This window comes from Scomber scombrus, chromosome 5 (assembly GCF_963691925.1).
Source record: "Scomber scombrus chromosome 5, fScoSco1.1, whole genome shotgun sequence".
Taxonomy (NCBI): Eukaryota; Metazoa; Chordata; class Actinopteri; order Scombriformes; family Scombridae; genus Scomber; species Scomber scombrus.
The window spans coordinates 1,289,190-1,577,547 of record NC_084974.1 but is presented as its reverse complement, the minus strand read 5'-3'; the positions used below and the strand labels follow the sequence as shown (position 1 = coordinate 1,577,547).

At 39.2% G+C, this 288,358-nt stretch overlaps 4 protein-coding genes across 9 annotated transcripts in view; 1 reads left to right on the top strand and 3 right to left on the bottom strand.

Moving 5' to 3' along the window:
* The window catches only part of pipox (pipecolic acid oxidase), a 47,319-nt gene extending 24,541 nt beyond the window's left edge, over nt 1-22,778 (top strand). The window contains exons 5-8 of the mRNA XM_062418721.1: nt 2,762-2,914; nt 7,005-7,154; nt 9,005-9,080; nt 20,902-22,778. Coding sequence (XP_062274705.1) covers nt 2,762-2,914; nt 7,005-7,154; nt 9,005-9,080; nt 20,902-21,032 — 510 coding nt within the window. The 3' untranslated portion in view covers nt 21,033-22,778. The remainder of the gene's footprint in view (nt 1-2,761; nt 2,915-7,004; nt 7,155-9,004; nt 9,081-20,901) is intronic.
* Nucleotides 22,779-46,385: 23,607 nt separating this feature from the next.
* LOC133980129 (unconventional myosin-XVIIIa-like) lies at nt 46,386-194,707 on the bottom strand. 4 transcript variants are annotated; one of them, XM_062418718.1, is made up of 43 exons: nt 194,618-194,707; nt 190,898-192,036; nt 145,431-145,518; nt 143,352-143,458; nt 141,457-141,633; nt 139,808-140,018; nt 139,490-139,632; nt 139,089-139,189; nt 137,853-137,916; nt 137,505-137,649; nt 133,822-133,833; nt 131,634-131,804; nt 131,433-131,523; nt 130,015-130,207; nt 129,350-129,436; nt 122,847-122,988; nt 122,591-122,753; nt 120,771-120,957; nt 119,553-119,760; nt 117,704-117,813; nt 112,825-112,890; nt 103,512-103,640; nt 95,132-95,275; nt 94,584-94,673; nt 93,381-93,500; nt 88,951-89,062; nt 86,167-86,294; nt 84,480-84,634; nt 83,671-83,794; nt 82,906-83,013; nt 82,593-82,685; nt 80,964-81,074; nt 77,133-77,237; nt 76,636-76,782; nt 75,108-75,221; nt 68,867-68,983; nt 67,098-67,181; nt 63,856-63,993; nt 62,515-62,700; nt 62,197-62,336; nt 60,058-60,102; nt 54,244-54,366; nt 49,514-52,535 (listed from the first exon to the last, which is right to left on the bottom strand). In XM_062418718.1, the coding sequence occupies exons 2-43, from the start codon at nt 191,924-191,926 to the stop codon at nt 51,065-51,067; spliced, it is 7,479 nt and encodes a 2,492-aa protein (XP_062274702.1). In that variant the 5' UTR covers nt 191,927-192,036; nt 194,618-194,707; the 3' UTR covers nt 49,514-51,064. The 4 variants fall into 4 exon arrangements, with proteins under 4 accessions (XP_062274699.1, XP_062274700.1, XP_062274701.1 ...); XM_062418715.1 differs by lacking the exons at nt 49,514-52,535; nt 60,058-60,102 and adding an exon at nt 46,386-49,502; XM_062418716.1 differs by lacking the exons at nt 49,514-52,535; nt 60,058-60,102 and adding an exon at nt 46,386-49,502 and having other exon boundaries at nt 131,634-131,801.
* A 24,254-nt stretch (nt 194,708-218,961) lies between these two features.
* On the bottom strand, nt 218,962-228,790 carry LOC133980134 (galectin-9-like). The gene is made up of 8 exons (XM_062418722.1): nt 228,649-228,790; nt 226,914-227,002; nt 226,595-226,799; nt 226,107-226,226; nt 225,789-225,968; nt 225,214-225,302; nt 222,237-222,393; nt 218,962-219,461 (listed from the first exon to the last, which is right to left on the bottom strand). The coding sequence occupies exons 1-8, from the start codon at nt 228,679-228,681 to the stop codon at nt 219,315-219,317; spliced, it is 1,020 nt and encodes a 339-aa protein (XP_062274706.1). The 5' UTR covers nt 228,682-228,790; the 3' UTR covers nt 218,962-219,314.
* A 3,104-nt stretch (nt 228,791-231,894) lies between these two features.
* LOC133980623 (kinase suppressor of Ras 1-like) lies at nt 231,895-286,711 on the bottom strand. Of its 3 annotated transcripts, none has more exons than XM_062419382.1 (20): nt 286,520-286,711; nt 273,089-273,229; nt 249,992-250,139; nt 248,680-249,052; nt 247,079-247,242; nt 246,923-246,989; nt 244,343-244,426; nt 244,171-244,232; nt 243,089-243,201; nt 242,637-242,811; nt 241,511-241,568; nt 241,359-241,413; nt 239,999-240,247; nt 239,324-239,520; nt 239,059-239,155; nt 238,085-238,218; nt 237,755-237,886; nt 237,188-237,323; nt 235,549-235,682; nt 231,895-234,924 (listed from the first exon to the last, which is right to left on the bottom strand). In XM_062419382.1, exons 1-20 carry the CDS (start codon nt 286,688-286,690, stop codon nt 234,837-234,839), a joined length of 2,778 nt encoding a protein of 925 aa, XP_062275366.1. In that variant the 5' UTR covers nt 286,691-286,711; the 3' UTR covers nt 231,895-234,836. The 3 variants fall into 3 exon arrangements, with proteins under 3 accessions (XP_062275366.1, XP_062275367.1, XP_062275368.1); XM_062419383.1 differs by having other exon boundaries at nt 242,637-242,808; XM_062419384.1 differs by lacking the exons at nt 273,089-273,229; nt 286,520-286,711 and adding an exon at nt 268,067-268,216.
* Between the last annotated feature and the right edge of the window lie 1,647 nt (nt 286,712-288,358).

Below are 288,358 nucleotides of genomic sequence, written 5' to 3'. Positions count from 1 at the left end.
AACTCTAATTTTAGTATTCTAACCCTATTTGTTGATACAACGGTTAAAAGAAATTGGGAGTGATCAATAAGTTATCTATTCTTCATTAAAATCCCTGTATGTGTTGCTGCAAGTGTGGGGCCCTCCTTAACCCAATCAGAACTTTTTATCTGAATTCCCCAAATTTATATCCTCCACTGTACTGACATATGACAAAATTGTCATTACAGGTGATTTCAACATCCATGTAAACGATCTATCTAATACCCTAACCCTAACCCTAAACCTAATCCTATTGGTAAACCTGGATCTCACCCAGTATATCAATGAACCAACCTACACATAGTCAAGGTAATACACTTGGTTATTTCTAAAGGCTGCAGTATCATCAATGTCCAGGTATCTGATATTGCAGTATCTGATCATTTTTGAATATGTTTTGACGCCTGCCTGCCTATAGCAAAAAGCACAGTTCACAAGCGCATCACTGACACTGAAGCAGAACTTAAATTCTCGGTTATTAAGTCATTCTCACTTACATGCTATAAACGGCTCAGTAAACGAGAAGGTGAACTCATTCAATAACATCCTACTTAACACCCTGGATGTTGTGGTGTTACCGTTAAAGGAAAAAAGGGAATCACATATTGCACCCCTCACCTTGGATAACAAGCTATGTTCGCAAGCTTAAGAGATCATGTAGGACAGCTAAGAGACAACGGCAGAAAACTGGACTGACAATCCACTACAACATATACAAGGACAAAATAGCCTCTTTCAACTCTACAATGCGCTCTGTAAGAAGATCCTATTTTTCTCGGGTGATAACAGAGGGTGGCAGCAACTCCAGAACACTATTCAAAACTGTAAATCGTCGGTTGAACCCCGCTCCTGTCTGTGCTGTACTCAGTCAAGCATCTTCTGCAAAATGTGATGAGTTGGCTTCCTTCTTTTACAATCGTGTGTCATCCATTAGAGTGGAAATTGTTGCCAGCCCTCACAGCCAAAAGAAAAAAGGGCTGTCTTGTCATACTTCCAAATGATTACAGAACCTGAACTCTACAAAATTGTATCAGAGAGTAAAACCACTAGCTGCTGTCTTGACCCTGTCCCCACTTTTTAAAACATCTTTTAACTGTGTATTTAAATCTGTTAGAGATATAATTAAGTCCCTTGCAACTGGCATTTTTCCTGACACCTTCAAGACTGCGGCTGTAAAGCCCTTACTAAAAAAGCCAAATCTTGACAGTGATGTCTTAAGTAACTATAGACCCATATGAAATCTTTCTTTTTTATGCAAGGTACTGGAGAAAGTTGTTTTTAACCAAAGAAATTGCTTTCTGAATGACATTTTGAAGCATTTCAATCAGGCTTCAGGGCTAACCACAGCACAGAAACGGCCCTTGTTAAAGTGCTCAGTGACCTCAGATTAAATGCTGATGCTAGTAAGGTTCTGATTCTTTTGGACTTAAGCTCAGCATTTGACAATAAAAAATATGATTTGCCGTTTGGCGTTGCTCAGGGAAGCTGTCTTGGCCCGCTCTTTTTCTCTTTGTACATGCTCCCATTAGGTACTGTCATCAGAACACATCAATTAAATTTCCACAGTTATGCAGATGACACACAGCTGTACCTTTCACTCGAGCCAAATGATGACAATGCCCTAAGCTAACTGCTGGGATGGATGCAGTCAAAAATGGGATGAGCAACAATTTTCTGAGAGATAAAACTGAAATACCTCTGGTTGGTCCCCAAGCCAAAAACTTTACTGTGACTGAACCAGAGGTGACATGTCTGGGCATTACTATCGATTCAGAGCTGAATTTTAATTCCAACATAAAGAAGGGGACAACAAAATAGCTTTTTATCATCTAAGAAATATTGCCAAGATCTATGCCATGCAGACTCTGAAAAACTCATCTATGCTCCACCAGATTACCAAAGAATTCACTTGGAAAACTGCAATTTGTTCAAAACTGTGCTACTCGACTCTTAACAAACACATATTACTACGGTTTTATCTGCACTTCACTGGCTCCCAGTGTCTTTTAGAATAGATTTTAAGATTCTTTTACTTGTTTTTAGAGCTCTGAACGGTTTGGGACCGGCCGGCATCACAGACACTGTCATTCTATAATCCCTCACGAGATCTCAGGTCATCCACAGCTGGGTTTTTAAATATACACAATTTCGCCCATAAAAAAATAGGAAGCAAAGCATTCTTAAATTATGCTCCATGATGGAATAGTCTACCCAAAACTGTGAGCTCTGTGAACATTTTAAAACGACAGCTGAAAACATATTTATTTAATATGGCTTTTAATTAATTAATGTCTTGACTTATTTTTACTGAATGTCTTTATTTATTTATTTATTTTATTATTGTTACTTTTTTTTTTTAATTAATTGTCAAATTTTTACTAACCCTCTCTCTTTTTTATTCTGTTTTATTTGCTGTTGTTTTATTGTATTTTTCTGTAAAGCACGTTGAGCTACATGCCTAGTAGAAATAAAGTTTATTATTATCATATTATCTTTCCTTCATTTCTGGGTAGAAACATATAATGACATTTCACCTTCATTGTATTCTTGAAATATTTCATCTTGATTGACTCAGTTTGCATAATTCAACACATGGATGTGATACCAATTAAAACTGTGGAGTGTCTGCTATGGACTCAGTGGTATAAAATAACAGCCAAAATATTGTACTAGTTGAACTGCACTGTGTTGGTTTAACCTAGCTTGTTACTGATGTTTGTTCCTGCTCTCATTACTGTAGGTGGTAAAGATTAACGTGTGCTACTGGAAAGAGAAAGTTCCTGACACATATAACGTGAAGAAGCGCTTTCCCTGCTTCTTACTGACTGAGGGAGAGGAGGCCAATGAGCACATCTACGGCCTCCCATCCAATGAGTACCCAGGCTTGGTGAAGGTATGTCACAGTAAGCCATACTCAGATATTCATAGCATTATCACATGAAATGGACTTTATTAATGATCATTTATTTTTTAAATGTTATTCCTCTAGTTTTAGCTGATCATTTGACTTCATTATTCAACATTAGCAACTAAACCAGTGCTGTGTGTGCACTGAAGCAAATGCATCTTTTATCTAATTAAGGTACATGCACACAGCGGCGCATTGCTTATTCAATGTTATGATATTGTAGAACAATAAAGCATGTGTTGTCTTTTAACCATACAATCATTTTGTGATGCAGCACAAACATAGGCATATATTTAGATGCATTATTAGCCTATATAGCTAACTTTTGAAAGAAACAGTGTATTAAATGGAAAAGTTAAAAGCAATGAAATGCTTTGTTGCTACAGACTTGCTTGTTTGAATATAACCAGTGGCCATTCTTATTTCTTAGTTTTGCCAGCTAATATTCAATCAATAAATCTTTATTTATATAGCACCAAATCACAACAACAGTCATCTTAAGGCACTTTACACATAGAGCAAGTCTAGACTGTACTCTTTAATTTAATTTTAAAGAGACCCAACATTCCCACATGAGCAGCACTTGGCGACAGCAGCAAGGAAAAAGTCCCTTTTAACGGGAAGAAACTTCCTAATGTTATCTCTGGCTGACAATGCAGAGTCAGTTTGCTGCTTGGCTTTCTTGTGCTGCTCTGCTACTTTTTAATGGTTTGATAAAATACAAGGAGACTTATCACAGTAAGCAGAACAAATAGTAATCACACCATCACTTGCTAGAAGACATGTTTGTTGTCTCCTGCGTCCAGACAGAATCAATTTGCTGGTCGCTGTTCAAAACATAAGTCTTATTACAGCACTGTTTTTTAATAAACACAGCAATCCAAAAAAAAAGTTAAAGATGGTGATGATGAAAGATAATCTAAAAAAGTTAAACATGAGAGGCAGCAGCAGACTGAGTGAAATTAATATTTTTTTCCACCACAGATATTTTGACCTGTGGTCGCAGTAAAAGCACCACTGTATTAAATAAGATGAATGATGGCTATTGTTGCATGCTGGTCAAAGGTCAAAAGGTCTGCTGTGAAGAGGCTCGTCAGGTCAGAGATATTTACCAATGAGCAGAAACAACAACTACATGAGTCATTTTAAGTGTGTATACAGTGCATTCATCCATTAAGCCACATTATATCATCATTCCATATCTGTTATGTATTCAATCCAAAGGGCAACATACAGACTGATGAGATTACAGTACTTCAGTCCACACTCCTTTCTACAGTCATTCTTCTTCTTTTTGTTTGTTTGTTTGATTTGTTTCTTCTTTTTAATAACATTATGTCAGGCTTGAACATTTTAAATCATTTCTTCCTAATCTGATAGTCATGAATTACCATCTCATAATTATAGAACTCTCATCATAATGAAACCAATATCTTGTAAGATAAAGATGCTTATTCAAAATGAAGAAATATCTGGGGGGGTTTTGTTTTGTTTTGTTTTTTCCTTCCTTGAACAGCATGGATTTCTATGTTAAAATAATTGAGTGTTGTTCACAGTGGCTTATTTTTCTTAACATGCCTTAATATCTTTATTTTTAAAATATTTCTGGACCAATATCTACAACCTGCAAGAAAATGACCTCACCTGGTTTAAAATCAGGTCTGCTCTGCACATTGTGCTAATTGAAGGTAAAGAAATAAAGAAAGGTACATACAATAGATACAATTTCCTGTCACCTTTTCCACACAAAATTATTTAGTTTTCTACCCAATCCATAGATGATTAAAAACCTCATTAAAGAACAGTGAAACAACACAATCACAGTAACAATTGCCTCCAAAACACAGCTGTTCACTTTGGAATGAAAACACTTCTGCAAAGTCAACCGTAAAATGTGAGTTTTCTTACCTCAACATCATTAGCAGTGGGAGTTGTGTTGGGTTTTGGTGTCATTCGATGGCACGTCTCTATTTTGGGCATTATGGCGAGCCAGCAGGAGCTCACAGCCTAATAGCGGACCGCATACATAGAAGAGAGGAGGGGACAGATGGTGATGCCACGTCGCATTATTCATTCTGAGACACAGTCACCAAGGCTACCCTCCAACATTTTGACCACAACAGAGTTTGACAGAAATCTCCAAACAAAGAAGAGAATATATTTGTAATGACTCTATATTTGTATTGGTTGTGTGTGGGGATCTGTCACAAAGTTTTCTAAAGCAGAAAATCCTGCAGGAAAAAATAAAAAAGCGTATTTGTTCTAATCCCACAGGCTCCTCACTGTGCCTGGAGTCTCTGAGACTGTATTTGTCAGACCTGGCTGACAGGAGCAACACATAAAAAGCAGCTTTGGAAGTTTGGAGTGTGTGTATGAGTCACTCCTCTTCCTCTTTTGTCATTTACCTTTCAAGCTGGCAATAGGAGCCTGAATAAATGGCGGAGATACATGAAACATGTCATTTCCTGGCTTACTTCCCTTTAAATTAAATATTACCTTTTTAACTTTTAATCCAAAATATTGTCACATTCAGTACTGCTTAAACAGAGCTGTGGGACTCAGTCTGTAGACTGTACGGTATTGTGTCTATGGAAACTCATTCAAAATGTTGAACTTTGTAAATACTTTACATAAAGCCACAAAAAAGCTTAGCACAAAATAAATATGAGATTTCTTTCTATAACTGTTAGATTTACTGTCAACAACATGGTTCCCTCACAAAGAGTTATGCCATTTGACATCATTCTAAGGCTGCTGAGCCTCTATTCATTATTAATTGCCAGTATGGGTTAGGGTTAGTGTAGGTTTTACACATCTGCAGTGCCAATAAATCTGTCTCTATCATATTAAAAAGTCAGTGTTGTCTATGTGAGAAAACAACACCTGTGGTCAGCCTGTAAAAATACACACACATACAGTACAATACCAGATATATGCTGATCAAAATACTAATTACCAATATATTCACATATTTAACCAAAAGGTCGACATAATGTGTGGGAATATTTGTTCTAGTATACATTTTTCTTTTCTATTCTTTCTTATTATCACATTTTATTCAAACAATCTTAACTAAGTCCATCCACTATATGTTTTTCTTTTAACCACATCTTGTGGTCAGTATCACTGAAATGAAAATACAGATTGTTATTCTGCTATGAGACGTAAACAAATGAGAAAATAATTTCAATTATATTTCATTCATTTGTTGTAATAACAGACTTGTCTATGTTTCCATCACAGACTGCTTCTCAAGCTAAAACTGTATCATTTAGATCCAGCTGCCTCCAAACCCCCCCCCCCCAAAAAAAAACCCATTTACATGACCTTACACCAGCTGACACACTGAGCTACAATACTACACCTTCAGATTGACTTAGATCAGCATCAAGATGGATCACTGGAAGTAATTGTTGATCAGTTTAAAAAGTAAATATAATTCTGAATTGGAATAAGAGAATCAATCAGTACAACAATGTGATATATGTACACACATGAATCACCTATGCCTATCTGACAAAGAAATGGCATTTAGTACAGATGTTATTTAAAGCTGCACAATACACAATACAGTATATATGCTTTAAAGTCCCACTTTTGTTATAAATTAACAATGGATAAAATGACTATGTGCATAGTTAAAAGTGATGCTTATCACAGAATTATCTCTGCTGTTCTCTACTGTTAGCAACTTTTAGCTCATTGTTTTGGTAATAGATGTGCTGATGTGGCAACCGTTTGCTAGGTGATAATATGTCAGTGTTGTACTTTCAGATTGGTCTGCTGTCCACAAGTAACCAAAAATAAATGAAGTATTGCAGTGTTAAATAAATAGTTGCTTAAAGGTTTGATTGCTTCTTTAAAAAGGTGACGCTGGGTTTGTTTCATGATATTGTAAGATGAGATGTATTTTTGTGAAGAATTGATTTGAAGAATATATAATATATTATTTTGGTATTGGTTGGTTTTAGTTTTAAATGATTTGAATAATAGTTCATGATTTGAATAATATATTCTAGTTGTTCCATCATTTTTATGTAGCGTTAACAGTTCTGATGTGAATGTGTGTGTGCAGATATGCTACCATATGGGCAGTGTGACGGACCCAGACCAGAGAGACAAGCAGACAGACAGGTCTGACATCGATATCCTCCAGCGCTACGTGGCCCGCTGTTTACCTAAACTGGATCCTGAACCTGCCGTGGTGGAGACCTGCATGTATACGGTCAGTATCAACATTCCAAAACAATGGTTAGGATTAGGGTTAGGGTTAGGGCTGTTTTACTTCATTTACAGGAGAGCAAAAGCAAATCTTCAAATACTTCCTTTTTGATAAATGTAATACAATGTATAGGAACCATTAACATGTTTTATATTGGAGATGGGCAATACGGCAAAACAAATGTAATCAATCTTTTTTTAAAGCTTGGAGTCAATTCATGACTTTAATCCATTTTTGTGTGCATAGAAAATACAGGATTCAAATATTTTTAACATTTTTGACAATTGGCCTTTTTTGCAGTTGGAGGTGCTCTGTTAACAGTTTTACAGATTTTATAATGGATGAAAATAGGGGGAAATTAAAGGGCCACAGGGATTGTTTGTATTGCAGTACCACATTTAGCCACAGGGGGAAAAGCTGATTAGAGCACAGTATCCAGTTTTCGCTGAGTAGTCTACACAGACCTTTGACCAGCCAACAGGCTGTCAATATGAATCTCCTCATCCCAAAGTCAAGCTATTCAGGCAGCATCTGTTCTCAACTGTTTTCAGACAAAGGATAGCCAAGTGGAAGGGTGGGTAGGATTTGACATTTCACGTTTGAGGTGCTGCTTTATGTCTTAAATACTCAGTACGTCTTGCTTTGAAAGCAGCCAGTAAGCAAAGTAAATAATATGTTCAAAATCAGTTCAAATGTTTATACAAATGTGATATTTTCTGTCTGTCTTATTTCATTTATTGCCGATGTTACTCTCCAATGTCATTCACAGGGGTTAGATTCTGTCAAGGCTATACAGAATTGTGTGTGTGTGTGCGTGTGTGCGTGTGTGCGTGTGTGTGTGCGTGTGTGTGTGTGTGTGTGCGTTGTATGGGTTGGTGGGGGAGGTTGTGCAGCCGCTCTGCCCTCTAGCAACACAGCAAGCTGCTTTTACCACGATCACATACTGAAGCTGTAGGAAAACATAATTTCTGTGACCTTGTCCAATGCCCCTGAAAATCCTGACAGTCACGCTCCTTTCTCACTTAACAGCATGTGTTTTGTTCCATTAGCAGTGATTCCTAAAAGAGGACAGAGGATTCAATCACGTGTGTCCCTGCAGTTGTGGGAACATGATGCTCTATGTCAGATGTTAGGATGTATTCTATGATAGATTTTTTTCATCCAGTTAAACACATTTTTTGAAAAAACATTGGACAGGCTGTATAGAGGGGGGGAGGGGGGGAGGGGTCACGAGTGTCCTTGTCAAATAGTTCCAGAGACCATCTGTTGTTGCTATGGTCACTACTCATATCTCCATATAGTGGAATGAAAAGGTAGCAGAAAGAAGGCTGCAGCTCTCTTGACAAAAGCTGCATTGCTTTTATCTGGGACCCCCAGACCCCCCTCCCATTTGACAGTGCGTCCATGCTGTACATGGTCATATTTCTTTCCTTAAAGTACAAATTGAAAAAAAAAAATTTTGACGTATGGTCGTGACCATGAAAGCAAAACTTTCTTGAAAGTCCGCCTCAAACCTCGCTCCAAGGTTTTCTGAAAAGTTGACAGCTCTGATGTTCAACACAAGCCTGAACCTGGCTCTCCATCTGAAACAGATGGACCTGACCATCCAGATTTGGGATGAGGGACAGGTAAAAACCCGTAACTGTGCCCTATAGTCGCTATGTGGGCCTACCTTTGTTAAACTACTTAAATGAAGTCATGGAAATGTGGTAAAATATGATGGAATAGTGATGGAAACGTTTTGAAAATTCAATGGCTGAATGTGTGTGAACCCTTTATAGAGAGACTATCTAATTTAAAGGAAACTACTTGTGGTTGTTACACTGGCTCTTCATGTGTTGATGTTTTCACAGCTCACACCAGACCGTCATTTTGTGCTGGACTGCCACCCCGCCCATCGTAACATTGTGATTGGAGCAGGATTCTCAGGTACCACACAACACAAAACAACTTCAAACAAATGCAAAACATCTATGACAAGCTGTGTGTGCTACAGTAGGATAGATTATCTCACTCATACCATCATCACATGCTAGCTATCAAATCTATCAGAATCAGCATCATATATCTGGCCAAGTAAGGAAGTAGTCTAGTTGCTCTTAGACAGAAATATACACAGGAAATGGCTCAACAAGTTTAAAATGATGTTACTCTATATACAGATATATACATATAGTACAGTATGTACAGCCTGTAGCATTTAGCTCAAAACACAGCTGTATCTAACATAAAGTACATGCTCACAATAATGACAATACTAGCATGTTGATGTTAAAGCAGGTATGATTTTTATCATGTTCACTTTCTTAGTTCAGCATATTAGCATGCTGACATTTGCTAATCAACACTAAACACACAGTAGCCTACAGCTGAGGCTGATGGGAGTTTCCATTTTAAAAAAAAGGCTATTTAACAATATTCAGTTTTATCCATTGATGAGGTTATCCTTGATAAGTCAGGATCAACGAGGCAATTACAACTCATCCTGAGGGCAGCATGAATGTCTGTAGCAATCATGACAGTGGAGACATGACTTGTGGAGACATTTCACATAAAAAAAAAAGGAAAAGTCAGAGGAGGAGTCACCTGCTGTCTCTCTACACTGTCTACTGTCAAATAAAAAGCAAGTTTTTAAAATGTTTCTAATGTTGATGGAGAGTGTTGCAAGTCAAGACAACGTTCAGGAAGTTTGAAATGAGAGGTTATCTGCTGCTTTTCAGTAACTCACATCTTACACAGCCATCTTTGTCACAGTGAATAAATGATGCAAGCACACTGTGGCAAGCTGTTTCTATTGCATTTGTTCTATATCAAAATCAATGAACTAATGTAAACATATGTGAAGAGCTAATTAAATCTCTATGTAGTGTTGTGGTAGTTCTATCACTGATAGAAGTGTGACACTGAACTCCTATGTCACAAAACCTGTCTTAAGTACAGCAGGACTTTTTTTTTTTACAGGACTTAATGCTCTGCATCATGTATTAATATATCTTAACAAAGCTAGATTTGATTAAACAGGCCAAAATGTCATTTTATAAAAGGCTGTGTAAAACGGATCATTCATTGGTCACTTGGATTCATTCTCTGGGGACCATGAATGTCACCTATTTACTTGTACTGTTGATTTCACATGTCACAGTTCAGCTCTTAGCACTCACAATAACTGTCAGGTAATCTATAGTTGCCATATTCTGTAATGCTGGCCAAAACACATCATACAGCACAGCAACCCTACAGTTAAAGTACTGTATGTATCATATATGTGAGGGCTAACCTGCTGATGTACCACAGTATTCTGTGATCTGAGTATAGTAACATGTACTATATGTTCCTCTCATCTTCACAATCATCTGTTAAACAATGCCGTGAAGATAGTCCAAAAAAAGAAAGCAAGTACACAGACTGTGTGTATTTTGAGCTGACGGAGTCAAGCAGAAAATGTCGATGTCAAAATGAACATGTCAACAGCTCGACTAGACAAAGAGCAGGAAGTAATGTATCTGGCACCTTGTACACCAGATGTGTGCTGATGAGCGCCAGCATGCAAACAACAGCAGCAGCAGCAGCCAAATGAATCAGCATCACTTGTTCCCTCCTCACCCAGGAGGAGCACGGAGCCAAGCAGGCAAGTGCTCAGTGAGCAGCACAGGAGGAGTGTGTGTGTGTGTGTGTGTGTGTGTGTGTGTGTGTGTGTGTGTGTGTGTGTGTGTGTGTGTGTGTGGGGGGGGGGGGGGGGGGATCAGAGGAATAAGCACAGTCCAAGGAAGAGGAAAAAAGAAAAAGGAAGAAAAAACATGGAGAAAATTAGAAATAATGGCCTTTTTAAATTTGCTCTTTGATGCAAACTCAACTGCTCATCTATGTCATTTCCACACTCATGCCAAAACAAACTTCTTTCGCTTTTCAAATTAAACACCATTTATTCACCTATTCCAGTCAGATCTTCATCCATTGATGGCTAACTGTGGGAGTGGACATGAGGCTTATGCATATGTGAATAAATGATAACCTAGTGATCTTGACTCCATAAAGTTGTCTGGCTCACTCTCAATGGGAGACAAACACACAACAAAACATACACGAGCCAAAGAGAAGGTGCTGCATTCTGAGCAGCAGGTGGAGGTGGAGACGATGTTGCAATGCAGTCAAATGTGTTATATTAATGCATTAACAGACAGCAGCACTGTTGCAGCCTGTGGTGATTTTACAATACATTCATCAGGTTTGAATTAAAGTTTAATGAACCCAACTACGCTCATTTCTCAGATCCTCTGATCAACTGATGGTCAGTGTGATCACATTGAATGACGAGAGAGATGCACCTTACAAACACTCACTGAAGTCACACCTGTTCGATAAACACAGCACATATTTGGGTTACAATGCATCACATCTGTGCCTTAAAAACAGACTTGAGTGTATCTAGCCTGAGAGCATTTTATTCATGGCCCAAGACAGGTTCCCTGAAGACAACACCGACTATACAGTAGCAGTGTATGTAATCACCCATGGGTCAAATCTGGCACTCTAGACCCTTACACACTGTTTAGGGTCAAATGCGAGCCATTTTTACATCCGAGAGCTGTAAACACACTTTTTTCTTCTAGCCTGAAATTTGACATCTTCCCCTAATGTGACACATAATATACAAAAAAGGAAACACATTTGACTCATATTCATCCAAAATGTCAAGAATCTTCATTCTTCACATTTAATATAATGTGTCGAAATAGTTCTCATGTTTTATGTAGTATTGGACCATAGTATAGTGTTTTTATCATACAAATTAAAGAATAAACTCTCTCTGCTCTCTGAAAGCTTCAATAAGGATGAATCATGTTTATCTGTGACTGATGAGGTCTTTATGAATGAGTGGTGGTTCAAAGGTTTGTTATAGAGACTAATTATGTGAGGAAATAATGTGACGGGTCAACATACAAACAGTATGTGAGGGTTAACTTAAATTGAACCTTTTATATGAAAACCTTTATATGAATTTACTGCTACATTCATACAAATGACAAGTCTGCTCCAGATACAAATAATAATAATGCAAGCCTCCTGTCCTGTGAATCCCAGCATATAACCTCTTTAGACTGAATTAAAGAGTACAGTCTAGACCTGCTTTGTCTGAAAAGTGCCTTGAAAATAAAAATAATTCTCAAACCAATCCATGGCAGTGGAGCAAAAACAATGTGTTGATGCCATGTTGTCAAGGCAACAACAACAGTACTATCAATCAGCTGCAGTTTATCCTATAGTATGTGATAACAGTGAAGTTTGTCTCTAGTCTCTAAGTTCCACACAGAACATATATTAATATACAAGTCATTATTACCCAAATAAGTATTAAAATAAGCCCACTATATTAGCCCTTACTTACTCTGCCCTCAAGATGCAATCCTAAGCAGTGTTTATAAAGGAATTTTATTCTAGAGCAAATTAAAAGAAGAAAAACAGGCCTGCACCATTTAACTCTCCTCCAATGAAAAACCATTGCTGTTAACTATACCTGCCATAGGTCTTTAAAGGGGTAGCAAAGTTCATTTTAAGTTAAATAATGTGGCTCCTCTTTCTGATAAGGAACCATTTATAACATTAACATTAATTACTGACTTAATTCATGGTTAATAAAATAATGAATTCATGCTTTATTAATCCATTTTAAGCCATTAAAAAGTATATTCTTTGGGATGTCAGTTTATTAAAAATCCTTCCTCATAACATTTGCTTCATTTTATTAGGAACATGATAATAAAAACACCATCAATCAACTGTTCAACCTCTCACCCTCTGTAGGGCTGGAGGGCCTCCAGACGGAAAGCCATTTATTAACAATTTATTAATATATTTGTAAGTGCAGACTTTATTTTCATTAAATACTTTTTACATATAACACAGGCCTGATGACTTAGAACATGTGGAACCCTTACTCTTTAATAACTTTTAAGACCTGATCACGTATCAGGAAGTGTCAGACAATTAACTCTTATACTACTAACGATTCATTATCATTTAAACTACAGGACTGAGGACTGATGATCAGAAAGTGTGAAACATCTATAGTTATAAATAGTTATAAGTCATTAATAAAGAGTTAGAATTACACCTTCAACAACAAGACAATTCAAAGTTCTTTACACAAAAGACATTAAGAGAACATATAAAATGAACAAGGCACTGTAAAAAGATTTAAATTAAATTAAAATGAGTAAAATGAAGTAAAGGAAAAGTAAAAGATAACAAAAATGTTTGTTGGAGGGAATAAGGAAGAGCTGAGCTGGATCCTGAATCCTTGTTGAATATATACACAAGGCCAGACTGTGATCACAAAGAGTTCAGTCCTAACACATTGAATAGAATATCATCAGTAAAGAAGTGGTGAGAAAAACCAGTGAGCAGACAGTTGAGATTAATCTAGAAGAGACAGTCAGAGACAGTCCAGAGGTTAATGTTACATATACTTGGTATAGGGACGAGCTTTTCTTTGAATGACAGAAATGTTCTGGAAAAACATAATGCCAAAAGGAGGAAAAGTCAGATGATGATAACAAGGCAGAAAAGGAAAAGAGGTCTGTTAAAAATCACCTTCCACATGTTGTGGGCTGATCAGCACAGCTGTATAAGTATCAGATATCATAGAGCTGATGACCTAATCAGTCAATAGCACACATCGTAGACTGAATAGAAAAACAGTAACAGTTGGTATGAGTCTGCTGAAACTCACACGCATGTAGAAAATTCTAAACAAATACTAGAGATAAAAATTATCAAAAAACACCCAGAAATAGCTATTAGCAAACAGTGTATCAGCAGTATATGTGTAACACGCCCCAGGCCCTCTGCTGTTTGTTCTGAGCGGGGGTTAAAAGTGGGATTTGGCAGGTGGGTTGTAGTAATGCAGCGGGGGAAATGACTCACCTCAAAATAACTTCCAAATCGATTTGTACTGTGAGCTCCTGTGGTCTTGTTTGCTTTGCTGACAGGCTGTGTGATCAGCTGATCTTCTTTTAAGCACCAATTTGTTGCTGTGGCTCTAGGCTGTGCTGCATTTGAATAAGAAGATAACTTCAACAACACATCATGTACATAAAAAATAACATTACTTAAGCAAATATTAATGTGAGTAATGAACTTTCTAATTTCTAACTCCTAATTACACAAAGGACACTTTTTGGATCAACTGCATCAATATCAGATCCTCCTGTGCTTGTTAGGTGTTAGGCTTGTTGGAGTGCAGGAAAAGGAGCTATATACAAATGGCAATGTCATTAAGCTGGTGTGAGAACACAAAAGCACCTCTTTTTCAGTCTCCATAATTGTGCAATTAGACAACAACAGTAGAACAATCAGTGGAGGGCAGAGAGTCTCAGGTAAGATTTCACTCACAGTTGTAGAAAGACACTTGTATGAGAGGCCCAGTCACTTTGAGGAAGCAAGTTGGATGTTGATGCCCCAAAATGGATGTGAATGCCCCCCATCCACATCTATTGTTGTTTCAGATGGATAGCATTCCCTTTAAGTGAAGCTGATAGTATCACTGTGCTGTTTTGGGTACCTGGATGTGTAGCTTTGTAAAATAGGTAAATATGTATTGTGGCCTAAAATTCATTCATTAATATGTATTTTAAGCAACTACTAATGGTTGTGTCTGTTAGAGCAGATCATTTGATATAGGTTGGTGATATTATTGACGCCCCTTCCAGAGAATATTCTCTGGAAATTCCATGCTTGTGGTTCCCCTCTAAGTTGTAATGAGATCTGCCTCCTTGCCCTCCGGTGCTTGTCCTAAGTTTGGATTGCAGCTGGAGTGGAACCAGAAAAGCACATTTTTCGAATCAGCTGCGATCTCCAGGCCCTCCGGTGCTTGTCCTTAATTTGGAGTGAAGAGAAATGAGCTTTAGGGTCTTTTCATTTCCTTGGAGCTTGCCACGTGTTAAGAGAGGGCATTGCAGTTGATTCGATGGGAAACTGAGTAAGCAAACTTCAGCTCCTTCGGTGCCTGTCCTAATAGAGTGCACCAGTCTGCTGTCATCCACGGAGACCCAATCTGAAAAGGACCTGAGGACAGTCAGGTGTGGTCATATTATACAGAGTCATTTCATCTGAATGTTATTTGGGTTCAGCCCCACTCTTGATCAAGAGAAGACTTTCAGTATGTTGTCATATACTAACCACAAAACAAAATCAATGTCACATACTAAACATCATACAAAATCATACATAAATGCTATAAAGCTTATATTCATAACAAACCAGCACACTCATCATTTCAGCTACGTATCCCATTATTTGGTTTCTCCCAAAATAAATGTAGAATTAAAGGAGATCAGTCAGCTACAGTTTAAATAAAGTAACCTAAAAAGCCCTTCCAAATATAGGCAAGTAGAGTCTCGGCAGCAGAGTCAGATTTCAGATTGTACAATAAACATATGCTGTTTAAGTAAGAGTACATTTTACAGAACAGATCTAATCAAAACACAGGACTTGTATTGGACATCAGTAACCCCCGGGCCCTCAGCAGCCACTTCTTTAGATAATGATTAGCTACCAGCTCCACTGTATATACATCAGCCAATCAGAGGCCAGATCAAGCCATGGTATCTAACTCTAATGTGTTTTTTTCTAGCTAATTTATCCTAGTTTTAAAATAATGTTTAGATGTTTCCTTCTGCTTTTAAGATGTCCCTCACCATCAACAGTGTCTTGTGAGTCTTTATTGCTGATGACGTCAAATCAAGACAACGGTTTAACAGAATTAGAAATTACACTCTCAGTATAAGATATGCTCACAGTATTGAGAGCTGTCTAGCTAGCCAAACCAAACCTTCCACATATTCTAAAGACACAGATCTTTAACTTTTAATGAGTTGTTCTTTTCCATTGTAGAAAGGTGAAAGTGTCTGTGCGTTGGTCTACATTCATGTTCTTCTCTAATTAACATGGGGGAAGCACCCAGAAGGCCGACTGTGCCCCACCTCTCCTCTCCTACAGTTTCCTTACAGTGTCTCCTGGCTCTTTTCCATCTTCTGCTGCAGTCATGTCCTTTACCTAATTATATCTGTAATTAATATCCTGCTCTGCATCCTCTGCTTTCAGTGCAGTGTGTACATACTGGGATAACAATTCAGATATATTGAATAACTGAACATGATAATGATTTTGCTGCAGCCAAACCTCATTGTTAGAGCCTTAACAATGATGTTTTAGTGGTGCTAAAAACCATTTCAGTCAGGAGAGACAAATAAAGATATTTATTGTAAATATGTTACAAAATCTTAGTAATGACAAAGTCTTTGGCGTTTGAACATCTCTGAATGGCTGCATATATATGTAGATCCCCCATGAAGTCCAGACACTGGTGGTGGTGATTGCTGATGAGACTGAATGGCGGAGATGGGGAGGTGGTGGGGCGCAGGAACAGCTGTATGACAGGACTGAAGCAAAGGGAGAGAGGCACATTTAAACGGACCGCTACAGGATGATAGGCTAAGGCTGAAGTGGGGCGATTTGCTATTGGTTGCTGAGATTGACAGGTGACTGGCAACAATTGAGATAACGTCCTAAACATAGAAATCTAGGTAATAGATGAGCATGCTTGAAGGAGGCAGAAGTTACCAGTTACGCCTGTATGTTTTAGAGTCTTCTGACTGAACTTTCGCTAAGCTTCATTTGTTTGACCCTGCTTTTACACCAAATACAGAAGTGCGACATTGGAGAGATTATATAGAGATATAGAGGGATTGGTACAGGATATACAATACTGTATTCCTGCATGAGCTGCAATTTACCACAGTTGTACATCAGGTTTTGCAACCAAAGGTAACTTGATTGAACTTTGACCCCAAATATATTGACCTCCACATCACATGTCCTATGACTTCAGGGGGTTGAAGTTATGATGCCAAGAGTTTCACTGTAGAGAAAAATGAAAGAGCATTTCTGGATTTATCTGACTGCTTTCTAATATATAAGCTATAAGAGGAAATGAGGATAATAGGTTACAAATTGGTGTCGTGGTTTAGAAAAAAAATCTTAAGTCAAGCTCCATTTATTAGCTGCTTCTGGAGCTTTTAAGGCTGCATTCAGATTGCAAGCCAAAATCCGATTTTTAGCCAATCAAGATTAGAACCAGATGACTCTTATGAAGTCTGAACAGTCATAAATCACATGAAATCCGATTTTCAGAGGACCAAACCAAATTCTTAATCTTTGGGGAGATGGCTCCATTCAAGCGAAGCTCGAGGGTTTGTTGTTGCTGTCACAATTATATGACATCACACAATACACGCTAGATGACGCCTCCGCTCCAACGACGTTGCCACAGCAACCTGTCAGATTGGTGATTAATGTGGTCCAGTCTGAACAGAGCCAAATCCCATTTGGACACTTGTTAAAAACAGTGTGGACAGTCAGGCCTAAAAATCGGATTTGAGAAGGAATCAGATTTGAATCAGATTTGCCTGCAGTCTGAACGCAGCCTACTGTAAGTGCATCTCATGACCTTCCTCAGCAGATGGAGTTTTCTTAGTTGTCATGGAGTCAGGAAAGCTCACAGTGAGTCAACACTGAGCAAAGTACATCTAGTGAGCAAGACTGAAATGTGATGGGAAGCTATAGGAAGGGCCAGTAAGATTTTTCCCCTTCATCCTTGACCTTGGAAACTAGTGTTCCAGTTTATAAAAAAAATGTTCAGAAAAGTTTTGTTGTCGTCTCATGGATTCCAAATAAAAACATACATTCAGTCAGATGGTGTTGTAGTCTAATATGTATATTATAACTGAATCATTCCCAGAGAATCACAGAAAACATTAAATCATTAGTAATTAGACCTTTAAAGATCGCAAAACTTATACCTATGAACCATCTTTTCATTACAATTTTTACTTTACATCTTTCAAAGGAAAAGCTGAAATAAAAGAATGCAGTAGCAGATCAAATCATTTAATAATCCCAACATTGTCTGATAACATCATCATAAACAGACAGCTGGGTGACTATGTCCACATTGTCCACATTGAAAATGAGTTATGGCAAATACAATTTTAGATAACTGAAGGTTTCCTACTCTCTGTCGCTAAACCTTTAAGTCTTCCCTGTTCTAATAAAGCTGAATGAATGATCTAGTTTATCTCATATACATGTCTGTGTTTCTGTTGTCAGACAACAGAGCTCATACCAGCAGTCATTGTAAGCTGGCTGCATAACAAAACTATAGCCTATTAGCTGTGACATCATTTTACAATTCAGTTTAATGACAGCAGCTGTGACATATATCAACACTTAAAATGAGTCATCACAGAGACATTGTCTGCTTAAGTTTACATCATGTTTTATTTCCCAAATTTTATGGCACTCTGTTAACCTGTTGTAATAGATCTTTGACTAAACACCTGCAACCCTGTGTAACAGAGTATTATTAGTTATCCAAAGCAGCCCCAGTGTGATATATCATAGACTGTAAAAAATTAATGGACGCAGCCACCATAATGTTACCCATTGATTTGTGGACTCCCATTTTGATGCATAATTGTAGAAAGAGAACTGTGTTGGAGGCGGTGTCCTGTTCATTCCTGTCACAGTTGATCAGTAGCACAAGGCTAAAAAAGCCACTTCCTGTTTTAAAGAAATGACCCATATAAAAACATACTATGCACTCGCTATGGGCCACATTGAGACGTTTGATAGTTTAGCTATCAGGTTAACTTAAATGGGGAGAAAACAATTTAATTATGCGGCTCTTCTAGACTTTAGAAATGTGATCGGACCAAATGGATCAAATTCTAATATTGAAATAAGTCTTTTTACAGGTTGTGATAATCAAAAAAATATCCGTTGAGTTACAGACATCTCTTTCACAATGTTAGTCTATGGTAAATCGTTTTTGTGAGCCAGTGTGCATCACTTGACGTTGTAATTGCACGGTTTGGCTGCTATGTCAAATTGGCTTCAACGCCCAGCTCCATATTGGATTTTTGGAGCCAGAAATGACCATATTTGGACAAGATGGTGAAGCTTACCCTTATGCTAGCTGCTGGCTTGGTTCACACAGTCTATAATGATAATGTTAATTTTCACCAGTAAAACACAGCCTTAAAACCTTTAAAATAAAACAAGACTTTTTTTTTTTCTCATTAAAATTTTAATCGAATTCTTAATAGCAGAGTATATGAGTACAGGGTTGGTCATACATTTCGGAAACTTGGCATAAACATATGACATGTCATAGAGGAAAAATAAAACTTGAAAAGCAAAGCAAGAAATATAAGGGGGAAATCCAGTCTACTGACGGAAAAAAGAAGCTATGCTATTTAGTCTCTGATTAAAACAAGACTTTTTTAACTAAAATGTTAGAATTAACTTTAATGAACTGAAAGCAGACTGAAAGCTGATGGCTACAGCTTTGCCTATACTCTGTGAATCTAGGGGTTACGCTATGGTTATGTTACTGGCCTGTGACAGCACCAGACATCCCAACTCTCCCGGAAGTTCTGGGGAGTTTCCCGCATATTGATAGCGGCTCCCTGACGCCCGCAAATGAGACGTAATCTCCCAGAATCTGGAGTAAACAAGCAAGAGCGCGCACTAGAGAGTGACTGTGCGCGTGTGTGTGTGACTATAAATGCAGCGCGTGTGAGAGCTCTGTGTTACCGCTTATTGGCGTGATCGCAATAGACAACAGACAACGATCGCACCCCCAAAGTGCTCAATGGTCGACTGACTGCCATCCCTCGAGCCATGCAGCGAGCATAACTAATAAAAAAATGCTTTAAAAAAGCATTATATCTATTAAAGTAGTGTTTATTTGCCTTGCCTCTAGCTGATTTAAGGTTAGACATCCATGTTTGTTTGCTTTTGTGGCACTCTCTGTATCACTAAGTGCCAAATCGGTTATGTTGGAACTTAACAGTCACAATTACAAATTGAATGCTGACATGAACTGCATTTACAACTCGGAAAACAAAGAATGAGCCTCAACTTGCTCTGATGAATTATCCGTACTAATACATATTTCTTGTACTGTATGTGCTCATTCTTCATCTCCTCTGTAGCAGCAGTAAAGACGCTCAGAACCATATTGGAGAAGTTCATAGGGCTTATCCATAATACAGAAAAAAAAAACGTGTTGCCTTCCACCCCCTCTTTCACTACGTGCATTTGTCATCAAAGCCTGACACAAGTGCTTTAAAGCAAGTACTGGGGGGTTGCCATGGCTACAAAGTCACCCTGTGGGCTTGGCCATCTATTGAGGTTTTCCATTCTCCTTCTCTGGTGAGATGAAAATGCACATGGCCAAACTGTCAGAGCCAAGCTTTTATGACTTCAAAGCCAGGCAGAAACCACAGGAGCTCTGAGACCTTTGTCAGATGGCAGTGTGCTGCATTCCTCGAGCCCTGTTGACATTTACAATTTGCCTCTCAGACCTTAGCAACAAGAAGACTCAGGCTGCTGCATTTTCAAAAATAGACGATCTCTCATGTCACTCCTGGGCTTGTGCACATTGAGCCATTACACAGAGAAAGCACAAATCTCCCTTAATTTAACATTTGGTCCTGGTTCACTAAAGGTGACTAGATGCTCACTGACAGGCATCACAACAGCTCTGTCCTCCTCTGTGTATTCACTTGTTGATAGGTCAGCTACAAAGTGCAGAGCATGGATTTACTCACTGCAGGACTTTTATTCAAATAACAAGAATTGATGACCTGCGTATACTTCACTCACTGTAATGAATTCTCTTCTTTAGGTCATGGCTTCAAGTTTGGACCAATCATTGGCAAGCTGCTGTGTGAGCTCAGCCTGGGAGAAGTGCCGTCCTACGACCTTTCACCTTTCCGTATTAGACGCTTCCAGGCCAACCCCAAATCAGCTTTGTAGAGCCAGGATGTCAACATACCATCAAGAACTACTGATTGATTGTACTTGAATAGAGTTTGAAACCCACAGTGATTGTGCTATTTTGTCTGCTGCTTAATGTGATGTCAGTTTTTGTTTTCACATGGTGTCATCCATCAGATTGTAATGAAACCATTTCTTGAGCATTTTGGGAACTACTTATTTGCTGAGAGTGAGATGAGAAGATCGATACCAATCTCATATGTAAACTAAATATGAAGCTAGTTCCAGCGGGCAATTAGCTTAGCATAATGACTGGAAACAGGGAGTGACTAGTTGTTGTTTTATGTGCTGGAAATACTGAACGTCTAAGCCAGGCGTGGAATGCAACGCACCTGCTTCCAGTCTTTATGCTAAGCTAAGCTAACCGCCTACTGGCTGTACTGTAGCTTCATATTTACCATACAGACTTGAGCGTGTTATTGATCTTCTCATCTTGTTTTTCTTAAAGCATGTTTAAAAGAAACAAAGGATAGGTATTAGAGAGGAGATGTCTCCTGGTTAGCAGATTTCTTTCTTTAATGATCTTTAACTTTCTTTTCATCGACGCCAGTGGATGAAAAGAAAGATCATTACATGTAAAGATGCATCCTTGTATTCAAAATACTTTAATTTAAAATAAACTGTCTAAATAATAGGGCTGGGTATCAGTACTGGATACCTTTAAGGTATTGACCAAAATAAATTGAAACCAAGTAGTATCAAAACATCTCCCGTCAAATGATACTTGCAATCAATCCTTTTTGCACCCAGAGCTAGAAAATATGACTATTTGTATGGACTTGCTCACAGCCAATCAACACGAGCGTTCTTCGATTTAATGTGACATGTGATTGGCCCATCCCTTCTGTGGTGGTGAAGTTGGGTATCAAATGAAATACTCAATTATCAGTATCACTTTAAGGGTACTTGGATTGGTACTGATATCGTAATTTTTTAAACGATACCCAGCCCTACTAAATAAGTAGATTTTTTAATGCTGAACTTTGAAAAAATTCAGTGTGTCGCTGCCGTCTAGTTGAACATTTCCATCTATTTCACCTCTTACCTTCCGACTTGTGCTCTGTAGCCAAAACTGATGTCACCCTGGAGTACACTTCTGCATCACTACAGTGAGGTGAAAAGATAAAACACTGGCACATACATACAAGATTTTCAGCTGATGTTAAGTATCAATACTTCAAACTTTAAATAAAGTAATGCTTCCAAAATAAGGTCGGGGGAAGGGGAGAAGTCTAATTACTGACCTGCTGTAAGTGACCAAGTTACTACAGTGCATGCAAATATATGTTATCCCATCACCTGGTTTCTCTCATTGACTTGGTTTCTTGTGTTCATGTACATGTTCTGAGTGACTGTGGTGGAACTGGTTAGTGATGAAACTATGAGCAGTCTACCTCAGAGCTGCATGTGGAACTACAGACCAAGTACTACAGACCAAGTCCTCATCACTGTTGTTTTAATTAGTCAGCTGTATGACATCCAAATTTCATTATACAGATTAACATGAATTAATGAATGGATGAATGACAGAAGGAAGGGGGAAAAAGTCCTGTAGAATTAGAAGTCTAGATGTTCTATAAAGCAGTATAAAGTAATGAACTGGACAAACTAATCCTGCCTTCATTTTAAACTGAATTCCAACACTGACAACTCGATTCTAACATTGTTGTGTAATTGTAAATTCACTGATCTGTGACAAATAATAATAAAAAAGCTATAATCTTATTGGCTTGTATGATTTCACGCATCAGTAAACAAGCTCCTCGCTGCCTTCTCAGCAGTCAGCGTTTTACCAGCTAAGTACATGGTTAAAAAGACATCAGCGGTGAGCCATTTGTCTATGTGAAGCCAGCTGCATGCTCAGGCTTCAGAGGTGGCCCATTGCCTGGATCTATTTTCCCATGTACCGGTAAGCATTTTAATCACTAATCAGACGGACTATTACAATGGATGCCAACCAAGGCCATCAGTGGGAATGGGAAAATTATGCAGCGAAACTCTGCAGTTCAGCGAGCCATTTGCTCCCTTGCCTCTAAGTGACTTCAGATGGATTGCAAAGGGCCATTATGCAAATTGGAAGAATTAGAAGAACATTAAACATGCAAATGCAAATATTCAAACACCAATAATCATCAAGCAGAGCCAACTGAAACGCCTCTGTGGAACAATGTGGAGCTTGTATAATTCCACAAAGCTTAGTTTTTTTGTTAAAACAACTTTTGTCCTGCTGAACAAGAACATTATTTGGGGTACAAGCATTAGACACATGATTGGGGCTCAGTCACTTCTCTGTGCATAAAGCTAATGGCAACTTTGTGTTATGGTACCAGTCCAGAGTTCATACTGGTTTGTGAAAGCATTGTATAGGAAAATATGCTGTGGGTCTAAAGTTGAATGAATCAGATTCTCAAGGAACAATAAATGATGCTTTCTTCCATGCAGTGCTATGTGTGTCATGCTGTGGTCTGGACGTGTGTAGCATGCTTTTTTTTCCAAAAATCCTTCAATATTATTCACAAATATGTTGAATATTGTGTCCCTCCTGCTGACAGTAACATTTGTTTTTGTTCGCTAGCTGCTGGGATACGAATCTATAAACTACAGATGAGACTGGTGCAACAGTGCAACTCCTTTTTTGTGGAGTTTCAGTGAGCACCATCAAACCTGCAGCAAACACTGTCACTAGTTAGCTAGCTAGAATGCTCATCATAATTTTCTACCTAGTTAATCTCTGACACTTATCTGAGTCCAGGTCACAGTAGTTGATTAATTATATTACTTGAAATTGTCATATACAGCTGGGGGAGTACTGACAGAATGGTAAATAGTAAATAGACTGTACTTAAATAGCACTTTTCTAGTCTTTTAGACCACTCAAAGCACTTTTACACTACATATCACATTCACCCATTCACACACATTCATACCCTGATAACAGGAGCTACCACACAGGGTGCCAACCTGCTCATCAGGAGGAAACTAACATTCATACATACTCACAGCCACTGGGAGGAATTTGGGGTTAAGTCAATCAATCAATCAGACTTTATTAAATAGCATTTTTCATACAGTAAAATGTAGCATAAAGTGATTTACATTATAACGGCAAGCAAGAATTAAGAGGAAGCTAAACCAAAAGCCAAACACACACACACACACACAACTCATGCATACACACTTGAAAGAAGGCAACTGAAAACTGAGGAAGCTGTATCCCACCCTCAGCAATTAGCAGTGAGGACACACCAGAGACTGAATAAAACCAAATAAATAAAAGGAACTAAAAATAAATAAATAAAATACAAAGTTCATTTTTTCAAAAATTAAAAGATGACAACTTAATAAAAATAAATTCAAACCAGAATTAAAAAGTTTACATTAATACGAGGACATGATAATATAAATAACTAAAATTATACAATAAATCGACTAAATAAACAAATCGACTAAACAGTTTAAATAAATAAATAAAAGGATAGAACACAATAAAACCTATAAATATAATTTAGACAAAAGCCAGATGAAGTATCTTGTCCAAGGACACGACATGTGGACTGGAGGAGCCGGGAATCAAACCATCAATCTTCCAATTACTGGACGACCGATCTACCTTCTGAGCGCCAGACACCCCTGATATGTTAATAAAATCATAATCATGGGCCTTCTTTTCTACTGGTTTTCCAATATGGTTTTCAGTCCTTCTTTGACTTACAGTATGTGATTGAAAATGTATTAAAGAGCATTCTAAGTGGTTTTAAGAAGGTCTTTACAGTTTAGTGAACACTGTAGACCCTGAACAAGTTTGAGAACCACTGCTGTATGATTTATGTTCGTATGCTGGTAGTTACTGCACATTTTCATGATAAAGACTGAACGTGAGCAGCTTTAATGCTACACTACAGCTCAGCATGTAACATACAGAAGCAGCATGTTTAACCTTTCACAGAGACCAAGCATGACCCTCCTCAAATAACACATTAGGCAGCACTTTGCTCTCCCTTGTGTAATGCATTCTTGTACACATACAGTATGTATTCATGCATTGCCCAGTACAGCCACAGAGACCAGTGGGAGCTGCCCAGTTCCAACCTGTTCCAAAATGAGCCTCTCCATGCTGACTAGTCTAACCCCTGTGGGTTATCTGTATCACTCCAGACACACGTTCAGGTTACCTCTGCCCCTGTAAATATTCATCAGTACTTCAACTCTGTTTGCTTTCTGTGAAAATGTCACTTATGATCTCAAGCTTTCATTTGCTCAAAACCTCCATGACAGCAGTGGCACATTTTCTGCACAACAGAGAGAGAGAACAGATGTGACACTGTGCTGTAGGCTTGGCCAAGTGGAAAAATACTTCTGCTGTCATTCTCAGTCTCACAGTGTTTTTTTTTTGTTTTTTTTCCATCTTTCCAATGTCACAGCAGTGATGTGAGAGATGGTTCTAAATGTTTGCTTCACTCCCTCAGGGACAATCTTCAGCTCATCACTGGTTCTCCAGTTTGTGCCTCTTTATCCTGCTTTGATATTCACAGAGTCTGAAGGAAGATGTGTTAGCAGAGGCCGCTCATGCACCTTGTGTGTACTACATGTTGGACTGCAATAATTATTTACAAACTGTCACTTTCAGCAGTGTTTCTGACATGTTTCATGCCCCAAATTTCATATCAGAGTATTAACATTAGTCAAAGTAGAAAACTCCTTTCTGCAAGAAAAGGATGAAAAGAGTGATAAATTATCAGGCTGTCCTAACAAGTCTCTGAAGACTCTCCAGCTGGTCCAGAATACAGCTGCACGCATTCTGACAAAAACTAGAAAGAGAGAAAGAGAGATCACATTACTCCTATTTTAGCTTCACTGCATTGGCTTCCCGTAAAATCTAGAATATAATTTAAAATCCTTCTCCTCACTTTTAAAGCTCTTAATGGTCAGGCTCCATCATATCTTAAAGAGTTTATAGAACCTTATGAACCTACTAGAACACTGCGCTCCCAGAACGCAGGCCTACTTGTTTAAGAGTTTAAGAGTAGGCTTAAAGCTACCCTTACCTTTGTTACATTTTTACAAATGTTTTTGTTTAGGTTAAAGTGCTATTAATATGGTGCTATTAATTCGGTCCGAATGATATGATTGGCCGAGCGACCTGCCTGTTTTCCCCTTCCGCATTACGTAATCGTGCGCGCACCCCCACCCAGAAGAGAGTCTGTTGCGGGTCCACGGCATTATAATACATCCATGATACACGGAGATAGCCGTAATCAGACAGTAGCGACTGACAATGACCGACAATAGCGGGCCACGGCTTCCACCTCCAGCCGCTCCCACAGGGAAAAAGAAAACTAAATATATATATAGTGCACGTTCCCAACTCTCCCGGAAGTTCTGGGAGTCACCCGCATATTGATAGCGGCTCCCTGAAGCCCGCAGATGAGACATAATAGAGACTGCTAGAGAGTGACTGCGTGTGTGTGTGTGTGTGTGTGTGTGTGTGTGTGACTATAAATGCAGCGCGTGTGAGAGCAAAGCGTCCTTATAGCTCTGTATTACCGCTTATTAGCAAGAAATGACTTTCTGCAGGTTGGTATGTCTGCGGAGGGGAAGGGAGTGCGGGGGTGGGAAAAAAGAGGGAGGAGGGGTTGTTGCTGTTCAAGTGTTTTCAAAGTGCTGTGTGAAATGCAAGAAAGGTAACAGTAGCTTTAAAACTTTCCTTTTTGATAAAGCTTATAGTTAGGTCCGGCCAGGCTTGTCCTGGACCAGCTCCTAGTTTATGCTGCTATAGGCTTAGACTGCCGGGGGACTCCTACTCCCATGATGCACTGAGTCTCTCTCTCTCTCTCTCTCTCTCCTCTCTCTCTCTCTCTCTCTCTCTCTCTCTCTCTCTCTCTCTCTCTCTCTCTCTCTCTCTCTCTCTCTCTCTCTCTCTCTTCTCTCTCTCTCCCTCTCTCTCTCTCTCTCTCTCTCTCTCTCTCTCTCTCTCTCTCTCTCTCTCTCTCTCTCTCTCTCTCTCTCTCTCTCTCTCTCTCTCTCTCTCTCTCTCTCTCTCTCTCTCTCTCCATGTACTATTAATACATTCAATCACCTAAACTTCTTCCCCGGAGTTGTCTGTGCTTTCTCGTCTCACAGGTAATCTGGGCCTGTAGACGTACGGATGACAGATTCCAGTCCCGGACCTTCTAGCTTCAATGTTTATTTTCTATGTGCTTCTCTCTCTCTCCTATCCTTGCTCTCTCTCCTCTCTACCCCAACCGGTCGAGGCAGATGTTTTCCCACTTTGAAGGAGCCTGGTTCTGCCTGAGGTTTCTTCCTGTTAAAAGGGAGTTTTTTCTTGCCACTGTCACCAAGTGCTGCTCATGTGGGAATGTTGAGTCTCTTTAAAATTAAAACCTGAAGAGTTATGCTCTATGTGTAAAGTGTCTTGAGATAACTTTGTTGTGATTTGGCGCTATACAAATAAAGATTGATTAATTGATTGATAAAGATAAAACATTGTAAGTTAAAATAAGAAGACACTAAGTCATATCTTTATAAATAAAAAGATACAACATTTTTGATTTACTACTTCAAATTTGGATTGCTTATGATTTTTACAGTAAAGAGAAAAAACAGATAGTAGACACATTGTTTCTTACACAGGGAAAGCCTAGACTAAGCAGATGTGAAAACTGTTAACCATATTAAGAAAAAATATCCTCAGCTCAAGTGTTTTGCTGCTTTGTGTGAAAGACTTGATGATGATCATTGACATTTTTTGTACACACAGTGAAATAAGGTGGCTTTCAAGAGGACGTGTGCTTTATAGTCTTTTTAAACTGAGAAAAGAAGTGCACACAATTCTCGAAGAGCAGCCCTTCTTTGCTGTATTATTTATATATTATATATATATATATTATATATATATTTTACTATTTTTGTGCAAAACTGGCTGACTTGTCAGATACATTTGTCCAGTTAAATCAGCTCACTGTATCAATGCAAGGCAGAAACAGCACAGTGTTTATAGCAGGGGTTGGGAACCTTTTTTTCCTGGAGAGCCACTTTTACCATTTTATTTTTTAAATCTCAGAAGAGCCAAATTGAATCAAAAGACTGTAATGCGGGGTGGAATTGCGCAATTCATTTGCAGTCTGGACGTGGAGTGGTGTGGGTCTCCTCTCTGCTCTGACTGCAGCTGGCTACTGTGAACCTGACTGCCTGTGAGTGCTTTGGGACAGGGGAGGGGCTCACGGCAGTAACTGCAGAGCGATACGTGCTTTCACTTCAGAGTCTCCAAAACACCAGAAAAGTCTCCAATAACACCAGAAAAAGTCACTAAGAGGGTTTGGAAAGTCGCCAGATTTAGCGAGAAAGTCGACAAGTTGGCAACACTGTTCTTGTTGACGGAAATGGAGGGAAATCTGTGATGTGATTGATGTTGTCATGGCAACGAGCCGCAAATGTAACAATATTGTGCTGGCTATGTTTACGGAGTCAAATGAGGTGGAAAGTGAAATTACATTTCTCAGATAGACCTACGTATTTGCCACGAAGCCTTGTCATTTTAATATAAGTAGTATTGGCTGTTGTTTTAGCCTTCCTCTAGGCCTATGCTTATCCCTTATCCTTTTATTTTATTTTTTTTTTCGCCAACCCATTTCGTCCGAGAGCCCCGGCCGTGCAGCTAAAGGGCCAGTGGTGGCTCGCGAGCCCCAGGTTCCTGACCCCTGGTTTATAGTCTCAGACAAAATTGAGAGCTTCGAGAAAAAAACATATTCTTTGTAAACAGGTGAGTCAAGGAAGGATGATTTGACATGTTTTTTCTCCTAAGTGAAACTTTGGAAGTCTCTCCTCATGTCAGTGTATAGCTATAACCAGCAGTGAGGCCCTCAGTCACAAAACTGAAGCCAATGCAAAATTCCTTAAGCCTGCATGCTTTTTAATAGCCAGCAGGGGGCGCCTTCACTGGTTGCAAAAGGAAGTCTGTTCATGACAGTTCATTTCTAACATTTTGGCTGCCTTAAAAAGTCTGATTCAGCACTTGGTTGTTCTAAAAGACTTTCTAAGGAGTCAGACGTTCAGTTGTTCTGGTAATTACAGGTAGTTTTAATGGTTTTAGCTAAACTTAGCATTAGTATTATCAAAATTAACTATAGACTATAAATGCACCATGGTCACCAAGCTAGCAGCGAGCACCAGGGTCAGCTCCACTCTCTCACAGTCAACTTGCTAAGCTTGAGCATTCAAGTCACTGATGTTTATGACCATTTACAGTCTATGACCCAGCATTTGCCTCAATTGTCACGAAAGTTTGTAGACTACTTCCAAGAGGACCCACGACATGGAAACCTTGTTTGGACTCTTTCTCTGTGGATCCTGCTTCAGAAGACATGGTTCTGTCCATTGTGTTGGAAACTGAACTGATGGAAATATCCGCAGACAGCAGCCTGAAGCCTCAGCTCACACAAGCTGACCTTGCTTCATTCTGGATGTTGGCTGCCAGTAAATATTCCTCTGTCCAAATGGGCAATGAATTTTCTGTTTCACCACCACCACCTATTTATATGAGTCGGGGTCTTCCGTTGTGTCGTCACTAAATCAAAATGATGGAAAAAAACTGAAAGCACCACTGAATGCTACTCTGCTTGTCATTCCATCACCACTTGATTTCATTTCCTAAAAGCAAGCCTCAGAGGATAAGCAGAATCTTTATTTTGGTCATTAGTGGTATAACACATATTTCTGTACTAGTTTATTTTTCTTCCTCGGTTCTCAGAAATGTTTCACAATCAGAAGTGGGTTGAGAATCTCTGCTCTACATCACATGGATTTATGACAGAAATGCTTTGAAACATTTTATGGATTTTTTATTTATTATTCACTGTGTTCTTGGACAAGTACATGACATACATCAGTTATTCAGGAATCCATGAGACACAGTGGAAAAAGGTTTCCCAAACTGGTCAGTGATAATAGAGAGAAAAAGAAAAAAGAAGGGAGCTGTCAATGCAAAGAAATGAGAAAAATACACAAACACAAGGCACTCAGTGGAGTACTTCTACCCTGGAGGGGACTTCTACAGTTGTCATGGACTACAAGGAAAGATTGTGGAGTGGTTCAGCTACTTGAAAATGTGTGAAAAATATGAGATTTAATAACTGCAGGAAAACTAGTTAGCAAGTGAGCAGAGAAGAAGAAGAAGAAAAAGAAGAAAGAAGAAAAAGATCAAAAGTATCAGAAGGTGGAAACATTCATTCAATGACTAAACCTACTAAATAAAGGGATTGTTTGAAAACTCACTGAATTAAATGTACAGTTTTATCTAGTCAATAGTGTTAAATAACATGAGTTATAAAATCAACTGAAATGAACATGTTTGGAATGTGATCAGTAGCGTTAATGAAGCTGAAACACTGTCGTAGATCAAAACCGTATACCACACAGTTTGTCTGTTACATGGATCTTCATACAAATACTCACTATTCAAAAACATCAAACGCAAAATCATAGAGTACCATAAAAAACAAAGAGCACCCAATCATTCACTTGAATTCTCTGTGTAAAGAGTTCTACATCGATAAGTCAAAAGACCACCTTGGTCTGGTCGTCTTGGTCTGGTCACAAGGGGGCCGGTCAATTTCAATTTTTTATCAGTCACTGTTAAGTCCCCCTGAAACGGAAGGACAGTAATATAACAATCAATGAAAATAAACAAGTCATGGGATCAGGGTTAAATAAGTTAAATATATCACTGTTGTTTTGATACTTCTTGTCACCTCAAACTCGACACCACAGACAGAAATGACAGGCTGATCATATCATTTATGTCAGAGCCCTCGTCCATAGCCCCAAGAAGCCTGAAACTCTGTAGCTTTACTGTACTTTTGGTTTAACTGTGTCTCATGAAAAAATATTTTTATATATTTTTCTTTTAATCTGACTTTATTCTGTGAGGTTGGCTTGTGTGAGTGTTTCAAGTCCAATTCAACAAACTCTCTGAACCACACACACACACGGGAGGTGGGGGACAGTTCACATCTGGGTGTCACTACTGGAACGGGCAGGGGGGAACAGCTGATCCACTTAATAGAGCAATACTCTAATGGAATTACTGGGCTAAAGTCAGTCACACCTCGACTTTCTTCCACATAACGCACATTTCATTCATAATATTATAAATACAGGCCTACAGTTCATGCAAATTTTTATTCTTCTGGGTTGTGTGAAATGGCAAAAAAAAAAAAAAAAAAGGTAATACAAAACGAATCTGTGCACCTCCAAGGTGAATTGGTTTAGTCTTCAATCACGAAACGGGGTGACGTGATGCATAGTATTAGAAAACGTAGCCCAACTGTCTTATCTAAGCCACATAGATACACCAATTCATAAGTTTTACCGTGACAACAAACAAGTTACAATAACACACTGCCACTAAGTAAATATACCTGCTTTACTAACACAACGTTCATTGTAACCCGACCATTACGAAAAAGATGAAATCCCGAATAACCGCACTAGCCAATCAGAAGCAAGAAACAAGCCAGGTAACCCAGAGCAACATAAAATAAGACTCCACAGATCAGACCGCGCTGATCCAACATGTCCAACAACATATGATCAATAACCACATTGCTAACAAACACAAACAGTAGCAACAATACAAATGATAAAATAACCAGCTCTTACCTTCAGTAGAGTTGCAGTCTCCTCTTTCGCCGAAAACGACCGTTTACAGTCATTGTAGCTCCCAAGTAGTTCACACGAGGCCAGAGGTCTTTGTTAGAAAACGGGGTTTTATTTCCAGGTCGAACCAACCCGTGAGAACTGGGTTTAAAGAGAAAAATAAATCAAATAAATACAATTCACAATATGCAAATGTCCGTTTTTACAGCAGCACAACAGGTGTTACATTACACCAAAAACACTTCACACACACCTCACATACAGCCCGCAGCTCAATATTAACTTGCACATTTACAAACTTAACTTACATAAACATATTCAGACCTTTACATAGTATGCAAATCACTATCACGCACAACCATGCAATTGAATGAAACACAATACAATCGTTCACATTCTTCTTAGATATAAATAAATGATAAACATACCTCGTCCACTGCTTACTACTTAAGGAGGGAATCTTCTTGTATGCTTATTGCTTGTCCTTTATAGTTTTTTTCTTCTTCTTCTTATGTGCTTTTACTTTTAACTTTAATTTATAGATTATAGATTGTGCTGCTTCTTTCGCGCTGTTTTGCTAGGTACGTCGCTTAAAGGTGTGGTGTAGGAGACATATGACGGCGGCAATTAGTTCCGCCCCAGTGCCATTATAACCAGTAGGAACCAAAAACGGGAGGTTAACAAACTAAACAAACTGCCAATGTGTGGCAGTTACAGTCATTATTATGCTGTTGTTTCTTTGGAAACTGCTTGAGACGAACTTGAACTGGCTTGTCAACTCCGAGGTCCTCTAGTAAACCACACTGGTGCTGCAAGTGCGATGACGGGCTCTCCGCTCCCGGTGAACCCAGCTCAGAGGCTGTGGGCGGCGGCGCGGGCGGTTCACTCTCCTCGCTGCGAGGCTGAAGTTCCCACTGCTCCTTCGACGTACTTGACCTCGGCAGGTGCTCCTCGTCTTGTCAGGTGCTCCTGCTGCCAGGCTGCAGGGATGCCGACGGTTTAGTTTCTGGCTTTTTCAGCTATCTGCGAATGTCCATCCTGAAAGCTGCTAGCTTGCGCTTGAAAATCTGTTATTCCTCGTTTGTTTGTTTTTTCTCATTGCGGCGGGATGACGCACTGACGTCGTAACGTGAGCTGTGTGATGGGTTCAAATTAGTGTGATGGGTTCAAACTCGGAATTTGGATTTGCACATCTGTTCATTTTGGTTTTAACAAGTCAGTGGAGTTTTTCCGAGTTCTGGGTTGTGTTGAACACATCATAGACTGAAAACTATTTAAAAAAAAATAATAATAATGATAATAATAATAATAATTTTAAAAAGATGAAAATACTACGTTTTGACTGAGGGGGCGGGACAGTCCGTATGAGGGGGCAACGTACTGGTTCTGATGAATGATTTGTGCAATTGAGAAATGTTATTCTCTATTTAATTTCTATTATCTTGTTTCATTTTTTAGATTTAACATATATTTTTAAATGAATAAAATTCTCGCCCAGGGCGTCATTCAAGCTAGAACCACCACTGTTTATTAGCAAAATTCCATATACATACCAGCACATTTTCAAAACAGAAACCCAACCTATCTGTGTTCATTTCCTACTTAAAATCATATCTGGACACACTAAAATATTGCACAAACTCTAAAGCTTTGAAAACTAGAGCCTTATGTAATGAATTTGATTTGTGATTTATTTTAATTTTTCTTCTATCCTTTTATTTATTTATTAATGATTTTTGTATTAATCATTTAACTTTTTTCTCTTTGTTGTTTACTGTTGCACTAGCTCCAGCATTCCTTGTTATTGCTGTTGAAACATTTAACTTGTACACTCCATTGTGTAAATAAAGTTTTGAAAAAACAAAAGCAAAACAAAAAATGGGTGGGTGGGAGGACAGCCCAAGGGACACGCCCCCTCAGCTGTCCCACTTCTCTGACAGAGGTTTTAGAGTAGCTGTCATTCATAACATTGTTAATTATATTGTCAAATAACTAATTGAAAACAAACATAAGAAAAAAATAGCACTTGGACAAACATCAGCATGATAAAAATGATAGAAATCCTCTTTAGGAAAAATGTATCTGACGTGTTCTTTGATTTTTTGGGTTTGGCTCATGTCCCATCTGATAATGTGAAGAGGCGGGACTTATGACCCATACTGCATGAGCCACTGGGGGGGATCAAGAGGTTTTGGCTTCTTTTTTGGGCACAGCCAATGGCTACAACATGAAAAACTGGTAAAGAGCCTGTGATTACTGAAACATGGATTGAGATCATTTATTGTACCTTCAGCTGAAGATGTAAGCATCATTAGTGCAGTACACAGGACTGTTTTAATCCATGTTATCTTTAGTTTTGTGTACCTTAAATACAAGAAAATGCAATATTCTACAATACAGCTCCTACAGGAGCTACTAGGGGTGAAGCAGTAAATATGCACATTGCTGAGTGGTGAGATGTGAATAACTTTACTTTGTGATGTTCAGAGCTGCTGCTGACCTTCTCGGGGGCAGAGCTGTAGCTCACAGGCCTTCTCCAAACACTCCTACGCAACCCCAGAGATGATCCTTGACATGAGGTCAGCCTCCACCAGCCCCTCAGGCCCCGCTTCACCTGTCATCATCTGAGTCTCAGCTGACCTACACCTCTGTACAACAGACCTCCAGTTGGGCCTCAAAGGTAACAGTGAATCCAAGAGCCCACGGAGCTCACAGGTCACCAAGCATTTAACATCACGTCATAGTGAGGAGTCATCCAGACCAGCAGGAGCACAGGAGATACACAGGACTGCAAATTAATAGCATTCACACATTATGAAAGAAATGAAATGCTTCAGTGTGATACACAGGGGGACGTCAGCATGAACCTGAACAGTAAAACCTGTTAACATGACACTGTGGCCCCATGTTTGAAACTTCAACACAACAAAATGAGAAAAGCATTCAGACCGCTGCCTCACATCATGTGGGAATCAAATGAAAGCTGTTTGAGTTACTGTGTAGCTTTTGTGAAGTAGACTAAAAGCCTTGCTGGAGTCAGCTTGTGTCCACATCCTTTCAAACACTGCTGACAGACTGCAGCTCACACTCAAATCTTTGCACATGCAGCTGTCAGTAGTAACTTTGTTCAAAGTGTGAAACAGATGTGGAGGAGCAGCTTTGGATTGCTTGGATTCTGACTCTGAGTTTGATCCTTAAAGGGTCAGTTCACCCAAAATACGAGGTCATCCATCTGATGGTAGTTTAGGTTTCCATCTCTCTTCCATATACATCCTAAATAAATCTGAAGAGAAATCAATTCTGTTTTTTTCTGGCTTCATTGGACCTACTTTTTATCCAATAATTAGTTCCTGTGAAAACAGCTGGCAATCAAGTCTGTGGATTATGCAAAGTAACCAAGACTACATTTCTCAAATGTAGCTTTAAAGGGAAGCTTCTGTATTTTTCACTCTGGACCCTATTTTCCCATCGTTTTGTGTCTAAGTGACTAATGAAGACAACAATTTAAAAAAAATGAGTCCATTACTGAGTGAGAGTGCTGCAGCCAGCAGCCATGAAACAGACTGTAAAGTAATCCTTTGGTGCAATTCCACCTGGTCAATGTACGTCCACTAACAGTGTCACATTGTTATTCTAAGTGTCTGATAATATTATAAAGAATCACACAGAGAAATCAAATGTTCTTCTTTACTTTTCACTTCATTCTGTCTCTTTGTTATTTTCACTCTTCTTCCACTAAGACGACATCACATTATGACTGGATTTATTAGTATTATTACATACATCTCATTCTTAATTGTTTCATTTACATTTGACTGACAAATATGTAGCACATAAAGTTTATTGGCCTGTTTATGTTAAATCTAAGTAATTCAAATGGATGGAAATTTTATATGCAATTGAAATACATAAATCTTATGAATTATTTCTGTGAGTTTACCTGATGTCATCACTGGTCTTTTCTATAGCAGATGTCTTCACCGACCTCATGTCTGTCTCCTTCACCCCTTGCCTGTGTTCTTCTCCACTAAGTCATATTGTCAAACAAGCATTATTTAATAGCTTTGAATAAATTACACATCTTGCTAATGCAATTTTTCAATATAAATAATATTTAGAAATGAATCACTTGGTATCAAGTGGCTGTCCCTAATATTAGACCAACCTGTTGCCTTCTCCTGTGTGTCCTGATTCTTTCTTTCCATCCTCAAACCTGAATAACATGAACTTTGTGTTGAGGAGGTTTCAAAAATACAGCAGTCAAACCACATATAAAAAACATGAAATTTTAATTTTAAATGATATCCTTATTGGATATCAGTTACTGATTGGACGCTGCATCCGATCAGACTTATCAGATACATCGCAACAGCACTGTAGTGTTATATCCGAGTGAAGACATTAAACTCAAGTGTATCACTCCCAAGTTCTATAATTTATCTGTTTTATGATACACCATGTAGTTAAAAAAAAAAAAAAAGATAACTGTCTGAACAACAAAGTAACCACAAACAAGTTCCTTTATTTTTCTTGTCATGATCTGTTATATTGTAAATACTGATCAGTACACAGTTCAAGACAACAGTAACCTGTGATTTTATTAGTAGCTTTAGCTAACCTGAATATTTACAAGCTTCCTCTTGTTACACTGACATAACTTAACTACTGTCTTTCAACCACTTTGAAAAGCTTTTTTTCATCCCTACGAAATCGTTCTCTTTCTCCCTCTTCCGTTTTCTGTTTTGTGCCCCCGAGAGCTTTATTTTCTGCCTCTCCATGCGCGTGCTCGACGGGGCGCGCACCGGAGCGCCTATAGTGAAGAGAGGGGGGGAAAGAAGTGAATGGAGGGGAGGCGATTAGCGGAGGGGCGGGGGAGGGAGGCGCGCCTAATCAGTGACGTGCCTCTGTTATTGATCATATCATTTACTACACATGCACAAACGCTGTTAAATACAGAAAAATGCCGACTCGAAATAATTTTCCCCCCATCGCTTTGGCGCCCCCTCAATTGTGGCGCCCCTATGCGCCGCATATAGTACATACCCACTTTTTGCGCCACTGCCTTTGACGGACAGGTATTAACCGGCTGCACACTGCGCACTGATAACAGCTGTTACTATGGAGACGAGGATACGGAGGCACAATGACAGAAGAGTTTTTCCACCTGTGTTAATATTTTTGGAGTGGAATATTTTTGGTTTTACTAACAGCATTGACTTCGTCACTAATACTCTCCCATATGTGGGTTTCTCTGGTAATATTAGTTTTTGTTATAACTCAGTATATTAGTTAACCTCTTCCACTACAACCTGATCACATTTCATTTTGTGCTTGCAGCTTTCTGCTCGTCCAAACTCTCCATAAAGACACAAAACCCTCATTTAAATACTGCTGTCTCCACCCTGTTACACCTGTTTTCATTTACACAGTTATTCTTAGTAGATCACCCGCAAAACGCACGCAAACGGCACGCGCAATCTATTGCACCGTGCACGCAATTTAGTACCTACTATATAAAACTATACTGACACTATAAAACAGTTTGATGCCTTATAATCAAGATCATTAAGGTTTCAACTCAAATAACAGTGAAGCTGACACACATCATTTATCACTTGATAAAAACAGCAACAATAAGTGAATATTTGTCTCACAGACTATCTTTGAGCTGATGTTCTGATATACTGTGATGTGTTTTATTCACTTTCTTCTGATATTTTACAGAATCAAAAAATGTATTGACAGATAGATCAATAACTGAAATGATGTGAGGTGTGAAGTTCATTCCTGATGTTTAAAACAATGTCAGCACACGGTCAGTTTAGCAGCTGTTCTGGAACTTTTGATCAAGTCACAAAAACTTCTCAACGGCATCTTTACGACTTTTCACTCATATTGGTTTAATAAAATGTTATTAATAAATGAGCGGTACTAAAGATTCAAAGATGAACAGTTGACTATTTGATTGACAAAAAATGAATCTGTGACAATTTTGATATTTGATTAATGGTTGAATTCATTTATAGGCAAAAAAAATGGCACTACTGTTGCACTCTAATATTTATATAGCTATATATTTATTTATCTGTAATATATACATATATTTATTTTCATGTTTGCTGCTAGGATGGGAATGCTAAAATAAGTTTTGTTGTATCTTATGTGTAATGACAATAAAAAAGTATCTATCTATCTATCTATCTATCTATCTATCTATCTATCTATCTATCTATCTATCTATCTATCTATCTATCTATCTATCTATCTATCTATCTATCTATCTATCTACCCACCCATCCATCCATCCATCCATCCATTCATCCATCCATCCATCCATCAAAAATGTCAAAAGCGTTCTTGAATCATTTATGGGTTTTTATGATAATTAAATGAATAACTTTGAATTTTGGCCTGATATGTAGACATCTGAATATATTAAATTGGTCTGTGTGAAACTAAGATGCTCAAAATTAAATAATCTGGGGTGGAAACTGCAACTAAAAAAACAATATGACCATAAGGTCCATTTAGTATCTGCTGTGGAGCTTTTGATTATACAACATGATCTTTGTCTTCAGATAGACTTTGCCTTACTTTCATGGAATAGTACACATTGTTCTGTTTTTCTGAGCACTGGCTGAAGGATAATAGTAAATACACATTTGAAGAAAACAAAGTAAACATTCAATTAGAGACAAAATTCATAATTCCAATTATGAATTCTTCTGATTCATAAATAAGTCATACATAAACAGAACATTCATGATTAATGTATTAATATGAAACATGTTTCCAACTGATTAATAGTCATTTTTAAAAACAAAATGTCCAAAAATTCACTGATTTAAGCTTCCCAAATGTAAATATTTGCTTATCATCTTATATAATGTGAATGTAGCTGATTATCATGTTCTTGGTCTGACAATAAAACACATTATTCTTTTCTGTTTTTTTAGAAACCAATCAATGAATCAATAAATGATGCGTTATAACGTGATACTGACTTTTTCAAAATATAACTTTGTCATAAAAGTCATAAAAGTACATATGGTGACTGGTGACAACAAATGCTCAATAACCAGCAACATGAAGTAAACAATGCTCAACCTCTGGCCCCTGGTAAGAAGCTGGGGTAGTTTTGGGCCCCTTAAATCATGTAAGAGTTCCCCTCCTAGCAGCGGCCCTGCAGCAGACCAGGTTGTTTCCCCATGGTCTCGTCCCACTAGTGAGCAGCTCACCCTCCAAAGAAGATGACAGTTCAGAGAAGCTGTCATCCGTTTGCTTGACACAAGGTCAGAGGCGGCGACTGCAAGTCAGCCAAAAAAACAAGATGGACTGTCAGCCAAGGAGCCTGAGGGAGAGAAGGAAACAGCAGCCACATTTGGAAGGGTAATGAGCTCTGTGGCGAGGCAGCCAGGAGAAAACATCGAAGGCATTGCATGTTTTTACAGCATCTTCTTGTCACTGCCTCTCTCTGGGGAAACGGGAGGCTCGCCTTCCCACAATTGCCCCCCCCCCCCTCCCCTCCATCATCTCAGTGTGTCTGTCTCCGCTGCTCACTCCCTGCCAGCACAGATGTGCTACAGTAGCTCAAAGGCCAATTTCCATCATTCAGCTCATGAATACTGAATGGCTTCAAGTAGTTTTGATTAAGAAGGTACAAAGGTTGCAGACAGTAATCCTCTGGTGGTCAGAAAGGGAAAACAGGCCACAGGAAGACGAGGATGGGATTGGAGATTGGAATCATTTATGTTTCATTTTTAAACTAATTCAAACAGAGAGATGATGTGTGTGCTGTTTAAATGGTTAGGTTTTGTTTTTTTTCCACTTCATTCAAGACTGAAGTGAAATATAAGGTATTAACACCCGAGAGAGTTGCTTGAAATTGCCATTTCCCCATCCTGGAAGTGCTGAGGCAGCACAGCAACTTTTGACATCCTGAGCCAGCAGGCTGATGCTGTATGAGAGGTGAAGCTGAGCAGCTGCCTGCCTGCTGTTTTGGGATGTTTTCCTATAGAAGAGCCACAGCAAGAGAGAATTCACTATCACTTACCAGCTCCACAGATGATCTGACCTCGCCTCTGGTTGCTTCCTGCTGGCATTTGCTTGTCAGAGGAAGTGCACTGCAAGCAGGGAGTCGCACATGAAGAGCAAAACATTTGACCCGTGAAGAGGGTGTGAGTAACAATAATATCATACTCAACAAACAAGAAACAGGAACGAGGATAAAATCTGAAAGAGAAGATTAAACTATTTACAGACATGTAGTCAAACAATCCCAATGAAACTAAATGAGATACAAAACGTCATTTTACAGATATTTATATTCTTGGAGCACAGACCCTGACCCAACAGAGATTCAGTCTTTCCTTAACAACCTGGACTTACCCCAATTATCTAAGCAAGAGGCAGACACCCTAGACACACCTTTGATTTTAGATGAACTCTACAAATCCCTCCTCTAGATGTCAAATAATGAATCACCCAGACCTGATGGCTTCCCTGCTGAATTCCATCAACATTTCTGGTGTATTATATCTCCACTTCTTTACAGACTAACATCAAAAATACAAAATACATCACAAATGTCCTTCTCATATAAATACATCTGTTATATAAGTGCTACTTAAACATAAAACAGATTAACTCAACCTATCAGGCACCCCAAAATCACTCTCAGAAACAAGTGAGGAAAAGGAGGAGGTGATATTTTCAAATCTTGCTAGCTCTCTTGCTAGCTTTCCAACATTACCAACCCTACCTTTAAGCAAGTTGAGGTAGCCAGGTAGAGTTTGGAGTACCATGTAGATTATTTTACATTTCTGCTTGAACTGTGATGACACTGTGATGCAGCTATGGATGATTTGGATTTTTTGTTTGTCTGTCTAGTGTTTTTTTAATGTGCCTCTGTGTTGACTAAAAAAAAGCCTCTTGGAGGACATTAAAGTTTTTCTGAGTCTAAGTCAGCTACTGCCCTGTCATTAATAAACACTGACTCAAGAGAAAAGCCCAAGCCATCAGGTTAAAAACAATCGTTTCCACTTTAATACACTCTGATCAGACAGGTTTTTTTTATCAAGAAAAGACAAGCTTCAGACAATCTATGACGACTATTTGATCTCATTAACCTCTCCCAACAAAATGAATCAACTGGGCTTTCTTATCAAACTCACTACACACATTTGAGTTTGGGGAGTTGCTCATTTGTATGTTAAGGACAGTACACACCTCACCCAAAGCCACAGTCACCACAAATAAAATCACATCCACTCTCTGCTTCATTATTCACTATCATTATAGAGCCACTAGCTGCAGCCATACGTCATAACACCACCACTACACCACAAACCTCCAACATAAGAATCAACCTGTATGCAGATGATATTCTATTCTACTTACAGACCCCTTACCTTCACTGTCTCATTAACGCGATCTCTAAAATCTCGAATAACACAATAAAGTGGAACTAATCTACTATACTCCCACTTTCAGAAGAAGCCTGGGACTCATACTCATACTCATAACTCAACATTTACATTTACATAACATTAGGTACTCGGGTAATGACATTTCCCAAGGTTGTTTCATCTGAACTACACATCATTGTTAGGAACAGTAGAAGATGATCTCCAGCACTGAATGAGACTACTTATCTCCCTCATAGGATGAACTGCAACTTAAAAACGAAAATATTCCCCACATTTCCTACTTCTTTTCATTGCTTTTCACTGGTTGTCACACTACCAGATAAATTGTCTTATCTATCGGCTGTCTCAATACACATTCCTACTGGAAAAAGCTAATCTCAAGGCGGGCAAAACGCTGCAAACTTATTCTTTTACTTTCTTTGTTAAATAGATCCATCAAACCAACTTTAATATCTTAAAGATAGACTTGGAACAACTAGATTGCAAAAACACCTTATTCTCAGATTTACATTTCCTCAACTCAACCATCAAACAGTATCCCTGCTTTAAGAATACTGTAACTGCCACAATTCTCACTACTCCAACACCAAGTAAATACTCTACTACTCTTCTACCACTACTACTCCACAGCACCCCTCTTCACTGTGACAGACAGGCACAAAAAGGTATGGCACACCTTCACCATCTTTTCCACAACAATCAGTTCATTGACTTCAAAGACCTCATACAGAAGCATGGAGTTTCTAGAACACCTACAACTTAAATAATCAAAACATACATTAACATCATTTACAGCTATCTTAATCACTCCACAATAATGAATGATATCATAACATTTAAATAAACTAACCTAAAAACTCTACAAATATAATTTTATACCAGTCCCAGCAGCTATCTGGAACACTGATCTATCTATCTCTCCCTCAAATGACTTCTGAATAAAAATAAATACACTATTTTTGCTATGATGCCCAACACAAACCTACAGCCGCTCCAATATTTAACCATCCACAGAATACATATTACTCAATAGAAAATGTAGAAAATGGGACTGGCAAACACTTGCTCACAATGCACAATAGGCACAATAGATAATTATTTTCATGCACTCTGGGCCTGCCAACTGGTTCACTCTTTTTGGGACTCTGTAACCACCATCATGGGCTGCAAATCCCTCCACCCCAACCGCTGTCTGCTAGACGCTTCAGAAATCAACATAGCAAACAAATACAAGAACAGCTTGCTCATTTCTCTAACTGTTGCCAAGAAAACAATCCTCTTAAAGTGGAAGTCAAACAATTAAATAGATATTGGAGCAAACAACACTTTAATGAAAGATGCTTCTCACCTGCTTTTCTGGTGCCTTGGTCTGACCTCACTCCTCATTGCTGTATGAATGTGATGCTAATTATTATAATGGTTACATCACATTATATTGTATATAATGATGATAATGATGGTATTACTGTTTTATTATTATATTGATATTGCTGTAGTGTCATTTTATAATTGTAATTACTATATTATATTACACTGAATTGGTATGTTACAATGATAATGATAATGTTATTATATTATGGTATTTTTACATTATTATTATTATAGCGATAACACTGTTACATCATGTATTTATTATCACTATAACATTAAAACTATGTCTTCTTCTTTCTTTCTGTCACAAATGCCATACTCCAACCTCACTAAGCACTTGACCCAAACATCCAAACATGCACACACGCACGCACACGCACATGCTGTACTTCTGTATAGTGACAAATAAAGCCTATAATAACACACAGACACACACACACGTCACACACAGACACACACACATTAGCCCTACTTATAATATTATCTCTACTCCCAGACTCTTATATATCCTGACATATATCATTGTAACTAGTTTATGTTATTGTCTGTCTTATTTATCTTCCATGTTACTCCTTTTTTTGTTATGCTGTGTCTCACCTCTTCACAGCTGTAACACGATCACTGAGGTTAACATGGCAACTGACTATGATGTAATGTCACACATAAACCAGGTGAATTGTATCTACATTGCAGATATTCCATGTAGCCATGTTTGAAGTCAAACAGAAGTGGCTCCTTTATGCAGGATCTGTTGTTGAAGCAGATTCAATCCAGACTTTGTGCAGATATAATAACATTGTATGTAAGTCTTAATGAGGTGCTGCTGTGAAACATAAATACAGCTTAAAGGGCACAACTTTTGATTTAATCAGTGATGTCATGCACATGATGTTATATATGGAGAATATGACTGAAGTGTCATTAAACTACAGCAATGAGTTTGTTTGCTCTCTGAAGTCAGAAGTTGAATGAAGGACAAAATGATGAGCACACAAATATCAAAATATTAGATTGAATATTGATCACTGAAGAAAGATGAAAGATTACATCTTAGTTCTCCCTCTGACATCCTTCAAGGACACTTTGACCACTTAATGAAAGTCTGGCGCGCGCACACACACACACACACACACACACACACACACACACACACACACACACACACACACACACACACACACACACACACACACACACACACACACACACACACACACACACACGCTGCTTGACACTGAGTGTTTGAGGATTCACATTAAGCACATGACATGTTTTTCAGCAGCTGGAAGGATTTCTGACACGCTGTCACATTTTACATACCTGAGGATGGAAGTGAGTCATCTTCAAATCTGCACATTGTTTTTAAACGATATCTGCTCTTCAGCGTGCTCTTTAATTCATTTGTGATATATTTTTGTGAATACTTTTTTAAACCTCTATTTGAAGCTGCTGCTCACAATATTTACTGAGTACATAGAAAGACAAATGTATCATGGAATGTATTTTAGAACTGACACCAGGCCTCGCTCTGTCTACAACAAGGCAGCAGCTTTTGTAATGTATTAAAATAAACAACTTTTAGTTTTATAGGACCATAAGAAATTCCAATGACATATTTAGGGTCTAATAAACTGATCCTCCTGCTTGTGGAGTTAAACTAAGCAGTGTGATGTGTGTCAGAGGAGCGCAGAACTTGATCTGTTCTGTGTAATCAGACGCTGACCATGCTTCACTCAAATTAGACTTCAGATAGAATACATATCAGGCTCTTTTTCTGAGCAATGGCATGTGTCTGGTTGTTGAAGAATATAAAATTAAAATGTAACAAAAATTTGGGGTTAGCATTATTTTGGAAACTTATTTTCACCTGAATTAGTTCTATTTTTTTTTTTTTTTTTTAAATCTGCCTAATCGGTAGTTTCTCAAAGCACTTCATTACAAAGTTCAGAGGTTGTGATATGTACTATTCTCACTGACATGTTTAACAACGGAAGAATAAGATATATCACACACAATACTTTCACTAGTAGATCAGTGTAACATAGTTCATTATGTAGTAATAGAATATATCATTTTAGTTAAATACTTCTCCAGTTAAGTGGAACGTGTGAGTGGTTTTGTTTGTACCCCGACGCTCATTTCTGTGTGACCCACCACTATAAGTTTTGTTTCCCGCCTCTGCCTCTCTCTTTTTGTCACTGTAATCCATGGGAGGGGGGGGGGGGGGGGCTTGTGTGTTGATTGCTTGACTGGATGATTTTTGTTGTTCATTCTGTCATCAGTGGAATAAATGGAGGTTGCCTCCTAAGTTTTCCAGTCTGAGTCTCTGCCTCTGCTGCATGTCACACAACACACACGACCACCTACCCACCGGTTACATCAGTTCATTGTTAGTTTGGATCCTGACACGAGATTTGTTGACAGAAAGAAAAATGTAGAAATTCACGAGACTTGTCCTTTAAAGCATAGTGAAGAAGCATTCATATTGGCTGTAAAATGTCATTTTAATGGGTGATGAGAAAAAATCTAGTCCTCAGTTTTGAGCAAAACGATGACATTGATACAACCAGGAGAATTTCAACTGCAAGGACTAACTTAAAACTGACATTAGACTTGGCAGAGTAAACATGGCTCATGAGTCCTGTGATAAGAAAGACTTGGTGAGGATGTGCTGTCTGTAGTGTGCAGCTGCTGGAAAATACTAAATGGGCTCTGTCCCACTGTAGTGCACTGTGTATCACCACAATATCAAACACTTTTTGGTCATTTTTTGGACAGCAGGAACAAATAGTGAACATATTATTGAGATATCATCACTTTTAAGTTAATATATATTGAACTTGTCCGCAAACAGTAGTAATGGAGCAACATTATCATTCATTTGGAGTTGTGTTTCTGTCCAAAGTCCAAAATTCACTCTCTTTTAGCTCTGTTTTTGCTCTCTACCAACTCCTGAGGGAAATATATATTTAGCTGCTAAATGCTCTACTATGTTCACCAGCTAGTCTACAGCTAACTGTGTCTGTTTGCCATTTGGTGCTGAGCAGGTAGTGTGCAGTGGATTTAAGAGCTTTTTCTCTGAAAACAGCTGCCTGCTGCATCTGTAACGCTGAGAGAGCACTGAGAGAACCAAAACAGTGAAGTTGCAGCTGGACAGCTAAACACTGAGCTGAAACTCACTATAAAGCTCCATACAGCTGAGGGGAGCTGCAGAGTCTCTGATAATTCAAACACATTACACACTGACAGTGAAGACTGTTTACAGCTACTTTAAAGATAAATGTAATTGTTTAGGGTGTATAACAATATGAGTTCATGACCTGTCAAACACCTCAATTGCTCAGCTGATGAGCAGATACTGTCATTCATCTGTCGATTTAACATAGGAAACATACCAGGCTCTGTTTGTTCAAGTTCAGTTTTTATGGATGCTTTTGAAATGAAAGTCTGCATTTATCGGTCTGACACTTTGAATCGTCTTCATCATCATCTGAACTGGATTTCCTGCTGCCTCCAGCTAAACGCGCCGACATGTGCAGAGCTAATTACTGGTATTAGTTTTAGAATGAGTTTCAGCTCTGACACAGAGGACCTATTTTCCCTGAAATTACACATGCATGAAACAAAAGAAAAACTAAATCAGTGTTTCATGTCCTTTTTAAGAATTCTCAGGGTCAACGCCGCTGTCGACACTTCTCAAAGCAGAAGAAAAGTGTGTGCTTTAGAAAAATAACACCTTTGTTTCATCGGTACGCTCTCTGGAACTCTAAGAACAAAAGAACATCAAAAGTCTATATTGCAGAGTGAATGGAGAGATGTGAAGTGAAGACACACAGCAACAACACACTTCAAATCAGAGACACAAATCCAGTCCTCAAAGGCATTCTAAAACAATCACCATCATTTATTTACAATATATTAAACTGTAATGCAAAATTTATAACAAGTGGTCAATTTGTTCAATAATGAAAATAAACATGAACTATTTTCAAAGCTAGCATTAATCATACACATATTTATATATAAATACTGTGTGCAGTCTGCTCTTTAGTTTTGTCTTATGAAGCCAGACACTTTTATCAGGGCCAATAAGGTCAAAAAACACATTTCCACACTTGTGTTGACTGCATAGAGAATAAAAATGAAAACACGAGTCTACAAAAAGCATGTATAATACAATCACACCCAACTTCTCCCACAATGAAGGACATCCACAACATTTTTCAGCTCCAAATAGCCATGTCAAGTTCTTCTGGACTTTAAATGGCTTTCAAATATCTTAATACAACTTAGTAAATACCAGACAGAGGACCAAAGGGTGCGATGTAACACTTAAGCAACCTTGACAATGCAGGTTTCTGTTTCCATGCTGTTTACAGGGTTAAGAATAAAAGACAACCTGACAGACAAACAGGCCTCAAAAGACACCGAACAGTATTTCACAGTTTTAGTTAAACAGGCTGTAGTGTGTCCAGTTAATGCAGTTACAGTTTAAGTACCCAGAGAGGCTTTAAAGACTAAGGCTGGTGATAGTATACATTTTTCTTATTGTCAACAAATCCCATGAAAACATAAATTCTGTGAAACGGAATTCATTCATTTCATAGTAAATGCTGTGATTAGCAGAGGTGCAAGTCAAGTTGGTGAACTAAGCTGTTAAATTCAGAAGATGTGAGACGTGGGAGGAAATGAAATAAATCTGTAATGATCTGTTCAAATTCAATTCAATGTAAAAAGGCAACAGGTCATGTCTTGGTCTGATCTACTGCATGCCCTGTTGCCCTATCTGTAAGCTAGGCGGATGTAGTATGTTTATGCTAACACTGGCATAAAAAAAAACTAGCTAGCAAACTAGCATTTTTGGATTTTGTTTGCTGACTTTGGTTAAATCTATTTCCACAACAATAACAGTTTGTTTCTGAAGTGAAGCTGGGGAGACACCAGGGTTCAAAAGAATGTTAATTCAACAATGTAGGTTATTCATTTGAATAGGCTACATGTTAGTTCAAACTAGATTTTTTTTAAACTAACAGCTGTATTTGCTGTGTTGCCGTATCCACTTTTACATAACCTTGCTGTGCCCTACATCACCAAGCTTCCAGACTATTACCTATTTATAACCTATTTAAGCGATGAAACATGGTTGAACTTCACTGTGTTTGATGTGAGCATCCCTTTAGTCTGCTGCTGAAAATAGTCCTCAACAAATGCATTACTTCCTCTTGTTGAGTAATGTTAAAACCTACAATGAGCAGCTTTTTTAGGAAATTACTGAGCCTTTATAAAAATGAAACTAAATATTTGTGGGGTGTTTTTACATTATTTTGTTACACTTACATTTCCTAACCCGATGTCCCAGAGCCATCTGAGAAGTTGTCCATGGAAACTTTATTTGGAAAACTTAAAAAAAAAAAAAATTGGTAGGTAGATGAACCATCTGTACATCATCGTCTATGACCGTCATACCTTGTGAGGCAGCTGGATTCATGACACTGATTGGTCCGAACCACCAGTGGTTCGGGGCACAAGCAAATAACTTGAAGACTGACAAGATGGATTCTAGCGTGATCTTTTGATCTTGGAAATCCAGCTGCCTCTGAAGGTAATACTGTTCCCAAAGGTCAAGAAGACACAATGTTGGTTTTGGTCTCCATGGGAAATGTTGACAATATGAAAATGATAGTGTAACGCCAGCTTTCTCCTTTAACATGCTGGTTGAGGGTACCATCTGCTCAGTGGTTTTTGGGGAGAAAGCAACAAATGACTGGTGCCCATTGTCAAGTACATTCCCTTTGGAAAGGAAAAGCACATCAAACTGAAAAGCGACAAGCACAAAGTTGTTTCATCACTAAAGTAATTCCGGTGAGTACTTAATCATATCAAGTCAAAATAAAAATAAGACATTTCACAGAGGTGCTATATGCTCAAACCTCATGGAAATGATTTTGCTTGACTGCAGTCCTCTGCAAAACAAATCTGTCAAACATCAAAAACAAAAGACTCAAAAAGAGAAAAATGCTGTGCTTTTATTGCAGAGCAGTTAGTAATGCAATCCTTTTCCCCTGTAAAGAAGAGATCATTTGCCGGCAAAAGGCAGAAAAAAAAAAACTTTCAGGAAAACAAAAAGCGAGCAGATGATGATGAGAGCGTCTTCAGTGTATGCTGCAGAAGTTCATGAAACAGCCCAGCTGCAGAGAAGCCAGCTGTAGAGGAGCCCACTTAAATCAAATGGCACTTGTCCCGAAAAAGAGAAGAAAAAAAAAGAACTGGGACCTTTCCCAGGATTCAGCATCAATTGGCAATAACAAGAACAGTGTACACACATACTTGGAACAAAGGCTTTTTGGCAATACATTGTACTATGGTGAAACATACTATTATGGTGTACTATATGTAAAGAAGAGAGAGAGAGAGAGTGACAAAGAGAGAAAGAGAGGATCTATTATCATTGCAACCTCAAGTTCTTTGGCTCAGTTACAACCATGATGGAGGTTAAACAGGATGGCTGCTCAAGCCAAGCAACTGCAGCTTGCATGCAACCAGCAGAGTGGATTGGTAAAAATGGAGCTGCAGTGTGTGCAGTGAGGTTAGACTGATGAGTGCTAATTTAGACTGTAGTTTTTAAACTATGACCAAAGCCTGTTTGGATCTGCCTGTTTGGAAGCTATGACAGGAGTGTTACAGTATTTGAATGTCAATGTTTTCCTCTAGGGTTGTGAGTATTTGTGTGGTTGTGTCCAACTGACCACAGCTGCAGTCAACTTTGCATGCAAGACAAACTGCCACAGGTGAATGAGGGTGCGTAGCTGTGTGTGCCAACAGCGAGGACTACGATGCTGTCTCATAAGGCCCGTCCTCTCCATCATCGTCTTTCAGATTACTACTGTATTTGTATCGGGAGTAGTAGGAGCCCTGGGTCGCCCCGCCCTCCTCTTTCTCTTCTTCCTCTTGCTCTTCATCAGATCTATCGAAGCAGTAGCGTCTCCTGCCAGGGGGGCTATATTGGGAGAGAATCAGGGAAGTTCATGTGAGTACAAGCAATCTGACCAGAAGACTGTACAGTGGCTAAGAGAGCCCACTGCACTGCAACTTAACATAACATGAGAAGGACAAAACGCAAGCAAATGAAGAAAATGTTGCCGTCATGTTGAGAATCTGCATACACTGCATTTAGAAAGAACCAATATATCTAAGTCAACCAGGGGTTCATAAAACTGGTTATGGGAAGACTATAGAAAATATTGATTCAGTGTTTGGTTAGCAACCTTCTAACTGAGATTGTTCTTTGACCTCATGGAACTGTCACGAAGAAGACTGTCTACCATGTTTTGACTTTATATTTTTACAACTGTTCTGTCAACAGAAGTGAGTAGGAACAACTGTTGGACACACCCTGAATTGCAGTTTTAATAATCTGAATGCATAATTATATCAGCCACATCTCGTGTTAGCCTTTTACTAACTACTAGCATGTTCATCAGTTTCTTATATCCCATAGAAACATGTGTTGTAACTCTAAGAAGTTCTCTATGTTTTTTTTTTTTTTTAAACTTGCATAATTTCTGTATATGCTTGCTTTTTTTTTCTGGGCCTCCTTCATTTGCTTGTGTCTTGTCTGTTGTCTTCTGTCTATTTGAGTAACAGTGTGTTGAGCTGCCTAGTGCCACATTAGAGAAGCTGTAGTCTAAGCCATGTTGTGACGTTAGCCTGTCCTCTAGTATCTAGTGGGCACTCCAAGAACACAGTAACCTCATGCAGTGTGGTACCATAGTAACATGCAAAACTCTGTTCATATTATTGTTACAATGTGACGAAATGTATGCCAAACATCTCAAATATTACTAATATATTACTAATGATCTCTGACACAGGAAAAAAAATCAATCTATATTACCAGTCTACATGAAACCAGCACAGCTTTTTAAATATTATTTAACATTCAAACTGCTTTAATATAGCAAACTTGGGGTTAATTACTGTCAACTGTGCATCTCAAATGAATTTGCTACTTGGTGTAAATCAATGCTCAGAGTCTAATTATGCCTGCAGTTGTAGGGCTGGAAGGAAAAATGTATTATGGCCTCTCTTAATTGACTCCTGTTTTAATGTTTCTTGTGTGATGAATCCAAGTGACATCTTGGGAGTAATTAAAGGCTGAGTTAACATCCACATTGAGTGCATGCCTCCCGCCAACTACATTTCTCAGTGTGATGATGAAATTCACTGCACGCCCAAGTCTGTCGCGAAAGCCTTGACATCGTTAATGCAGTGAAAAGAAAGTCACATTATTTCTGGTTACTAATATTTGGCTTGAAAATGAGAATGTGTAATAGTTACCATCAAAAAAGGTCAGCATGCATAAAATAACACATCATCAAAAATGCATCCCGTGAATAAAACTTCTGAACTGAAAAAGTCTAATCCCATTCAAACACAATGAGGAGCATTTAATGTGCTGACTGATGTGAGTAAAAAGGTCTTTGATTGGTTAGGGTCACACCATGCTTTAAAAGCACTCTTCAAAGTAAGTCTGGATCAGGCAAGCACCTACTGCCTGTCTCAGTCACTGTCTGGCCGGTACAGGTACTTCATCATCAGGCTGTCAACCTTCTTCTTCCTCTTCTTGTCATCCTTTTTGTTAGGAGGATGGTTGTCGCTCTGCGCCCCAACTTCTCCTTCCCCTTCTGGACTGGACACCTTTCGAGTTGGGGCTTTCTTTACACTGTTGGTGCTTCGGTAGGAAATGGTGGAGGCACCAGAGCTTGAATCTGACCCAGAGTCCGACTCAGAATCTGTAGACGATGATGATGAAGACGATGATGAGTAATCTTTCTTCTTGGACTTCTTCTTGGACTTCTTGGACCTCCTCTTAGAGCTGCTCCTGTGACGACGGTCATTGTCTGAGTCAGACTCGGAGCTGTGGCTTCTCTTCTTTTTCTTGCTTTTGTTTTTGCTCTTGCTGCGCCGACTGCTGCAACTGCTGGCACTGCGAGACGCTCTCATGCAGTCCACTGCGGATGCAGAGCGTCTAAGACTGCTGGTAGGACGACTACCTTCTCCATTCCGGATACTCTTGCCTTTTTCTTTATCGTTTTTGGATTGTCCTTCATCAGCCTCAGAGTCTTCCAAGCTTGTGCGCTTGAATTTGATAGGCTTGAAACTCAGAACCTCATTGATAGCTTTCTCCAGGTCTGGGTCAAGGTAGTTGCGATGACTGACAGGTTTGATATCCAAGTCATCAATTGGGTCATCATCCATTGCTGATGATCTAGCTTGTGGTGGTGGCATGGACATACTGCGTCCAGAAGAGGAGTGCGGGCTGTATGCTGATCTCTCAGTGAAGGCCACGCTTCGACTATCATCAATATCGACGTCAAACTCACTGAGGCGGCAGCTGCGTGCCAGAGACATATGGGACTCAGCTCGGCTGACACTCCCAGGACTGCGACCACCAGACCGCCTACTAAAACAAGGGCTACTGGGACTGCTGCCATACAGTGATCGGCTGGTCCTGCCCTCATCTAAGCGTGTGGTACTTTGACGGCGTCCAAGTGGGCTTGACAGACCCAAGCTAATGGTAGACTTAGCATCATTCTCTGGGCTTAATCCAAGACGGGTGGAGGCCCGACTTGGTGCAGTGAATGAAATGGTTGATTCTTTGTCAAAGTCACCCCAGCGGCTGTCCATGCCTTTCCTGGCCCGACTGTTGGCCTCTGAGTAGGCCTGGGAGATGACTGATTCTCTGCCATTCATGTCATTTCTCCTGGAGCTGACTGAATAGGTGTCATCCTGACGACCTGTGGTTTTGAGTTTAGCCTTATGGAAAGATGGGGCATCCTCTGAATTTGCGTTTTCCTTTAGGGTGCTGAAGAGGGCATCCCCTTTGGAATCAACGTTGGCACGTTTTCTGTAGCTAAGGGAGCTCATCACTGACACGGGCCTGCATGACTCTACGTCTTTGCCTTCTTTATTTGCCTCTTTCCATTCCTTACCCTCTTTCCTTTCTTTTGCATCTACGTTTACAGCAAATCTAAAAAGAAACAACAGTGGACAGGACGAAGGAATAAAGACAGTGGGTGACAAAATGACAAAGATGAGATATCAGGGCAAGACAAGGTAAGTAAAAGAAGAGAATATGAATCAAATGATGAATGAAACTTGAAAAACAATGAAAACACAAATGTGATGAGACACGAAAGAAGTTTAACTAAATGAGATGACAGAAATGAAAAGGGTAAAACAGCGTAACTAGAGACTGACTATCCAAGGAATAACAAATGTTTACTTCCCGCATTGAAATGTTAGGCAAACACCAAAATATTTTTTGGCCTAACAGAAGACTTCATTGACCACTGAAGACTAAAAAAATGGTACGAGAATCCCCTAAAACGCCATTTCTTAAAAAGCCAGTAATTTAAATGTTTTTGCCGATGTGCCATTACAGCAAGACAATAATGTTCCAACCAGAGTTTGGTTCCAATAGACAGTTTCATTTTGGATCTGCTTCCATGTTCATATAATACATATAATATATCTTAAGCAAAGAATCAAACAAATCATGTATCAAATGTCTTTTCTCTTCAGTCTTTTTTAAATTTGTAAAACATATGCAACAAGCTAAAGAGCACATGTTTTGTAAATGGAAAATCGAAGAATTAGAATTAGATCGTTTGAGTTTTAGCTGTTACATATTAAGTTGACTGTTGCTTCTTAAAGTTGCTGGAACCTCAATTGCATAGATTTGATGAAGGATATTCAATAAAATGCTATTAAACCACAACCATGATTACAAGAAATTGTAGAATTTTAGAAAAGAAGAATAGAAGACATTATACAGCTAGAAAGGTAGAGTGGTTTTACAGGGGGAAAAATACTTTGCTGAGGAAAAAACGATTCAAAGTATCAGCAGATGGAACATTTGGAAGGAGTTGGAAATAAAGTTTGTCCTTTTCTTATAATTAACTGATGGGGTGAGTTGTGTTCTTATAAAAAATATTTTGCTCTGTGTTTTTTCTAATGAGAATAATATTGAACCAAAGGTATGTATAACATTGGTCCTAAATAATAAAACTGAATTTCCCTCGTGAAGATTGTCATTATAGTCACCCCATTGGGGTCATTTCTTCTTGTCTGTAAATGTCTCCCATATCAGTGTTTTGAAGTGATGTTTTAAACCTCATGGTGAAACATGTACTGAGCCAGTAAAAGTGGCAAATAAAGTCATGTGAATGTGAAAGCTGCTACTACATGGGGCAGTGAGGACTAACTCTATGAATCAGTCAGTGTGTGTCTATGGGAACATGCTGCTTAGAAAGATTTAAAAATTCCAAAAGTTTTAAAGTTAGGAGAGGCTCCACTCACGGAGGGGAGTTAAATCTTTTGGTAAGGAGACAAATCTGGGGCAATCGAAGCTGTCAGCTGGCAGACACATCCATTAATCTCAGCGAGTGGCTCAGGTAGACTATGCCAGCTGGCCAATCGGCATGTTGATAAATCTACCATGGAGGTGGTTTGTTTTTAGAAGAAAAAAAAAAGCCCCCTCTTCACCAAGAGGGTTAGAATAAAGACAAAACAGCTTGAAAACACATTTAGGTAATAGCAGTCCTCTCAGTTCAACCAAATACTCTGCTGTGATTGTTGTATTTCCTATGTAAACTATTACATCCAGACACACTGAGTCTAAAGGCATACCATCTTTCTGCTCAGGTGATAGTAATAACATCTGCCTTTGTGCTCACCTGGAACTTTTCAGGCTGCCATCATCTGAGAGGTTCTTGGTAGAACCTTTGCTTTTGGACAACCAGGACTTCACTCCATCCACACGATCCTCCAACTCAGAGTCTGTGTCTGATTCCCCTTGACTGGTGAGGAGTCAGAGACATAAAACAAGTCAGAGGAGGCAAAGGAGATACAAGATCGTAAATTAGGTTATACATCGAGATAATAAAGGAGAGGAGAGAATAAGGTGAGATAACTGTATGAAGAACAGGCTGGAAGTGTTAGAGTGGCAGCAAATAAGGATTGTGGCATGTATTCTGGATAAAGACAGCACATGCAGTCAGCTCATAGAGCCTCTGTAAACACACAAACATGCCTATGAGAGGTCGTATAGATTGAAACACCACACGCCAACTTCTCACTTGTCACTGTTCTAACTGTTAGATGAGGGCTTTCATGCCTGCAGTTAGCTGGCAATGGAACATTCAACAAACAGTCAACCTTTATTTTTCCAAAGATACACAGCACACCATGTCGGCAACAAAACTCAACAATGAAGCCTGAATTATATAGAACACTCAATTGTTTATATCTAGAAGACATGTCATAGAGGGGAGTGTCAAACTGTCAATATGGGGGTAACATTTGGACCATTTGGTCTCTCCTCAAAAGCAGTCCGGGTGCTGCAGTAAGTTGCACACTCTGAAAGAGACAGAAAAAGTCTAAAGAAGACTCGAGAGTTTAAACCTCACCTCCTGCCCAACCCCTATGTTATGATGTATAGTTGCAATAACACTTTTGTTTGTGCAATATTAAGGGTAATTGTGTAATAATGATGGCAGTATGGGGAATGTCTTGTGTGTATCATGTGTTTTACCTTCCTTTTAGTTTAAGTACTAAATATTTATTTTTCATAGTTATACTGTCTTTTATAAGCTCTTTTTTAAATGTTTACTTATGGCACCAATAAGGATTGCTTTCAATTTCGCTGTTCATGTACAATGACAATAAACACTATTCTATTCTATTCTATAAACAGGTGTCAGATGGTTGGTTTGGGAAATGTACAAAAATGATGATGTCATAATTAAACAACGTAACATTGTACAATTGTTTTCTTAGGCTGTATAGTACATGAGTAGTAAACTGACATGTATGACCTGTGCTCTTTTACATAAGCTGGTTTTACTTGGCTGTCTCTCTAGATCTGATTGACCTGCACACCTAAAGATGTAACAGGTGCATCAGAAGGCAACAGCACTTTATTTTTTACAAGATATACCTGGATATATTTAATCACTTTCAGACATAAACCTCCTCCCATTAGAGTGAAATGTCTAAAAAGTAAGAGTAAAAACAATGAGGCAGTTTGTCCTTGTATTTGTGTCTCTGTATTATAACCAATGTTAAAAGATGACAAAAGTTGGCCAACTTATGTTGTAAAAAAATAAATTAAGATGTTTAAACTGCACAGCAGAGTGGCAGAAAATGTCCAGATTTACCTTTCATCTGTCATCTGGTAATTATTTTCATCATCAGCCCTGTGCACACATGCAGTCATATGCATACACTTGTAATTTCAGTTTTTGACCGAATGATTTGGTACACAGCTGGGCACTGCACTGTTTTTCCTCTCAATTATCATTACACGTTCACACACCACTGCGAGCCACGCAGTACAATGGAGGGCTTGTCATAAAATTTGACACGGATGAAAAGAGCGCAACACTCATTAAGTGCCGTCAAAGCCCAGTGCTTGTGTGGCGCTGTGAAATTAAGTTGTTACAGCTTAATAGTCCTACAGAGACATCAGAGGGGGTGGCTCAACATCTCTGCATCTGCTTTCGAAAGCCGCCCATTTTGTGGTGGAGGAGAAAGAAAAACATTGTTCTCTCCAGCATGTAGAGCTCAGAAAAGACCCAGCACCACCTATAATTAAAATCATTAGCAGTCAAAGACAAAAGCTCGCTGGATTTCAAAAGGGGGATTTCAATGGCTAGTGAGATCCAAATGTATAGCCTCCTAGCTTTTATGGAATACAATAACCTTGGACGGTAAAGCTGGGACGAGGAGGGAGGGATGGGGGGAGGGACGGGGGTGACGGGCTCTTAAGCTGTAATTAGCTTTGCGGAACATGCCTCGACTATTAGACAATCTGGGGATTTGCTGCAGCCGAGTGTCTTTGTCTTTGGCACTGTGGACTAACATCAGGTAGCAGAACCTACAATCTAGAAATGTTTCCTCATATGACACTTTTTAGAGCTCAAGCCTCACAAGGATTTGTGTGTTTGCCAAGTTATGGTGAGTCAACACTTCCCTTCCACCCTCTTAAATTAAGTTAGCCTATTTCCTCATTGTCAACACTGTTTTAAATAACTCCTGTCTTGAGAAAATGGGAAAGTGGACATAGGAAATTAAGTGCAGTTAAGGGCTTGTTTGACCTTGTAACCTCAGTGATAATCCTGACTTTCCAGGAATTTACAGCAGTGTGAAAAAATGACAGTTTTTGGTGCGTACAAAACAATGATGTAATATAAAATACTTTCTCTTTATACATTTTGGAAACTCAACTTGTGAGTTATGCTCATTTTTGTGTTCTTGTACTGCACCAGAGGATGCTGGGAGGTGGTCGGGGTGAATGGTGGGAATACTAAGAGCAGGATTTTGACTCTGGAGAACAAGGTTTTCATCCTGTGTCCCCTGTTTGGATAAAGTTTGGGAATGATGGTTTTGGTTTAATTGTTTTTTATAGTGAACACGTAATCTTGTGCTTCAAGTCAGTGATGACTATTTTGGTATTTATCCAAGACCATGATATTTCAAACCCCATATAAACCCCACAGTTCATTTTCACTTTACATTAAATACATTTCCATCATTATTGCTATGTTATATTTTCATGTCTTAGGTAAAATAGGACATGATATTGTGTGATAGTAGATGCTTTTTCTCCAAAAATGAGTGATGTAAAAGCTAAAAAATACACTCTCTCTGCTCTCTGAAACATGAATCAAGGTTTAATCACATTTATTGATCAGTCAGATCGACTATTGATGCTTTTTAAACACATCTGTTGTTCAAAATGTGGTAGAGACACTTTTTATTAGGAGGTTCTTAGACTGCGAAAGTCTAAAATAGGAACAGCATGTAAGGGTTAATCATACCCATGAAAACATTAATCATGCTTAAGTTGAAGCAATCATATGTTGATATCAACATTATAATTATGTTACACCTGACTGTAATGTCTGACTTCATTGAATTTGACAAAAACAAGATATGAAATATGAAAAATGAATGTGAGTAATTAAAAAAAACCCTCAGGCTGAAAATGTCACATTATACTAACTAGATTTACATGCTGCCCACATACAGCACATATTATGGAGTACTAGTGAATCTTATCCTGAATGAGAAAAACTTTGACTGTCCTCATTTCCTAAGACTCTCTTATCTGTGTACGATGCCATGATACATTCAGAGCACATAGAGAGGCCTCTCAGGTATATAGCCAAAACCACAATGGTAGGCACTATGTAATCGAGCACTTCACACATGGTGTCAACCACAATTTATGTCCCTGACCACCATACCATTAGTTAAGCCCTGCCGAAAGCCTGGGGGAAGCAAACAAACAGTTCTGAGGAGACATTAATTGTCTGTGACATTCTGCCGCCATTGGTTGTACATCTCTGTTACACACTATTACATTCATCATTAGCTACTATGGATCCTCCTGCTCTTCTCTGTTTAGCTTTGCTCCTCTGTGTCCCTGGGTCTTACAGACACCACTGTTTATGTCTCTGATATATGAAAGTGTTGGTCCAGTGCAGTCCCTGTGGCTCTGGAGCTCAGACAGGCATATGCATCCTCTCCCAGACCATCAGGAAACAGAAGCTTGGAGAACTCTTATCCACAGTGTCACATAGAAAGGTAACACTGCTAATGTGTGCTGCAAAGGCAAAGCTTCTGCTGCACTGGAGCAAATAGAGTTCAGTGAGGTATGAATCACTCACATGCAAATGATCCAAAACCAACTGAAGTCAAAAAAGCCATCCATTCTTTTGATTTGTTTGGTACTGTGTAAAGTGTACTGAGACTCTTTTACATAAACTGACCTACTTACAAAAGCCATTCCTTCTATAGTCAAAATGTGCACTAAATTTGTTTTTCAAATATCTTAAAATTAAGAAATGTAAAAAATCATCTCATCGTTTTCTCAGATTGTTTTTCCTTCTGATCTGCATTATTACAATAAAAATGTCAAATCAAACACAGCTGACTGTATAATTAGTGAGGAGGCCAACTGACATGCACTGTTCCCTTGATGGATGGATCACAACACATGAATGTGTCCACGTTTGTGGATAAGATTCAGAGTCGCTTGTTGGGTTTATGCTATGAATTAAAAAAATAAAGCCATTCTGACTTAAATATACACGGACAGGAAATCATCATAAAAACCAAGAGGCTCATCTGTATTCTGAAGCAGAATAATACTTACAATATCCTTTCACATGATACTTTTAACCAGAAGTCCTGCGGCATTAGGTATGTTTTTAAAACCACTTAATACAAATGGAATTATGTTGCATTAATATTAATATATTCAAACGAACAGCTACTAATTTATATTTAATGAAGATAAAAATGCATATTGCATCTTATCCAAATACCAGAAAAGATTAGCGCTTTTATTCAAATGTGGTGGTGCTAATAGCTTATTACAAATCAAAACACTGTGCTCTTTGACAAAACCCTGCACTCTCCAGCTCTGATGAGTAAGCCTTTACACCATCAGAATGCCAAACAGTGACGAGGCGGTGGAATGGCTTGGAGCCAGAGGTTAACGCTGCGTGTGTGCTCCTTCCCTGGTGAGCAAGGCGGCTTTTTGTAAGACATTTGAGGGTTCTGCATTATTAAGGGAGTGCGAGTCAAAGATTGATGAGGAACACACCCTCCCTTTTCTCCTCTCAGGAGGGGAGTCACCGCCGAGCCACAGTCACATCCAACCCTGGAGGGCCTGGGGAGAGCGTGAGGCTGACTGACTGACTGCTGTTCAAACACAACACAGCGGCGTCCCGATGAGACGCCCTCAGAGCGAGGCAGGGCAGTAAAAGCAGCACGAGAAACCCCTCAGCGACACACAGGAGAATTGCGAGGACGATCTCGGCCTCGAGCGACGATGACCAGAGAGATCATGACACTTCAGCCCTTCGGTTCACATCTTTATCAAGTGGTTAACCATACAGAGAATCTGAAGAGGGAGGCTTGTTTCATGCTGGGGCTCAAGTAACAGATTGTCAGTGGCGTTCATGCATCTCAGCATGTGAGGGCATGCAATGAAAAGTGGAGTAAACTGGGGTTATGAGGGAATCTCTGAGCACTGTTGATGATGCATTATCCCCGAGCCTTCACACATCAAAGGAAAATCCCCCCTTTGGATTTATTTTATCTCTGCCTCTTCCATGAGGCATTTCTTCTTTTTCAATTGGTGAACATGTGTGGATCTGGAACTAAGCTATGAAGGCCAGACGCCAAAACCTGATGTCTTAAAAAATTATCTCAGCAATCTGAGAAATATATCATGAAACAACTCAATTGGCCCAGAAAGCAAAGTGCCTTCTAAATATCCGCTCTTTTATTTGTCAGGGGGGGATTTGTCCTTTAAATATCAGCTCTTCTCTACAGTATGACATCCAGAAGTGATAGACTAACTGGACCGAAACTTTCTCTCTCCACATCAACCTCTTGTGTATGTTCAAAGACTGTAGAATGCAGCATCATTTCCAGTGGTGGAAAAAAAAAAAATAAAATCAGTTCAAGTTCCTCACGTTCTGTTCTTTCTTTTCTGATACTTTGTTACCATGTCTTGTAAACTGCTCGTGATGATGGGTGGAGGGACAGACAGGAGAAGACGACACAGAACAACGGAAAAATAGAAAAGAACATAGAAAAAAAGAATGAAGTCAAAAATAAAACAGAAAATGTGACTGATGCTTAAAATATCTCAATAATGGATGTGGTGGCAGATGCTGTGATGACCCGGTTTGTGTTTTCCTGTTGGCAGACTAACTGTACTGTACACATTGTGCTTTCAGGGGCATTGACTCAGCATGTTCACCACATTCTCATCTTGTGTCTTGCATACTTATGGGAGAAGAAAGCCTTACATTGGATTCAAATGACTCACAATACTCCTGTAGGAAGAGGAGCTCACTCTCTCTATGTAGGACTGTACTGAAAGATGAGTGAGGCTCAGTTGGCATCCGAGACAGTAAATACATTTTCTTACAAGGAGCCCGGGGACAGAACATGACTTTTTTTTTTTTTTTTTACTACGGGTTACTGAGTCATGGGAGAACTAGCTCACTGTGGTGCAACTAACACGCTCCTTTCCTCCTCTGCTTGTTATCTGAGTGCTGTTGAACCACAGAAGGAATTGACTGCTATCTCTGTGAGCTGAGTCCTGATCCTGTTTTAAAGGTGCAATGAGGATTTTTCACACTGATTGAAGTAAATCACCAGAAAAAAATCAATATCTCCACATGACAACCGGAAACACATTGACTATGACTTTGAATGAATTTGAACATTTTAATTGGATATGATGATCAATGTCATGCCTGTCTGTTAAGCGCAGGGCTGGAATCAGGACTTGGATAGCCTAGCTTAGCATACAGACTGGAAGCAAGGGGAAACTGCTGGCCTGGCTCAATCCAATGTTAATTAATACACAGAATATACCAGCAGATGTAAAGCTCACTGTGTAAACTGGGAGCAGTATAGTGATGAGTATTACATGACTGTACTGATGAATTTAGTGCTGTGGATAGATACATTATACTGATTTTTTAAAAAACAGGTAAAAATGGAGGAGGTGTTGAGTTTTCATTGACAGCAAATTAAAATATAGCACATCAGAAAATGTGGAGGCTTCTGAATTAAATATGATGAAATTTACAGAATTAGACAAATTACAGCAATTATACAAGGCTTGGAAATTGCACATACATGACTTAGTTTATGAGATATATGGGTCAATAACAAATAAGGGTTGGCAAGATGAGCAATTCAAAACTAGTTTTAAAAGCAGCATCAGGTTTGTTAAAATGTACATTTAGTATTTTTGTTGGTTTTATATCATTTGAAATGACATTTGCACCATTTTTCACCAAAAGTAAGACTGAATGCTCCTGAACATGTCAAATGGTGTAACCACAAAAGAATCATAAATATTAAATATTGTATCCACCTACAGTGTATTTAGGTTTATTTATACAAATAATTACTTATTATTACTATTACTAAAACATCAAATGAAGAGAAAAACATTTGGAGTATTTCTTCATTTAAGTTTGAAAGCATTTGTTAATACTGAGCAGAATATATCCTAAAAACAAAAAGAATAAATAATTGTGTGGCAAATAATGTGAAATTTGTTAAAAATCATAGTGTTGCATTTCTAAATGTGTATTATATTTATTCCACATTTTAGTTCTAATTTATTTTCCTGTATATAATCAGATTCTTATGAAAAAATACTGGTTACACCAATTGACACTGGGTTACTGTCAGAGATTTGGTCACCTGAAAAGGAAGAAAGTCAGACATCCTGCAAGACAATGGGTAAAATATTATTCTAATCAATATATAGAATATTCATTGGTTTAGTCTCAGATATTTTTCTAAAATGAATATTCTAGTCCAGTACACATCTTCAGCCTCTACATAACACAGTAACAGTTCAAAAACTACAACAAGCTGCTGCCCTTTAGTACGATGAAGACTGGACTGCTCATATTTTACTCATTAGTGTCTAAGCTGCATTATAACTGAACTTATTATATACCTGTAAACAAAACTATGACAGATAATTCATTGGGCAAGGCTTTTAAAATTAGTTTGAAAACAGCTCCTCAAACATCTAAAATGTCAAGGATCTCCAAACCAATAAGTGAATGTTATTGTACCTGTTGATAAGGTCTTCATTGTCATCACTCTCCATCTCATCCTCAATGGCAGCCTGGAGGTCGCCGATCCTTTTGAAGGCTAGTTTGAGGTCTGCCTGCAGGCTTTGATTAGCCGCCTCTAAGCTCTCAATGTCCATTTCCTGTTAATGAGACAAGAGATGGAATTAACCTTTCTGCTAATCGAGACCAAAGGTTGACCGGTTCGATGTTTGGATTTATAGCTGATGGATGTAATGCAGATACTCGTGAAATGTCAGGGAGTGTCTGACTGCACTGCTTGCTCATTGATAATTGTTAGGAAGTCTGTCACATCCTTACCAGCTCATGTTTTTTGCGGCTGGCCTCGCTTTCCTTTTTGGCCAGTTCCCCCATCTCCTCTTTGATGTCGCGGATCTGTCTCTGCATACGTTTGTTCTGTTCCTTCTCACGGTTCTCACTGCTGCTGCGCTGGTCCCGTTCCTCTGTCAGTTTCTCCAGGTTCTCCTTAAGACGAGCTACAAGGCTCTGCACAGGGGTTCCACAGCAGTGTCAGAATGATACAATGCATGTGTAATACATACTGTATAGTATATACACACAGAGGCTGACTGACATCTGTTTGAGAATAAAGCTGTCTCGTATAATATAATGATATGAATAGATGGATGTTGTGGTTCAGCGAGTATGTAGCACAACGATTTAACTCCACAGAACTCCACAGAAGTGTAAAGTATTGATGAGCTTATTTGCATTGGAGCAATACAGCAGACTTTCATCATATACTAGAGTTTAATATATAGGAGTGTACACACTTATATCTGTTGGGAGTCTATATTCAGTGTGTGCATGAATGCAAGAGGCTCACTTCATCAGCCAGTTAGCTCCTGCATTAGCCACCGGCCCTGTCCATATTTCACATAGTGAGTGGGTGTTGTACTCTGCCTCCTCACATATGTATTGATTGAGAGCTGCTACCTCCAGCTTTGATGAGTTACACCACTCAAGCTCAACTATTCACTCGCTGCATTTTTTAATGTTGGTGAGAAGTCCAAAATCCAAAAGGCAGAGTTAGTGTATGTTTTTCAATCTGCACATTTCACCACAGGAGACAAATCCTGCTACCTCTTTAAAAATTCACACTGAACAAATATATTTATTTTGACTTTGGAGGGCGAGGGCGAGGAGCAGAGGGGGTGTGCCTGGCAGTGAGCACATTGCACAGCTAGTAATTACTAAACTGAACCTGCAAATTGAGCGCAGGGTCATTATATCAGTGGGCGAGAGAGGATTTCAATTTCTCCCTGGGAGCGTGCAGATGGTAACCTTTATCCTTCACTTGTGCTTTTTGTCTCAGGCAAAAATCTAAAAGTAATTTGAAAATGACAGAATAACAAATGGCATTGTCAAGTGGGAGTAACAGAAGCTAGAGGACGAAGTAAAGCAGGGATGGCGATATCTAACTGGCAGTGGACTGAAATCTTACGGAGCTACAGTAGATGCTCTTGTGGAGCCAATAATGTTAAGTTTATAGTGACCTTTTTCCATCTCTCTGGCCGCTCTCTGACCCCGGCAGCACATTTCACCCACCCGCCTCCTCCCATTCCTTCCATATGCTGGAGCGTCCTCTCCCAAACGCCTACCAGCACCACTATCACTCCACCACCTGTCTTTAGCTCTCACCTCCAGGCGTTTGACCTGGGTCTTCTCAAACTCTAGCTTGGACTCCAGCTCGCGGATCTTGGCCTCTTGCCGGCTGACCGTGGATTTCTCCACCATGGACTGCTCCTGGAACTCCAGCTGGCTCTGGAGGGCTTGCATCTAAGACAAAAACATACACACACTTATGTTAATAAATCATGTCAGTGCAGAGCAAAAAGATCACTGCTCTTTTGCCTCAGTTCTTATATTACCATTACTTCTCGGTGTCTACATGTTACCTCTAGGTGTGATCAATCGTAAGCACAGTATGATGTTCGTCGTTATGCTGACGATACCCAACTTTATATGGCTTTTGACCCCTATGAACTTTGGATATTAGCCAGGCTAGCTGTCCAGTGTTGCTAAGATAAGCTAAGGTAAGCACCTCCTGACTCAAGCTCTGTACTTAACGCACGTGAACAATAGAACTCTGCTTATCTCGTACTAAATGAAAGCATATTTCTCAACGTGTTAGTCTATTCCTTCTAGACAACATCAAACACTGATGTTTAGCTTTATATTGCTTTACAGTTTTGCCTTTCATTTCACTCCTCTCATCCTCCTCTCATTCGTTGCTGGGGATAATAGCTCCTGAAACACCTAACACCTGGGAGAATTCAGGACTCACATCAATACAAAGACACATATATTTTGTATGGGTGGAGTTGGGTGAAAGTGGTCTAATAACTCCCCTCCTTCTTTGGCAGGGTTTGATTTGTCAGGTACAGCACTGTCTGTCTGATAGACAAAAGGTTCCATGCAGCAGCAGTCATTATCAAGATGACACACTAGCGTTATTGCTTGTCTGAGTTTGGGAAACCAAGTTGGCTATCTGTGTCACATATTGCTGTCGCCAATCCTGCTTTGAATGACACATCAATTACATCAAGAGTTGTTTTTGTCAAGAGATCAATGCAAAGGCAAAGGAAAAGGGGCTGAGGCAATGCTGCACACGTTTAGAAATGAGATTCTCCACTGGACGCTGCAACCAAGGAGACTCTAGAAGCTTCTTGGTGTCAGGGGAGGGGGCTGAGACTGTCACAGGGTCACACAATTACAATCTGTCACCCAGGCTCTTCACATAGTAACTTGATGTCAATCAGCAGGAATTCTCTTGACGGCACTTTGCTGAAAGGGTCAGTTCACCCGAATTACAAAAAAGATATTTTCTCACTTAGTTTGGGTTTTATTTGACCAGGTTTATTTGTCCACTGTGCATTGCTACAAACTATATAACTGTTTAGCAAACAGTTGATATATCTAATTGAGTCAGTCTGATATCAGTCAGCCGATAATATCGGCCGATATTGGCTTATCACAGATATATCATATATATATATATATATATATATATATATATATATATATATATATATATATTTAAAGTTATATAGGCAAAATTTTATGTATATTTGATCCAAGTTTAATATATACGACTATGTTTTTTGTTGTTGTGTTTTATTATTTCTAGCAATTTATAATTATTCAATTTCCAGTGTAGTTTACTAATATTTAAGTTTATAGTTAAACTGTAAAATATCACAGCCTCTTTTGTCATAAGTGTTTGATAACCAAATTTCAAAGAAATGTGCATTTTATGTACATATTCTGTGTGAATAAGATTATCGGCTTATATATCAATATCAGTATTTTTTTACTCCCTAATATCGGTATCGCATCGGCCTAAAAAATCCAGTACCGGTAGGGCTCTACTTTCTACATAAATTATTGTTAATCATCCCTGGTAGTGTTTTAGGCTTGAGAAGATGAAATGGTGAGCAATATAACACGAATACTACATTATGTTTTGTTAACTAGTATCATAAAAATGGTTTACTGTCACTGCATGATAAGACTTTGAAGCTGATGTTGCTCTAATTCAGGTTGTCTTCATTGATCTGTGTGTTGGCTGCTGGTGAAGAGGTGTATCACTCAGCAAACTCACACAGCAGCAAGATCAGCTCCTGCATCATTTCCCCTCGCTGTGGTTTCTACGGTTGCAGGTTGTTGCAGCAGCAGCTCTCTCTAACTCGTAACCTGAGGCTTCCCATAACCTTCAGGTTTAACAGTCTTGTGAAGTTTTAGCACTATGTTATTCCTTGTATTTCCACTGTATTTTACAAACTCAGATTTGACTTCATGTGTGCTGTTGAACTGCAGTAAGTCTTTGTGGGACAGACAGCAATGAAAGAAGAGGCAGTGAAATTGTTATTTCCTTTCATATAATCCAAGTCATTGCTAGGACCTGTACAAGCCAATTGGTGACATCAAACTCATCACACCATTTTATAGTTATTCAGTTTGTGCCACTTTAAACAATGTTGTTTTTTACTTTTTAATAACCTTATTTCTCCTCTTTCATTTCTTTCCTGCACTGGATGGCTGTGTGTTGTATTGATACTCTTTTTTTGTTTCTAATACTTATGTTGTTCTTATTCAGCACTTTTATAGTCTTTCGACAACTCAATGCACTTTTACACTACAAGTCACATTCACCCATTCACACACATTCATACACTGATAACAGGAGCTACCACACAGGGTGCCAACCTGCTCTTTAGGAGGAAACTAACCATTCATACACATTCATACACTGTTGGTGCAGCCATCAGGAGCAATTTGGGGTTAAGTATCTTGCCCGAGGACACATTGACATGTGGACTTTAGGAGACGGGAATCAAACCGCTGAGCTTCTGTTTAGTGGACAACCTGCTCTACCTCCTGAGCCACAGCCGCCCCTCGGTCACGATTGACAGCTTGACCAGCAACCCTTGAAAGTATCTAGAATTAACTTTAGTATCACCTCCTCGGCAGAGCCCAAATGTAGTTCCATGAATTCATCTTAGAAGAGGATGAAGAAGAAGATTTTTTTTAATACACATTTCCAGAGTCATATGTCCTTCTTTTATAGTGTAACATGGTGTTCTTTTGGTCAGTTTGGTTGGGAACCTAGTTAGGTAAGATGGGAGATCTCCAACACATTTTAAAGCATTATAAATTAAATACAGGTTGTTATAATAAGTTGCTGAGCATCATTTCAGTAACATGTATGAAATAACTTGAGGACTGGTTTGCTGTTCTGGCCTTCAGACACAGGGGTGGAGTTCTACTCAGTCACATCTCTCGCTGCCCATTTTTATTGCCCTTTCATACAAAATGCTAATTTCACCCAGCTGTCCTTGTCACTGTCAGTGGTATGCTAAAAGCAGAAAACCAGTGTCTACCTTCTCTTGCACCTCCTGCTTCTCCTTGAGGGCATCCTCCAGCTGGGCTTGGAGGTCACTGATTTGAGCCAGGTTCTGTGCCGACTGAAACCACAAAAACACAGAGAGGAAGCAAAGTCAGTGAGAGTGTTACTGTGTGCACTGTGCTGAGCAGAAATATGTTGATAGTTCATATTTTTGGCAAAGTCTTTATCTCTTTAGTACAGTTATACAGAATGCAGGCTATACATACAGCTACAACCCTAAAAACAACATCCCATCAAATGTCAAAAGAGAAAAAATAAATATATCCACTAAAACATGTGACATTACCTCGACAAGTCTAGGTAATGTCAGGCTGGTGAAAGCATATAAATACAGTTAATTTCAATGTGACGTGTGAAATATTTGAGACGAGTGCTTTTTTTTCTTTCTCTCTCCACAGTAGATGAAGCACTCTGCTACAGAGAGTCCCGCCGGGAATTCAGCTGCTTCAATTTAAACAGGAAGGATGGATTCATTTGGAGCCGATGGAGGCAGATCACTCATCATTCCATCAGTGATAGAAAGGAAGCGTTTTCACTCCACTTTCATTTCCACTTGCTGCTCATCTGCACACACACATTAATTCTAATGGGGGCCGTTCAGCCCTCGCTAAATACCAACGCTTCTCCAAAACGATCCATCGGCAGAAGCAGATCATGTTAAACAACTCAATGTAAAGCTTGATGCAGGGACTCTACCTTTTACTATTGAATATTACTATATGTGGAACACGTCTGTAGGCTTGACAATGTGTGTGTTTGTGTATGTGTGTTATAATAATATTTAAAGCTTGCTGATACTTGCTGATTATTTTGAATTCAAAATCATACATGAGTCAGGCAATGTCATCCAACTGTTTTATGATGGATGATTGAGTTTCATTGATGAAACTGCTCGATACTACACTGGTTAAGTATTGGATATCCTTAACTTGACTCATCCAGATATTCACTGCAGTTTATGCATTTCAGCAGCCTACCACTCATTAACATCCTCAATTGTGTTTCTCTCACTTTCTCTACTGAATCGGCTGAAGCTAAGCTAAGCTAAGCTAAGCTAAGCTAAGCTAGTAGTTCAAACCTATCTAGTTCTGAATCACCATCTGGACCGTCTCAGGGGACTAAAGACACTGTCACTGTCTCTGTGCTGGTCAGTAGAGAATATGCTTTACATAGTGCAGGTGAAATGTGACCTGTCAGTGTAGACAGTACAGCTAGTGTTATGGTTCTATGACACCTGGATAACCTGTAGATGTGCAGTACATACAGTACCACTTATTCACTCATTTCTACATTGTAGAACAATATTTATTACAACAGCAAAGCTAAAGGCAGTTATCTTAACCACAAATTCAAACATATTTAGCTTTGCTTACACTTTATTTTCACTTACCATATAATGCATGTGCAATTTCATAGTTTTAATGCCTTTAGTAATAATCTACAATGCAGAAAATAAAATAAATAAAGAAAAAAACTAGTATTTAGGTATTAAAACAGCTGACAGGTGTGTTCACATGATTTCTCCAACCCTTTAAAAACTCTATTTCAAAGGAGAATGTTAAATAATTGTTAAACGTTATCATTTCTTACTATTACTACTATAGGTTTACTAATGCAAATGTAATGAATTCATGAATAATAATTTAATGTATCAAATTCCTTTAATTTAACAGTGTAAACCATCATTATTCCAGCAGTCTTGTGTGTGTGAGACAGACAGAGGAGAATGGAGCAGGAACACACCTGAGCCACAGCAGCTTTGTGTTTCTTCATCAGCTCATTCAGGTCCTCCTGGTCCTCCTCCATCCTGGACTGCAGGTCATTCTTCTCTCTCTGCAGACGACTCAGCTGCTCCTCCAGCTGAAACAGAGACAAACAAAACAAACAGACCTGTAAATAGATGGGCCCAGCTGTGTTGTCACTTTGTCAGATAAAATCAGCCATAAGACGGCAGCTGGTTCACACCAGGAGAAAACCCGAAAACATCCTCAAATAGATGTGTGATTCACATACAGTATGGTACATTTTGTTCTACAAGCTGAATGCTTTTGTATTGTGGCAGACTGATGACGTCTGAGGCAGAAATTAACTGAGACAAATGTCATTCACCACAAAAGAAGAGCTGCTACTCAGAAAATGTAGAGATTGAGCTCAGTTAAAACAAAGTGGACAACAAGTGACTCTGACTCACAGGCATGACACAGCATGCACAGTTTTCAATTTAATCTGATAGAAAATATATGTATAAATAATCTAACTCACTGATCATTAGCATCAATATATTATGTGTGTGTTGATTTCAGTAAGGAGCAGCAGTGCAGCTTGGGGAAAGAAAAAATATCAAATATAAATAACAAGTATAGTAAATAAAAGTATGTTCAAATCTGTGCATAAATGAATTGAGGGCCATTTTAACCTCCACTGACACACATGTTCATGAGGAAAACTGACTGGGTTAACCATCACTCGATGACATACTGTGCAGTACAAATATAAGTCAACAACCAAATAGACAAGTACGATATTTTAACAACTAATGTTTTAATGAAAATGTTGGTTCGAGAGAGGTTTGAGAGAAAAGAATATTTTTCTACAATGAGAACTATGTTTTGTCACAGTGGCAGGAATACACTGTGATACTTGCTGTAATATGCAGCATTATGTAGATGTTTTAATGGGTGAGCATGTAACTACCCTCTTCTTTTATTTTGGTTTGCATACATGTATTTATCATGTGTACTTAAAAGGAATAAGACTCGTTGGTTTTATTTTTTTATAGTGCAAAAACATTTTTAGATTCAAAATAAAACCTTTTTTCTTTCATAGGGTCACAATCAGTCCTCCTAATTTAGGAACGTTTTGAAACAAGACCAAACTAAATACTAATGCAGCACACTAACATGCTCAAAATGACAATGTTGTTCATGTTTGTTTCCAATGTTCACCATCTTAGTGTTTTTTTTCTTTTTCTACATGCATTATATACGTATTTAAAACATTATCTGTGTCCTATAACTCAATGTGGGACAGGTGGGATGTTTGGCATGACACAGAAACTCTATGTTATTACTAACTCATGCTCTCGAATTAATGATTTAGTAATTAGTGGGCAGTCATTATTAATGCAAGAGCACTATTCAATAATTTGTGCACCTATCAGCTTTGGTACCATCACAATAATATTTAGCTGCATAAAAAGAAGGGTTAGTATATCTAAAAGGTTATATATTTAAGTTAGTAAGAACATGCATCTTCTGGAGCTCTGCTTTGGCATTGTGGGTACGCCACTGAGTGCATAACAGAGATTTTCCTCTGACGTGAGCCCTTATTAGCTCCTACACAGCCCCCCTCTGATCACAGGGCCCAACAGGGGTTATTTCAGGCCCCAGTCATAACCAAGATATCCAATTAGGGGCTAAAAGCAAGCAGCAACTGCCTTATACAGTACCTTTAGCTGAGGGGAGGGACTGTGCTGAAGTAATCCTATTTCTGTAATGACTGGGATAATATACAAAAGAGATGGAGAGCTTGGTGGTGCAGGGCTATGGATTAATAAATGATGAATAATGTGACGATGTGAAAAGGCTAATGAATCCATTTGCACATAGCGAGTAGATGAGAGAAGTCAGGGACAGTCAGAGCTGACACTGTGGCATCTGTCTTATTAAAAAACAGAGTAAACCCAACGCACTGGATCAAACACCTCAAAATATGTGTTAGATTAGAACATTCAGTTTTATTTATTCCTTATTTATTTTTATTAATACCACCCACTGCTGAGACGCACCAAGGTGTACTTGAGGAACTAAAAATATCCGTGAGGAATCTGGGGCGGATTCATTTACATACCACTTTCCCTTTTTAAATCCACCGCTGGCCTCACTGAGTGCTGATAAAAGCATTGAAAGCAGCTCCAGCACTGCAGCAGAGGGGAAAAAATGTTGTGACGGACACTTGGAGAGAGAGAGAGAGAAAAAAAACAAAAAAAAAACGTGCCTGTCGCCAGCATCAAACTGTCATTTAACACATTTAACAATAGGCTGTCAGTGCAATCTCTCTCAGATTGCCACTGCTCTCTGTAGCAGGATAAAGCTGTTGAAAACATGCCAGACTATTTTCTCAAAACACTGCAATTATGGCGGGGAATGGCAGAAAGAACAGCGGACCATCTGAAAGAAATGTTATTTGCATGATTTTATCTTTGTTGAATTGCGGTGTGTGATGCAGCCTGGCCTGCATCAACAAGGCCTCCATTTATACAATAGCCATTTCTGTCATCACTTCTTGCAGCCGTTTACTTTCCCAGCAGGCTGGATGTGTGCTGCAGAGGTCATCCTCAAAGACAGCATTTCTAAACAAACAGCTGCTGACACATTCATCTGATCTCTGCACAATTCCTCTTCCACATCTCACTAAATGAGTCAGGCATCTTATGAAAACAATAACATTGTCGGTGTTTTTCAAAGTCAATTTTTTCTTTTCCTGATGCCATGATATAAAAGCAATATAAAGCTGAGATGAAGTCACCCATGATGCACCATTGGATGAAATTGAGGCCTGAATATTTGCACAGTTAAAATGGGATTGAAGTGGACCACAAATGTTGAGATGCAAATAACACCTGTTGTCCTGATAGAAGAAACAGTGAAGCTTTGGTTGCTACAGTGTTATATACTGGAGTAAATATACTGGAGTAAATATACTGGAGTAACTATACTGGAGTAAATATACTGGAATAAATATACTGGAGTAAATATACTGGGATAATTATACTGGAGTAAATATACTGGAATAAATATACTGGAATAAATATACTGGAGTAAATATACTGGGATAATTATACTGGAGTAAATATACTGGAATAAATATACTGGAGTAAATATACTGGAGTAAATATACTGGAATAAATATACTGGAATAAATATACTGGAGTAAATATACTGGAATAAATATACTGGAGTAAATATACTGGAATAAATATACTGGAGTAAATATACTGGAGTAAATATACTGGAGTAAATATACTGGAATAAATATACTGGAATAAATATACTGGAGTAAATATACTGGAGTAAATATACTGGAATAAATATACTGGAGTAAATATACTGGAATAAATATACTGGAATAAATATACTGGAGTAAATATACTGGAGTAAATATACTGGAATAAATATATTGGAGTAAATATACTGGAGTAACTATACTGGAGTAAATATACTGGAATAAATATACTGGAGTAAATATACTGGAGTAAATATACTGGAATAAATATATTGGAGTAAATATACTGGAATAAATATACTGGAGTAAATATACTGGAGTAAATATACTGGAATAAATATACTGGAGTAAATATACTGGAGTAAATATACTGGAATAAATATACTGGAGTAAATATACTGGAATAAATATACTGGAGTAAATATACTGGAGTAAATATACTGGAATAAATATACTGGAGTAAATATACTGGAGTAACTATACTGGAATAAATATATTGGAGTAAATATACTGGAGTAAATATACTGGAGTAAATATACTGGAGTAAATATACTGGAATAAATATACTGGAGTAAATATACTAGAGTAAATATACTGGAATAAATATACTGGAGTAAATATACTGGAATAAATATACTGGAGTAAACAGCAGTAACAGTACATGTAAATGAGGTGAAGTTAATTACACAGTAATGAACTGAGTCTTATATCATGAAGCTCATCACTTCCATCAGCTTCCAGATAAACTAATGTTTACCTGCAGCAGCTGACACTCATCTGAAGACAAACACTCGCTCCATCAGTTTTTGTTTCAAGACCTGTTCATCATCTTAAAACATAAAGATAATAATATCTCAGCTAAGTATGTATCTTATGCAACCAAGTCCAATTCTGTTAAATATATCAATCTTATATCATTTCATTGTTGACTTTCAGTGGATGAACTTGTCACCTTGCTGCAGTGATTTAGATGAAGTGTGTGTTCAGGGTGTTCTGTGACATCACATATTTCTGTCTACCAGAGGACATGCCTACTGTGTCTGAACTGAATGTGATGTGAGGAAGCATCAGCAACAAAATCAGTCTGATTGCTTTTTTTTTCTATCTGAACGTTGTTTATCTCTATCATACCTCCTCATTTCACTCCAAAAATGTAAAGGACGTGGCAGCTGGCTGGAGGGAGATCACCAGGGAGATGGAAGTTTTCTTGTTAAGTTGCTGTTGGCTATATATCGTCATTTCACTGACAAGGTGACAGTCAAAAACAGCTCTGTGATATATTTAATACAGCAATAGTCAGGAAGGCCACACAGATATCTGGAGATGTTTCTCACCAACTAAACGCAGAGTCTGAGTTGCTCCCATCTGGGCGTCGATTCAGGGCCCAGAGGGCAAGCAGGAACATATATAAGAGGTCTTTTATCCCTTATGCCATACAGGCACTGAACCTTTTAACAGGGTTTAACTTATTACAATGGTTGCTGCTGTTTTCCTGCTCCTTTGCACAATTGTCAGTTGTAATATGTTTTTTTATGTTGTGTAGTGTTGGTGTATTTAATGTCTTCATGATATGGTGTGTATTGTATGTATTTTATTATATATTCATGTACTGGAGGAAGCTAAAGACAATTTGTTCACTAAGGTGGATAACAAAGTCAATTCATTCATTCATTTCCAGTAACAAAACATTCAAATATCACAATACAGAACATGTGTAGGATAGCAAGTAGTCTCCCATCTTTAACTTGAGTGGTTACATCTCCAGTCTGACCTTGTGAACATCCAATGTTACACAACCCGATGTGATAGTCAGAGGTTTGCGTGCTGTTAGGACACGGTCTGCCTACATCCTCCTCTGTAGTAAACAACATGTCACCACCCCAGTATGAAGGGTTGATTCTGAATGCAGGAGTTTATTTAAACTCTCTAATTGTTTCCACCCAGTTTTTTCCTCAGTGTGTATGAGTTAAACCTGTTAGTGTAACCATGACATCCAGCTGTGATGAGACCAATGAAAATGTGCTATTCACTTACTTTGTTATTATTATGTTCTCATACTTCTCAGGGTTTTAATGCATCATTCATGTATTCAATGCATCTTTAATAACTACATTTAATAAATTAGTAGTTAATAAATATATAATTGCTTTAAACATCTATTAATTAATTATAAAGATAATTTAACATTGAAAAAAAAATCTATAATTAACTCAGTTCCAGTTCTGCCAGTTCCTCATCACCAGTTTACTAATTAACTGTTCATTCATCTCCAGTTACATTTAGAGACAGGTGCACATTATAGTTACAATAATATGCTTGTGACTGCTCATGCAGCTGTGTGAGCTCAACTATCTTTACCCTTCACTTCACTGTGGACGTCATGTTCACCTTTCTGATGATAAACATGAGCGGGCAAACTTTTCAAGGTAGTTTAAATCAGGTTCAGCAACGTGTTGAATATGAAGAAGAGCAGAGGGAAGAAGGAGATGAGAGAGATGAGAGCTCACACATACATAGAGAAAAACGGAATAAATGAAAAGCAGATTTAACGTGGGAGTGAAAGAGACAAAGAAGCAAAACAAAAGTAAACCGTTAAGAAAGAAGTAAAGACAGCTGAAAATAAACAAGAAATGGAAAATATTGTAAAAGCAGTATGGAAGGAACAGAGGGAGGAAGAAGAAGATGAAGGAAGAGCTGTGGGGGAACAGGTGTGTCCTCTCTCCTCTTATCTGTGGCTAAAGGCAGTGATGTGACATATCTACTGCTGTCTTGCTACAGCCACAGATGGTGCAGCATTATAAAAGCCTGAAAAACACAACCTACGTGATCGCCAGCGACGCTCGTGTCCAAATGTTGTGACAGCTTTACTTTTTTTCCCTCATATATAAGAACAACGTGCAGTAAACTTCATCGTAAACCGCCACCTGTGGTTGTGCCACTGCTGCAGCTTATTTTAAAGGATCCACACAGCTGTACTGACCGCCTGTTTGGTTTTGGAGATGTCTTCCATCTGAACGTGCAGGTCTTCAATCTCCACCTCCATGGACTTACGAGCTTTAACTGCAGCTGCACACGTGAACTCAGACTCTTCCAGCTGGAGACAGAGAAAAATATATCACTTCACTACAGTATCAAACTGTGGCCAAACACAACATACACTTCATTTATGCTGGTACTGTATATTGTATGTGTAGTCCTTTCTGCATTATCAGGGTACATTGACCCTGTGATCAGTGTAATGCTATGCTTACAATGCTCACCTCTGTGCAAAGCTTTTAGTTCATCTGTGTGTTATCTTGTATGTTACACCTGTTTTTATTTAGTTTCCCCTTTTAAATGTATTTGAACTTTTATCTCTTATCTGTTGCAATGTTTCTATTTTATTTTATTGTATTTTTAACCCATGCTGTTTATCTTAACTTGCTGTCCTTGTTTTATTGCTTTAAATGTAAAAACAATTGAGCTGCATTTTATGTATGAAAAGTACTATATAAATAAAGTCAAGTCAAGTCAAATTTATTCACATAGCACATTTCATACAGCTGGTGTATTTGAAGGGGGGCCCATGCTGCTCTGGATATTGATGGAGGAAAACTGAATATTTATGGTGGGCACAGAGCTCCATCATGGGCTTTATGAGGAAGTAGATCTGTGTTGTTTGGTCGCTGCTTAGAACTTCATTTGACATTGATACATAGTAATTCGATTACTCAGTGGCCTATGTCATACATGTGTCACAGTGTCTACCCTCGTCAATATTATAAATAGTGTGTGTGTTGTGTCACTGTTTTGAGGCAAGTTAAACTCAGGAGTTCAAACTCCCAGTAGGACACAGAGCACTCAATGTGCATTACACCTCACTCACACTGATTTCATTAACATGTATATTTATATTTGTCAATTCTTCTTGAAATGTAGTGAGAACTGAGGCGGCACTGTTGTAAAATATTAAAATATTCAATGAAAATATCAACCTTGACTTAACCTTCACCACAGTTCAAAATGAATTATGTTGAAAAAGCATCAGAATGATAACCATCAGACACTTATCTCAGGAGCTAGCCTACTGGATAATGCTAAAGCTAGTCCTCACATCTCACTTAAAAAAAAACACCTTTATAGATTAAAAAACAATAACAATAATTGTCCTCTAATGTATTGTGGAAGATCCTCAGCAGATAAAACTGAAACTATCACAGAGAGGAAGAGAGAAACTATGTACTATACTTGGTTGAACTGAACCTTTAACATCAAACCTACTTGCTTATTTGATTCATGTATATATTTAAATATTTGTGGCAAAATAGTAATGCAGTGGAGTGAGGGTAAGAATTTGGATCAGTCTTAACTGAAAGACACACAGGTTAGGGCTGAACAACAGTCCAACTTTTCCTTTTACATTTCATCTGTGTCCAGTACAGAGCTGAGTATGATGAGTTTATCTCTTTACATAACTGCATCAACATCAGACTATAAACTGGATTTAGTCTGTAGTAGAAAGTGTTTACCTGGTTCTTGAGCTGGGCGATCTCCCTCTTGCTGGGTGCGTTGTTCTTTATGTGGTCTAACATGATCTGGGCGTCGGCCAGCAGAGCCTTGGTTCTCTTCAGGTCCTTCCTCAGACGCTTCTCAGTCTCCATGTCACCACCTCTCACCTGGAACACAGGTACAAGGCAGACATGTCACTGAACTGACCGTGACTTATGATCACTATGAGTTGTAGGTCACGTTCTTCCTCTGTTCCATGGATGTCAGAGCCGGACTTAAGAACAATGATTTTAATCAATTAGTCACTTTAATCACCAGCACCACTTTAAGCTCCACATCTCCTCCTACACACCTCACCAGATGTTACAAACATTATCTCACTACTGAACCCTGCACATATCATGAACTGTTGGAGGTATTAGAAACAGATCAAGTCCTGATAGAACAGAAATGTGTCTTGGTTGACAGCTTCAGGAGAATTTCTAGTTAAAGTTAAACCTATGTTGACTGTAGTTACCTTGTCCTGGGCGGTCAGAAGCTTTGACTCCAGCTCTCTCTTCTCTTTCAGCACCTTCTGCTTCTCATCATACTCCTCTTCAAGCTGGACCTCCATTTGCTTCAACTAGACACACACAGAAAAAAAGTTCATGTACAGCTCAGACTGATCACCCAGCAGTATAGATGGTAGAGCACATAACAGTTAGGCAATCATCAATATAAAGTACAGACTTTACATTGTGGCGTATGTTTGTGTCCATTTCTGCATATTATGAACTGTTTAAGGTGTTCCACACAAACAAAAACAAAGTCATTATTGGACTATTCTTAGAACTTCATTATCAGATCAGAACATTCAAATGTGTTGACCATGATAGCACTGGATGCAAAGTCAGGTACTCATCAACATTATTAAAATTCATTCTGAGGGAGACATTACTCTCCCTGATCTATCCAACACAGTCTGGACCAAACAGATCAACTTGTCATTATCAGTTAAAATTTTAAAACTTGTTTTGGGTGAAGTGCTCATAAAATGTCTACAGCTCCAATTAAAAAAAAAAAAGTTTGTATCTCCTTTAATTCCCAAATATGTAAAGAAAATGTAATTCCCAAAGGATTATTATGAGTTATCTGCTGCTGACAGTGGAAATGATGAATCCTCTGGGCAGCATGGATGAGCTGTGTTCATATCTGAGGTACTGGCCTAAAGTTAGTCACAAAACATTTAAGATAAGATAAGATACAATACTCCTTTATTAGTCCCACAGTGGGGAAATGTACTCATTAAATGTATTAAGTAGGGCTGTGTATCAGTACTGGATACCTTTAAGGTATCGACAGAAATAAATCGATATCGAGTAGAATCGAGACGTCTCCCGTCAAATGATACCTGCAATCCATCCTTTTTGCATCCAGAGCTTGAAAATACAACGATCAATGCAAGTGTTCTTCGATTTAATACGACGTGATTGGCCCATTGCCACAGCAGCTACAACCCGTCTGTGGTGACATGTTATGCAATTGAATGATCTATTCACATGATGGGTATCGAATTAAGTACTACATTGGTATCTAGAATCACTCTAAGGGTACTTGAATTGGTACTGATATCATCATGTTTTAACTGATATCCAGCTTTAGTATTAAGATATGAAGATGCTCTGCTTGGAACAATAATGTGTATAATTACCACTTTAAAATCATTCAAATCAATCTATTCATTCTTCCCTCATTAAATATCCACAATCTATGAATATGCAAATATATTCACAGTGGTGTAACGGTGTTGGGGACTCTTCTCTTAAGATGAATAAGTGTGCAGGTAATACAACCAGAGTAACTGGGCTCAACACAACTACTGAATATTATCAACAACTGTCCAGCTAGAGGACTTCTGCTGTTTGTTTGAAGTATCTGTCTGTGGGTCAAGTGTTGGACTGACTGACATCACAGTCTTATAAAAGCAGTAGAAGAAGTTTTTTTTTTTACATTGGCTGCTTGTGTTTTGCAGTATTTACAATGCATGAACATGAGTCTGGGTCTGTGTGAGGCTAATAAGGCCTGTCATAAAATGTACAATGTACATAGAGAATACTATAGGGCTATTTCCCCCTCATTTATTTATTCAGCATAATGCATCAGTGTGTAAAAGTCACTGGGAGACACAGTGTAGAGTCAGTGCTCCCAGCCTGTGTGAGTGTAGAAAAAGCTAATTATGCGCAGGCTAATGAGGGCTCGACTGGTGGAGGGCAGTCATGTGGCAGTCAGCACTGGCAAAGCAAAACAAACACTAAACAACATTAACAGACATAATAGCAACAAAGCTAACTGTACCCAAACTCCAACAGCGCACCACCCACACACTCACTCTGCCTCCCACACACACACACACACACACACAGAGAGATATCATTTGACAATTAGGGCACCAATGAGAGCTGTTTTGCTGATGCATAAACAAATGCTTCCCAACAAAGAGTCAAATAATTTGCATCACTCACCTAGAGATCTATGACAAATATAATGAGTGTATGTTTGTATGATGAGGTGGACTCATGCTCTCTGGGTTACTTAGTTACAGTGACTACTTCTATTTTGAGGTGAGCAGAGAAGTACACAGATCTCTGGAGAGGCAAAATTCCACTCTTAATAATAATAAGAATAATGAATTATTTCAACTAAATTTAAGAGCAGAGGAAAATATGTTGATGGATGGATTATCACAAACTGGTATGTGTCAAAGTTTTACTGTTTTGAAACCATTTAAAATATTTGAATGGTAGCACTTAATCCCTCCTGTTGTCCTCCTGGGTCAAAACTGAGCCGGTCTGGTTTGACTGTTTATAAAGCAAATTGTAACTCAATTCTATAAAAGTAGTGATGATTATACTAGAAAACAATGTAGTTTGGAACCATTGATTTGATTTCCAGGCAATTACATGAAATAAATCCATATTTCTGATATAACAACATTTTTTAAAAAGCTCAAATTTATAGTCAGTAGAGGTGCTGGATTTACTTGTTCTCTAATATCTCACATGATAAATTCAGCCTAATGTACATTTTCACAGCACTAATTCCATCAGTATAGCAACAGGGTCACATCACACTCACTGCTCTGATCCTCTGAGGTTCTTTACTTTAAGAGAAATACTCTTTTCATTATCAATTCACTAATCAATTCTTGTCTACTGCTTTGCCTTCTTTGTTTACTTTACTGCTAGAATGCTGCTAATGTGAAATATTAGTGCAGAAGTGCTGAGGCTCACTGATGGTAGCTAGACAGCAATCTACAAAACAGCATAGTAGAACTATTGTAAATAATGAGTCAGTGACAAGGAGAGAAATTCAGAGCAGCAGAGAATGTAGAAAAACATGATGCTGTACTCACAGTGCTGTGGAAATGTACTATATGAAAACAAGGGTTGAGTTTGTATCAACAGCAAATTAAAGCAGGCACACATCAGAATATAACGATGTGTTGTAATGAAACATGAAAACTTCTAAACCAAGAGGAAATAGAAATAATGGCCTGTCTTTAATAAAAATATTTTACAGGTGAGGTAAATAAAGACAGTTTAAAGTGAATGTCATGGTTGCAAATTTAGAAGAAAAAACCCCTACATCTACACATGTGAAAGATGTGTTGTGTTGTATCTGAAAAGCATTGGAGCTAAAAGGGATCTATACTGTTATATTTGGAAAATAGTTGAAAAGAAGACAATCTTGTATAATCTCTATAAAAAGGAAGGCTGTATGTGAGGAGAGTTTAGTTAAATCCTGATGTTAACTCAGAGATCAGTGTAGTGATTGAGTTAAAACAGCTGTTGGAATTATGAGAAATCACTGTGTGGTGAATTCAGTGGTAGTTGATAGAGCTTTTACACTCCTTTGACTAGATTATTGCCATTAAAAGATACAAATTCTAACAGGCTGACTTAATATGTGTTTGACTGGCTGCTTCAGTCATCAAAACACAGCAGACTGGAGCAGCTGTGAGCCATTAAAAGTCACAAAAAGTACATATTTGAGCAGAAGACATCTGTGAGAAGCAGCACAGTAAAGTTTTATAGAATAAAAACATTGTGCAGCACTTTTGTCTTGTGCTGCTATGAGGCTGAACAGAGAGCTCCTGTTAGACTTTATAGAGAATGCAGCTTTTAATTTGATATACTGCAGCATTCTCTGCTGCTGTCACATTACTGCACTTTCATTCTCTCTGTCTGTCTGTCACTGTCTCTTCTCTCTCTTTACACCTGTTTCTCCAAGACATTAAGTCACAATTGTAAAACAAAAAAGCTGAAGTAGCTGCAGAGTTAAACCACAGTGTTATGATGAGTTTTCTTACCTTCTTGCTGCAGGACTGTCTGATCTCTTCCACTTCATCGTCTTTGCCCTCGATCTCCTTGGAATGGGTTTGACGCAAACGCTCCATCTCCATTTCAAGACGCAGCTTGGCCTGGAAGGCAAACACAAACACATTCTGCATTCAGCGTGGCTTAAAGAAACATTATTCTAATTTCCACCTAATTTCCATATATTATTCACAGGCGTGCGTATGTCCGCAGTACTTGCTGTTGTTCTCTGTGCTGCTAATAAACTCTGACATATACTGATAGTGGAAGAACTAAAGAGAGTTTCTGTTGTGTGTGTGTGTGTGTGTGTGTGTGTGTGAATCATTACAGGTCAGCCTGCTGGATAATGGATCCTATTCATAATGTACTGTCACTGCCTGTAGACCATTGATCTGATCCTCTTACTGTTCTTTATGTATCTGTCAAAGCATTGAGTTTGAGCATTTAGAATATATCCAATTTCTCTTTTCTTGTAAAACATTCAAATATTTTGATGACTGATCCTACACGTGAAGACATATACATCAAAGTATTCAATCAAATGTGATGTGGGTCAAATAGCTGAAACTGTCCATCATATAAAATCACAGCCATGTTGATGGAAGCTATCAGAGCTATACTGTGGGATGAAGGTGTGTGTTTTGACATAGCCAAGAGAATGTTCTTATGTATTCATTTCTCCTAATCCTACAGGTGAGGGAGGTGTGGGTGGAGGTGAACACTGGCTGATGTGAGATAAGCAATAAACAATCAGCACATTAAAACCAGGTTAAATACTGTATGCAGTTATGCTGCAGCAAAGATTGGTGACATTGACAGCGTATGTTCATCTGTTGTCATAGTAACACAATATGGATTTTGCAGGTGCACAGTGAACAGAAATAGCGTTGGATAAAGTAGTGTTGAGATTTATCATTATAAATCATGATTTATCCAGCAGTTCAATATCTATCTGCACATCTAACCTAGTTCATACATGTTACATCTGTGTTAGTAGTAGTTTGTTCAAATACACTCTTATAACAGATAACAGAGTGTTTTAAAAAAAATGAAAGCCTAACTGACACCTAGGCTGATGAAACATACATGATGAAAATGAGGAAAAAATGCTTGACATTTTGGGAAATATTGCTGTCATACTCTCACCTGATCTCATATTATTGAATTTGTTTAAGCTCTATGCAAACAGAAAGAAAAAGGAAAAAGGTTTTTTCTGTGCCTGCACACAGATTCATTATATAAGTAACGTTGCATTAGTTAATAATAACTAACAACAGCTGCAGAGGTGATAGTTGATGTATGTTTGAACTTCACAGTCAGACTCACTGATTCTGTGTATGTATCATTATAATTATTATCAGTAGTAGAAGTAGTAATTCAGACTCATTGTTCACACTTTTTTGTAATTGTTTTACTTTCTATTTATTCTGTTTTGTGTCTGTATGTATGTTCATGCACTGTGTGACCTCTCTGCCCTTAAAAGCTCCTATAAAAATAAAGTTATTTACTTACATTAGCACTAACAATGCATGACTTGGAGGTGCTCTGATAAACCCACTGTACTGCTTTAATACTGCTTTGAATATTGTTCTGTGATAGCAGCGTTGTGTTTTTATTTGTACCTGCTCCAACATCTGGATGGTGCCGGCCTGCTCATCCAGCTCCTCCTCCTGGTCCTTCACCTTGGCCTCCATGTCACGAAGCTGCTTCCTCATCTAAAGTATAATATCAACATATTTAGTAAAAGAATTTGACTCCCAAAATATACATTTAATCATTTTACAAGATAAATATAAAGTACATATGTGTTATAGTTATCATTTCCAGGTTGTTTTTCAGTTGAATAGTCAGTGGCTTTAATTCTAATAAAGATATGAACCCACAAGTTCTCCACAAAGCTACAACAAAACTTCAAAGACAAGACAAAAATTAGACCTTGGCCAGCGAAGCCTCATCCTTGGACTCTTGGGAGTTGAGGTCCTGCAGCTCGGTCTCCAGCTGGTCCAGCTTCAGGTTGACCGCACACACTTCCAGGTCCTTGTCCTGTAGGACCCAACAGAGAGGAGGGGAGGGTCAGGGAATGGCAGTGTGAACAGATACACACGTCATAAGAGAAGACTTATTGACTCAGCTCAGCAGGTAGCAACAAGTCACACACACACACACACACACACATACATACCAAAAACTATTTCCAAAATGTGTGTTCGTAATTACTGAAACTGTGTGTAGACATGCACAGTGCAATCCTGAATTACACAGAAATGTGTATAAAATCTGCCACAACATGTTTGATTTATCCATTTAATTAAACTATGAAGCTAAAAAGACATCTTGGATTTACAGTAAATAGATCACTTAATACTAGTATAATTAATATTATTATACATGGAGTAGACAAAACAAAACAGTATCAGTTTTGAGACTATTCCCTCTCGACATTTACACACATATTTAATGCAGCTGCAGTTTGTTTCTATGAGTACAGTATTGTTCTTATGTGGAGTAGTTTGGATCCAGCTGCTTCAGTTTATGTTAAAGTGGTTTCATGGAAACAAACTTCATGAGAAATCACAACTTGTATGATTAGACACTTTCAGTGAGGATCGCTGTGAATCCTGCCCTATGTGTAATTACACTAATGAATAAATAAACATCACATCCACGTCACATGCCACACTAGAGCAGACAGATACACACCTCCAGCTGCTGCCTGAGGCTGAAGGCCTCTCCCGTCAGCATGTCTTTCTCTCGGGCCAGTTTCTCCCTCAGGGTCTTCTCCCTCTGCACCTCGTCCTGGGCTCCACTCAGCTCGCTGTCAAACCTGCAAACACACCAACACCCCTCACTGATTAACACTGTCAAAAACACTCTACTGAAGTACATCTACTGCTACTGTGATGATATTTGAGGAGCAAACTTCATAGTGTGAGATTTTTTTGAAGTTCACGAAAAAAGTGAAATCACTTCAAACATGCTGAGATGGTTACACACAGGATCCATCACAGTGTATCTCCTCTGTTTTAACTAACACATGGAACATATTTGGCTACAATCCATGTCTCTTGATAGTAGTTTCACTTTCACACACACACACACACACACACACACACACACACACACACACACACACACACACACACACACACACACACACACACACACACACACACACACACACACACACACACACACACACACACAGTTTGAGTTTGAGCAGCAGTACAAATGAGCTGGAGACTGGACTGTTCTCTCTGCACAGCTTGATGTCATAAACAATCTGGAACACAATAATATAGTTTATCCTTTACAGTTATTTTATGACAGCAACACCACTGGACCTCACACACTCAGAGGAGGAAGGTAATACAACAGTGCGAAGTGCCTGAAGACACCTGCTCAGACATGACTCTGTCTGTGTGTGTCTGTGTGTGTGTGTGTGTGTGTGTGTGTGTGTGTGTGTGTGTGTGTGTGTGTGTGTGTGTGTGTGTGTGTGTGTGGGTACTGACTTCCTCTGCTTCTTCTCTAGGTCGTGGTTGCGGCTCTGTTGGCCCTCTAGATGAAGTTTGGTGTCCTGCAGTTCAGACGTCAGTCTCTGGGTTTTCTTCTTCAGCTGCTGGATGTTTCGCTGGGACTCCTCGTTATCTGCCTGCATGTCACTGATCTGCACAAACACATGCATATAAAACATCAGAGGTGGAAAACAAAACCCGTTTAACATGGTGAAAAGCCTGTCACTGGAAAATGCACATAAATAAACATCATGCAATGACAGGGAATGTTCAGAGTACTGGACAAACTGAAAATGATGCTTTGATGATGGTGCTGGATGAAGGTGACAATTCATCATCTTCGGACGATGAATGTGTGAATGAAATTTCAAAGCAATCCATCTAATAGTTAGCGAGATATTTCAATAAAAAACTAAAAGACTGACCACATGGTGGCACTAGAGGAAAAGTCAGGGTCTCACTAAAGTCAAAAGAATACATCATCTGGTAACCCTCAATGTCTGAACCAAATGTCATGGCAACTTGTTGAGATATAGTTAGGAGTCTAGACTAGGGCTGCAACTAACGATTAGTTTCATTACTGATTCATCTGTTGATTAGTTTCTTGATTCATTGAATTGTCAGAAAAAAGTGAAATATGTCAAACCCCTATTTCCCAAAGCACAATTAGATGTCCTAAAATGTCTGGTTTTGTCCCACCCAATATCCCATATCGGACAACATATACGCCGATATCGATATATCTGTGATGTATCGGCTGACCGATACATCAGTCGGGCTCTAATGATAACACAGAGATTTCTGGCATGTTCAAAGGAACTGATCTCTTTGCTTTTGCATCTATAATAACTTCTGTTCTGTCACTATTTAGTTGCATGAAGGTTTGGTTTGGTTTTAATGTCCTGTAGCCGACACAGCATCAGTACAGCTCAGAACATCATCTGGTCAGAGTCACCTTTGACCCTGAGATGAGTACATTAGAGCAGGTTTGATATAGAGACTAACACGGTCTCTCTCTTGAACAAACAAAGGTCCATTAACATTCCCTGAACTAACCCAAAGTGACACAACTATAAAAAGTAAAATAAGACAGATTTTGGTGTCTCTTATCAGAGACTTCACTCCTCTTTTCTACACTCAGATTGGAGTCATACAGACCACCGTCATAACATAAAAGATTTATTCATAATTTATCAGTAGTGTGTAGTCAATAAAATCCATAAAATTCACTCAATTGTGTGTGTCTATTCTTTGAAGTGATACAGGGAATCTATTGAACTGTAGATCCAATTCAGAAATTTGACTGATTTATCTAAATGTATTGATTTATTAAACGTAATTAACCCCACAAGTCACAAAGACTTCTAGCAGGTAGATTCTGAACCAATTTAGAACAGGACCCACCCAGCTTTGTAGTTTTTTGTATTAATAACCACAATTAACACCTATTGTTATAGTTATAGTATTACCAGACAACAAGTATCTAACAAGTATATAGAAGATTTGATTCTATACTACTTAGAAGTGTTAGGCTGTACTGCAGTCATTCTATCAGAGATATTTAGATGTCAGTGGAAGGCTTGTGTGTGTGTGTGTGTGTGTGTGTGTGTGTGTGTGTGTGTGTGTGTGTGTGTGTGTGTGTGTGTGTGTGTGTGTGTGTGTCTGTGTGTCAATGTTCACTCACCCTCCTCTCCAGCTGCCGTTTGTTCTGCTGCTCCACCTCCAGCTTGTCATCAAACTCCTGCTGCAGTCTCTTCTTGGTGAACTCAATCTCTCTGATGGCTCGTTCATACTTCAGCCTCCACTCTCCTCCTGTCACATTCAGCAGGTTCACAGTCACTTTTGTCAATATGCTTCATTCTGTTTCCTTGTCTTTTTAAAAAAGTAAGACACTGTCAAAACACAGAATAAATATTACCATGGTGGTATCTCAACGGCATTATTAATCTTCCAGGACATTATCAAAGGCCAACGATTCAATCAATAAACCTGACTTAAACTGACCAGATAAGGCAAATCTGGTTTTCTCCGTTTGAGAACATTTAATCTCATTTCATATCAAACATGGTCTTTAGGACGTATGTTGATCCAGAACCTTCCTCAAAGGGATTCCACTGCTGCATCTGTTTTTATACCAAATGTATAAAAAGCAGACCCATTCCTCAGTGTCAGTAGTGGTGTTAGAGGAGCTGAAACAATTATATATATGAATGCATCAGAGCAGCTGTACTGTGACAGAAATAAAGACCCAACCCTAACCCAAGGTGATCCATGACTAATATGAGAAACAGTCATGTGACAGTCACTAGAGGACAATATGATATTCTATGAAGTTACACTGTCAGCTGATTGTGGACAGAGAGCTGCTGTTTACTACTGATGTACAGGATACTGTGCTGAAATCATCACATCTTAAAAACCTCATGTAGCTTAACTATAAGCTATATTAAGCTACATTCAATTTGTCTTGGATTTTTTTATTTTAGTTTGTTTTTACTGAAAACCTTCAAATTCATTCACAATACGATTTATGATTTCAGGTTAAATAAGTGTTTTTGTCCTGTGGAGAAAGTCAAACTGTCTCTTCATGACCAGAAAGTCTGGACCACATGTAGATTTTGATGAAAATATACATGAAAACTGGTGAATGCCACTAATTCATTGTACATGCCACTTAAACATTTCACAAACTGCACTTTTAATGTGCACTACTGTGCAATATCAGTACTTTAGGTATACTGTTACTTTCAGTTCAACTGCAATATATATATATTTACATTTTTTTCTCCACATTAACAAAAACAACAAATTCAGGAATATTATCATTTTATTTATTTTACTACTATTGTTTTTATTGCTTGTGTAATTACTTATTTATTGTTCTGTATTCTTTTTATTGATGCTCTTTTCTATTTTTACTCTGCAATCTGCTGCTGCAACATTGTAAATGTCCACAGTGTGGGACTAATAAAGGAATATCTTATCTTAGTTTATCGTATCTTATGAGCGAATCTGTTCATATGAGTGCTTCTCAGATAAGGCCTAATATTACTCAGTGTATAAATAACAGTGAAATATATAAAATGCACTGATTTGACCAAATCCTAAACTTCAACCTATGATAGCTGCTGTTGACCTTTGATAACTGTAACTTAGCTGCTCAGCTTCATTTTGAAGTTACTCCTCTTTATTACCCTCACCTGCACTGTTTTTCATATATGGCTATAATACAAACAGACAGATCTATTCAAACCTCTGCAACAAGAGGAAAAGTCAGTTTTCCAGATCAAAATTTGCTTCCATTGTTTTCATCATCATCATCATCATCATCATCATCATCAACTAACTTCAAATATTTATAGGTAAATCTAGGTAAGACCAACACTCTTGTGAGGTATCTCCATATGGCTCAACCTTCACATTCTGGAGGTGCTCCAAGTCTGATATGAAAAATACCTTCAAGATTAAGTTGCAGTCTCATTTCACCTGAATCAAAGTTCTGCTATGGTACAAACAAGCAGAGCTGTTCCAACTTCTGCAACAAGAGGAAAAGTCAATTCTCCATTCACAAAGTGTGCGTGCTGCACAAAGACAGCTGGCAGCCTGCCTGCAGGGTGCCTCCAACTGAATCCTTACTTCATTTTTCACTTTTAACTGATCAATTTCTACTGTACTTCATCACATCGGAACTTTCTTGGCTTTTGTCAAAGGATCGATCGGACACTACCCCTGCAGTTCCTCCACCTCCACTCAAGCACACACACAAGGGTTGTCTTGCCAACGCTGAGTGAATTACTGCTGTTGTAAGGTCTGAGTGGGAGTTTGTATATATGTACAGTTTATACAATGGGTGTACAAAAGACCTCCCGAAACTCTACAAAGGTTTGAGTTTGTCATTCAGTGCAACGCTCATTGTTCATCCTACATTTCTGTCCCACTGCAGATAAGATTTGAGCAAGCAGATGATGTGGGAACTTTGGGGCGTTTTTCCATATGAACATATCATTCCCAAAACACTTACAATTAATATGTAAAGTCTTAACAATGAAATTAACACTGCATAAAAAATGCATCCCACCATTCATTTCAATGAGATCACTCTTTGTAACACAAATGGGATTATTCTCAGTCAGTGCAATTATCTTCTCTTTCTGAAATCCATTTACATAGTAGTATGCAACACAGCTGCTGAGGTGTAACTTGCTCCACCTCAACAGATGTGATAAAACTCACTGAACTGTCAATCAAATGTGACCTGCACATGCCCACACAGCCCCGTGAAGACATCTAATCAACCACACACCTGTGTAGGTGTCCAGCAACTTCAGCAGAGGTCCAGCATTTTATTAGTGAGTTTGTGAGGCAACTTTCCATAAACATATACAGGAGTCTCAGCAGATTGATATTTACTGCTGTGCAGGAGTGTTTCTTGTATTTTGTCTACATGCTGTCTGTGCGTGTGTCTGACCTGTGTCGTCATCATCCATCTCCCCGTTGAGCTCCGAAGCCCTAATGAGTCGAGCCTCCATCACCTCCATCTCCATGGACTCCATCTGTTTATTCATGCTGTCAAACTTGGCCTGGTGGAAGAGAGAGAGGAAGTGGTTACTATGACAACATGAACACATCTGTCTACAGGCTTTTGTTTTATAGGCCAAACAGAACCACATTAGACACTGAAGAGCCACATCAGATTAAGTCTCATGGTCCAACAGAGGAAAGTTTTGGTGGTTGTTGATGCATGACTGAATTGCCTCATGGTGAGAGAGAAAAATAGGATTAGAACATTTATTCCTACCAAGCTGTGAAAACTACTGAGTTTGGAGCAGTTCATAAAAATGGTGATATAATTTGTAAAACTTTTTAAGAAGCACAACTATGTGAACAATCTGGCTTTTTGCCCTGAATGAACCCTTTCAGGTCATAATCCCAACAACTAAATCATATTTAAAGCAAAAAAAATGTTAATATGTTTTTTTAATATGATGTTAATAGTTTTTGGGGACATATCAGAAATGCTCCTTTTTGTCTCGGCAGGCTGTGAGAGTGTGAGATGGAGACAGAGTAAACATACTGCTGTAGCTTTAAGTCGTGGGCAGACGGTGTGTAAATGTCTGACAGGACATTTGCAGGTAAGTTTACATGCTGCAACTGAGAAGCTAGTCAGCTGGCCAGCCTGCTAACTGATACTAGCAGTGCACTTTCCCTCAAGAATGTTTGCTTGAGGGCTTGTTCAACATGCTAATTTACAGGATGTGGGTTCATGTTTGTAAGTTAGATAAGAAGGAGATTTAAAGGGGGAAAATGATATGGGTTGTTGTTCAGAGTCTGTTGCTCTTGTGTTGTGTAGCTGACTCAGTGTGACTGTCTGCTCTGCCTATTATAGAACATTAATGCTTTATGCTAAATATGTCCAGCAGTATTAAAATAATATTACCAACTACATAGACATAATAGAACTGTATTTCATTGAATTAACAAAAACTAGGGGGCGCCATCATTAAACCAAGAAATTTAAAACTTACATTTCTCCCACAGAACAAGTGATTTACAAAGAAGATATGTATGCTTTAGTAGACCAAAAGAAAATCTATCTTTTTGTGTCTAAGCAACTGATGGGTGCAACATTTTTTGAAGTTGGCTCAGTACTGACTGAGATTGTTGCAGCCAGCAGCCATGAAACAGGCTGCAATTTAATCCTTTGGGAAAACAGCACCATGCACTTTTAGTGGATGTACATTGATGGGGCACAGTTGCCCTAAAGGACACTGTATTACATTGCAGCCTGATTTGTGGCTACATGCTGCAGTGCTTTGCTCAGTACTGGAACAATCATCCAGTACTAATTGTCATTTCAGTAGCTAAAGGAAGATCAAAAATACAAGGCGCAGCTTGAGTGTCATGTAAACAGTTTCAACAGTCTAAGGGGGAAATGCTTTTTCGGGCTGCAGGAGATTTTTTTGGCGCAGTATCGCACTTGGTCAGTCTGATCACTTTGATTTCACCTCTCTTAAAACATCCATGAGCCAAAGATACATTTCAGTGAAAGAGATAGCGGTTATTTTCAATGATTGCTCCTTTTCTTGGAGACCCTCCGAAGCTTTCTAAAGGATTCACTTCAAAACATCTCACTGTTTATGCTAAATGTACTAACTATTTTCCAGTCCATTCCAATGCAATTCCAAATATGTAATGAACTCTTCCCTTTGAGTAAATTCCCCCATTGCCCCCTTGTGCCTCTCCCTCAATCACACACGCAGGAAGAAAATAAAATCATCCAACCCGCATTTTCTATAAGCCAGGCTATTTGTTGCCGGCCCTTCCCCACGGCTATCTGAGCAGCCACTGGAAAAAAATCTATCAATCCCAACACGCCCAATAAAAATAGCAGGAAAAGATCCTGTCAAAAAATGTCAAATAGTGAACTAAATGGGCCGGGGGAGCAGGAGGAGGGCAGTGATGGAGAAATGGCTTGACGATATGATTTCACAATTAGTTGTCACTGCGTGTGCGTGTGCGTGTGCCCGTGCGTGCGTGTGTATGTGTGTGTGTGTGCGTGTGTGTGTCAGAGAGAGAGAGAGAAATGCAGAGTGAGCAGGAGATAAGACTACTGTTGGAAGAGCATGCATGAACAACTGCATGGTCAGCGTCAGTCGATGGTGTCTATGTAACACTGGCTGACCTAATCATTTGGTAAAATATGAACTAAGATTATTAAGTGCTGTCAGAGGTAGTTGAGATTTTAAAAAGTTGATTTACAGTAAGTAAGTATTAAAACACATACTACTGACTCAAACTAGAGTCTATAACCATGCTACTGTAGCAGCTCAGTCAGGCTATACTGAGGCACAGTGGGGCTTTAAGCTACATTTCTAACATCAGCATGCTAATATGTTCAAAATGACAACGCTAAATGTTTAGCAGGTGTAAAGTTTACCATTTTAGTTAAGTGTGTGATAACTGGCTGGAAGTAACACAAGAGGCTGATGGGAATGTCATTAGTTTGGCCATTAATTACAGGGAAATTAAAAACAGAGAAGTATATCAAAATGATTTTAGTCACTTTAATTCATCGTGTTGAGTTTATAAGTCACTCTTACAGTCAAAGGATCACCACAGTCAGAAGGAATAATCCTCTAAATGAATGACCATGAAGGCTTATATAAAATGTCATGATAATCCATCCAATAATGGCTGAGATACGTTTGGTGAAGACTGAACTAGAACTGAAGGAGGAATTGTGGAAAAAAACTGCTTCCAAAGATTTTGGATTCTGTGCTTCATGTTCTTAGAAATTAACAAATGAAAGGCCACATACCTATAAAACAGTATTGTGTTGTTCCAGGTGAAAAACTCATTTAGTTAGAGAGGTTTTAGAGCCCAGCAGGCTGTGCTCTCCTGCTGTCTCACAGCAGAATGTGATGCTGAGGGAGCTGGGATCATACAGTCTGGTATATGGGTACAAAGGCTAGTGTGTGTGGGCGACTCACTGTTTATTTGTTAAAATGCAGAACTTTGACCCAATTAGAGTACCATAAACACAGTATGAATTCTTTTATCAATAGCATGAAAATCAGATTGTGTGTAACAGAATCATAGAATACATTTCTGTTAAGTTCCTAATACTCAAACTTAATGGTTATTGTCTGGTTACAATCTTAGTAAAGGTTATAATGAAACTACTGGCATCCCAACAGGCTTTAACTGCAACTGTAGATAAAAGTAGGATGTACAGAGCCACATTCAACACACTGAAGCTGCTGAATAGATGTAGAATATAAAGTGAGCAGTCACTTGTTCTTCACAGTGTTATCTGTAACTGATGTGATGAATGTGAGACAAACAATGATTGCCTTTTGTAATCTACTCGTGATTATTTTAATCATCAAAAATAGTCAAAACTATTTAGCTGGCAACCATTCTGGGGCGTACTGTGACTGGGTGGCACTAGTACACAACATTAACATGGCTAGCTAGCATCCTATGATTGGCTGAAGCGGCTGACAAGCTATGTGTAATTTGCTAGCTGCTCAGCTAGCTCAACAAGCTTCCTACTCTACTTATTTCAAAGAACACTTTTTGCTGTCACTTCCTTGTCTTAACACACACTGAACATGTTCTCTGTAAACACTGTCCAATTTACAGCCAAAACTGTGATATTAAATAAGAAAGTGTAACTGGTTGATTGTGGAACAGAGTCTATGCCTCTGAGACTGCATGAACTATGTATGGGGTATGGGGAGCTCCTGGGTCTTTAATAATTACTGCCTGAATGTCTTGACAAATCAGCACTCTTATTTAAATATGAGACGGCCTTTCAGTTAACCAAATTTAACGTCATATGAAACATTTTATAAAATTCACTGTCCCTTTGGAAATGTAAGACTGAGTATGAAACCCCACAGGAGCAAAGTCAGGGCTGTCTACCAATCTGCTCTTCAATCATTCCTGCTGATGTGCTAATGTTGAATTTATATATAAATGAGCAAACATTACATTTTACAATACGGCTCATTATCAAACTTCATTGTCAGAAAATGTGACTGTGTTGTAGAAAATGTTATTACCTCACTGCTGAGGGGCTAATTGGGCTATAAACTGTTATCCATCTCTATTTGCCATCACAATAAGGTAGCTCCATTTTCATTTGCCTTAATAGCGCCCTGCTTGGAAAAATGCATCAAGTGAAGGAATGGGTCAGTGCTTTAATGGACACAGTAAAGCTTTAGTCCCCTGGTGTGTGACAGTTTTAATCAAACCTGAACTTAGTATTAGACTGCAGCCATGCAGCACCGCAGCATGTGAACACAACACGGCTGTCTTCCTCTACAGACATGACTGCGTTACCAAACAACACCGTCGCTGGTTTTCTGCTGGAGAATGTGTGTCTGTCCTTACCTGCAGGTCCTTCATGTCCTTCTCCAGGCGGAGTCTCTCAGAAGTTTCGGTCTCCAGCAGCTGAGAGGCCGACTCCCCGGTGTTCCGCTCATCAGCCAGCTCTGATGATAGCTCTGTGATCTGATGCAGCACACACACACACACACACACACACACACACACACAGTAAAGTTGTTGTTCTAAGAGGTTTGGAGATTTGTCACATATCATTTACATGTGATTGGTGTTACTGAGGGTAATGAGGGTCATTAGATATATGAGAAACAAATAGCAGAGTTATAAAATATATTTGACACACAGAATTGCTTCATTGATGCCTGTAGTACACACAGGAATGTGTCATACATTAACTGGGATGTGCCTATCTAGGGAGCAAATGTGATACAATTACTGTGTTTCCAGAGAGCTGATGCACCTTAAGGTTGGAAAATGACAGTGGTGTGTGCAGACGAGTTGGTGAGAATCAACACGTAATGATTTACATGAAGACATCACCGGTCTGTGACATTGTATAGACAACAGGTTTTTTGACACCAGTCACACGCTGTCACTGTGTCATCCTCAAGCAGTCTAAGATGCAGCTACACACATTAGGTCTTTATGTCACATAGAGCATGTCATTTCAAATGATTACACATACAAATAAAAAGGTGATATTTCCCTCAGCTGAAATTCATCATTCATTTGCTCCCAGGTTGATATTCTCCTTTTTTTAATGAGTTCAACCAATCACAACAAGCGATGTATTACAAAGTACTGTAAAAACAATGGCAGGTCATACTCATATTGTAAATGTCAGGCAGCAGCCTTTATCACCAGCACATGAACACTGCTCTCACATAGTAGCACTTGACCCAGATAGCAGCAAAATGAGAACACATGTTCTTATAAATAGATGCTGACAGTCCATGAAGGTGCACAGGTGCTGCACAGGTGCATCTGTAGACTATAGGCAGGAGCAGCTAGAGTTTAAGATTAACATAGGAAGTACTGGACCAGTTGGTGGTGGTTTGCCACAGCCTCAGTCTCTGTGGGTTTTATGACTGTAAACTAAAAAGTCGATATCACACCTCCAAGACAAATGTGCATGTCTTACATTTGTATTGTTATAGCCATGTTTCTCATATAAAATCTTTTGTACTGTATTGTCAGAGGTTTAACATTGTCCTATACATGTATGTGTGTGTGGTTAGGCACGCTTACCCGGCTCTCTAGGCGGTCGCTGTTGAGTCTCAGTTCATTTCTCTCTTTCTCCACCTTCTCCAGCTTCTGTTTCAGCTGCTGGATTTCTTCCTGAGAGGGAAAATAAAGACATCAGTGACATAAATATTTATGACGGTTCAGCATATGATGGTAACTGTGTTTGTTGCACTATTTTTTATATCTGACAGATTTGATTCAGTTTGATTGATTAAATATTACTGTGAAACAAGTATTAAGTGTGAAATGTTGATTATGAATCCTAGTTGTCTCTTTTTCTTTAAGTTTTAAAGTCCAAGACTGGCATAAATGCTACTTCTGAGACATTCTATGAACAAAATTAAATTAAATCCTGTAATACTATGTTAATATGATAAAAATGTAATTAAAATAAAAAATGTCAACCTATATCTAAAGTCTATATCAGCCTTCAAAAGTATTGCATTCCACCAGAAAATGTTTACTATGTCCTGTGTAGTAGACCCAGTGTACCATTCCTCTATGTATGTACATTATAGTGTGTAAGTGTATGTGTCTTTGTGTATGCTTACATCCTTGCCACGGATCTGTTCCTCAGTGAGCTGCACCTCAATCAAAGGTCTGACGGTGGTGAAGACCTTCCACCATGGCCAGCCTTTGACACCCCGATTCTTCTTGATGTTCTTCTGGATGCAGCGGATGGCCAGATCCTGGATCTGTCACACACAGCAGAGGACAGAAGAACACACAACTGAATGGAGGCTGGTACTCTAACAACTACAAATGATATAGTATTTGTTGTTTTCAGAGCAGCAAACTTCATTTAAATGTTATTATAACCTAAAGAGCATTAGGGGGTTTCACCATGTGCTGATGTGTCTATAGGTGTAAGGGGGCAGCAGGCTGAGCATAGTTAGCACACGGGTTTAATGGCCTAATGGAATATGCAATGTCCCCAGTGTGTCCTGGGTCAATCCCACAGCCTCCTCCCAGTTGGACACACCTCCACACAGGAATCCAGACGAACCTCAAACACTTCAGTCACAACTCAAAGCTCATGACCATACTGTAGGTGAGTTGGAACAGAGATGCACTGCTTCATGACAGTCCAGTGTGTCCTTTGCAAGATAATAAGACACTTAGCTTCTTTAAGTTGTGACAGTCTTGTGGTGCAGTATGTTCCTTTATCACCATCAACACACACACTGTAGTTTATTTAAACTTAATCCCCACACACACAATCCTGCTGCCAGAAGTACTCAATCTCACTAGAGCACCAAATGTGGATTCATCCGCCTCTAAAAAAAAAATAGACCCCAACAAATTACTGAGCCTATATCAAAATGTAACTATGTAGAGTATTTGTGAGTTGTTTTTAAAGATGTACATCTTCAGTAGAAACCAATGGGCTTTGAACTGAGAGCCTCAGACAGAGTAGTCAAAGTCACAGTGTTCAGAGACAGACTAACACATGGTTGGTTTTGGTCTTTTGATTGGATTTGTTGACAATATCAAAGATATAGAATATTGCCAGTCTTATCCTTCATTAAGATGTATTTCCTATTAAAAGTGAATGTTAAGGAAGGACACTCAGCAGTGTGTGTGTGTGTGTGTGTGTGTGTGTGTGTGTGTGTGTGTGTGTGTGTGTGTGTGTGTGTGTGTGTGTGTGTGTGTGTGTGTGTGTGTGTGTGTGGTGTGTGTGTGTGTGTGTGTGTGTGTGTGTGTGTGGGGGGAGAGAGAGAGAATAATTTGTGATGACTTTGTTGGCTGGACTTTTTTAAGTTACCCCCACTAGTGCAGCATGAGGCTAATAACGTCCAGTATGGTCAATTTAACAGATTGCTCAATCAACACCATGAGAGACATTATAAGACGAGAGAAATCCTTACTGAGCGCATAATATCTGATGTATTAGACAGGTTTGGGACTGATTACTTCATCCCTTTTTCTTTTTTTTTTTTGGAATCAGTATTTACAATTCCAGACTTTCCACTTGATTTATGGTAGATCAGATATGTTCAAATTTATATTCTGAATATTATTTGTTGGAGCTTATTTCATATATTATAATGCGGGCCATGTATTTATGATCTTCAACCAATTATCTAAGTTTTTACTAAAATATAATGTTTTTGAGTGGACACAAAGAGCAAATCTTTAGCACTTGAAGTCAACTCAGGAATAAAATCTTGATAGCGTTTCTCTTTGATTCTGACTCAACAGTACAACAAAGCTGCCAAACCACTAGGAAAATCTTCTCTTAAACATCTTCTTCAAGATAGGAGATCCTTGATAAAGATGATCACAGAGCGGATTAGTCTACACTTACCAGCCTCTATGATCACACATGCCTAAAAAACATCCATTTCCTCTATTTATGCCCATACTGATGGCTGTTTCTAACATTTCAAATACAAATTTAAAAAAACTGTGAGACACTTACAGTCTGTTGAAGAAGCATTGCTGGAAAAAAAATATAATAATCTGGGTCTTTCACAAATGCTCATGTAAAACCAGTAAAACCAGTTTCCATGTTCAAATTAGGAGATTAGGAGCAAAATAGTTAACAGAACTTGATTTCTGACAAGTTGACCACATGGTTTGAAAGCACAAAGAGAAACCTGAGCAGGGAAAGATCTATGTGGCAGGATGAAAGGAAAGATCGGAAGCCTTGAAGAGAAGGTTGAGAAACACTGACCTGGGTCATTTCCTTCTAATCTTCATCTCAACACTTTTACAAACGTGATGTGTGATTCCCACACTCTTCCTGACCTGGACACATCTTATTTTAGAGTGATTCTGCTTTTTCTAAGCTGTGATTAATAAGTTTGTCAAGAAACTGTTGAAGTAAATGATAAAACGTGATGCAAGGCATGATATTTAACAAATTCAATCTACTTTTATCAGCTAGAGTTAACAAGAAGAGTCTGAGAAGTCTGAAAAGATGTGGTTGATACTAATATTCATAATAATAATAATAATAATAATATTATTCACCCACACATACTCACTGGAGTGAGGCCTACTGTTACAACTAGAATTGTTACTGTTTGCACCTTTTTATATTGCATATTGCACTTTATTGTTATTATAGATTGTTAATGTTTTATTTATGTGCTAAGTTGTTTTTAATTGTCTTAAATGTTTTTATGGCTCAGGGAGTGCTATCTAAATTGTGTTATATTGTTGTCTGACCCTCAATATAATGACTATAAAGCTACTAAACATAAACATAAAGAAAAGAGGATGGATTTACTTCTTTTAAGAATCACACCAGAATAATCAAACAGAGTGTAGGCGACACAGCATCAGTACAGCTCAGAGTCACCTTTGACCCTGAGATGAGTACATTGGAGCAGGTTTGATATAGAGACTAACACGGTCTCTCTCTTGAACAAACAAAGGTCCATTAACATTCCCTGAACTAACCCAAAGTGACACAACTATAAAAAGTAACATAAGACAGATTTTGGTGTCTTATCAGAGAGACTTCACTCCTCTTTTCTACCATCAGATTGGAGTCATACAGACCACAGTCAGAAACGATACTACACCAGCCATAAAGTATGGAGACACTGCTGTTATGTGTTGCCCTGTAGGGGCAGCGTCTCTCTCTCTCTCTCTCTCTCTCTCTCTCTCTCTCTCTCTCTCTCTCTCCTCTCTCTCTCTCTCTCTCTCTCTCTCTCTCTCTCTCTCTCTCTCTCTCTCTCTCTCTCTCTCTCTCTCTCTCTCTCTCTCTCTCTCTCCTCTCTCTCTCTCTCTCTCTCTCTCTCTCTCTCTCTCTCTCTCTCTCTCTCTCTCTGAAGACACACCTGTCAAGGGAATTGTAATGGCTTGATGAGAGCATTTGAGGAGGATTGAGAGGAATCCTCACTCTCTCTTGAGCCACTGCCCAGCTCACATATTTTTCCCTTTCCCTCCCTGCATGTGTTTCAGTTCTGGGGTTTTGTTTTGTTAGTTTATTATTTTAGCTTGGGTTGGAGATCACCAGTAGTGTTTTGGTTCATTTAGGATTAGATTACGGCGGCTGCAGCTGTGGCTCAGGAGGTAGAGCGGGTCGTCCTCCAATTGGAAGATTGGTGGTTTGATTCCCGGCTCCTCCAGTCTACATGTCGATTTTGTACTTGGGCACACTTAACCCCAAATTGCTCCCGTTGCTGCGCCAACGGTGTATGAATGTGTATAAATGGTTAACTTCCCCTGATGAGCAGGTTAGCACCCTGTGTGGTAGCTCAGTGTATGAATGTGTGTGAATGAGATGTAGTGTAAAGCGCTTTGACTGCTCGTAAAGACTAAAAAGGCGCTATATAAGTACAGTCCATTTACTTTTGATAATTTAGTTCAATCCATAAAACTCAATCAATTGGGTGTCTATTCTTTGAAGTGATACAGGTGATCTGTTAAACCGTAGAGCCACCAATTCAGATATTTGACTTATTTATCAAAATGTATTGATTTATTAAACTTAATGAATTAATCAATTCATTCATTAATTAAAATCTTTCCTCCTAGAGACGGAGGTGGTGCCCTGATAATGAGAGCTTATACATTTGAACATCCAAAATTGCAAGAGCAAGAACTAACATAATATCTACAGTAAGTGAGAAGGGAAAAAGCAAAGTTTAACATGAAGCCAGACTCTTTGCCTAAAGCTCATTTCACTGAATATTCACTTAGTATGATACATTATGTACTTCAATCACTTACTATTGAAATTCTTCTGCAGCTTTGTCTGTCTACATACAGCAGCTTCTGTCTGTAGTGTGTTTACATGAGCTTAAGTAACCAAAGTTAGCAGTGATATCATACCTGATCACATGCACTGTAGTACTCTACTCACTGTACACCTGTGTATTCATGCAGCAGGTCCTACCTTCTTTCTTATTTTGGATGTGTGGCTCACTTAAGGTTATTTAAGTTGAGTTATTATTTTAGTCTCCAATTCAAAGTGATTTAGATTAAAGGTATGATAATTCTTTGATCAAACCAGAGCAGGGTATCTGCTTATTTAAGGACAAATTAAAGACTTTTAAGACCTTTTTAATACCTTAAGGAAAAAAATAATACCATAGATTTTGAGTTTGATTCCATTCGAAAGAAAGAGGCGAGAAATAAACTTTTTTTGAATACAATAATGATAAGCACAACACTAAGTTATATTATCATTTATACATGGATAACTTTAGGTATTTATTCCTCTGTCATAACAAGAAAAATGTCTTGTTTAAAATGACTCTGCAAACAGTGGTGGAGGAAGTATTTAGATCCATTACTCATGTCAGCGCAGTAATAGTATGCATTACCACGGTGGAAGTTTTTCAATTAAGTACTAAATGCAGAAAAGTGTCAAATATGATTGTTGTACTCATATATAATATATTATGAGACATATAATAATGCAAAAGTAAGATTTTACTGTTGTAGTGGGTTGAAATGGAGCTCATTTTGAAGTCATTTATAAAGGACTGTAACTAATGATTAGTTTCATTATAGTTCCAACTGCTGATTATTTTGTATTTTAATTAATAAGTTGATTGGTTGGTTTTGTAGAATAATCAGAAAATTGAACACATAGACTCCTACAATTCCAGATATTCTAACACATTTTTAGACCTTCAATATCAAAAACTAAATATAAGACATTTTAAGGATCCACTTGGACCCTGCAGAGTTTTGTCCCTCTGTGTTCATGACTCACTGAACAGGTCTGGACCATTTGGAATTACGTTCGTCACAAAGACAGAATTTTATATACAAGATAAAAGCTCTCCTAAACCACTCGTACACTGCTAACAAATCTGTGTGACAGATTCTTGTATGAGACCTTTTGTTTTTGTGTTGATCTGCAGCAGAGGGGCATCAACACAGGGGTCATGTATTCTATACTTCTACTGGAACTCTGTAAGTCAGACTGCTGAAGCCTGAAAGGATCTCTGTATATGGGCAAAGTAAAAAAAACTGTGAAGCTGCCCTTTAAAGTCAGTTTTGCAGTGCAGATTGTCAATGATGTCTTCTCACAGTATGTTTTGCATACTTACAACAAACATGAGGACATGCATTTGGGTGTTTGGTTAAGTTATGCTTAATCACTTCTCAGTCTACATCAACACCTTCTACATGAATAGCAGTGTGTAAACATCCATCATGGTGAAGCACAAAGTAAACAGTGGTCACCTTAACTGATAGAAAGGAAATTCATAATGACACGTCTGCATCTTCTGCTGCCCTCCAACTCTCCTTTACACCTGGCACCTAGCAGGCAGCTACATACACCCTGATTTACACACATACACAAACACATCAAGCAGCAGCGTCTGCCTGAACCCACCTGTTCCCAGTCGGGGGTGGGGGTGGGGGTGGGGGGCTCTGTCTTTAGGCAACTATTTAATTAGGCTCAGTGTTGGCTGGCTGGCAGTGGAATCCCCCACGCTCCTCCACTCTCAACTGTTCCCCATGAATGTCAAAGAGATAGAGAGAGGAGAGACAGACTGCAGGGCTTCAAAGCAGCCAGTGGATCTCTTCTATTTATCTATTCCCCCACGGCGAGCCACAGCCTCTCTTTTTGCAGCTTTCCCTCTTTTCTCCCCTTTTCTCATTCTCCACCTCCTTTCACGCTTGTCTCCCAGAGTGCTTTGAACGCTGTTCCCCCCTGCGGGTGGTGGGAGCTGGGGGGGGGGGGGGGTCTTGGAAGGAAACGGCGGAGGTTCCCCAGAGCAGGCAAACAGACTGGAGAAACAAACTAATTGATTTTGTGTTGTTGCAATATAAGGGGGGGGGGGGGGCAAGCATATTTAAAACTACCTTTCTGAGTCTATGGAAATGTATCAATGACACAAGTACAGAGTCAGCACAAAACAAAGTCAAGCTTTAATCTTCAGGTCCAGTGTAAGAGACATGGACAGATTTGTAGTGTTAGTGCTGAACTACCTTTGAAAGCTTACCTAACCCTTTCTACATGATGCTCTGTGTGTTTATTCTATTCATTACAGTATACACATCCCCGCCTTTGGATTAACTGTCCAAAACATTTGAAATCTGTTTCATGCTGTTCTAGGCATGTATTTGTCTCATGTCCTATAAACATGAAAGTCTGTGAAGGGTCACCACTTTCTGTATCCATTGTTTCAAATGAAAGCCACCCTAGCATTTCATACTAGGTCTTATTTTGTCATTTGGATGAACCAACAAGTTCCGTTTGTTCATATTTAAGAATATTTGCTTCTGCTGCTGCTTCACTTCCACTCTGTGATAAACAAACAGACAGATATATCTCACTTTCTAACAATATCTCGCTCTCCTAACTTTCCCTCTTTACATTCACAGCTTCCCACCAAAAACAAACAAACATGGAGAGCAGGATGTGAAAATGTGCAAAGCAAAAGCTGCATTAGAAAAGCTGCTCAAGTGTGAATGTTTCCTTTTCTCTGCTTTTTAGATCTCAAACCTTGAACCTTTGCCAGAATGCTTAGACAAATGCACATTAACAACCGGTTGCTTACAACAGCCACAATGGAATGAACGCAATTCCAGGCTACATCAATTACACAAGATTACCATTTACCCTGAGAGATGAGGCTCTAACTGAATCCTTCAGGGGAGAAAGAGTGCTGAAGTGAAGCCCAAATGCCCTTGAAAAGTCATTTTAGTTGGCAGGCTTGAGCCCAGTGCAGCAAGGAAGAATAAACTGAAATGGAAATGAAAGGAGGGGGGTCCCAGAATGGTCGTAGCTGCTGACTGGAATTTCTTACATAGAAGTAAAACTGGGACAAAGAATTCCCCTAGGTTTATTATTTACTTTAATACATTTATCATGTATCATAGTTAGATTAGATAGCTAAAATCTAAGTGTTTGATGTTATATACTGACATCTCTACAACAAGCTAATGAACCTGACTCATGAGTAATAAGAGATGTCAGCAGAGTAATGTTAGAGATATGTTTGTGGTTGTAAAGAAACTGTGTCTCTATGACATAGTTTGTTCACTAAAAAGCACTAGAAAGTTTATTTCTATAGCTTTTCAACAATATATGTTCATGTTAGGTGTTTAGGTAAAGGAGCTGATATCAGTTTCAGATGTTTAACCCTAACTAACTTGTATGTTATCAGTTTACTCATCTGAGAATAGTAAAGAGTTAAGTATGCTTGAAACAACAAATAGTTCATATCACACACTGTCCTGCCACACTCACTGCACTCATCTCGGTGCAATGAATCATACACACACACATAGGGAGGAAAACAGCTACCACACTGTTACAGTATATGACTGATCATGATAGTTATTTCCTATGCAGAGGTAACAGGGCTGTAGCTGCTGCACAGACCAGGAGTATGTCTCCTCCTGTCATTGATTCATAGAGAAGTGACTGAAGAAGACACAGGGACTGGTGGTGGAATCCCAGTAGAGAGGATTAGCTGATTGACAGCACTCTGTCCTTCCATTCAGGCCTTTGTGGCTTTGGCATATTGATGGTTAATCAATGTGGGCATGTGATCTGATGAAGCTCCGATTTAGAACACCACCAAAGTTCAGCAGGGAGGGAGGCAAGGTAAAGAAGCTATGAGTGAACAAAAATTAGCTCAAGTTCAACTCAGAGGAAAAATATGAACTGCTGCTCTGCTTTGTGCTCCCTAAACAAATGAGAGAGAACATCAGGCTATAGCATTTACCCAGTAATTACATTATCCATGTAGTTAAGCCAGGGGGAGAGTACATAAGAACAAATGGGATAAATGTCTTCTCCATGTGTGTGTACAGCCACAGATTACATACTGTTAAAACACCCTCACATCCCCCTCCAGTAAATCAGAGAAGTGTGAAGTATGTGAAGTATCCATCTGTTTTAATTCAGCAGCTTGAAGCAGACATGACGCTACTATGACATACCATGATAGAGGGAAACCCCAAAACCCCTCACACCCCCTCCTACACAGTGTGCAGCAGTCTTACCTTCCTCTTCTTGAAGGCCTGTCTGGCCAGGTATCCCCGGCAGGCAGCCTGGAACAGAGAGATGTTCCTTCTGGTCTGAACGTCTCGCTGCTCCTCCAGCCTGGACAGAGTCCCTGCTCTGAAGAACACCTGGGGGGGGGGGCACATGGTAAGTAGAGTTTACATACAACTGACTGTTAGGGAAACACGTTTTGCAACAACACACAACTGGTGGTGCCATGGATGGATTACCAAGATGCACTCTCTGGGTACATGGCCTGGAACCAGTCATTTCATTGTCTGGTAAATGTCAGGCATCAGGATGCTACTGGTGTGCACACTTCCACTGAAAACAATGGATGTGGATGCTTTGACATTTCGCTCGCCCCTCTGATGCTCTCAGCTACTCCTGAACCCAACCAGACTGCTGCTGCTTCATCTACTGCTGACCAGTGTGATCAGCGCTTAAGATGGCAGCCCAGTCAGCATCCATGCAGGAAATATGCTCTGTAGCATGTTAACATCTGAACTTTACTGTATGTACTTCAATGGACGGATGTTCAGACAGGGCTGAAGGGAGCAGAGTCATAGAGCAAAGTAAAATCATTTGACAATGCTTGGTTACATACCAGACATCACATTATGACCAAATTGTGACCTGAGCAAAAAACAGTATTTGATCTTTTTCATTGCAATGGTTTCCTTTTGTGACATACCTTACAATCTCCAGTATGTCTTGTGTTTCTCTGTCTGAACTTTATGCTAGAACCAGACCTGTTCACACTGGCAGCAAATCATTGTTCAATCCCTGTAAAGATGCCAACAACCAAACAGGAAAAATATTTCTTTTGGCATTTTGCCATGTGTTGATGGTTCAGTCACAAATAAGAGTTGGCAAGATGAGCAATTCAAAAATATGTTAAAACTAGTTTTAAAAGCAGCATCAGGTTTGTTAAAATGTACATTTAGTATTTTTGTTGGTTTTATATCATTTGAAATGACATTTGCACCATTTCTTACCAAAAGTAAGACTGAATGCTCCTGAAAATGTCAAATGGTGTAACCACAAAAGAATGACAAATATTACATATTTTATCACCTACAGTGTATTTAAGTGTATTTATACTAATAATGACTTCATTTAAAACATGTAAATGTTTCCTGATCTCCATGATTCCCCAGATGAAATAATAACAATAATATTTAGAACAATTGTATTCCATAACCTTTATTTAATATAAAAAGTTATAATGGTGTTTTATTGAGAATTTACTGTTTTTAAGCAGGTTGAATTATTTGGTACAACGTTTTTATGGTTACACCACTTAGACATTTTTGTCATAATCCTCTAATATATTCTCTCAAACTGGATTAAAAGCAGAAATTTGATGCTGGGTCCACAAAAAAAAAGTGTAAAAGTTATTCATACATTTATTTTCAAATTTCAACCCCTTTAAATTTAACTAAACCACATGAACACAAAACAACATCACTGACCCTGATACTTTACAGTCTTACTCAGTGCTGCTTATACCATTTGTTTATTTCGTCCCTGTGCAGAGGACCTATCACAGTTACTTTCCTGTCCTGATCGTTGTAGTCTCATCCAGAAAGATAACTGTGTCTTTCATCCTCTGTGCTGATGATATGGACAGCAGCAGTGCTACTCCCTGAATTCCGAAGACTTTCCGACTGTAAAAAGTGAAGTCAGGCTGACACTGGGCCCCCCTGTAACAGCCCAAATCACAATGCCTCTAACTCCTTCTAGATAATTTGTGTCTGGGGACAGACATTGCTCTGTTCCTCTGCACTGAAATAGCTGGCAGCTCTTTGTGGAAGTAGATTCATTAAACAGAGTCTGAGTGACACTTTGTCCTTCAGAGGATGTGACTGCTCCTAACTCTAACTGTAATTTTCAAAATTGGCAGAGCAAAAGAGTCAGCGTGGCTTGGAGTATGGCCGGGAATGTGGATTATTGTTTAGATGTCATTGGGACCTTGTGACTTCACTATACAATAACTCTGTACTGTGCAATAAATATTTAGCCAGGCTGTGAGCAGTTTGTGACTCAGTCAGTCCATTTATTACTCCTTCCTCTGACACTTCTCACACTACACAGTGGGTATTTCTGAGGCATATGATGGCAATCAAATGGAAGGCAGCATGGTTATACAGTGTTCAATACTGTTGACTTGCAGCAGGAGAGTTTGAAGAGTTTGCTGGATGCTTTGGTTTCCTCCCAATCCCAGAGACATGCAGGTTAAGTTAACTGAAGGCTCTACATTGCTCACTGGTATGAATAGTTGTCTATCACATGTTGGCTGTGTGATAGATTGCTGATTTATCCAGGTTGTATGCGCCCCACCTCTCACACAATATGAGCTGGGATAGTCTCCAGGTCCTTATGACCCTGCACAGGATAAGCAGCTTAATGAACGGATGGACACCAGCAACTAATTAAGACCCTGAGATGACTGCACAGAGACATCTTGTAGGTATCAAAGATGTCAGCTGTAGTTTCATTTTGAATCATTTTCTTCCAGAGTAAACTAACTGTAGCTACATTCTGAAGTTTACCTGATGAACATCTGATGACAGAAACACTGTAATAAAGTGAGTATGAGTGATGAACTGGGTGCAGGATTTCATTTTATTTTTATTCTCCACAGTCAGCGTTTTTGATCTTTTGCACCTTTCAATACGTTTCTGCTGTGCAATAACACTGCAGTAGTTATTTCACTCAAAGTAAAAAAAAAAAAAAGGTCACCACAAGTTAAGTTAAGTGATGAAAGAAAAGTGGAGATAAAGTTTTTACAGTGCTGACATTGGTAAAGGCTGCCACACTTACTCCATTTAAAAACAGTGTGATTTACTGATCAGGTGCATCAGCTGCTGACTGAAATCATTCATGTCTTGGGGGGCTCTTTCATACCATCAGCCATCAGACTATCCAACACCACAGCTCCCAGTACCTCCCACTCCCACTCATAACACTGAGGCTGTCCTTACTGTTTAATACCAGAAACACTGCAGATTATTTTAGAGATTGTTTATTGTATATAGTATTTAGAGGTTGTTTATTGTATATAGTATTTAGGAGGTTGTTAATTGTATATAGTATTTTATTTTATTTTGTACAAGTATTCTGTTGTTTCAATTTTCAATTTCCCCCTAGGGAGATCAATAAAGTTTACCCTTACCTTACCCTTATGTACTCAAAAGATGGCTTGTTGTACCCACCTTTGACCATTAATGAATGACTGCTCCCATTATACAGTGTGATGACCAGTAAAGGGAACAGTAAAGATCTTTAAGCTCCATTTAATCTTTAAATGATCATTATAGCAACAGTCAATAACACCAGAACGACAGGATGGTTACTTGGTGTCAGTGAGGAAGAGCTGTGGATTGAAGCTGTAGGACTCATTGCAGACTTTTCTATAACTTCATGAATAAACAACCCTTCTTTCATTTCAAATTGAGGAGTTGAGTGAATTTTCCACCTCTTCTCTTGACTTCTTTGCAGAGTGGGGGTCAGGCAACATGATACTGACCAAAGTTAAACACTGCGACTAAATGGAGATTGAACAGATCTCCTGAGAGGCAGTTTCCAACCAAAATAAATTATAGCCTGAACTAAAAGCATAAATGACCTTTGGGGTGATTTGAACTAGTAGGAAAGGACTGCTAACTCAACAGCCATGGACAGAAAACCCCTTTGTTTATCTACACAGAGTAGAGTCATTTACTCTTACTCACATTCCTGAAGAACTAAATCTGAATTTCATGTGAATTAAATGTCTAATCATTATGCAAATGATGTCATCCTGTTGGAATATGGGTTAGTTGTTAGTTGTGTTTGCGTTGCTGCTGTTGTGGTGGTATATCTTTCACACATTGTCTGATGTGACCTCCTGCTATCTATACAGATAGCAGGAGGTCACATTTAGCACTGTACAGCCAAACTAGTGTCACTCTTAAGGAGATGAATACCATTTTCTAATCTAAATCAAGTATTGTCACTACTATTAAAATACTTCCAATGATACCCAGCCCTGGTATTACTGCTAGTTTTTGTATACACAGTTTGGGATATTTGGTTTGTGAGGGGAGCCACAAAAATGTGAATCCACCATCATAACTAAATACTCCTCTAGTGGGAAATACATTCATGGACAGATGATGTCAAACTAGCCTGGGAGGAGAGAACAACATCTGGTTAACATGGACTGCTGTGCTCCTTGGAGACTCATTTGTCAGTCCAGGGATGGTTTAATGATATCAGGCAGAGAGCCCCACACACACAGACACACACAGACACACACAGACACACACAGACACACACAGACACACAGACACACACACACACACACACACACACACACACACACACACACACACACACACACACACACACACAGTTGGCAGCAGAGCACAGGGACAGTTTGGAAGTGGGAGGTGGGTCATGTGCCAGGCAGGAGAGGACGCAGCCACCTGCATAGTCTGGACACACTTCATGTGTCATGGGCAGTAGTTTTTGTGTTGGATGGAAATCACTCCTACTGAAAAACGAAGGTGTACTATGTTGTATCTTATTATTTCATGCTTGAGAGTACAGTGTGAAATGTAACAAAAAGGTTGGGTATTTGGGGGCGTTAGGATTTGTTGCTGGGATGATACCCTAACCCTCCTTACATGGGATATTTGCTGGTAAGTTTACAGCATTTTTCATTTTAGTTATGGTTTATTATTCTTAACACAAACTAGGTCATATGATGTGTCCAACCTCATCTAAAGGCCAAAGTGTTCTGCATGGGCACTCTGTCTGTCACAGTCATAGTCACACTCTACATCGCTCCTCTACAGTCTTCATGCTGTTTCACGTCGTTATGATCCCTTAAATAAAAGTTACAGAGGAACTGTATGAAAACTGTCAAAAATCCTGCCAACTCTCACTCACCCACACTCCCAGCCCACCACTGAGTGAAGTGGGCATGACTGTAGGATCAGCAGTTTTAGAAAGTATCAAAAGTTGTCAAACACAGCCCCCCATATTCCAACCCCCTTGTATCAACTGTGAGAAGAAATTCAGTACAAGAGTGAAAATGAATCTGTAGACATTTTAATCTATCTCTAAAAGCTAAATCATCAAATGTAGCTGTTGCACATGCAGCATTTTTCTTAAAATGTCCAATATTTTACCTGCTATCAATGGATTTATGTCTGTAGTAGCAAATATTCAAAAACTGCAGAGTACTGAAAGCGGATATTAAATGCCTGTTCAGACTTTTAATCTCGTTTTTCTTGGATAGTCCCCGATTTAAATCAAAATTCTGCCAATAGTAGACTATTGGATTTAGAGAAAGGTTTTGTAGAGGAGCTTATGTTTGAAAACGGGAGGAAGTAGACAAATATGTTTATATGTTTTATTCAGTTACTGTTGATTTCTAAAAAAGTCACATTTTGGTAACATGTTATTAATGCTAGTGTGTGTAGTAGTTGTGTGAAGAATTTTTTTAGAAATGAAGTTGAGAGAGAAATTCAAATCCTGCTAAATTTCAGTGACCCACCTCAGGACACCTCCCCAATTGTGACAGCTGGTAGGAGTGGTGGAGTGGCTTTATGAGCATGTGACACAATCTGACCACTGTATTTAAAATATACTGTCCCTAAAAATCTACATCACCAATCTGTTTATGTAACATTACAACATTTCCTTAAACCTGTATTAACAGATTTTGGCACATAGGTGCAGTGAACACAATGCTGACCTTTTACGTTGATGTGGAATTAGTAAGCAAACAGCTGCTTATTTCAACATCCAGCAGTTATGGAGCAACATCATCATTTATTTGGAGTCTTGTTTCTGTGCACCTGCTTCTGAGTCCAATATTCAGCTCCTGAGGGAAATATCTGGCTCTTCAGCTGCTAAATGCTCCACTATGTTCACCAGCTAGTCTACAGCTAACTGTGTCTGTTTGCCATTTGGTGCTGAGCAGGTATGTGCAGTGGCTTTTAAGAGCTTTTCCTCAGAGAACAACACTATAAGAGCGCTGAGTGAACCAAAACAGTAAAGTTGCAGCTGGACAGCTAAACACTGAGCTGAAACTCACTATAAAGCTCCATACAGCTGAGGGGAGCTGCAGAGTCCGGTGTAGATTCATCATGAATGATGCCTCTCACATTACATATCATCATGTGATACATTGTTATTATATAAATGTCAATTATAGTGGCTTTAAGGTTCTTTTGATTGTTGAGCTTTGGTTTTTTTACACTCATCTCTCCTGTCTGTCTGTATGACTTTAGATGCAAAAACAATAGCATGCCATGTGTTAAGTAATATACTAACCCTGCTATGTATTTTATTAGGAAGTGGGCTGTTAGTTCCTAATAAACCACCATATAAGTATATATAAAATGTTCTTTCTATCGCCCAGCATTAGTTGCCAGGTAACTATTGTACTGTATACTGAGAGGATGTGACTGATGTAGGTAGTAAGCAGTGTAATAATTATAAGACTTTCTTCACTTTAATGCAGCTCATTTATGTAAAATGATTCCTACACTGCATGAGGTGCACAGTGTAATTACACAGAGTGGCCCAGTGTGTGGGTTGGTGGCACTTTGCCTTCTTGTGTGGGTTGGTTGGACCTCCAGTAAAAATAACATGAAACAAGTGCCGTTAGTGATGTTAATAATGTGAAAACTGCAGAATAAAAAAGTTGTGATTTGAAACTTTATCTAAACTAGTGAGGAAAACTATAGACTGACATGCACCAGTAAGGCAAGGTTAAACTCCCTGCAATATCTGCCAGGAAACTTCTCTAATTGACAGCTCAAGGCGCTCACTGCTTTATTTCACACACATTCACAGATCTAATTAACAAAACCATTAGTCTGTCTTTTTCTTTGTGATTAGCTGTTTTTTTTTAACTTCAAGAGTTGGAGTCTGGCAGTGTCTGACTGCTGCTTGGCAAGGGTCAGACACAGACAGCCACAACGACCAGCTCTTCTCCATAAAAAAGAAAATGACTGAAAACAAAACACAGCAGGACCAGTGAAGGTGAGAATGGAAGTGCAAAAACTTGTCACTGCGGAGCAACAAAGCAGCGTGGAATATTCCATGCTCACCACACCTTTTGCTAGAAATCAGGCTGAGTGAATGAAAAACACTTTCTAATTATCTGTTTAATTGAGACAGTCACCATGTGAAAAGACAAGAGGACTTGAAGCCAGGACTCTAGTTAGACGGCGGCACAACACACACCACTTCTAACATCATAAGAAAGGATGATGTTTTCTGAAGGAAAAACCTAAGAGGCTTCAGGTAAGTAACAATGTCGATGCTATTCCTTTATATGAAGGGTTAGTCGCAAATATAACGACTGACCTGCCAACTGAGTTGCAAGTATATATTATAGTATAATATAATATAGTATAGCATAGTATCGTATCATACCATATAGTATCATACTGTACCGTATAGTATAGGATCGTACTATATAGTAGTGTATCATACCATACAGTACAGTACAGTATAGTTTAGTACAGTACAGTACAGTATAGTATAGTATAATTTAGTGCAGTACAGTACAGTACAGTATAATTTAGTGCAGTACAGTACAGTACAGTATAGTTTAGTACAGTACAGTACAGTATAGTATAATTTAGTGCAGTACAGTACAGTACAGTACAGTATAGTATAATTTAGTGCAGTACAGTACAGTACAGTATAGTTTAGTACAGTACAGTATAGTTTAGTACAGTACAGTACAGTACAGTATAGTATAATTTAGTGCAGTACAGTACAGTACAGTATAGTTTAGTACAGTACAGTATAGTTTAGTACAGTACAGTACAGTATAGTATAGTATAGTTTAGTACAGTACAGTATAGTACAGTATAGTAGTGTATTGTATTGTATTGAATTCTATCATATCATACCGTAGTATGTAGTATGTAGTATGTAGTATGTAGTATGTGAAGTTTTCAAGAACTTGTTGGGTTTTGGTTTATCAGAGATATGGATTTTGGTTGAAACTAAGTTATGTAACAGAAGTTAATACTTTAAATTCTCAAATAAAAACTGATATTCAAATATTTACCTGCAGTTCCTAATCAAAGGCCAGGAAACACAATAGAGTAGTGGAATATCCTATACTATAATACTTGCAGGGTAAATTCCACAGCACTAAATCCATCAGGACAACAACTTATGGGTCTTATCATAGTAACCAATGTGTTTCCTTTAAGTTTATCTTTTTATTTTTACCTTTCACTAATTGATTTCATTTCAATATGCCTACTTTATTGATTTATTGGGTATTGATATTTTTCTGTTTGCATTACTTGTTTTTAAGCACTCTTACTTTGCTGTTCTTTCGATTGTTGTTAAGCTACTGTCCATCAAACTCAACACTTCTTTCGAATGTCCTCTCATTAAAAGCCTTCCTGGACAGAGAGGGATTATATCCTTTAAGTAAATGGAAGGCTTTAATACAACACATCTGTGCAAGAAGTGTGGAATTCACAGCAGCTTAAAAGCGATTGAAAAAAATGGCACAGTAGAAGCAGTGGGAATGAATAAGTGAGTGACTACTAATACTTTCCTCCAGTGTTCGGGTCAAATCCGACCGATTTTCAACTTTCATACAACATAAAAATGATGTTTTTCATCAGATTGCCTCAAGACCACATGCTATCCTCCACACGAAGCATTTGAACATAAAACATTGTTGATGGTCACATTGAGTGAATTTTGAGTGGTTTAGTGAACATTGTTACATCTTCAGTGTTCCCGGTCAAAAATGACCACCATAGGAAATGAATGGGTAAGACTGTAATATGGTCATCCATCAGATGGAAAAACATCCCTATACACACACACCCATTCACCCAAACATCAAAAACCACAACCCCCTCACCCCCCACCCTTTCATCTATTCCCCCCACCCACAGCCTACATTCTCCCACCCCCCCCAACCCCTTTCCCCTACGTGAACTACATATTTCAGACTAAACAAATAAAAGGAAAAAACAACAATAAGTTTTGAGCCAAATGATAACTTTGTAAATGAAAGTTACTCATGTCAACCATTACTGTGAGACATTATTTCAAACCTAAATAACCTAAAACAGACCAGTCAATGTGATGAAATATAGTTTATAAAACAGAGGAATTCACACATAAAATAAAAGCTCCACTGTTCTCTGCAGTTGAGGTTAATAAAGGTCCTGGCCATGATTTGAGAATTTCCAGCATAATGATAACAGTTCTTAGAGATATAATGAGATGAAAAGTGTGCGTGAGCATGTGTGTGACTGCACTCACCCGGCTCAGCCCCATGTGGTAACTGCTCTTCTCCAGCTCCAAGGACTCCAGCAACTCCTCCACCGCCTGGAAACCAGCACAACAGTCAGTAGATGCATAAACAAAAACAACCCCCTGTTTGTTCGGGGCTTTACCTCTACGTGATCACATGACCTGGTTGCCCAAAGAATGCTGGCACAGTGCCATGGCAACTAAACACCATTGCCCTTAACATCAGCGAACACAAACAAACACACACACACACACACACACACACACACACACCCCTGATTTGCCTCCAGGGACTCAAGAGCACAAACAAACTGGAAGTGAGAAGCTTCTAGGGCTTATTTTCAACCAGGTTTCATCCATCCTGCCAACCTTTAGAAGACAAACTACAGTCTGATTGTTGGGACTCTAATACTGGAATTTAGGATGAAGAATTATCATATCTGATATTCTTTGACATTTTTTATATTTGGTAAACATGTGCAACAAAGGGAGAAAGACTAATGCTTAAGTTACCTGAAGGACCCTTAGATGCTGCCACACTCATCATATTCTATCATAGAATAGAATAGAATCTGAACTCAGTTTGATGTCCAGAAAAGTTTCGATAATCTGGAAAACCTGCTGACTTATTTACAACCTGTCTGACTGCTCATGTTTTTCTTCTTGTCTCACTTCTTTTTAAAATAGTAAATAGACTGTACTGATACAGCACTTTTCTAGTCTGTAGACCACTCAAAGCACTTTTATACTACATATCACATTCACCCATTCACACACATTCATACACTGATAACAGGAGCTACCACACAGGGTACCAACCTGCTCATCAGGAGGAAACTACAGTAACATTCATAAACACATTCACGGTTTAACCATCTAATCCTTCCTCCTACATATTAAACTCTCAAAAACTAATAGTTTATTGCTATACCCTTAAGAATGATTCCAGTTTATTACAACTTAGGTGTGGCCATCATTGATATCTGTCATGATAACATACTCTATGTATAATTGGTGAGATCTTTGAAGAAGTCAGACAGGTTTTTAATAAATCAACATTTTACTCAGATTATCTCAACTTTTTTGGACATCAGACTTGAAAACATGTAATGACAATTCCTCACTGCACAGGAGAATCTGTCTGAGACACTACAGCAGCTGTTTAGGACATTTTGGAAATAATTGCTTTGTCTTTGTCTTTCTCTTCCAAACACGACTGTCTGACTCAGAGGTTTTATTTACAACCTGTCTGACTTTACTTTCATCAATTTTATCATTCTCAACAATTAACTTGACAAGTAAGATGTTATTATTGATGAGAATGATGATTGAAGAGATGCATGGTGTGTCCAAACCATAAAGGGTTACATGTACCTCTGTGAGGAGCAGGCGTGTGCTCCATAAATGTCACTGCAGTCTGTCTGTGATATTTATGGCTAAGTGAAAATTGTGTCCTTATGGTGCAACGAAAGAAAGGTCAGGGGGTAACTAATATCATTAAAAGGGGGACTCCTCTCATTTTAAATGTCAAAGTATGTTTAATAGTCACAGGGAGCACTCCTCTACCTGTGAAGTCTACAGTCTCCTGCATACCTGTCATCTGTGGCTCTGAGGAGCTTTGTCAGGTTTGAGAAAATGATTAACGTGAAATCAGTTGAGTTTTTCAAATGTATAAAACAGTCTGTGTAACAAATGGGGAGTGTTGAGTTAACCAGAGAGAAACGCTCTAATCCAGGATTTTCCTTTTTTCTTTGCCATCCTTGACATATTCATAGAAGTGCAAAAGTCACTGTACAGCAGACTCTAGCAAACTGTCTCATAAATCTTCATACCAAGCATTTCGTCAAGTGATATTGTGAAAGGCAGGACAATAGTAAGACGTAAAGTAACATAAGGAACTTGAGCCTCTCAGGGACAAGACACTGACAGCAGTGTGTGTATGTTTGGCAGGTGTACCATCTGGCTGCAGACATGGCGGCTCCATCACATTGTATAAAGAGGGACTGACAGAGCTGTGCTGTCGGGCTTTTTCTCAGACAGGCTCAGGAAACCAATATTCTCTTTCTGTCACTTTCTCTTTCTCTGAAAAGCATTTCTTTCATATTATTTCTCCAATTATACGCCCCTCTCTGACTCAGACCACCTCCTTTCATCCATCTTCTTTGCTTTCTTTCTTCTCTGATGTTCCCTCCCGATTCCGCAGAGAACCGGCTGCCATTAGTTCTTTGTGAGTGGGCTACCCTCGCTAAGCTCATCTCCAAGGAGACTTAGGGGCAACTTTAATGCCAGTTTGTTGTGGTGTTGTAAAGAGAGGAGAGCTTAATTTCACTGATCTGCTTAATTAATCCAGTCAAATCTCCTCTGTTGACAGCGGCTACTCATTTAAATGTTCCCCTCACACGCTGACATTTGGTGACACTCACAAACTAGCAGGCACTCAGCCGATATGATAGTTTTTAGATCATAAATATCAGACAAAAAACATTAAATGCCCCTTCATGCAAGAAATGTGGCTCATCAGGTGCAGAGAGCCTCAATGTAGAGATGTTTTTCCTCCAGCAGCCACACTTCCCACTCATAAAGGCTAATCACGCCTTTGTGCAAAGCTGCTATATACTGCCTGAACAGAATGTAGAGAGCACATTAATCATATGCTCAGGGATGTTCCTAAACTGTTCTGCCTCCTATACAAAAGGAATTGAAAGATAATGAGACAAGAAAAAAAAAGTGGAAAGAGACAAGGGGAACGGAGAGAGAGAGAGAGAGAGAGAGAGAGAGAGAGCGAGAGTGAGAGGAGCGAGAGAGAGAGAGAGAGAGGAGAGAGAGAGAGAGAGAGAGAGAGAGAGAGAGAGAGAGAGAGAGAGAGAGAGAAGCAAAGAAAGAGCTCTTCCCACCGCCGGTAATTAACCAGTACAGTAACCGTATGCTGCCAGCCTGTGCAATCATAATTAATTACACACAAGAGCGCTCTTGGAGCAGGAAGAGGACAGCGGAGAGAAAAGAGCAGGAGCAGAGGGTGAGTAAAGGGATTCTATTCACGCTGGGAGATTAGAATGTGAAGGGCGAGGAAAGAAATACTCATTCTCTAGACTTCACAGTTTCACCATTCTGTTGCTTTTTTTGGCTGGAATATTGCTAATGGCATTTTTTAAAGGAGTAGTGCAGGAATTTGGTGCCGTTCTTCCATTCTGGAGGACTTGCACTGATCAGACAGATTTTAATAGAAAAAAGAAATGGTCAAAACTGAAGCCTGGTAGTCCCTCAAGCTCAAACTCCAAAAGTACTGGATCCTACATTTCCCATGATGCAACTTCAAAGCATCTCTTTATCAGATGACGTCATCAGAGTTATTTTCTCATCTAGAGCCACAGAAAAAAACATTCTACAGCAGTTTTCACAGCCTGAGTAGCACTAACCTTTAGAATAAAATAGGCAGAGTGCCCTTTATAACTGACAAATATTGTAGTTAAGATTATACAATCATATACAATAAATATACAGGGGTCTTTTTGCAGAATGTTTTTCTTCCGACCCTGGAAAATCCTCTGAAATATTTATAACAGCTGATGACAAAAACTCATAATTAGCACTGATTGTTATCACTATTTTAAAACAATTTTTTACCAAAATATTTGCATCATTATTTAATGCAAGAAGCTGCTATTAACCACAGCTTAGAGGAAACAAGGTCGTCCTGTGAATAACATAATAACATAGTTCAGTATGCAAATCAAGTGATGATAATGCATCAGGGTCAAAACAAGAACAACAATGAAATATGTGGGACTTTTTAAATCAAATTTAAACCAGATTTTCATATTTATTATTTATTTTTACATATTTTTAGAGGTCAGAATACATTTATGTTTTCAATCAGTGTCACAGACTCTGAAAGCTTGTTAATTAACACTGTTGATGTTAACCTAAAAAAAACAGTGTTATTGGATATGAATCTGAGGCCATTAAAATAAATGAATTTTTCTTAAAGGAAGTGAGCCCTACAGTGAAGGAGGAAAGATGGCATGTTTTTGTCATTCCAATTGCTGTTTTAATGTCTGTTTTCTGGAAAACCCCACGAATCCCACTTCTAGCTACTGCTTAAACTGTCATGTGATCTCTACTGATTGAATAAGTACTTCTCTGACATGCTCAAACACTTATTAAAGTATAAGCTAAATTCTCTATTTTCTTTCCTGTCTACAGATCTCATGTTCAGAGTCAAACCAACAACGCACTGATCTACTATCAAGTATTGTGTGTGTGTGTGTCAAAGTCTGATACATCTTATTCTGTGCCATAGAGCTTCATTGTTGTCTAAATACTATTAAAACACATCAGTGAGTCACACTGTTGCACTGGGTGAAATGTTCCTTCATCACCATGAACACACACTGTAGTTTATTTTGACTCAATCCAACATAAACCATACTGCTGCCAGAAATACTCACTAGAGCACCAAATGTGGATTCATCCACCGCTGAAAATAGTCCCAAACAAATGCTCTGTTTCTTACAACTGTTTCAGGAAGTTTCTGAGCATTTTTTTTAAAAACACAAAAAAACCTGATATATTTGTAAGCTGATTTAGGATTTAGGATCTTTATCTGAAAAGTAACCAAAGCTGTCATATAAATGTAGTGGAGTAGAATATACAATATTTCCCTCTGAAGTGTAGTTGAGTAGAAGTATAAAGTAGCATCAAATAGAAATGTTTGAGAACCTTTTCTTTAATTAAACCAGTCATGTGACTTGTTTGACTACATCAGTGGTCAGATATAATGATGCTAGCTGTGGAAAGAGTCATTTCCATCCTATCATCAGTCAGCCTCACTGTCCAGCCACACACATCCACACTGTAAAATAACAGAGCGTCCCTGCCAAACACTCACCCTCTTCTCATCTGTGACAATATAGTGTCGGCCGTGCTTCTTTGTCAGATGCGGCGCCAGGACATCAAAGCGCCTGCGGAACTCAGAGAACACCATGTGGTCCGGGTAGCCTGGAGGCAGGGAGGGAGCGCAACAAAAAGGACAGCAGAAAAAACACACAACACCAAGGTTAGAGGACCATCTGCAGCTTGTGGAGAGCCAATTACATGTCAACGGTTAACTTTTACTAGAGAGACACACACACACACACACACACACACACACACACACACACACACACACACACACACACACACACACACACACACACACACACACACACACTAAAAAGCAAAATACAAAGTAGTGATGGTTTAACAGGCAGACATGTGGAGGTTACAGAGGTTTCTTAAGCTTTTTTTTTTTTTTTTTAATTTTTTCTGTTGAATGTTTGTTTTATGTAAAGCACATTGAGTTGCCACTGTGTATGAAATGCGCTATATAAATAAAACTGCCTTGCCTTGCCTTGCCTTTTAGAGAAGCCTAGACAGTCAGAATGCCTGTAGGGAGAGAGCTCCACACTGGGATAAAGGATCTAAAAGCAAGCACCTCTGAATGAAGACATTAGACAGTAATTGGTCCTTTTGAACAGCAATTGGTTGAAGGTTATTGGAAGCCTTTCAGAATCTTTATCTATGTAAAGTTAAAATCATCACTGATTTTAACTACTGGGCAACAAAAGAAAAGTATAGTTCATTTTATTTACACTATCAGAGACAGATGAGCCATCTCAGAGTCTTAAATGAGGTTAATCTTGCGGAACTGTGGACCATTAAAAAAGAAAACCTTATCTCTACTTCTTTGGCAGACAGTATAGCTAAGATCAAAGTTTAATGAGCTCCATGAGAATAACAGAATAACCCCTTCAACACTTAGGGGCTCTGACTTCTACATGGCAACACTGACTTTAAGAGGTTTACTTCTGGACTTCCATAAAGTTGGGGACTCACAAGAAACCTTGGTTAGGGTGCACACACTCTGATTTTCAGACCCTAGTAAAGAAGTAAACTTTTCTTTTTCTGCAGCAGAGATACGAAGTGCTTCAAGGTGCACGCAACTGATCGAACATAACGCAACAACAAACCACTGGAGTAACAGATGAGACTCTGAACAATAGAAAAAGTGAAATAAATAGTGGAGCAACAACATTGAGGGTTTTAAAAGTATTAAAACGATTCTTAAATGTAATCCTAAAACAAATAGACAGTCGGTGTAATTCAGCAGAACTGGAGTGTTTCATGTTTTATGTTTATTGAAAGTCTTGCTGCTGCTTTCTGCATCAATGTTTTCCCCTTCAGGCAGCTATGATGAAATGCAGTCAAGTCAAGCAGTGAGAGGAAATTGAAGTGTGAAGAACTTGCTCGAGTATGTTTTAGGGAAGCATTGGTTTAACTTTAACATATTTCTGATTTGTAAATAGCAAGACTGAGCAGGACTCTTAATGTGCTGATTGAAGGTGAGGTCATGATAGGGCCAAGTAGAGCTTTGTAGCAGCCTGAAGGACATCAGAACACCGATGAAAACCTATTTAAAATTGTTCAGTCTAGCTTCTCAAATGCAAACACTGGATTCTATATCTCTCATAACAAAAACAACAGCATATTTTCATGACACTTGCCTGCTCATCTTTCTGCTGCAATTAAACATCTGTATTCTCTGAGTCCAGACAACCCTAATGGCATCACTGATATCATCAGGCTTTCTGTCAGAGTCTGGAAAGTTCCCAATGTGAGTGGCACTAAGCATGACAAGTAAACTGATCTTAATGTGTAAAATTGGTGGGGTGCCCCTTTAAACATGGTGAGGTTACCTTGTCTGTAGATGCGCAATGCATCCAGCAGCTTGGATCCCCTCAGCTGAGCCCTCAGGAGGCCCACATCCAGAGTCATGAGGCCAGAATCGGGGCTCTCTCCGTGCGTCACGCGGGGCTCGCCTCCTCCTCCCACTGCTTCCGCTTTGGGTAGCAGGCAGTGGACGAAGTGAACCCTGGACCGACGCACCATGTCAATCAGAGCATCCTAAAAACAGAAAGGAGATGAGTCAGGCACCACTGCACCAGCTTCTCCTTTTTAACTTGTGTGTGTGGTTCCAACAGAGACAGAGCAGCACAATACCCAGTGTAACAACTTTACAGTGTGGCATTATGAGGTAGACTGTAAACCCGTCATCTACACAGGACATGCATATGTACTAAGGCCCGACCGCATTTTTGGGGCTGATATTAGGGAGTATAAAAATTCCAATATCAAAATATTCACCGAAAATCTTATATGTACAGAATTGTTTTTTGCAATGTGGTTATCTAACACTTGTGACAAAGGAGGCAGGAATATTGGTATTTAATCTAATTATAATTACCTATAAATAATAACACACAACAAAAACATGTACGTATATATTAACACTTACATACTGTACAGCTGTAAAAACACCTCAAATGTCTTTTACTCTGAAATTTGATGACTTTTCCTAAAGTGGCCAAAAATGCACAAAAATGAAAATATTTTTTAAATGTTATACTTTTGTATAGATGCTACACATTTGTGTCTATTGAGGCTGTTCTGGATCATATTTTACCCATATGTTTTGACATGTCTCTTTGACAAATGAATAGTTAATAGTTTTAATAAGATAACGATTTCTATGTGATAGGTCAATATCAGCTGTTAATATCAGCTGACTGATATATTATACTGATATATTAGAATAAAACTAAATCTCCTCTGATTCTAATCTGTACCTAAACTCAAGAAAATGGCTGATTGGTTCTGTTCTCATTTCTCAGTTTAAAGTTTAAAACTGTGAAGCTCAGTGTGTTGATGTGATTGGGATCATCTGTGTGTGTGAGGTCACATGAGGCTGCAGATGTTCATACACTGCCATTCTCACAAGACTTGTGAAAATGTTACTTTAGGCACTCGAGAAGGCTTATAAAGACTCAGTTATGACTCTGAGGAGGAGAGCTGTCTCTCACTCTGTGCCCCAACATTTCATCTTCATCCCTCTGGAACCTTCCTCTTCCACTTACCACTTGGAGTTTGACCTGGATACACAGGCTCTTCTTCTTGACGGCAGCCACTCCTGTGGTGAAGGTCTTCCTCATGCTGGTGGCTCGTCGCAGGGCGAGCTGGGAGCTGCCCTCCAGACCGGCGATGGAGCCCGACAACACGGTGGCCCCGCTGGCCCGGCCCATAAACAGCCCGCTGATGTTCTTCCTGTAGTAATGGATTCAACTACAGCATGAACATGACCAACTGCATATGTTTTTCCTCCTCACTGCATCAGCCAGTGATTGATACTTCATAATAAAGGCAGCTAATCTGACTGCATTAGTGGTATATTCTCCTGTCTGGAGACCCATATGCTGGCTGGCTGCTCCCTGCATCATTTGGCTCACTGTGTTGCCTGCTGCTCTCACACTGTGGAGCTCACATTCACTAAAATCCTTACAGGGCTGAAATTTGATTGACATAACATGCTATTTGCAACAAAGCAGTTATTGTAAAAGAAAAAAAGGCTTCTGAATACAAAGCTAATCATTCATTTGTCTTTGGTGCACAGTCGGGTAGATCATACATTACTCAGAAAAGATAAATTAGCCGAATAATCAGTAATTATACAAACAATGCTGTGTATTAAAATGTCTATAATTGCATTTAATGTAATATGACACTTTCAGAGGAGAAGCAGACTCATGTTTGAGATATCTGGGGATTGTATCTGATTGCTGTATTTATTTTTGTTTTGGCTGTAATTCAGAAATGTCTGTGAGTTTAAAGTGAAGTGAAAAAGAATGAGCAATACTGGATGTGAATCATGAGAAACTAACAACTGGTGAATGATGTCATCAATTAAATACGATTGGGGCAACCTGGAGTTTTTAGTTTATCCTGACGAGTCAGCATATTTTTGTAATGAAATTAACTTCACTTTAAATGTTAGGTCATACAAATATTTTATTAATTCAAACTTAACCCTTACATACTGTTCAGGGTCAAATTGGACCCATTTTTACATTTGAGAGCTGCACATATGTTTTAACTAGACTAATGTGAGCCACAGTATACAAAAAATCGTTTCTTTTTGGGTTGTTTTTTTGTGTGTGCAGCTGATACACATGTTTGTATAACAAAATCAGCGTTCAAACATGTTGTTTTCATCATATTCTATAAAATGTTCTCCTGGACAATAAATAGTGATTGTGAATGTCTTATTTCCATAAGATGAATCAAACATTTATTAATAACTGATGGAGAATTTATGAATGTGAATTGGTGTAGAGACTAATTATGACTCAGAATATGAACAGTATGTGAGGGTTAAAATAGTAATGGACCATAAAATAATGAGTAAATATCAAAAACAGATTTTTTTTCTAGATTATACATAGAAATAGAATTTTTTGTTTTATCATTCTAATTTATTTTTATCATCTCCACTTTGTTATTGCTGCCTTACAGCCTGATAAATAGCATCTTCTTTTAAATACTGATTCATATGGTAGTATTCTTTTCATTCACCTTCACTGTATGTGATGGGAAACCCTAAAACCTGGACACATAAAGCCAACAAGCATGGATAATTAACTAGGTGAGTGAGATTATTTTAATTTTGGTGAACCAACCCTTTAATGATTATCACTGACTTAATAATACACAAACATCTTCTTTACTCCAGTTAGATAGTGTATGTGACTGCCAGCTCTCATGTTTCTATTCTCTGATACAGATAATATGAAATAATAATACAGGGATACAGTGTGTGGTGTGTTGGGAGCATAAAAACACATGACTCATCATTATGCTCCACAGACTACTTTGTGAAGAATAGGAAGTAAATCAGTCTTACTTCTGGGAGTCCTGCAACAGCATGGCAGCATTCTGGGCAGCAGGGTTGTGTTTGGCATGGCTCAGCCAGCCCTGAGCATTGTACTCCACCCAGTCTGTCCCGTGGCTGTGTCCCAGCAGGAAGAGGTGGGGCTTCTCTCCTCGCAGCAGCAGACTGGCCCCAGCTACACACAGGAATTATTTGCATTATTCTGCATACAGTTTGACCTCCTGGGGTCTTGCAGGTGCTCTGTAGTGAACACATGTACAGTACTCACCCTTGTTTTCTCCCTGTGCAGAGCCATAGTAGCTGAAGAGCCTCTCCAGCATGGTTTCCTCTGATCCTCCAGGCTGCACTGCCTCCTCCTCCATCAGCCACAGGAGGCCTCGAGCTTCATCAGTCCTGGCCAGAGTACGAACCTGCAGCGCATACCAACAGTCACAACATCAACTACTATTTCTTTGTTGGGTCACTCTCTTCACACTCTATGGAAAACATCCTGAGATGAAGGACAGACGTGTGTACAAATCAATGTGCAGATATGACAGTTAATATAATACACATTTACAAACAGAGAACTAAAAATGATCAAAAACTTCACGCATCATCATTATTATAATTTATTTATATGTATTTATTCAGTTTAGCCTACATAAGAACCTGGAGGTGCTTTCTATATTTGTGTTAATCAAATGAGGGTTTTCCATTTATGGCTGAAACTATAAATTCACATTTAATTTGTTACTAATCTGAAGATTATATATATGACACAAACTAAAGCTAGAACTAGATTATTTGGTGTAATAACCACACACTAGTACATAATGCTGTGAGATCCTCCACTGACTACATTCATTTCCTCTGAAAGTCCCAAATAACCATCTGTAAGGTAAGGTAAGGTAAACTTTATTTCAAAATTGATTTTAAATAAAAAAAAGTAGCCTTGTAATGGTGAAGTGATAAAGAATAAAATACTATATACAATAAAGTTTATATATTTGCTCTTTCTCTTCTTGAGTGAAGTCAGAGATGTTCTCCTGAGAGGTCTCACTCCTCTCCTTTCCACTGTTAACCATTTGAAGGAGTGTGAACAGCCTTAGACAATATGATTATTCATCACTGGACTGTCCAAACAATCATCAGTGTGGATAATAGTGTGAGCTGGAAAATGCATTGTGATTAGCTGCCAATTCTATTGTCTTTTTGAAATCAATGATTAATCAATGCTACTAAATTGCTGTATTAATCCACCTGTATACTGCACCACAATGTACAAAGATTAAAGATGGTGAAACGTTGTTAGTAGAATTCTTCACAGATGTTTTTTGGCATCAACTGGCTCCACATATCTCACATATCACATCATTGTTATCATCTAACTAACTTAAATACAATAATCTTTCTCTTAAACGATTCATCTTTCATGAGCACAATGTGGATGCTTTGAGACTGGCCTATAACAAAAACCTCAGCTCATGTATTTCAATGCAAACTGCTCTTATTGTCAGTGAGCATTGTGCTCTATGGCTCTCTCCACTGTTAATAGTCTATTGATAGAGCGGCTGGCTGAAATTAGCGTGCTTGTCAGAGATCAGCCTCTCTAAATAAGGAGGTGGAACGTCTGCAACGCCTGATGAAAAGCAGAAGGTTAACCGACTCTCGAAGCCTTTCAAAGTCAAAGCGGAGACACTGCATTGTGCTGCTAAAACCTAATTAGCTGCTGAGGTGCAATCTGTGTCCTTTTCACAGATAAATGCTAAATAAGGTTGTTGGGATCAAACATTTCCCTCCAGTAACAAACCGTTGCTGCTTGTTAAACACTGCTGAGTCAGTGCCTGCACAAATAGTTACAAATGACTTGTATTGAATCAGATGTAGCACTAAGCTTTGGTTAGGTTGTAGACACCAAATAGTATAGCTATGAGCATGGTTTGTGACATCACAACTAGTCTGGAGCCAATCATGTGATGTAGACACTTGCACAAACACTGAGAATGAACTTCACAGTGAAGCAGGAGACATCTGTGTCCAGCAGGAAAACTTCTGACATGAAATATATTTATGTATTTATAGATTCAGAATCAATCTATAACAGGAGGAAGATATTTCATTTTAAGAATTTTCTTTATGGAAAAACAATACGAGACAAATGATTACTCACAGCATAGTCTTTTAAACCTGTGTTACAAAATGAACCTGTTCATATTTGAATGAATTGGAAATATTGAATGTGTTAAAGCATTACTGTGTTTCAGAGTGAAGATAGTGGTATCATATGAAACTAGATGACTGAGGCATCCATTGATATCAACAGTGTCATGACGAAGCTGAATAAACTAATGATAACAATAATAATAATACTAATAATAATAATACCTTTCATTTTGTCTTTCCTTCTTTATTTTATATTTGATGGATTTTTGTGAACATTGTTGAAATTGAACATGGAACACATTTATTGTTCATAATTATCATTTATATTTGTGCATATAAGAAAATCTCATTTTAATGGCTTTGACGGTTTGGCAGTTTAACATATGTCTGTGTTTTACCATCATTTATTTCTGTTCTGCATATTAGAAACCTGTTTATTGGAAATCTGTTCAGGAGAGAATCTCTGTTCAAAGTTAAAAAAGATGATATTAAACTACAGTTTTTAAATTTTCTTTCTTGGTTAGGGTTAAAATTGTCCCATTTAGGAGCAGCTTGGTAGTGCAGTGGTTATCACACATGCCACATAAAGGCAGCGTCCCTGGTTTGATTCCAGCAAGGGACCTTTACAGCAAGTCTCCCTCTCCCTCCCTGTTTCCTACAAGTCTCTATGCTCTAAAATAAACCTTTAACAAATCATTTTAATACCCATAAATACAATCTTTAATCGTACGAACAAAAAAGCTATTCATTGTGATTAATCATAGCATACTGTGTGATTAATTAGTTGATTTATTTGAATTAATTGACAGCCATCTCTTTGTTTAAACTTTCACTGTGACTGTTTATTTAGTCATAAAAATGTAATGTTATAAAGAAACAGTAAGAAGCCTTCATCATCATGGTTATGGAATGAAACACTGACTGACTGTTGCGAGTTGACTTGACTTATCCATCCACTGTGACCTCCTCCCTACAAGGTATCAGGTCTCAATATCAACACCATTTTATTTACCTTTGCTTTTGACAGAATAGAATCATTATTCACAAGACCAATGAAGGTCTTCGTCAGTTAAATGTAAACAGGTCATATGTGTGCAGTCTCTCTTCTGCATATTACTCATGCTGCTAATATAATGCTTCATCACAGCTCAAACTGTACAGTCTCATGCGGTTTCCACTACACACACACACACACATTTACCAGCCCTACCAAAATGTAATTAGTATAGGAGTCCTGCTTTCTTTTCTGAGGAATGTCACATAGAAGTAGGGAGGACAAGCATCTTCCTTTTGAAATTCACCAACTGCCTGAGATAAGAGGGAGACTGAGGATCTGCAAAGTTTGCCTTTCAAGTCTTTCAAGTGTGTGCAGCTGCTCAGCGCTTCAGGTTGTATGTTCAGCAAAGGTTTTTATACAAGATGCTTCAGTTCAGATGTTTGTGCGATGCGAAATGACAGAGTTGTCAATCTAAAGGTTAAATACATGAACTTACAGTGTGACCATACTGCCATCCAGAGGTCACATAAGAGTGTTTGATCACTAGAAAGTAACATTTGTTTTATGTCATTATATTTGTATAGTGTAACCAATTTATTTATTTATTTTGGTATGGGGACATTGTTGTTTTTAAAAAAATTATTATTAAATTTGTATTATTGTGTCATTAAATGAAGTTTTAAATTCTGGTTACTTATTTACACACCATGGTGAATTATTAGAAATATGTGATCTGGTTGCATTAAAATTGAATGTAGTCAGCTAAAAGAAAGACCTGCATAGTGTTCTCAACAAAGGACCAGAGCCCCCCCCCCCCCCTAACAAACAAAACCCACACTCTTTAGAGACGAATGCTGCCACTCACAGCTTTTGCATCATTTTGTTTTTATCCATACATTCTCTGTCTGTTAGCATGTGTTCTCCTAAGCTCAAGTTCTACTTGTGTCGCATGTAATATTTTAACCTAATGTAAAACTGCTTCATTTTTGACATTCTTTCCTGTTTAGTGGCTTTATAGTAGTTTTAATTAGCCAGTCAAATTGCTTTGAAGTTATTGTGTTGAGGAAGTTTAGCTGAGCCGCCACACTCATAACAACAGACCAAGTCTCATCCAATGACATCAGATGCAGCTACAAAGTAGACAAAGAATTTCATCTGTTGCTGCTGTGATGAAGAGTTCTGAATAAATTCAAACCATACACAAGCCCAAACCAAACATTAAGTTAAATAGTTTAACTTAATGTTTATTTATATTCTGGTAGTTTAATAATAACACATAACCTCTCTATCACTGCATTCATCTGTTCAATTCTGCCAATATATCTCTATTTGTTTTACTACCTCATTTATTCATTAAACCTTTTCAGCTATAAATAAATGTTCCATTCATCAGCAACAAATTGTCTGTGAATGTTTCTTTAAAGCAGAGAACCAGAGGTCAGTCATTAAATGTAATCATTCCTTCCTGACTAAACAATGAATGGAGGTGGTTCCCATCTCATGAGTAAAAATGTAATGCCTTAGTAAATGTGTTTGCCTTTATTGGAAATTAAACTCTTGTCTATAACCAATACACATCAATGCTCCAGATTTTCTGCAAAGGCAAAGTGCCACACACACACACACACACACACACACACACACACACACACACACACACACACACACACACACACACACACACACACACACACACACACACACACACACACACACACACACACACACACACACACAGCTATCATTAATAACTGGGCTCTGTAGTGAGAAGCCAACTGATAAGTAGACAGACAGAAACCATTTCAAGCCAACAAGAGGGACACAAATCACTAATTAAATGCCAATTAATATTGTTCATGTAAAACCAATTCCAAAAATGAGTCACAATCACAAAGAGCCAAACTAATTGGATAGAGGCGACGGGGCCGGCACAGCATGTACATGGTCATTTGTCTGCTTTGTCTCTATCTGAGTGTAGATTTCATTGGACTGAATGTCAGGACTGAAACCTGGCAGGTGAACAGTCACATGACATTTTGATTTTATGACATACAAGAAAAAACAAACCAAATGAGCTCATTCATTTAAAGCTTGTCTGTTCAATGTATTTCAACTGGATTATACTGAACTCACAACACAAGCTACAAACACACAGCTCATAATGAGATTTTCATTAAACTGAATTATTTTTATGATGTTCTTCTTACTGAACAATAAGACTCATCATGTATATGTTCATAGAATTATTAAATCCACAAGGAACTTTTAGGAAGTCTTCAGCTACCAGCTGTGAAAAGAAATATTTTCATCAAATAGAAATGTTCTTCTTTTATATCTTTTCAGTTTTTCAGTCTCGTGTTTGAAAATGCAAAATTGCTGCCAAAATGGAAACTAATATGTTAACACTGACTGAAGCATTTTTAAAGTACTCTTACACTGTCACAGAGAAAAATTACATCAAACTTGAAATTTGCTTTTTATTTCTGTTTGCACATTAGCAGTGTGGAACTTAAAAATGACAGTTCACAGTCCAGCTTCAACTGAAATTGAATGATGAACTGATTTAGGCTACTGAAAAGCTAATAAAAAGATGTACAACTACAACTTTCCCAGGACTCTATTGTGAAATGATGATATATGCTGATACTATGGACTTTTTTTTGGTCCTGTTTCTTTGCACAGACAGTGTGGGCGTCTGCAGCCAGGGAGGTAGTTACTAGAATAATGAAAAAATACAAATAAAGACATTGATTTGTTTATTTGATTATGTTGGACCAATGCTATTTCAATCATAATTCTAACATATGTCACCTGATACACGGTCACATAGTCAGCATTGCAATGTGTTTCAAGGATAAAACAGGAGATGCTACTTTTCAGAAAAGAGTCCAATGAGTGCTAACCCGAAGTCTCCTTCATGAAAAAGCACAATATCCAACAGTAAGTGACCAGTCTGATGTGTGTAGAAGTGTGTGTGTGTGGTTATTCTGTCGCAGCCTGGTGACATCAGGCAAAGAGCAGTGTGTCTAGTCTCTAATAAAAAAATCTATTCCAGTTACTGTATAACAGGACTCTTTACTTTTTATAAAGCCACCTTAATGTAAGAAATCCTCTTCATTAACACACAGGAATCAGATAAGAAGGGATTTCAAATGTTAAACAGATACTTGATACCTGTTAACAGACACACACATGTAGATAGGAGATTGAAACCATGCAGCAGTGTCATCCCAGAGTCAAATAAGCACAGAGCAGTGTTTTCAGATCAGAGGGCTTTAGGACACAGTGATGCCAGCTTTGCTAGATTAGCAATAAAGCTACAGCTATTTGCACTTGTCAGTGGTGATGAACGGGGCTATTTGCTGGCTCAGTGGTATTACGCAGCGCTCGTTTGGGCTGCAACTTGATTTGCATTAATGGCTCATTGAATAAGATTAAAACCGCCAGGCCCAAACACACTGCCCTTGAATGTGCACCTGAATATCTCAGAGCTTCACTGAAACAAACGTTGAGATCCGTTATGGAGACAAACACATATTTAATGATAGGATCGGAGCAGGAGCAGAACACAGTGACAACACATGCACAGAGATCCTGAAACAGAGACAGTGTGTGAGATTTGTGCTTACCAGAGCTTGAGCTGAGGTCTGGTCAATAGCTGCTACAGACAGTGAGGTACTGGACTCTATGTCATCTAAAGCAAGCTCTATGTTTTCCTAGATATAGGAGGGGATAAAGGTTAGGGTTAGTAAACTAAAGAAGATCATCAATAAATCACAAGTGTATCTAATCAATAATATTACTGCATGGAAAAAAGCCATTACTATACTGTAGATTGGGTTTGATGAGTTTACATTGGATTGTAATTAGCACAAAGTTTCAGAAATCTATGACAACAATGTTATCTGTATTTGTAGAGCACGATCATTGAGTTAGTTCATGTTTGAAGGAAAATTGAGAGTAAACTGGAGAGTTGGATTGATCTGTGTGAGAGCTTGTTGTGACCAGTTTTCATTAAACCATGTTCTACAGGAGAAATGGCCCCAATGAAAGCTGCTGAACACAGTGTGTTCTGTGGATTGTCCAGAGTTTTAAAATGTCATTTTCCATTGCTTTGAGCATTACAAATCCTACTCAATTCATCTCCAGTGTATTGGAGTGGAGCCAAATACCTCCAAACCTCCAAAAATAATAATAGCAATAATAGGATATTTTTGTTTAAAAATCAGTATTTGACTATATTTTAAATGATGTCATTTCTGCTTAGTGTCATGCTCTGTCAGACCAGCAGCACCTCCTTGTATCTCTCCATCTCCTGAACAAAGGTGCGTTCATGGAACAGGGTCTGCAGCCTCTCCTGAGTGTAGTTGTGACAGAGCTCCTCGAATGTGGCTCCTCGCTGCTGCTGAGCCAGACGAGGGTTCTGGAAACCTGGAGTGTCCACGATCAGCAGGGAGCACAGAGAATGCTGACTGGACTTCAGAGCCCTGACAAACACAAACACACCGTGATGTTTTAGTGATGAAGCTTTGTGGACACTAAGGTGCTGCTTAGCTGTAGTATGACAATAACATGATTTGAATATTATTTACAGAAAAATCAATTCACAAAAGGTGGACACAATGAGTGAGTATCCAGTTCTGTGTAAATAACTTCATCTGATTGGGAAAAACCTGGAAATGCTACCTGCAGTACTCTAATAGAAACCAGGACACTGCTGCACGTATGCACAATATTCAGGTTTATCAGTGTTTTCTATTGGTAGAGAAACGCTGAGAAATCAAGACACGCCTGGGCACAGATGGTCAGAAACATCATGTATACAAAGATATGAATAACCAGGTTCCTCATGTTCCATGTAAAAAACAGGATACTCATGAGTATGTCAATCAGAGAAACACCAGAAGACTGATAAATGAGTCCAACCTCCTGTTTATGTGCATGGTGTCGTCTGGCTTCATATGACAGACCTGATTTATAAATCTAGCATCTATGCAAAGAAATTACACAAAGTTTCTGGACCAATGGAAATGTTGCACAGCCGTACATCACCATTACACATGTTACAAGTGTGAGTACATGCAGTCAATGTGCAGCTTTCAGAGTTAGAACTGATATCGGTGAGTAACACCAGATGTGCAGCTTTACAAATGAACCGTAGAGCATAATGAGACAAAGGCCTGAAGAATCTGTACAATATGAAATGAAATACAAACAAGTGAAGGAGCTCATTGATTTCACAGCCACCTGTGAGCACAGCCAACACTAATTGCTTATTGCCAAACATAGACACACCAGTATAAATGCAGAGCTGCAGATTGTGTGCATCTACACACAGCAGCAGAAAATACATACAGTACATGCTAATCAATAACTTCAACAAGAAGCTATAGTCTAGCATGGCTTGTTTTTGTAAAGAAAATGTAAAGAGGAAAAAACCTCCATGAGGAAGAATAAAATAAAAAATGACAAACAGCATATGGGTGGAAAGAGGAGAATAAAGTTTTAAAAAAAATAGTGGAGGAAAGAATAAAAGTGAGGAAGAGAGGAAAATGACATTTAGGGAAGAAAGTAGGTTTGAATCTGCACCCCATGTTAATGTAAGAAATGAAAGTTCTGAAACTGAACAGACACACAAAGCAACTTTATTATAAACCCTCATGAAAAGAACTTCCAACAGGAACTCCACCAGAACTAACATACTATATTCACCTGTTAATGAGGGAGATGACAAGGGTGAAGAGCTCTGAGTACAGTCCTGATGCCATGGCCTCCAAACACTCCAGAGCTGTCACCTTGGAGCCTGAGAGAAAGACAACAGATCAGAGTCAGAGACATGTGTCCATCATATCAGACCAGAGGCAGAGCAAACATACCTGAACACAAAACCCAAGTGTTTAAATCAAGCTGTACCTGAGCTGTCTCCTTGACCGGCCTCGTCTGGTCCTCCTCTGAATGAGGTGGAGTGCTGCAATCCTTTGGTCTGGTGCTTGAAGATAGAGGAGGACAGCTCCTCTAAGGTGCAGCCCAGCAGGTAGGCTGCCTTCTGGGCCCATTCATGACGGGCAAACTGCCTGCGACCTGCTGCAAGCATAGTGAAGACATGTCTTTAACATACATGGAAATATGCAACAGGGGGGAAAGATAATGAAGATGACAGATATAGAAAGATGAAGGAGGATGAGAGGGGGAATAAGGAAACTGAGGGTCATAGTGGTTTGTGCTTTTTCTGAGCTAAAGCTAACATGAACAGAAAACACTATCAAAGTACAAATAGTGTCAAACACTAATAGAGTGTCAAAAACCTTACAGGCTCATAGTCGTCCATCATGGCAGTCATGTGTATCTATAAGATATTTCCTGCCTGGTGCTGACAGCAGAGGATGGTCTGTATACAGGGAAACGACGGGGGGACTGTGTGAAATCTGACAGCTAAGGTGTTAAGATTCATACGTGAGGTTGAGATTTTCCATCAATAGAAAATGTCATTCTTTTTGTAACAACAGTCCTGATTTTATGTGAATAGGATCCGATAACATCCAGGTTTAGAGGAGTGTGACAGAAATGATGCATCATTGTTTAAAGAGGAGAGTTTTAGAGCAGGATGACACATTTGAAATGTGTCTGTGCCTATTTTTACAGCCATGCTGGGCCATGTGTAAATGAATGTGAACACACCCTTTTAAAGTGGCTGAAGAGAGTGGTTTTTGTTTATTTCTTTCCATCATTTCTCTCATCCTGAGCATGTGACTTGTTACAAACTGGAGGTGTGGATATTAGAACACAGGGGTGTTTCTAATGAAAGATGCTACTGAGTTGGATTATAGGATTCTTTTTTTCCAACCTAATCCCAATTTTGTTGATCTTGTCACTTTTACTCATGATCCCATTTCAGTTAATGTCCATGTTGTTTATTTCAGAGATTCTACCACAGAAACCTAGGATGTCATATATGTTCAAAAAATAAATGATGACATGGAGGGGGGGGGGTAATATTTCAAGAAAAAACATTTTATCTCTCTATTTCTGAGATTAAAGTCGTAAATTTACAAGAAAAAAACTTGGATATTCTCTGACATTACAAAGTCACAAATTTGTAAGAAAAAACTCAGACATTCTCCGATATTATTGAGTCACAATTTTTTTTTTTAAAGGTGTTTTATGCCAAGCAATCACATAGCCTCACTTTGCAACAGTGGAGAGACGTCGCTTGTTGTGCAATGATGCCTGCAGTGAAAGAACGGTCTCTTATTTCTCATACATTTGTGAGTTTTTTTCATTTGCAACTTTATAATGTCAGAGAATATCCACGTTTTTTTCTTGTAAATCTACAACTTTAATCTCAGAAATTCCGTCACACCCGTCCCCCTTCCAGGTCAGTATTCATTTATTTTTTTACATATATTGACCTAACATGCCGTTATAAAAACAAGTTTAATAAATATAATTAATTTTGAAAACACTGCAGGTTATAAATGTAAAAAGTAATAATTGAATTCTAATTTGAGAACATAAATATGAAAACATGTACAGTATGTGACATGTAGATTTAATGTGGGGATAACTGCACTGAAAACAAAGCTAATAACTCAGGATGAGACTGCTAATCACTGCTGATCATCTCCTGTCTCTGTCTGTGTTTGTAGAAATGTTGGTGTGAGGAGTGTGTCTGCAGTCTGTCTGGAGGCGATTCAAAGCCCATGTGTTAAAGCAGACAGAGACAACATGAAAGCCTGTGTAGCCAGAGCTTAGACACAGAGCCAGAGTAGAATGTGGGCGACATGGGGAGGAATCACAGAGAGCAGTTTAAAAGGACAGCAAAGTTCTGATCCCTGCGATTTTCATCTCACGCAACAGAAAAGGGTGAGACAGAGAGCAGGGAGAATCATCATGAGGCAAACACGAGAACACAAGAGAGAAGGAGATGAAGAGAGGAGGGGGAGGAGGAGCAGAAACAATAAAAATGCTAATGACTTAAGGCCTGGAAGGCACGATAAAGGCATTAATACAGAAAATACAAACAAGAGAGGCTCTGAAATAAAGTTGTTGTTTTTTTAAAAAGTGAAAACAGTCCACAACATGTGTGTTGTTTTTCCATTACCTTCATCTCCGTCTGCGTTTGATAGGGCGCAGCATGCAAACATGCAAGTAAAGAGAGGGGGTTAGAGATAATACAGTTCATGGATTCATCAACAGACAGTCACATGAAAACACACATTAGCATTAAACAACAGTGACAAACCACCATCATGCAGCTGAGAGGTTAGACACATCACCCTGCTTCTTATCAATGGATGCTAACAGCTGCTCCTCCACAACACTTATTTTTAACATTTAAACATAAGAACAATGACCTTTAAGTAAAATGATGGTTAATGTAGACAACTAACTGTTCTACTATTCACATTACATGATCTTTAATGTCCCAACTGATGTGAGACACTTTCCCACCTGTTCTTCAGTTTATTTGATCTAAAGCTCTAACTAACTATTCTTTTCCTTATTTATCATTGGTGAAAAATAACTAAATAAAAATGAGTTAAACAACTGGACTATGTGTGAGCAGAATATGAGAGTATGTGAGGACAGACAGGTAGTGTATGGTTGTGGTTATGTGGCTGGAGACAGACAGACTATCCTTGGTCCAGTTGTTTGGTCTGCAGCAGAGTTTGATTGACAGCTTTCACAGCAGCCCAAATGAAGCAAACCAATGAGAAAACAGAGTCTGTGTAACCTAACAAACAAGTTGGGTGTGAAAGCATCATACGATTATTTGAGTTGGAGAGATTTTCAACTGGAGTGAATTATTGCATGCTGCTGCTTCCCTTCTTCCCTGCAGCTCTCTTATTGAATTTTGCTCATTTTCTCTCTCCTACTCATTTGCAAGATGCTCATACTGCAGGAACAACTTTGCTTACAAAAAAAGTCACACTAGAGAACCAATCATGACTCTGCTGTAACTGGGGGCAGATATACTATGTCATATGCATGACTTGACATGGAAGCTCTGACACTGACAGTTATCCACTCAACATAATCTAACCCTTATCCTGTGTTTTATCTTTTCTAGAACAGTATTGCCAACATTTCCCTCTAGAGGTATTTGAGCATGCAGATACACTGTATGATTATAACACAGAACTCTAACCTCAGCTGGCTCTGTAGCCTTTGGAGAACTGGAATGAAAAGTGAATCAGGCCCTGTCACCAAAGGCTGGTAAAAGAGTCAAATGCATGGCTAGATACAACCAGTGTGAGCAAACATGATTTTTGCTCAAGGGCATCCATCAGTGTGAGGTCAAACAGCACCTCTGTTATTGTTGCAGTCAGCATCCTCCTCGCTGTGACTGTGTGCATTCAAATGTCAAGCCTGACACCTGGTGGCAGCTGCTAGAAACGCAACTCCAGTCTGATGATTTTAGTTTGTGATAGGAATTTGTTTTTTTGTATTTTAAAATGTAGAAGTAACATGTGAAGGTGATGACACTCTTCCTCCAGGTCAGTGACAGACATAAAGGTTCCTTTCAGACATTTTCTATCCACTGTGTATAAAATCAATGTGTTTGACCACTGCATTTACTGTGCATTATGTCTGTATTCTAGCCTATTAAACATGTGACAGGAAATGTAATACTAATATTTAGATTTTAACTACCAAGTTAGCTATTAAATTGTACTGAAACCACTGACAGGCTCTCTGCATGTTTCACAGGTGAATTTAAGTTTTATTTGGTGCTAAATTCATTAAAAAGAGACTATTTCTTTCTTTCATTAACTGTGAGACTATAGAGGATGTGAATACAGCAACCAGAGTATATGTGGAGCTTATACTGTCTACCAGTAGGTGTTTATTCAACTCTGTGATTATTAAAGGACACATATTCTGCACATTTTCAGGTCAGTATTTTTAATCTGGAGCTCTGCTGGACTATCCTAAACAAGCTGCTTCAGCCTTTTATTCAGAGCTCTGTTCTGATTGGTCAGCTCTTAGACGTTGCACCTCAGGATACTCGTCATTTTAGTAGAAAAACAGTTGCTAATGAAGCATTCAGAGCTCTGGTTTTTGACTTGCAGGGAGAATTTCTACATTTACCTTAAATTTTGGAACTTTTACTATCGTTAGCACAGACATCTGACATTATAACAATATAAATAACTGAAAATCACCAAAAATCTGAATGTGTCACCTTTAAGAGAAGCTGAAATAACTGCTGGTGTTCACTGGTGGAAGAAGTATCCACATCCTTTACTCTGCTAAAGCAGCTAAACCTCAATGCAAAAACACTGGTCCTGCATGGAGATTATTATTAACTACTTTATACATGGTTGGCTTGTTTAATCTATGAGTATGTATCATATTTTAAAAATGGATAGTTTATTTCTTAATGTATAATTTAATCTGAAAGTAGCTGCAGCAAAAAAGTGAAGTTTAGTTTAGTTAGTTTCAAATATTTAGTACAGATATCAACTAGGCTCAACTAAAGCGTGAGTTAAGTACCTTATAAGTGTAATAATGTGGACTGTTTCTATCATTTTGAATAGAAGCTATAATACTAAACATTAGTGTCCTCACAAGATTCACATGTACTGCTTGGGTGTCAGACTTCCTGATTTTTGTATCCACCATACATACTGTAGGTGCTAACCACTAATAACCATATTCTCATCAGTTAAAGCCCTCATCTTCATGCAGCTGGTTATAGAGTGAGGACTGGAGAAACCTGTCTGTGACTGCAGCAGGACTGAGGAATATCATGGAGGAGTAGCAAATAACATTTGCAGCCGTCTCACTGTCTCCATTTTAAACATTAGTCTTTAGTACACTGGACACTCAGACATTCTCTAGAATCCTCAATTGATCTAATGCTCCTCTGCACAAAGGAAAAGAGCAACATTTTTTCCTGACATGTCTAATGAATGGTGAAGTGAGCCCTAATGCTCAATATCTCTAAATGACTCATCTAATTAACAGTCCTGATGAATGAACATTGATTTTAAAGCGCTAGTTCCATTTCCTTAGCCTAAAAAAAAAATCACACTGAGTCATGAAATGAGGGGATAAAGAGGATGTGACACTGTGAGTGACATCACAAACATGTTAAACTGAACATAGACCAACACTGAAGGTTCAAGCAAAACAGCTGATTCTGAGACAAGATGATGTGCATGTATTCTGTTAATACATGCATTTCTTTAGTTTGTTTAGACTTTATGAATGTATTTATGAAATGATGAAGCAACATTAGTCATGGAATGATATCAGTGTTTGGAAAATGCTGCTATTAGTCTTTCCTAATCCCTGTTGCATGATGAGAATAGAGACAGCAAGAACCGGTATCTCTCAAAGATACAAACTCAGGTACGGTGGAAGCTGTCTCAAGCTCACATTTGTAGGTTGTTTGAGGGGAACAAACTTTCTGAATGTATGCATTAATGATGACAGGCTGAACACACCATTACTTTGGTATTTATGAGTGTGGAGCATCTCACTTGAGAAGAAGGAGCAGGTTCAGTCTGACCTTCAGTTCCTCTGAAGGATTAAATATGTGGCAGAGAGATTTTAACAGGAATTTTTATATTTCTTATGATGTTTTTCTCCAAATATTCTGTAAACCCTCCAAACTGTCTCTACACACATGCAGGACATGTTGCTGTGGAGCACTACTGCAACCTGTCAGAACACAAATGCAGTTTTGAGTTCTATGTTCTCATAATGTAAAGGCCAGTATGATAAGGGGTCAGTCTGATCTGATGTATTTGCAGTCAGCCAGAGAGAAGTTCTTACCTTTAGTGGCTCCTGCAGCCCCCAAGTGGTAAATGGCCCCCAGGATGAGCCACAGGGCCTTCTGCTCTTCACTAGAGATGCCCAGCACCTTCATGGCTGCCTGCAGCTTTGTGAACTGCTGCAAGGCTCGCTGTTTATCTTCAGCCTGGAGGAGACAAGATCAGATCAGATATTACTGATCCGGCTGATGAAGCTCAAATGTAGTAGCAGCCAACAGCTGGATGTGTATATTGGTTTTATTAATAAAGACCAGATTGGGCTCAGCACAATATATCAAGAAAATATTCAACTGAGCCCTAAAATCAGATACTTGTCAGTTAAACCAGTTCAACAAGCTGCTGTGATTACCTTAGTCTGTGGTAGAATCCCAAAAGCACTGTTCTCAGCCAGGTGGTTAAAGTGCAGCTCAGTTCTGGAAGAGAGGAAGAGGAGGAGGAATGTTACTGGAAAGGTCAGTGAGGTGCTTTTGCCAGTAAATGCTGAAATCTTTTGGATGTTGTTGTACATATTTTCAGTTTGATGTTTTGGTGACTTGGATGTTGTTCTATACAGTGTGCAGAAGAGAGGAAACGTTTCTCTGTTCACTTTAAATCTGAGTTTAAGGCGTTTACCTACAAGCATCATCTGTGAGAAGCAGTTCAGAGCCAATCATGGTCCAGAATGAAACACAGACATGTGATATGTACAGTAAATGTGAAGCCCCCAGTGCACATACACTGAGAATGAACATTTCAGTGAAGTGGGATACGTCTTGCATCCAGCTATTAGATATTTGTGCATCTGGATTTCTAATTTGAAGAATTTAACAAAAATAAAACACAAATGAATATTCGGAACAGATTACTTTTATATATCTTAAAACATTTCTGAAAGGGAATGTTTGAAAATGTATAATATGTTAATGTTAAGCTGGGAACAAAAGTTATGGTAACTGAAACTTAAAAAAATAGACACATAATCACTGTTTTTATCAAAGCAATACCAAGTCACCAACTCTACAAATACACACACGACAGCTGTGTTACAGAGCTCTACATTTACCTCTGACATTTTACTGTGTCTGACTTGTAAGTATGAAATGTATGCACTATACCTTTAAAATACTTCATCCAAAAAAACAAATCACACAATGTTTCACATATATACATATAACTGTATATTTGCAGTTATTCTACCTTGTACCTGTCCTGTGATGCAGGATTATTATGTTGCTGCTCATTATAGAGTTAACTACTGAGAATGTATTATATAGGAAATAATGGATGAATGAGAGAGAGAGAGGTTTCTATGACACGCCTGAAATCCTGTTACAACCTGAAGTTTTGTGTGCTTTTGAACCAATAGAAAAACAGAAGCATGAAAAAAACCGTTTGCCTTGCTAATGTATGCAAAGTAACTGAGCCAACCCTCCAAATGTGAATAATTAAGTGGCTGGATTGATGGTGGCAATAAATGTGACTTTAGAAATAAAAAGCAAGAAACTAACCTCTTTGTCTTTGAACAAAAAAAAAATCTAATGTATGCTTCTGGAATGTTTATATTCAAAAGTTGCAATGAGTTAAATAGAAGTGTTAGAGAGGTCACCTCAGGGTGCTGTCAGCTCCGGCCATCATGTAGTAGAAGACATTGAAGGTGGACTCGGCCTCGGGTCGTCTGCTCACTCTCAGTTTCTCCAGCAGCATCGTCTGAACACAATCAAACAGAGTGCTATGGATTTACTCACCACTGCATGTGAGAGTGTGTTACAGTGGGTCACATGTCATTCTGTATTTGTTCACTTCTTGAAGGATTTGGTCAGTTTAGTTTATATTTGCAGTGAAGGAGTTCTGAAGTCATGGAGAAGGTGGAGGTCACACATCTGCTTCCATGTGGTTGTAAGTAGAAAGTGTGTGTGTGTGTGTGTGTGTGTGTGTGTGTGTGTGTGTGTGTGTGTGTGTGTGTGTGTGTGTGTGTGTGTGTGTGTGTGCGTGTGTGTGTGTGTGTACCTGGATGGAGGCGGAGGCCACCTGCCCAGCCTGATCAAAGTCGAGGGACACTACGTGGGAGAAGCGGCTGGCATTGCTGTTCATAGCAGTGGGGCTGTTACCAAAAGCCTCCAGGATGGTGTAGACCGCCTGCCACTTCTCAGCTGAGTCACAAAACATAACTTCTGTTATTCACTATTTATTCTAAGGTAAGGTAAGGTGACAAGTCAACGTTTATTTACTGAATATTTAAAAAAAAAAACATGGTATATGTAAAGTTCCAGCACATAGACAGCTTCTAAATGTATAAATTAAAGTTAAATAGACAATAATCCTCACCAGAGAAAATTTTGCCCGTGCTGCCAGCGATGGAGACCAGGTACTGGACCAGGTGCTGGCAGTTGGTGGTCTTGCCGCTACCAGACTTGCCCAGCAACACAATAGACTGATCCTGCCGGGTGGTGAGCAGGTTGCGGTAGGCCGACTGGGCCACAGAGTAGATATGAGGAGCCGAGTCCTCACGCCGGCAGCCTTTGAACATGTGCATCACCTCATGGGGGAAGAGGAAAGACACAGGATCAAGTCGTCAGCATCATGCAGCATGTGAACAGACTGAAAGTCAAAGAGGCTCACACGGCTGTCAATCTGACGTTTATTTTGGAAAACATCAGAAATGTCTCATTCAGTCACCAGAAATGAAGAAAACATATAAACAAGAACACTCCCTTAGTCTGTTTGTGTTATTTGCATGACATGACCTGAATTTTACAGGCAATTGTTCAACATCTCAATCCATGGACTTTAATATGCAGCTCCATGAGGCGCTTAAAAAAGAAGAGGTAACAAAAAACACTTATTTTTCTTTATGCACTTTTAGCAAACAAAATATTAAATGTATATTGGTTTTACACACAGAAAGGTAACATGTGGCCATTTCAAATAACTGAGAAAAATAAGAGTGTTGATATTTTTAAAAGCAAACTTATTTGGCTTTCAGTTGAATTTTATGTATTTATTAATCTGTATCTTATTTTCAATTTTAGCCTGTTTTAATACTTTGACTATTCTGTTTATTCCATTTGATTGTTTATTCTTCATAACCCACCATTTATGTCTGTTATACTTCATTACTTTTACTCTTTTACTCCACTTTATTCTATAGTGACTTTATTGTATTCTTTCCTTTTATTTATTTTTAATATTTTTATTAATCTTTTATTTGATTTATTTTTTTACATTTTTAACCTTCCTCTGGTGTTTCGTCATTGCAGATTCTTGAAAGTTATGATAGCGTTTCCTGAGTTCCTATTTTTAATGATTGTTTTTTTCCCCTGTTTGTTTGCTTGTTCTGACTATAAGTAAAGCACTTTGAGTTGCATCACGATGTATGAAAAGTGCTATACAAATAAAGTTTGATTGAATAAGAGAAAGAGTTACGAAGCACAAATATAAACTTATTGCCACCAATAACTGTCAAGATGGTGGTGAGGGGCTTCTTGCATGAACCTCAGCCACTATGAAGACATTCAACAAGAGCAGCCGTCCACACTCACAAACAGGTGAAAAAAACACAGGCTGCTGTTGTACTGACCACCTCCTACACCATACCACACTTTATTCTTTATTTAAAATGCTTTCTTGCAGTGACAGTATGACATGACTGTCATCTGTGTTGTTTGTGTTTTGGAGGTCTTCTGACACCTAGTGGTCAAAAATGGCTTAATGTAGCTTTATAGTTGCCTGGTTAGAGTTACTTACCGTTTCACTCAAGTCTACAGGCACAGTTAAGTTGACATGTGTTTAATTGAAAGGCAGTGATTTAAACAGCCTGCATCATGAATCAAGGTGCAGGCACAGATTGTAAAACTAACTCTGGAACTTGCTGGTAATACTGTGAGGTTCAGGTGCTGAGGTGGTGATGCCAGACGTGGATAACAGTTGAATTTTTAACGGCACCCACTGTTCCCAGTTATTGCTGTAAGCTGTACCTTCTCAGAGTACATGGAGGGTGTGCTGAGGGGGTTGATGACCACCATGTTGGTTCCGGCGTAGGTGTAGATGAGGTTTCCTCCGTAGCGCTGCCTCAGGCTGTGCATCACACTGGATTCATTGAGATAGAGCAGTGAAGCCAGGTCCTCTGAGCGGTCATATGATGGAGGGTTGGCCTACACAAGGAGAGGGAGCAGACAGTGGCATTCAGCTGGCTGTGAGTGAGGGATGAATGAGTAACCAGATACAGAGTTTTTAACCTGATCATGGAAAACCCCTGGACTACTAGTTGAAAACTGAGCTGGTCCATGGTCCAGTGGTATCTAGAGACTAAATTAAACCTGGCTTTAAAGACTTGAAGGTCAATGAAGGGGCTTCAGTATGGAGGTACTGGGAAAACCCCAAAGACAAGTAACTGAAGCAATTAAAACAGATGTCCTCCTCCCTATTATTACCAACCTTCTTCCAGATTTACAGTCAAAAATTCCTTCATTTGATTAGCCATTGACTCTTTGGGTGCAAAGTCACCACCGTCACTGCTGCTGTCCATCTGTGTCTGCAGTGAAAGTCTGACAGAGTCCTTGAGATTCTATTGTGACATGAAAGCATGTGCTGCACACTAACTCTGTTGTTGGATGTGCTGAGTATTCTATCGCACTGTACAGTACAGTACCATAATGGGTTTTATCTGTTTAGATTATGATGTTTCATTTACAGTATGGATAATCAATTCATTAGGAATAATAACTCTCATCCGGTCATATGTATATGTAGATATTAAAGTATGAAAAAACATCATATTCATGTTTGTTTTCAAAAGCCACATCACACATTTGATTAGTCCATAGAGTGCCTGAAGCACATCTCTCTCCTTAAAATACGTCTGCTCTTATTCTATTCTTGTTGTTCTTACACACAACAAATGAAAAGATCAAAGTCCACCTCTCAATACTTTCTGACTTGCCAGGATGGTGTGTGTGTGTGTGTGTGTGTGTGTGTGTGTGTGTGTGTGTGTGTGTGTGTGTGTGTGTGTGTGTGTGTGTGTGTGTGTGTGTGTGTGTGTGTGTGTGTGTGTGTGTGTGTGTGTGTGTGTGTGTGTGTGATGGAGTCAGAATAAACTACACTGTGTGAGTTGATGGTGATGAAGGAACATGTCTCCCAGTGCATCAGTGTGACTCAGTGATGTGTTTTAATAGTTGTTGGATATCTATGGAGCCCAACTGTACAGAATAAGATGTATCAGACTAATTGTTAGTAGATCAGTTCATCGTTGGTTTTGCTCTGAACATGAGACTTGTTGACAATAAGAACAATTTAAAATATTTATCATCAGTTATGCTGACCATTGTACCGTTCAGAGAGCTCACTGATAAGAACAGCATGTTGGATAACATATTGATTCTTCTGATTATTAGACAGACCACAAACAGGCAGGTCAATGATATTACATCAACCAAATGACTTTGTCTCTGTTTTGTCTTCTGGGTACTGATGTTTAGAGGATTACTGTTAAAATACCAGCAACAGCATGAGTTTGTTTGGTCCCAGTTAACTAATATTTAGATTTCAGATATGTCAGAATGGAAAGAAGTACATGAGGGTCAGCCAGTGCCAGGCAGCTGGCAGTGTCCTCTGTGGCCATCTGTGGCTGGCTGACTCTTTGTCTCTGAGCTTCTCTCAGACAGGCTGGTGGACAGAAGGAGAGAAGACCTCCGTCCTACTGCCCACAGACTGTTGATGCCACGTAGCTTCAGGCTAGCTCTGCATTTCCTTCATTCTATTTTATATGATCCCATCCAAATAAATAGTCTAAAGCCCTGAGCTGCAGGGCTGGCTCAGATTTCAGCTGCAGCTCCTCTGTACCATTTAAAATTTGTAACAAACTCCCACTGACCTTTTCTACATCGTCCTCGTCCACATCCAGTATTGTCCCATCATGTTCCAGTTTGATTTTCACCTTGCCCTCTGGCAGGGAGCCAGGCTCTGTCTTCACCACGGTGGCTGAGCAGAGAGAAGAGAGGACAGCACTGTTAGCTGTGGGCCTGGTTACTGGCTAATTAAAGACAAAACTACAGCAGGAAACGTTGATTTAAAACTTTGAAGCCACAAAGAGAGAACTACAGCCTCTGAAGTCACTTACAATCAGAAGGGATACCAGAACCTTTTCCCTCTGACAGAAAACTCACGTATGCATGTATCATATTTATGAATTTATGTGGACTGCCCCAAAGGAGTGTGGATAATAAAAAATTAAAAAAGTTCACACAGGGAATAACACCACTAACATAATGCACATTGATTTGTAATTATCTTGAAAATTAAATTATCATATGTTATTGTCTATTATTGCTATACTGGAATAAAATTACATAAAGAAAGAATTAAGTATGGGAGAGTATGAAATGTTCATTTTAACACACGATAACTCCCTTCCAATGGTAACTACTGTTGTGACCATCTCTACACTTGTACTTTACTGTACATGCTTTCAAATTGAATTTCTTGCATCGTACCATTCCTTACATTATACCAGAACTTCTCTGGGAATCTAATATCATGGTGGTTAAAAGAAAAGGGAATATATTTAAATGATGAACAGAAAAACTGAGCCAAAACACAGCTAGGTGAATGTTTTACTTGAGTAATGAACATTTCTGTTAAAATTAGATAAACTCTCACAATTCAGAATATTACAATAGAATTAAATACATTTATGTGGTGCCCGACCGATTTATGAGGCATATGAGCCTTTCACAGATATATCGGTATCGGCGCACATGTTTTCTGATATGCGCGTTTATTATAGAAAATATAATGCGGAAGATTATGCTTGGGGTGATTTAGACATGGTGTTGTTACGTAATTTGTTCAGCAGAGCACGCTTCCATTCCATTGTTTATAATACTGTCTGTAGCATGAGGGATCGTGTTAGCATCAGAGCTCACAGGAGTCTAGCGGTGTCTCCAAAGTAAGTTACCAAGGAGTTTGTGAAACACTAAGAAGTTAATAAACAATAACCCCGTCATTTCCCCTTTTCAATATAACTAATATAACATTAATTCAGTCCCTGACAACATGTCACTCATGCTTTTCACATGTTAGCCATGTCAGCAGCTGTAGTTTGTCAGTACAGTTGGTAATGTAGCAGATTAAAAGTTAGCATCAGAGCAGCTTTCTGCAGCTCAGCAAACGGTGCAGTGATGGACTGAATCTGTTCACTGTTGATTTCACTCTATGTTGTGACCTAGCTGATAAGACACAATGCTGGAAAGTAAATAAACAACGTCCCCATCCCTCACTGACAAGAGTTAATCATACTCGTAACACTCGCCACATTAGCCGTTAGCCACATTAGCCAGCCAGCTAACCACCTAGCTACTTTCATACCGTGTCAGCTAAGTGGAAGCTGATATGTGAACATGTATTCACACCAAACTGTTTGTCTCAAACTGTAGTTCAATCAATTGAAATAATGACTGATACAGTACAGTACTGATATTTATTTTGCTACTTTATTTTTATTTATTCTCTGTTTTGTTAGTGTTAATTTCTAGAAATGCTTAACAATGTTAAATGTACTTCATTAGTTACTTGTTTAATAAAAGGAGCCTCATATCCACACAGAGAAGGTCTATTTTCATTCCAGTTCAAAAATTCATTATATCGGTTATCAGTGAATTTTTCCACTCTAAAATCTGTATCAGTATCAATTTCCAAAATCCCATATCGGTCTGACTCTATTAATTATTTAAATAACTGTATAAATGTATTATAAATATGTTATATTTTAATGTATTTAAAATGGGATCATTTATGCACTAGTTGATGCACCCCAAAATTTTAGAAATGGCCTCAAATTTTAAACACTAAGAGCAAAACTGTCGACAAAAAGTGTTTGAAATCTTCTCCACTGGAAAGGTAAGGCAAGTAAAGCTACACCATAGTGTTAATATGCTGAGCAATGCCATCTCACCCAGGGAGAAGCCATCCTTGTGGACCAGCCAGACCTTCTCTGATCCATACCAGGCCTGCTCAGCTGCAATCTGCTCCTCAGTCTTCACCTAGAGAACAGAACGTACAACGAAAAAATTACTGGACAGCCGGGACATGGAGACTGTTGTTATCAAGCCACGTCGCTGGACCACTCAAAGTCACACTGGCTCTTTCTGAGACAGCTGTTCTGCACATGCTGAAAGGTTATGAAGGACAAGCTTTGTGAAGAGGATGACCATGCAGTGAATGAAAGTGGACTCAAAAGGTTTCTCGTAACTTCCACTGAGCACTGCATGCTCCTTCAAGGTGGTGTGTGTGCATGTTTGGGTGTGGGAGAAACTTTGAACAAGACACAATAAAGATAAAATAATAGAAATACATTTTAGAAATAGGAAAATAAACAGTAAAGAAAATGTTTTGGAATGTACACCCAAAAACCCAAATTAAGGCATAATTATTGATTATAAATTTCACGTAATGTTGATGGGAAAAGTGAATAGGGAACAAAGCACTCTGCAAGCAAAGGGAGAGAGCACAACACAGCACAGCACTCCATAGTGCAGAGTGATGGGGGAACATGTTTATTTTTTTTCTTTTCCCATGCCGGCACTCTGTGAGACCCGTCCTACACTGCCTCTGATTGGCACCGACCCTGATATTTTTAGCCTAACCCTAATCACCTCACTCCTCATGTCTAAACCTAACCAAACTAATTAACAAATGCAACAAGTACCAGCCAATGAGAGGCAAAGTAGGGCAGGTCTTCGTAGAATACAGGTGGGGAAAACAAATAAGGGTGGTGGGACAGGTGTGTTTTTAGATGAGCTGGTGGTGAATCACACTCAGGCACAGGGCACGCCAGACCTGGGGTTGCTTAGCTGCAGCATGAGATGCTTGAAGAAGGGCCACAGGGTCCTCTTCCACTGATCCCTGGTGATTTGGCCAGCATGAAGAGGTCAAAGGTCACAATTATATATGAGCAACAAATGTTATACAGAGATAGATGCAGACAGCTAGGATAAAACAGATGAGCACACAGATAAATAAAGGTATCATCTGCATATAGGCAGACTGTGTCACTGTATGAAGAGACCGCACACCTGTGAGAGAGATTCAGTTTACTTCACATCATTCATAAAAGCATTTTCTGTGATCCCTTCAGCAGAGATCAGCTCTAATATTACACTTTCACTGGTGAAGTGTTTACAGATTCATGGAATTAAATGGTTATATGACAACAAAAAAGATCTGGAGTTATAAACAAATATTTGTGAGCCAAAACAATCCACTGGTAGCACCTGAACTTAATAAATAATCACACCACACTCACACAAATCCCAGTCAGATACTGCCTACTCAAGTATGGAGACAGTGGACATGCATCTATAATTGTATACTGCTCCATCACCATGCCAAGCCTAAAAAAAGGCGACGCAGAGAGTTTTAAAGTCCATGCAGGTGGCTTCTATCAACCTGAAGGGACGTGAAAAAAAAGCAGTTATATCATGCCATCGTCTTACAAATTGGAGCTCACACCAATCACAACAAAGCCATCACTGGTTGAGGTAAAAAAAAAAAGTCAATGTACTGTTATTTCTGTGCAATTAGTACAAACACAGGTTTAGGACATTGGTAGATTATATAAGTAAAACCTGGAGAGAGGAATTGTTCAACACACCATTTCAACAACCAGGAGCATAATGACTGAAAATATCACATCGAATCTGAGTGATTCTGGAGTCAACTCAGGTTAAAAGGCTTCCTGATCACAGGAATTGAGCACTGATCAACACTACAACAAATAAAACAATCAAATCCACATCCTGTCTAATGTATCAGAAGAAGACATTGACTAAATATATCTTCTAGCTTTTTGAATGCAGCCTAATACAGATGTTGGAAATACTGCAGACAGGGGAAAAGGGGGAAAGGGTAAGGTTGGCCTTTATACTCCAACAAGCCACACAAGTAGAAATTCCAGTTAGGAAGCCCAGAGGGCTGCGGTACCTGGAGGGGGCCCTGGGGTAGCGGGGCCGCCGAGGCAGGGGCTTGAACAGAAGACGAAACACTGACTGCCGGCTCCAGCTTAGCCACAAAGCAGCCACAGAGAGACAACCAGAGCCAGCAAAAGCAGTTTGGGTAAAGCATGGAGAGAAGGAAAGAGAATAAGAGGAAGAAGGGGAGGGAAAGAAAAAGACAAGGTCCACATGAAACTTTGGATGAAGAAATGCAGTGCATAGAAGCAAAACAAAGGAACATGGATATTTGACAGAGTAATGGAAAAGTGAAAAATGGTTGTGCTATGAGTAACACAGTGAAAATGATTCTGATCATACAAGAGAGAAGATGACAAGGTAGCATAGAGCAGCCAGAGTTATTGTTAACTGTCAAAATGACATATTAGAGAAATGTTACTTGGAAGGAAAGCCTGGATTAAAGCTGAAGAGCTGAGCCACTGTAGAGTGTTGTTAATTGAATAGAATAAATCATCACTAGATAGATAAGAACTGAGCAATCATTAATCAATTATTAATTTGGTGTTATGAAAATGAGTGGTGTTTCATCATTATTGGGCTCTACCCTACAAGTATGTTTAATGTATTAAAGCAGTTGAAGCATACAGAGTTCCAGAAGTATAAGTGCTAGTTAGTTTCCAGTTCAGATGTGCAGTTAGGTGACTGACAGCTGAATGAGGGACTACCAGTTGAAATCTGTAGTTTAAATCTGAACACTTTCAGATTCAGAGTCTATTTTGGATGAATTCTGCATGTCTGGGTAAAAGAGGATCATGGGTATCAGTCATTTGAGCCATCCACCATGTCTAACTGACAAATCAGTGGTCATAAAAGGTAACACTTCAGTCCACACTATCTATTAATTTATAAGCAGTATACAAACAATAAGTCATGTTTATAGGTGACTATAATGTAGTTATAAGCAGACTCAAAGATTATAACTTCCCTTATAAAGACATTTTATTACAACTTTTCTATATTGTCATTCATTATCTGTTTTTACAGCAGCAAACACTCATATCTGCTAAAAACTACATTAAAGTGTGTTATAAACCAATTAGTAACTGTTTATATACTGCTTATAAATGCTAAATAGGGAGAATTAAAGTTAAGTGTTATCTCATAAATCTAAAGTATACTTAAATTATTTCCATTATTACTGCATTTGACTAAATTCTGCATCTTTCTGCCTAAAGATTTTCCGCCTTTAAAAGTTATTTAATTCAGATAGATCCAAATGACATTTGAGATAGAATGTGATGCTTTAAACTTCTTCATATAACACTGGAATTATGCAACGGAAATGTATGTCAGTGTTTGCAAAGCTTAAATGACACAACAGTGTGTTGAAAACTTTCCAACAAATAAACAGAAGCAGGACCAAATGGTCCAATGCTACAAACAGCATTACAGTATAACCCTGAGTTAGAGTCAGGACACCAGTACAGGGGATACAATTTCACTGTGTCATGACTCACAACTGGTAGACCAACTGTTCTGTCCCAGTCAGGAGGGCAACAGACACCCTGCTAATACTTTCCTCTGCTGTGTGTCTGTAAATATACACCAATAAACTAAGCATGTCAGGCACGGACGTCAATGATAAACAGACAAGGGAAGCAATCACTGTTTAAGTTAGGGAGGCTGAGGTTTTGCAAGCCAACTCTGAGATGCTGAAACAAATATAGTCCAGTACAATACAACACAATAACAAGGAGAGGAGTATCAGTAGTACTGACTTGATTCAGTCTGAGGGCATAGTCTATAGTGCTGTTTATCAAGGTTTAATCAAGCATGTATTTTATATGAACAGCAGAGAAGTGCAATTGTTCAGGGTATGATTATTAGAATGTGTCATAAATATTATATAAGGGAAAAACTGTTCCAGGGTCAGAGTTAAGGATTAAAACCTAATTTCATGGGATCTTAGTAGAACTCTGACAATTACTGTATGCCATTCTCTGTACTTTAAGTGAGTAGTGTAGGTTAGAGAATATGACATTTGTCTATAATGTTCAAACCATAGTAGCTATCACTTATACAAATAACTGAACACCAAGTTTAACAGCAGAGTTTGACTGCCCTCTTTGGTTGAAAGTCTGTTTTACCTCTGACCACACCCTACATCATTGATTGGAGGGAGAGGGGCTATGGAGGATGGGGGATTGGAGTTGACACAGACAGACAGAAACAGACATAAAGCCAATACAAGACATCAATAATATGCAGATGGCTAGCAGGGTAATTTACAGGGGCGCCGAAGATCCTCATCAGGCGTCTCTGAGCCTCCTCAGTGGGACTGAGCGGTGCCTCCTACAGGTCAAAGCAGCAACATATCAACACTGAGCGCACTGATACTGATAATGCAAAGCCCATGACTAATGAGCAGAGACGTGATTATGATGCACTGCAAACAGAGCAGTCAATTAGTATAAGTATAAACTGCAAACACAAGAAAGATCTGATTGGCAAAAGACCATGTCAGTAGTTCTCCAAAAACAGGGGTAAAAGACAGAGGGGGCAAGAAACAGCATGCACCAGTGAATCTCTCTCACACACACATACACACACAGTATTACAATCCTTTGGATAAGAGAAAACTATTTGCAAGACAACCCAACCTAAATACAGCAGGCCAGAATAAATGCAATCCAATTCCATCGACATAAAACAAAAAGACGTATGAGCATCACCATTCTTAGGCTCTTAACACAGATTATAATGCAACTTGCAAATACATATATTGTGCCACTAAATACAAATTTAGAGGTTGAATTCATGATGTGTGTATGTATCCGAATTCAATGCCTTTCCAACAATCGAAACAAAAAAGTATTATTGTGGATTTCCAGTCTACTACATCCCTCCTACACCACACCACAGTAAAAGGTGAGCTTTGAATCTAGCAGTGGATTCTGAACTGGTCTGAGGCACCATGACTTGAGGCTTTGTAGTAAATAGTGGCACAATGATGTCTGAACTTTTTGTAACAATGTCTGCCAGCGAGTTTCTGAACAGTTGTACTATCTTTGACTTTGAGGTCTTCCGCCAGGATGTACACTGGTAATTGGCTCTACTGTGGGTCTACTGCTAGTGACTAGTTACTCTAGGCTCCTGCAGTTCCTCTGCTGGGACTCTACCTTTGCAAAAAAAAAAGCTTCTGAGCTACATTCTGCTGTGTGAGATCTCATGGGTGGAAAAAAAGTAACTGGCCTCCCTGGTTGATGGTTGATGGTTGACTTTGCCGCAGAACATGTTGCAAGGCTCATAAATCTAAAAAAAAAATAAAGAAGCAACTTCCTAAAAACTGCAAAACCACAAAACCTCTGTGGTCTTTGACGAATAAACAAGTCACTAACTTGATGGTAAAACCATGTATGTGAGGAAATGAGTGAGTGAAGAAGGAAATTAAGGGTTTTTAACTGGAAGGTCACCAGAATGGGGAATTGCTATTGCAAAACATAAAAGAATACTTCTTTCTCCAGCTCCAGCTACTGTTGAAGGCATGACTGTTGAGGTAGAGGACTTGTTTAGTGTCCAAAAATTAAAGGCAAAAAGATCAAGCCTGAAAGACTAATGGCCAACAGGGAAAACATACAGTATAACACACTGGCTGTTTTCTATTTGTACAAGATCCCAGCAGTTCGACTTAAAATATAGTCCTATAATAATATCATACAAGAAAAGGCTCACTAAAAAAAAGAGTAAAGCGGCCAAGAACATGCCATGGCATTCCAGCCATTACTTGGTGTTGATAAAGAGAAACCTTTAGCTGAAGGTGGCACTAGATGAAAGGTCAGTGAGCCACCAAAGTCAATAAGAAGTCACCTTCTAGAGACCATGAATATTTACTTTGCAATCTAGACTCCAACATAGACCCAAAGCTGAGATCCAATCTGGCCTGTACGCACCAACAGAAATGGCAGAGGAACCAAATGATTGACCATCCAACCAACTGATATCACCATCTTTTGGTTTGTCCATCAAGGCCTCGCAAGAAAAAGCTTTTCCTAATTAACTCACCACACTGAGGTTACACACATTATGGTGTCTGTAGGTGCTCTTTTAGTTCAAACATGCATTTAAAGTCCCATGCACTTTCCAAAACAACATTCCAAATGTTGCCTGGACATGCGAAGTGTGGACACCGTACCTCTTGTTTTCCAACAGCAGGTAGTTTAATGGGAATGACTCCCGGAGGGAGAGACAGTGGACCAGGATTGCGACAGGGAGGATCAGGGCTCACAGAAGTTGCGACTGGAGGAGGTTTAGGGGTTGAGGTGGAACGTGATGGTGGAGAGAGGGGGGAAGGTTTCTGGGCTGTTGCAGTGACTGAAGGGGGATCTGGAGGGGTGAATTTATTCGCAGCAGTTGGTTTGGGTACAGGTATGAATCCAGCAGGTGGAGACAAAGTTGAGGGCTTTGGCGCTGGGATAAAACCAACAACTGGTGGGAGAGATGGGGGTCTGGAATGGGAGGACTTGGAAGTAGTTGGAGGTGGAACTGACTTTTCAGAAGCCGTGCTGGTGGTAGCAGTTACAACAACCTCAGGAGATTTGACTTCCTGTGTAACTGGGGCAGGGGTTTTAGGTTTGGAATTAATTTCTTGTGGCTTTGGGGTAGGTTTATCCTCTTCCTTCTCTTTTGTCTCCTCTGGCTCAACTTTTTCTTCTTTCTTCTCTGTGTTCTTTTCTAACTCCATTTTCTCCAGTCTTTCATCCTTGCGTATTCGCGGGCGGGGCTCCCTTGATCTGCCTCTGACCATGAGATTACTCAGCCCTCGAGAAATGTCATCCTTGTCTTCTGTTTTGATGACATCATGTTTAAAAGAGAATATTGGGGCCACTGGGGACTTCGATACTGAAGCTGGTGCTGGCACTGCTTTTACTGGTTCAGGACCAGGCTTAGCCACTGGTGGAGCTTCTGATGGTTGTGTTGGTGCAGTGGTCCCTTCCTCTTCTGCAGGTAGGACCTTCCTGACAACTCGACGAACCACCTTCACTACCTTCTTGCGTGTCAGACCCTGGTCATCTGTAGAATCCATGCGGCTGGTGGTAGTGCATGCACCGTTGGCAGTACCATTGACTACACTTTTACCCATGATGCCATTATGTTCTTGCACATTGTTCATAACTGGCTCTGGGCTCAGAAGAGCTTGTCGTGGTTCAGGACTCCTAAATCGTTCTACCATCTTTGGCGGTGGCTCAGGGCTTTTGAAGCGCTCTGGCACTGTAACAGGTGTCCTGACTTTAGGTGGGGAGGGACTCCTGACCCGGCTTACTGACTCTTTAGGGGCAACTGGGGGGCTTTTTGCCCGGAATAACCCCCTGCCAGGGTCGAGAGCTGGCACTGACATGGCCCGGCTGGGCAGCCCATCATTTTCTGGCTACTCACAAAGAGGAAAGAGATGAGATGTGATGAGAGGGTGCATGCATATCTAAAACTCCAAGTATGACAAATGACATTTTATTTCAGCTCTACAATGAATGTCTGACTGTCAGAATGTCATGCCTCACTCTCTTTAAATAAGTCTGAAAGCCCACAATGGGTATACTTGAATATGGTGTAAATTGAGCCTTTCAAGACATAAGATAGCCCTAACATGTCTGTCATGATCACAAACATGTGTACTCAAGTAGTACTAAATCGTTCTAATACAACCCAATATTCACTTACACTTTTGCTGCCTGGCTTGTTTTCTTCTTTGATCTGAAGGTGTCAATATAAAAAGGAAAGAAGATCAAAACCTCCACACTACATTAGACTGTTGTCCATAACACACTGTGCAAACCACAAACCATGCAAAACCTGACAGTATTTGTGAGATTCATCTTTAACCTCTTTCTTTAGATAAAAACACTCAAGTTCAGTCACAAACTAAAAATGGATGCACTCACACTGGTGTTAAGTGCTTAAGTAAAAAGCGTCCACCAAATGGCACACACAATTCAAATTACTAGCTACATCATGAGTGAGAACCATCAAATTCTCAACGTGATACAGGTAAACTCATGTGAAGCCACACATGTTAATACACTGTGTAAAACACTGTAACACCATGCAGTGTAAGAGTGCTCCATGAAATGTCCAAATGACACTTCCCTTTTGCTCCCAGAAGGAAAAGCGAGATGAGAACGCCATGTCGGCTGATCTGCTGTCATGGGCTGTGATGGATGAGATGAGAGCAGCAGCAGCAGCAAGAGGAGGAGGAGGAGGAGGAGAGCTAGGTGAGGAAAAATGATGAGAATACACAGAGACAGATAAAACCAAATGAAGCTACAGAGATCATTGAATTATCCAATGTAGATAGAAAGTCATGTTGAATGAACAAAATCTAGGAGAAGTAAAGGCTGAACAGGAGATTAGAGCGAGGAGAAAAACACACATTGCTTAAGTAATATTGACTCAAAAAGACTGACCAAATAAAAGAGATTCAAGACTATCATCAAACTAAAATGTACACAAACTGCATACTGCTGACCAAAAACACATACTTTGAATGTTTGGTCCTGCTATCTTTTAAACAGCCCTCAGAGGGTGATGCATAACTGTGGCCAAAGCCCCAGACCAACATCACCCCTTAGAAATAATAAACAGGATTATTCAAAACTGTTCCAAAACATTTTCATGACCGGAACATTGACCGTAATGACATATCAGCAGTTACATCATGGTAAACTTGCATAAAACATCTATTCAGCTATGTGCCCTTTGTTTACAGAAGTTCAACCAATGACTGAACTAGAATAGTGGAGTCCTAAGATTGAATCAGGAGCACAGTATTCACCCATACTGTATGATAGCAGAGAAGCAGGTTATGCAGGTGTGTTTTTTGGGACACAAACACTGATATTATAAATGATATGATGCTGTTTATACAGAGGTAGCTCTCTCTATAACACAGTATCTCTGGCTGTGTTAGGTTATTGTGGGCAATGTTACGACATCAGTCTCTCAGCTATTTTATTAATTGGATTATACTTAAACATATATCTCCACACTGTAATTGTAACACTATACAATATACATCACTACGTTTATCTGCATTGAACTGCATTGTAACCAGCATGAATTGAAAATGAATACCTACAGACAGCTTTCAGGTCTACAGGGGGCCGGTGCTCTATTTTCAGTGAACACTGTAAATTGCTTCCACATGAGCAGATGCAATCTAGTTTCAGTTTTATATGACTGGATAGAGATTTGTTTTTCCATCACTATACTTTCTGAACCTGAATCTGACACAGGAGCTATCATTAACACCTCTCTTGCATTCATGCCTCCCCTCCCTCAGTTGTTATCAGAACAGTATGAGTATCACAGGCTGAGCTGGTTACATGTAGTTCATTTGATTAAAAACTGTAAAAGTAGACCATATATTTTTGGGAATAGTAGTCACAATGTTTGAGGGTAGTTCTGGAATGTAAATCTGACGGTTCAGTGAAGGCTTTTCCGTTCTCACCTCTGCCTGAGATTGACTCCCTATGCCTAACTAAAAGATGCATCACCATGATGCATCTCCACAACAACTTTTACAGGCAGTGGGACAGTGTCCAGGTCTGGCTCTGGGTTAGTGGGCTTTATCTGTGGTCATTGAATTAGCACAGTGACTGACAGGCTTATTTTTGGATTAGACAGGGGTGCTGCAGGGCTGTATGCCAGTGAAGTCTATCAAAGAGAGGCCAACAAGGCCAATAGGTCTACACTTGGTAGGGCTGCTGAACTCATACAACATCCATCTCAAACATCTTGTTTATAATACTGTGCTGTACACAAGAGTTGAGTGGATATGTCACAACTGGACACCAGTTACCAAACCAAACTATTTAAGTGCCTCACTGGGAAACATGGAGTGTAAGAACATTTCTCAATCCATTTGTTTCAAAATATAAATAAACTTAATTGAATCTGAATCCACAGTATAATGACTACAAATGCTTTACTGTTGGAAATGTCTATAATTATTATTACTCAAATGATACACCCATTTCCTACAGCATTTTATCACTATCTATAAACACAGAACACAGGAACATGACCGCTGAAGAGACTGTGTAGACTGTTATAGCACAGTGACACTATACTGATCAGCTCTGGTCTAACTCATTCATCACATCCTCTGAGTAAGCCAATCACACACTTATACAATACATATGGAAAGATGAGTCAGCATTTCAAATTAAATCTGATATTTGAAATACAATAACTTTACTTTTTTAGATTTTAAGTAATCATTTTACCTTAATATTTATATGTATTATGTACTATATGATGGAGCAGCCTGAACCTTAGGGATATGGATAAAGCATAAAAAGCAGATTCTGTATGAGGATCAACTTGGACCTCAGCATTAACAATAATGGTGGTTGGTTGAACACAATCTCCTGCCTCACTTATCACCTCTCTGGAGTTTAGGTTTCTTCTGGACTGGTATTACCTTCGGACCTCATATGACCCAGCTCTGTACTTCACTTAGCTCTTTTATTGAGGATATGACTACTTTTTATTTTCATTTACTGACTAAAGTCTAACCTTGGAATATGACTGAAACTGGAGATGAGACTCTGAAATTCTCACCCAAAATGTTATCATCCATGTTAGCAAAACTAAGAAAACCTGAATTTCAAGACTTGAAATTCTTCTCAGAAATTGCCATACAACTGCTATCAGTTAGTTCCCTGATAAAAGTTTGGACAATAATCTATCCTCGTGGATATAATCGCTTAATATATCTACAAAACAAAAAGCTAATTCACACGTCACCCCACAGGAAACAAGAAGCTTCTTGCTGACATAATGTTGACAGCCTGGAAGTTAAAATCCTGTTTATAGTGGACTAGTAATATCTGGGGTAGAATTGTGATTGGTAACAGACCCACGCTGACATCAGGTCAAAAAGACCTAAACTGAAAGGTACCATCAGTTAAACCCAGTCCAAATATACCAGAGAAAAATTAGACATATCAACACCTCAGCAGCACCAGACATCTGATGTTGTTGGCATGTCAGAAATGAAAGAATGTTTTCACACCTATAGTTTATTTGCTTTGGTTCAAATCAGTGGATGATTTGCTACTTGGTTGCATTTTCCCTTTGGTTCAGTTTGGTTTGGTTTCACAGCGCAAAATTGTAAGCAAACCCCAATGTATGCTGTCATTCTGTTCATTCATCAGAAACCTGGTGGGGTTGGTGGGGGCAGAATCTAGGTCAGATCATAATCATAGCAAGTTTGTTAGTAACCAGACAGAGCACCTCTTAATCAAGGTCTGGTCTGGTTGTTTTGGTCCACACCTGAGTGCAACTGCTATGTTCACATCTTCCCAAATGAACCACAGCAAGGAGGTAAACACTCCAGGGTTCAATTCAACCACTCTAAACAAGGTAGTCCCAATGGGCTGTAATTCTATTTATTTAATGACTGAATAATGTTAGGAAACAAGGCAACATGGAAGACATTATAATTTAGATCAAACTTCATGTGTAAAACAAAAGAAAGCTGCAATGATTAATCGATTGTAATTATAATTTACACTCAATCATTCATTTGAACAACCTAAACTTACTGAATGATGATAATAACATTCTGCCTAGAGTCCATAAACAATAACACTGATTGAACAACCACCTGTAACAGCATTATTCTAATCAAATCTGAAAGACCACAAAACTAAAAAATTGAACATTTCTAAGTATCGTAATGACAAAAGAAGTCCTTATAAAAGTCCTTCCCTAACACAATAAATGTTACAAAAGCACTGAAAACCAATGGTGCAACATAAAAACTACATTTCCCAACAGTTCATACAGCACATTAGCACGTACTGAGCGTCTAACCACAGAGCCAACATAACCAATCCAACCAACCTTCCACAGACATTTGAAATGATGGCACTCTTGTTCATTACCATACGAGTAGGAAAAGGGGAAATGTCACAATGACACAAAGGCTGTTATTGTAAAATGCTACTTTCAGTTAGAAAGAGACTCAAGCTGCCCCTCTCAGCTAACTCCAGTCTAAAAATAGTGCCACCGGCTGTGGTGAAGTGAGGCCTCATGCTTGTAATAGATTTTCTACTCAACACCCGAATTCTGCTAAAAAGCTACCACCAATTGTTCTACCTGTTAGTGAAGTAATTTCTCAACTCCTGTATCCAAACTGTCCCCAGAAGTCACCGATCGGATTCAAAACTGAGCGAAGAAGAAGAGATGTGAGCGAGCGCCTGGAGACGCCGAGTGGAGAGTGGAGCGACGGGCAAAGGAGAGGGGGAGCGCTCTGATAGGCCGGCTATTCCTGACACTGGACAGACAAGAGATGTGGGGACAGCTGTCGTGATATGAGGGTGTTGGCTGGGAGTAAAAATAGGAGCCTCTACTCTCCAGCCTGGACAGGTCTGCTATGACCCCATCAGCACCTACACAACCGAATCAACAGTCACACATGCTGCTGCAGCTGGTGTCATCTCAGCTGCTTCTGTGTGTGTGTGTGCACATGTGTGTCTGTGTGCGTGAGTGTCTGTTAATGAAATTGAGAAGGTAATGTGTACATTACATCTTGTAAGTCAGTCATACAATACTTAAAATACAGGGCTTAGGGGGCTGACATCACGGTGCGTTCAGGGTCCCTAAGAAGCTCATCAGTGGTAGCTGTGGCATGCTGTGCTCCAGCACAGACACTACTTCTGATAGAACAGCCAAAAGGAAGAGGAAGCAATTAATGAAAAATCTCATTATCAACTAATCATGTTTTATTCATGGATTCATTGTTCAGTCTCTAAAATGTTTTTTAAAAATAGTAAAAAGAATAAAGATGAGGAGAGAATATGAAGCTTATTTTAAAAGGCAGCTCTATTGCATATAAAACATATACAAAGACATATTTGGAAGCAAATTTACCCTGGAGAGTGTGATAGAGGAGAATGCTTCAATTTGAGAGAACGTTCATACTAACACTGACACGTACTGATGCCTCTTCATACATATATAAAAACAGATGAAGAAAGTTGTTAGCTAGCTACAGCTAATGTTTGTACAGTCAGTGGTTTTAGGTGTTTGGGGGAAATATAAGGAGAGGAGTGAAAACAAAAGTCCAGCGGTCAAATTCACAAAAATCCAAACAAGTTGTAAACTGTGCTTTGCACTTGCACGGGTAACCATGGCTAACCATTGCTAACCTGGGTAACCATTGTTAACCTGGGTAACCATTGTTAACCTGGGTAACCATTGTTAACCTGGGTAACCATTGCTAACCTGGGTAACCATGGCTAACCATTGCTAACCTGGGTAACCATTGTTAACCTGGGTAACCATTGCTAACCTGGGTAACCATGGCTAACCATTGTTAACCTGGGTAACCATTGCTAACCTGGGTAACCATGGCTAACCATTGTTAACCTGGGTAACCATGGCTAACCATTGTTAACCTGGGTAACCATGGCTAACCATTGCTAACCTGGGTAACCATTGTTAACCTGGGTAACCATTGTTAACCATGGCTAACCATTGCTAACCTGGGTAACCATGGCTAACCATTGTTAACCTGGGTAACCATTGTTAACCTGGGTAACCATGGCTAACCATTGCTAACCTGGGTAACCATTGCTAATCTGGGTAGTCATTGATAACCTGGGTAACCATGGCTAACCTGGGTAACCATGGCTAACCAGGGTAACTACGGCTAACCTGGGTAACCACGGCTAAGATAAACAGCAGAATCTCTTAGAGCCAAAGATAATGTCTTGTTTTGTCTAACCGACAGTCAGAAACCCTAAAATATTCACTTTATGATGATATAAAACACAAAAAGCTAATTAATTCTCACATTTGAAAAGCTGGAGCCATTATTGACATTAGCTTGATAAAAGATGATGATGTTTGTTTGTTACTGGCGGAACAATACCAGGATAAACTGACAGGTGAGCATGGTTTCTTAATATAACTGAAACTATTGAATTTACTTACAGTTACTAATAAGTTAAACAGTGTTTCACTTAGTGAGTCATTCTTATCCACAGTAAAACAATATTAAAGTGCCAGATTTTTGAAGGGGAGTTTTGTGCTTGCGAGCAACCACCAGTTGGTTAGTTACACTATTACTGTTTTACACTATCTTGAATATAATTTCCTATAAGTCTTATTTAATACAACAACATACTACAACCTCAAAGTAGCTTAAAATATATGAAAGCAGCTCAAAAGGCTTGAAAGCTAGCTGGATATATAATTCCAGAGGAAACATGAATGTAGTAGTACTATCAGACCACAGGAAGGATTTTGCATATTTTTAACTGTAACTGGAAAGTTATAATAGCCTCTGCGCTACCTCCATTGAAACTAGAGTTATGATGATGTAATGATAACGTACCTTTACATTTCGTCCAATCATCATATTTAATCGCACGTCCAGTAACTCAAATCCCACAAAAACACTGTGTGATCTCTCTGCTTTCCTACCATCTGTTGCACTAAATACACACAACTATACAATTCTGTGGACTTTAGTGTGTGCTGCAAGTTGTATTGTCTTCCTGTGTGAAACTGCTTCATGCAGCAGAGAGGAAGAAGAAGCCGAGTTTTTAAAAAGGAAGGCAGTGCAAAAAAAAAAAAACTGAATCAGAGAGCAACATGTTAGCGGAAATAAAGCACAGACTTCCTTCACTGCGGATAATGAAGGTAAAACAGCTAATCATTCTCCTCATACTGCCTTTAAAACTTAATTAACTGAATGAAAACATCCCAGATAAGTAAATGATCCTATTAGAGACCATTTATTTAACATTAAATCTGTGTTCAGCTGGATAGTATCTGTGTTACTGATGACTCAATTAAAGAAACAAGTAGCAGGATTCACAGCTGTGCCAACCCTCACTTCAAGCTTCCACTTCAGTTTTCAAGCTGTAAGAACAAAACCATCACAAGGTTTCCACCTTACATGGAGGATGTAACAAAAGGGACGGAAAGTAAATGCATCAGGGTAATGGGTTAGTATTTATTGAATGCACACTGACAAGCCTTTAAAATATTACAAATCTATTGATGACAACTTCAAAAATATTAAATTTGGATTCAACTTGTTTTGAAATACATGTAAATGTAGATTTCTAAATGTCTACAGAAGCCGTGGCCTTTCATTAACTACATGACAGAACGCATACATTCAGTGTAGCATTCAGAGCTGTGGCTCATCACACTCATTTAAGCCTTTTCAAACGCCTGACATTACAGGTCTGAATCAATAAAACATGAGATGCATGTATATTCTTAACGTCACGTTCTGCTGTTTTTTTACTCTGCGTTTTTACAAACTCCAAATGACTATTTTACAAAAAAGACAACTGATAAGAATCTGAAATACGCCCTTACAAGCAGCTGCACTTAGTTTATTTTTGACACAGTGGGTGTTTCCAAAAGTTGATAAGAGTTCGAATGATTAATCAGACAGACATATGAAAGCAGAGGAGAAGGTGTGGATGTGTACACCCTGAAGATAAGCAACTTATCTACAGCTTTCTCCATGCAGATGATAGAATTAATATCATATTCTTATCAAAGTATATGAAGATTAATATGAATTATATTGTAAAACACTTAAGAATTAACAATGCAATTAAGAATGAATAGTGTACTGTACTGAATCAGAGAATTTTAAATCTTTAACCCTTAACATGTAAACACTTATCCACACATATGCAAATATGTTCTTAACTCACCAAATCACAGCTGAGGAAAATCAGTTTTAATAAAACAACATAAAAATAAAACATCTCAATTCACCCATTTAACCTGACTGAGAGCAGGACAGTTAAAACTATGAAGTCCCATAGATAGAAAATGTGATAGTAAATATGATGATCAATCATAAATCATAAAAGATTCAATGGTATTCAATGATTCTAGAGATTCTTATGATTGAAATGTAGTGATCATCTGAAATATGTACGAAGAAATAAAAAAAAAGTTAAGTTAAGCACGTCCATGTGAGTACATGCTTTGCATTCATGAATGAATTTGCTTGAATTGAGTATATAGTAAAGATAAAGAAGAACACATTTTTAGCACACATTTTGTAATGGCTGCTTTAGCATCAGAACTTAACCAATCACTCTGTGTTTCATTTGTAGGTCATTGACCATCTTCTGTCAGCTCAGTCAGCATCCGTCTCATATGTGAACATTATCAGCTGCTTCACATCAGGCTCTTAACAGATGTAAACAGTACACAGTTGGGTAAGACATGCTAGATATTCATCTGGTGTGTAATTAGACTGGGGGCTTTCCTAACCATCACCATTACTTTGGAAGAGATCCACTGTTTGCAAACAGACATATTACCTGTCATGATGTTAGCTGCTATATTAACATTCTTCCCTTGCGTCTTAGCCTGTGTTCTAGCTTTCAGAGGAGGGAGGGCTCCACAGAAGCTGCTGCTTTTATCTCTCTCTCAGTGAGAGGAGTATCTGCAGTGATGTTCAAACTCCCTTGTTTCCACACTCCTCCTTTTTAGCTATCTCTTCCTGTTCTGAATCTGAACAGGAGCAATTCCTTCTCATCAGACAAGACACTTTGACAAGCTGTGTAAGTAGGCACAGTTAGGTAAGTATTAATAATGAGATAAAGAAACATGTCTTAGATGCAACAATACATACTTAAATGTATGAGGGTGATGAAACTGCTCCAGTAGTATTTGTTAAATGATCACAGCTGGAGGATTACAGGCTCATGTTTAGGCAACTCAACATGTTGTGTACAGATCAGGGAGAGGTCAGTGTTTTGGTTAAATATTGAAGGAGTCAACACTGACTTGAAACATGAGACTTCAGAAGCAATTACAGCTGCAACCGTTAGTCAATGAATGGATGAGTAGATCAACAGAAACAGCATCTGCAACCGTTTGAGTTCTTTCTTTCGGGAAAAACACTAAACATTTAATGACTGCAGCTTCTCTAATGTCGGGATCATGATGATAGTGACCTGAATCTCTTTAGATTTTGGACTGTTGATCAGATTAAAGTTTGACAACATCACTATGAACTACATAACATTTTACAGACAAAAAGACTGACTTAGAAAATAATCTCCCTGGCCAATTTGAGCTTTTGAGCTCTGGGAGGAGCTACAGAGTTCCTTTGGTAACCAGGAATATGAAGTCTGATTACACTTGGGATGAAAGACTAAAATACTTCCAAATGATCAATACGCACACAGGAAGTGATATGCACTTATATTTTATACTTTACATATTGTTTATGTATTTTTGGAATGATTTTATAGAGTTTATGGATTCTATGGACCTTATGTAATTTCTATCTGCTGTGTGTCTGTTATTGGTGAGCCAAAGACAATTTTCCACCACGGTGGACAATAAAGTTCTATTCTAGTCTATTCTAATAATCCTCAGCTGCAGTCCCAGTGGCTAAATCCAAAACACCAACTCCTCTCTACATATTAACTTAGTTCTGTATATGAACTTGATTTATATGGAAGTGAGTATTATCCAGTAATACACCATCTGTAGACCTGAGGCTTTATGATAATCATTCCTATGAATACAAAAAAACTGCAAATTACAACAAATTAAACACTTCTAAAAAAAAATTAACATCACACATCCCCAGGCAGCATACAGCAGCCTCCAAAGATCTGATGCAGCGCCACCTCTGCTTGTGCACCACAAGATGGAGCCAGAGCACCAACAAAAAAAAAAAGAGCCCCACATGCTTTTTGGAATCCTGCAGCCACACAAAGCCTCCATTATTTCCAAGCGGCTGCCATGATATTGTAGAGAGAATGCCACAGTGATATAGATTAAATGCAAACAAAGTGTGCTGTGAAAGGAACAGAGCCGCAGCAGCTTTAGTCCAGCTGACAGTGGAGGGAGGAGGGGTGGAGGGGGCTGTTTAAGGGGCGAGGCTGTCTTGGGGAAACGCAGCTTTAAAGAAGAGGGTGGGGTAAGAATGAAGGGTGAGGACAGAAATGCAGTGATGTCACACTGTGCTCAGGAGCGGCTACAAATATTATGAATGGCAAGGAAGTGTCTCACGTGTTCGAGTGCTGCTGTAAAGTCATATCAGCTGAGAACAACACAGCAGCCTGATAGTCTGCCACGGACACTGGCATCCAACCAATAAAACATTCACTAAGTATTCTGACCAATCAGGAGCTATTTTTTATTCAGTGACATGTAGAGAAACTATATGTGTAATATAGGTGCTCTGTGAAAGCTCATTCCACCTATCCTGTGTGAAATGACTGTTTCTATGTACATTCTATCAGGGTGGCTCCTTCAGACAAAGATACACATTAAACAGGCTCAATTCTCAACAGTCTGCAAAGTTCACAGGCTGGTTAGGTTTGAAGGCTCCACTCTAACTGCCAGCCTGCAATGTCAAAAGAGTATCTATGAGAGTAATGAGACACGTTTTTTGCATCTAAAGCATCATTAACATACTTTCACATCTGACCACTATATCATGTGATACTAAAGGAAAGGTTTGTGATTGGTCATTCTGAATGTCAATCAAAAACACCTTTTTCAGGCAGGTCTGAAACATGTCTAAGACATCTGATACAGTAAACCAAAAAGAACATTTCACTAGGTGAAAAAACTAAGTGTGCTATGTCATGATCACTCATAGCAATGGATAATTAAATTGCCTCATTTCTGAAGGGAATTATTCTACTTTTCCAAATCATGCCATTTCAATCCAACTATTTCAGTTACAGTTTCTAAGATGTTGAGTACGGGTTTATGTCAGTGGGATTTATTACATACATATAAGCAGTTTTTAAGATATTAAAGGGGTATTCCAATGCTTTAAAACTGCATTTCAAGGTGAAGGTCTTGCCAAAGTCAGATTGAAGAGAAGAATGTTCAAAAAATGGAGTGATTTGGTCCAGCCTCAAAAAGAACAGAAACCTACACTTCCCATACTGCAACTGGTCAGTGTGTCTGTTAGACATTACAGTCCTTGTCCTCCAGAGCATTAGCATGCAGTTCATCTCCTTCAGGCTACAGAGCTACAGTGCATTTCCTCAACGGTCTGCCACATTCCCCTGTCAGTGTGCACCCAAGAGAACCTTCTCCACTGGTCTCTACTATCAGCAGATGGTGACAGTGTTAATGCCAAAGTCCTGCATGCATGCACACACACACACACACACACACACATACACACACATACACACACAGAGATTATACCACAATCCATTCAATCATTTTTCCTACCAGGGGGCTGATTTCATTCCACTCTCATGTTGACAGGATTGGACATGTTTGTGAAGGACACATTGATCTAGTCTCTGTTGTGACATTATTCATACTCAGTAATGGCACTCGCCCTTTTTACTGGGGTGTTTTTGATCCTTGGACCTTGTCATTCAGACATCAATAAGCTCGAGGTCTCAGAGGCAACTAAAATCAGCACAATGAATGACATGCCATGTGTGCACCATTACAAGCACACACCCCTCAAGAGCTCACACACCACTATGAGATGTTGCATGCAGTCACTGTCTTTACATTCCATATACTCCATATTTATTATACACTTTATACATACTATACATATTAAATGGACTGAAAAACAAGGAACTATATGTTTTCTTGAACTCTTTTAATGCAAGCAGGTTCACTCTGCCTTCACTCCATGTCCGGAACTAGACTTAACATGTTCCACACTTATTTCTGTACTGGCTACGTACAGATAAGCCTGGAACATGTTAGCACATAGATATGCACACCTAGGGCCAGCTGTATGAACTTAGTCTTGGTTTAAGACTGGTCTTAGACTGGCAGGTTAGTTGTTTACCTTTTCAGTTATTTTCTCCCATACTTGGAAGATTTCAGATGTCTGTTAAGTTGATTAAAACCATTAAATAATACTTTTTTCAGCATCATATTTCTCCAGTAAATGTGTCAATCTTCCACCGATTCCAAGTGTTGAATTTGTTCTCTTTAGTTAAGTGTTTGATTTCATCTGTAATGTCACTAAGTCAGTCTGACATTAGTCACACATAGGGAAGCTTTATACAACAGGTAGATTCAAGTGTCTAAAGCAAGTCTGGCTTCAAGTTATATTTGATTCAAAGACTAGATCTTCTTATTTTAAATGGCCAACTGCTCATCTGACTCTAAATAAGAGCAAAACTCCGGATTGCTGAATATGTTGGCCTGATGGGAACGAAGCTGAAGAAACTGTGTATGTGGTGAGCTGCTGCTTCAGTTTGAGTGATCAGCTGCAGAAGAGAAAATAAACTTTGGTGTCAGTCAACAGTGAAACCACCTTTAAATGTTTCCATGGAAACATAGCTCAGCTCTGCTCTGGGTCAGGTAAGCTACCATGGGTACAGGTAGGATGTGGGTGTGGGTACAGATGTAGATAAGAATAGCTGTGTGAGTAAAGGTGCAGGCAGCAGGACACATACACACATGGGTAAAGAGTAGGGATACAATAGAGGTAGCAGCCCCTCCTCTCTACCATCACTACCTGCAGCAGTGAATCCCAGTAACAGCAGAGGGAGGAAGAACTTGTACTGACTGATATCTGTGTTCATTCTTTCTAAACTTCACTCAATAGTTTGATGTCAGGAATATTATTTACTTTACTGACATGTTAGATTTGTTTCCAGTGAGATATTACTGAGTTCATATAGTGACTGTAAACATGAATGTTGCTGCTCTAAAAACAATATTTAGTTCTATTTGAAATATTAATGATTTCAAATCCTGTTGTGAATTAGGATTATTTCAGGACAAAGCTGTTACATCATCAGTGAGCATAGTTTCACTTTTCTTCTTACTAATGTCTTACTTATGAGAGCACTGTGAAAAACTACAACCTGGTTTTATATATATATTGTAATGATGTGAACATGCAGCAGTTTTGGGGGACGACCCTTCAACCCCCCCGGCTGTGCTGAGACATTTTATTGTTTGACATTTATTACAATGACACTTATCTGGACCTCCAGAGCACTCCTGGTGTCAAACCTCCTGTAAATGATCACACATGTTGATATCTGGAACCATTCTCAGGTAGTTCTAAGTGATTCCACTGCTGATGTGAGACCAATAGAGATGCTGCGCTGTGGCACTGCTGCTGAAAACAATCACAGTGACTGCTGGAGCTAGAATCATGGGGCTTACATTAACAGGTTGGGGTGGGTCCAGATTTAATTTAGTGCTGATTGAGGAGAACTGAGCAGTAGAGGCCTTAAGACGAATGAAATCTAAGGCTAGTACATTAGACTATATATCTGACACTAGCTGTGTGTAGAGGGGGAGGGGCAGACACTGTGTGTGTGTGTGTGTGTGTGTGTGTGTGTATGTGTGTGTGTGTGTGTATGTGTGTGTGTGTGTGTGTGTGTGTGTGTGTGTGTGTGTGTGTGTGTGTGTGTGTGTGTGTGTGTGTGTGTGTGTGTGTGTGTGTGTGTGTGTGTCATGTCTGAGAAAGCTCCATGTCTCAGCTGTGTTGCAAGGTGGCAGATGTAGGTCAGACATGGTGCGTGATGTCTTTGTGTATACATGTGCGCACATGTGATGCTAACACATCATTTCATATACACACACACACACACACACACACACACACACACACACACACACACACACTTCAATGCACTCTGGAGACTCTGTGAGCTAAATCCACAGTCTTTCTTTGACACAGCACTGCAAACACACACACGGGTCACAGAATTCTAAGCAAAAACTGGAGAAAACAGCTTGACAGCCAGACATGTGAAGGGGAGGTGGTGGGGTGGGGGTGGGGGTGGGGGTGGGGGGGGTTCACGGAACTACAGTTTCACATTCAGATTAAAGCATTTGAGAGTCCAGGTAGAGCTTTACATAATGTGATCTTCAACACTGGCCCACAGGAATATTCTGGGCTCCACCTCTTCGACAGGGACTACCTGATTACCAAGAACTGCTGGGTTCCTCGTGGAAAGCATGATGAAGACCATTGGAGGACTGTGTGTGTGATGATTGCATCGTACAGTGTGACGTGCGCTACGTGCCTACAACACTGGAATGTGTCCAAGCATGTTTGTGGATGAAGGGCGGTGCTGACTCTGTGGAATGCCACCACCAACATACATTGTTTCTTTTGGCCATCATCAAACTCAAACCCTAAATCACACACAATAAGCAGTTCTGTTTCTTTAACAGTGTAATAGCCAATACGATTTGACTTGCAGATATGTGTAAATCAGTACGACTGTGTGGTAGCTGACTGCAGTCTTTGGTACAGCTGTAACCAGGCGCTGTGTTCAGTTCTAATAGCGTCTAATTTTAACAGTGTCAGAGAAGAACTCAGACAAGAAGCACTTTAATCTCACAACATGATAAACAGACTAAACAGCTATCAGCTCCACAGTCACGTCTTGTTTCCTTTAAGTACGTTAATTCTGTCTGGCTGCAGTAATCTCTGTGGAATGCGTCAGCAGCACAAAACATGGATGTGACTTTTTACACAACTCCTCAGATTCCAGCAGCTCTGACCTCACATGCTGGGTCAAAGGGCAAAGAGAGGGGGGGCGTACAGGCCAGCAGCAGCTTCAAAACCAAACAAAATGCAGCAAATTGTTGATGTAAAACATTGACTGAGCCCTCAGTGAGAGGACAGTGGCTGACAGCATGTGTGTGTGCTTCCATTGACTCTATTGATGACTGGGGACCATGCATGTTAACAGCCATCAGGGTGCAGCCTCTGTACACACTGACATACATAATCCTCACTGTAAAAGTTACTCATTACAGCTCCAACAAAGTTGCCTTTAAATGCCCCAGAATGCTCCACAGCCACACGCTGCATCCTCTGTATTTAACTTTCACATAGTGTTCAGTCACATTTGACCCAATTTTACATTTTAAAGCAACTTAAACACTGACACTTTGTGACTTCTCCTAATGTGACCCAGGCTCAAAGAGGAACATACAAAAATGAAAATATTTCAACTTTTTAAAAACACATGCAAATTAGTGTTTGCCCCATATTTATTAAAAAATGCAAAAATCATCTAAACTGTTCTCCTGTGTTATGTAACATCAGATCATCAGACAGTGTGACTGTAAAAGTTTCTTCTTCATAAACAAAAAGCTTAAAAACTAAGGAATGAACTCTCTCTGCTCTCTGGAGGCTTTGTTAAGCACTGATCATGTTTTTCTGTGACTGATGACGTGTTGATGTCTGATGTTTGTATAGAGACTAATAATGCAGAACAGCATGTGAGAGTTAACACATAGAAACAGAAAATCAAGATATTAGTGGTTTAACAAGCATGCAGCACAGTTACTGACCATCCAACAGCCTCAGTGAGTGCACACATCACACTGCACCATTCACACACTCTCTAGCTCTGAACTATACTGCATCAGATGACTGTAAATGTAAGCGTACCTGTGGCTAACACTAGCAAGCCAGCTAAGAACACACAACATGATTAGACAACATTTCTCTTCTTTGCTGTCAGCTGAACACACAGACCACACTCATTAATCCTAGTAAGACAGAGAACACACCAATCCTCAAGTGTGAAGGTGACAGTGTTACAGGGATTAGTAAATGTAATCTACACACTAATCCTTTATACTGCTGTTACTGAAAAACACATTACATTACTGTAACCTGTAACTAAGTTATACTTTCACATCATTCAGTCCTGTTCATGATATCACTCAACATCACTTCACCAAAGTCAGTAACATTCACCTTCCTTCATAATCCTGTAGCAACTTAAACAGCAACAGTTGCAGATATTTCAGTCTCGAACAAAGTGTTGCATTGACTAACTGAGCAACGTTCTAATAGACTCCTGCTGCTGTACCTGTGCAGCTAAGTGATCATTAAATCCTCTAAACACTACCATAAATCCTTCCTCCAGGACAACCTTTACTTTGACTTTGCAGCAACTATTCTCCATTCCTACATGGTATTTTGCATTTGGCAGTTTATTATATAAGCAGTCTGTGCTTGCAGTAGCAGGTGAAAGGCTCCAGTATGTCCACACCCACACCAGTGATAGTATACTGTAGAGAACAATGAGGCTGGTCCACAGCCTGTTCAGTGTGGCTGACAGCAGCCTGGGGGCTTAGGTCAGCAGAGGGATGACAGATAAAACAGTGTACTGCTCACTGCCCTGTTTCACCAACGGAAACTCAGCAGCAGATAAGTTAAGTGGCACCGGTTATTTTGAAGAGTCTGTCTTTAACTTGAGTGTGTGTATGTGTTGAGTGAGTGATTGTGTATTGTGTTAACTTGTCTTTATATTTGGTGCTTACATTTAATTACCTGTTTGTGGAGACAAAAAAGCACTTCATTGGCTTTGGACTCTGCTGGTTGAACAAGAAAAATTCTTCTCCCACCAGCAGCCCACTGAGTCTCTGCAACTAGACTAAAACACCATGTGATTTGCAGTGTTGCATTGTGGGACAGTGTTGCCTTGCCCCGGCCTGTTCTCTGGACTTACATGTGAGTTAATATTGATTAATCAGCATCTGTGCTGAGTGACAACTGACCTTCACAAACCAACATCAAAACAGTATTTTTTTATACTTTGACAACTACAAACCTGATTCTTGGTTTCTCATTTAATGTGAACGTAATGATTATTACAACATGAGCAGCTGTACAAGAAAAACTACCTTAATAGAACTTCCTGTCACAACTATTGCATGAGATCCTCAGACAAAAGTCTTCTAGTTAATCCTCCAACCTGTCTTCTTACCAAAGGGGACCGGGACCTTTCCAGTCCGTGCCCCTCAGCCCCTCTGCTGTGGAACTGGAAGTAGAATCGGTTTAATCTTTTAAATCACTTCTTAAGTCTCATTTTTATGCTTTTATGCTTCTTATAGTTTCTACTGAATGTATTCCTTGTCGTTTTTTGAATATACATGTTATCTCTATTTCTTGGTTTTGTCTATTGTTGGTTTTACTGTTTAATGATCTCACTGTGTTATCTTGATTGTCTCTACTTTATTACTTTATTACTCTACTTTATCATTTGCTGCTTGTTGTCCATGCCAGAACATCTATAATCTAACTATCTATAATCATTATCATTATAATTATAGTTATTATTTATTATTATTATCAGTATTAGCACTTTTGTAATTCTACAAGGTTAGTGATATATATGGATGCCCCAATAGTCAAGTGGTCCTCACGGTTGCTAGTAACCGGGACAAGACTCAAGACCCAGGTCAGATGGAGTCCAAGTGACGCTGTGTCAATTCAAGTAAAGTAGAAACCCATTGTGTTGTCACAAGCATGAATATTCAGCGTTCCATCATATCACAAATATGAACAAAGCCAACAATCAGAACTGAGATATTTTAGAGGATATCAACTTGTCAGTGTGTGTTGTGTTACTGAGCAGTGCAGCGTGATAGACCTTCTTCAACCCAAACTAGAAGAAGTACTTCATTGATCAGACAAGAATCTTATATGTATGTATGTATGTACGTACATGCTTCTCAACTGCAATTTCCTCCTAAATTCAGCTCAAGACATAAATAGTATCAACATCCTTCCAAAAGCTCTTAGTGGAGTTCAAATGTGAGTTCCTGTAAACTCGACCACCCCCACCCCCCATCCCTCCTGACTTTGAAGTTGCAGTGGTCACGCTGAAATGGTTGGACGGATTCTGGAGACAGGAAATGGCAGGACTAGACCTCCTGCAGCTGTAGGTGGGTGTGGAACACAGTCACATACCTTCCTCCATGTGGCGACTTTAAGATGATCACCAGCAAATATTTCAATTAGCTGTGTTTTCCTCTGTGTGGTGTGTTTGCCACCTTATAGGTTAGGAAGATAAACTGTAGATCCAGAAAATATGCTATGACAGATTTCCACAAGGCTGAAAGCTGCTGTACAACAAGCTGCAAGAAACATTTTAAACTATTTAAAAAGGACTGTAATATACCCTGAAGCATGGTTCAATAAAACTGGGAAACACTGAGGATATCTTTACTACTTTAGTCTGTTGGTCTGGTTTATGGAGCAGGTTACACTTGTGCTGTGTAAACAGTGTTGAGAGACATTACAGAGGCAAAATTCAGCTATTTGTATTCATAGGTGAAGGACAGCTTGCATCGATATTAAAGCAAACAAGAGGCTGAGCCCATTTGGAATGCCATATCCCTCTGCATTGCAGTCCTCTTCTGCTGCCGAGGGGAGGATGCAGAGACATGCAGTCCCTCAATGACACACTGTGCTGTCAGCTGCCAGCTATGAGCTCCACCAGTAGGGAAGGACATGTGGGAGGTTCAGCCCATCCCTCCCAGATCCACAACAGACAGCCAATGTGACTACAAGAACCTTTCCCACCCCAGGGTGGTCAGCTGGATTGCTGGGAACCACCCTGGATCTGTGCAGTGGTGGGTAAGAACTCCTCACCCACATGGATTCAGTTAACAGTATCCGGTGTTAGTTATCATTGCACAGTGTTTAAAGCTAGTTATCACGTTTATCTATATTTTGGGTTTCGCCACATGCCAATTGTTAAGTGAGATGAAAGTAGAACATGCTCATTACACTGCTCATTAAAGTGTCTCTGAGCAGCAGACCGTGAGCTGATAAGAAGAACATACTCACTGATTCTATAATCTCATGTGTGCATTAGTGATGTTTGTAGGCTGACGTCAGGCCTGTAATTATCAGAGAGGAAAGACAAGCCCCTGTGTCCCCGAGGACTTCCATAAACTGACAGAAGGCATGTGTGTCATATCCATAACATATGGTACCAATCTCAGCAGTGTATTCTATCACAGTGCATAGAACTGTCTATCCTATATCCACAGGCTTAGACTCATCAAAAGTTTTATACTTTTTTATTAATATGTGTAAAGTAAACTAAAGCGGTTATCTTGGTTTTAAATCTAATTGTACAAGACTGATAATCTCAGAGGTAATCTGACTGTATTGGTCCATGCTTCAAAGACTATAAGACTAATAATGATAATAATGTTAGTAATAATTTTAAAATTTGATTCATCAGTCCATAACAGCTTCTTCCAGTCTTCAGTAGGCTATTGGCAGTATTTCATGGCCCAGGCAAGCCTCTTCTTCTTATTCTGACGTCTTAGCAATTTTTTTTAACCTCTGGCAGTTCACCACTTAACTTTGTACCATTTCAAGCTATTCATTGGACTTGAACTGCTTGACTTTCAATAAAAAACTGGAAAAATTGGGGTGTTCTAAAACTCTTGACCGGTAGTGTATGTAAATCTAAAAAAAGTCAAATCTCAACAAAGAGTAGCTTGTTACCATGGACACAGCCAGGTGTGTCAGCTGAGGCAGTGTGCCGTCTGCGATGCTGTGTCATTGTGCTCAGAGTGGAGAGAAAGCAGAGTGCTGACTGTGCGGTTTTCAGTCAGCAGCAGTCAGCACTCACAGAGGCCAAACAAGCCGTGGTATTAGACCAAAACACTGACAGAGACACTGTGCCACTGCACCACTGACTGCTGCTTCTAACACACTCTCACAGCTTTATTGTATACAGAGGAGGAGGCAGGAGAAGGATGTGACTGGGGTTATGGGAAATGTGGTCTTCATTACAGCAGAAACATCAGCATTAACAATACAGGTGGAAGACTATCCTCAGGTCACTTCAGGTCAGGTTTGCCTGGTAGCCTGTTAAAATAAGATAAACTTTATTGATCCCACAGTGGGGGAAAAGTCACTGCTACAGCAGCTCAAAAAGATAGGGATAAAAAACATATGTGTACAACAACAATAAAATTAAAAATTAAAAAAGGACCCAATACAGACACACACTCATGTCTCTGTTTGACAAGCTGTAATCTAGCCTATTAATAACGTCCTACTAATGAATAAAGACAGAGAGACTAACACACTTTGTTTTCTACTCCTCAGCTGAGTGTGTTGCCAACTTCAGGGTTATCGCCTTCAATTGACTCAGTATTTGGCAGGTGGGACCCAGGAAGTTGGCTCAGGTCTTGAACAGTTGCAACATTTATTTACTGATAAACTGTAGATTACAGTGAACAACTACTGCCACACTTACTGTACAGTTTTACAGCTCAATTTACTTTATCCACCAATCACCAGCACCTGCCTGCTACACACACACAATTTCTCTCTCTCTCTCTCTCACAATGGAACTTCTGCTCATCATGTCTCAACTCTCCAGACCTCTCCCCTTTACTCTGACAAGTCTCCTCCATTATTCACAAGGCCTGCAGCATCTCTGTAAATTATTCAGTCAGCAGAGAGAGAGACAGAGGATAGTGCAGACACTCCACTCCACCACATCACAGCAGCACTAAGGGACCGCTCACATGTTGTGTCTAAAACCACATGGGAAACACCAGCCATGCTGCTTTTCATCATTTGATCCAAGGTGTTTGAGAGTTTTGCGCACACTTGTTGAGCATCTCCACTAAACATTATTTGTGTCTGCAAAAGACACAACATCTGAACAGTCCCAACCTACCAGGAGGACAACTGTACTTCAGCATTAAACAAGCCTACAATCAAACTACTTGGTTCATGCTCTAACAATGGCACTAGAACTATCTGCCAAACATCCACATTCACACATGTAGCAGGACCTTCTCTGAGCCACCCTCACCACAATGTTTGTTTAAGGGAAGTCCTCCTCTTATAGAAGCAGAGCAGCTATTTAAGAATATGAGCCCAGGTCCAGACATGTTATATTTCTGACATGCGACACTGCTGAAGATTATAAGTCACAGTTTTGACATCTTCCACACACCCAAAGGGCAATTGTGGGAGTGAACCTCAGACCAGCGCAAGATGAAATTGCAGGGGGAGCTGATTTCTAAGATTCTGGCAACTAGTAACTGATGTGAGGAGGACTGTTGTGTTAAGCTGTGACACACAGCTGCACCGGAAACCACTATATGATAAAGCTACTGCTACAAACATACTGACTACTGAAATATACTTTGTTCTAACAAGCTAGAGGATTCATTTGTGCTGCAGAAAACCAAATGAAAAGTTGTTTAAAGTTATTAAGAGTAGATTGATGTCTACATTGTTGTCTATATTAATTTAAAACAGAGCCTGGGACTAAATATTAAGCCCTATAGTATATGAGGCCATACTGTTAAATCCACTCCATTCAAGTTTAACTGATGTAACTTTTTTGCCATGTTGGACAAGTTTGCAACTAACTTATATATAGTTGCATATATATATATATATATATATATTCCTGCTCTGACTGGAAAAGCATCTGCTGTCTCTACAGGATAAATATCCTATGTTAGATTCCAAGAAATAGTTCTCAATAATCAAATCACCATTATATGTCTCTCTGTCAGTCCTTCCTGCAGGGAATTCACTCTCATCATCATCATCCTCCTCCTGTGGAAGCATTCCACTAAATTGAGCTGTTTCACCATGTTCCTTATTTCCAGTGAATGAGACCTCATCACTATAGGTATCAAATTAAAGGCCTCCTCCACTCAAAAATCTTGTTGTTCCTTTAGTTGGATGTTGGTGTCATGATGTATGTGCACAGTTTGTTTCACATTTAGAGTCATTTATTCAATCATGGTCCAGTATGCAACTTACACAAGAGTGATGTAGACACTTGAAGACACTTGAAACCCTGAGAATGGACTGGTTCAACTTTTAACATGAACAGTATTTCATAGATTCTGGATTTTTCATTGAGTGAGAAAGACTAGGGATGGGAATCGAGAACCGGTTCCAGTTTAGAACTGGTTCCAAATTGTCCGATCCATCGGAATGGCATGCGTCCAAGCTTATTGATTCCTCTTATCGATGCCGTCTTCGACTTTAAAAACGGCAGCAGTTGCCAGCATGTTTTAATTTAAAGACTTAATAATTAGCTTTGTGAAGAGTGCAGTGAGAGAGCAGTAACAAACAAGAGCAGCTGATAAAAAACACACTGCAGCATTAAACTACTTAAACCAACTCTGAAGTGAAGAAAAGAAATGGGTGCTCAGTGTGTTTCACCTCAGCAACCCTCCACCTGCTCAGTGTGGTGGACAGTGATGACTTTCCAGAATCCAGTTTGGGGACCAATTCTGAGGTCCCTAAACTGGACAATGTCCTCACCCCGGCTGAGCCTTGAGGTTCTGTCCATGAGACAAGGGGCAGCCCTGGCGGAGCCCGACACCCACTGAGAACAGGTCTGACTGACTGCAGAGGATGCGGACACAGCTCTCACAGCAGTCGTATCGGGACCAAAAGGGCTCACAGCAGCGACCCTGGTACCCCATACTTCCGCAACACCTCCCACAGGGTCCCCTGAGTGACACGGTCGTAAGCCTTCTCCAAGTCCACAAAGCACATGTAGACTGGATGAGCGAACTCCCATGCCCCCTCCAGTAATCCTGCAAGGGTGAAGAGCTGGTCCACTGTTCCACGGGACAGGACGCAATCTGCATTGTTCCTCCTGAATCCGAGGTTCGACAATCGGCCGGAGCCTCCTTTCCAGCACCCTGGCATAGGCTTTTCCCGGGAAGCTAATTAGCGTGATCCCCAGGTAGAACACACCCTCCGGTTCCCCCCTTTTTAAAAATGGGGACCACCATCCCGGTCTGCCAGTCCATGGGTACTGTCCCCGACCTCCATGCGACATTGAAGAGGCGTGCCAACCATGACAGCCCCACAATGTCCAGAGCCTTCAGCATCTCAGAGCGAATCTTATCCGCCCCCGGCGCCTTGCCACTGAGGAGCTGCTTAACTTCCCCAGTGACCTCTGCCAGGGATATGAATGAAGATCCCCCCGGATCATCCAGCTCTGCCTCTTCTACAGAGGACATGTTGGCCAGGTTTAGGAGTTCCTCGAGGTGCCTGATGGTTTGCCAGAACTTCTTCGAGGCCGTCCGATAGTCCTTCTCCCTGGTCCCACCAAACTCCTCCCGCAACTGCCCGAGCCGCTGCTACTAAATGTATTATTATTTGTGCTGTTGATGTTCTTTTCATTGCTACCATCTCACCATCTCACCATTCCATTATCAGATACTGTTCGCAGGAGAAGTCATGGATAGGGGAAGATGCATTTTGGGCAGACAAACTTATTAATATTACAGCTGTTATTGTTTATTTCTCTATTTTTATTTCTATACTTTAATTTATCTACTGCTATATATTTATCTATTTCATTTATTTTATTTTTAATTTTTTAGTTATCATTATTATTGCTCATTTTTTGAATCCTAAAAGTTCACATACAAATATACCTGTATAGGAGTACTGTGATAAAGGGGAGTGTAGGTGCTTTTTCAAGGGTGTGAATTCTTCTTCTTTCTTTCTTTTTTTCATTATTTATTTTTTCTCTCCATATCTGGTTTGACGATAAGACTCGATGACATGTATACAAAATTAAGAGCAACATGTATAACCTATTTCATTGTCATTGTAACTGTTTTTTTTTAAAAATAAAAAATCATGTCAGACACAATCATTAGTCCAAGCACAGTATTTTATGTGTTAAAACATGTCTAGAGGGGATGTGTAAGCCTCATTACAGTTGTATCTAGAACTCATATTAAATCACAGAAAGGGTAGAGATATGAGCTTTGAAAGATGCATGTGAAATCATGCATTTCGTTGGATGAAGCCTGTGTTTAGCTGGGTGCTTCCTCCACTTCACAGACTCCTGCCTCCTTTTTCTCTTATAAAGCGTCCTGCCTGGTTAATCCCTGTCTCTGGAAAGGCATGAGGATTATCTCTCAGCAGGACGGCCCAGCTCAGCCTCACTCTAACATCTGGTGGCGGACTCTGATCTGGCCACTCTTGTCGTGGAAGGCAACGAAAGGAGCGAGCGAGAGGAGGTGAATAAGTAGGGAAAGAGGATTAAGGGAGGCGAACGGTGTTGGGTTAACTGTCTTGTTAGGTAAATAAGAAGCATCAGGCGTATAATCCTTTGACAAGCAACACAGAGTGTGATAGTGACTAATGAGTATCACACACCAATCACAGACATTAGCACCCGGCTCACCCACTAATCTACACCACACAGCACGAGCAGCCACGATAAGCTGTCCACTGGAATATTAAGAGTAGTAGAGAACATACTGTCATACAGTGGTCTGTCCTCACATGCGCTCAGCCATGTTGATGAATGCTTGTGTGTGGAAATCTGTTTTTTCACATCCCAGACACTAAAACATGAGTCTATTCGGTTATTAATGTGTCATTTATTGTATTTCTCAATACTGTAGATGAGGTATGAGTATTTATTTTTAGAAACTGAAGTGTGCTTTTCTATCATGTGCATGTGTTTTCTGAAATGTTGAACACACCTTCACTCTTCTGTTATATTAATGTTCCTTATAGCTTTATTCAGACATGGCTGGAGCGTGATGGAATGACAACAAAACAGTGAGTGATAAAGTCATGACCAGGGCTGTCGGTGCTCGATTCCGAAATAAATCGATACCAAGAGTATCGAAACGTCTTCCGTCAAATGATACCTGCAATCGATCCTTTTTGCACCCAGAGTTAGAAAATATGACTTTGTTGCCTCTTAAGTAGTACAGAAAAACACTTGCCACATTTGCCAGAGTATACGTCTATGCACATACACACATGGATTTATAATAGGGCTGGGTATTGTTTAAAATCTGGATGACTGAGAACATTCACAGACAGATTAAAGAGGCAGAGTGTTTACTCTTGTCTTACAGGCTGCATCACAGTATCACATCAAGTCCTGACTCTATTCACTCCTCTTTACTAAAACACAATGCTTCAGAACAGCTTTGCCTTCACAAATGAAAACAAATTTGATTAATTGATAATTAATACTTCTCTTGTAATTATGCATTCCATATATCTCAAAATTGTAATCCCAATTACTCTTCTCTTAATAATCATATCTTTTCTGCCTGAGGTTTCTTCCTGTTAAAAGTTTTTTTCTTGCCACTGTCGCCAAGTGCGGCTCATGTGGGAATGTTGGGTCTCTTTAAATTAAAAAAATACGGTTTAGACCTGCTCTATGTGTAAAGTGCCTTGAGATGACTTTTGTTGTGATTTGGCGCTATACAAATAAAGATTGATTGATTTTCTCTGATGGATTAGTCATGATTCAGTGTGATGCTGCCTGACCCCCAAACCTCCCCCCATTCCCCCTCTGAACCATGGCCTCATGTACTCACCCTCCCCTGTCTCACATGATCCCCATCCTTTATCCACAACATAAAAGGGGCACAATCAAACATCTTTTTCATACACCTGACTCTTCCAGCAAAGCAATCCTATTGGCCCTTGCATCGTCACCATCACAACACCATACAGAGATGTAGCACATGGAACCCACACACTGACCCCTGTGTGGTGACATATGACTCCTTTTCACTCACACTTTGATCATTTCACTCACATTAAACTGTAACACCAAACATCTATGATAATGTAAATCAATGAAATGTTATTTCAGGGAGCGACTATTTATGACAGGTAAAGTCTGTGTGTGTGTGTGTGTGTGTGTGTGAGAACCAGAGCTATCTTATTTTTTACCTATCGTATTTTTAGACATCCACTGTGAGTTTCAGCCTCTGTTCTGTCTGGCAGTAATTATATCCCAAACTTGGCACCTTGTTTCCACAAAGATGTAATTAAGACTAATCAAGTGAGTGTGACACCAATCGTCCTTCACAAGTGTGACTCATCACATTGTTACGCAACTCGTCCTATAGCATTCACCTCTCCTCCCTCGTCTGTCCTCGTCTGTGTCCACACACACACACACACACACACACACACACACACACACACACACACACACACACACACACACACACACACACACACACACACACACACACACACACACACACACACACACACACACACACACACACACACACACACACACACACACACACACACACACAGGGTTGACGGAAACTGCTCATTTACAATGCAAACAGACCGAACACAAAGACAGCAGCAGTAGTACAAGGATTCTGCTAAAACTGCCTTTGACCCTGAAAATGGATCGAGAGAGAGCTTTGAGTTTTTACTCTCAGTGTGAGGTTAAATAAATAAATCATGATGTTGAAAAATGTCTGCTGCAGAGGCCCGAAGCCTTACGGGAGGAGAGTAAAAACAAAGAGCTCCAGATGGAATATTTCACAGTGACCACAATCACTATATAAGGGATTATAGAGAAACACAATAGAGCTTTAGCTGCAGATAAAAAACAGTTCATGCTCTTCAGAAAAGTGCTTCTATTTCCAGACCCTGAAGTTGGATGGAATCACAGTAAGCACTGAGGGGGTTTTGTTAACAGGACACAAGCTGGCTCTACTGACTGTCTATTATTATGTATTAGCTCTTTTACACACATCTGTAGTTTGACTCACTCATACCACACTGACTAAATCTCAGTTTCCTGTTTGTTGCCATTTCCCCAGCCATGTCACTATGCTTCCATACACATCACTACTACAGCACACAATAATACTGTATCTGGTATTTAACCTACATTAAAGTCACAATGCTGGAATCAACACAACTCACTGTGTCTCAGAGGTCCATCCTCCATAAATCCACTTAAAACCAATTCAATTCATGATTGATATGATGACAAAATGTTTATTTCAGTTTGAATGACTTAATAGTATTTGTAATTTCTATGTTAACCACTTTGGTCACAGCTGCTGTTTTTAAATGTACTCTATAAATTCATTTGACTTGACTTAAAAATGCACTCCCCCACTATTTAGACAAACTGTATCTTTGAGTAGAAAGGTCATCAGTTACAGTACAAACAACTAGAGCCCAACTGACAGTGTTGGGAAAGTTCACTTTCTACATGAACTAGTTCAAAGTTCAGTTCACTCATTTTAAAATGAACTAGTTCAGTTCATAGTTCATAATTCAACATTCTGAACTAAGTTCACAGTTCCAAAAATGAACTTTCAACATGTTGCTGCGAGCTCTTATTTTTCAAAATGATTGCCACAGCCCATATAGAACCACAGACAGCAATCATTTGATCAGTTTTAACACTGAAACTATGCTTCAGATTTCTAAATAGTTTTAAGTAATCATATGAAGATGCTGTATTAATGGTGGAGGCAGAGTCTGAGGTAGTGCTGCTCGGTGCTGCTGCCTTCATTTGTTTTTGCCTCCATGCTTCTCATTTTGATGACGCATGCGGCGGTGCGACTCTGTTGCCAGATTGGGTTTTTTTCCGCTACATATTAAGGCTGTTTACGGTGTGTTTTAGCCGGGTTTTCACCTGGAAGGCTCTATGGAAATCTGAAGTTAAACTGTGAGAGAGCGCCGTTCACAATAACGTTCATCAGGCAGAAATACAGTATGTTCAGTTCATGTTCGCCCAAAGTATAAACCAGTTCATGAATGATCGTTCATTGAACGCGTTCAGCCACAACACTGCCGACTGATATATCACTTAGCCATTATTATCAGCCGATATTGACTTAACAGATATATCGGTATCAGCATATCAGTTGTCCGATATGCACCAATATTTTTTTTAAAGTTATATGGGCAGCTTTTTATGTATATTTGATCCTTTTTCTTAATGCAAGTTAAATATGTACATACCTATTTTATCATTTATAATAATTAAATTCCTAGTGAAGTTTAATGTTTCAGTGCAAGAGATTTTAGTTCAACCGTATAATATCTATATATATATTTGAGAGTAAATCATCTATGGCAGAGGGAGCAGCTGGGGTTCAAAGTCTTGCAGTCTCTTGTGTAGTTTGGTCTGTGTGTAAAACAGAGCAGGATACACACTTACAGTACACTGACTTACAGTACATCATAAAGCCAGTTCACATGATGTGTATGTGTGACAGTAAATCACTGTGTATGAAAGCAGTGCATGAGGCACTATTTATAGCCTTTTTGGTTCCTCTCCTGTGTGTGCGTGTCACACACACACACACACACACACACACACACACACACACACACACACACACACACACACACACACACACACACACACACACACACACACACACACACACACACACACACACACACACACACACACACACACACACACACACACACACACAGGAGAAAATGTAACAAAACCAGGGTTCATGTCCACCCTGCTAAATTAAGTGTTTGATAATGAAAGGCAAAACAGCTGTACGAGCTGACATGTGAAGGAATGATACAGTTTCACTCTGAGCCAATCACTAATTGGTGTCACCTTGTTTGGATGTGTAGCAGCTCCATTAAGAAAAAAAGAAAAAGAAAAAAAGAACAAGCTACAACTCCCAAAGGAAAAATTGAAATGGTTTTATTTGTCTCAGCCAGTACTGAATGCTTTAAATAATCTGCTTTTAGACACACTGTTGACTGGCCTTCATTAAACATCTACACATTTGAAGCCTGGACTGACACAAAATGTATCCCTCCGTTGTTCAGAATATGAATCATATGAACTTTGGTGATCCTCTGACTTCTATCACCATCATCAGGTCAAAATCTCTACTAATTAGCTAACATGTATTAACATGCACTTAACATGGTTCATCCTCAGTAGAAACATGACATTGTTAATAAGCATGTGTTGCTAAATTAGAGGACAGATGACCCCCCTACATTTTACAACTACCCTACACTTCAGTATTCTGGTATTAAATGTGCATTGTGACCTCACAGGACCGCTGCATGGCTGTAGACCAGTAGTTCCCAATCTTGGTACTGGGACCTCAAGATGAAATGGACTAGTAACAAAATGACTGGGGCCTTAAGACCTGATATTTTCTCTATTCGTTGCTTCGTCTCTACTGTAGTTTTACATTTTCAGGCCTCTATAATAAGTGACACCAGTTAAATAATCACTCTTGGATTAAAATGCTCACAATTTACAGATTAGGGATCACAAGGGTGACAAGTTAAAAAGGTTGTGAACCGCTGGTGTAGACCTGGTCCACATGTACTACAAACCAAGAAGACATCCAGTGATCCATGAGGAGATGGATATTTGTCCAACCTCAACACTCCAGTTAAGCTTGTCAGACAGGCCCTCAGAAGTCTGTATTATCTTGCTGCTACATATCTGTACACAGTCTACAGAGTTCAACATATCAGGGTTCATTTGATAAGAAGTCAGAACAGAAGAAAAACAACTCCCACAAGAAAGCAGCTTCAACATGATTAGACTCAAAACTTCTATTCCATCATTACTTCATTACACTCAAGTTGAGTCTTATATTTAAGTGCACTCACTATATCATTTCAAATCTTCATTTTCACATACAGCATGTCATTAATTTAGTAATGTGGCGATAACAACATTTTATGTTATGTCATGTATATATTTTCTCGTCAAGCAGAATACATACGTGAGTGTGTGTATGTGGGTCAATGATGAGGTTTTTTGTGTCCATGTGGTTTAGTCAAATTAAGAAGGGTTCAAATGTGAAAATAAACGTATGAATAACTTGCACACGTTCTTTTTTTGTGGACCCAGCATCAAATTTCTGCTTTCAATCAATCCATCCATTCATCCATCCATTAATATTTATCATTCTTTTGTGGTTACACCATTTGACATTTTCAGGTGCATTCAGTCTTACTTTAAAATTATGCAAATGTCATTTCAAATGATATTAAACCAACAAAAATACTAAATGTACATTTTAACAAACCTGATGCTGCTTTTAAAACTAGTCATCAAAACTACTATCATCTTGATAACCCTTATTTATTATTGACAAATAAGGGATGTCGGTGTGTGTCGGTGTGTGTGTGTGTGTGTGTGTGTGTGTGTGTGTGTGTGTGTGTGTGTGTGTGTGTGTGTGTGTGTGTGTGTGTGTGTGTGTGTGTGTGTGTGTGTGTGTGTGTGTGTGATACACTAAATCACTGAGGGGAAACAAGCAAAATGAGAGGCTGCCAGCTGAATGTTTTCTACACTGCTCTTTGTTAATGAGACAGAAAGAGAGCAGATAAAACTCATTCTTTACTGTCACAGTTCAATGAATCTGTGTGTATTTTGCCTTACTGAGTCAGTCATACCTGCCCACATAACCTGACCTTCACTTCACTTACATTTACACACAGACACTGAGGAGTCACAATGCAGCACAAGGAGACAGGATTATACCTCACACCTAGAATCATTATATCCCTGTATGACTGTGTGTCTCATTAAAAATATCTGATGAGTATAGTGGACTCACTAACACACAACAAGGCGTGTACACATGTTGAAGGAAACTGTTGACTCTACAAAAAGCATTCTCATCAACTTCCCCCTCCTGCATGAGCCCTCAGACTCATGAAGCTCATTCCTCTTCCTCCATAAGAGAATCCCAGAGGGAAAGGGTCAGGAAGTGGCCTATTTGTTCCAAAGCAGATTCCACAAATACCAGAGTGAGACCTAAAGGGAGAGGCCTGCTTCCCGTTGTTTCTAGTCAGCCTGTTAAGACAAGTGAAGATGGCTTCTTGTTACTTTAACCTCGACTCGCTCGCTCTCACGCTCCGGCCTCCCCTCTGGATGTGGATTCCTGCTGCAGCTTCCACATAGTTAAAGACAGAAATCTTCACCTCCAGAACATTTACGAGCTAAGATGTTTTCTCATGTATATGACTCTAATAAACAGCCTTGTTATGAGCATGGCTGGCACAATATCTGAGAGCATCATATAAAGCTTTACCACACATTTCAGCTTCCAACTACACAACATACTGAGCTATAATTCAGAACATGTGTTTATCATCAGAGGCACTACACAACTACTCATCTACACATTGTGTCTTGTGAATGAACACTTGTTTGGAGGGAATTCTGTGTGAAACTTGGTCTTTTTTAGAAGTTGAGACTGGAGAGGAAATGTGAGGAAAAAGGTCTATATGCCACAATGGAAGTCATCCACATTCAAAGCCAGGATGTTATTACTTGTACAGTCTGACCGATATATCAGTCTGCCGATACTGCCTGTCGCACATATATATCACTAACAGCATATATGTCCCATATGTGCTGATATTTTAACGTTATAAAGGTGGCATTTTATGTATATGTCCTTTTTCTTATTCATAATTATTAAATTCCCAGTGAAGTTTACTGTTTACTTTATATCTCTCTCTATATATATCTAGAGAGAGAGAGAGAGAGAGAGAGAGAGACATAGAGAGATATAATCATGTGTCAGTCACATCTGTCCAGATGTTCTAGTGTATCCAGTAAATGTTTACGTTTCAACAAGAGGTGCACCATCCCTTCATAGTTCAAACTTGTACATGTTTGCACAGTAAGGAGATCATTAGTATTTCCTCCTATAATAAGCATAATAATCACTTGTATGGCAACAAAAAAAGTGTGGATAGAGCACAACACATACAGTAGAAAACAAGACTTATGTCCATAAGTCTGTTGGCCCGGTGCATGCTGGGAAGCGTTCCCACCTGTCTGCTGCTGGAACACTGCAGTATCTTTTAACAAGCAGCTCTACATCAATTCTACAGGATTGTGGAGGGATGTGGTTCACCATATACTGTATACTGACCACAATAACTGTGCCTGTACATGCACAGCACAATTATTTAACATTGTTCACTGTGCAAAGTTGTCATTGATAAAAAAAAACATGCTCTTTGTTTACAGATAGTTCCTACACACACACACACACACACACGCACACACACACACACACCTAGAGCTTCTGATAAATGAGGCAGCTGCTGAGATTTGCCAGAACATAACTGAACAATGACACAGTTCAAGTTTCCACAGCTTTTATCACTGAATGGTAGTGAAGTCTGAACAGTGTAATGTATATGGATGTGTGAGGAAACTGTGAGCACAGGAAGCAGAGAAGTTAAGAGAGGCTTTTGAATAAAAGTGGAAGTCGCTTAAGTCACAATTACTTCCTGAATGGGTCGAAATAACAAGACATGTGCCAAAGTTAACAGGCACCACTGTGGGTACACCATGGTGGACGGCACACAGGGGGAATGAAGTCAGTCAGTCAGTCAGTGATGGAGTGAACAATCACAGGGATAATATAGAGATGTGCTCAATAGTGTCCAGTGCTACTACTCCTGGATTACTGGAGGCACCGTAACAGCATTAGATTAAAAGCAGAATGAATATCTATATGTGGGTCAATCAATTACACTTCTGCTGCTACAGGAACAGCTGCAAGTGCTGACATTTTGATTAAGAATTGTTTATAGTCTATTCATTCTATTTTTAGTCTATTTGTTTTGATGTTGTAACATTTTATTCTACCTTATTTTATTATATTATCATTTTAAACTTTTCATCTTATTGATTTTATTCATGTTTCTTTGTCTTTTAATCTTACTTTAAGCTAGTTTTAGTCAAGCTTTTATTAAACATTATCTCTTGTTATCGTTGTATATTCTCATGCCACTGATGATAAAACACGTTCTATATTATTCCTCTCTATTCTATGTTGTTCTTGCTCTACACTTGTTCTATGTTATTATCAGCTTGTCAATCAACTGTGAAGCACTTGGAACTACATTAACCTGTATGGAAGCTGCTATATAAAGTTTGATTGATAGATACAGTATTTTAATTATAAAACTCATAACATCAGGGAGCCAGTGCCCACAAACCACCTTGAGGAGACGCTCTGCTGTCCGGTTTTATAGGCCTGCATTAAATATTCAAATTAATCAACCTGCCTCTACACAGAGCTGATGCCAAAGCAGCCGGAAATACCAGAGACTGCTGCCAGAGACTGGAGGAGAGCAATGTGGAGCAAGTATGAGACTGAAACCAGGATGAGCTGAGAGGCAAGAAAACACACACACACACACAATATGTAGGATAGAAACATAAGCACTGGCGTTAGGTGTACACAGAGGCACATGCAGAGCAGGACAGCTGGTCCCAGTCAGCTGGTACAGGACTGAATGCTGTACATCAGGTTTTACTGGAGCTACTCACTGACCTGGATCATCCCTCAGTTATGAGAGTGCTTTGTGACATTCGGGTTGGCTGTCCCGTCCAATGTGTGTCTGTTTTACTTGAAGGTTGGGGCAGTAAACATCTCATCCTTTACGAAGACATTCCAGTGGTTATTTTAGAATATCCTGCCCATACTGGCCACAGCTAAAAGAATAGGTACATCCTGTCTGTCTGCTTCCAAATCTTGATTAAATCTTAATGTGCTCATGTTTATGTGGAAGATTCCTGGCAGCAGGTTTAAGACTGCGTATTGAGCTGCTGTTTTAAACCCTGGAGCAGACACACACAAGTACAATCCCTGTCTTGACTATTCCAACCTCCATTACTTGCTTCTATGGCTTCTTCACACGTGTATCACAAAGCATGATTAGGAAGTTATCCTGCTGTCTTTGGGCTTAATTCAGGCTTTCTGGAATCACAACCCTGCCTCACTGTTAACTGATAACCTATGGTGCAAAGTTAACATGATCCAGAGCAGGTTCATTATCATTTTTACCAAAACATTTAAACATGCTGTATCAGAGGGCTTACAGTTCACCATATTAACAGAGTAATAGAACATATATTCATTCTCTATTAACCTGCCCATGAAAGAATGAAAGATGCACATTATAATTTCATATTGAAGAAACTGTAACAAAAGAATATTTTAAAATTTAGTTTTAAAAGGGTCTGAAAAAATAATTTTGCTAAAAACTGACTGATCAATTAATCTACTCATTTTTTTTAAATTCTATAGACTAATGAATTAGTTATAGCTGTGAATTAATTGCACTCTTATTCCATCAACTCATCATAAGGAGAAGTGACTTTGATATTAACCCTCACATACTGTTCATATTCTGACTCATAATTAGTCTCTACACCAATTCACATTCATAAATTCCCCTTCAGTTATTAATAAATATTGAATATAACTTATGGAAAAATAAGACATTCACAATCACTATTTATGATCCAGGAGAACATTTTATAGAATATGATGAAAAACACATTGTTTGAATGCTGATTTGAATTTGAATGCTCAAATTTGTACATTTGCATATATAAAAATGTGTGTCAGCTACACCATGTTGTTTATATGCTGTGGGTCACATCAGGAAAAGTCTGGCTAAATGAAATATGAAAAAGGTTTTTGAACCCTGAACAGTATGTGAGGGTTAAGTCTAGTGAGATGATACATATAAAAGCATTTCAGTCAGATATATTTTTCCAACAAGCATTTGGATTTAGTCTTCTTGGTTACACTTTTAGACTATCTAGCAGTGTCCCTCCTCTCAGCACACACATGTTCATAACTTCTGTCTGTGCTCATTGAATATCAACCAGTTTGGAGCCAATCGTGGTCCAGTATGCGACTTGGAACCAGAAGCCTGCAGTGAACAAACGGAGAATGGACTTTATAGTGACATAGGAGCAGTTTAACTTCTGAAATGAATGTTTATGAATATATTCAATGAAGCCAGGTCAACCAGAGATGCTTCACACTGAATGCTCCTGTCTACTATGTCAGAGCTTGGCTTGTATGTCAATCAAAATAAACTCAACTAACATAAATGACTATCAAATGGCATGCTGAAATAGTTTTCCTGTATACATTAGGTTTGTGTGACGTAGTGTAATTAGTGTTATAGACAGATGTAGCAGCTGCCGTTGGGACTGGGAGTGATGCGACCTGGCATGATGAAGCAGGGTCTCTTTGTCAAGACTGAAAGATGGCCCTGCTGCTGACTCGCCTTTATTCAAAGCAGCAGTCAAGCTGGTGAGATCCATTAAAGTGGACAAAGAGAAACAGACAGGCCTGCTGTTTAACACACACACACAAATCAACTGCACATATCGGCTCATGAAGTTAAAGGAGGGGAAATCTGTGTGTGTGTGTGTGTGTGTGTGTGTGTGTGTATGTATGTATGTGTGTGTGTGTGTGTGTTTGATTTAACACTTAAACAAAGCTCCCTCCAGTGTGCACTTCCTGTTTGCTCCATGAAAATCATTAGAGCAGCTTGTCACATGACACAAAGTAAGTCTCTTGTCCAGTCAGAGGCAGAGTGGGATTTTTCCAACTAACACAGCTCTTACAGTAACACACTCCTTCTGTCTCCTGATAGGAAGAGGAAGACAGCTCACTGCCTCCAAGAGCAGATGAATTCAATTGTGGTGAGGGGGTGGAGAATTCGGGGGTGGGTGGGGATGGGGGGAAATCAGAATCCCTTTCATTCTAACTCTGTCACAAGGACCCTTGAACCAAAGCCAATAAAGGCAAACAAACAAAGCCCTCTGACGCTGCCAAGCTGTCTCTGCTGGAGGACACTCAGCTACTGTTAATGCAGGAGATCACACTACACATTAGACACACTATACATTACTATCAGTCTGCAGCTATCACTGCTCTCCAATCATCATTCAAGTGTTTAGTCTACAAAATGAAATATGGCAGTTTGACAGAACCTGCAGTGACGAATGAAAATGACACGAAACTGAGAAAAACAGCTGTCTTTGGGCTTAATTCAGGCTTTCTGGAATCACAACCCTGCCTCACTGTTAACTGATAACCTATGGTGCGAAGTTAACATGATCCAGAGCAGGTTCATTATCATTTTTACCAAAACATTTAAACATGCTGTATCAGAGGGCTTACAGTTTACCATATTAACAGAGTAATAGAACATATATTCATTCTCAATTAACCTGCCCATGAAAGAATGAAAGATGCACATTATAATTTCATATTGAAGAAACTGTAACAAAAGAATATTTGAAATTTTAGTTTAAAAAGGGTCTGAAAAAATAATTTAGCTAAAAACTGACTGATCAATTAATCTACTAATTTTTTTAAATTCTATAGACTAATGAATTAGTTTTTAGCTGTGTATTACCACAATCAAAGTGGAAGTAGAGTGGATGCGATAAGAAGGACACTGTAAATAAAAGCAGTAATTATGTAAATATGGTGGGGTGGGTTGAGTTTGCATTAACAGGGGAACAGGATATGAGAAATAAAAGGTGCGTCTCTCTGTGGATGAGGTGCTGCTCTCTATAGGCTGAAACTGAGCCACACCTTCATCCCTGATGTCACTGCATTTGTTTTTCACAGCTGATGGTAAATGATGGTGACATGAATGACTTAGGTGTGGCCAGATGTGTGACATTTAACACAGGACCCATGAGTCTTTAATGAACTGTGATGAGGAACAATTCAACCAGTAGTGGAAGATGGTGTTAATATCTGCATGTACATGTAAGCAGCTCTTCTGAGACTGATTATGTAACAGGCACATACTGCAGGATAGGTATCACAGGCATTCAGAACAAAGAATTCAGCCTCAAACAATGTCCTGAGATCCAAAAACCACAAAAACAAAGATGTTCTATACTTAGGTCACATGGTGACAACTAATTTAAACTCTAGTAATCACTCATCAAAGTCATGAGATACAGCTCAAAGTTGAAGAAAAAAGTCAAACTTCCACACTGTATTCACACAAGAGTTTATACACTGAGCCCTGAGTCTGGTTTACTAAGTTATCCCTTACATACTGTTCATATTCTACACCCTCACAGGAATCCCCCTCATAAAAAGTGTCTATACCAAATGTTGAACCACAGATGTGTTTAGAAAGCATCAATAGTGGATCTGACTGATCAATAAATGTGATTAAACCTTGATTAATGTTTCAGAGAGCAGAGAGAGTGTATTTTTTAGCTTTTACACCACTAAACATCTCCTATCACACAATATCATGTCCTATTTTACCTCAGACATGAAAATATAACATAGCAAAAAAATGAACTATTCATTTAACTAAAACACGTCAATAGATACGGGTCAAATTTGACCCAGAACAGCCTCAATGGACACAAATTATAACATTTTTGCGCATTTTGGGCCACTTTAGGCAAAGTCATCAAATGTCTGGGTAAAAGACATTTGAGGTGTTTTTACAGCTGTTAAATGTCAAAATGGGTCAAATTTGACCTGAACACTATGTAAGGGTTAACCATAACACACACACACACAGTATTATGTCAAAAGTTTCTAGGGCAGATTAGTACTATGAACTTGTTGCATAATATTCCAAAGATAGAAAGCTTTTCAGTCTCAGAAAATATGTTCCGGTAATTCAAAGCAGTAGTACTACTATTCATCACTATTCATTCCTGTTCATTACTGTTCATCACTGACAGAGCATATGGAACAATAGAATGTGGACTCATAATGATGCACAAAGAGGCTCCAAAATCCTCCTCTTCAAATCAATACAGACATAAATAAAGTTAGTGGGGGACTTTGTCATCCCAATCAGATGCTGAAATATGAGACACAAGGTAGTTATAATACAGAGACAAACACATACATGGAGAGACTGGTGCTTTTGTTGCAGTGAATCTGCCTGTCAGAAAAGAGTTTGTAAGACTGGCCATGTGAAAAAATGAAAGATTTCAGATTAGAAAACAATCAAGACATGAACACAGAGCTCCTCCACCCAGAGAGAGAGCTACAGTGATATTTAAGTGTTAGTATGTAGAAAGCTACTTACAGATCTGGCCTCCCTGCGAAGACCCTCAGTGTTCCTCAGCCAGCAGCGGCTCAGCTCACTCAGCTCCAGGATGGGCTGCACCTTCAGCCGCACCGTGTCTCCAGACTGCCGGATCATCTCCACTATCTCGTCCCGACTCTTGTTCTCCACGTTGCGCCCGTTTATCTCCACCAGCCTGTCGCCAGGCACCAACCCCAGAGCCAGGTCCTTGGTGCCGGCACCGGGCTCCGCAAAGTGGACCACGCGCCTGTACACTCCTCCGTCAGGGCTGCGGTCCAGCATAGTGGTGCGTCGCAAAGAAAATCCAAAGTCGCCGGTGTTGCGGCGTTGCAGCTCCAGCTCACGAGTTTCCGGAGCGCTCGGTTCGACGACGGCCGGGAGCTGCAGCTGTGCAGGGAAGGTCTTGTCCACCACTTCGGGGATGCAGACTTTTTTGGTGGTGTCGTCTGGAGCTCCAGACTGCTGCTTGAGGCTGTGCTTGCGGAGCATGCTGAACACTTTGCTCTCCACCTGCGGGGACGGAGCAGCAGAGTTCTGGCCTGAAGGTGTGGAGCCCTCTGAGGGGCTCTCCTCTTTGCTCCTCTGGGAAAAGGAGAAGCGCTTCATCATCTGACCCACAGTCTGCGAGGAGTTCTGCTTGGCCAGCGTACCAAAGTGAGCCACGCGATCTCTGACTGAGCCGCGGTGTCCGTCCTGTCCTCCTCCACCCTCACCCTTCAGGTCATCAGTGGAACTGGCAGCACTCAGCTGCTCATCCAGAACCATGCTGCTCCTGTTGCTCAAGCCATCCGACTCAATGTCAGTGAGGGTGAGCTCAGAGCTGCTGGCCACTTTGATGGGAATGGGGTTAGAGATCTCCAGTTTGTTCTTGGACTCACGCTTGGCCTCCCTCTTCAGGTTAAAGAAACCGCGCCGCATGCTCATCTCCTCCAAGCTGCGCAGCTCTGCTGCAGACATCCTCTCCTTTTTATCTTTTTTCTCCTTCCTACTCCCTTCCCTCTCCTTATCCTTTTTCATCAGATTGAACATGGTGAATTACCCACTGTGTTTCCCTCCAATGTGGCTCTGTTGTCCCTACAGAGTTAGAGGTCCAGTTCACGAGTCAGCAGCTTTTGTAGTGACCAACAGGGACAGATCCCCTGGAGAAAAAACACACAAAAAACAACACCATGAAAAACATGAAATCTTGATAAATACATTACAGTGATTTTTATGTATGGAAACACTGACAAATGATATTTCATATCACAATACTGACCATTTTTTATATGATATGGTAAATATTGGATTCATTGATTATGTTTTTTACTCTGCTAGGTTGAGAAAATTGTTTGCCTTTGACCTTTAAATCCCTCATTTATTTTATTTTTATCATCGTTATTATTATTATTATTATTATTATTATTATTATTAAAAACAGGAAAAGACAACATGAAGATAATACAATAGCACAAAGAATCAGTCCAAATTGATGTATTGATCAATAGGAAAATCAATCAATCACTCAATTATTTTGATAATTGTTTTTATGTTCTCTTTAAGGAAAATGCAAAATGTCAATGTGGTGACAGCTTTTCAAATGTGAACACACTATATGGGTTACAGAATAGAGAGAATATTGTGATGAGATCTGATCTGTGCTGAAAAACTGTGAAATATTTAAGTAGTATTACGAGAATATGCATGTGGCATTCTTAGTAATAGTGAGGATGTATTGTTTTACTATCATGTAATGCAGTATTTGATAGTCACACAGGCTAAATGAAAGTACAGACAAATAACTGATGTCATAATAATAGTGAATATACTACAAAATCACAGTTTTTAATTAAATATTCAAAAAACAGCATGTAGCTGTATAACTCCTTATACTCCTGTTCTTTATAATCAATGCATTATACAGGAATAATCAAATATGATATGCATTATTTCTCATTAACACACAGCTGTAAGTGGCTGATGGACAGTTTATTTTAGGCAGAATAGCTGACAACTGTTATTAATTCAGGTAATAAATTCAGTTATAAATAACATTACATTAACACCATGTAACCTTCAAAGCCTAACATGGTGATGGTCAGAAGTGCATGCTGGAAGTCTAGTTCACATGAAGCATCCTGATTGAGCCTCCTTCAAATATAAATTAATATAAATTGTTTATTAATCTGTATATTTAGTGAACTGATCCCTTTGATCACACTCATTGACATCAGTTTTTTACATCAAATGTTTTTTTGTGATGCCCAAGAGATTCAATACAATTTGATATTAATTTAACAATTAATCACAAATATGATTGACAGATTGATCAAAAACACAGTTATATAGCATTATATGAATAGTGTATTCATGTATTCCATAATTCTAGGTTAAGATTACGCAATAACTCCTGTAGAAGTTGACATATTAAGGGCCATATTAATGTGCAATAGTCCGATTTTATAAATAGAAAGCCACTATTATTTTCACACTTCAAACAGCATCAGATGCTTATAAATTAGATGGAGCAACAACAACATGCATGGCATTAGGCACGCATCCAAATGTTTTTCCCCAATGCTCAGGACTGCTGTAACTGTCCACATGTGGAAATGGCCTTGTAAAAACACAGACCTCCATCACTGAAGACCTCCAACACTTTCTCAGTGCACAGAGGCTCGTTGGAGGAGCTTGGCAGGACCAAAACACATTCCTGGCTCCATTTTTAACTGTGTCTCTCCAAACCCCTCAGAAATCAGGGTGAGATTGTTCCTGCCACAAACTGACACAAGCAGCCAGGCAGACACTCATCCGTCAACCTGGTTCTCATTAGCTGCTGAGTGACACACACACACACACACACACATACACACACACACACACACACACACACACACACACAGAGGACTCCTCTCTCAACAAGCAGCACAGCCTGGAACCCTAAAAACAAACAGCCTCCCGCTATAAGTATGGAATAGGTAATGGAGCATGGATCTGTCCCATAACTTCTGTGCTCTTCTGTTGCGTTCAATGTCACTGATAAATCAGTGGTTTTACAGGAATAAAGCTCTGCAGCGGATATTTAACTAAATACAAGTTTCCTGAATGGATTTTCTAGTTCTATACTCCCATTTTTAACAAACACTATAACCAAGGCCACAGTGAACGGACAGCTGTGCATCAACATCACCTTCTCAGTGTAACACGCAGGTCTGACATTAAAACCAGTGGCTGCTGTTAAAGCTACTTACGGAGCAGCTGGGTTTAAAACGATCCCAACACCTGTGTACTCTCACGTAAACAAAGGGACATTAAACAGCAGCCAGTCCGCATTCAGGCTTCAAGTCAAAGGGACAAAAAGCATGACAGGGCTAAATAGGTGTAGCTTTTTGGCTAATAGCTAGCTGAGCTACTGTTTGGTAGGTGCGGGTAGCGTTACCTAACAACAAATATTTGTCTTTTCATTTCACCACGAATGAAAACGCTCAAAAAACAGCACACGCCAAAACTATTTCATTATTATTTTTGTTCAACTTTTCAGTGAGCAGTCCAGCTAGCTAGCTAGCCTAATTGGTTTAAGTCACAGCCTTAGTTCTTTGCCCTCATTTTTTGGTGAAGCAAAATCCTGAAACAAGACAGTGTGAAAATGATCCAGTCAGCCTGACCGCCGCTGTGCCCGAACAAACTGTGTGTGTCCCCTCACTCTAAGCACACATGTTTATTATAGGAAGACATACTCACTGTTCTCCAGTACAGCACACGGAGCACCGCTGGTGTCTTGTTACTGGGTGCAGCTCGGCTCGCAGGAACAGCAGCCGCAGACTGGCTTTTAGCTGGCTGCTCCCAGTCCAGCTCTGGAGGTAAAGCCCAGCAGCTACTGGCGGCCAGCCGGCGCCTCCTGCTGCTCATACAGAGGAACTACAACCTGTGAGAGGATCTGTGAGGTTATGGTCAAAAGTGAACACAAGTTTACATTGTAAAACTTCATCATCCTAGTCAAACTTATTAAATTTCATCATATATTTTGATGTTAATTTCTATTTCATTGTAGATTTTTATACAAAAAAATTTCATAACAGCATATTTCTTATAGGCATTTTGTTTTATGATGTGTTTTGTCATAATGTCGTTTTTTATTTAATGATGTCACTTTGTGTTGTCTGTGTTGTCAGTAATCCCCCTTCTTCACATTTCAGCCAATCACACACCTCCTTTAGCCTACCAATTAAATCAAATAATCTACAATAAACCTGCTGAACATAATAATGGTTAATATGGTTCATTGATATATTTTACTGTATTTATTCAAATGATAAATTATTTGTATTATTATTAATACTATTACTACTACTAATAATAATAATAATAATAACTTTATTTTTATAGCACCTCTCATACAAGAAATGCCATTCAAAGTGCTTTACAACAAAAATCATTTTATAACATCTTATTTATTTATTATTTGCCATTTAGGTGGTTTGTTGTCTGCTATGTAGGGGGTGTCTTTTGGCACATTTCTATCAACATTATCACACAGACAATAATCACATAGTCACAGTCAGAAATCAAAAAGTTCCATGCAGATGGACATGATTAAGCAGCACTGGTTAGAAAACACTAAAAGTCAAATGGAATAAATTTCCTAATGAATTTTCACCAATCAAACATGGCATAGTTATTACAGCAGGTTTAAAATCTATAAATTCAGTTAAGTATTCACTTTCATCCACAGTCCCTTCTCACTTACCTCGTATCCAACCTCCCCTCACATCAATGTTCTCTTAAGATACGTAATCCAAATAGTCCATAACACACACAAACACACACACACACACACACACACACACACACACACACAGCCTGCAGTCCCTTTGCAGCCCATCACCTTTCTCCCAGTCAGTTCTACTGTTGACTAATCATGTTAGCTGTTCTTGTCCTTTAGGTGTTCTCTTCAGTCCCAGCCATTCCACACCTGAGCACTCACTCCACTTTGTGATTTTGTCTAAATTCACCATATAGTACAGTGAATGTATATGTTTAAATAAGTTGCACCTGTGCCTCCATTTTACAGGTAGTGGAGCATGATAAGATAGTACTGGTACCGCCACAGATTTGTTGTCAGTTGGTTTTACTGTACACTTCCACTCTAGACTAACTGGTGAACTTAGCTCTTAATATGAAACAGAACTGTTGAGGTAAACATGAGGTGGAGTGGACACAATCAATCCAAACCAAGTAGAAAATCTGTCCTACCTCAAAACAGAAGATACTATTTTATTTTAACGATAAGATATTATATCAAATATCTTCTTCTGAACTAAGGAAATGCCTGTCAACGTTGCCATTTGCTTGCAGTAAAAATGGTAAGTAGTAATATGTATATTTTTGTTTGGCTCCATTTCAACTCACTATAAACAGATTCAGGATTATTTTTGTCAGATACACAATTTATAAGTGTAGTGAAACGCAATGTGGAACAAATAAAAGGCTGTGCTACGAGACTAGTGTGAAAAATAAGGAATAGAAAAAAGTAATGTAGGATAGAAACTCAAGATAAAACATTGTTCAAAATATGTATAAAAATAAAATTAATATATGCTACAAGTGAAAATGTGAGTGGTGCAGGTCAGAAGCCGGGGATCACCATTCTGATGGCCTGAGAAGAGATGCCTTTTACTCTTACTGAGTCTTTCACAATCCTTCTAACTCTGGTCCTGCAGAGATGGTATACTTGGCTGAACACACCACCCTCTGTAGGGTTCTACAGTCCTGGGCAGAGTAGTTCATAGACCAGTTGGTGATGCCCCCTGTTTGAATGGTTTCCACAACAAGTAGATTCAAGTCAAGTCAATTGTTATGTGTATCAAATATCACCAATTTGCTCAGGTGTCTACACAATCTATTACAGAAATACAACATCCTTTATCCTTAGACCGTCTATTTGAATAAGGAACAACACCAGAGGAGAGGATCTGAAGAGGTAAATGGGTTCCCTCACTTTATTCACCAAGTGTGTGTAGACCATGTCATGATGTGGACTTCCATGTACCTGAAGGTGCTCTTACTATCCTCAGGGTCGTGTATTTGCTCTGCTCTTCCTCCCACAATCCACAACCAGGTCTTCAGTTTTGCTGACATTCTTGAGGCATGTGTGGCCCACAGACTGCTCCAGGTATTGACTGAGTTTAGTGGTGAACACAGGAGTCAGTATAAATTTCTAAGAACGCACCCTGGAATCTTGCCTGGGTGAGCTGTCAGGATCAAATACTGCACATAACAAAACAAAAGAACTTGAGGTGTGGTGATCAGTGGTGCCAACGTGCATGAGGACAACATAAAGAAAAGAACGAGAGAGACTAATGCTGTGCGGTGAGGTGAATTATAAGAGCGCTGCTGACCAGGCAACAGCAGGGGGCACCACAACAGAGAATCAATAACACAAGTGAACAAATAGATGCAAAGTTGCTCCAGTTGGCGCACACTGTGGTGACGACGTGTCTTTCATTTAAAATGTTTCAGCTTGAGAAAACTGTAATGAGACAAGAGGAAAAGGAAGAGAGACACCTGAATGTACCTGTTGTGATTCTATGAGACATACTGTAATGGTGCTTTTTGAGCTATTCGTGCTAACATGAAGAACAAGAAATGTTTTCCATGCTTACCATTTTAGTTTACTGTGTTAGCATGGTAATGTTTGCTAATTAGTGCTAAATCCAAACTAAAGCTGAGTCAATCAAATGTCATTCACTTATTTGGTGAAAAAGAAAAGTATTGGAGAAACTGGACCACGAGGACATCCACCCAATAGTTAAGATATTTCAGTCTGGACCAAAGTGTATGATTGACCAACTGCAATCAATGGAGCTCTTCTGCTAGCCTAACTAAAAGATGTTGAAATACCTGACTAGAGAATCTGTAATTGTCATGGATACTCCCTCCACATCTAAAATGTCCTAGTGTGTTCTTGTGTTTCCCCTTCCCCAATGTTTCTGTGTCCTTGTCAGTCTCTGTGTTATGTGTCAGGCTGCTGGTGTGGGCGGATCCTTCTCTCTCTGGTTGCTGGCTCCCTCCTCCATTCACCTGTGTCACATTCCACTCCCAGTCAATCATACTCCCCTGCTCTTCATCAAGCTGCAATGTATATATACCCCAGATCTTCAACCACTCATTGCCAGATTGTCGTACTTGCCACAGTGGTATTGTAGCCCTTCGCCAAATTAAGCTTGTTTCTTGTGTTCATGTTATTTGACACAGTAGCTTACTTCTCCTTCATTGTGCCCAACCTTTGCTTGCCATACTGTCTGCCAGTGTCCAGAGAGGATCTCCACCATGCACCCGTCTGTATTTGCACTGGATTCAGTCACTGCCTGACTTCACTTCACCCCCAGTTGTTTTCCCTTCACCCCCTGGTGACTGCCTGGACTTCCTCCATCGTCACACATTGCATTTTGTAAATAAACTCTTCAAATCTTCCCCCATCTTGGTGTCCTGTGCTTGGGTCCCTTAGTTTACCATAAAAGTAATGATATAACAGACAAATTACAGTAAACCCTGAATGCTGACTATTAGACTGACTGCAACAATAAATTATAAAAACACATTAAGCAAGCTTATAATTGAGTCCCTTATAAAACAATGTCTATAGAGTAGATGTCCAATATTCATTTTTAATAAAAAAGTAACTGTGACTCGGTAACAGGCCTATATCCCAGCATACATTTTGACTTATCACACTCAGGTTACTAAGCCATGGCAGACTGATGGTGAGCCAGCTGAATGGAACTGACACTATACCTGTGCAATTCCTACTGTGACATGAAGAGAGAATGTCATTGAATAAAACGTGTTATCTAATTCAAGTGACAGAGGATCCCCAGGTCTCACTAGATAAAAGAGGTAACCTGACTCTGCTCTACCTGTGCTAAAAACACTATTGCTAAGGGGTGTAAGCGTCAGAACAACACATCTCACATATCACACACACACACACACACACACACACACACACACGCCTATTGTCTGGCAAGCTGCGGGGGAGACATCTTCATATGAAAACACACATATGGTGGGTGACTATTCTTATCATATATGTAGGGGAATTATGGATTATTATATTCAAAATATTCAAAAATTAGCTCTCGTAATATAATCAGGGGCACCACCTTCTGTTTATGAAGGAAGATTGATTGGACTTTTGTGTGTCCAACAAATCTTTTTATTCAATAAATATTTATCATATTTAATAAATCAATACATTTCTGAATCAGTCAAATATCTAAAGTTCATGGCTCTACGGTTCAATAGATCACCTGTATCACTTCAAAGAATAGACATACACAATTGATTGAGTTTTATGGATTTATTAACTACACACTACTAATAAATGATGTATAAATAAATGTAATGATGAGTTTGCAATACAATATGAATTCAACAGATGGTTACTCGATGTAGTGACATGAATGAAAGATAATGCTGAATGATGAGTTTAAATGAAGGATATGTCATTATGTGGAAACTAAGAAACTTACAAGTTTTACTGAGTTTTACTTTTAAAGAAAATTGGAATTACTCGATCTGACATCAGCTGTCCGTTCTTCAGAACCACGCGTACGCACACCAAGTGGAAGATCTCAGAGCGCGTCGCAGGTCCGGGCGGGGTGCTGTGAGTCGGTCCGGTTTGGCTGGCCCTATCAGACTGCCTGGTTCCGGTGGTTGTTGTCGTATTTAACTAGCTCACTGTTTAATAACTTTCTGGAGAGATTTCAGCGTTGGCCACACGTCAAAATCCTCAAAAGGGTCAAAAACAGGCTGACTGCAAAAACTTAATGACGTGTTTACTTAAAGGATCTTTTCTCTGTACGTTTGCTGACAAAAGTTACAAGGTTACAAAAACTTAAGAAGACTTAGATAAAGAATAACTAAAGATTAAAATAAGATAAGGTGACTAAGGTAAGAATATGTGAGGTGAAGAAATATAAAATGCATACTATAACATAGTAACAAGAACACAGGATGTATCATTCTGGCATTAATATAACATCAGCTTGATTCATCGCGCTGCTATTCATTAAAACCTGAAAAGGATTAATATGATCAAGTATAACACATTGTTATTCTACTTATTCCATGATAGATAATTGATTATCACTATAATGTAAACATAACATCATTGTAACACTTTCTCACATTAAGTAACATTCTCATACCAACATTTGTTTTTACTAAAAGAGAAAGTATAATGACAGTTCTTCAAATACCCAATTCATCGGTGATCGCTGTAATAACTGTTACAATGGAGGTTTCTTTAGGTAATTGATACTGATATAAGTAATTGGTATTGTTTAAACCAATTATTTACTAAGATGTTCTTGTTTAAGTCTTTATCACTAATTTTCTCACTTTCATTCTCTGTGTAGTTTCAGGAGACACAGAGGGGGAAGTCAGGAATGTGCAGTGTCTTTTAATTTAAGACGTCGGTCTGTGTGACTCTAATCTGATGGTAGAAAGGGTTAGTAAAATCTCTCTGATAAATTATGACGTCCAAAGGAAGCACCAAAATCTGTCTTTCGTTACTTTTATGTAGTTCTTGTCACTTTTGGTTGCTCCATGGAATATTAATGGATCTTTGTTTGTCCAAGAGAGAGACCATATCAGTCTCTATATCAAACCTGGTCCAATTGACTCATCCCAGGGTCAAAGATGACTCTGACCAGATGATGTTCTGAGCCGTACTGATGCTGTGTTGGCTACACATATATGTACTCTAACATTTTCGGTGTTTAAGAAATTAATTTTGTTACGGGTGCACAATTTTTATTCATGAATCTTATAATGTGGCATTCTGTGCAACAATAATACAAGCAGCTGTGTATGAATTTAGTACATAGCTATATGCTATCAATGTGTACTATTTAACATGCACTGTGCACTGTTTATTATAGTTCAGACTCTCACTCATATTAGAGAGAAAGTGACCCTTTGTATCTTAACACTGAAAAACATCTGTAATGATGAAAGCATATTTTATAATAATGCATTAGGTCATGTAACGCCAAATAAAACCACAAATGGTCATTTTTACATTCCTGTTCTTTTAGCAAGGCTAACCTAATGGACCTTTTGGCTTGTCACAGAGCAGGAGGAACTGACATTAACAATGTCTTAATTTAATAGGTAAGCCATTTCAGTGATCCATCAGATTTCTTTCTTGCAGTGTTGCCATGTCCCCAGATCTCAGCAGTGTTGTCAGGCTGAATGAATGAAGTGGAAAGCAGAATTGTAAGTGGAATTTATTGACAGGGGAAAGGTTATTTTATTTTGTTTTGCCCTCACCATCCAGTAATGTGTGACATATCCACCCTGCTTCAGTTAACACGGACGCTTTGCTAGTGGATGTGAGGAGCAGTTAGTTTAAGGTTTTTGAAAAAAAGGGGGCTGTAGGGTGTGTTCCAACTATCGGGGGATCACACACACATTAGCCTCCCAGGAAAAGCCTATGCCAGGGTGCTGGAAAGGATGCTCCGGCCGATTGTCGAACCTCGGATTCAGGAGGAAAAATGCAGATTCCGTCCTGTCCCGTGGAACAGTGGACGAGCTCTTCACCCTTGCAGGGTTACTGGAGGGGGCATGGGAGTTCGCTCATCCAGTCTACATGTGCTTTGTGGACTTGGAGAAGGCTTACGACCATAGGCGGCACCAAGGAGGGGCTTGCAGGTGCTTCAGCTCCCCCTAGTGGTGGCTCAGCACCCCCATAGCACCCCCATGAAATCAAATAAAAATTAATTAAATACAATATTTTTTTTTTAACATTTTATCTTGTGCCACTTGTATCTGATTTCTGCATAAAAATAATCAAATAAATTGTGTACAAAGTATATTTCATTTTCTTGACATTAACGCGAGGTCAAAGTTGAAGTGTCAGGAGTCACGTATTTGGGCACCATTTATGTTTGGCTAGTAGCTGTAGCTTGATGTATCGGCTTCAAAATGAAGCGTTTCCTCATCTCAAATAAAAGAAAACGGACTACTTCGCCAAAAAGTGACCCCAGAGGAAAGACCGACAACATACCGGACCAACCTCTCGACAGCAACAACAACTTTGTGGAAGCCGACGGCACCGCCGCGATATCAGATGGCCCTACTCGTCCTCCTAGCTTGGAGCCCGCGGCCGCGGCTACGGTTACTGATGTGGAGAAAGACACCGTTATGGAATCGAGCGGTAGCAGTACCTCTGAGTCGGATGGGGAGTCGCTCACGCCGAGGGCCGAGGACGTATTGCCGGCGGCTGGGAAGCCCACCTCTGGGGCCGAGGAGTTAACGTCCAGGAGCGGGGGACTCGGCTCGCTGATGCTGACAGCACTCCACGCACGGCTTATGGACCGCACGATCTCAGCCAAATTCCGGATGAAGGACCACGACGCCCTATACGCAGTTTCCCAAAACAGACATTTGGAACTCAGCGAAGGAGTTTTAATCGTGCATGGTATGAACAATATGGCTGGATGGAGTATTCAGTTACTAATGATGCAGCGTTCTGCTTCTCTTGCCGGCACTTCATCCCGGCGGCAAGTGGATTTCGCTCCGAGCCTGCTTTGACTGTGTCTGGTTTCCAGAATTGGCGCAAAGCACAAGAGTGTTTCAAAGCCCATATCGTAAGTGCTGCACATAAATATTCAATGCAGGCATGGTCTGAATTTAAAAAGAGGAAGCAGGATGGTTCCAAAATCACCAAAATGTTGGGTGAAGGACATTCAAAACTGGTACAAGAAAACCGGGAGTATATGAAGGCAGTGGTGGAAAGCTTGCGATACACAGCATGCCAGGGAATTGCTCAGCGGGGCCACAGAGAGCATGATCAGGCTGAAAACAAAGGTAATTTTCTCGAACACCTCAATGTTATTGCTATGTTTGACAAAACAGTTGCAAATAAGATATCAAAAAACCCGTCAAACGCAAAATACACCCACCATGAAATACAAAATGAGATATTTAATATCATGGCTGACATGGTGAGGAAGCAAATTAGTGACGAAATAAAAGAAGCGGGGCATTTTGCCATCATGGTGGACGAGAGCAAGGATATTAGCAAGAAGGAGCAAATATCTGTTGTTGTTCGCTATCTGCACAACGAAACTGTGCTTGAGGAGTTTCTTCATTTTACCCCAGCAGACGGGTTGGATGCAGACTCTCTCCTCACAAGTATTAAAATGACACTTAGCCAATGCAACATTGATGTAAATAGCTGCATTGGCCAATGCTACTATGGAGCAGCTGTGATGGCGGGGTGTAATAATGGGGTGCAAGAAAAGTTCAGAAAAGAGGTGCCACAAGCTCTTTATGTTCACTGCCACGCGCACCGATTAAATTTGGTGCTGGTTGATTGTGTGAGAAATGTGCAGCCTGCAGCTGAATTTTTTGACATAGTGCAAATGTTGTACAATTTTTTTTTCTGGTTCCGTGGTCCATGATATGTTCTTAAAAAAACAGCAAGAACTTGATCCATCAGGACATGTTGAGTTGAAAAAACTGTCCGATACAAGATGGGCCTGTCAGTACTCCGCGTTGTGTGCTATTAAAAAGACGCTCCCAGCAATCCAGGCTACACTTCAGGACGTCATAGGCCAGACAAATGCAAAAAGAAAGGCTGAGGCCAGGGCTTTGCATGGGTTAATAGATGAACAGTTTGTTTTAAACCTCATTTTATTTGAAGATGTGTTCCGGGTGACTAAGTTTGCCTCGGACCAGTTACAAGCACCCAACCTTGATATCTCGTCTGCGAGTGATCTGGTTCAGTCAGTCATTACAACGCTACTGGAAAAACGGTCGGAAGAGGCCTGGGACGACATAAAAGACAACGCAAAACATTTGTGCGAATGGGCTGGCATAGCACTGCAGAGCCGACCACCATACAGGAGAGGTGATCGGCAACAATCCAGCCGTTTAATGGACTTTGTGGTTGAGGCCCCCATAAACCGTGGAAGTACATCAGATGAATCACGAACAAACTTTTTTTATCCTGTAATTGACAGGCTAGTCAATGAACTGAGGAAACGCTTCTCCACAGATGCGGGCGACGTGCTGTCAGGGGTCTCAGCTCTAAACCCAAAGCACAAATCATTTTTGGACCAGCGGTGCTTATTGACTATGGCACATAACTATGGCATCACTGAGGATAACTTAAATGCAGAGTTGCATCAAGTCCGACGTCTTCTGGAAAGGAAATCACAACAGGGACACTCTGTTACCACCACTTTGGAACTTTTAACACTTATGGCACCATACAAGGATGCGTTTACAGACTTGTACAAACTCCTCTGTATATCCCTGACGCTTCCCGTTACATCTGCTTCCTGTGAGCGATCTTTCTCCTGTCTCCGCCTGAGGAACACTAGCGGAGATGCTCGAAGCAGTAACCTTGGACTTTTGGCTATCAACATTAAAAGGGCACGAGCCCTGAACGTCGATAAGATTATCGACGCATTTGCCCTCAGCCATAACAACCGTTGCATAGTACTCCTGTAAATGAAAGTGTTTTTTTTTTTTTATTCCCATGGCGATGGGTTGCCTGTTGTGAATGATTGTAAGGGTGTCATGTATTGGGTTTACGTTTTAAGAAAGTTTAGGTTTTTATCTCTCATGGTTTTAACCATTTATTGATGGACCCATATAGTTGTGTTCCCACTGTCCTGCAGCTGTGTTTTGAGATAGTGGTCTCATTAGGTTAATGCCTCATTCTACTGTTCTGTTACATGTTTAAAAAATACGAGTTACTTTTTCATGTGTCAAATGACTTTGGATAATTTCATAAAACTGAGTTTTATTCCCATGATCTGACAGTGGTAAAATAAATGTTTGGATGTGCTAGCCGAAGTACAAAATATGAATTCTTTCCTGCATGTGGATGAAAAATGCCTTCAGATTTTTCATTTTAGTTTAACATCTAATTCTCATTTGATGGTGGCTGACAATTTTTCAATATAAAGATAATGAAATTGAAATCCTGTTGTTTCTCAATTTGTGTATAAAAACACTTTAAAAACAATGTTAATGTTGCATATTCACTACTGTTTATGTGTGTGCACTGCAAATACTGTATTTCTAGGAGCACCCCCAGTCAATATTGGAGCACACCCATAGCACCTGCAGTCAAATTTTTCTGGTGCCGCCCCTGCTTACGACCGTGTCCCTCGGGGGACCCTGTGGGAGGTGTTGCAGGAGTATGGGGTACCAGGGTGGTTGCTGCGAGCCATTCGGTCCCTATACGACTGCTGTGAGTGTAACGGATAGTAGTGGCAGGACCCAAATGCACAACACAGAGACAAGCAAGTGCACAGAAGCTCGATTTACTGAGAATTGCAGGCAGGGTCAAAAAAACAGAAAACAGTCCTTGAGGCATACAAATCCAAATAGGGGCAGGCAGAATCCAAAGTAACAGGCAAGGTACAGACAGGCAAAACAGAATCAATAATGCTGGAAAGCTAGGCATACACACTAAACAATCTGGCAAAGAGTAAGTGAACCACAGGAGTATATATAATGGGTTGATTGGGGATGAGCTGCAGCTGAGAGTCCAGGTGTACAGAGGAGCTGACAAACGTTGCTGGGGAGAAGGATGTCTGGGTTACATTGCTTAGCCTGATGCCACCGCGACCCGGCCCCAGATAAGCTGTAGAAAATGGATGGATGGATGGATAATGATGGAAGAATAATTTACAAAAACCTGTGCAGCAATGTTGATCTCATCTCATTGCTGAGGGACTGTACAGATCAACTAGCAGAGCCCCTCTAGAAGACCTTTAATCTGAGTCTACAGGTGGGGAGGGTCCCGGTCCTATGGAAAACATCATGTCTTGTGCCGGTTCCCAAAGTAGGGCGCCCGGCTGAGATGAATGACTACAGACCGGTGGCCCTCACATCACACATCATGAAGACCCTGGAGAGGCTGCTTCTCCATCTCCTGAGATCTCATGTTGAACATGAACTTGACCCTCTGCAGTTTGCATACCAGGCTCATGTGGGGGTGGAGGATAGTATCCTCTATATGCTCCACAAGGCCTATGCTCATCTGGATGTACCAGGAGGTTATGTAAGGATTATTTTCTTGGACTTTTCAATTCCTTTAACACCATCCAACCTTCTTTATTGAGAGACAAACTTGAGGTGATAGGGTTGGATCCTTACATCTCCACCTGGATAACAGACTATCTGACTGGACGATGTCACAACCTGGCTCAGAGGTAGGACAAAAGATGGAGACCACACATGACTTTAAACTAGAAAACATACATTTATTGAATTAAACTAAAATAACTATGTATGTCAGTTCATCAGTAATGTTTGTAATGTATGAATTCAAATATGAATTCTTTCCTGCATGTGGATGAAAAATGCCTTCAGATTTTTTATTTTAGTTTAACATCTAATTCTCATTTGATGGTGGCTGACAATTTTTCAATATAAAGATAATGAAATTGAAATCCTGTTGTTTCTCAATTTGTGTATAAAAACACTTTAAAAACAATGTTAATGTTGCATATTCACTACTGTTTATGTGTGTGCACTGCAAATACTGTATTTCTAGGAGCACCCCCAGTCAATATTGGAGCACACCCATAGCACCTGCAGTCAAATTGTTCTGGTGCCGCCCCTGCTTACGACCGTGTCCCTTGGGGGACCCTGTGGGAGGTGTTGCAGGAGTATGGGGTACCAGGGTGGTTGCTGCGAGCCATTCGGTCCCTATACGACTGCTGTGAGTGTAACGGATAGTAGTGGCAGGACCCAAATGCACAACACAGAGACAAGCAAGTGCACAGAAGCTCGATTTACTGAGAATTGCAGGCAGGGTCAAAAAAACAGAAAACAGTCCTTGAGGCATACAAATCCAAATAGGGGCAGGCAGAATCCAAAGTAACAGGCAAGGTACAGACAGGCAAAACAGAATCAATAATGCTGGAAAGCTAGGCATACACACTAAACAATCTGGCAAAGAGTAAGTGAACCACAGGAGTATATATAATGGGTTGATTGGGGATGAGCTGCAGCTGAGAGTCCAGGTGTACAGAGGAGCTGACAAACGTTGCTGGGGAGAAGGATGTCTGGGTTACATTGCTTAGCCTGATGCCACCGCGACCCGGCCCCAGATAAGCTGTAGAAAATGGATGGATGGATGGATAATGATGGAAGAATAATTTACAAAAACCTGTGCAGCAATGTTGATCTCATCTCATTGCTGAGGGACTGTGCAGATCAACTAGCAGAGCCCCTCTAGAAGACCTTTAATCTGAGTCTACAGGTGGGGAGGGTCCCGGTCCTATGGAAAACATCATGTCTTGTGCCGGTTCCCAAAGTAGGGCGCCCGGCTGAGATGAATGACTACAGACCGGTGGCCCTCACATCACACATCATGAAGACCCTGGAGAGGCTGCTTCTCCATCTCCTGAGATCTCATGTTGAACATGAACTTGACCCTCTGCAGTTTGCATACCAGGCTCATGTGGGGGTGGAGGATAGTATCCTCTATATGCTCCACAAGGCCTATGCTCATCTGGATGTACCAGGAGGTTATGTAAGGATTATTTTCTTGGACTTTTCAATTCCTTTAACACCATCCAACCTTCTTTATTGAGAGACAAACTTGAGGTGATAGGGTTGGATCCTTACATCTCCACCTGGATAACAGACTATCTGACTGGACGATGTCACAACCTGGCTCAGAGGTAGGACAAAAGATGGAGACCACACATGACTTTAAACTAGAAAACATACATTTATTGAATTAAACTAAAATAACTATGTATGTCAGTTCATCAGTAATGTTTGTAATGTATGGGTGTGTGTGAATGTGTATAAATGTGAAATGAAACAAGAATATAAATAACCAAAGCTCAAAACAAACCCAGCAACTCAAACAGGAGAGAGAGAGTAAATGCCCAGAGCTCTATTTATAAAAGGGGCATCCACACCAATCCAGGTGCTAACCATCTCTCCTGATGAGCCACTCCCCAAATCCCAGACAACCAATCAACTTAGGTTAGAGGCCATGAGGCCGTCACATCCCCCTCCACAAGAGCCACACCCCACCTCCGACCCTGCAACGAAAAATCAAAAAATTAAATTTCATATACCAAACACCTATCTAATCCAGTATTTACCAACAACTAATGAAAATTGTCCCATCACCTCCCAATACGTCCCCCACCCCAAGTCTCATGAACCAGCAACCTTGAAACCAAAGGAAGCACTTTTAAGAGTACATAAAAATCGGGGCATAAGACATACAAACAGACAAATGGGCTAATCTCTCTTTTTTCTTCATGCATCCTAAATCAAAGGGGCATGTGACTTTGCCTTTAATATGACGCATGTCCAGATGATAAGGCTGCAAAAATAGGGCCCATCGCATCAATCTCTGATTTGGGTTTTGGAGCGAACGCAAAAAGGTCAATGGGTTATGGTCAGTATAAACCACCAAAGAAGAACCTGACCCAACATAAACATCAAAATGATGGGCCAAAATAAGAGCCTCTTTTTCGATCACAGAATAATGCTTCTGATACACTTTAAACTTCTTCGAAAAGTAACTTATGGATCTTTCCTCCCCACTTTCATCTTTCTGTAACAAAACTGCCCCAGTCCCAACATCACTAGCATCTACTTGCAACTGGAAAGGCTGGTCCAGCCAAGGAGCTGCGAGCACAGGAGCAGATGATAACAGACTCTTCACTTGGTCAAATGCCTGCTGACAAAAGGGAGACCAAACATACTTAACATCAGCTTTCAACAACTCAGTCAACGGGGCTACCACAGAGGCAAAATTGGCACAAAACCCACGATAATAACCTGCCATCCCCAAGAAACGCAACAACTCCCGCTTAGTGGATGGAACAGGAAACGCTTGTATTGCCTAGACTTTCGCGTGAATGGGACGTACTTCTCCTTGTCCCACAACCTTACCCAAATAGGTTACGTAGCCTTTGCAAATTCACATTTGGCCAGATTGATAGTCAAGTGAGCCCAGAGTAGCCTGTCAAATAGAGCTTTTACTCTACGAATATGTTCTTCCCATGTCTCACTATAGACCACCACGTCATCCAAGTACACTGCACAACCCTCCAGCCCACACACAACTCTGTTCATTCACCTCTGAAATGTGGCTGGAGCATTACGCAGTCCAAATGGCATGACTGTAAGAGTACAGACCAGATGGTGTCACAAAAGCACAAATTTCTCTGGCTCTTTCAGAGAGTGGAACCTGCCAATAACCCTTAAGAAGATCAAACTTACTAACATATTTGGCAGCGCCCACCTGATCAACACAATCTTCCATCCGGGGAAGAGGGAAGGAATCAGGTTTTTTTACAGCATTAACCTTCCTATAATCAGCGCAGGGTCTATGGGTGCAATCAGGCTTGCTAACCAAAAGACAAGGTGAGGCCCAGCTAGATGAAGAAGGTTCGGCAATGCCATTATCCAACATGTAAGACACTTCTGAGTCCAAGATCTTGTGCTTCTCCAGAGAAACCCGATAGAACCGCTGAGTGATAGGCCTAGCATCTCCCACATCAACATCATGCTCAATTAAATGAGTGCGAGTAGGAGTATCAGAGAACAGACCAGGGTAACTTTGAATAAGCTCAACCAGCTGTCTACATTTACTTTCATCCAAATGGCCAAGTATTACATCTAACTTTGCAAGAGTTTCTGAATTTCTTAGTCTAGGTCGCAAAACCCCATCACCTGCTAAATCCTCCTCAAGCACTGACATGCAATCATTTACTATCAGAGCTGGATAACTTTGGGCATCCTCACCCGAAAGAGCCTGCATATGGTAAGGTTTGAGCAGATTAACATGGCATATTTTAGATGATTTTCTTTTATTTGGCATATTAATCAGGTAATTTTGCTCTGAAATCTGACGGACTACATGACATGGACCAAAACATTTTGCCTCAAAAGGTGACTCCACCAGTGGCAAAAGAACAAGAACCTGGTCACCTGGGCTAAATTTTCGTTGCTCTACCTTGCGGTCAAAAAGTCTTTTCATTTTCTGAGAAACCTGTAATTTCGGTTTAGCTAGTTCCCCAGCCTCATAGTCTCTGCCTAAACCCATTAACATAGGTCAAATCTGCGAAGGATCAGTCAACTTCCACTGATCATACACCACAGGCAAGGGACCACGGACAGTCTGAGCAAAAACAAGCTCATTAGGACTAAATCCTGTACTCTCTTGGACAACCTCCCTCGCTGCCAATAAGAGCCATGGCAAACCCTCTTCCCAATCTGCTTTTAGCTCTGTGCAGTAAGGGCGCAGCAAAGATTTCAAATGTTGGTGAAAGCCCTCAAGTGCACCTTGGCTCTGAGGGTGGTATGCTGTAGCCTTGTTGTGTTTTATGTGAAGTTGTTCAAGGATTTGCGCAAACAGCCGAGATGTAAAGTTTGACCCCTGATCACTCTGTACTATTTTGGGAATGCCAAACACATATGAACTGAGTCAAGGCCTTAACAACAGACTTTGCAGAGATCGAATGTAGAGGATAAGCAGCTGGATATCTAGTTGACTGACACATTACAGTTAACAAATAAGAACAACCTGACTTAGACCTGGGAAGAGGACCCACACAGTCAACAATCAGGTGCTCAAAAGGCTGACTCACTGCAGGAATAGGACACAAAGGAGCAGGTTTGATCGTTTGGTTAGGTTTGCCTGTAAGTTGACTAGTATGGCATGTCTTTACATATGCAGAAACATCACGCTTCATTAGTGGCCAGAAAAAATGCATAAGCACCTGATCATACGTTTTCTTTACACCCATATGTCCCGCAACATTATCATGAGCTGTCTGAATTATAGCGTTCCTAAATTTTAAAGGCAACACGATTTGCACAATAGGATCACCACTGAATGTCTCACCATGAGGAGCCCACATTCTAAGACATCCTCCAAAAGGAAATATCCCTGCTTCACCTTTCCTACCTGCATTGTAGGCAAAACCAGATCATACACAACCTTCAAAGACTGGTCCGCTTTTTGTACTTTCACCAGCTCTGAACGAGAAACACAAAGATCAGGTGGCAATGACAATGCAAATTTCTTTACATCACAAGGTTTTTCTCTCCTATCAGTCAGCGTAGCAGTCATTAAACGAGTCACAGCACAAACCGAAATAACTGCTGGCTCCGATTCACTAAATCCCTTTGTTTCCACAGTACAAGCTGCTGAAACTGCTTGCTCAATTTCAGGGACTTCTGGAGATGACAAGGATGCAACCCCTATGGTATTTGTTGGGATTGACACATCGGGTAGCAGTAGACTATCAAATTCTACATCGTCTGGCCATACCCTACATCCTGCCAGGCCGTTTCCCAGAATGATGTCAACACCTTCCACTGGCAAATTCAGGGCGAACACCAACCTCAGCCTCCCCCTGTACCAGATCACATGACAAGAACATTTTATGTACAGGCACAAAAAAAGGTGTCAAGCCCATCCCTCTGACCGGAATACAGCCCCCTGTATCTGTACGTGGAGAAAAGGGCAATATTGCTTCCCTCACAAATTTGCGTAAAGCTCCTGAGTCCCTCAGTATTTTGACTGGAACCTTTATATCACCTCCAATTAGCATGACAAACCCATCAGACATGAATGGGGCATAACCCGCATCAATTTCAGAAGATTCTATCTGTTTAACCTCCATTTGAAATGGAGCTACCAGTTTTTTGGTCACCTCCAAAATTGGGAGTATGAATAGTCGTAGCCAAACCAGCAGACTTCACATGTGCTGCATTCATTCTCTCTTTTAACAAAGGACATTCATTCTTCCAATGACCTTCTTGATGGCAATAATTACACACATTTGGATCACTTTTCCCACTACGTGGTTGATCCAATTTTGGGGAAAAAGAATCTGTTTTCTGATATTTTTCCTTGCTACCTCGCTCACCAAAGATACGCTTGTGTGTTAACGCGTATTCATCAGCCAGCACTGCAGCCTCTTTAGGACAGGTGACTTTGTGCTCATTAATATAGGTGGCAATGTAATCAGGCACAAATTGTTTAACTTGTTCTAAAATTACTAAATCAGACAATTTCTCAAATGTGTTTACCCCAGATGAAGAGCACCAGCGATTGAAATGCGTGACCAAATCCTGTGCAAACTCCACGTGTTTGTTTACCAGTCTTTCGCCAGCTCCTGAAGCGCTGACGATAGGCCTCAGGAACCAACTCATAAGCCTTCAAAACAGATGACTTTACTACACTGTAATCTTTACAGTCCTCTGAAGATAGCGTAGAATAGGCTTCTTGAGCGTTACCTGTAAAGACACACTGCAACATTAAGGTTCGTTCCTCATCAGGGTTCAAGATCTGGAATCAGCAACACGTTCAAACAGACAGAAGAAGGTGTCTACGTCATTCTCATTCAATTTTGGCATCAATCTCAAATTACTGGCAACATCAAAATGCGAACCAGTGGTTTGCCCGTTTAAAGCAGATGCAGACATTTTTCCTTCCCTAACTAATGCCAATTTTTATAGTTCCAAATCCAATTTCATCTGTTCCTTTTTGTATTTCATTTTTTCCAGTTCTTTTTTATGATCAAATTTCAAAAGCAGCAATTCTTACTGCTGTTCAAATGTTAAGCCAAGTTTAGACATACTTATATCAGTCTCACCCTCTCCGTCCATCAGCACACCACCTTCATGCAAGTTAGCCTTGATGATATTCTTCAGGTTGTCCTTTGTTCGTTTGGGCTCCACTGCAACAGAGAAATGCTGAGCAACCTTAATCAGCTGCTCCTTGGTGCACTGCTCCAGCAATTCCTCAGAGGGATACTGAAGAAACTCCTCCACAATGTTAGCCATAACCAGCCAGATCTAGAAACTTAGACAATCAAAATGAGGTAAACGCAAACAGAACATGCGACACAACAAATGGCAAACAAGGACTGGTGCCTCCCCATACTAAACTGACTAGTAAAATCCTCTGACTAAAACTCATCCATAGTCTTCGGACAGGTACCGGTGGCAGGTATTTATTCACTGTAACCCAGTGGCCGTGGAGAGCAACTGCATAAAACAGCGACCCCCCAACAAACCCTGGACGTGATCCTGAGACAACCACTCTAACCACCTTCCCCGCCACACTACGGACACCATGCAACAGACTCTCTATTAGAGCCTGCTGCTATGCCTAAACGAGGAGAACACCAGTTAAAATATTGCCATATCAAACAATTTACCACAACTTGTTCACCTCAAAATGATGAGCCCCAAAAGAAAGAGGAAAAAAAACGGATTAGAATAAAGCTCCCCCAAACCAACAAAACACTACAGCCATGTGCAATACTCCATCCAAAATCAACACAAAATACTACCAAAATCCAATGTGACGAGCCCCCATTTGGTCACAACCTGGCTCAGAGGTAGGACAAAAGATGGAGACCACACATGACTTTAAACTAGAAAACATACATTTATTGAATTAAACTAAAATAACTATGTATGTCAGTTCATCAGTAATGTTTGTAATGTATGGGTGTGTGTGAATGTGTATACATGTGAAATGAAACAAGAATATAAATAACCAAAGCTCAAAACAAACCCAGCAACTCAAACAGGAGAGAGAGAGTAAATGCCCAGAGCTCTATTTATAAAAGGGGCATCCACACCAATCCAGGTGCTAACCATCTCTCCTGATGAGCCACTCCCCAAATCCCAGACAACCAATCAACTTGAGGCCGTCACAGGATTAAAATCAAATTTCAATGTCAGCCAGAATATCCATAATCAAAATGGATATTCTCCCAATAATACATTTTTGTTCAAATATGATTCCTCTTCCACCTCCTAAAAACTATTGGGACAACTTGAGCAAGATCATTTCAAAATTAGTTTGGGGTGGAAAACGACCACGTCTTAAATTGTCTACATTACAAAGGAGCAAAAAGGATGGTGGTTTAAATGTTCCTAATTTCAAACTGTATTTCTGGTCTTCTATAAATCGCCTGTATCTGTTTAGCTTGATCCATCTGTACAGGTCTCTTGTAGACCAATTGAAGAAAATCTAGCCCATCCACATAGGTTACAAGACCTAATTTTTTCTGCTCTTCCCACCAAAAATGCTAAATGCCAACTTGGGCCAGTTATGTCTTTTTTACTGTCAACATGTGAGCTGTAGAGAAACATTGTCAGATTTTTCAAAAATGGTACACCCACAGCCCCCTTTTTAATAATTTTGACCTTACCACGGGGGGAGCTCCCTTTCAGTTTCCTCAATGGGCTAGTAAGAACATTAAAGTCTGTGTAAAGTAAGAATAAATATGTGTTCTGAGTTTGACATACCACAGAAAAGTGTGTTGTTAACCACCCTGCCAAATTTGAATGATTAAAACAATCGCCAAATATATGAAATTAGGCTTCAAAGTTGTGTAAAAGTCTGCCTATTTCTCTTCTCCCAAACGCTGTGGGAGTGCCCACCGAGTTCACTGAAACCCCGCCCCCTACCAAGTGTCACCTGTCAATCAAAGTCACCACCTCTACCAGAAACATGGACGCTAGGTCTGAGAGCTTTCTGCTGCTTACTCAGCTACTAGCTCGGAGGCTAACGCGGCTGCTAGCTCGGTGGCTAACTCGGCGGCTAACTCAGCTAACTGGCTACCTGTAGACCGTAGTAGTAGTAGTGTGCGCTGAATGTATTTATACCTCTACAGCAGCAGGGGCGGGTTCACCGTCGCGTTACGTAACGCAGCAGTGATTTTCAGACCCGCCCATTAAATCCAGACACAGAAATGTTGAAACACAGTTTGTGAAGCCTAGATCCACAATTCAAATCTAAATGGTTGAAATGCTTTTTACACCTTTTTTAGAAATACATTTATGACATATTTAATGTGTTTAGAAGAAAATGTCTGAATTCACTTTACACAGCCTTTAATATTCTAGCGGATGTTTGGGAAGAAAGTGGGATGAGATCTTTTGACAATTTATGTTTCCTGTATAATGTTCCTAAGACCTCTTTTTTTCTTTTACCTTAGACTCAGACTAGCTATGCGTACCTATGGTGTTCCATGGGGTGAACATTTGGCAACCCATGCGCTCCATTCTTTACTAGATGCCAGAGGTCAGACTAAAGGGTTAACATCTAAAATGTATGCTTTTTTAAACTCTGTCTGTAAACCTCTAAATATCGATCAGACTTGGAGCAGAGATCTTGACATTTTTGTTGAGGATATGTGTTGGACAACTGTCTGGAAAAACTTGGATCATACTTCTAAAAACCCAAATTATAAATGGATACATTTTAAATTTATAGATAGGATGTATCTTACTCCTAGAAAGCTTCATTTAATGAAATGTATATCCTCCCCGAACTGCCTAATTGTGATAGTGGAGCTTTTATGCATATGAATTGGTATTGCTCAAGAGTTTACATTTTTTGGAAAATGGTATCGTCTACATTGTCTAAATTTCTAAATGTTGAAATTCCTTACTGTCCTAAACAGTTTTTACTTTATCTAAATGTCATTATTCTGTTTTATTTGCTGGTCTGACAGCTGCTAAAAAGATGCTAGCACTTCGCTGGCAACCGCCTCACTCTCTCTCTCGGACTCAATGGTTAAATTCTTTATTAGATATCGTATACATGGAACTGCAAGTAAAAAGAATGCACAATGCCAAGCAAGCCACTATCATCTCCTGGACTTCTTCTATAGAGAAAATCAAGAACTTTTTGTGTTCACAAACTGGTTTCTAGAGTACGGAGCCTGCAAAGGGACATGGTGAAAATAAAATAAAACTTTGGTTTCCCGTGAGCACAAGAAACATTTCTGGTGAGCACAAGATACTTTTCTCATGCTCACGAGAAACCGAAGGTAGCCTAATTAAGGATAGTTGTGCCCCCTGTGCTTAAGCCTCCAGGCTGCTCAAAGAATGGCAGCAGAAGTGGATTTATTCTCTTTCCTCCAAACGCTAAATATACCTGAAAGTGTCATCAACAAACTAAAAGATGATAAGGTGAAGATAAATGTTAACTTTAGTCACATAAAGTAAGTGTAGTGTCAAATTTTGATGATAATAACTAACAATGAACAATGTTGTATCTGCTAAAAGGGTACTTGATTGTTGACTATTATTTGCTGAAGATGTTCAAATTCGAAGGCATTATGTTAAACGAAGGTGTATGTGATTCTGCAACTACTGAGTGAATAAGTACTTTATGATTGAATAAGTATGAGAAACCACAATATATGTGATTATATATACCACACTTTTATATTATTATTAGTAGTAGTACTATAGAAAAGAATGCAGTAATAAGAGTAATTGGGTAATATTGAACTTAAAGAGATCTGTGATAAACATTGCCAACACAGTTAATACCAGCTGTGGAGGATAGGGGGCAGCACCCAGTAAGTGGAAAAGTACAGAACTTGAGGCTGTGAATGATGTATTCCAGAATCCCCCTAGAGCGAAACACCTGCTAACATAGAAACGGAAGGAGTAGCCATAAAAGGTGTTTCAGGGCGTCTTTAGGATAGGCGCCAATAACGTGAGTTCAAGTTGAGGTGAAAGAGGGTGCGAAGAACGTGAGTACATGTTGGGGGCGGAAGAAGCGGATTGGTTGAAACTCACTCCACCGAGGGAGGGGGTCGAAACTTTTCTGCAAGGGTCAGCAATATAGACAGTATAAAAGAGACCCCAGGTTTTAGCTCTTTGTGTCATTTATGCATAGATTATGTCTGTGTATGTTGGCTCCGGGTTTTGCTGTCGACAATAAAACTGTAACTGCATTCAGCTGGACGACTCCTGGTGACTTTTTGATTGATTATTTTCGGAACTTCAGACATTCTCCGAACGACGAAATAATTAGAGATAAGACTCAACATAAGCAATACATGTATAGCCTAATTTTCTAATTCTCCTTGCATGTTGTGTACATCCACCTATATCCACAGAGCTCGCCAGATGTTTGTAACTGTTCATGAATGAAATTAACTACACGATCCAAGGTGGTGTATCCCTTGCGCCGAAACAGACTACAAGACTTCAAAATTTGTTTTAAATGTCTTTCAGGGCGCACTCACACTAGGGCCAGTTGTTCCCTACCGTGCTGAAGCACGAATGTCCCCCCTCCCCTGTCTCCCGCTGGCCCGCACTCAAACCCAAGTGTACTCAAATACGGTTGCCTCCTCCGACACATGCGTTGCGTGTTGTGTACGTAACCGTGTGGGCATTAGGGTTTAATCCCAATTTAATGACGGGAACCGGGAAAAATATTGTTATTTAAAAATTAAAAAACACAGAACATTGATGAAATATATTCACTAAAACATAGGCAGACATAGTCTCATAAAACATGCACAGGTGTGTGTTCGCGTGCTGTGCGCCGGTAAAACACAACACAGCTGATCAATTAACACAAGGCATTATGATTAAAAAATGCAAGCTTGTTCTTCTGAGTCATGCCTGTGTAGTATGCAGTACTACATACTTGTGTAAAAAAGACTCTAGTAAAAGCAGACGTCCTGATTCAACTCTTTACGCCAGTAAAAGTAAGAAAGTTCGATCACTTCGAGTGATCATTCACGCTCACAGGAATAGACTTGGTTTAACTGAATGATTTAGAAGTCGCCAAATGCCAATACTTTAACGAATTTCGTTAGTTTATATAATGCAGATTTGTAAAATATTACTTTTATGAGGGTCACAGTCACAGACAATAAACTTAGCATTTCATAATTGTGGTAGCAGCGGTGCAGCAGATGTAATGAAGTCCACGCAGCACGCTGGATGCAAACTAATATTAAGTCTATAGCCTTTTCGTTATAATGTCGATGGACATAAATTGAGTTCTTTTGCCTTAATAATGATAAAATAATACACAAAAAAATGGTCGAATTGGGAACCCATATGCATAATGTCTCCTCTTTCAGACATCATACGCGCATGCAATACTTTCTCGTGCTCACAAGATACTTTCTCGTTCTCACGAGAAAAGTATCTCATGCTCACCAGAAAGTATCTCGTGCTCACCAGAATGTTTCTCGTGCTCACCAGAAATGTTTCTCGCACTCACAGGAAACCAAAGTTTTATTTTATTTTCACCATGTCCCTTTACGGGCTCCGTACTAGAGCTCCCTTTCTTCTTCTTTTTTTAATTTTTTTAATATATGTGTGTTGTGTAAGTGTGTGGCTGCACCCGTTGATTGATGGATCTTTAGACCTGGCAACTATTATGTAGCTGATTACAACCTCAAAATGTCTTAAACCTGTCTATGTCTAACTATGTCTATTACATCCTTGGCCGCCTGGGGGGGTGGGTTGTTTGTTTGTTTGTTTGTTTTTGTTGTTTTTTGTGTATGTATTTTGTTTCATTTTCGGTTTTGTTTTATGTTTCGGATGAAAAACCTCAATAAAAAAGGCAAATTTTCTGAGAAATTGTCCTTCGTCTGCTTTTTCAGGATAGATCTCTATTTCGTCATAGCTGGACTGCTGGTATTCTCAAGTTGTACATCACAACACTCATCATTACAATAACCAGTGCTGCTTGTTTTTACAGTTGAGTCAAATAGACTTTCTCTGGAGTAATCTTTATGCTTTCTTGACACATGCGATGTGAATATAGACTTAACTGTACATTTTTTGTCACATTGTTTGAAATGGCATGTAACAGCCTTCAGTAATATGACTTTTCAGATGTAAGAGGAGACCCCGGATATCCTCACACTTAGCACTGCATAAGTCAACACAACATATTCATTCTCTCACAGGATAAAAATGAGTAACACAAAATAGAGGCACCTATGGTATTTATGGAAATAACAACCATAAATACAAAAGTTAGATACAAATACATACAAATACTAAAAAGTAAATTGTAAAGAGTGGAAACAATTCTAATATATAAATATAAATTAAATAAAGAATCCAATTATCACAAATTACAACCATCATATTGCTAATAAAAGTACTGTAGTAGTAGTAGTAGTAGTGGTGCACTGTGCATTGTTACTTACAGTACATATATCTTTACTTGTCTTACCTTTTATTTCAATATGTTTCAGCAATAAAACATTATTCCCATCATAAAACATTATGTATATTTTTATTTCAATTTGTCAAAAGCATTAAGAATTATACAATTAAGAGGCAAAAGTGATGTTTATCCACATTGCACAAAACGATATACAAACCCCCAGACTACTGAGTTCATCCGGACTGAACTTAATGTATGAATTTACTTGATCTTATCCCCTGTTTTCGGGACATGTATAGCATATATTGATATAGAAATTAAGGTTACTGTATTATGAATACACAGGAATTAAAAGTACAATAACCAATGAATATCCAATGTAATCAGCTAGCATGGCTTCATTTTTTTGTGGCAGTGGTGTTCAGGCTAACCCTGGTGTCTGTGTGTGTGTGATTTCCTGGATCTCTACACTTGCACAGAGGTCAGAGTGATGTCACCGTTGATCTCCAGGCCTGTAATGTGTTTGAGGGGAGTGATACGGTGCCTGTAATTGTGAGTCTGCATCCCATTCACAACAATTCTGAAGGAGTGGTTTTCACAAGAGATGGTCAACTGAAAAGGAAAAAAAAACATACATATATTTAAAGACGGCTTACTGTAAAACCAACAAAGCTGCCTCAGTGTATTTTTTTCAGTACTACCACTAGGTGTCTCCATGGTCCCACATATAGGCTTTAAGACAGACATGACATGCAGCCTTGGTCATATCCTGAGGGCAGCGGATTACAAAAGAAAGTGATGTCTGTGCTGACATCAGGATTATCAGTGCATAACTGTAATTTGAAGCAATAATGCAAGATGGAAGGCATGTACAAAATAAATTATAGCTAAATAATACTGTTAAACATTTTAATTGTAACAATTAAACATTTATGTGGGACATTTTTGGTATATCTTTTAAAATCCTAAGAGATGTTTTTTCCTGTTGACACTTATTTAACCCTTACATACTGTTCAGGGTCAAATTTGGCCCATTTTTACATATGAGAGCTGTATAAACCCCATATATAATTTTCTTAATCTTTGTGCAGTTTATACACATTTTTATGTATACAAATGTACAAGTTTGAACTGTGTTTATTAAAAAAAAAAAAATCAAAAATCAGCATTCAAACATGTTGTATTCATCATATTCTATCAAATCTTCTCGTGGACCATAAAATAGTGATTGTCAGTGTTTTTTTTATGAGATTAATCAAAAATGTATTAATGACTGGTAGGGAATTTATGAATGTGAATTGGTATAGAGAGTAATTATGAACAGTATGTAAGGGCTAAATAAATAAATAACCTCCTTGAGTACATGATTGGCTACTTCAATCTGGACTGGACCTGTGTGGGCTAGGAGCTCCCTCACTTCTGCTCCTTCTAATATCATGACACCACTTTTCACTAATTTTCACTGTCATACTATTACTGACTTTTGGTATGAAGGCAACGGGTCTATTATCTCATTATGTGTCTCTCCTTCCCCTAGATTTAAAAAAGGGCCAGTTCTCTGAACCAGTTGCTGCACGGCATGAAGGTTTTACATTAGATTACACCCGAAATTCATGTATTTATTCTTTAAATGATGAAGCTACAGTTTCCTTATTTAAGTGCACTTAATTGAATGTACAATACATGGTTAAAGGAAATAACCTCATAATGTAGTTCAGTATGCTTCAACTGTTATGCAAACCAGTTTATTGGTTAGAGGAGTAACTACAATGATAAAGAATAAAGAAGTTCAATAAAAGTCAATAAAGATAAAGGTTCAATAGGGATTGCTGGAGTTGGGCACAGTTTATAACTGTAAACTGTCAAGTTTGACCTATGGCAGAGGAAAGCTCCTGAGGTGTGCAGATGTGTGCAGAGGGGTTCATCCTCTACATCAGGTGTTTCAAACGTACGGCCCCTGGGCCAGAACAGGCCCACCAAGAGGTACAATCCAGCCCACTGAATAACTCTGGAAAGTATCAATATTACAGAAAAACGGGCGCGCAGGTGGTCGAGTGGTTTAGAGCGCATGCCATGTACGCAGCGGACCCCGGTTCGATTCCCGGCCGGCGGACCTTTCTGCATGTCACACCCCCCTCTCTCTCCCGTAATTTCCTGTCTCTCTACTTTCAAATAAAGGCGTCTATGCCAGAGAGAATCTTAAAAAAATATATATATATATTACAGAAAAACTATTCCAGATTTTCTGCTGCTTTTTCTCCACCCTGACCAGAATACAATTCAACGAAATACAATTTACAGCTGTAAAAGCAAAACATAACACCCCAAATGTCTTTTACCCTGAAATTGTACAACTTTTCCTAAAGTGGCCCAAAATGCACAAAATTAAAATATTATGTTATAATTGTGTATAGGTGCTACAAATATAATAGTGTTAATACGATTGTTATGTTATAAATAGTTTTATAAGTAGTTATGAGGACTTCTTTATATGATTTCATAAGGTTCTTGTTATCTTCAGTTTCAATAAAATACATTTAAATCATTATTGCTGTTATATTTTCATATCATGATATTGTGTGATAGTAGTGGGGTGAAACCTAAAAAATACACTCTCTCTGCTCTCTGAATTTTTGTCAATCAGCAGCTTCTGTGCAAAAGAATAAAAACATAACATTGTTGAAACTGCTTTTTTTTTTTTTTACAGTAAATAGATGGTTTATTATAGTAAAGATATAATATATATATTATATATTATGCAGTGGTTTTACTAGTCTGGGCCACTTGAGATCAAATTGGTCTGTATATGGCTCTTGAACTAAAATGAGTTTGACTCACCTGCTCTACATCATCCATATCCAATCAAAGCAGCTGCTGTCATAATATCTCACTGGGTCTGTAGTGTTGGGCAGACTGATCCAACAACACTGTCATACTTACAAAGACCTACAAGCTTAAACTGCGTGACCTAGCGGCCCACCGATAGCCAGCAGTCATGAAAGCATGTGTAGTCTATCCAAAGTGAGTTCAAAGTGATTATAAGTATGTATGATGAGAACTACTGAGCTGCCAATATTATCACCAGCTTCAACTTTACTATAGAATCCTACATCAGAAACCACAATCCCAGTTAAAATTTAGCAGCCTGCAAGGAATTGGGAGTTGGATGTTCTGAATTGGATATGATGTGTAAATCAGTCAGATGATGCTTGTATGATTTCACCAGCTCAACCTGATATATCACAGTCAGAGTATGTGATCCCCTCTACTGTGTGGATCAACAGGCTCATTTTCTTTACTGGTAGTTATGGTTCTTTGAGTCCACTGTTTGTACTAAATGTGACCCTCCACCTGCTTAAGTGTGTGTTGTTGTGTGTGCAGTTGTACCGTGAAAGCTTGTCCTCTGCGGAAGGGCATCCCTCCATCACGCTCCTCAGAGCCCCACTGCTGCATCTGCTTGGTGTTTCGAACCACAACGTTCTCATTGAGACGTGGATTGTAATGTAGAGCAATGCCAGATTGATAGTTAAGATTCACACTGAACCTGAGAGGAAACACAGGGGAGAGAATATGAGCGATGAGACTGAGCTTCCTGCAGGGCTTCCTCCGATGTCTTTAAAGGGGAATTAAACCATCAACCTGTGAAGACAGTTGTATGATGTTTTCTGACATTATCAGTTACCTCAGATTAGACCTGTTTCACAAACTGGACAACATCTGAAATGTGTGTGCACTACAGGATGTCTAGGATGCCCAGTTTTTGGAGCTTGACACACACTAGGGCAGTGGTCTCCAACCCTGCTCCCGGAGAGCTACTGCCCTGCATGTTTTAGGTATCTCCCCACTCTAACACACCTGATTCTAATTATTACCTTGTCATCAAGCCTGTTGATAAGCTTCAGCTGCTTGTTAATGAGTTAATAATTAAAATCAGGTGTGTTAGAGTGGGGAGATACCTGAAACATGCAGGGCAGTAGCTCTCCAGGAGCAGGGTTGGAGACCACTGCATTAGGTACTAAAACCCAGAATGTCTACATTTTTTTTACACCATTCTTTTAATCCTTCTGTTGACTGACACTGAAACATATCAAAGCATAGTAAAATGTGTCTATTCATTTGAAAAGGCAAAACCATCATTGTCCAGTAGTAGTATCTACACACACACAGTTTAGTACTTCCTCTGCTATGCTGGGTGTAACTCTCAGTATGACCACCAGATAATGATGAAATCATTTTCCCATCCTAAACATAGAGGCTTTAATTGAACAAGTATAAAGCATCACTATATTATCTCTAAATACGTGATTTTCTGATGTCAACTTTCAGTGTTGGGCCCATATTTGATGTTTTTGGGTGGTTCGGGAGTTTTGAACTTTGGTGGATCGAATTCCTTGTAATAGTTTAGAAACTGGTAAAGCTTGTCCTCGGAATGAGGAAAGAGGGTCACTTCCTGTTTGGAGGGGAAGCTTGAGTCATTACTGCCAAAAAACTGAACAATAGCAAAGTTCAGGCAGTGAGATTTTGGATAGAAGATAAACAGTTGACTGGGTAGACAAAGCTTGTGTAATACATTTGATTTGTTCCATAACTCAATATACTGATTTTGCAGTCAAAGGTTCACAGTTCATGTAATGGATCACATTACTTCCATTCTCGCTTCCCTACACTGGCTTCCTGTTAAGTACACAGTTGATTTTAAATTACTAACAGTTGTAACAGTTATAAGGCCTTCAATGGTCCCAATACCACACTGGCAGAGAACTTAGGTCATCTGACCAGGGACTCCTGTCTGTCCACAGATCCAGGACTAAGTGCTATGGGAACAGGGCCTTCTATATTGCGGCCCCCAAAATGTTCCTCCCCCCATTCGTTTCTCTCCCACCATTGAAAGTTTTAAGAAAAACCTTAAAACTTATTACTTATTAAATGTGTCTAACTGTCATGTATTTTATGACCATGTATTTTTATTTCTGATTTCTTTTTTATTGTGTTTTCTATTGTCTTCCTTCGTTTAAAGCACCTTGGATCAACCATGTTGTGTTTAAGGTGCTATATATATAAAGTTGAAATTGAAATTGAAATTGAAATGTAATGCTCTAGCTTTGCTGCACGGAATAATATTTTACCAAATGTTGTGAAAGTTTTTATTAACTTTTCAGTTCTCAGGGAAAAGCTTGAACTGAAACTTTGGCCACAAGACTGTATGTGCCATGTGACAACTGCAGAGCTTTAGAAAGATTCCTACTGTAGACTTTGTGTGACTAGCTTTCCTCCACAGAAATCAACAGATGTCTGCACACATACCATCAAGTCTGCTAAAATTCAGGGAAAACTCATGCTTCAGTTTACTTGGTTCAGCTTGAGGCTGTAATACAGTGTTTAAGATGACCCAGTTACATATACTGTCAGCCTGCAGCAACACAACCACAGACCAAATCCTGCCACGTCACATTCCGACATTAATGCAGATGTGTTCAAGTGTCTAGATGTATCGGTGTACTATCCAGAAACAGATAATAAGAATAAAGTTGATTTATACAGCACTTATCAGATCAAGAAATCCAGATATGCACCTGCATACACACAAGCAGATACATTTACCCAAACTGAAAATGGTTATAGAAATAACTTATATCATCAGGAACATTTTAAAAAGAGGCTAAATGAGTCAGTATGGTGCACATGAGACTATATACAGTATTAAACATAAAAGTTACCATTTGATGTGCTGCACCAGAGTTAGCTTAGAGCTCATTTTTACGCTGCAGGTCATAATTAATGGTGCGTTCCAGTTGTACTCAGAAGTCGGAATTTCCGAGTTCTCAGTCGAACATTTGTATGAGCAAAATACAGCAAAATGTGTTGTCATCAACTGGTATTGCTATCAGCAGCTAACCTGGTTAAAACTGGTTTTCTGACTTTAAACTGGAATTCCCAGCTCAGATTTCCAATTTCCGAGGTAAATGGTGCACAGCATAAAATATACCCACAGTAGCAGAATAGTACAGTGAACACCAGTGCCAAGTTACACACAGCACATCACACACACCCACAATGCTAACACAAATGTGTTTGATAAACTAAAAGCAATACATACATGAGAAGACCAATAAAATGCAGAGTCAGTGGTTACAGAATAGAGAAGCTATTCACGTCTTTATGCCAAATGTTTTAAATTAAAATAAATTGTAATCTGTAATAATATTTAGTCTGTTCTGTTTTGTCTCTGTTACTGGGTACTGTGCTTATTTCTCATTTTCTTGTATAGTCCTACTCTACAAACACAGTCCTGAGTCTGCTTCATCTCTAGAATGTTGGTATCAAAGTGAAGTGCAGCAACATTCATTAATAATGAAGTTCAGACCTTTCGGCGTTGGGGAGGACATTCCCCTGGATAGTGATGGTTCTGCCGGGTTTCAGTCCTCCATGGATCATGTTGTTATATGGCATTGCCTGCACAGAGGTGGCATGGGAAAATCAAACATAAATACATTCATTACTCATTCTTGTTTTAATCTTAGACACCATAAAAGTGACACTATTTTGCCCAATGAGTGATACAGCAGGTGAGAGCTGATGATATACACCTGCTGTAAAATCCCTGAGTGGGGTGAGACCAGTCAATGTTTAACTGTGTAGAGAGCAGTGCTGTAGCAGTTTTAATGTGATCTCTGGTTTGTCAAAGGAAATTAAAAGAGGAGGATGCGGTTGAAGAACTTTTTAGTGCTAATAATGTCACTGGTTAGGCTGATGGTAAATGGGTTACTTGACTAACACATGATAAAACAGAATGGTATACTTGTAGCTTAGGTGAAAATAATTAGCGAAATTGGATTTCAAGCTCAAGCTCATCATATAATATACACACTTTAACTCCCTGTCGCTGCCTCTGAGCAGCTCTGTGAAATGTACAATGACCCAAGTCCGGTTTATACTCACAGGCATTGCAGGAGGAAATCCAGGCTGTGATGGGAACCCTGGCTGTGAGGGGAACCCTGGCTGTGAGGGGAACCCTGGGTGTGAGGGGAACCCTGGCTGAGATGGAAATGGGCATGGAGGGTAGGCGGACTGGTTGGGATATGCCACATGTGAGGGAAAGGCGGGCTGAGCAGGAAATGCCTTTGTCCAGGGAACAAAACAAAAAAAGAAACCACTTCATTTATCGCTGTAACATGATCATTTATTCATGAGTTTTGTGATGATTGTGCATTCATACACAGCACATGAAACAATATGAATGTCAGTATGCATCCTCACCACTGGGCTCTGGAAAGCAATGGAGGAAACTTCTACTTTTCCACCGACTACGATGGTGTCCACCTGTTGAAACGGTACACGATGTCTGTACTCCATGAAGTGGCAGCCATTGACCATCACCTGGAGAGCATTATATATGTAATAGAAATAGAAAATATAAGATTTTTCATTTTCAAGAAGAAATTTTAAAAAAGTGGATGAAATATAGTGTATTATATCTAAAGAAACTACAATGATAAAGAATTATAAAACAAAACCTAATAAATAAAAAATGTGGCAATTATTACCCTAAATACTTTTGCCATCATAATCTTAATACTAATATTTTAAGATTGAGCGGTAGTGTCAATCTTGGCAGTGTAGAATAAATAATAGATGAACATTAATGTTGCTGTCCACAGATCCAGAAACATGTAAATCAAATATTTTAGAGATATTATCATGCAAAAAAATATTTATTATTTATTTTTAGGATTTGTATATCAGACCTGATAGGACTCGCGGGTGACTGTGATGACCATGCTGAAGGTAGAGCCAGCAGGAAATGGGGAATTTTGCTTCCTCTCTTCAGTGCCCCATTTGCCATACTGGAAGCTGTTGGTAACCACATGATCAGGGAAACTATACCGTGGGTTAAAATGGAAAGCAATGTCCGTATTGGTCCTGGTACCACACTGTAAATTCACATGGAACCTGAAGAGGAAAAGAAACAAATTCAAATCAAACTACTAATTGAAAATCACTCAATCACGTTGGCTGAGAAATGAAGAAACTGAAGCTGAAATGATGATATGAAGAGCAGTTGACCTGTCGGCTCCAGGCAGGACTCGTCCACTGATGCTGATGGACTTCCCCTCCTGTAGACCACCATGGATGCATCCAGTGAAGGGGATAACCTACAAACAACATGAGTTTCTATGTAAACAGCTGCTTTTATTTCTAACTGCTGATACACATTTATGTTATGACTGTCCCAGCCTGGCTCTCCACTGGATGCCCTCAAACTTGTTGCCTGTTTGTTATACTGGACTGAGTGGGAGAAGGCACTGAGTTTACTTTCACACTACTGGTGAAATGTGAGTGAGAGTTTAATAATTGTTTCTGTAGATATGTGATATGTAGTATCTGTAATTTGCATTTACAGCCTCTGTGTGCAACGTTTGAATTGCATCATTATGAAATTGTAGTCAGAGACATTGCAGGTTATAGTGTACCTGTGTATTGAAGTTGTATTTGTATATATTCTTAGATGGGTTATGTATGTAGGATTGTGTTTTCTGGTTTCTCTGGTTGTTTCTTCCTGGGTCAGTTCTTGCTTTTCCTCTACACCTGCCCTGCATCAACCTGGTTAACCCTGTCCTCTTCCCAGTGTTTCCTCAGGCCTTTCAGCTTCTTCCTTATTCTCCTATTTCATCTCATCATTCCCCTCATTACAGTTTCTCAGCAATCTCCCCACCTGTACCTTATGTCCTCATTTAGTATTGTAGACATGGTTTCCAGTTCTGTGTTGTTGGAACATTTGGTCAGTTTTATTTATTCTGCATTGTTTGCTCTGCTCTGATCTGTTTAAGCCTGAATAAAGCTATTGTTCTGTGTCTGTGCCTGATGTTTCCTGCATTCACAACCACATGCTCTACTCCACCTAACACATTTTATTTCTGGGAAACTGAAGAAAAATCCAGCTTTTGTGTTGCCTCTCAATAAGATTACCTGATTAAATAAAATAAAAACATATAACATTATTACCTTTGTAAAATTTTAATATTTTAATTATGATTTGTTTCAAAATGATTTTTTCACTCCTCATAAATGTATTGTCTTTTTGGGTCCCTGTGCTCATGCCTTTAGACTGTTTAATATGTGTTTTTATGAGCACTTGGTAAAACATGTTCTACTCCTGTTTAGTAGACATTAGTACATTTCCTCCATGCTTCAGAAGCACGTCACTGAACCACAGATGTGTTTCTGTGGTTTTTACATTGAACTGTTTACAGCTTGTCCTACTTGTCTAACATAACTGACTCCATTTAAGGACTGTATTGTATCTCAATATCAGTGGTGGGAAGTAACTAAAAGTAAGTAGACTACATTTACAATTTTGAGGATAAAAAATAAGCCGAATGGACCTCCCTGAAATGACTTTTTACAGGTTGGGATGTCTGTAAATTAATATCCCTCTATATAAATAATACAATCAGTCCCATCAATATAAGCAACGGTAACATTACAATTAATAGGTACAATATGCAAGTGACATTCAGCTTGGTGTAGGGGTCTGGTTTCATTTTTTCCACCCACAGTGATACTGAGTTAAAGCGTGTGCATGGCTCATTGACATTTAGACTTGTTTCATAATACTCTCTAATTTGCGCATTACGGAAAACATATTATAAAGAATGTAGATTAGTAACGAATGCACTGATGAGATAAGTTCAAATAGCTGTAAATAAGTGCTGCGCAGCTTCAGCCAGCCTCCACGTAGCGGTAAGCGCAGAGGCAGCTGTCATCCAGTCTACACGCATACAACAAACATTTGACTTACTGGATTGTAAAAAGGAGTCTGAGGAAAAGCCATTGTCCAAAACTTTGGGCAGGTTTGCTGAAGTGCAGGAAGTTTGCTGGGCTCCAAGTGTAAAATGAGGGACAAGGAATACAAAGGGTTTTATTCCTCAGTTAGGTTTCGATTTCTTTGGTAGGCGGCGTTTCACACAGGCAGCCCGAACCATTAATGCTGCTTTTACAATGTCAGTGGAAATGCAGATTTTTAGAATGCTTGCAGTAACTGGGTCACACTGTTTTAAAGTGCATGGTGTTAAAGGTGACTACAATCTCTTTAAAGATCCTGAAAAATGATGTTCACAATCAACTTCTCCCCCTGAGCACTGGTGGTGTTAATTGTTTATGTATCTCTTGTCATCATATGTGTCAAAAATCAATATTGGATTATTTTTAAATGTACTGTCTTTTCTCTTCCTGTTAAGTGGTTTCACATGTTTGGTGACTCTTTTTAGATGTGTTGAATCAGGTTTCATGCAGTGCTTCCTGTTTTGTTTTCCCAAAAAATCCTGGAATGACTCATCATTCCAGAGAATGGAGTTACATTCATGACGCCAAACTGGCAATAAAAATGTGGGAATTAAGAAAAAAATTTTAGACACCCAAATGTGAACAAATAGGCTAAAGAAAAATAAGAGCACTACTCTCATTTGTGACATATAACTGACCATTTGAAGTTATGTATGTACATTTTGAAGATATATATTTTATGCAGCCACATGACTGATGTGTCAGTTTGTGCAGTTCCTGTGGGCAGCCCCCAAAGGGATATCAGAACAGGAAGTCAATCATCTGACCTAAGTGTGACTGACTATACCCGCTTCAGTGTGGGTCAAGGATACAAGCAACTCCATGTCTGTTGTCTGTTTGTACTCTGTGGTAAATCAATCAAAAGGATGTAAAGTATTCAAATGTAGTGGATGATAGGAGATACAGCTTCATCAGTTTATCTAGAAATACATTACTAATTTAACTCTTAATCAACTGGGGAAGAGGGATATTCATACCACATCTCTAGACGTCTGGCCAGTTGTTGCTCACATGTGTATCAACTGACTTCACCATTCTCAGACACATTCACTTATTGTGTACTTTATCAATACTGCTATTTCATTAAATGTCTTCTTCTCTGTATTGTACAGATGCTGCTTCTGTGCACAGCCTCTATCAGTAGGTGTCTGTCCCTCATTTGTGGTTCTTGCAGAGATCTTTCACCTTCTTTCTGCAAAAGTATTTCTATATTATTCATCTTATTATGTTATTAAATACTGTAAGACACATTTGTGATTTTGCAGTGAATAATTACATTTGACTCAACCTTAACAACATCCACAATTATTTAAATGTAAGGTAATCACTCATTTCTTGAGTCTCCATATTATTTTACTTTATTCTTCTTCTCCATAGTTATTTGGCAATTGACAATTTTACACACAAACATATATGATTAACAAAATATGATGCAATGTTACAGACTTAACTACCAAACAGTAAATAAAGTCATTTAAAAAAAGGTCCATCTACTGCAGAGGTGGCTTAATTATTTCACAAAGGTTTATGTGGCTGCAGGTTTTCATTCCAACCAAGCAGGAGCACACCAGGCTTTACTCATTTAATCAACTGATCTCAGTCTTTAGACTGTTGATTGGTTGAATCGTGTGTGCTCTTGATTGGTTGGAACAAAAACCTGCAGGCACATGACCCTTTATGCAATAGCATGCCTTATCTTCTAACACAGATGAGACATTATAAGTAATTGAAAAGTTAGTAAATTATTTAGTAGTCATAAGAGTTTTGGGTTGCTGGATGTGAAAAATCTTTTTTTTTTGCAAGTGTTTATCCTACTTCTGCACAACTTTCTTTGTCTTTATAATTACTTTATTGGAGGAAGAGCTTTATTGGATTTTGAACAACTTACCTTCTATCAGCAGGGAATCTGGACGAGTATCAAACAGTTGACAACTTATTGACATTTACAACAGACCTGATAGCTTATTAGAAAACAGTGAGAAACCATAAGCTATAATACGCATTAAGAACTTACTCTCATTCATAACAGCACTTTGGAGCATGACAGGACATCTTGCATGATGAGTATATATTTTTGCACATATTTTACTTTCACTTTTGTATTTTCAACCTGTGTCAAATTAAAATTGCAGGACTTTTACTTGTACATTGCTTGACATGAGGTTAGTGATAAGAAAGTCCCTCCTCACACCACCAGGAAATGAAACTTAACAACAGTTTTATCAGAGAAGTTGATGAATGACCAGTCATGTGCCTTAAAGTTGTGTTTACTGGAGGTTATAACACAGTAACATGGCCGCAGCCTATCATGGCACATTTCAGCGTGTGTTTGTGTGTAGTCCAATCACAGGCTTAATCATTGTCAAAGGTAAAAGACAAGGATTCAGTAGCAAAGTATAGACCTGATACCAAATGCTGTCAATATTCAGTTGTGGTTATTGTGTTATCTCACAATTCCATGCCTAATGAAATATCTAAAACCCAGAACAAAATCAGTTCAATCTAAATGTCTTCAGTCTCAACAAAAACTGTGAGTCAGTTCATCTGAAAATAGCCATGCATCCTGAGTCAGATATAATAACAACAACATCAGGACAAAAACTAGTTGAGTTTAAGTATCTGTATTGATTCTAATCTTTCCTTTACATGTCATGTAAAACTAATATTTGTAAGAGTTAGATGTAATTTAACGTAAGTAAGCACATACAGCTCTGACATACAGAATGATCATCCGCACTGAGCTGGACACAGGCATGGTAAGATAAAGACGTGGTAAGAGGAGACTGTATCATCACTGTTCCAATAAGTTCTTTCAGTAAGTCAGCCGTTTCTGCAACAGCATCAACAGACTGGAATTTACCATCATTGCACATTAGGGAACACTTACTGTTCCTTTACTGGTAGCTCATTATAAATAGGAACATTTGACGAGTTTCCTCTACTGTTTTGTTTTGTCTTCCTTTATCAATCCTATTGTTAGTCTGCGCATGTTAATTCAGTTCTAAAATGTCAGTTTATGTATCTTAGGCTCACTGTGGCTCATTTAGCTAATGCATCACTGTGAATAGATGCAGTAGACTCTTGTATCCACACGGATTATATTGTAACAGTTAATTGTGATCTGTACGACTTTAAATTCACTCTGATACAAAATGTGAAAGGAGCACTCCAAGACACTGGAGATCAGCTTTAATGTCTTCAGTTGTTCAGACCAGAAACTTACAGAGTCACCACATCATGTACAAAAATATTCTACAAATGAACACCCCTCCCCTCCCCCAAAAAAAAGAAACAAGAAAAAAAAAACACCAATCCACCAATGACAGTCTACAGTGTCTAAAATCTCTATATAACTCTTATTAAAGAAGTACCTATTAAAATGCTCTAAAAATTAACTGTATATTAAATACAACCAACAGCACTGTATATACATACATGCATTAGGTCACTATAATGTTTCATTGGGTTCCACTGTGCTGGTGAAGCCCATTACATTCAGACACATTCAGTGAACATACATTGTACTCCTGCCTGAGGAAACACAACACACACACATACAGTAGCCACATCCTGTTCAAAGACATTGTGCAAGAAGGCACAGAGAAAAGACACACATCTGTGGCTATAGCACATGTTTCTTTATACTTTAATGAAACCATTATTGTTCAAAAAGATATTTTTTTTCAATATGTCATCAGTGTGTGGAGGTATCCACTCAGTGGTTTTTTACATGTGATTGATTATTTCAGCTGAAACAGGCACGTGACAGCGCTGTTTGCTGCATTGTGTCAGGTACTATTGCAGTACGAGGCAAAGTATGTCAACATGGTGGTTAGGAGTCCAAAGGAGGTCACATGACATGCAGATTAACTTTAAGAATTGCATGGATTGATGTGGAGTATCTTATTTATACCAGGACGTTTAAAATACACTTAAGTATTGTTTGTCATATTTTGGGGAGATACACTTTTTGACTAAAGGATCAGTTCATTCAAATTACAATAATACATATTTGTGTATAACCTCTGGTGGTATCTACATGCAAACACGGCTTTGAGATATTACTCTTAGATTTCTGCCTCCACCCTGTGTGAAGCAGTTTTCATGGAAGTCCATACAATAGTTGGTGAGATACTTTAGTATGGACCAAAGTGGTGGGACAAATGACCACACATTGCCAGCTGTAGAGCCACGCTGTTAGTGTGGATACAAATTGAACAGAAACTTCCAGAAACAGTGTCAGTGTTTACTCTGGATCACACACACACTCTCCTGCCAACAGGTTTTATTGAAACTATCTCTCTGTGAGAAAGTAGTTATGATAAAAATCTGTCCACATAGTGTGTTCTGTAGATTATCCAGAGTAACCAGGACTGCCACTGTTTCTGAAAAGAGGTATTTTTAGATTTTTTTTTTAAAGAAACCTCATAGACAAACATCTAAAAGAAATCTGTGTGGATAGATCACTAAAGCTAAATAAATATATAATGCATTTTTACAATTTGAGCGAACCGACCCTTTAAATGTAAACTCTATGTTGGTGCTATCTTTGTCAACTGTGGAATAAATGTTTCACTTCTCTAATAATTAGGAGGAGCCGTAGCCTTGTAACAGCTGAGACCAGCAGCCTTCCAGCTATGACGATGAACTCCACAGTGATAAAGCATTCTGTCCACTGATATGCAGTCAAAGCTTTACATTCATTGAGAAGCTTTGAAAAGCCAGTGGTTAGAGAGTAGAGGGAAGTAGTTCATAAGAGAAACCTGCTAACCAGCCTGATTGACAAACTGAGACTGGATTCAAAGATAAATCCATTGTGATGTAATGTCATTGTCTCACCTGCTGACTGGACTTTGACTGACACCTCACCAGAATGTGAGGTATTATTATCATTTTGTTAGAGTCAGTGCTTGACTGTGTTCTGATTGATGGACTGATGTATTATACAGTTCTCATTTATGCACATTAACAGTTCCGACCCTTTGATTCCTCCTTCCCTTACATTCTGCATCATTATGCTTCCAACCTGCTTTGGCAGAACTGGGTTTAACTATGGTCACGGCCCCATTAAATAAACTAGAATTTGGACTTTATAAAAACAACAAAAAACTTTATATTATCTTCAAGATAAATTGGCTGACTTACACTCTGACGGCAGACAGATGTCAACAGTACCAGCACTCTGTTGCAAAGAGGACCAGCCCAGATATTAACATGTGGTCTGAGTAAGAAACACTCAGGATCTGAATGCACACAGAATACATCTCAAGCTGCCTATCAAAAAGCTGCAAAGGAAAAATAAGCAGAACTCATCACTGCATGGCTACAGCATTACACTCAGGGGACTTCTACAACATGCAAGATTAGGGTCACATGACCATCAGGACTAAGTAAGGTAGCACAGTGTTAGCAAACTTCTCCACTGAAGGTAATTAAACCTTTTGAATGAAATTACATTACCGATGTGTTCAGCACCCTTTATGTTTTTTCTATTAGTGTTTTTCCAAGAGTGGGACTTCACAACCCTGAGTCTTTGAGAAATGTTACGGCACAGGCTCGTACTGTTCTACCTTGCTTCGTTGCTGAATTTAAGTATGTGATTGAAAAATCGCCATGTTTGGACGTACATCATTATAATATTAAAAGACTTCAGTTTCAATTTGAGTATAAAATATTTGCTAATGTGCACACAGAACACACAGAAGTGAAACTTACTATGTTGTCTGCTTGACCAATCAGGGGCAACAGCCCATGACTGTGTCCCTCTGTCAAATAACCCTCCCCTTGCATGTCTTAGTGGTCTCTACAGAGTATCCACATCACTTTCCATGATCTGAACAAACTCTATCTTACTTGCATATTGCAATTTGTTCACAATACAAAGAAAAAGAAAGAACTTATAGATAAGATAAGGACACTTATTAATACCTGGTGCATAACCCTGTGATCAGATGGCAATATCATGAGAGCATATCCACATATAGACCAAGGTGAAAACAGGCTGTATATTCTGCTCTAAATATGAATAAAACTCATAAATGGAGCAATGACAATTCAGCTATTGTAAATTGTAGATTTTATCTAAGGTAAAGCATCACATTCAAATTCCAAAATACAAAGCAGTTTCTAAGAGCACATTTCCCATCAGCTGCTGTATTTGTACATGTATGGACAGTGAGCATGCAGGCCCTGATGACAGTGATCTCTCAGGCAGTGATGATGATCCCAGGGCCTTCACCAGGAGAAGAACAGAGCGAGCAGACAGAAAATCAAGAATGTTGGAAGACAAGATAGTGCACAGGAAAGAGAGGGGAAGGGGAAACAGAGGCATAAAAAAGGGATAAATTAAGAATCCAAGGGAAACCATGGAGATCAGGCACGACAGGAACAGGTGAAGGTGGATCAATCAGCATCCAGGGGAAGGAAGCCACAGAGAAAGGAGAAAGAAGAAGTGAAAATCAGAAATACAAGACAAAGGGCTTCAGCAGACTGTGAGAAAAAATGATAAAGAGTCTGGAACAAAACTGATTAAAGAAGAGAAGTCTAACTAGATCTTTCCTTAAAATACAAAATCAGCAGTTACATTAAAAAAAAAAGTAATTTATATTAATCGATACTCAGCAGGACAGCTTCATCATATTTCACTTTTTTTTTTTTTTACAAAATTGTATTTACAACATTTTCCATTTTCCATTTTATTTATTGTTTCCTTTTACCTCCATCTCATTCGTCCTTTCTTGACATAAAAATGCAGTTGTTTATTGACTAAATAAAACGATGTGCACTCCCTTTTTAAGTATTGTGTTATTGGTGTCGTCGGTCGGTTCACCCAGGACTCTCGTTCTATGATACATACTCTGGTGTCTTCCAGAAGTGTCCGGGGTGAGACAGTCTGCGGTTCAGTTTCGGGAGCTTCTCCAGCATGTCTGCCAGCTGGGTGAAGGTCGGCCTGCCGTCTGCTTCGGATGACCAGCAAGCAGAAAGGATCTCCTGTTGGGACATAAGCAGGAGAATTAATACATGATACATGTTTAAACTTTTGGGTTTGTATTGATAGACGGGCTGGATGTTCACTTTATTTACAAGCTTATAACCCAACTGTGACGGCTTGAATCACCAGCAGGCAACCACCATGACACTGATGCAAATATGTTGAATGCAGAAGTTCTTCTGAGGATGTTTGCTTCAATACACACCAGACTGTACTGAAGTCTACAGAGCCTGACAAAGATTTGTGTGCACTAACTCCTAGTTCAGGTGGAGTCTTGATAGATACTAAACCAAACAATCAAAGACGACATCTGAATTCATTGCACTGCTATCTACTTACCGTAAAAACTGTTGTATAAGTAGCACCGGTGTATAAGACGCAGTATATTTTAGGAGGTCTCATGCTGGGAAAAACACTTTTCTATTAAAGACTGGTTCATTTGAATGCACCGGTAGTTATTCATTTATAATCACATACTTTTCAATTTACTTTTATTTGAAACACAATTGAGGTTTTTTAATGAACATTGTGGTTGACTGCTGAGTGTTGTGGATTGTTTGCTTTGCACTTATCTTGTACTGCCTGAGTCTGTATGTTGGCTGTTTTTGTGAGAAGGTGACATTCAATTTCCCCTCTAAGGGATTAATAAAGTGCTTCTTATCTTATCTTATCTTATCTTATTAACTCAGACCTTGTTCAGGTTAGGCTGAGTTTCAATTAAATATTTTAAAAGAACACAGTAACTTTACATATTTAATACAATGTGTCCCAAAAACTCTTCATCAGAGATATTGCACCTGAGTCACTGTACGTCTCACCAAGCACACTGTCCTCAGACTCTGTGTCAGTCCCAGATTCAAACAAAGCATCATCCTCTGTTCCATCCAGTGGAAAAACAACACAGTTAGTGAATCTTTTATTCTTCAGATCTGTGCTCATACTGTGTGTCTCTGCCACAGCTCAATAAAAGCTGCTCATCTGTGCGGATGATCCTTTGGTTATCTTTATAGTTACTGTTATAGTTATCATTCTTAGCACAGACAGCCTTTTACATATCTATAATCACATCCAGACCCAACCTCTCTCTGTATTTTACTCCTGTATAGTACACACTGGTGTATCAGACGCACCCCACTTTTAAATGAAAAGAAATGGCGTTTAAGGTGACTCTTATACATCAGTTGTTTTTACAGTAGCTAAAGTAGCCACATAACTCTAGAACCTAGAACTCAAGAGCACAAACTACTAATTGATATGCACATACTAAAGTAATTCAAGGTAATGAATGACTGTATGCAAGAAAGTTGCTTTTCCATTGTGTGTGTTGGTAGTCACTTTTGAGAGTCTTTTTTTCAATTCATTTTATTTATTAATCCCTCCCGTCTGACGATATTCAATGTTATTCTGAGATGTCAGTGAGTGGTAAACTTATAGTTAGGCTTCAACTTCTCCCTTTAGGAACCTGATCTTTATGTTCTCCCACAGGTTTGTGTTACAGACTCACCGTGACTTCTTTGCCCAGGTTGGCGTCTGCCAGCACCTGCTTGATGCCCTCATTGCTGCCTATTAGCCAGATCTCAGCTTCCACAGGCTGGTTGATAATTGGCCAGTGTCTGACCTGCAGCTCATACCAGATCGTGCTGAAATTAGACAACAAAGATCAGATTAGGGAAACATCTACATTCATATGTCATGTGAGTCTAAGAAAATATGTTTTAAGGAAATAAAGTTTTCAAAAACTGGGCAGACAGTTTAAAAGACGACAAGGCTAAAAGTCATAGAACATGTCTGGCTGCATTTTTGAGCTGAGCTTGTAAGGTCAAAATAAAAATAACTGGTGTGCTAACTTTCACCAGCAACCCTTGATTTGAAGGATTCAAACTTCATCAACAGAAACACTGACGGGGCAGTAACTGCTATATGAAAAACAAAGTGAAGTTATAAACTTTGTATGTTTGTTGCCAATGTAGCAATTAAAATACCACAAAAACAAGTGTCTGTTGAATTACCTACACAGGCTGTTTAGATGAAATCAATATCAATCAATACCATATAAATAATAACTCAATACCCAAAAGCGTAAACGTCAGCAGCTTCAGAGAAAGGCAGCTGGTCCTCATCAACCTCTGGGCTCATCTTCCGAACAATCTCTGGAGACAGGTAGTAGATCCAGCCTTGAGGTATCCGCAACACGTTCTTTCTTCTAAACACACACACACACACACACACACACACACACACACACACACACACACACACACACACACACACACACACACACACACACACACACACACACACACACACACACACACACATATATAGTATAAATGCTGACAACACCCACAGCTTAGCAGAGACATTGATCCATCTTTTAGAAAATCTTTAATTTCACTCTTACCTGCCTTCTTGTACCACCCCAGACATCCCGAACAGGCCAAAGTCTGTGATGACCACTTTGTTTGTATCACAGAACACATTCTTAGACTTCAGATCTTTGTGAATGATGCCCTTCGCATGAAGATAACCCATTCCCTGTCAAAGACATAGATTTACTGAACACAAGAAAACTTCAGAGAGTGTATGATGAGCTGATATTAAGCAATTGTATTTATACCATAAAGTCCATTTGTGTAGAGCTTGTCTGTAATTACAGCATCTTTCAAATTATTATTGCATCAAAGTTTGTTTATAGAAAAATGAGACATAACCTGTTTATGGTTAGCATCATGCACTGCTGTGTGCCAAAGAGTCTTTTTTTTTTTTTTTTTAAATGGCACCACTTGAGGTGCCAATGTCGAAAAAGGAGAGAAGATTGTTCATCTCATGACCAAATAACCTAATCCACACCTCTAAATCTTACTGATGAACTCATATCTCATCTGTTTACTCCATACACAAACACAAATGTAAAGATAATTGTTCAGATACATTTGGAGAGCAAAAAGCTCTAGGTTTGGTACCAACACTGATGCAGTGGTACCAAAGCTGGCAGCCTTTAATGTGATGACAAGACCACAGGAAGCTGCACACACCTACTGTGCCCAGGTATTGTTTACCAAGAAATACTCCCTGCAGATAATTCCCTCTAAAATCCACACATTTAGCATCCAGACATGAGATAATATCAATCTGCTACATTTACTTTTGGAAAAGCAAAAAAAAAAGCAAATATTCAGTCTTTTCAAATCATCATAAAAATAATGATATGAAGTTACTGTGATACATTTCTTACGTATGGATAACACAAATGACCCAATTATACTATGTAGTGTAAAGGCGTATCAGGCATGTAGTGTTTCATATAGTGGCAGAAATCATCATGTAGGCTGAATGCTGTTAGTTATGTCCATCTCACACAGTTTAGCTGCTTACCTTTACAATCTCCTGTGCAATCTGTCGGGTTTTATTGATGTCTAACAGGTGACTTCTTTCTCTTACAACAGAGTATAAAGTCACACCTTTACAGAAACTGCAGAGGAAACACATACAGTGCTGTTACTACAAATAAATGAATCACGTGCAGAGAAAAAGCATGTAGGCAACAGCTTCAGATTTAAACATTTGATGCTACAATTGTTCCTGAAGTGGAAATGGAGGAACAATAACGGTTCCTGATGTAAACATGAATCATCTCTACCTTGTGATGATGGCGAGGTGAGGCGGGGCCATGCAGGCGCCCATGAATAGGACAACGTTCTCATGCCTGGTCTGCCTGTAGTTCATCACCTCCTTCTTGAAGAGCTTCAGGTGATCCTGGTTGTTGCCGTCTATCTCCAGAAGGCGAATGGCCACCTCACCGTGCCAGCGACCCTTGTGCACTTTCCCCCAGCGACCCTGGAGAGTCAAGCGGCTGTGTTAGTTGTGAAGGCTGAAGGTGATCTTTGAGAAATCAGCCTTTTGTTTTCATGAGATAACGATATGATAAATCAACTTGTGATCATGAGAAAGCTGAGAAGGTTTTGTTATCTTGAGATTACTCTTGATTTCCAAATGACAGCATTAAAAATAATTGCAAGCACAATTGCACCATTCTGGGCTTCTGTAGCTTTTACTATAAAGCATTATAACTTTGCTCCTGAAAGGTCAATTTTCCAGTAATGTCCGACATTTTTTTCTATTACGAAACTGGCTGTAAATTTCCCTTATTTCTCAACTCCTATCAATTCTATAACTCTCAGCATTTGGTTTTCCTCTACCACAGTGAGCGGGATCTCAAACATTTGTGCACATCTCACGTTGCTGATGGGTCTCATACTAAGGGTGGTTTAAAAATCATTTCAATACCCTTGTAGTATGACATCTCTGTCCTCACCTTGCCGATAAGCTCTCCCAGCTGCAGCTGCTCATATGGGATGTCCCACTCCTGCAGGTAGACACTGGTCTGGCTGACCATGCGAGTGATGGGACCCCTCCAGCGGACAGCATCTGAACGACGGCATATAGGAGAAGAGGGCAGGTCCTCCAGCCCGTCCTCGTCACATTCCTCATTGGAGAAAGTCTTTTCTGTGCTACGCCGGTCAGCTGCTTCCTCAGCTGGGTAGTCTTCCTCCGCCTCCTCGTCCTGGTTCATGTTGGATTTTAGTAAAAAACACATTCAAACAGGTGGAGTTCAGAAGTCTGAGTTAGCTAAGTCTTTTATAACAAACTGTGTCAAGTAATGCAAAAAACATAATGCACAGGAAGTGTTGAATGATTAAAACACTGCACATTTAGTATCATTTACTTATTGTTCCATATATTATATAAATATTTTAACCATCACACCTTTTTAATTTGACCCTATTTGTCAAATGACAGATATTGAATTTCCTACATATTGCCAATGACAATATTCAACTGAATTCAATTCACCACCAGAAAATATACAAAGCATGTTTGCTACCAGAGCAAATCATTACAACAGATGCAACAGGTTGATACATTTCAGTAAAAACATGGAGCATCCTGGAAACTGCATTAAAACTGTGTAATACAATCATAAAGTTTAAAAAAAAGGTGTAAAACGGTCACAGTTGATGAGTACAAAGATATTTTGTGAAAAAGAAATAAATAAATAATAAATAAATGTAAATCCTGTTAGGATCCTGATCACTGTATTCTGTTCTTCTTTATAGAAAAGTCTATATATAGTTAAAATAGGTTGGATGTCATAAGCATTCTAGTATTTAGAGAGACTGTTGAGTTCATTATTAGAAGAAATGATGCATTGGATGCTTTGTTCTATGTTATGTATGTTCATGATAATGCTTTGTATGTGTAAATGGTCTGAATGTGATATCGGTACATGTGTGTCATGTGTTCTAATAGATCAGACCAAACTAGTGAAATGAAAAACTATGTCTTTTACTGTCACATTACTTTTATCACACAAGATTACATGCATAGTTTTACTCAGAGGAAAATAACATTAACTGTCAAATACAACTCTTATCTCCAAAAGACCAAAAGACAATAAGAGAAAACAGACAGCATAGTTAACGTTTTCTTGCTGTGTATTCAGATGATAAGCACTTAAATGATCTTTGTCTGTAAAGCACTACACTGAGCACCGTTAAAGTCTGTGTTTGGGCTCATGAGAAAAAGATGATGAAATAGTGATTTATGTCACTTCTTCTTTTTGCTTGAGTAACTTTGTGTCAGTTTTGCGTTAATGTTAAACTGCCAGTACTCACACGTCTTTGTTCTGCTGCTGTTAGCTGCGTCTCAGTGACAGCCGCCTGTGACACTCTGAGAGAAAACAAGAAACAGGATTAAACTCAAAAAACTGACTGTATCACATGGAAGTGTGTAACATGCCTTCTATATCAATGTTACGGTCTCTTACCCAGACTCATAGTAGCTGCTAGAAGGTTGACCAGCAATGTATGTGGAAGCAGGAACATCTGTGGGAGAGTGTAACTTTAAGAACCCTGAGCTACTTCAAGAGGGAAAATCATTCAAAAATGCTTGAAAATGCTAGAACTTCTTTAAGCCCTTACTTAAAATAAAACACTTGTATTGTATTCATAGAATATATGAACAGCTTTATTTTGGCAATTTTTAAAGATTAGTTATCTTTTAAAAAGTCTTGATATAATGAGACGAATGATAAGCCGTAATAATAATAATTCCGTTTTTTTTTTGCTTTTATTTAACAGTGGGTGGAACATAGGCTGACAGGAAACCAGGAGAGAGAGAGAGAGAGAGGGGAGGGGGGGGGGCAGAGAGAGAGAGAGAGAGAGAGAGAGAGAGAGAGAGAGAGAGAGAGAGAGAGAGAGAGAGAGAGAGAAAGAAAGAGAGAGAGAGAGAGGGATGACCTGCAGCAAAGGTCTGGAAATCTGTAAGTTCAGGTCTTCTGACACATAAACAGACTGTTCTCATCTGCTTAAAATAAATATTCAAATATAACAATTTTCTCATCAAAATGTTAAAGCTTGAGTTTTTATTCTTAACATGGTACAACTTTTTTTCCTGATAAAAATTATGATATAATTCTCATGATTATGATCATGACATTATCACTACTTCTTACATTACAACTTTGTGAAGAAACTATTTTGTCCTCAAATGTGACATTTTCTATAACATACTAAATATCAGCATTAATACTGCATTAAATACCAACACTAAAATAATGAGTAACCAATTACAAATTAATTTCTGTTAAAGTAATACTTTAAATGTCACATATTAAGTTAAAATACCTTAAAGATGATGTAACGTTTCATTTCAGCTCTATTTGATAAGTTTCTTATTGTGGAGAACACTGGTCCTGTTTGACATTCTGCTTTCAAATGTCTCATTAGTTTCTGTGAGAGTAGGCACAAAGTAGTCCTGTAGCAGCTCATATGCAAATGTTCAGACCTACAGTAAACTCAACATTTACAGTGTAATATGTTTCAAAGTGAGCTTCAAGCCAAACACACGGCTGTGAAGAACCTGTATCAGTGGGCCAGTGACAGGGTGCTGACCTGGGAAGTGGAAGCGGTGGTCCCGGGACTGTGGTGACTGGTTGGGTGGGGGGGTGGCGCTGACACTCGGGGGGTTGCTCTGCTGGAAATGTGCTGGGGAGGAAGGTGTGGAGGAGGTGGCTGATGAGGGGTTACTGCTGGAGTCCAGCTGGTTTAAAGTGGGGGGAGGTTCCTGCTAACACACGCACACACACACACACACACGCACACACGCACACACACACACACACACGCACGCACGCCGGACGCAAGCACGCACGCACGCACACACACACACACATGCACGCACATGCACACACACACATGCACGCACATGCACACACACACACACACACACACACACACACGCACACACACATAATTCTATTGTTATTATAGTGTAATCTTGACACTCTGTCCTGAACTGTCACCTTATGAATAGAAAATAGAGCAGATCAGAAACATGTACGTACCCTTTTGGTTATTGCCTTTGGTAAAGTGCCAAACTGCACTGGGATCTCTGCTGAGTGATCAATACGATTATTGATATCTGATGGCACTGATTCTGCCCTGCGCATCCTTGGCACTGCAGGTCAGATTAAAACACGAGTTCATTTGACATCACATTAAATGTTAAGAAGGATGTAGAAATAACCGGTAATGACATCATCTTGGTGTATCTGTCAGTAATAATATAGTCAGGTGTCTTTACACATGCAAATCAACAGCCAGAGTATTACTCTGTACTGTAATTAGCAGCTCAATACATAATAAACAGTAACATTAGAAAACAAGGAACACAACATCATCATCATCATCATCATTATCATCAACATCATCATGTACATCCACCTACATTATCAATGTGTTATGATGAACTACTGTCACTTCTTCCTTATGAAAGGTAACCCCCACCCCCCTCCCAATATTTATTTATTTAGTTAGTTATTAGTTAGTTAGTTAGTTAGTTATTTTGGCTGTTGTTTGGCTGTTTTGTGTTTTTTTTAATATTGTGTATGGTGTTGTAATATATGTGTTCATGTTCAATCTTGTAATATGTGAATGTTGCTCTCCTGATGAGTTCTGTTTTGCTGTCTAAAAATAAAATTTAAAATAAAAGAAAGTTATAAATGAAGTATCATCAAATCATGAATTACAAGTTTATAAGATTTTATAAGATTTATAATCCTAAACTATCCTGTAATGTCAGCTTTAAGAATCATTCTATTCCACAGTAGGAACCAGTTTCACACGTGTGTTTAAGGACTAAATAACTACAGCAACTGTCAACTGTGATCACCCCAAACATCTAAACTGTCACTATCAGTGTGAATGTGTTCATCTCCACTCTGACTGCAGTAATAGTGGCGTTGCTAGAAAACACAACGCATCACTCTGTAGGTATTACTGACTTACTTGACGCACCCAAAATCTTCAAGAGGTATCCTGAGCTGACAAGCCCATACAGGTATTAGCCCAGCCTTTTATGTAAACTCTAACTTTTAGCACATGTTCACATTGAATGTTTACGTGGCGATGAGTGTTAGAGTCTTACATGTGAGAAATGATATCCGACACGAGGGAGCATCTTTGGTACATTTATTGTGGCACTTTAACCTGTGAAGAGAAGGGTATGACACAACATGATGAGATCATAACAAGTTATACTATAATCAAACATAAGGGGGGGGGGGGGGGGGGGGGGGGGTATATTTACAGTGACTTACTTGCAGTGTTTACACTTGACACCAAACATCATGCTCTTGCGACACACTTGGCACGTCTGTGAGAGCCAGGACTTGGTTGAAAACCTTAAAGGACGGAGAAAGAAAGGCAACATTTCTTCATAATGTTTCGTTATCGTCTGACGCATACAGCTGAGGAAGACTGATGTGTTATTTTCAAATGTAAAATGTAGTGATTGCACATACACACAATGGGAAGTATTAAAGTAATGTAGGTTAAATAAGAAATGTTCAATACAGTTCATGATAGAACCTGCAGTATACTCATCATATGTTATTCTTGCTGTAGAGGATTACCATTTGTGTAAAGTCTGTCCTGTGGGTGTGCTGGGAGTCATTAATATCTAATTCCATATATTTTGTGTGCAAGTACGAATTAGTCTTCATCTTGTTTGGCACATGACCAACACCACGTCAAATCAGCAATCATTTCTGCCAGGATATGTATCATTTACAAGTTTAAAGGTAGTGAGAGTCTGTCCCTTAATCACAGTGTGTATGTATCCTTGAAGGCAGTTATTTTATTATTAACATTTAGCCAAATAAAAAGTGTTTGAATATTTTGAAACCTTTATTTTCATTTTTTTTTTTTACATCACCTGGGAGTTTATCTCTGTTTCTCTTTTTCTGTTTTTTGGCATGTTACTGCCACCAACTGTCTCTAAGTGGAAAAGTGTAAAATCATTAACAGTAATGTGTAGTGCGTCTTGCTTAAAACACGAACAAAGCAGGGACCAAACTCCACAATGTACCTTTAAAGAGGGAAATACTGGATCAAGACTACATATCAGCAGATACTCATATCATAATGAATACTCAAAAAACATGATCAGGACATACAGTTTGTGACAGCCTTATTAAAGGGTGAGAGAAAAGTTCTTGTGGTGCCCATCATGGAAAAAGTTGAATATTAGATTGTGTGACATTTTGACCTGATGGTGGCCCTCCAGAGAGCCTACAACCCTACAACAGACACTGTCTGAAAGGATGTTACACTAACCTAAAACTCTGCTTGATCTACACTGAGCCATACAAGATAGAGAGCCACAGAAGCTATCCAAATTATTTTCATATGGCAGCTATTTCAGTCATCTAGATGCTGAGCCTAAGACTAAAACATTCACTGTCTAGTAAGAAAAACAGTAAGTCAGACTGAGCTCTGCATTGTTCAAATTCCTGGATTCTCAAAACATAGCATTCCCCCTAGACCCACGCAGCCACTCCACAGTGATGTTTATCACAGTGTGAAGTTTGGACAGTCTTCTCTCACATTCACAGAGTCTGTCCCAGTCGGACTCTCACAGGAAGCCGACAGGAAACCACAGCAATGATAGTGAACTCTGAATCAGCTGCAAAACACTTCAAGTATGTGGGGATGTCTGTAGATATGCTACTTATAGGACCAGCAAACAAACAGTGAGTTAACTCCTGTACATCTGTAAAATGCATTAAAGGGTCACTCCAGTGATTTTCCACTAAAAAAGGTCAGTGTACTGTCATGCTTCATGCTACATGTGCTGTGGAAACAGTTGTGTAATGTCTTCTGTGACTCTGGGAGAGCTTTGTCAAGTCTGAGCAAATAACCCTGGTGATTACACAGGGGTTGATGGAGTCATCAGGTGTTGGTTTTTAGATTATAACACATTTATGACATAAAGCCTGAGTAACAAAAATGAAGCAGTGGAGTTTAGATAAAATGTTGGTGCTTTCCACAATGGGAGAGTTGAAAAAGAAAATATGCTACTGGTTGCATGAAGAGAAGGTAGGATGCTGGAGCTTCATGTCAGGGTGTCTGCCTCTGCTACTTCAACTTTCACCATCTTTCTTATAGGACAAATGTGGTGTTATTCTGTGTTTATCTGACATCAAATCCCAGTAAGAGACCAAAACTCACAAGGTGTTTGTACATCTTTCAATATTTTCTGACATCTAGAGCCCACCCCCTGACTACCCAAAGACAGAAACTAGAAATTAGCTAGAAATAGCCTGTAGTTCTTCAATGACCCCAACTACATCACTGTACAAGTCAACTGTACATCAACAGCAACTGCAGGCGTTTTTCACACTTTAACCCTAGTTCTGATAGATAGTGATGAGGTTGAAACTGTCCTTTAAAATCATCAAACATACATACTTTAGTTTCTTTCCAACTTCCTAAAACAGCTGTAGTTTTTAGCAAACATCACTCAAGCACAAGTATATTATATTTGTTGGGGACTATTTTCAGTGGAGGATGAATACACATTTGCTCTAGTGAGTATTTCTGAGTGAGTGTGCGTGGGATTGATTTTGAAACTAAACTACACAGGTGCACTCTCATGATTCCAGCTTTCCAGCTTTGAGGTTCATCGTAAATTATGACAAATATTTTATTATTCTTATTCTTATACCTTGTTAATGAGCTACGTTTCACACACAGCCCACACTTACTAAGCAAAGCAACACATTAACCACAGTGTCCACATCCTGACGCATGCTAACAGTCACTTTTTCCTATGTGGCCTTTTAATCCATCCAGTGCAGTGTTGCTAAAGGACGTCTATAGCGCTGACAGTAACTGACCTGTGTGTAATAGCCAGACCGATGTCTCTCCTCATTGTCTGAGGTGAACTCCTGTGTACAGCCTGGTCTGTGAAGAACATGAGAAAAATGATCAAACACACAAGAAGAGAGTGTGGGATCACAGAAACAGAGGGCTCATATCTTGTAGGAACTCACTGTCCAGCAGGGTGGGGGTGCCAGGCATCATGTATGTGGCAGAGGTAGGGACAGGGCCGGGGGTCCGGGCAGACAGTAGGGGTGACCGCAGGGTTGAGTCCTCAGAACTGTTCCCACAGCCATTGATCTGAATACTAGCCAGTGCTTTGTTCTTCTTACACACCCTGCAAAGACAGAAAGTAACTAATCAAACTACTTCCTCAGATACAGAAGTCCACTCTATCCTGACACAGATACTATAACACACAACTACAAATAAACCATGATGCAATAGTTTTGATTCAGCTGAGCAGCAGAGCAACAGTCATTTGATGTAAACAGTGTATCTAAAGTTAAGTGGTCTTTTTCTACCATGTGTCCTTGTGTGAACATCTACTTACACAAGACAAAAAGTCATAGTCCTGTTGATGGTGCTTCTAAACTGTACTGGACAGTGTAAATAACTACATATTGTGCTATGTGTATAGTCTTATATAGAGTCTCTCCTTAAACTAGCGTGTTAATTCACACTACACATTTTAACCCTTTCTGCTGATCACAACATGTGGCTCTCGTGCTCACACTGAACGGATCAATTCACAGTGCTCATACTGATCACAAGCACGGATCCCTAGGTTGGTTTTGTCAAGTGACAATTCTAAGAAAGTTCACTCACAAAAAAATAGGACTGCATTCTTAACAGTGTTGATAAATAGAGAGAAAGACAACATTACTTTATGCATTTCTACTATGAATGGAATTTAAGAAGAAAAAAAAAGAGAAATGTGGAGCCATAGATATCTGGAAGAAGTTCTGTTGTGTTGTATCTCACAGCAGTCTCAGTCAAGACTGCAGCAGCCATGAGGGACATTGGGAAGTGGAATTGCTTAACCCTCATATACTGTTCATATTCTGACTCATAATTAGTCTCTGCACCAATTCATATTCACAAAACTCTAAATGGTTGATTAGTCCTTAATGAAGAGTGTATCATATTTATTTATGGAAAAAATACATTTACAATCACTATTTTATGGTTCAGGAGAACCTTTGATAGAATATGAAGCATACAGCAACATGTTTGAATGCTGATGACCTTTACAAAAATGTGTATCAGCTGCACAAAAATAAATATATGATACAATTTATTTCAATGTTTGTATATTCAGTGTACTACATGTGGATAGGGTGTTTTTACAACGCTCAAATGTAAAAATTGGTCAGATTTGACCCTTAACAGTATGTGAGGTTTAAACTGCAGACAGTTGACTCAATGTCTGACCTGCCAGATACCAACTGCACCACACCACATCCAATCTGACAGAACATTGGTTCTAAAATGAGTCAGGATCGACCAATTTGGTGGTAAAATTGTGCTGAGTGTGTACAGTGTCTGCCCAGCTTTTGAGTCTTTAAAGGAATAGCTAAAACTAGTTTTATTCATACAAGTAGAAAACAGTTTCACTCCTGTTTAGTTGTTCTAACAGACACATTTGAGCAGAGGTGAAGTGTGACATTTACCAGCTGAAAGATGACACAAAGCTTATTGTAAACTGAAAGTAGACTTTGATCTACCGTCTTCACCATAAAGAGCTGACTGCAGTAATAACCCTAACACCCACTTGTTAGTAGCAGGCTCCTCGATGCGGTTGGCCAGTTGTGATTCTTGACTCTTGCTTCTCGTCATTGACATGTTGGGAATGAGCTGCAGCAGCTTGCGGGAAGCCAGAGGAGGAGTGTGGGAGGGCTTGGCAGTGCATGTCTTTGAGGCTCGGGTGACTGGCGGAGTGCTCAGCTCCGGTAAGAAGGCGTCGGTCATTTCCTCAACTGGTATGGAAGGTCTGCGGCCATCTGAACAGGGGACCACTGATATGGAGATGGAGCGGCCGTGGCTGGTGGGGTGAAAGGGGGTGAGGGGACCGATGGTGGAGAAGGTATTATTGTCCCTTTGGGATTCAGAGCTGCAGGAGTCTGTGTTTGGCCTCAGGTCACCTCCTACAGTTAAAGAGGAAAGCAAGGAGAGCACACACTGTCACACATAACCAAAACATGAGCGTCAAGTCTGAAATATGATCTATTTGATTACATTACTTGTGTAATATCAATCAAAATAATCTATTATAATCCAATCTGTATTATGCAGTTAACTGATTATTGTCTGTAGAATGCAACAACTTTATCTGTGGGTAAACCTGTGTGATGCACACTGTTATATAATATAGTAGATATCAGTGTACCAGTATAACCTGAAATTAATTGTGTAACTCACACACAACAGAATAGGAATATACACCATGCAGGCATGAAATAATACATATCTTTAACGTTTAGTGTTGAAGTTCATTCTCCACACTAGAAATACAGTTTTTACAAAGCTATCCTAACCAAAGCACCACTTATTTTCCAGGGTTTTCCACAGTACCACATGGTCTTCATCAGTTTATTGTAATATGATTTATGGAATTGGGGTTGTTTTGTCAACCTACTACTTTAATGCCAGTGTTTTATCTACATGTCACAGCATTTAACTCACATTTGTATCGTGTTTGTAAGTATTGCAGAAATGTTACAAGTCCGACCTCCTCAGATTGCTGTTGTGACTTCAGACATTAGACCGTCACCGTTATACCATGAGGTGCATGTCTGAAGAGGGTTTATACTAAACATGTTTAATAAAGAAGACATACTGGTCAATATCATGTTGTGAATCTCTCTGCTATATTTACATGTGATACTGATCCCAGGCCTGTAAACCCTGCACTGCTGTTAAATACATTGATTAGATGTAGATTTTCACTAGAATGGAATAAAACAGATGCATTGTGGCTCTGTCTTAATAATAAATAATTCAATATCATTTATTGCATTTTTATCTATTTATTGTATTTTGTGTTTTTATGAATGACACTAATAACTTCCTGCTCTCTGGCTCACCTGTTTCAGTAGCACTCTTCAGACAGGAGAGGGCGGCCGGGAGGCGAGATCGATCCTCTGAGTTGGAGCCCAAGCGTCTCATCGTGTCCTGCAGCTCAGAGCTGGACATCTGCAGCAACTTGTCCACTGAGAGCTTCCCTGCTGCAGCCTGCAGGGGACAAGGAGGACATCACTTTGAGGACAGGACTAAACTGGAGCAAACTGAGTCTGTCTATCTTTAAAGTAGTTTTCTTCTTTGTCTATGATTATTGTCTTCTACACTGCACTCCAAGAGTCTCAAGAATCATCATAAAAGACATATTCCACTCATAGAGTACAGGTAGACTTTCACCAAGACTTCCAAGACATAAAGACACTTATGTCTGCTTTACAACTACAGAGTCGACAATTATCTCTGACACTTTCAACTAAAATAAAGCATCAAAAGCATCACAAAGGAAAAGGAAAGGAATCTCTCTCAGCTTAAAGTCAGTCTAATCAGTTGGATTTTATTCTCATGATGTATGCACAGTGTGTTTCACATTTATCTGCTGAAGGAGGAAAGTTTCTCTGTGCTTGATGAAAATCTGAGTTCAAGGTGTGACATCACAACCAGTTTGCATCCAATCATGGTCCACTGTTCAACTGACACGAGTGTCATTTGGAAACATGAAGCCTCTACTGACCAAACACTGAGGATGGACTTCACAGTGAAGCAGGAGACATGTTGAACTTGAAACTTGAACAAAAATAGTAACAAAAAAACATTAGACGTAAATGATCACTGAAACAAGAGAATCTATATTCAAAACATGTCTGCAGATATACATTAGTGATATATATTTACATACATGTATATAACATATGTATTCCACACAACAACAACTACATTTTTAACTTGATTTTTATATGAATGGTGTGCTGACAATGATGCAACACAGTTTCCATTAGTACATGTGATTCTGTCGATCTGGACACTTGTCTGACAGACATCCAGTGTGAGACATTTGGTTAACTTTGCCCTTCATTCATTCATTCATTCATTCATTCATTCATTCACACACTTGACATTGACATCACATCAGTGTTACTGAACACTTTCAGGATGATGTTAGATGTAGCGTCGATAGAAAGGAGCACTGGCAGTTGAAGCAATGTTGCCTGCAACAATTAGCGGATCAACAGAAAATGAATCAACTTTTGATAATCAATTACAAAAAATAAAAACTGTAATAATTATCTGAATATCTGTCTGGTTTCTGTAGTCCTCTGTGACAGTGGGTTGTGGAGTCTTGGTCAGGACATTTAAGTTGCAGTTTTGAGCTTTGTGAATGCCAAGCTTTCTATCCCTGTTCCACTTACATGACATACAGTAGCATCCACACTTCACAGAGCCTCAAATGCCACAGCTGAAGATTCAGATCTATTGAGATGTCTGACTATTTCTTTGTAGGCAGCAGGACAAGTTTGAACAAAGTTCTTGCAAGTGGAGGAGGGAAGGTATTCTGTTAAAAGTTGGGTCATCTGACAGCTGGATTTCTAGAACATGGAACTGTCAACAGACTGATTTACTTTAGATTCAGCGGGAATAAAAAGAAAATCCAGGCCGCCACAGAGGAACGACTGCCTCATATGGAAGCGAAAGCACAAACAGCACTAAAGCGTCACATTCAAGTGAAGAATTTGTTGTTTATAGGATGATGAAATAAACTCACTTGTGGGTCTGTACAATCAAATTAAAAACCAGTTCACGTCCACTGTCGTAGTCTTTTCTGAACTGTGGTGAAATGCCAGACTGATTCCTGGAATCTGTTGGCAAACTGTGAAAACAGGGTTTACTGTGTGCTGCTTCTATTTTACTGGAATGTGTTTTCTCAGCCTTTGGCGTGCATGTGTGTGTGTGTTTGTGTGTGTTTGTGTATGTGTGTGTGCGTGTGTGTGTGTGTGTGCTTGTGTGCGTCCGTGCGTGCGTGCGTGCGTGCGTCTATGTGTTTAATGAGGTGAATGGAGGAGAGGGAGGGATTGGCTTAATCTCCTGGCAACTGTCTGTTTCCTGCATTGCGTCCATGTTAAGTGAATTTGACAGACTGGGATAACAATAGGCTCATTATTTGTTAGTGATGTATCTGACAGACAGCGCTGGGACTGAATTGTGGACTCTGGGCTTCTTCCAACTATTTTTGGATAGGTTTGATTTAATCAAGTCTATCCTAATACAATACTCACATGCTACAGTGATGTTAATGTAGATGTGTTGCCAGGACAACATCTGACTAACTCAGATCAGGACCATGGAACTATTGAGGACACCAAGGGCATACTGTTGGTTGCTGGTTTAATGATGAACAGTGTATAATGTTCAACCACATATAGAACACATGATTACAACAACCAATGACTCCTTTAATGTGAGCATTGTACTTAGATGGATGGTTAGAATGATTTGTAAACATATGAAGCTATCCAATAATACTTATATTAATATGAATTGGCTATCATACATAAATAGATAGATGGATAGATGGATGGATAGATGGATGGATGGATGGATGGATGGATGGATGGATAGATGGATAGATAGATGGATGGATGGATGGATGGATAGATGGATGGATGGATAGATGGATAGATGGATAGATGGATGGATGAATAGATTGATAGATTGATAGATTGATTGTATTTATCATTCAGATTATACACCAAACTGAAAAAAGAAAAGTGCTGAATATTAAAAATTAATAAAACAAGAAATAAATAAATAAAAACGATGTATAAGAAAACATAAATATATTGCACAGCCGTAGTTTGTAGTTTGTACAGAGAGAGGAGTGAAACACAAGCTTTGGGGAGAAGCAAGATGAATCTGCTTTGAGATAAGATACAAGCATTCATTACAACATGTAAGAGAGAACATGAAGTGTTGACTGACAAAAAGCCAGATATCTCAGTGAGGTTCAAGTAATAAATATGATTGAATGGTTGTGTATGACATATATTGCCCACTAAGGCAGCTAGAAGATAACGTCAAATTGAAGACATGGTGGTTAGGGAGGAGAGAGGGGGACTTTTAGCCAGACCTAATGTATCATACTCTGTTTTCTTTTCATCATGGCAGAGAAGCTCCCAAATCCGTCTCACTTAAGATGTATAAAATTCAAGAGATGCATGTCCTCACTGGACCCCAGAACCCTCAGAAGAGGAAGAGATGATTTGTGGTTTATTTGAGGGATGTGAAGAGGCTGATACTGGGAATATGTTACTGCACAACAACCAAAGTGGTTGCACAAGAACTGTGTTTCCAAATTCATGTGGAGTCATGGCTACGGCCAGAGGGAATTCCAAGAAAAAAAAGAGTTGTATTGATGAATTGTGATTTGCATCCTCAGTCATCATATAACTTTATCCAAAGATAAGACCATTTCTTCAAAAATCCCTACATTTACCACAAGTTCAATGACTTGTGAAAAGTGGATGTGTAACAGTGTTGATGTAACATATCGGTAAATTCCAGGAATGAACAATGGGAACAAAGGTTACATTTTCCATTGAGTCTCACACATGAACCAGATGAAAGGGGTAAACTTCCTGGAAAGCAGCCAATCTTAAGACCTGTTTGAGTTGAATTCAGACTTGTCTGGATGAAAGCTGGTGGCTGCATCCAAGCGCAAAAAATATCTACATTCAGCTTGGACAGTTTCCAGGATTACCAGAATGATTCAGGAAATATTTATCTGATCACAACTGACTGCTGATGAAGTGAAAACGGGAAAGCAGAGTCTAAGTCTTTCTATGTCTAAACATGTCAGACTAATTTAGCCAATTCTGATTTTAAAAGTAAAAAAAACTCTCAAACTGTGATACAGTCAATAATACTATTAACTAACTGGTGTTCTGTGATACATGTGAGTCATATATTAGACCTATTATATATTCTAATAACTCTTTATTCTTAACTCATTTTAATTCAATTATTTTAGCATTGACATTACATTTCTAATTGTAGGATATTTAAGTGTTAACATAAGTGTTCTTCAGTAAACTATTATAATAATGAACACTTAAATGTCATTTTTCTTAATGGTCGTCATAAACCCAGCACGTATAACCATAAACATCATCGAAAAGATTACTTTCTAGAATTGTGTCTTAAATGCATGATGTCTTCAAAGCCTCAGTATTATGATATGTGAATTATATTAAACATAGTAATAGTCTCTTAGCCATACAATATCAGTATTATCTAATTGCCTGTTATTACTGAAGCAATTATACCTTCAATGGAGAGGCAGTGAGAGAGGAATACGGAGGTGAGAGGGTATGTGCATGTTTCTCTTCTACAGGTAAGGATGTCATCAGAGGGCTGCACTAGGTAAGAGTTAGGCTGGTTAACATGTGAGGAGAATTTACTGAAATATTCTTCATTTCTTTGCATGTATCATTCATTGATATTGACATTATCAGCCAAATAACACTTTCAATGATTTAGTGTGGAGGCCTGCTGAGAAGAATTGTAGATCATCTAGCATCTAGATGTACACTGATCAATCATCAATCAATCACTCTTTTAAGCAGCTGTGTATCGGGACACAAGAGGACAAAAATGAATGTTTTAAGCCTGTTTGCCTTTACTTAATGATGAATAATTACTACCACTGAACATAATAAAGTTTTTAAAAAAAGATCATAAAAGTATCAATTTAATTTGGTGATCAACTTACTTACTTACTAAAAGTCTGCATTTTAAATGCTCATTGAACATCATATACTATTCTACGTTTAAGGGTTTTTTTTCTTCATGGCTAATCAAGGCTAATTAAAATAGATTTGAACAGATGAAAGACAAGAATGGCACAATGAGAAGCAGATGAAATGCAGAATGTCCTCAGAGTGTCATCCACCTTTAAGAAATAAGTGGTTGTAACTGTAACGGATGCAGACTGATTCTCTTGAAACTAAGGGGCTGCATGAAGGACCAGTTTAGGATAAATAAAGAGTTTTATCTGTAAATCATGTAAATATATTCCAGTGAAGTCCCAGAATATAAACTAACTAACTAACTAACTTTGAAATGTGTGGAATATGTCCCCCTTTGACAGAAAATAAAGAGTTTAAAATGCAGTTGTGTATCTGAACCAGTGACTGCAGTTACATGAGCAGCAATACTCAAAAAGAAGCAAAACATCTTGTTGACACAAAACCAGGTTAGGCAGAGACAGTTGCTTATTTTAGCTTGTTTTCAGCTGTCTTGTGCTTCATGAAAAACTGGTGCTGTCCAACCCTGTGTTTGAATCTAATTAAGGTTGGAAAGCCATGGGTTTCCCATCATACACTGAGCTTTCACTGTCAGCAGAGAGCCACTGCAGCTCCTAGTTCTGGATTTTGATAGCTGGTTCCATTTTGGATCTGGTTTCCAGTTGGTCAAATACCTGAATTCATTAAACACATCATCTCTCTTCACTATTATTTATTAGCACAGAACAATGGAACACATAGACTACAAGTAACATCTTCTGGCTGTCACTGATTAATACTAATTACATGAAAGTTCAAGTCTGTGTGTTTTCTGGTGTCTGATTTCAGTCAAACACTTCTAGTGAAGAAGAGAACCATCACTCTGTAACACTTGAAAAACTGTGAACTCATCCCTTAATACACATACACAGATAACAACCGGTATGATGGAATGGCCCTGGTTTGTCAAATGAATATGTAATGTTTATGATAGTTTGATCAGTCAAACAGTTGACTAATGTGTATCCTGTAAGCACAATGTAACCCTCGCTGATTATTTGGACATATGACACATCTAAACATGACATGACCTCAAGATAAACATCGCCTTCAGGCTTTCATCATTTCCAGTTCTCCAAATGAAATGACCAAAGACGTCACTTGAGCATGTGCACTCCAGAACAAGCATTGTCTAATCCGTACCAATGCCACAGCATGTCAGGAGCAAATGGAATAGAAATCTTAACCAGCAAGTTTAGTTTGGCTCCATTCTGCACAGGCCTGGCTCATATCACAAAGCTGACCTCATCCTGCAATAGTAGGTTTGAACATAAAACGTGTTAAACAATGCCAGTTCTATGATATCTAATCCTTCTACTGTCCACACATCTTATAAACAGGACTGAAGAGCGCTGATTCCTATGAAAGTGTTCATTCCTAAGACAATTGCTCAATGGCATGAAGCCACTTCCTACTGTAAAGAAATACACAGATGAAAACATACTGCGCAAGCTCTATGGGCCACATGGAGTGTGCTCACTAGAGACTTCCATTGGCTGAGAAGGCTAACTTCCAGTTTAGCCCTCCAGCTAACTTGAATGGGGATAAAACAATTTTATCGTGCAGCTCTTCTAGACTTTAGAAATGTGATCGAACCAAATGGATCAAATTCTGATGATTTCAATTCATTTTGTGGGGGGTTGTGATAATCAAAAAAATGCATCTGCTATGTCTATGGAACAAGGGTTTTATGGGCCAGTGTACATCAGTTGATGCACAGTTTGGCTGCTATGTCAAATTTGCTTCATAGCCTGACACAGTTATAATATCTTCTAGTACGTGTTCAATTATACAACATTCAACAGTGAGTTTATGGCATGTTCCTCATATGGTATCAGGAAAACATTCCAGGAACTGTTGGACTTGTTCAGTATCTTGTCCTCCCACTTTCATTGCTGTTTATTTTGTCAACAGACCCTGTCCGACTAATGCAACCAAATGAAGGGGGAGGGATATGTTTGTCATCTGAATATAGTGCACCTCACATGGAAAGACTTTTAGACAGTAGCACAATAATGGGTTATCTCGTTATCACCACTGAAACTTAAAAAACAGTATGGTGGATATTATTAGGGGGAACTGCACTGACTTCCTGCCCTCAAACAGGAGTATTGGGTAGCATTGTGTATCCAACTGCGACAAAGTCTAAATGAGCTTCAACTGAAAAAACAGATATTTCTCAAGATTCGGGAGAACGGGAGTGGACTGCATATTTCCCAGCTGTACATAAACACACGAGACACACACCAAACAAACACCAGCTGAGTACATTCAGCAGGTGGTAATGTGTGTGTGTGTGGAGTGAGCAGTGTGTGTTTGTATGTGTAAGACACAATAATATGTGCAAATGGTGTAACACGTGAGAGGGACTGTAAAATGATGACTTATACGGTGCGTTTTAGGCACTTAAGATATTAAGATTCTTCTCCATAATGTATTATCATCAGGGACATTTGATTGGTTCCACATGTATTCAGCAGCATGACAATGAGCCCAAATATCCACCCAGAGTCATAAAGAAGAACAAGAAGAAGAAGGAGTCCTGCAGCAGCTGGTTTGTCCCCTACAGAGTCCTGATCTCAACATCATGGAGTCAGTCTGGGATTACATGAAGAGACCGAAGCAACAAAGACACCGAATTCCACAGTAGAAGAAGAATTGTGTTATCTTCTACAAGATTGAGGAACAACTGACCTGCAGAGTACCTGACAAACTAATGAATAAAAACTATTCATAGCAATATTTTTGAAAGCATTCGTACTTTACTTTGAGTGTCTGTTTGTATAGTACTGTATATCAGCTCTTATGAGGATGTTAGGAGCCTAACACTGCACAACAACCAGTGTGGTTAAAACTAACTCTTGAATCATCTTTACACATTCACATGGACTCATGGCAATAGTGTGCCCAGAGGATATTCACAGAAAAAAAGAGCTGTGATGATGTAGGAAATACATCCTCAATACAGTGAGAGTCCACCTGGTGGTATTTCCCATATGGACAGTAAAGGAAGGACAGATGGCAAAGACATCCATGTGAACATTCATGTCACTGAACAATTCAGAACAGTTGTATCAGAGCAGAGAGGAATTTAAAATGCCCTGAACCCCCCAAACACACCCCCATCATAACATTGTGACCAGACACCAAAAAGGTCTACTATTATATAAGTTTAACTGTTTGAAATATGAATATCTGATGTCTAAAGATATCTTAATCAGCTTATAAAATAGCACCCCAGTGTACATTTTTGCTGTAGAATATAAAGTCCCCTCATTCCCTAAACACCCAATCCCCACAACCAATTGGTAAAATGTTATGTCTCTTATTTATTCTTCTGTACAGCACTTTGGTCAACTTTGGTTGTTTTAAAGTGCTTAACAAACAAAGTTGTATTGGATTGGAACAAATATGGAAGAGGGTTGTAATTTCAGGGTTGGTTGTGTGAGGGTTAAAAATACTGAGCACTGGCAATATAGCAATATATCCATTACATTTGACTTTAATGACTTTGAACGATGGACTTTGGCTGATGTGACGCGTTAATACTTGCTTGCTTTTGCGTTACCTCTGCGTTACTAAATATAAGTTTATATTGGTGTTTCCAGGCAAATCAGAGGTTCCGTCATAATCAAACTCAATTCCCAAGACAGCATTAATGGTCTAACTGACCATGACATATCGGAGAGGTTCCCAAGAGCTGCTGATCAGCGTGGCTTAAGGAGGCAGCGCTGCCGGCTGTATTTACTGGGAATGCTCCACATTCCTGGAGCCTCTGATCTACCCACTGAGCAGTCTGCACTTGGTTTTGTTTTCTCAGAACAGTGGACATCAGTGAAAGGTGAAGACTATTCTCAGATTTCAGTAATGAAATCTATCAGTATATATATATGTAAGTGCTGGTGTGGAGATTGAGGGACAGGCGATAATGCTGATCTAAGTAATGTTATTATGCTCAGTGAAGATGAAAAAGTGCATGTGAGGCATGTTGACTTTATCTTTTACGGCCAGCTGGGATGGTGTTGCACTACCTCACTGGTTCAGTTTGGACTTGATTCGGATACTTACGTTAATGTAAATTGAGAAACATTGGGTAGATACTGTTACATAACACAGTTATGATATGAAATCACAGGTCTTATATCTGACAGTCTGCATCAGTGAACTCCTCCAAACAGAATTCGCTAAAAAACTGGAAGTAGCCCATTGTTCCTACAGCTGCCACTACATCCTGACAAAGAACTATATTTTATACTGACTGCACCTTTACCAGAAGAACTAGAATTCCACCTGACTGCCCAGTTTAAATATCTAAAGATCACAGTGCTTTCTATACCAGCAGTGGTAAGAGCTGAATCTAATAAGCAGTTATATTGAGGGTTGGACACAATGAATTCAAGATCCAGCCTTCATCAGTCACATTGGTCTTAATGAAGGGTCAGTTCACCCAGTTAGGAAAATGAAATCTCACTTGTGATATATAACCATGCAGATAGTTTAGGTTGAGGTTAGGGTGAGTTTTATATATGCTGAGGTTTTGAGATATCTGCAACACTACATGAGGGTGAATGAAGTGTGCTCACAGTATTAAAATGTTCCAAGATGTTTCACATTAACCTGTTGCAGGTAGAGATGGCAGTGTATTTATATCTAATAAGAAAAAAAGTAATGATGTAGAGGTTAAGTACTAACTACAATTCATTTTAAAACAGCTGTAAGTCATGCCAGTATGTGAGTGCTGAACTGATATTTCAATAAGAATGATATTTGAATGCCTCATGGGCTCTTCCTGTCTAGTTAGAATAAACCCTGCAAGTTATCCTCTGCAGTAACATGCTTACTCATGTGATATCTTGCTGTTCATATGGACTGCATGTGATTTGAATTTCTAGGAAGGAGGTTTTCCTATTATCTCCATAACCACTAAAAAAAAACATCATGAAAAATAAAGGAAATCAAATATGGGAGAAGCAGACTTCACACCTTGCAAATGATGACGCATACCGATACCTGGGCAGTGCCTGGGCATGCCTCAGCTGGCTGTGTTTACAGGTGACGGAAGTCTGAAGAGAGAGAGAGGAAGGAAAAGAAAGAGAAACACTGACAGACTGTCAGTGAGAAGGAAAGACTTTCCTTTCACCCCAAAAGATAAATCGCACAGAAACCTGCCAAACCTTCAACACCAAAATATCTTCCTCTGAAACTAATTACTGGTTTCACTCCCTCTTTCCCTCACTAACACACACACACACACACACACACACAGACTTGTGGGTAAAGAGTGGAGCTGACAGACTGAATGGGAAGGGTAATGTCCACACTAACAGGCACGTGGGTCTGGATGTATGCTCCACCTAACAAGCAAATAAGGAACCTGTCCTCAAACTCACCCGTGCCGGCACTTATTCACAAGTCCCAAACAGCTGAACAAACACAAATACACACACACACACACACACACACACACACACACACACACACACACACACTCTAGCTGCCTCAAACACATCCAGCTCTCTGGCAGTGCTTCTGGCAGATAAGGAAATAAGGAAACACTTTTCCTTATCCTGATATCACAGGTCAAACACAGATACAGTAGAAGGCCGGTACTGTACGTTACCATGTCGACAGGATCTACTGGGCATCGGAGCTCCTGCTTTCATAATCCAGCTGCTGTTACAGAATAATCCGTGAGCGCAGCAGGCTGCTGGGAAACACACTGACACAGAGCCAGCAAATCTTCCCAGCGCTGTTATCACACTCCCTGTTTTTCTCCTCCCTCCTTCTTACATTTCCCTCCCTCCCTCTTCTCTCCCCCCTCCCTCTCTCTCTCTCTCTCTCTCTCTCTCACAGCAAGGCTTTCCAGATAGCCAGTCAGCTGCTCTGTCTTCCTGACATGCCAACAGCGTGCATTAGAGACTGGTGACGACCGACAGAGGGACGCCCAAGTCTCACAGAGTCCCACTGAGGAAGAATCAGGGTCATAAAAGTTTCATTTTCATTCGTTACTCACAACTGGGTGTGAGGTTTCTTTTTATGAGCTGTGGTAACTCATAGTAAGTGCTTCTACCTTTCACTATTTGTTCTTATCTAAGCAGGTTTAGACAGCAACCAGCAGCACAGGACCTTTTCCTTGTAGCGCTCCTTTCAAAGACTTATTGCTGTAATTAAGTTTAAAAACAGCTGCTGTAGTTACCCTCTTTCTGTTACCGGAAGCTAATGTTTTTCAGTGCACATGTCTAATCAGTGCTTCACCCCACCCTACCTCACAAGACATCCTCCACTTCCTCTGCAATCCTGCCTGCCTTTTTTTCCACTGTATCATTCCCCTGCACTGTCCAGAGCAGGCCATATATGACTAAGATGGTAATGAGAGGGCAAGGAGGGAGAGGAGAGACGGGGTGGGGGACTAAGAAACTGAAACACAACAGTGTGAGTGTAATTCCCAGAATGCATGATAGTGTCTGTGTCTCTTGGGCAGTCATGGCCCAAATGTCCAACTGACTCACATCTGATTATTTTAAATGGGAGTGTAAACAAACCAAATCTGATTTTTTATTCATATCAGATCTAGGACCACTTCCATCTGTGGTCCTAGATCTGATTTGTGTGTTTTCTTGATGTCTCGTTTCTCTGCACATATGGCCTGTTGTCATGATTCAGAGTCACCCCCTTCACAGCTCTGTAACAGTACACATGGAGGAGAGCAACAACAGTGACGGGGGTCAATGGAGAAATGATGACATTTCACATTTGTTGGACATTTATAGAGAACTGGAAGGAACTTATCCTAACCAATGCTACACAGCCATGTCATCCATGTTCATTACCTGACTGTCACACAAATGACATCATTGTTAAATCTGTGCATGCGTTGCAGTCGAGGATCTCAACGGTGTTCACACAGAATACATTTCACTACCAAACATGAATGCGAAGCAAACATTAAAAAATGGTAAGATTAATTGTAATGTGAAAGTAGGCACACGTTTTCATGTTTTGATTCCTTAATGATTAAATAATATATTTAGGGCTAAAATGTAATCATGCACAGAACATAATAATGATGGACCGTGACATGGTATACTGGGATCTTTGAAGCCACTAGCACCACCAGTCCTTCCTGCTACAGATTTTGGATCCACTTCTATATTGAGAAGATCTGACAATAACTAATCTCACAGCAAAGCTTTTATATCTCCTTGCTTTTTTCATAATAAGCAAATACCTCTATAAAACATATAGGTAACAGCTTCTCTTTTTTTTAGATGACTCTCACTGTCAGACTTTAGCAGCTGCAGATGTTGATAATTAATGTTAATTCTGCAATTTACAAAAACCATTCTCTTCTTAACGTGTACTCTGCAGCAGGTGTGTGTGTGTTCTGTTTGGTAGTGAGTCTGTAACATCTCCTGAAGACATGGAGCAGACTGTGTGTTTTTGTAGTTGACAGGAACCAACAGAGAGGTGACTCTTTTCTCAAGAAATAGTCTAAGCTATCTTATCAGCTCACGTGAATCTAAGAGTTACACTTTGAAAATGTTATCCTGATCATCTTCATAGTTGTGAAACAGTATTCGGAGTAAGTAGCTGGTGCAGTACAGTATGCTACAGCTGTTAGTGGAATGTGTGGATTCAGTACTCGACTAAAATGTTACTGATTTTCCTCCCTACCATCTGCACGCTGCTTTTTGCACTACACAAATTCAATAAAATAATTATTGGTCTCATTCTTTGCTGGTCATGTGATGCTAAATAAAAGCTTTACCACAGCCAGAGTTGAAGCTAACCTGCCTGTAATATAAAAATACCCTTTACATTATAACTTTGCATCAACTTAAACTGCAAGCATACCAAGCTACAGCCTGCCTCTGTTTGACCAGTACAAGAAGGTTAAGCAACATAAAACTGCCAATTAAGGCAGGTGCACTGTGTCCTATGTGAATGACAGTAATTACACTTATGCTGGTAAAAGAAGTTGTTGTTACTGCCATGGCTAACAAAGTAAAAACAGTACACCGCCACTCCCCTCAAGGTGTGTTAAGAACAGAACACCAACTGAATGTTAGGGACAGCACAGTTACATATAGAGTCAAAGGAAAGACATGATTAGAGACACATTCTCCCAGGGCGAGGCTTTTTGACACATAGACTCATCCATGCAATGTTGAAAATGATCCAACTCAAGCAAAAAAGTAGCTGGACTTCTGCAGAGAGAGTTTCAGAGTTCTAGCTGTTTTACAGACAGTGGAAAGGTGCTATTTTGGTGTGAATAAATACAAATGGTCAAATGTGTGCATTAAAGTGGATTATTTTAACATGAATTCTATATTTCCGTTGTTTACCTCAAAACTATCACATGACTGCGGGCAACTCATTAAATCTATGCCACATGGACCTTAGCAGACCCTCACCACCTCACCACACTTAGGCATAAGAAGTCACACACAAGACACTGAATAGACCACAAAAAAGACTATAAATCCATATGAGAGTTCTCAGTGAAATGAAGAAGATTCTAGATAATCCTATTTAAAGTTAGACAGAGACAGTGTACCAGATTCAGTTCCTAGTTTGCTACATAATAATTGTGATGATGGTCAATATATCTTTGTGAGGTTAGGTATGATAAGAGTTGACAGTCATCTACATGTGTGCACCTCTGCTTCTTTCCCAGATGTGTCACAGTCATGTAAACACAGCTGCAGTTAATACCATTAACAGACTAATAATCAGCTGCTGATACTATTTAGTAATAATTCTGGATAACAGGCACACCTAAATTAAACTGTTACATTTGATTTAATTCATCACCTGCATATGAGATAATATATCATAATAGCTGCAGCTGTGTTTATCTTGTTATGACAGAGCAGGACGTGATGGTGGAAGTTAAGTGCAGAGACATGAGGACATGTCTGTCCCTAAACACTCACTGAGTCACCCACCAGATCCACTCAGTAGCTGTTCTGTAGGTTTTAATAGCCACACATGATCCTCATAAGCAGATGTAGCTGTCATGTAATTGCAGAGGTTTTCTTTTCCATTATTTTGATATGACTGAAATCTCTTGAACAGCTATTGAGTGGAATTTGCAGTGAGATTGATTTGCAACTTTAACTGCAGTTAAGGTTAAGAAACTAGATGACAGGAGAAATATGTCACAAAAAAGAAAACCATTGGAAAGGTTGTAACTAGAGGAAGAAGAACAAGGTGTACATACAGTACCACCAAGCACTGTAGCCTATCTAGTTATTTGTTCTATGATGGCTTGATCATGTACATTTAATTAAACAACATTAAAGAATGGGATCCTTTACTCTCTTTTACTCACATTTCTGCCCACAAACACACACTATCCACACTGGTGATGTCAGGCAAAGTGTGTGAGGGTTCAGTGATCAAGGCTTGGACATTGGTTGTCATTGAAAATGCATTACGTGAATTTTCTCACATTGACATTACGTTGGATGGAAAAGACTCATGGTTTTTGACCGTCAAGCAGTCATGTCATCTGACATCTCCAGATGATGATAGCCAGTTTTACTAATGAGTGCTATTTTTCCACTCAAAGAAAATGTATCAAGGGCTGAGTTGAAGTTGCATAGTGGGCAGATCAGACTTTACAGACAATTAGTGAATTCTAAAGAGAAGACACTGTCAGGTTGGACAGGTCTGGAGAGAGGTACTACACAGTTACAGTTGTTTGCACAGTATTGTCATTCTGTTGGTGACTGTTTCTGGTCTGATGCAGCACACTTAGAAAAACAGATGAGTAAACACTTTCAGGTTTCTGTCTCCTCAGGAAGTTTCTTGCTGCAGACAGAACTCATTTCCTCACACCCATTCAGGGAAAAGAATCAAAGTGCCGTATTTTGTAAGAATGTTTGTATCTATTAGATTGTTTCTTTAGTGGTTTTGCTGTTTTGTTTTGTTTGGTTTGGCTTTATTTTTTTAAATATAAAAAGATAAAATAAACAAAAGGAAAGCTGTGTCACGAAGCAGTAAGACTAAACAACTTGACAAACTTGCTTGTTTGATTATAATAAAGTCCGGTTTGGTTGAATCCTTTGAATTTGGGTGTACATACATACATACATACAAGGATTGGGTAATGTTTGCTGTTTTTGTCTTTTAATCACAACTTTAACCACTCATTCATCTGTATCACCATAAGAATGTGAAAACAGCCGTCCATCTATAAACAGAGGGACGTGTATGCCAATCGAACACTTTGTGCAGAAACAGAGACACACCACTTCATTCTTACAGTTCATCTGAAAGAACAAGAGTCTTATTAGATGCCATTAGGCAGAAGAGCTCACACCCCTGTGTCTCTTTATCTCTGCCTATTCATGCCTTTTACTTAACTGTCAAAGTCATGGAAATGTTAAGGGAACAGGTCTGATCCCAGCTCTGCCCCTACGGGCATTGCTCACCTCTACCACAGTAATACAAGACAGAACACACATGCAGAATGTGAAATCAGGAACATGCATGCTAATGAATGATATAAGAGAATATAAACAACAAAGAAATGATTTTAATAGTCATGTATTCAAAATGGATGGGAAAGATAGTTTTACTGCTACAAATACTGCTGCTGTCAAATGGTCAAAACTAGTAAACAACAGCTAAAGTCTATCTGCAGCCTGAACACGCAGCAATGTTCATTACACCCAGAGAATCTGAAACATATCAGACAGTTTGAGTTTATACTGCAGTGAGTGTATCACTAAGTCTGGTAGAGGACAGTTGATAGGAGGTGTTGGGCTAAAGGTTAAAGATGTGGGCTTGTGACTGAACAAGTCTTGGTGGGGAAAGTGAAAGAGTAAGGCTTGCCTCCCACTCATTAACACCATTGACACAAGGCTGTTCAGAGGAGCTGCTCGGTGATCACACTGTGTTTGTACTGAGCAGCTTCCAGGTGTGAATATGTGGAACTGAGTGAGAAGGAACAGGGCGTCTCTGTGGATCATCCACGGATAAGCAAACATAACAAAAAGCATTCAAACCCTGCATGAATACAATGAGTTCAATGGGATCAGATCATTAGAATTTGCTATGTGTTGTGTAGAAGTGAGAATTTTGGTCTGATGGTGCTGACTGATATCATAAGGACTCACTGCAGTCATCAGGCTGCACCACAAGCAGTGCAAACACAACATGCGCATATTGAATTCATGTGACGATACCCAGTCATACACTCATTTATAGTGGCTGACAAATAAAGCCTTCACAAATGTGGTCAACACAAACCAACAGCAAACACATGTCACCTATTATAATCTTATTCTGCTCAGTAGCCAAACATTCCTGCAGAGTGACTCACAGTGTGAACTGAGCCACTGTTCACAGAGTGACCACTGTCACTGGTCAGGACACATATTATCTGTTCCAACCTGAGGGAAGGTCATTGTAACAATTCCTCTGAGAACAACAGTGTGATTGGACTATAGTCTTGGTTATGTCACACCAGCTCTACTAGTAAGGGGACTGCATGTTCAACATCATACAAATACATACTGTGTATTCAAGTGTTGTGCTTCACCCTTCAGATCCAGCGTCCATTGTAATGGACATCACATTTTTATTGGTTTCGCCCAATCAAAATGCAGTTTTGGTCTAGCACCTATTATACTATAATTATACTAGCAACTAAGGACAATTCAGTCACACACTACAAGACTGAAAAACAAACTGTTAAACTAATGAACACGTCCTGATCCACTCCTCCAACTCACACATTTAAACTCTTTTTGTGTAATAAAAGAACCTTCAATTGTTTCAGTTGTTTACATATGACCTACTGTTACAACAAACATTGCTGCTGATTGCTGTATTTGCACCTTTTTATATTGCATATTGCACTTTATTGTACTTATCAATGTTTTATTTATGTCTTTAATTGTTTTTAATTGTCTTAAATGTTCTTATGGCTCAGGGAGTGCTATCTAAATATCATTATATTGTTGTCTGACCCTCAATATAATGACTATAAAGCTACTAATACATAACAAGACACCCAGACACCAGTATATTCAATATGTTACTGCATGATATCAACATATTAACATACTACAGTCATCAGTTCATGAACTTTTCAAAACTGAATGTCCCTCAGATGGACCAGTAAACTCCTCTGAGGTACTTGTACTTTAATAAAGTATTACCATTTTATATTTCAGAGCAGTGATGGAAAGTAACCAAGTACATTTACACAAGCACTCAAGTACACATTTGAGGTACTTTATACTTTATATCAAAGCTAAAGTAGGGTTTTTGTTGCTATTTTATCCTCTACATTTTGGAGGGAAATAGTTTAACAGTCACTTTATCTGACAGATGTACTTACTGGTTTATTGCTAATTCAAATCATGAATACAACATATAATTAACTAATACATGATGAGATCATTTTTTAGATTCAGCTAGCCAGCAGTATATAAAGTAGTAAGAATTAGCCCCGCCCCCCAGTACTTTTATTTTGGGTATATTTTCATGTTAATACCTGTGTACTTTTACCAGAACTAATATTTTGAATTGCTTGAATTGCTCCACTGCATTTAGTATATGACAACTACACAGTACTTAATAGTGACTTTGCAAATTCAAATTATACAAACACACACACACACACACACACACACACACAAATATGACACATTAGTCCTGCTACAACGTTAGAACATTGCTTAGGCATTAAAGCATTAATGACAATCCAACATTATAAGGAGTGTAATACCCTAAAATTCTGCATTAGTTGTGTTACTTTTGATACTTGATGTATTTTGCTAACAATACTGTAAACATGTTCTTATAATGGAGTATTTGTTCATTTTGGTAATAATAACTTTACTAAGGTTAAAGCTCTGACTGTTTCTTGAGTGAATATGGATTTCTCCACAGAGCATTAAATCATTTGGTTGTTGTCTCTGACCAGATCTTACACAGGTTGAGACACTGAAGCAAGTGACACACCAGTGCAACACAACACATAAATCACACTGAACTAAATGCAGTCCAACAAGACCACAGCAGTGAACCACAACAGTGAATTTCAGCAGTAGAAGAAGTCCACAGACACACTGACATCTGCAACATGACAGACTTTTACTGACTCATTTCTTTCAATGGGAGCTAAATTACAAGTGCACGTTGGAGTGTGTGAGGACAGATTTTTACTAACGCTTTGATAGAAACAACACACTCCTCTCTTTCGCTGACACATATAAGTATCTTCACCGTCAACTAGAAAGATTTGTAATCACTTTATAGAAGAATTTAACATTGACTCGTTCCTACCTCAGTGTCCTACATGTGATCCAGTGAGGTTGGATATGAGTCCAGCTGCTTCCATGTAGGCTGACTGTCAGTCTGAGTGTCTGCTGCTCTCAGCTTCTTTTCACCCCACCTGTCGCTTCCTCCTCAACACAGTATCCGGAAAAAAACGGAGTCACCCCGAAGCACAGTTCCAGCCCTGCCTCCTGTGTTTGTGTGCACTATTGTTTACAAGACGCTGTCAAGTCTGTCGAGCTGTGTGTGTGTGTTTGTGTGTGTGTGTGTGTGTGTGTGTGTGTTTGTGTGTGTGTAGACCTGACGACATGTACATGCACTTGTGAATGCGTGTGTGCATGTATGTGTGTGTTGGTATGTGCAGAGTCTGGTTTTGGGTGTGTATAAATAGCACACTGGGCAGGGACAGAGGCTTGCAGAGCAGCTGACTCAACACATTTTAGTTAGGGTGAGTGCTCATCACACAGCGCAGTATGGCTGCAGCTATTCAAAACAATGTCAACCAGCAGCCCTCAGCAGCACTCTAAACCTAAAGTTCAGCCAATTCAGGTCTAATGTCACTGCAAGAATTTAAGAGAAAAGCTGTGCTATTTTTGGGCCACTTATGGGCTGACATATTATCACCTTATTAAGCTGTTATGACTAATGTGATAGGAAACTGCTAAAAATGATTTGAATTGAACCACTAAGTCAGACCTCATGTTGTCAGTGGAGGCACACACATTAGATTGTGTCTGTTTTGGTCTCCACCAATTCCTGAGAAGAATATCTGCCTCTTTATCTGCAAGAGGTTCCCAGAGTCTTCAGCAGCTCAAACTTAAACTAAATTAAAAAAAAAAAAAATACTTGACAGTAAAATTCCTGCTTCTAGTTTTGACACTTGAAACAACTTCAACTGCTCTCAGTGGTTTAAGTTCACTGCTTTTATTACTTCAACCTAAACTCCCACACAACACCACACAAGCAAACAGCTAACATTTAAAGACATTTTAACCTTTCCAGTCTTTGCACAGTTTCTTGTTCTGCTCTGCACTTTACTTCACAGTACCACTAATAGTATACTATCCTCAATATTCTCTTTAAATCACTTTATCCCTTGTGTTCAGCACTGTCTTTCTCACCTCTGCACTTCTGTGCTCTTTATTAATTGTTTTAATCCCTTATATTTGTAAAAGTGCTGGGCTCAAACCAGTTTGACCGGTTTGTAGCACACACACACACACATACACACACATACACACACGTACACACACATACACACACATACACACACATACACACACACACACACACACACACACACACACACACACACACACACACACACACACACACACAATCATGTAAACAGTAAGGTGGAATCATTTACCAATGTAGTTACTGATAAATGATGTTAATCATCAAGTTTAAGGTTATGGGGGAAGGTGAAGAGGGTGGTAAGAATGCAGGGCTGCTGATAACCGCATTCATTCATGATGGGCAATTCTAAAATTATTATTCAAAAAAACTGTATCCAGTTAAATGTTTCCTGTGGTATTTCTGACTCCTAATAGTACTATGAAGCACTTTAGTTTTTTTGTGACAGGGTTTAACATACTTACTGAACTTACTTTCCGTGTTTACTTAGAGAGATTCAGAGTGAGACCAAAATGAATGACGTGTTTCACTGAGGTCTAATAAAAATTCCCTTTCTCATAAAACATTTGCAAAGCAGATTTATGCAAAGCAGTCAGTTACTGCTGCCAACTGTCAATCAGTGGAATCCTGTGAATCCAGCGGCAGGAAAGTCTATCATGTCACCTGTGTGTGTCCTCTTCTGTGTAATACAACATAAAAACATTCATAGCATAACTACTGGTTAAACAGGGTACTTTTAATGCAAAACAAGGGTGAGGAAGCGATATTGACATAAGTCCTCTGCCTGTGAATAGACACATGATGCTCAGGATGTCACACTAGTGCACATTTATATGATCATGCAGGTTTGTCATGCAATCCATTAAAACATTTGATTGCTTGATCAATCAACCACTGACTCACTGATAGCTTCTGTAACACCAATATGGACTGACTGCTGACTCTGACTGGCTGTGCTTTACTACACTTTCTGCCATCTTAAGACTAAAAGTTTGGTCTCAGACAGCCAATAAAATCGACATATTTCTAGTGATGTAACACCCAATCTATAAATTACATTTACATATATAATTTTATTTCATATTTTATTTGAATTGTCCCCTGTGCATACATCCCAGTGTGAAAGCATGGTACTCCTGCTCCCTCTAAGTTGGGAGTGAGTTGCTGATCTGTGTGAAGGAGTGCAAGTGCTCACCATGCCACTTGACTTCTTGTGTCCTTCATCATTTTGAGTCTAATTAGGGCGGTAGGGTCCTCGGTGCTGTAATTATTGGGTCTGTGTGTAAATATGAGTCAGATCTGAATGGATTTAAGTTGACTATCTGCTTTATGAGATGAGATGGAGAGCATGAACTGTGAGGAGCTCTGACTATCCTAGTATCTACTCAGGTTTACTGTCCACTACTGCTTTTCTGATCATGTCTTTCATTTGAAAATTCATTTATGCACGTCAGGTTCAGGTAGGTTTTCCACGGGTCTGTTTCAGATCAGGAACAGAATGAGGAACGCAAGACCTGGAATGATGGGCTCTTGTTCTCAAGTGTGATCCACATGCTGATTGGTTTGTTGTCAGCAGTAATGCAGACACTGTATAGGCCACTGGTGACAAAGCAGGGACTGAGCTCTCAATTTATCAGTCAATTACCTCCCAGTTTCACTGCGGTCATGATCTTTGATTAATGATTAAAAGAATGCAGTTACAGAGCCGGCAGCAGTAATCCCTTGTTTAATCCAGTGTTTTTGTGCCTCGGTGTAAACAAGCATTGACCACAGTGCTGTCACATCATAGGATGTTCATTTTTAACAGTCATGCGTAACTATTTTGGAAGTCACCTACAAATGTCATCCTGGGGCATCAGTTCAGAATAAACCTCTATGGGTTGATCTGGAGCACATTGACCAACAACGTGTTTTAACATTGAATTTGGACGACTTGTTGGACAGGGTGAAGAACTCAGACATTCAGAGGGAGGAGAGAGTAGAACCACTTCTTATTCTCCCAAAAGGAGTAGGCAGAGGTGATTCAAACATCTGATTAGTATGATTTTGTACTCAGGAGAGCTGTGAAGGATTTAGAAGAACCCTTACTGAGCCTGCTTACATTATGACATTATGTAAAATGTCCAGTCAACGCATCGAGCTTGTCTGAGCACAGATCCACATTTAGTCCTCAGAAGAGAGAAAGAGCAGCAGCTGACCTGAGACCACCACAACCCCCATATTTGGACTGGTCACAGCAGAACAAGCTGTCTCCATGGTAACTAAAAAACAAAAGCTGAAATTCAACCAGCACAGAAAATGTGAGTGACTGTAAGCTGAAGGGTGGATACTTATTGTGTAAACCTGTTATCTATAAATACACCAATGTAATGTTCAGTTAACTACCATTAATACTCCTCGCTGACAATTCAACTATCTATGAAGATAAAAAGCCTTCCATCACCACACAGTCTCAAACATACTGCACATGAACTCATGTCATCTAGCCTTGCTCTGTTCAAAGTTCAAAAACACACCTACCAACACTTCTATAGTCACACACATCCCATCTGTTTAATCTGCACATACACAGAAATGTAAAAACTATGAATCATGGTTTTAAGGGGAGTGCTAGATCTTTTTTTTTCTTTTTTTTGACGGACAATAGCATCATAAGAGTTGTGGAGTCTTGTTTTGGGCGTATGGATAAACTGTTGATCATCAAGAAAATAGTTGGAGCATGTAACTCCCCCATGAAAAATAGTGATGTCAGCTGGATAATAAAAAAAAGAAAAAACCCAATAGCACGACACTGATTTAAATACTGTCAGGAATCTGAATTGCAATGATTCCCAGCACTGTCTGTCAGATCTCAGATTTCTCGGTCAGGTTGTTCCTGAGACTCAAATGTAGTTCAGCTGCACCCATTGTTCAAAGAATGTGAGAGAAGCAAACTTCAAAAGCTCCCTCAAAGGGTCAGTTCAGTTTTAGTTTCATTAGTCCAGGTTATGAGATATTTGCTGCTCAGATTTCTGCCTCCTTTACAATACAATGGATGAAAGTCAGAAAATGTGTTTTTGTTATTAAACTGCAACATGTGCCTGAAATAACAGTTCACACATTTTTATAAATGAGTCCACCGAAAACATGAACTGTTCCTGGCTCAGTCAAAACACACATCATGTTTTCATAATGATGTAAGCATGAGATTCATGCTGACTTAATATTTGACAGTGTACTTTTTTTTTGTCTGTCTTAAAATAATACTGATGTAGGCCTACCATCATGTAATGTGGAAATGGGTCTAACAACGCTACTCTCCATTCTGACCCTGAAGATATTTTGCAGGAACATCACTACACTGCAAGAAATGAGGGCCAAAATTCACAGCAAGTTCAGCTGAAGCTAATATGCCCTCAAGCAGCCTCACTTAGATAAATCGAGCCCATTATTCTAATGTTACAGTCATTTTATTATGAAATTCCCTCTCTTTTTTGTTCAGTATTTTCTAGCTGTTACCAAAATATTAGTGTCTAAAAACACTGCAAAAATACTCCAGCTATTAAATCTGTAAAAGAAAAAAAAACAATAAACTTCTTCTGGTTTATTGGCAGTTAAGCAACCAGCTGATAGGTGTATTCAACATTTTTTAGATTAGTAAAAGCAGGCCACATCACTGCCACAAGGTATCACTCCACCACAGCTTAGCAAGGACTTCAGTCCATGCAAAAAATAACAGGGAATTCCATAACTGTAACTGTAACCTGGAATATATCCACACAATTCAACTAAGTGAGACAGCTGACGCATCATATTCCACCTCACATTCTGATCTGTGCTACTGTCGACCGTATGTTTTCTTTATACAAAACAAACTGTTCCACAAGAATACAGATCTACACACTACACACACACCTGTATGAATTGTGGTGTGAGGTTAGCTGTTAGGAGCCAGTCCTCCAGTCTCGGGTATCCAGCTAGAGCTTCAGGTCTCTCCCTCTCAGCCACCCTCTTCTTCCACTGCAGCTGTGTCCACATGTATTTGCTCAGCTTCACCTGTAGGGGGAAACATTGTACCACAGACTGCTTTAATTTGGGGAGTCAAGGAGAGATGAACCAACCAGTAGAAACACCAATACAATATCTTCCTAGCTAGAGGTTCAGTTACTTGGCTAAAATTAGACACAACTCCTCCTTTTGATGCACCTTAATGTTGGCCTTATCTTTTTTTTCTGTTCTCAGTACTGTAGGTAGACCTAATACTGCTAATAATGTGCATGGATTCATATCAGCTCAGTGTGGTTGTTACTAACTAAACCTGTATAGACATTTTATTCATTCATCTGTGAGTACAGTCATCATTTACCGCTTTTTGAGTACACTGAGGTCTTAAATGAGCTGATCAAAGATCTTTGGCTTCTTGTTATATCAAGCGTAAATGCCAGGTAGTAATGCAAAGCAGCAGTTAGACAGTGACAAATTTCAGTTTGAGGAAATCCCCCTTACTGGTGGTCCACACCAGAACATCTGCGGTGAAACCATCTGCTGCACACTGCTGAAAAGAATGAAGCCCCTTCATGGTTGTTTCAGATGTCATTAATCCAAACTGCCTGCAGGTTTATGAAAGCTAATGCACATTATTCTTATACTGTCAGTGCTTGTGAGGAAGCTAAGCCAAAGTGTCAAGCAAGGTGATAAGATAAGAGGCTCAGAGACTTGTTCGATGACTAGAAGAGGGTGATATATCTATATATATATATAACTAAAAAACATGCAACTCTAAAAACTAAATTAAAAGAAGACAACAAACAAATCAAATCTGGCTTAATTGCGTTAACTCAGAAATCAAGTCAAACTTAAGACACAGCTACAGCTATTGTACACAGCTACACACACACACACAACCTCTTTCTTCTCCTCTCTAACAACCAAACATTCTCTCCTTAAATAGGCCCTCCAATTAGTCTTGGCAGAACCATATTTCTCTCAGTGCGTCACAGTCTTCCACACCAATAACAAGTAAACAACATTACCTGTATCAGCGCACATTATCTACAAAAACAGTTTGTGTAGATAATGTTACACAGACCTTCAACAAAAATCAATAAGTTCATTAAAATACACACACCAATATCAGAAGGATGGTGGTGTCCTGGGTTATAGCAAGGGGACAGAATTGAGGCACAGCTTCATGAATGGATCATAGAAAGTTTATGAATGGGAGTATAGTGATGGAAGTTTGGAAGTAAAGAGGTATATAGAAGACCTTCAGGGGAAGGTTGGAAAGACACAAGGAGCAATCGAGGCGAAGACAGAAAGGAAAGGAGTAGTTGGAATCAGAATTGTAAGGTTTGGTGATCAGTTCGGGGTAACAAAAAACGCAAATGGAATTCTTGATTTTGTTATGGTGCTACATGATGGAAACTTGTTGGTTTGGCTGCAACAAGGGAGAGCTGGCAAGTAAAGTTCTCAAACTCACAGAGATTGGTGGGATTAAAGTTGTTGTATGAGCAGAGTGGGAGGAGCAGGTAGGTTTAAGGGTAGAAGAGGTGTAACTTGTGGTGTACCCCTTAATGCAAGCATAGAGGAGATTAGAAGTAAGAATGGGACCAGGAAAGACACTGAAATGGTAATGATAGAATTCCAAGGGGAGGTTGTTCCAAAGCGAGTAATGTTGGGTTGATGAGTTACATTGTGAGAGATGACATACTGAGATGTTTCAATGGTCATACGTTGGGAGATGTAGCCTCAGGGTGCAGTCAACAATGTAGAGGGGCATATTGCAGAGGGAATCATTGCAAATGTTGGGAGGGAGTGCAGCCAAGGTGTTATAACTGTGGAAAGGATCACAGCGCTACCTTCAGGGGGTGTAAAGTATTTAAATGGAAAGTGGAGATATAGAAAGTGATAGTGAAGAGGACTGTCTCATGTTGAGGCTATGAAACAAATAAAGGGACAGGTCTTAGGTCAAACAGTACATGCATGTGGTCCAAAGGGGGGATCCAGTGAAGTCTTCAAGGAGAATTTAGTGGTTGAAAAGATTCACTTAATAGTGGCAGTTAGAAGAGGCAGTACAGCCCCTTGGACTGGTAAGACTGACTTGTGAAGAGGTTAGAAATGAGCTCCAGGCAAAATCCAGTCAGGAAGCATGTAGTTTATACTTTTTATGGCAGTGAGCCTTCACTGGAATGCACAATCTATCATAACAAATGGTCAGAAACTCAAGCATTTTATTAAAGGTGTACTGATAAAGCCAGATGTGAAATGCATTCAAGACATTTAGTTGAAAGTCTGGCTAAGTCATCATACAATAAGACTAGGAGGAAAAGGATGGTGTTGGATGTGCAGCATTTGTCAAACAGCATATACCTTCCTGATTAGTGGGGAGAGGTGGAGGTCAGGAATATGTTGGTGTGGAGGTGTGGTGCAGGGAAAAGGAGATGGTGATCATGAATTATTATAATCCATGTAGATGGTTAGAGTTAGACAGATTGCTGGAATTACAAGGTCAAGACAGATGTAGAGTAATATGTTGTGGTGACCTTAATGCCCACAATTCACTTTAGGGGTGTAAGGCACTTAGATGTTAAAGGTCTAGTAGTAGAGGCTCTCTTGGAGGAGAAAGACTTGGTATGTCTGAGTGAAGGGAAGGGTACCAGGGTAGATGCACATACACAATGGTAATCAGGGATGGGACTTGACACTGGTTTCTAATCATTTGGTTAGGAAATGTAACTGGTAGATATGGGAAGAGTCGTGCAATGGGAGTGAGCCAATTGTTACAACAGTGGACATTGAGGTAGAAAAGGTATCAGCACAAAGAGGGGAAGGTGACCCTGTATGAAGTGGCAGACAAGTGTTGTAGGTCTGTAAGAGACAGCAACAAGGCCTTTAGGCTTTTAAAGAGGGCGCATAGTTATGACTGTTTAGTTGCATTCAGGAGAGTCCAGGCTGTAGTGAAGAGAACAATAAGACACGCAAGGAGAGAAGGTTGGCAAGGACTCTGTAATGAGATTCAACTTCAATAGGAGAAGTGTGGAGCATGATTAAGAGAATCAGGGATAATAGAAAGGAATGGGAGTATCCAGTTTTAGAAGAAGTAGCAGTTACAGACAGGGACAGAAATGATGGTGAAAGCATTTGTTCAGATACATGGTTCAAGAAATTTGACTGAAGAAGGAAGAAGAAGAAGAGAAATAACAGCGAGAGACAACAATTAGAGGCATTGGAGTAACTGCCCATTCAATTAACTGTCAATTCACTTTAATTGAAATAAAAAGAGCTTTATGTAAATCAGGCAGAATATCTCCAGGGAAGGACCAAATATTTCACATAATGTTGAGACGTCTTAGAAAAGGGGTTTTAAGGAAACGTTTGACCATTATAATATAGTGGGGCTATGATAATTCCTTTAAAGAAGCCCATAGCCCTTACATCAAATGTTTGTAAGATCATGGAGAGAATGGTCACATTTTATAAAAGAGACAGGACTGTTAACACATCAAAGTCAGGTTAGGAACTCTGGATCATATTATTTCTTTAGAAAATGAGGTTAGATTAATAAAGCTATAGTGGTTATAGTGGTATTTTTGGATGTTGACAAAGCCTATATGACTTGGAAAGAGGGACATCTTGTAAAGTTAATATGTATGGTTATAAAAGGGAGGGTCATTTATCAGATAAAGAACTTAATGGTAGGTAGAATTATTCAGGTTAGAATAGGAAATGAAATATCAAGTTGATTTGTCATAATCCCATTCATTTCCAGTAATGAATTTTCAGTCATTTCTCAAGTTCAACTAGATATTGGCAGGTCTCTTTTTGCAGATGATGTGGTACTGTGGACATGTAATTAGGACTGAATACCGAACTTCGATACTTTTATGGCATCAACTGAATTGCTTTGATACTCTTGAGTATCAAATAGATTCTTGACATTCGGTACCAAATGTCCATAGCTGAATGGAGGTAGCAGCAACATCTACAGCGATTTCACCAGTAACAGGATGAAGCTATAAGATATCAAATGATGATATCAGATGATGATATTGCCCAGTGGTTCAGCAGCTGACAACAGTGCCTTGCCTTAGCCAATGTTCAGTGTTATGGTGACATAGAGACTGATTAGCGACATAACTCGCCATTTGCCAGCCACCAAACCGCAGCTGTTTTGACATCAACACAGCTGCGGCATGGTGGCTGGCAAATGTGTGTCTGTAGATGCTGTTGCCTCCACCAGCCATGTTTTGAGCTGTTAACCTGGGTAGCATGAAACGGAAATATACTATACAAGATAACCATCATATAGCAAAGTGATAAAACCATTTATGTTAATGTTGCCATACAGACACACTCTACCCACTTCTTCTTTAAAACTAACCAATGTTTAAAGCAGAGAGTTTTGCTGGTCGGGGAGTTTGAACATCATTACAATCACAGCACATGTTGGGTGCCACATCCAGACTTCATTAGCTGACATTATGGGTTGAATTGTTTGTTGTGCTAAGATTAGCTTGATGGCATTGACAGTATGAAAGTGAATTGTAGTAAATAGGTTTATATTTTTTATGTTATGAAACTGCTTTAAGTGTGTAAAAAATGTATGTAATAAAGTCATGGTACCAGTGTCAGTATTACACATTTTTGAATGCCCTACATATGATTAGGGATTTCAATTTTTAGTAGAGAAAACAAATACATAGTCTGCATAAAGAGCTGGCCCTCAAAAGAGCAGGTACATGAATAGATTCTTAGGAATGATTTTTGAGTCTAAGTTAACATACGCTGATCATATAAATAAAATATTTGGAAAAGGTCAGAAAGTTCTAAATAACATAAGGCGTCCAAGTGAGGTGGAAGGGGTGAAGACCTCTCTTCATTAAAAACTATTGTGTGGCTACGATCTGGCCTGTGCTTAATTATGTGGTCTGTGGTACAGCCTCAAAAACTCTTGGAAAAGCTTAGTAAGGTATAAGCTCAAGCTCTGAGAGCAGTAAAGTTAACCCCCATCCCAGCCCTGCAAGTCCTAGAAGAAGAAATGCAACTCAATTTTGACCAACTAACCTCAAAGGGCATGAAGAGCAACGCCCCACAAAAGCGGTACAACACGAGTCTTAGAAACAAAGCAGAGGACAAAGAACAAGCTTTGGGGTATGTTGGCAAAATATATGCAGTTAGGGTTAATCAAGATGAACCCAACAGTCGTAATTCCACAAATTGAGCCATGGACACACCCAACACCGCAGACAGACTAGTACCTGCTGGAGTTCAAGAAGAGAGGGAGAGGGAAAGTGAATCTGTTGATGGCATCTCCAGGCCATGTCAGAAAGCACTACTCCAAATACTAGCACTACTCCAGTACATCGAACATCAGACAACTGTTGCTTTTTCAGACACACACAGCAAAGTTAACTAAAAAAAAAAAAAAAAAAAAGCAAATGATCTGGTAGTGTTCTCAGTGGAGATGCTAGCATTACTCTTGGCTCTGCATTGGGTAGAGGAGAATAAGAGGAGATCCTTCAGGTTTCTGTACAGATTAAACAACAATTCAAGTCAATTCAGCACAGCAGTGAGAAATATAGGCTGGTAAAGGAAAGAGGTCACTTGCAACAAAATAAGACAAAGTCATTCTGACTTAAACAAAACACTCAACATAATAGGAAAGCATCCAACCAGTTTATGTGAGCACTGTCAGGTTGAGGAGTCTATTACGCATTAAATCACAGATTGTACTAATTGTACTGTAAGTATGATCAAGAAATACATGGTATGAAAGAAGAACTAAGGAAGGCTGGAGTTCAGGAGCTCAGCATAAAACCTTTGATGAACCTGCCAAGTGGATCGAGGAGTAGAGTATTCTTTGAGTTTATCAGACAGACAGGATTAATGTTTAGGATTTATGTGCGTTCCATTTACCTCGGACGTCACACCCGAGTTTGAATCGTTCCAGTATACAAGTCAGAAAACCAGTTCTGGCTAGCCACTGCAGGCGTTCCAGTTGAAATTTCCGACTAGGAACTCGGAAATTCCCGACTACCGAGTACAACTGGAGCGCACCATTATTCACTGGTCCACACTCTGAAGCAGAAGGTGGCAGTAATGCACTTAATACGCTGGTTGCCGGCCAATGCTATAAAACAAGAAGAAGAAGAAGAAGAAGAAGAAGAAGAAGAAGAAGAAGAAGAAGGAAACCTCCTGGAAAGTATAGTGAGCACAGTTAGTAACAAAGTAAGCTAAATGAATAAACAATAACTGAACTTAACCAGAAGAACAACCATACCACTACCACTATTGGTAGTTGTAACCATTGTGGGCGACAGGAAATGGTAGAGCATGTATGTTTGCACTGTCCTAGATATCAACAAGAGAGACACACATAAAGTTACACTTCAAAGGAATCACATGACACATGGACTGAGAGAAATGCTGAAGAGGAGATCAGGTTATGTGGGGGTATAGGACTATTTTCAAAGTTGAAGAAAGGACATCATTTAAAGTTAGAATGTAATGTAGAAGTATTAAAGCAACCGTTCTGATCCACAATCCAGAAGGTGGTGCCAATGAAGCAGCCAACAAGAGTAGAAGAAGAACCAGAAGAGGTTGATTTCACAACAAAACATACTCCTAACCCTAACAAACCTAGTAATTCTATAAAGATGTTATACTGACTAAACACACATTACAACTTGTAACTGACAACATTCTGGTTTGCTTCTCGCCTCATCACACGATTCACTTCAAGTTCCTGTGTGAATCTGCTTTTACATAAAAAGTTCAGTCATATGAAAATGTTAAACTAAATATGATGAGAGTCCAGTGGCTGAAAAAAGCATCCCACTCTGCTTTGCCTCCACGTCACAATCAACGTCAGCTCTGGTCAGTCAGCTGTGTCCAGCCAGCGGTCTGGTCTATAAATACTCCTCATTACATCCAGGGATCACACCAGTTCTTCTCAGATTTACCTCAGCCTCACTGCCACTGTTATAGCAACTGACGCCATGGAAACCCAGCAGTGACATCATGGCTCTGGGGCCACGCTATAGACAGTTCATTTTTCACTGGTGCTTGCCATGCTGTGGTTTTTTTTTAAACAGCAGTAAATGTTGCCACCGTCTTATTGTCCCACATATTGTGCCTCAGTGAGCTACATTTACAGCTCTGGCAGTTAGGGTAGGTCAAATTCTTCTGGCTTTTAGCTTTGGAAGGAAAATGTTGCTAAAATGTGCAAACTCACTTACAGCACAAGGAAAGTCTAAATGTTGTAAACTTTAGTAGTTTAACCAACAGTTCCAAGCTTTTAACAGTGCACCGAAAAAAGTTTATGGTTAGAATTATTCACTTTAAAAACTCCTCAAAGAACTCTGAGGATACACAACAGCCACTTACAATCATTTAAAAGTTCATCAAAGAACACACTGTCCTAAGTTCTAAAGGCTCTCAAGAACAACAGCATTTTAAACCGTGGTTATATCAGGCACCTGAAGAAGTCCTCCACCTCAAACTAATCCAGTCTGTAGGTGGATGTAACGTTGCACAGACATGGTACAATTTTATTCATGTTGTAGAATGTGTTAACTCACACTACAAGTTTTAATCATAGTCAATGACAATTCCAATACATTTTGGAAAAAAACAGCCCCTCAAAACTGTTAACAAAGGAGGGAAAGGCAGCTTTTTTTTTTTAAATTCTAATTGTGAGGAAATTCTGATGCATGTGTGATATTATAAATACTGGTTTATGTGCAGGACATGACATTTTGCATCTACCCTCGGAAAAACAAAAATCTGTGGAGTTCCCCTTTAATGTTAGTTTTCCCCATAAGTCCAATGTCATCATAAATGTCAAACTAATATTTTGATGTTCACATAAGCCAACTTCATCCAGAGGTGAAGGAACCTAGTCTGTGTTTTCACTGTCAATATAAATGCAATTAGTTTCACTGCTGGGATTGTTCTTCCACTACTGTAAGAGCCCTGAGGTCTCTCAGAGAAGCTCCCAAAATCCTCTCATTGAAGCAGCAGTGATTACTGGTATTTCCAATTGATTAAGGACTTGAACAATAATTGATTTTCTTTGTGATCAGTTACTTTATTAGAATAGAACAAACTCACCAGCAGTTGCCCTGGCTAATCATCAGTATGATTTGTGCAGGTCCCCCTTTGTGCACTGTGACATAGAAAATGACATGACAAAGAGGGGGTGTGCAAAATAATGTGTGCAGACAAGTAAAAACAAAAGCCACATAAAAAAGGTCAAAGAGAGGAGGGCAAAAAGTATACACAGGAGGGAGAGAGGAGAGAAAACTGACAAGATACTAAATAAGAGGCAGTTAGGAAACCACATGGGGCTTTCCTGACGCTATCATCAACACGTTGCTCAGACTTTCACATACTGGAGCTGATAAGGCTGACAAAGTTCCAAACTAATGCGGGCCTCAACTGTTGGCTGGAAGTTCCACACAAACATTGTAATTACTTTAGCAGAATTTGGATTTTCACAGAGTTTATTCTAGTGTGACAATTCCTCTACACCTTCACCACACTGACAGAGTGTCAGTGAAGCAGCAGTGCACCAAATGTGATGGTGTGGATTCATTTAGGCAGAGAAATAAACTGCTGAATCTACAGCTGTGAAGCCACCAAGCAGAGAGTCATGGAGCTGCAACATACATGAGCACAGGGTTCCCTGCTGTCTCAAGTACCAAACACAACGCTGTTAGTTTAGATCCCTCTTAATATGATGTCAGTGGCACATGATATAAATCTTTTTAGTTAAATTTATGTTTCAGGAAACACTTCACTTCCTGTAACGAAAGCCCTATCTGTGCAAACCATGCAACTACTGACAATACAAAGCAACGATAACTTTCATTATTATTATTATCATTTTTATTGTTATCTGTTACTTCATTTTCATGTCATTAACAGTTACAGACATGCCATGTCCATGCTCACAGTTAGGCCACTCCTGCAAATATTATTGTATTTAAGCAGCAAACTGAACATTTTCAAAGACAATTTCTCCTTGTCAGTCATCTGGGTCCAAGCGTGCCTTGTGTTACAAATAGATAGAGAAGTGTTACGTATCATTAGCCTGACAAGGTAACAATCAGCTATCAATCAAATAAAGCAAACTATCTTCAGGTCTGATTTGGGTCTTAAAAATGCAGGTAAAAAAACAGGTTCTGTTCTCAGTTTAAAGGGCAGGTTCATCAATTTTCAAGTCTGTCAGGAGCCAAAATGAACATTAAAGCAGTTTTTCTTGCTGTAATGATTCCTCCTGTTCATAGTGACCATTAGAAGATCTCTTCATAATACACTTACAATGGAAGTGATGGAGGACTAAACCCACAGTTCTGTGTAAACATGTATTTAAAAGTTGATCTGAAGCTAATATGAAGCTTCAGTCGTCTGAATGAGTCAAATGTTCATCTTCTATGTTTCAACGTTACAGTGTTTTTAATAGCAAAAAGACAGATGTTGTGTTGTGGCTTGTTCCACTGTCGCAATAAGGTCAACTAATGCAGCTTCCCGTTTCATCTCAATTTTTGGTGAGTTAAATTTAGAGTCAGTGACTTTGTTTGAGCTCAGAGTGAAGTCGTTGGTGGTCACAGACCACAATATTTGCATAATTCATGCACACAATGTGTAGCTACACAATTGGATGCTAATTTGTTTGTGCTTATTCAATACCTTTATTGTTTTCTTGTTCATATATTTGCTGTTAGTGATTTAGTGTTTTCGGTTTCATTGATCTGTTGCTCCATTTTCTCACAGCGTGTGAAACAGAGTGTTTTAGAAACGTGACTTTATGAAGCTATGATCATATAAGAACCTCTTTTGTTATCAGCAGTGAATGACATGACTGATTTCTAACATCTTTAAGTCTTGTCTTCCCCATCTTTCTGTTAGAAGTCAATTAGAAGTCTCACATATATATTTTGTCTATAGATGCCATGTTAATTATTCCTGCACCATCACATATATCAAATGGAAATACTCGCATAATTGCATCATATTATACAAATATGTCCAATATTCATTATGCAACAACGACATATTTACAAATGGATCTTGTGTGGGTTTACAACAACATAAGTTCATAAAGATAGATCTGTCTGTAAGAGCAGCGGTTCAAGAGGTAAAAAAAACTAAACAGGAAAAAGGAAAAAAAGAAGTGTCAGAGATATCAGTGAGTGCATCATCAATTTGTGCACACCTTACGTGCTCTTCCATCTGTAACAGGGGCACCAACACAGCAACATGCTTGTCTCCTCCTCCCACTGTCTTTCATGTCATTTGATTTTCTTGCTAAACAGGACATAGTTACAATGCGTGGGAGACAACCGCAGCTAAATATAAACTTCTTGACATCAACACAACAAGGGTTCTGTGCTCTTCCCAGCTCCCGGGAGAGTGGGTGGCAACAGCCTCTCCTACGCAACGTCACCCACTGCTGTGATGCTCTGCATGCCTCAAGATCAGATCACACAGGAGGATGCTTTTGACACATGCGTGATGTCAGTGCTGCAACAACTTTCAGGCAATAAAAAAAAAAACATTTTGACAAATGTTGAATGTGATCAAAAACACAGTCACCACACAGGTTCTGACTGTGGGAAAGATGTATCTGAACAAAAGAAACTGGACAGCAGACTAAAAGAGAGTTTGAGCAATGTGTGGACTATTCAAAAGAGCACAGTGATTCACCTCGCTGCCTAGCAACCCACTGACGAACAATACCACGCAATAATAGATGACAAGTGTACTTTGTCACGGTCCTAAAGCATTGATGAGTCAGATTTACATTCCATACATCAGACTATTTAGGTAACCAGGGGCCTGTATCACAAAGCAAGTTCAGATTAGCGTTAGATCTGCCTTTTCCTATTCAGCTAACAGCATGAAAACCAAGAGCAGTGTGACCTCATATAATGTGACCGAAAGTGAATCTGTAAAGAAGTGTGAGAATCAATGTTTTTTTGTACTGGTAACACCTTAACTCTCATTAACTCTAGTTAGCATTTATAGAGCTGCAACAATTAGTCAGTCAATCCATTAGTTGCTATTTTGATAAGCAACTAATGAGTCATTTTAATGAGATAATCAGCAGTATGTGGATCATTTTTCTAATAAAATACAACAGAGTATAATTACGTGGCTTCTGAGGGAGCTGGCAATCAGAGGGCAGACCAACAGAAAGGCATTAAATCACTCACAGAGGTCACCAAGAGAGGCCAGCTACTGGCTACAGCACACACACAGACATCCTACTACCTTGTAGGATGTCTGTTGACAGGTTTGAGCTGATTCTCTGAAGTGAACTGAGGTATTACTGAGATATAAGTGACCACTCTGATGTGTGTGAAGGTTTGTGTGGTTATTTTGTAACTGTCTGCTGTCATTTGAATGATATTTAATAAAGTTAAATACAGCAGGCTGCTTTACACACGTTTGTGCTTCAACCACATTTAAAGGAAAGGTTCACAATGTATTACGTCTGTCTTAAAACAGTTGCCCATATGAGCAATGACAGAGGTTAGGCTTGTATATCACTTGATCCATGTACAATAACAGATGAGATGGAGCTCAAGTTTTTATGTTCTAAAGTTCAAGCCTTTGTACTGGTCCTTCCACTGCAGCTCAACAGAGAAACACAGAGAGGGAGTTTTATTCTACAAAGACAATAACTCCACCTGATGTGAATAAATCAGACTGAAGCCTCATTGTAACTGGTGATAAACTTACAAATGAAAAAAGGAAAAAAAAGTGGATTGTGGATTTTGGCCCCCATCATTAAAAATCATGATAATGTTATTTTAGATGTCAATCCAAAATGATGTACTGGTTGGAGACAGGGTTGGTCCATCCATCCATTTTCTAAACCACTAATCTTCTAAAGGGACGTGGGGGGGGGAGCTGGATCTCAGCTGACATTGGGTGAGAGGCGGGGGTACACCCTGGGGTCACCAGTCAATCATAGGCCTGATCTCCAGGATTGTCGGGTCAGTGGGAGAGAGCCGGAGCACCTAGAGAGAACCCACGCAGAGGGGCTCCTGCAACAGTGAGGCAACCACTGGTGTGCTAACCACTACACCACCTGGTTGGAGAGTGTCTGATTAAAGTAGATTCTAAACATTTTAAGTATTGTTTCATTATTGCAGCACGTTTGCAACAAGTACTGGACTAGCAGACATCTACTCCGAGAGCTACTTCCAAGTCCTAACTTCACCCAAAATACCAATAACTTGCACTTCACTTGTTCATTAGAATGAACCTCCCACCTGTACAACACTGCAGACTGCACACAGACATACACTGTCAGGATGCTGCTTGTGCTGGAGAGTCTACCACCCTGCTAACAGCTGTGTGAGGCTGTTAACATGCTCACAATGATAATGCTAGCAGATAATGTTGATCATGGTAACAGTGCTGGTTTCGGAAGTCAGAACAGCACTAACATTTGCACTGAACACAAAGAACAGCTGAGGCTTAACCAGATGATGGCACTAGTTATCACACTTCTTTCTTTGGGGAACATAAATGACCAATCAACAAGTGTCAAGATATTTCAACATAGAACTACAAAATCAACCTCATGGTGGCACTAGAGAAAAGTTAAGAGGCTCACCAAAGTATTAATAATACATCATCTGGGCACCTTGAACATCTGTATCAAATGTTGTGACAATCCATCTCACAGTTATTGAGATATCTCAGTCTGGACAGATATCACCATACCTAGAGGCAAGCCAACCTAAACTCAAGCCTGTGTGTAGGGTCATATGATTCATACAGTCAGTTTGTCTTGTTGTTGGCTTGCTGGTGTCTCAGACTACTGAGCCAACATCCCAAAAACAGATAAATATGAGCGATACATACAACTGTGGAATGTATGGGGTAAGGAAGTGCCTTTCATCATTACACACGTACATGAAGTCCTCACCCCTGTGGTTTCACCTTCTCCGTCTTGTTGGTTGGTTTCTCTCAGTTTTAAGACTATGTGACCTACTTTTAGATCTCGATGTCCCTTACAGGTCAGGACACTATGATCACTACTATGTGGACTAGTGTAGGCCTACTGTACTTTAAGCGGTGTGTGTGTGTGTGTGTGTGTGTGTGTGTGTGTGTGTGTGTGTGTGTGTGTGTGTGTGTGTGTGTGTGTGTGTGTGTGTGTGTGTGTGTGTGTGTGTGTGTGCTGTATCAGTGTATAAATACAAAACTGTAAATAGGAATGTTAAAGTTTGATGGTTTGAAGTGAGCAGTAACAGGTGTCCACTGACAGACTGGAGGTTTAGTAGTCACTAACATTACAGACCAGGACTCAACACAGACTCCTCTTCTTACCTCTAAAGTGCGGATCTCCTGCTGGGTGAGGTGGTTAGATGCGGCGCATGTGGTCCGCAGAGCCCGCAGGCTGGAGACAGAGATGTCCACCAGCTTCTGGATGAGTTGGCAGTGATGCAAAGCTTCATCAGCGGCTGTGCTCTGCCCGTCTGTCCGTCCATCACTCCACATGAGCGCGGCTGCTGTCACACACTAACGCTCCCTCCAAACATCGCATGTTTCCGTGTTAGTGCCACACAGATCCTCCAAGACTCCGTTACTAAGCTCACAGCAGACATGTAAAACTACTTCCTGTTGTAACCTCCAAACCACTTTCTAACTGGAACCTTTTTAATCAAACATGAGGACCAAAGATCAGTCAGTTTCATCATAGAGCAGACTACACAAACGTGTATCCACATAATTATAGATATAAATACAAAGTACAGAGAAGCGCAGACCATTAAAGAAGGATTGAGTTGTCAAAAACAGATGATCAAAAAAACTAAAGAAGTTTTCATAAAAAACAGTTTTCACGAAATAGATTAAAGTTGGAAAATGAAAATAAACCAGACAACCTGAGCTTCTAAATAAGGCATCTCATTAACATTCGTGTTTAAAGTATATCTGATCAATCAGTTAGTCTTAAATCATATTTGGGACTACTTTTCTTTATCATGCAGGGTAGGTAGCTTACCTATTGGACCAGTGGTGGAAAGTAACTAGTTACCTACTCAAGTACTGTTCTTCATTACAATTTTGAGGTACTTGTATTTTATTTGAGTAGCTATTTTGAGTTTATGCTACTTTTTACTTCCACTCCACTACATCTCAGAGGGAAATATTGTACTTTCTACTCCAATCCATTTATTTAACAGCTTTAGTTACTTTTCAGATGCAGATTTGACACAATGGATAATATAACAAGCTTTTAAAATACAACACATTGTTAAAGATGAAACCAAAAACTGAAAACACATTTGTGTATAAGAACTTTGTTTTCTCTTCTTTCCTCTCCCATTAATCATCTCACCACCCCTCACATTTATCTGCTGACCCTTTGGAGGGGCCCCACCCCTAGGTTGGGAACCACTGGACTAAACTAGCTAACTGTATATAAAGTAGTGTAAACTAGCTCCACCTCCAGCAGCTACAACAGTAACATGCTGCTCTAACACTGATGCTTCACTATTAATCATCTAATGATGTCATAATAATAATATATCAGTCAGAGGACCAAACCACTACTTTTACTGTAATACTGCATACTACATCACTATAATACTGCAGTACTTTTACTGTAATACTGCATACTACATCACTATAATACTGCACTACTTTTACTGTAATACTGCATACTACATCACTATAATACTGCAGTACTTTTACTGTAATACTGCATACTACATCGCTCATAATACTGCAGTACTTTTACTGTAATACTGCATACTACATCGCTCATAATACTGCAGTACTTTTACTGTAATACTGCATACTACATCGCTCATAATACTGCAGTACTTTTACTGTAATACTGCATACTACATCACTCATAATACTGCAGTACTTTTACTGTAATACTGCATACTACATCGCTCATAATACTGCAGTACTTTTACTGTAATACTGCATACTACATCACTCATAATACTGCAGTACTTTACTGTAATACTGCATACTACATCGCTCATAATACTGCAGTACTTTTACTGTAATACTGCATACTACATCACTCATAATACTGCAGTACTTTTACTGTAATACTGCATACTACATCGCTCATAATACTGCAGTACTTTTACTGTAATACTGCATACTACATCACTCATAATACTGCAGTACTTTTACTGTAATACTACA

Coding starts and splice junctions, on each gene's coding strand:
- LOC133980129 (XM_062418718.1), bottom strand. CDS start 191,926: ATGTTCAATCTGATGAAAAAGGATAAGGAGAGGGAAGGGAGTAGGAAG. Junction 130,208..131,432: donor GTCATCTCCCTCATTAACAG/GTGAATATAGTA, acceptor TGTGTTTGTCAG/GGCTCTGAAGTCCAGTCAGC. Junction 117,814..119,552: donor ATTGCGCATCTACAGACAAG/GTAACCTCACCA, acceptor CCCTGCCTCCAG/GCTACCCGGACCACATGGTG.
- LOC133980134 (XM_062418722.1), bottom strand. CDS start 228,681: ATGGCTTTTCCTCAGACTCCTTTTTACAATCCA. Junction 225,969..226,106: donor TTGCTTTCCAGAGCCCAGTG/GTGAGGATGCAT, acceptor CCCTGGACAAAG/GCATTTCCTGCTCAGCCCGC. Junction 222,394..225,213: donor GTCCTCCCCAACGCCGAAAG/GTCTGAACTTCA, acceptor GTTTCCTCTCAG/GTTCAGTGTGAATCTTAACT.
- LOC133980623 (XM_062419382.1), bottom strand. CDS start 286,690: ATGTGGAGTGATGGACGGACAGACGGGCAGAGCACAGCCGCTGATGAA. Junction 244,427..246,922: donor GGTCTGGCTATTACACACAG/GTCAGTTACTGT, acceptor CCGTCCTTTAAG/GTTTTCAACCAAGTCCTGGC. Junction 239,521..239,998: donor TGGGAGAGCTTATCGGCAAG/GTGAGGACAGAG, acceptor TTGACTCTCCAG/GGTCGCTGGGGGAAAGTGCA.